At 37.9% G+C, this 270838-nt stretch overlaps 1 protein-coding gene and 2 pseudogenes across 1 annotated transcript; 2 read left to right on the top strand and 1 right to left on the bottom strand.

Moving 5' to 3' along the window:
- Window positions 1-54509: 54509 nt before the first annotated feature.
- TMC1 (transmembrane channel like 1) lies at window positions 54510-235342 on the bottom strand. The gene is made up of 21 exons (XM_023213110.1): window positions 235289-235342; window positions 232524-232569; window positions 204151-204198; window positions 198176-198347; window positions 191379-191507; window positions 154830-154920; window positions 152535-152616; window positions 142746-142852; window positions 139825-139923; window positions 121812-121954; window positions 105879-106023; window positions 104929-105123; window positions 101820-101999; window positions 101533-101694; window positions 84964-85092; window positions 75665-75732; window positions 70802-71041; window positions 65057-65182; window positions 61524-61602; window positions 61371-61422; window positions 54510-54532 (listed from the first exon to the last, which is right to left on the bottom strand). The coding sequence occupies exons 1-21, from the start codon at window positions 235340-235342 to the stop codon at window positions 54510-54512; spliced, it is 2370 nt and encodes a 789-aa protein (XP_023068878.1).
- Window positions 153218-153872, top strand: LOC111543238 (annotated as a pseudogene).
- LOC111543234 lies at window positions 235341-235704 on the top strand (annotated as a pseudogene).
- Window positions 235705-270838: the final 35134 nt, after the last annotated feature.

The following is a 270838-nucleotide window of genomic DNA, read 5'->3' as shown; positions in this document are numbered from 1 at the left end:
TTTGGAAAAATTATATACAATATATTTTCCTCTCTTGGAATTTCAAATTGCACATCGGCAGCATATGATAGGTTCTGAGAAGTCCTACAACCTTTTTAGTTTTAATAGGGCCCTTTTTTTTCCAAATTAGCAGAGACCTTGCCTTCCCTCCCTCACCTCCTCAGTTACCACCAATTAACATTAAGAAACCCATGCTGGGCTGGATACAGTGGCTCACTCCTGTAATCCCAGCACTGTGGGAGGCCACAGCAGGTGGATCAGTTGAGCCCAGGAGTTTGAGACCAGTCTGGGCAATGGGCGAAAACCCATCTTTATTTAAAAAAAAAAAAAAAAAACACGCACACACACACACGCATTAGCTGGGCATAGGGGCACATACCTGTGGTCCTACCTACTTGAGAGACTGAGGTAGGAGGATGACTTGAGCCTGTGAGGTCGAGGCTGCAGTGAGCCATGATCATACCACTGCACTCTAGCCTGGGTGACAGAGTGGGACCCTGTCTCAAAAACAAAACAAAACAAAAAAAAAAACCTTGCTGTCCTATGCGATGATGGAACACTTAGAGTTCTAAGGAAAGATCTGGGAATCAAAAGAGAGCAACTGAAAAAGTGTTCTCTGCATAAAACTACACCAAGCTGGCACATTTACCCTCTCATAACAAAGAATTGGTGCTTGTGTTCTCATTCTTCTGTTGGGTTTCCATATGCGAAGTGACTTAGGCCCAAATGAAGTGAACATTTGTGTATAACTAGACACATTCTAAAAGTTTTTTAGTTTAGCAACTTAGGATAACATTTTTTTCAGATTTTATATAAGTTTATCATTTTACATTAACATTAACAGACACTTCAGTGCCTCTGTTATTAGGACACTACTGGCTGCTGCAGTCAAGCATAACAAGGTAAGAACAAATGAAGTTCATTGGCTTCTTATACAGGAAATAATTTAACTCCCATTTGAAGAGTTTCCAAACTTATGTTGGCCTATAAAATCTGCAATTTGGACTACCTCGTAAGATGTGGGACATGTTGACCCTTTTCAAAACTGAAGAAACCAAAGTACTGGGGAGAACTGAAGGGTCTTTGGACAATGAGAAGGAAAAGTATCCAAACACAGAGGGAGTTGTGTTTTCCTAAAGCCAGACGGTGTCTACATTTTAAAAGATGTGTTTAAAACCACGTGTAAATAAATTAATAGGTAGACAAGTTAATATTGTAATGGCATGCAACCAGAACATTTTAAAATGTGTAACAAAGAAGGCTGAGGACAGAACAAGACAAAAGCCAGAAGCAGGTTTAAATATTTGAAAATTTTCATAACATAAATAAGACATTACAGGATTAAACAGAAAATATCTGTTTTATATTGGCTCGTTCTGAGTCTCTAGACATTATTTGTATTATATTTCATTATTTGTATTAAAGCCGTACGGGTAGTAATTCTTAAAACCTTGAAAAGTTAAAAGGTATCTTATTAGCTCATGTGCTACAGGAATTCCGGTAAGAAATTTCATCTTGAAAAATTCAGTTTTGTGGTCATAACTATGATCTCGTTGTCCTCAATGTCCAAATGGTCAAGAGTATTTTTATCTCCAGGAATACCAAACTAAGTGACAGAGGTTGGAATTCACTTTTTAGGCAGAGACAGTGTCAGATATCAGATGCTCATTCACAAATGTCTAATCTAGTTGGGTTTTCTTCTTTTTCTTTTTCCTGTTTTTTGTTTGTTTGTTTGTTTGTTTGTTTGGTCTTTTTGTTGTTGTAATTTTCTAAGGATACATACTTCTGGCTTTATTGGATACATACCTCTGGCTTTATTTTGAAACAGCCAAGAAGAAATTGAGGGCAGGGTAAACGTTTTTCTTAAATTCCTGTGACCAACTCAAATAGAACCAACTCAAAATAGAGAATTTTAGCCATTTCTTCACATGATTCAGGAGGGAGCAATGAACTCAAAAGATCTTTTCTCTGGGCAATATGTGTAATGTTTTGAGTGTTGAATTTCACTTGAACACTTAGAAGTGCAATTTGGCAAATGAGTTCTCCTGGCTTTTTCAGAGTATACTACATGACCAGGTTACGTTTTCACATGAAACACATTTCCTATTAGAATTTCATTTACTGGTTTATCCTGGGATTTTTTTAAATTTTATTTTAAGTTCCATGATATGTATACAGGATGTGAAATACCATTTGACCCACCAACCCCATTACTGGGTGTATACCTAAAGGAATATAAATCATTCTAATATAAAGACACTTGCACATGTATGTTCATTGCAGCACTATTCACAATAGTAAAGACATGGAATCAACCCAACTGCTCATCAGTGATAGACTAGATTTTTTAAAAATGTACATATACACCATAGGATACTATGCAGCCATAAAAAGGAATGAGATCACGTCCTTTGCATGGACATGGATGGAGCTGGAAGCCATTATCCTCAGCAAACTAACACAAGAACAGAGTACCCTGGGATTTTTTAATGTTCTCTAGAGATGTGTTGGAGCTTTTCCAGTCTGATGGTGAAAGAATATACTGAAAGGGAAATTAGAGATGAGAACTAAATTTTCTAGATACCTTAAATTTAGTGACTGCCAGGAATGCAGGAAAGCTTTCTGTTGTGGGACACGAGGACTGTGGCATCCTGGAGGATATCCTGAGTCAAGACACAAGGGAGGGAAAACAGCTCATTTATCATTCTGACATTCTGTGGAAGAGTAGAGGTGGTGTCTCTTTGAAGACCAAACCACAGAATTCTCTGTAGGGGCTTGAGACAAGTCAAGATCATGTCTTTTAATTGGCCCTTAGATTCTGGGTGGTGGATTTATCCCAGAGAAAATGAGTCTCATCCATAAATATCTAGGTTAATTCCCAATTCCCTAGAAAGTCGAGTTTATCACCTAAAGAAATACCAAAGGAATAACAATGCTTTTTGGACATTTACTTTAGTGCTGGCTGGGTGCTGTGGCTTATACATATAATCCCAGCACTTTGGGAGGCTGAGGTAGCTGGATCATTTAAGTCCCGGAGTTTGAGACCAGCCTGGGCAACATGGTGAAAACCCCTCTCCACAAAAAAAATACAAAAATTAGCCATGTGTGGTGGTGTGCACCCGTAGTCCCAGCTACTCAGGAGGCTAAGGTGGGAAGATCACCTGAGCCTGGGAGGTCGAGGCTGCAGTGAGTGGTGATGGCGCCACTACACTCCAGCCTGGGTAACAGAATGAGACACTGTCTCAAAAAGAAAAAGAAAAAGAAAATAAATACTTTAGTGCCACGTGCTCATGTGCTGAATAGTTTCACAAGAATTTAGATGTAAAAATGTACATCTCTGAGTTTTATAGACATGTTCATAGGAGGCTGCCATAGTGCTATGCTGAAGTATTTCACCAGAGTTTTAGGATTTTGTTTGCTTTTTGTCAAGTCACTTATGTAAAGATTCACCAGGCCTAGAAAAATACACTAAATATGAAAATCAGTAGGCAACTGATTTTCCTTTAACTTTTTATTTTAAAATAATTTCAAACATATAGAGGAGGTGCTACAGTGTGCCAAGAACTCCTGTATAGCCTTTGTTCCTTATTTTTAAATATTCTTCTTCCTTGACATTATCATTCTCATTCTTTTTTTTAAATTGGGATAAACTTGAGAATAATTTTTAGACATCATGTCCTTTTACCCCCAAATCCTGCAATCGTGCCATTCTTTTACAAAACCACAACACAATTTTCTAATTTAGGAAATTTAACACTGACAAAATGCTAGTATCTAATACATGACCTATTTAAAACTATTTAACATTTTCTCAAATTGTTCTACTAATTTTTTTTTTTTTTTTTTTTTTTTTGAAACATAGTCTCGCTCTGTCGCCCAGGCTGGAGTGCAGTGGTGCAATCTCAGCTCACTGCAGCCTCTGCCTCCTGGGTTCAATGCAACTCTCCTGCCTCAGCCTCCTGAGTAGCTGGGATTACAGGGGCGCACCACCACACCCAGCTAATTTTTTGTATTTCTAGTAGAGACAGGGTTTCACCATGTTGGTCAGGCTGGTCATGAACTCCTGACCTCAAGTGATCCACCCGCCTTGACCTCCCGAAGTGTTGGGATTACAGGCGTGAGCCACCGCGTCTGGCCTACTAATGTCTTTTATGGTGTTTTCCCTCATGATCTAAAACTTAATTCTGAATCATGTATTACATTTAGTTACTATGGTTTCCGTTTGTCTTATTATTCCTTAATAATGACAATACAACTTGTAAGCACACCTAATACTCATCAGGTTGCTAATACTGTCTTGGCTTGGGAGGGAAATGTAGGGGACACACAAAACTCAGAGAGTTACTGAGTTAACACGAATCTGCCAAAAGGAGGTGGATGGTTTTAGAGAGTAAATAGTTCAGTATATGATGCACAGAGTGTTATAAGGTTGACATTCTCCATGATAAACCAGATGACAGTATTTATGCAGGCTGGAAAATGTTCCTTCGTTCTTGGACAGTTGTAAAGAAAAGTTGAAAGTTCCCTTGAGGATATTAGTGTCTGCTCTTGGTGTGTATTATTACAATATTGCCCTTTGTTAGTTCATTTCCTATCTTATTTGAATATTTTTCCTTAATAACAGGTTGCCTACATTCTGATATCATCTGGGTAGATACCTACATATGAATTAGTTACAAATCCTTTAGTCACATAAAACATTTTAAACGACTTTCCTTTAAAAGTCCAATTACGCTAGAAAGATCTTGATTTTTAGAGTCAAGTAGATGCTGCATTCCGATTCTGCCATGCACTAGTAGTATGGTCTTAGGTCGCTTATTAAACCTTTCTCATATGGTAATCACTCAGCAGATCAGGGTGGCTACTAATATTTGTGAAACAGTACAATGTTCTACATAATCACACCGGCCCTTGGAGCCCAGCAGTCTGGTTTCCAATTCCTATTCTGCACTCAGTGGCTCTGGGATTTGGACAAAATTATCCAATCTTCCTAAATTCCAGTTTTATTTTATGTAAAAAAAAGAATTAATAATGGTATCTATTTAATTGGAATATTCTATTAAATGAGACAACATTTGTAAAATGCTTGGCAGGCTTCTTAATATATAACAAGTGCCTGATACATGTTATCTAGCTACTAAATGGATGTCTGAGCACTGACAATCATTTCATCAAAAATAATATGTTTCCTGTACACACCAAGGTCTCCCTCTTGACCTTGATTTTGAATCTTCCTTCTACATCCTCTTTCTCTCGGTTTTCCTTTGTCCTAGCTGTTAGACCAATCTCAGTTACTCCTTCATAAGTGTGATGCTTTGCCCATTCCTTCCATTCTTTTTTGTTGCTGTTGTTTAATCATTCCCTTCAGATAAAGGCTAAAATTCTCCATCAAAGAAATAACAGGGCGGAAAAGAATGTGAGCCAAAAACTCGGCTTAGAGTTGAGGTTAGAAATTTAAATACATCTAATACCAAAGCAGGGCTAGTTCTAATTAAATGAACTCAACTGCCTTTCACCCCAGAGTTACCAGTCATCGTGGCTAATCTTTACACTAATAGTCAGGGACAGCAGGACTAAGGGAACAACAAACAGAGGAGGCTGGTTTCAAATGCAGCATAGGAACCCACAATGATGTTGGTCACCCGATGACTGATTCGAAGACTCAGCCCACATGAATTCAATGGGAAGGATTAGTGGACGGAAAAGCACATGGCTTAGCATTTGTGCCCAATGCTCAGTCATCCAACATTCTTATAACCACAAAATGTCAGAACTAGGAAAGAACCTAGTGTTCTTCTAGCCCAATAACTTCATCTCACAGAGGCATAAAGAAATCAAGCGACACTTGAAAGGCTATTAAATTATCAGTGGCAGAGTTTAGTTAATATGCTTTGTCTTCTAACTCCTACTTCTGTACTATTGCCTTTATTCCATGTGGCACAGCAAACATTTAACTGATATTTTATTAAATAGGCAACATCCGTCGTTGCATTTTATTTGATACATCTTATTTACTATATTTTATTTCTTTTGTCTAAAAAAGAAAAAGTTATATAACAACTATGCTCCATTTCATTTCTATGTATTATATTTATTGAAATGTATCCCTTTTGTCTAAAAAGGAAAAGCTCTAAATGATAGCTTTTATAAGTCCTCAGTGCAAATTAGTTTCAATCATCTGCAAAACAGTGTACTGATAATTTAGCTGCAAAGGTAAAATTGCTAATTTAGATACGTAAAAATAAAAATATATTTATTTAACAGCCATTGAAGGGTCAAAATATTGTGGAAAAAATACGGAGAACTGCAAAAGGAATAATGGGCATTATGTTCTTGTTCTCTACAAGCATAGTTCTGAGTCCTGCACAGAAGTCATTTGCTTCTGTGAAAGCAAATGAAAATCCTGCTCTTGTAATGTTTAAATATAATAGAGGAAATGAGAAACACACACACAATCATGGAAATAAAAGACAGAATGCACAGAGTGTTATAAGATTGACAGCAATAAAAATCTGCAATTGTTTGGAGGGAGAAAAATGGCTTCTCCCTGCAGTGACTTCTATGGACTAAGTAGCATTTGGCCTAGCCTCTGACATGGAGAAGGACCAGAACATGTTCAGAACGTACGCAGGCAGAAGGGACATTCTGGCCTGAAAATTAATATAAGTGGAAAAAATCCAGGTTTATATAATGAAGGTTCTGTTCCATTGGAAAATAAGGCTGGACAGCATTTCACGACTTTTACCTGTAAAATGAAGAAAGTACTACTGGTCTCACATAGCTATCGAGAGGAGAAAATGAGGTAACACTTAAGTCTAGAGCTCTCAGATAACCTCTGTTGTCAAAACAGAGGAAACCTTGAATTCCAAGTGAAGCCATAAAATATCAGACAAGGAGGAACTTTAAAAATGAATGGTAAATTCACTGGGGTTGAATTTTTTATTACATTTTTACTTTTAAATAATTGTAGATTCACATGTAAGTGTTAGATATAATAGAAAGAGACTTCATGTACCCTTTACCCAGTTTCCCACAATGGTAACATCTCGTGAAACTCTAACACTGTATCACAACCAGAACATTGATGGGATTACAGCCAAGATACAGAACATTTCCATCATCACATGAACCCCTCATTTTGCCCTTTTATTGCCATGACTATATCCCTCCCACTCTTACTCCTTCCTTAACTCCTGGCAATCTGTTCTCTATTTCTAGAATTTTGTCATTTCAAGAATCATATAGTGTGTAATTTTTGTGATTGGCTTTTTTTTCCCCCAGTAAGTATAATTCTCTGCAGATTCATCCAAGTTGTTGCACATATTGAATCATAACAAAGACCCACACATAATTGATTGCATTTTTCCACTTGCAATGGGAATTGTTTTGACAGGTTCTAAGACAGATATCTTTGGAGTCATGTTTATTTCTTTTCTTCTTTAATAACATCTGGGAATAGCTGAAGTGTCTTACCATGCCCTAGTCAAGTATGTAAACAGAATAGCAATGCAAAAGTGGGCTAGTGGGAGGAGAATCTGTTGACAGAAACATGGAACATTCTATTTCCTTACTTCTGTAGGTGTCACTGAATCTCCTCTGAAGTTCTGAGTTATATTTGAGAAAACAAGGGACAGTTCTTGCAACTTCCTTGTTAAAAATGAAACAAAGTCTTGAAGGGTATGAAGTAGGGCCCCTATGTGAGAGAATGTACCTCGTGTTCTTAGACAGGCACAAATGGAGATTTGTGCTAGGGGATTTTCAACCTTACGAGTCTCCATTCATGAATCCTCCTCAGAAAGCCTGAGGCACAAAACATGTGGCTTTTCCCTTAGGACTTTTGGACATATTAGTCCCCACCCTGCCAAACAGACTGGTCCCCACCAACATCTTCCACATCCAAAAGAAGTTATATTGTCCCCATATGAACTTGGCTCTGTCTTTACTCCCCCAGCTGCTGAGTTGGGCTAAGACTACCCCAGCCCTCAGCAGCACTCCAGGCCCCTTCCTGCTGAATGAAAGGTCATGGAACAATCCAGAAGAGCTGCATCCCTTACTGGATGTGAGTAAGCTCCAGGCACTATTCTAAGGGCACTCAAGCATTACCTCATTTTCTCCTCTCAACAACCATTTGAGACCAGCAGTACATTCTCCATTTTACAGGTGAGGAAACTGAGGCTCAGAAAATTTAACCAACTTGACAAAGTTACAGGGCTAGCAATTAACAGCTTGGGAATTCAAAGCCAGGCAGTCTAACTATGTAATCGCCCTCATTCTTAGACATTAAACTGTAATAACTGAATGTCAGCCCCGGTCAAGCAATTGTAAATATAGAATATCACTAGCAAAACTTAATTTTGTTCTTTTTCATTCATAATTCGAGTCCTAAGAACATTTTGTTTTTTTGCATTCATGTTTCATAAAAGGTCACTGAGGATTTTCAGATTTCAAATATATTCTATTTTTCTCCTCTTTTTAATATTTAAATCTAGATCTCTCAGATAACCTGTGTTGGCAAAAAGATCCATAGACAGTGGCCTCAATGGAAGGTAACCCTCTGAAAACAAAACTGTTGGAGAAATCCTTTCATGTCTCTTTATTGCCCATCTTCACAAAGGAACACATGAAGGAAATTGTCATCTCTCTTACACATTGGCCCTACCCAGCCAAAAATGTACCCAAGTGTTCCTCTGTAATGAAAACAGCGATCTCCACAACTCTAGTGCCCAAGGTCTTAGTCCAAGTGAAGTGATTGTGGGGCCTCTATAGCATTTCAAGACTTTTAGGCTACTCTTAGTTAATTTTCAAGGATTGAAGGATTTTATTAGGACTTACCTCCTCCAAAAACCAAGAAAGTGCCAGTTTTTAGGCAATTCAAGTCTTGAGGAAAAGGGTGGAGGAAGAAGTCCTCAGATTTAAGAATTTTGTTATACTCAAACTACGACTAGGTGAAAAGTCAGTTTAGGGTTTGGGGGAAATAAGGAATGAAGGCATAAGATTTGACGGCACAGATACTACAGGGGGAGGAAGCACTGTAATTTTTATATAGTGTACATATATAGTGTGTATATATATAGTGTGTATATACACTATAGTGTATATATATACACACTATATAGCATAGTATATATTTTATTATACATAGGTGCTGCTTTAACATTTGAGTTAGTAAAGATCTCCACCCAGAAGCCTTTCCTCCTACCCTCTTTTTTCTACCCTTCTAGTCAGTTGGCACTCCCACATGTCCTGTAGCACACTCAGTTCATCTCTTGCCTCGAACTTAACTGCTCTCAGCTGTAACTCTCTGTTTATCTGCCTGCTTCACACACTTGAACTGAGAAATGACAGCCTAAGACCTGACACTACGCTTTTATTTTATGCTCTTAGATTCGGCACAGAGTTTAGTACTTGCTAGCAGTTATTTCCTTTATTTTATTTGTAGAGATTTAACTTAATTTAATTTGTAGAGACGAGGTCTCACTATGTTGCCCAGGCTGGTCTCAAGCTCCTGAGCTCAAGTGTTCCCCTTTCCTTGGCCTCCCAAAGTGATTGAATAACAAGTATGAGCCACTAAGCCTGACCTTATTAGCAGTTCTAATACAACTTATAGAATGAATTTATACTCTGGCATCCTGGTCTTTTGAAAATTCTTGGTTACACATCCAAAAAATATTTTATATGCAAAGTATATATGTTGGATGTGCTGTGACTCTAATTTTTGCCATTTGTTCTTTTCAAACCTTTAAATCTAGAGATAATGAAACTATATGGATATCAATGATCAGGGAGTGGAGGCTAAGAAGGAGCCAGATCCACTGGATATCTTGGTGTCTTTTTTCTCATCATTGCACATAAAAGAAATACTATAGAGACATTTCAAAGAAGAGCTAACTTTAGCATCACACAGATTTGCTTCAAAGAACCAGCTCTTACTCTGATGTGAATAGCTGTGCTACTTTGGGTAAAATAGCAATTCTAGGTTTCACTTTCTTTATCTTGTCAGTAAAATAGGGATACAATAGTGAAAACTTCAGAGGGTTGTGAGAATTAATCTATGTAAGTATTTAATTGATGTAACTAACTTTAAAGAATATAGCTAACTTGGCACATAGTATGACTCATAAAAGTTAGCTGCTCAATCATTCATTATAGTAACATTGCTGCATAGTACATGGCAATTTCACACACATTATTTATTTGATTCTTGTAACCATCTCATGGGTTGAGCTGGGAAGGTCGTGTTATCACAATGGATATATGAGAAATTTTAAGTTCTAAAAGATTTACTGACTTGCTTAAGTTCACCCAGGAAAGAAGTGATGGTACAAAGATTGTGCTGGAACCTTCTGATTTTATTACCCCAGGCTGCTAGCAGTGCCCTCACAGCTCTTACTATGCTTTTCAAGTCCGAGCATACCAGGGAAGCAGCTATGGCAAAGAACAGCAGCTCAGTGGTGGGGAAGAGGAGGCTGCAGAAAAGTAAGAAGGAAGGCGGTACAGAGGGAGGGTGACATTTCTCTTTCATATTGCCTCTCAATTTCAAAGGAAGGTTGCAGGGGGAAGAAATGCAGATAAGGAATACTGCACTTACTGATAACAGAATGAAGACCAAGTAACATCAATCCCAAAAGGATGCTCTCTTTTCATAAGATCTGTTTTCCATTCAGAAATCCATGGTTTGACCTTCTAATGCTTATTTGTTCCTTTACATATTTTAATACTAAGTCGAGCATAGAACAGGATGGGTAGAGACCGTGCAAAAATGGAAGGAGTAGGTTGGAGAGTACACTTACACATCACTCAGAATGCTCCCTGCTTGGGGCCTGAGAATCTGATCCCAACTCTCTTTATATCTAACAGATGAACAAAAGCCTCAAAATAAAATCTGAATGGTGATGGAGGTGGGGCACTACAGAAATTTCTGAAGCTTTCATGCAAACAAATATGGGAAGTAAAAGAATCATTATGAAAGGGCCAGAAAGCTTCCCTAGAGCAAGATTTGTAGCACTGGACATTCTGAAAGGTAAAAGCTCTGAACTTTGCAAATCTAGGCACCTTTGCGTATAACTGAAACTGAGAGGTATGTCATATCCTACCCCCAGGCAGAAACGGCTGGGGACAGATGAAAATGCTTAGCTACAACCTGCCTTTGAGATAATTGCATGTTCCAAACAACATCAAACAAAAAGACAGTCCTGACTTTATTGGCATGAAGTGCTATTAGGTTGTCAAGAATCCTGTGATCTCAAACTGCAAGAACAGTCGGAAAATGACTTTCTGTGCAGGGGATAGTAAGGGATTGCAGAACATTTTACCCAAAGTTGCATTATCACTTTTTTTCTCTCCAATCTTTTTGAGTCACATTCCGGAAGAAAATAAACCAGGTAAGATTTTCCCACAAGGCAGATGGTACAATTTGCAGAAAAAGGTGGGTTTTGTGGGGCTTATGCAAGTTCCATCTGAACTTCCCCTGATCCATAAGTTTTTTAGAAGCAAAGAAATGTAGGCAGTTATGCCATGATTATACCCAGCACGTAAAAGAGAAGCACTGAAATTACGTTTCTGTAAATCACCTGCATTTCAATGAACTTTCCAGGGCATTTTGGTTGTGGCAGGTTGTTTGCCACAGATTTAAAGAGAAAGTCAGAATAAATGACCGCAAAGTCAAACTCCTCCCTCTAGAGACAGACAAAACCTTTCTATGCCTGCCATACGGTTCTAAATTGAAAAGGATCTAGTATACATTTTAGCCTGGACCTATAAATATACGGATAGTGAGGCCCCAAGGGGTTAAGTGGTACGGCTCCTGTCACATAGCTACTTAGAGGCAATGTCATGACTAGAATTCAGGATTGTGGATTTTTAGAACCAGATTTTTCCCAAGATCATGCTACTTGTCACTTTTAAAATATTTGCTTCTTCAGATTAGAAATGACCCAAGAGTTTCCAGTATACATATTATTGATAGTTGTTTTATCTTGTCAGTTTAGCACGTGTCTGGGGAATTAGTTTTTTACCATTCTCACTCCATATGGTTTGGGAAAGTCAGAATCCTTCTCTAACTTCAGGGCAAATGATTCATATCTGGCAAATCTGAGTTCTTATCTCTCTGGAATTGAGGACTGGTATAGGGTTGGGCACATAACCACAGCTCAGCTAGTCAGAACACACTATTCAAGACTATTACTGGAACTAGCAAGAATCATTGCTAATACATCTGGCATATAGAACAAATGAGACCCAAGGGTTCTAGTTAATATACAGCTTTATTCCTATCTCCTGTTGTCCCATGAAAATATATTTAGTGGGAGAAGTACTTCTGACCCTGCATTAAAATTCCCACAGACCTACAAATTTCTTTTCACTCTAGGAAAATAAAAAGTTCTTTATACCTTTGTTGACAAAAAAAAAAAAAAAAAAGCCAAATTCTGTAAAATATTTGAAGAAGTTTATTCTCAGCCAAATGTGAAGACAATGGTCCATGACACAGCCTCAAGAGGACCTGAGAACATGTGCCCCAGGTGATTGGGTTACAGCTTGGTTTTATACATTTTATGGAGATAAGACATTAATCAATACATGTGAGGTATACATTGGTTTGGTCTGGAAAGGCAGGACAATTTGATGGCGGGGCGAGGGTTGCTTACAGGTCAATTTGAAGATTACGTAAATTCAAAGACTTTATGATTGGCATTTGGTTGAAAGAGTTGAGTCATTATCTAAATACATGAAGTCAACAGAAAGAAATGCTTGGGGCTAACACAAAGGGAGTGGTGGAAGCCAAGGTTTTGTTATGTAGACACAGCCTCCAGTTAGTAGACTTCAGAGAAAATAGATGATGAATGTTTCTTATCAGGCATTAAAAGGAATCAGACTCTTAGATAAATCTTTCCCAAATCAAGAAAAGACCTGAAAAGGAAAAGGAATTCTCTACAGAATGTAGATTTTCCCCACAAGAGACACCTGTGCAGGACTGTATTAGTCCATTCTCACACTGCTGATAAAGACATACTCAAGACTGGGTTTAAAAAGAAAAGAGGTTTAATTGACTCACAGTTCAGCATGCCTGGGGAGGCCTCAGGAAATATACAATCATGGCAGAAGGGGAAGTAAACATGTCCTTCTTCACATGACAGCAAGAAGGAAAAGAATGAGTGCCCAGCAAGGGGAGAAGCCCCCCACAAAACCATTAGATCTCATCAGAACTCACTATCATGAGAACAGGATGGTGGAAACCACCCTCATGATTCAATTATCTCCACCTGGTCCCTCTCATGACACACAGGGATTATGGGAACTACAATTTAAGATGATATTTAGGTGGGGACACAGCCAAATCATACCATTCTATCTCTGGCTCCTCCCAAATCTCATGCCCTTACAAGTTTTAAAACATAATCATGCCCTTCCAAAAGTTCCCCAAAGTTTTAACTCATTCCAGCATTAATTCAAAAGTACAAGTCCAAAGTCTGATCTGAGACAAAGCAAGTCCCTTCTACTTGTGAGCCTGTAAAATCAAAAGCAAGTTAGTTTATTTCTAGATACAATGGGGATGCAACTGGCATTGGGTAAATCACCCACTCCAAATGGGAGAAATTGGCCAAAACAAAGGAACCACAGGCCCAATGCGAGTATGAAATCTAATAGAACAATCATTCAACCTTAAAGTTCCAAAATGATCTCCTTTAATGCCACATCTCACATCCAGGTCACACTGATGCAAGAGGTAGGCTCCCACAGCATTGGGCAGCTCTGCTCCTGTGGTTTTGCAGGGTATAGCTCCCCTCCTGGCTGCTTTTACGCACTAGCATTGAGTTCCTGCAGCTTTTCCAGGGGCACTACACAAACTGTCAGTGAATCTACCATTCTGGGGTCTGGAGGATGGTGGTCCTCTTCTAACAGGTCAACTAGGTTGTGCCTCAGTAGGTACTCTGTTTGGAGGCTCCAACTCCACACTTAACCTTGTGCACTGCCCCAGCAGAGGTTCTCCATGAGGGCCCTGCCCCTACAGCAAACTTCTCCCAGGGCATCCAGGTGTTTCCATACATCCTCTGAAATCTAGGTGGAGGTTCCCAAACCTTAATTATTGATTTCTGTGCACTGACAGGCTCAACACCACATGAAAGCTGCCAAGGTTTGGGGCTTGCACCTTCTGTAGCAACAGACTGAGCTGTACCTTGGCCCTTTTTAGTCATAACTAGAGCAGCTGGGATTCAGGGCACCAAGTCCCTAGGCTGCATACAGCATGGGCACCTTGAGCCTGGCCCACTTTTTCCTCCTAGGCCTCCAGGCCTGTGATGCGATGGGCTGCCACAAAGTTCTCTAACATGCCCTGGAGACATTTTCCCCATTGTCTTGAGGATTAACATTGGGCAACTTGTTACTTATGCAAATTTCTGCAGCCAGCTTGAATTTCTCCTCAGAAAATGGGACTTTTTTTCTATTGCATTGTCAGACTGCAAATTTTCCAAACTTTTATGTTCTGCTTCCCTTATAAAACTGAATATCCTTAACAGCACTCAAGTCACCTCTTGAATGATTTGTCATTTAGAAATTTCTTTCACCAGATACACTAAATCATCTCTCTTAAGTTCAAGTTCCATAAATCTCTAGGGCAGTGGCAAAATGCTGCCAGTCTCTTTGCTAAAACATAACAAGAGCCACCTTTGTTCCAGTTCCCGAGAAGTTCCTCATCTCCATCTGATACCACTTCACCCTGGACCTTATTGTTCATATCACTGTCAGCATTTTTGTCAAAACCATTCAACAAGTCTCTAGGAAGTTCCAAACTTTCCCACATTTTCCTATCTTCTTCTGAGCCCTCCGAAACATTCCAACTTCTGCCTGCTACCCAGTTCCAAAGTCACTTCCACATTTTCAGGTATCTTTTTAGCAATGTCCCAATCCTGGTATCAATTTACTGTATTAGTCTGTATTCACGCTGCTGATAAAGACATACCTGAGACTGGGCAATTTACAAAAGAAAGAGGTTTATTGGGCTTATAGTTACACAAGGCTGAAGAGGCTTCACAATCATGGTGGAAGGCAAGAAGGAGCAAGTCATGTCTTATATGGATGGTGGCATGCAGAGAGAGAGGTTGTGCAGAGAAACTCCTGTTTTTAAAATTATCAGATCTCATGAGACCCATTTACTACCACGAGAACAGAATGGGAAAGACCTGACTCCATGATTCAATCATCTCCCACTAGGTCCCTTCCACAACAAGTGGGAATTATGAGAGTTCCATGATGAGATTTAGGTGGGGACACAGAGCCAAACCATATCAGAGCTCATACACGGCAAAAGAAACAGTCAGCAGAGTAAACAGACAACCCACAGAGTGGGAGAATATCTTCACAATCTAATATATCTGATAAAGGACTAATATCCAGAATCTACAATGAACTCAAACAAATCAGTAAGAAAAGAACAAACAATCCCATCACAATGTGAGCTAAGGATATAAATAGACAATTCTCAAAAAAAGATATTCAAATAGCCAACATATGAAAAAAATGCTCAATATCACTAATGATCAGGGAAATGCAAATCAAAACCACAATGTGATACCGCCTTACTTCTGCAACAATGGCCATAATTTTTTAGAAAATCAAAAAACAGTAGATGTTGGCATGGATACAGTGATCAGGGAATATTTCTACACTGCTGACGAAGATGTAAACTAGTATAGCCACTATGGAAAACAGTGTGGAGATTCCTTAAAGAACCAAAAGGGGAACTATCATTTGATCCAGCAATCCCACTACTGGGTATCTACCCAGAGGAAAAGAAGTCATTATATGAAAAATACACTTGCACATGCCTGTTTATAGCAGCATAATTCACAATTGCAAAATCATGGAACCAACCCAAATGCCCATCAACCAACAAGCAGATAAAGAAACTGTGATATACTTATATGATGGAATACTACCCAGCCATAAAAAGGAATTAATTCACAGCACTTGCAGCGACCTGAATGAGATTAGAGACTACTATTCTAAGTGAAGTAACTCAGGAATGGAAAAACCGAACATTGTATGTTCTCACTAATATATATGAGCTAAGCTATAAGAATGCAAAGGCAGAAGAATAATGCAATGGACTTTGGGGACTTGGGCAGAAAAGTGGGAGGGAGGCAAGGGATAAAAGACTACAAATACGGTGCAGTGTATACTGCTTGGGTGATGGGTGCACCAAAATCTCACAAATCAGTACTGAAGAACTTACTCATGTAACCAAATACCACCTGTATCCCAATAACTTACGGAAAAATAAGAAAAAAAGAAAAAAATTTAAAAAGACATAATACAGTATTTAAAGTACCAAGTCCCACTTACTAGTCAAGATTCACCTTTCTTCAGAGGTACAGCTATTTGTTCTCCCATAACTGAAGCTTATAATAGACAAAAACTTACAGCATGAAAAAGAGTGAAAACTTGTCTTTATTTCTTATTTCTCTCTTTTCCCAACTTACACCTTTACTTCCTTCTTCCCCACCTGGCTAAGCAAATTTCTGCCCATTTAGGGTCAAATCTAAGGTAGAGGAAGAGTCAGGTGAGGTGGAGGAAGTAGTGAGGTGGCAGAAAGTTTTTACTTGACTGGGACTGTTGTGGTCTGGCCTTATGTACTCTGCTTGACTTGCTCTCTTGGGCAATTTCATAGGTTTCTTGGAGATCTCCAATCTTGGGATTCTCATACCATTCATGCCCTCAACCAGACAAATATTTCTTTATTAAGCCTGGAAGCTTATTCCTACCACAGCCATAAAACATCTGCACTTCAGTCTTTCTATTTGACAAGATCTAAGACAGTGACCCTGACAACTCTCTCATAGATATTTCCCATACAGAGTCTAAGTTAAATTGCATCCCCTCAAAAGTCATATGCTGAAGTACTAACCCCCTGCACCTCAGAATGTGATAGTATTCATTTGAAGATAAGGCCTTTGAAAAGTTGATTAAGATAAAATGAGGGGATATGGCTAAACCCTAATCCAACAGAGCTGACATTCATAGAGGAAGAGATTAGGTCCCAGATATGTATGTGTGTACACAGAGGAAATACTTTGTGAGGACACAGCAAGAAGGTGGCCCTCCATAAACCAAGAAAAGAGTCTTCAAAGAAACCAAACCTGCTAACGCATTGATCATGGACTTCCAGCCTGCAGAATTGTGAGAAAATTAATTTCTGATGTTTAAGCCACCCGGTCTGATATATTTTGTTATGGCAACCCTAGCAAATGAACACATGGTGTAAGGTAAACACACAGGGATCACTCTTAATGTCAAACTTTGGAAGTGCAAGCCTGACAGCAGCAAATCCCTATCACTCTACTTGTAGGGCAGCCAATCAAGGTTTCTCTCATCTGCTGGATTTCTCAGGAGTGGATCAGATACTAGCTAACTGCAGGGGAACCGATTTTAGGGGGCACACATCAAGCTCTCAGAGTAAATCCTTTAAACTTCTCCACCCACCTCTTCTCAAGAATAGTTTTGTTCAAATAAATCCTTCTCCTGATTCATCCTTAATATCAACCAAGCTAATCTTTCGATAAAGGTGAAATAATTGTATGGTTTGTTTTTGGTTAACTTTTATAAATTCTACATATGGTTTAGCACCTCCTTTGTCATGCAACAGATGAACCTCAGTGACTCAGCTGAAACTTTTATTTTCCAGCCATACCTAAATATGTTCTATCTTTACACATTTCAGTTAAGTGAGCTAACTTCAGAGCCAGTGTTTTTATTGCTTACATCCTCATTTCTAAAGTTCCAATTGAAATAAAGCAAATATATTAGCAAGGAGCTTTTCGAGTGTTTTATTATTGATTGCTTTAGTCTCATTATCCTGTAATAAAACTGGCTGTAGCAGTCACATTATCCGGGGATCTGGGTGTGATAGGGTAGACCTACAGTCTTCATTACTCAGAGGGTGGGGCAGAAATATTCCTGAGAGCTCAGGGGACCCTCTAGGTGTGGATGCTTGATTAAGGAGGGTGAAAAGCAGTCTAAAGTATGACAATGACCATAGCCAAGAACCTTTGAGCTTTGACTGTTGCAAATTTCCTGTGTGACTAAGTTATTCGAATATTGTGCTTCACAATAATCTAATCAGTCTTCATTTATTGACAATACTTTCGCTGTAATATATTTTATTTCTAAATGTGATTTCCATTCTGTTATGGTCTGTTATCCCAAGTGAGGCTCTCAATAACTCTTACCTGGAATTCAATATATTTAGACAAATGCACACTTCTTTATACACATAATTTTGCATACAACTGCATAAGGCTTACTATCCTCTAAAATCCATCTGTGGGTCTTACAAGTGAAAAACTTCTCTTTTGTAGACACTAAATTGGCTTTGACTGACATCTTGAGCAACGCAAGATTATATTCAGTATTTTTTAAAATCACTTTATATTTTTGTATTATTTTATATGCTTATTTAAGATGTTATTAAAACATTTTATTAGGTGCTTATTTTATACCAGGAACTAGGCAAAGCACTTTGACTTTGCATAAATGATCTTGTTTGTTCTTACCACAATCTTCTGAAGTACACCTGAAGTAAACAATAATAAAAATATGAAGTGCATATTTGTATTCCCATTTTACAGATGTGGAAACAAGTTTAGTGGTATCGTGTGAAGTCTACTTCACAGTCTGTTGCAGACCTGGACTAAAACTCAGGTCCATCTCTTAAGGATGACATCTCATTGCCTGTGGGCTTTATCTTATGAGCATATTCCTAATCTCCTTGATTTAGTCAGAATAGGCTATGTATCATGTGCAGTAACAGAAGATAAACCTCCAAATTTCAGTGGCTTTGCACATTGAAGGTTTATTACTCTTTCACATAAAAGCTCATGTGGGGACTGTGCCTTTCCTGCATCTTACAGCTATGCCATCCGGAACGTGTGGCCTTAAAAGTCGATGTTTCAAGTGGAGGGGAGAGAAATGGAAGAAGCACACCAGCCTTTACCTGCCTCAGCCCAGATGTAATACATTATACATACAATTTAGCTTACGGAACCTTAGGAAATTTTATCAACTTTGTAACTCTTGCTACCATCACAGGACAATGTATTCTATTTCAATGCCAGCTCAAAGAAATATATTTTCCTAAATATTAAAGCTCAGCCATTTTTTTCTGTATAATATTTTTCAATCTTTTCACCTCTATAGCAACCCACATCTCATGACCTACAGCCAGAATTGTTATCAGAGGTGTGAGAAAAGGAAAGTTTTCGGTGGTTGATTCTAATTTGGGCACAATGGATATTCATTTCTTCTTCTTGTGAATATTTGGCTTCTTGTGAGGTATGACATCTGCAATGAACCCAAGAGACACTTATGTGCTTCTGCTACCTCAGTGCCAAATGAGACACCTAAATCTGTGAATAACCATCCCCATGTCCAGCATCTACACATCAAAATAACAAGATTCTATAAATCCTTCAAAGCAATTTGAGAAAAAGTTAAACCTCTGTAACAATACACCTGGACAGCAACCACAAAAAGATACTACAAAAAGCCCAAAGGTGAAAATAAAATATAGAAGCGATCAAATGGTCCTATCCTTCAATAAGAAAATACCTGATGTCGGGAAACTGCCTTGCCCAAATATAAGCGAGAGAGAAAGATAAGCTGCTACTCTGGAAATGCTTTGCCTGTATTAATCATGACAATTCTATTGGGATTTTTATCCCACTGCCTTTCATTTTTTTCTTCCCAATCCTACTAAATGACAGCTATATTTATTGAGCAATAGGCATGGAATTAGGGTGTGTGGGGTGGGGGCAGGGGTGTGGATATGTATTCCACACAATTTCTCAGTGTCCTAGTAACATGGTAGATGTCCTCAGATCAAAGAATCTCCATTTGAAGATTCAGTGAAGGAAACTTAAGTTTAAGGAGTGTAAGTTATTCCTTCATAAACCTATTAAGTTGTGAAGCTAACATTCAAACCCTGTTTAGAATCACCTCAAAGGAAGCCAACTTCACCAAATTCAAAAGGAGTGCACAAGACCTCCTGCAACTCTTCTTAAAGCATTTAAAATAGACACATCTGACTCGGTTCCATTTGGAACAGTCAATATATGGCAGAAATAACCAAGGAGAATGGGGAGACATGAGCCTTGAGGTTTTTTTTTTTTTTCTCTTTGTTAGAGTATTGAATGACAATCCAGCCAGGTTACCAAGGATCACACAATGTACTCTCCGTGTTCTTGCATGCTTTCACTTCACCAACTAATTCATTCATTTATCCTTTGGTGGATTTGTTTGTTAATTTATTAACTCAATATTTTTTCTTTTATTGTTTGCCCTACTTCTGAATGCTCTGATGTTTGCTGCTTCCTTAGGCAAACCTCCACACCCAGAGGGACTATATTCAAAAGAGGATTCCTTCCCAGTTCTCTGAGTAATGAGACCCACCCCACCACACCCAGTTCTCCACTTACTGTGACCACTGCTAGTTTTATCACAGGACCATAAGGCAAAACCAACTGACAACAAAACATGTGAAAAAAATCATCTCATCAAGACATCAGTTTTATATCAATGGCAATTTTGCAAAGGGAAGAAGTAGGCTTGAACTCCTGAAGATTCTAAAGGTAGAAAGCTCTGAGTTCAAATCCTAGTTCTACCAAGTCTCATTGTGGGATCTTGAGCAAGCTGTTTAAATACAAGGTTCTCATTTGTAATGGGAGGATAAAGATGGAACCCAGCCCATAGGTTGAAAGAGGGTTCTACGGGATCTTGTAAAATACTTAGAACACATGACAAGACACATATCAGTCACTGTTAGGCTCCAGTGAGAGGAGGAGGTGGAGATACACAGAGCAGATTGATGTTAAGGGTATCGATTGGGTTACTCTTGAGGGAATGTAGGGGAGAAAACTTATCTTTTTCTTCTGCCCATATTGGGTTCATTGGCTGGCACCCCTGTAACAAAAGACAGATTACAAAGAGAAAAGCATGCATACTTAAGTTTTATGTAACAAGGGAGCCTTCGTTAGGAAGTGAAGACCCAAATAAATAGTTAAACCTGAATGTTTTGTAGTGAGGTGGATGAAGAATGGAGAGTTGTAGGAAAATATGAGAGGAGGAAAATAAAGAGTATGAACTAAGAGTAATAACCTGGGGGAAAAGCAAGACCTGTTCATTCAGATTCCTCTTGGTGTCCCTCACCTTGGAGTCAAGGATGTTCCTTTCCTCCAGGTATAAGAAGGGCATTTCTCATATGAGGGTCTTAGGACCTGCTTCAGGGGAGAAGGAAGGGGAAAGGTCAGAGAGACCTTCTTGCACATGCTGTTTCTCAATTTCCTTCAGCCTAAAATATTTAATATGACAAGGTGCCATGTTTTAGGGTAGCCTGTCCTGAACCCCCTGAGGGACATGGACTGAGGGATATAGAGTGATTCCCAACGGGCCTGCTCCAAACTGATTTGGAAAGTCGGGCCTTGCTGTGTATCCCCTAAAACTGGTAGTCTCCTTGTAGAGAAGCATCTCTACCATAAAATGAAGTAAAACTTTGTCAATTGCTCCTTGCTCACTTTTTTCCTGAATAACAAGACTTACCAAAAATACCTGAATCTTTCTGGCTGGATATTTGTTGTTTGACAAATTTTGGACCAAACTCACTCTTTCATCCAAATTTAGTAGCTTGCAAAACCCAGGCTATATTCATGATAGAAAGAGCTTGAGGGCTTGAGGGTTTGAAGCCTTCATAGCCTCATGCTTTATTTTCATCTTTCTAAGTCCAAGGCTACATGCAGCAACAATCCTGAGCTAGGATGTTCAGAGGACCATCCTTTCATACTGCTGGAGAAAGTGACTTTCCCATGTTCGTCATTGCTAGCTCATGATAGCCAGCTTGGGCTTTTGCCCATACAACTGCTCACTGCTTGTGCTTGGCCACTTGCCCTCTTCTCCAAGGCTGTGATTTGCCCAATCAACATCCTGCTTAATTTAGGCCCCACTGAAATAACAGCTTCACATGGAACTACTCTCTGTGTTATGGCTTTTTAAGCTCAATCTTGATGTGCTGACTTCTGAGAGAGTCTCATTCTTTAACAGGATAGAAGCCGCCATGTTTAAAGTAACAACTGCTGGTTCTTGTTTTGCAAACTGCCCCCACATAGCTCTCCAAATGGAGCAGGGTAGGGAGTGTTTGTGAGGCGAGGCAAGGTGTGAGCAGACCAGCTGAGGGGAGCCCCCTCTTCCTCCCTCCGTCCCAATCAGAACGGCTCCTTCTTTATCCGTTTACATATTGTGCTTCAGAACAGGTTTTTAGTTGAAAGGGAGTTATAGAAAAGGTTGACTACTTCTGGCCTGAACTGACTCCCCTATTAAATAGGCCTAAAAGTTTCAGAGTGGTATGACTTGGTGCTCTGGAGAATCCTTTGCCTACCAACATTGTTTCTCAAATGGGAGCCCATGAATTTGGCTTCACCCCATCTTCCTTTATTCAAAAGATGGTTACTAAGAATAGATTCCATGGAGGTGAATCTAACCATAACAGGACACCTCCAAACAAGAATGAGTAATATAGATCCGCCTTATGCTTTGTGAACGTCTTAATCCTGGATTCCAGGTGCCAGATTTAGACCTCCAAGATCCTGTAAAAAGTATCTTCCAGGAGGTTTTATAGGTTTCATATCTGCCTTGGCAGCCCAGAAATCCCTGATTGCTCTATATGGGCTTGCTCTATATGTTAGACTCTGAAAAACCCTCAGGGTTATGAAAAACAACTTGGTCATGCCATTTAGTAAATGTAACACTAAGCAGATGTTTTCCCCATTCACCAATAGATTATCACATTTTTTAAATTTCCCCTTTCTCTCAAAGAAGGATAGGCCCCATGGAAGAGGTAATAAGTGCAATTTCATACTCCACTGCAATTATGAAAAAAGAGAGAGAGGGCATGCAGAGCGATAGCTTAATAAAATTAATAAGCACATGATCTTTTCCTGATTTCTGCCCATCCATTCCCTCAACACAGATAAATTCCAGTGATTTTCTGTTTTTTTTAGAGATAGGTTTTCACTCTGTCACCCAGGCTGGAGTGAAGTGGCATGACCTTGGCTCACTGCAGCCTCGAACTCTTGGGCTCAAGTCATCCTCACACCTCAGCCTCCTGAATAGCCGGGACTACAGGCACATGCCACCACACTAGGCTAACTTTTGTATTAATCTGTAGAGATGGTGTCTCACTATGTTGTGCAGGCTAGTCTCAGACTCCTATACTCCAGCGATTCTTATGTCTTGACCCTCCAGCATGCCAGAATTACTGGTGTGAGCCACGACACCCAGCTGCCAGCAACGTTAATGAGCCCTCAATATACCACTAGTCTCCTCTACCTCCAAGTCACCCTGATTTTAGCAATGGTTCTCAATTATCCAGGGATTAGGAAGAAGGTTAAACAATTGGCAATGTCTGGAGACATTTTTGGTGGCCACAGTTGGATGAGGAATACTATTGGCATTTAGTGGGTCAAGGCCAGGGATGCTGCAAAAACATCCTCTAAAGCACAGGACTGTCCCAAACAACAAAAACTTATTTGGCCCAAAATTTCACTAGTGCCAAAGTTAAGAAACCTTGCTTTAAAGGAAAGAAGCCTGAAAGGTGGTTTCTATGGCCATGTGCTGTCAAGTTTGACTTTAATTACCAAGTTGTTCACCCTCTGCATGCATAAATTTGACTTTCTTCATAAAGGCTTTCATAATGAATCTCAGCCAGAACAAGCCATTGTTCCTTTCACTGGATATCATAGAACCTTTAAAATGATTAATGTTAGTATTATAATCATTATTATCTCCATTGAATGCTAAATATTTTACACAGTCATTTATTCTAAAACCTTTTTGTATACCTTTAACCTTTGTCTTATGCCTGCTATGTATGAGAAAAAGTACTCAGAGATGGGACTATAGAGATCCAGATGATGAGTTTCCTGATCTTAAGAAGCTTAAGGCCTAGAGGCAAATAGATACTGTATTAGTTTACTATGGTTGCAGTAACAAATTGCCACAAATTGGATGGCTCAAACAGAAATTTATTGTCTCTCAGTCCTGGAGGCTGGAAGTTCAAGACCAAGGTGTTGACAGGGTTAGTTCCTCCAGAGGAATGTGAGGGAGAATTGGTTCCAGGACCCCTCCTAGCTTCTGGTGGTTCATTGGCAAGCTTTTGTGTTCCTTGGCTTGTGGAAGCATCACCCCAATCTTTGCCTTCTTCTAAGGCCACAGTCATATTGGATTGGGGCCTACTCTAACGACTTCATCTAATCTTAACTAATATCATCTGCAATGGTCCTGTTTCCAAATATGGTCACATTCTGAGGTGCTAGGGTATAAGAATTCAGCATATGATTTTGGAAGGGGATGCACAATTTATTTATTTATTTATATTTAATTTTTAATTTTATTTTGTTTTTCCATAAGTTATTGGGGTACAGGTAGTATTTGGTTACATGAGTAAGTTCTTTAGTGGTGAGTTGTGAGATTTTGGTGCACCCATCACCCAAGCAGTATACACTGAACCATATTTGTAGTCCTTTATCCCTCACCCCCTCTCACTCTTCCCCTCAAGTCCTCAAAGTCCATTGTATCATTCTTATGCCTTTGCGTCCTCATAGCTTAGCTCTCACAGTGAGAACAAACGATCTTTTGTTTTCCATTCCTGAGTTACTTCACTTAGCATAATAGTCTCTAATCTCATCCAGGTCACTACAAATGTTGTTAATTCATTCCTTTTTATGGCTGAGTGGTAGTCCATTGTGTATACATATATATCACAGTTTCTTTATCCACTCATTGATTGATGGGCCTTTGGATTGGTTCCACAATGCAATTATGAGTTGTGCTGCTATAAACATGCACGTGCAAGTATCTTTTTCTACTAATGACTTCTTTTCCTCTGGGTAGATAGCCAGTAGTGGGATTGCTGGATCAAATGGTAGTTCTACTCTTAGTTCTTTAAGGACTCTCCACAATGTTTTCCGTAGTGGCTGTACTAGTTTACATTCCTATCAGCGGTGTAGCTAGGAATATAGCAGTGTAGATAGTGGTGGATCACTGCATCCACGACAATATCTACTGTTTTTTAGTTTTTTTATTATGGCAATTCTTGCAGAAGTAAGGTAGTATCACATTGTGGTTTTGATTTGCATTTCCCTGATCATTAGTGATGTTGAGCATTTTTTCATATGTTTTTTGGCCATTTGTATATTTTCTTTTGAGAATTGTCTATTCATGTTCTTAGCCCACTTTTTGATGGGATTATTTGTTTTTTTCTTACTGACTTGTTTGAGTTTGTTGTAGATTCTGGATATTAGTCCTTTGTCAGTGTATAGATTGTGAAGATTTTCTCTTCTCCCACTCTGTGGGTTGTCTGTTTACTCTGCTGACTGTTCCTTTTGCCATGCAAAAGCTCTTTAGTTTAATTAGGTCCCAGCTATTTATCTTTGTTTTTATTGTATTTGCTTTTGGGTTCTTGGTCATGAAATCCTTGCCTAAGTCAATGTCCAGAAGGGTTTTTCCAATGCTATCTTCTAGAATTTTTATAGTTTCAGGTCTTAGGTTTGAGTCGTTAATCCATCTTGAGTTGATTTTTGTATAAGGTAAGAGATGAGGATCCAGTTTCATTCTCCTACATGTGTCTAGGCAATTATTCCCAGCACCATGTGTTGAAAAGGATGTCCTTTCCTCACTTTATGTTTTTATTTGCTTTGTTGAAGATCAGTTGGCTGCTAAGTACTTGGGTTTATTTCTGGGTGCTCTATTCTGTTTCATTATGCCTATTTTATACCAGTACCATGCTGTTTTGGTGACTATGGCCTTACGGTATAGTTTGAAATCAGATAGTATGATGCTTCCAGATTTATTCTTTTTGCTTAGTCTTACTTTGGCCGTGCGGGCTCTTTCTTGGTTCCATATGAGTTTTAGAATTGTTTTTTCTAACTCTGTGAAGAATTATGGTAGTATTTTGATGAGGATTGTGATGAATTTGTAGATTGCTTTTGGCAGTATGATCATTTTCATAATATTGATTCTACCTATCTATGAGCATGGGATGTGTTTCCATTTGTCTATGTCATCTATGATTTCTTTCAGCAGTGTTTTGTAGTTTTCCTTGTAGGGGTCTTTTGACTCTTTGGTGAGGTATATTCCTAAATTTGCTGTTGCTGTTGTTGTTTCACAGCAATTGTAAAAAGGAGTTGAGTTCTTTGTTTGATTCCCCACTTGGTTACTGTTGGTGTATAGAAGAGCTAATAATTTTGTTTACACTAATCTTGTATCTGGAAATTTTGCTGAATTCTTTTATCAGTTCTAGGAGCTTTCTGTAGGAGTCCTCAGGGTTTTCAAGGTAAACAATCATATCGTCAGCAAATAGGGATGGTTTGACTTCCTCTTTACTGATTCAAATGCACTTTATTTCTTTCTCTTGTCTGATTGCTCTGGCTAGGACTTTCAGTACTATGTTGAAGAGGAGTGGTGAGTGTGGGCATCCTTGTCTTGTTCCCATTCTCAGAGGGAATCCTTTCAGCTTTTTCCCATTCAGTATTATGTTGGCTGTGGGTTTGTCATAGATGGCTTTTATTACATTAAAGTATGTCCCTTGTATGCCAATTTGCTGAGGGTTTTACTTATGAAGGGATGCTGGATTTGGTTGAATGCTTTTCCTGTATCTATCAAGATGATCATGTGATTTTTGTTTTTAATTCTGTTTACGTGGTGTCTCACATTTATTGACTTGATTGACTTGTGTATGTTAAACCATCCCTGCATGAAATCCACTTGATCTTGGTGGATTATCTTTTTGATATATTGTTGGATTCTGTTTGCTAGTATTTTGTTAAGGATTTTAGTATCTATGTTCATCAAGGATATCGGTCTGCAGTTTTCTTTCTTGGTTGTGTCTTTTCCTGGTTTTGGTATTAGGGTGATGCTGGCTTCATAGAATGAATTAGGGAGGGTTCCTTCTTTCTCTATCTTGTGATATAGGGGACACACAATTTAATCCACAACAGATGGGCAAACTGACTCTTGTAGTTCTGTAATTATAACTTCTGTGAAAGAGGGCAATATGAACCATGGAGGAGGGGTGCCTAATTCAGACTTATCCCACAGGGTTAGGATTATGAGAGGGGCCTGAATTCTGCTAAGATGTTGGTGTCATTAAATGATAACCAGACATTGTTCTGGAGGTCACTAGACTTGTAACTTCCGCAATGACTCCTGTAGATAACATGACTATTGTAGAACCAGAGATTAACTTTTTGAGGTGTCTTTTCAGACTTTTTCCTTTCTGAGGACTGGCTAACTCCACCCAAACCCACAACTCATGACTTAACCGGTCCTGTGGCCCAGAGGCTGACTCAGTGAACATTTTCCACACCCCTAAGGTTGCATTCCCAACCAATCATCATTCCCCATTCCCTATCCCCCTGCCCACCAAACTATCCTTGAAAAGTCCTAGCCTCTGAGTCTTTGGGGAGATTGATTTGAGTAATAACTCCATCTCCTACTGGCCAGCCTCATGTCTATTAAACTCTTTCTTTACTGCAATACCACTGAAATTGAACCAATTCAATTCTCAGTGAATTGATTTTGGCTGTGCAGTACACAGGAAGAACCCATCAGATGATTGCAGAAGAAAGAAAAAGGAAAATTTAGAAGGATATGATTTGGGGGAACCTCTTCCTGTGGGGCCTGTAATCATAGTATATAACTCTCTGGACACAACGGTGAACTCCAGTCTCTTGCTTGGAGAAAAACAATTGTCCATCCTTCTTACTCAATGTTTTTCCTAGGTTTGGACACAGAATTCAGTCCAGCATAGAGTCCATCCTAAGGCATGATTCAGTGAGCAAATAAAGTTTGCTTCTGTGTCTCTGACCCTCAGACACACCAAAAAAATCCTAATTCTCCTCCCTCCCCAACTGCACAGACACACTCAAATAGGAAAATTCCCTTATTTCATATATTTTATTTTTATTTTATTTTATGTAATATACATCATTATGCATATATAATATATAAATATATTATATATTATAAATTTTTGTTTACATATTTCTATAATTTATATTCTATAAATATATATTTATTTTGAATAATATAACATATATATTTTATATATACATCGGTTTTTTTTGAGACAGAGTCTCACAATGTCGCCTGGGCCAGAGTGCAGTGGCATGATCTCAGCTCACTGCAACCTCTGCTTCCTGGATTCAAGAGATTCTCCTGCTTCAGCTTCCTGAGTAGCTGGGATTACAGGTGCCCGCCACCACGCCCAGCTAATTTTTAGTTTTTTCAGTAGAGACAGGGTTTTACCATATTGGCAAGGCTGGTCTCGAACTCCTGACCTCGTGATTTGCCCACCTCGGCCTCCCAAAGTGCTGGGATTACAGATGTGAGCCACCTTACCCGGCCTATATATATACACACACACATATATATTCTATATATATACACACACATATATATTCTATATAAATATACACATATATATTCTATATATATATGGAAGTATAGGCTCCAAAGTTCCCATACTATTTCCTCTCCCTTGCACTGCCGCATGTTTGATATACACAACTTGTCAAGGTTTTGGCAGCTTCACCTATGATTTTTTTGAAAAAAAAAAAAAAAAAGAAGGGGCAGGAGGTGACAGTAATCATCACAATTTATTTTTTCTTGTCACATGAAAAGAAACAAATCTTTGTGAAATAATGTAATCCTTTGAAGGGTGACCCAGAAGCACAAGTAATGGCTATCAATGCCTCTTCCAGCCAATGAGGCTACAAGAACAAGGGTGTCCAATGCTTCTTTTGAAGAAAGCTTTAAATTCATCTCGCTATTTTAGAATATGAGAAAAATATTTTAAAATGCATTTCTTGGCCTCTCTTGTTTTGTTTCCTTCCTGCTGCTCCTGGGGAGTATTAATAAAGGAGATGGGATAAGTGAAAAACACAAGACAGAGAACTATTTTTTTCCAGTATTTTTGCCACTGAAATGAAAAGATTATGATAATAATAGTCACCATTTATTAAAGTCTGCTAAGCACATCATGGCCTGATTCAATCCTTTTAGCATTATACAAGGAAGTTATTATCTCCCCTTTGCAGAGAAGACTGTGGCTGGAGAGGTGGGCGTTGAGAACTTGCCTGGAGTCATAGCACATCCTAGCTGCTAGGAACTATTTTCTGAAGTAGGCACTTCACACTGACAATCTTATAAAGTCTCTCACAGCATCCCTGGAATAAATGCATTATTGTCAACATTTTTATAACTTACAAAAGGCTAAGTGGTAAATTGAGGGTAGATTTCAAAATGAGGTCTTTCCAACTCCAAAACATGTGCCCTGATGACTGTACCATAAACTTTCTCGTACCTTGTCAGAACAAACGTACTGAAACTACCATAGCTTCAGAACTGTAATAATCAATGCATAGTCCCCATTGGTAGATTTAGTGTTTTACAATAGAGTTTCTGAAAAGTGGTTTTAAAATGTCCTTCAGCAAGCATTTACCGAGGCCTCGTCTAGGCCAGACCTTGGGCTGGACGTTGCAGGCATGGCCACAGTAACGATGACTCAGAACTTGCCCCCAAGGAGCTCACAGTCTGGGAGCATTGGGGAGAGGAACAGAAAGTAAATTAGAGAGCACAACACACAAAGTCACACACCTGTATACATACACTCAGTAAAAAGGAGGCCCACTAACCCCTACAGCAAGGTTTCACAACCTCAGCATTATTGCATTTGGGGCTATCTGAGTCTTGTTGTGGGGGCTGCCTGTGCATTATGGGGTTTTAGCAGCATCTGTGAATTCTACTCAGTAGATGCCAGCAGCACCCCCACGACCAAAAATGTCTCTGGACATTGCCAAATGTCTCCTGAGGTAGGGGGAGTGAGAATCACTGCCCCACAGTTACATTCTGGTAGAGATAAGCAATGAAACAAAATCACTGGCCATTAATACTACTATATGATTTTCAATTAAGAGCTTATTTACACACCAAGTACCTTAGAAACCTGACCGCAAGCCATCCTCATCAAAACCTTATGGTGTCTACAAGCTGGAATGATGCCTATTTTATAGGTTAGGGCACTGAGGCACAAAGAGTTTAGTGGATGCCTAGCTGCACAATAGTGACTGAGAGCTGGCATTTGAATCCCGGCCTGCCATCTTAGTCAGTGCACTGAGATATGAAAAGCATTTTTAAAGTGTGCTAGGCTCTTTCATTTTCATTACATGTCCACTGATTTGGTTTGGCTTTGGGTCCCCACCCAAATCTCATGTCGAAATGCAATCCCCATATGTTGGAGGAGGGACCTGGTGGGAAATGATTGGATCATGGAGGTGGATTTCCCTCTTGCTGTTCTCATGATAGTGAGTGAGTTCTTATGAGATCCAATGGTTTAAAAGTGTGTGGCACTTCCCCCCTTCACTCTTTCTCTCTGTGACCACCATATGAAGATATGCTTGCTTCCCCTTAACCCTTCTGCCATGATTGTAAGTTTCCTGAGGCTTCCCCAACCATGCCTCCTGTACAGCCTGTGGAACTGTGAGTCAAACCTCTTTTCTTCACAAATTACCCAATCTCAGGTATTTGTTTATATCAGTGTGAGAACAGACGAAAACATCCACAGGCTGACCTAACCTAAAACTAGCAACATAAAGGAATGAATATGTATAATTGTACACAGGGTTATCCTTTGTGAATATTTTATCTTATCCATTCTGGACCTAATTAATCTAATTTATTTTGGATGATTTGGTTATGGGAGTCTTGCTTTAACCAGGGAAAATATTGATGAATTCTGAAGAATGTAGTAAGTTTCATATCTTGATTTATATTTTAGCAGTTCAACCGTGCACTGCGTGGGGGCCAAAAAAAAATCCCTAAAAATAATCATATGATATTGGCTAGACCAAATGCAGTCAGTTATTCCTGTTGGTATGTCTTAATGAGGGAAAAAGGCAGAGCTGGATGACTCTTTTTTCTTAAGTTAAAAACAAAACAAAATAAACACACAAAAAAAACTTCAAGAGACCTCAAAGGTCGGTAGAAAGTTTTTGTTTAAATTGCCAATTGTATCATTCAAGCAATGCAAGTAAACTGCCCTCAAATAACTTTTCTAGGTATTTTTCAAAAAATTCTAAGTGGAATATTTGCTTTCTAGGCAGGGTTTTTAAATATTTCATTGTCTAGGCTTACATAGCTTGGATAGAATAGTTATTATTTTATATTCAATCCTTTACTTTAGCAGACGATTAGGATATGCTCCTTATGACTCAGTTTTTTGTATCTACTGTCTATTGGTTTATTACCCAAATCCTGTAAGTAAACATCAACCTAAGAAGCTTTACTGTCACTGAAGCTTTATTCAATTAATGAGTTTAATTGTGGATTGTTATGGGTGAAGTCAGGACCTGGGAGAGAAAAAAGCTACCAGCAACGTTCAGACTGAGAGAGGCCAAAATACTAATCCATAATTAGCCTGGTACATATGAAGGATCAAAAAGAACAGGACTGTATGTCTGACCTCTGATAGGTATGTATCAGTGTACGCAGCCATGTCAGATGATGTCAGGTCGTGTGTTGTGGCCTCAAATACTTGATTTGAAGGAAGAATCACTTGTAGGTTGGACATTGTTTATATGCCTGGCTCAAGTTTGCCCTTGTACCATTTAAGTGGAAACAAAGGAGAACCAGATCTGCTAGTTAGTGTAATAAACCTCCCACAAGAAGAAGGGAGACTGGCCAACTTAAAATGCAAGGCAAGTTATTTTCATGCACTTGTAAATTACATTATGAATAAGTGTTGGGAAACACTGGGCTGATAAACACTTTACAATTGATATCTTCAATTACTACATGAAGCAAATATGAAGTAAAGAACCAATCTGAATGTAAACTATAGATATTTCACATATTTCCACAACTGTTTTCACTAATTCTAGTAGAATGTCCCCCATTCATCACAAATATGTTTGCCCTATATTAAAATAATAAGCTATTTAAATAATAAGCCTTGTGTTCCTGTATGCATAGGAAATGGTTCAATTCTTTCTGGTTCAGATCCTTTATAAGCAATCAGACGTCCTACCCCACTGTCAATCTGGCCATCTCCTACTCATCTTTTTAGGTTTATACTTAAATGTCACTTTGATAATGGTTTATTCCCTAACCTCCTAATTGTAATTAAGTTCCCGTGTACATTCCCTCTTCAAATTTGCACATTTTATTCCTAGCATTTGTAGCAATTTATAATTTTTTGTGCATGCTTATTTCTTTAACGCCTGTCTTCTCATTTAATATCTTTTCTACCCCTGTATATCCAAGCCCTAGCACCACAATAGAGACTCAATATGTATACTTAATGTAGGAATAATGAATACATCAGCAAGAGAAATAAGAGTGACCATATGCTCCTTAAGAGAAGCAAAGAGCAGCTCCTGTTCCTGGTAAGCCCTGGCTGTATTTTGTTTCTTTTCCAAAAATGTCTGCGATAGTCCTTGTTGTATATTTATAATAACATTCTTTTTTCTTGAGCCAGCTGGAATGAGTCTCTGTTCCTTGCAACAGAAGTGTCCTAAGTTATAGCCAGAGGATGGGGACACATTGACAAAACATAAAGCGGATATGATAATAACAAGGTAACATTCCAGCAAGAACATCTGAAGAAAGAAGCAGTGCCTCAGTATTGTTTACCTTTCCTTCATCTATCCTGAAACTAAAACCCATAACCAAATTTATTTCTGAAGTTTAACCCTTTAGTAAACTGGCCTCTTACTCCACCTGGTGGAGATACATAAATCTGTGAAAATAAACCAATCGAAATGAAAATTTTAAAGTCATAAGATCTCTTTCATGTCTCAAAAAGAAAAAACGCATATTCCAAAATTCAAATAGATGACCTTCTGGGATGTGTTATAGGCACTCAGAAGCCCCGAAGAAAAAATAGTTTGAGTTGATCATTTGACTGTTGCTCTCAGTCTTTATTTCTGCCTTTCTAGGTCGTGTCGGGCATTTTGAGTGTCCAGGGGTCCTGCATATTCTGTTTTCCTAGTTATTTGCTGCTAAGGTTTGAATATTTGTCCCCTTCCCAAACTCATGTTGAAATTTAATCCCAAATGGGGCCGTATTGAGAAGTGGGGCTTTTCAGAGGTGATTGGGTCATGAGAGCTCTGTTCTCATGAGTGGATTAATCCATTCACGGATTAACGGAATAATGGGCTAATGGATTAATGGATTAATGAGTGATCATAGGAGTGGGATTGGTGCCTTTATAAGAAGAGGAAGAGAGACCTGAGCTAGCACAGTCACCTTCTTCACCACGTGAGGTCCTGTGCCACCGTGGGACTCTGCGGAGTCTCATCAGCAAGAAGCCACTTCCCTGATGTGGTCTCTTGACCTTGGACTTCTCGGCTTCCGTAACAGTAAGAAATTAAGTTCTTTGTAACGTGTCCAGTTTCAGGTATTCTGTTATAAGCAACTGAAAATGGACTAAAATACTTGCCAATTGGCTTCCGGTTAGTTTCTACCAATAAGAAGTACTGGCAGAAGTTTGAAAGGTAGGAGTGAAGAGATGGTACCTTTTTTATTTTAGCTTCTGTTGGCATTTTCCAGCAGCAAGGAACACTGGACATTTCATCATCCTCTTTTAGCATTTCCAGCACCCACAGCAAGGAGTCCCTTCACCTGCTTAGTAGCAGCCTTTGGTAATCCTAGCATCTATTTTACTGGTGTTTCATTTGTGGTTTCAGAACTGGCCCAGGTAGTTATCTTCTCCATGATTCTGGGCTTTGGTTATATCATCACTTCCACATACTCCTTCAGCCAGAAGGACTGTTGCTATTCCCAGGAGCCGTTTAGCATGGCGTTACCTAAGTTAACCAAATTCCTGTATTATATTCCCTTGTTTGAAAAACCTTCAGTGATTTCTGATCCACTTCTGTCTCAAGGCCTGAATATTCCGATTCAGATGAATTTCAGAAAATGGAAAAAAAAACAACTTAGTGAATAAAAAAGATTAAATAGTTTTTAGAAAACCATAGGAGACAAAAAAGCAACTGGAAGTCACACACACACACACACACACACACACACACACACACTCTCTCTCTCTTTTAACTTTATAACTTATAATAAATTGTGGTAAAAGAGTGATAAGTTTACTTACATGAATATTGAAGCCTTTGAAAAATTTTTAATCTAAAGAAAAAAATGTAACAATACAGCAGAAAATTTCAGACTGGAAAAATATTGGTAGTCGTCGTCTTAGTTTCAGCATTTATCAATTGCATTACAGCAAAACTCTCTAAACTGCTCTCTCTGCTTTGATTCTCTTTTTTTTCCAAAGCGTTTCTGTGTATTGTCAAAGTTACATTTCTAAGGAGCAAATTAAATGCTGTCACTATGCTCTTTGAATTATGAGTCAACAAAGAGATTTTTAAAACTAATTAATTTATAATTATCCACAGAAATGCATATTAAAAGGGCAGTGAGGTGTCTGCTAACTCTTTGCTCTCTTGGGTGCAGCTTAATTTCTTCTTCTAGGGACCCTTTTCTGACAATCTTGGTCTTATACAATTATAGCTTTTTTTTTTTTTTTTGAGACAGGGTCTCACTCTGTCACCCAGGCTGGAGTGCAGTGGCATGATATTGGCTCACTGCAACCTCTGCTTCCTGGGTTCAAGCAGTTCTCATGCCTCAGCCTCCAAAGTAGGTGGAATTACAGGCATGCACCATCACACTCAGCTCATTTTTTTTTTTTTTTTTTTCTGTATTTTCAGTAGAGACAGGGTTTCACCTTGTTGGCCAGGCTGGTCTTGAACTCCTGACCTCAAATGATCCGCCCACCTCGGCCTCCCAAAGTGCTGGGATTACAGGCGTGAGTCACCACACCTGGCCAGTTATAGCAATTTTAAAAACAATATTCTAATCACGTTCTTTGCAGCAACATGGATGAAGCTGAAGGCCATTATCCTAAGTGAGTTGACACAGGAATAGAAAACCAAATACTACATGTTCTCACTTACAAGTGTGAGCTAAGCAGTAAGTAAACATGGACATAGAGATGGGAACAGTAGACACTGGGGACTACTAGAAAGAGGAGAGAGGGTGGGGGTTAGAGCTAAAATCTACCTATTTGGTACTACGCTCACTACCTGGATGATGAGATCATTTGAATCCCTAAATCTCACTGAAATTATAAAATAAAAAGTTTTTTAAAACATAAAGGAAATTATGGTAAATCCTTTAGAAATAAAACAATATTCTAAATAAACAAAATAGAGAATAGAGAAAATTAATGAAAACAAAAATTGATTTATTGAAAATATTTTTAAATGACAAATCTTTAACTAGATTGATAAAAAGAGAGAAAAGTCTCAAATAACTAAAATCAGAAGTGTGATATTACTACCTATTTACATAAATAAAAGGATTATAAGAGCATTATGAACAATTGTGCTCCAACAAATTGAATAACGTAGACAAAATGGGCACATTTCTAGAAACACACAATCTACCAAGACTGAATCAGGAAGAAATATAAATTCTGAATAGAATTATAACTAGTAACTGAGTCAGTAGTCAAAAACCCCCCAAAAGATGAAAGCCCAGAATTTGATGGCTTCACTGGTGAATTCTATCAAACATTTAAAGAAAAATTAACACCAATCCTCCTCAAACTCTTTCAAAAAAAAAAAAAATTAAGAGGAAGAAACATTTTTAAATCATTCTGTGAAGCTAACATTACCCAATACCAAAATTAGACAAAGACACTACAAGAAAGAAAGAAAAAAAAAAAAAAAAAAAAACAGACTAGTATCACTGATGAATATTGATGCAAAAATCCTGAACAAAATACTAGCAAACTAACTCCAACAGCACATTAAATGCATCATATGCCACGCCAAGTGGAATTTATTAATGAAATGCAAGGAAGGGTCAACATATAAAAATCAATTAACCCAAAACACCACATTAACAGAATAAAGGAGAAAAAAATATGATTTTCTTAATTGGTGCAGAAAAAGCATCTGACAAAATTAAATTTCTTTTCATTATAAAAGTACTAAACAAGTTAAGAATAAAAGGAAACTACCCAACATAATAAAGGCCATATATGAAAAATCCACAGCTAACATCATACTCAGTGATAACAAACTGAAAGTCTTTCTCTATGCTCAAGAACAAGGCAAAGATTCCTCCTGCTATTGACACAGTAGTAGAAGTTCTAGCCAAAGTAATTTGGGGACATAAAAGAAAGAAAAGAAAAAAAGGAAAGGAAAGGAAAGGAAAGGAAAGGAAAGGAAAGGAAAGGAAAAAGGAAACGGAAAGAGAAAGGAAAGGAGAACGGGAAGGGGAAGTGTAGGGAGACCCCCTGAAACTACTGCTACAGAATAAACGATGAAATGCTCCTGATTATTGTAAATACAAAATTGCATGCAGGATTGTGTAAAGACAATGCCAGGTTGGACTGCCAGAATGAGCCAATAGCACGTGATGTGCTCCCTGCTGCGGGGAGCCTATGAATGGATGTGCAGTCAGGGAGGTTTCACATCACCAAGATTCCTATCCCAGAAAAGCAGATATTCATAGCTCTGGGAATGTAATTCGACCCTTGTGGAGAGCCTATAGGGGGCGCCTGTCCATATGGATAAGATAGGGCTATAAATGCCCTCATCTTGCCATGGCTCTTCTAGGCCTCTTTAGGGGTAAGGCACACTTCCTTCTGAGAATTTCTGGTCTAACCGGTTGTCTAGCTTCACATCCTGTTACTATGGATTGTTTGTAACCAGCTCTTGCTGCAACTGTTGCTGCTGATTAATATCTTGCTAATCATAGGTTATGGAAAGACTGTGTTTCCGTTTGAAGGCTCTGTTAGAAATTACTGATGCACACACTATATTGTAAATTCTTATCTCTGTATACTGTACTTCTGCATACAGATGTTATAATGTTAAAGAATTACTTCATCCCCATGTGACCATCTCACCTCATAATCAAATGACCCTAAATCCCTCAGTAACCTACCCCCACCCTCACTAAACTTAATAATAAATGCTGGCATATCCAGTGCATTGTTGGCACTACAGGACCAGAAGGCGGTGATCCCCTGGACCCAGCTTTCACTATCTTGTGTGTGTCTATTATTTCTCGACCTGCCGATCCACCTGGGAACAAAGAGAGCCCCATTGCATTGCAGGCTGCTGGCCAGATCCCGCAATAGGGAAGAGTATGGGGAAGAGGATTAGTCTGTTCTCACAGTGCTATGAAGAACTACCTGGGTAATTTACAAAAAAAAAAAAAAAAAAAAAATGTTTAACTCACAGTTCCACAGGCTGTACAGGAAGCATGGCTGGGAGGCCTCAGAAAACTTACAATCATGGCAGAAGCCTGAAGGGGAAGCAAGACCTTCTTCACATGGTAGGGCAGGAGAGAGCATGAAGGGGGAAGGGCTACACACTTTTAAACAACCAGATCTCATGATAAACCACTTACTATATCATAAGAATAGCAAGGGGAAAATCTACCCCCACGGTCCAATCACCTTCCACCAGGCCTCTCCTCCAACACTGAGAATCATAATTCAACATGAGATTTGGGTGGGGTCACAGAGCCAAACCATATCAAAGGAAGAGGAAGAAATAGAAGGCCTCAAAGTTGGAAAGGAGGAAGTGAAATTATCTCTGTTCACAGACTACTTGATCTTGTATGTAGAAAACCTGAAGATTCCACCAAAAAAAAAAAAAAAAAAATCAGAATTAATAAATAAATTCAGCAAACTTGCAGCATGCAAAATCAACATGCAAATATCAGTTGTATTTCTATACACTAACAATTAAGAATCCAAAAAGAAAATTAAGAAGACAATTCCATTTACTATAGCATCAAAAAGAATAAAATAGTTAGAAACTAACTTAATTGAGGAGGAAAAAAATGTGCCCTGAAAACTACACAATATTGCCAAAAGAAACTAAATAAGAAGTAAATACATAGAAACATGTCCCATGTTCATGGATTGGAACACTTAATATTGTTAAGATACTACTACTACCAAAACCAATTTACAGATTTAATGCAATCCCTATCAAAATCTCAATGACTATTTTTGCAGAAATAGAAGAATCAATCCTAAAATTTATATGGTATCTGAAGGAACCCCAGAAAAGCCAAAACAGTCCTGAAAAAGAAGAACAAATTTGGAGGTCCATTTTTATTTTAAAACTTACTACAAAGCTACAGTAACCAAAACTGTGTAGTACTGGCATAAAGACAGACATACAGAGCAGTGGAATAGAATAGAGACTCCAGACATAAACCATCACATGTATGGTCAAATGAATTTCTACAAGGGTACCAAGACCATTCAGTGAGAAAAAGGTGGTCTTTGTAAACAAAATACTGTTAGGAAGATGGTTATTCACATGCAAATAAATGGATTTGGATCCTCATCTTTTGCCATATATAAATTTAACTCAGAATGGACTAAGTTAACAGTAATGTATTCTATATTTCAAAATAGCTAATAGACAGGACTTGAAATGTTCTCAATACATAGAAAAGATAAATACTTGTGGTGATGGATATCCTAAATACCCTGACTTGATCATTACACAGTCTATGCAGGTAATAAAATATCACAGGTAACCCACAAATATGTATACATATTATGTATCAATAAAAAAATGGACCAAAAACCTAAATGTAAGAGCTAAAATGATAAAACTTTTAGAAAGAAATATAGGGAAATCTCATCTAAGATTATGTTAATCTTGGTTAATCTAATATGAGATTTGATAATGATTTATTGGGTATGACATCAAAAGCTCAGATAACAACAAAAAATAAGTTGGACAACATCAACGTGAAAAACTATTGTGCATCAAAACACACTACTAACAGAATGGAAATTTTCTCCCACAAAATGGGAGAAAATAGCACAAACCATATATCTGATAAGCATTTAATACTCAGAATATACAAAGAACTCCTACACTCAACCACAACCTAATAGTCAAAGCACTTGAATAGACATTTCTCCATAAAAAGAGATATAAATTTCTGAAAAGCACATGAAATGATGTTCAACATTACTAATTATTAGGGAAATGAAAATCAAACCCACAATAAGAAATCGCTTCTCACCCGTTAGTGTAGCTATTATTTAAAAAGACAAAAATGAAATAGAAAATAATGGTCTGTGGAGATATAGAGAAATTTCCACCCTTGTGCGCTGCTGTGGAAATGTAAAATGGTGCAGTCACTAGGGAAAAACTGTATGGTGGTTCTTCAACAATTAAACATAAAGTGCCAAATGATCTAGCAACTCCACTCCTGGGTATATAGCCAAAAGAGTTGAAAGCAGAGATTGTAATATATATTTGTATACTCATTTTCATAGCAGCATTATTTGCAATAGCCAAAATGTGAAAGCAATCTGTGATCTGTGTCCCTTCATGGAAGAGTAGATAAACAAACAAACAGATATATGTATAGTATTATCTAGCCTTAAAAAGGAAAGACATTCTGACACAGCCTACAAAATGGTTGAACCTTGAAGACACTTGAAAATGGTTAAAATGGTTAATTTTTTATGAATATTTTGCCATAATAAAAAATTTGTCTTGAAAGGATCAGTGAAATGATCAACTTATTACTGTAACATTTTATGTTATTGCTAATAAATTTCAGTGTAAAATTTTTCTGCCACTGAAATAAGAAGAGATAAATGTATTTTTCAGTGATGTAATTTACCGAAATGCTTATAAATTCTGGAAAGTAATACTTGATGAGTATGTAACTTGCATGCATCTCTCATTGTTAGCTTGTCTTTTAATTTTGTTCTAAATATCTTTTGATAACAGAAATCTTTAAATGTAGTCAGTTTCATCGATATTTGTTCTTGTATTGTTCTTAAGAAATATTTTCTTGCTTATTATCATCAACGTATTGTTTTTTATTCATTTAATTTTTTTTTTTTTTTTGGAAACAGAGTCTTGCTCTGTCATCCAGGCTCGAGTACAGTGGTGCAATCTCTGCTCGCTGCAACCACCTCCCAGGTTCAAGCAATTCTTCTGCCTCAGTCTCCCAAGTAGCTGGAATTAAAGGCATGCACTGCCACACCTGGCTAATTTTTGTATTTTTAGTATAGACAGGGTTTCGCCATGTTGCCCAGGCTGGTCTCAAACTCCTGGGCTCAAGCAATTCTCCCACCATGGCATCCCTAAGTGCTGGGATTACAGGCAAGAGTCACGAGAAAATCTTTGAAAACAGCTACGACCTGTAAGCCCCCTGCTTCAAGATGTCTCACCTCTTTACGCTGAACCATTGTACATCTTCCATGTGTTGATTTATGATTTTACCTATAATTCCTGACTCTCTAAAAATGTGTAAAACTAAATGTATAAAACCGAAATGTAGCCTGACTGCCTCCGGCAAACTTTCTCAGGACCTGTAGAGACTGTTCCCCAGGGCCATGGTTACTCATAATTGGCTCAGTATAAACCTCTTTATATATTTTACAGGGCTTGGATTTTCCATTAACAAATTCCAATATGAACATACTAAAGTCAAGGACTTCTGGTGTTCCCTCCCCTTTCTCATGAGGAAGTTAATTTATAGCCGCTGTAAACCAAGACTAACGGAAACTGCTGTTGGGGATGGAGGAGGGGCACGGAGGGAGAGTCTTCTCTCTCACTAATTCTGTTCCTTTTCCTGTAAAGCCTTCATTGTACAAATACAAACATAATAACAAAGAAGTAGGTATCATAAGAGCATTAGGATTGAAGCCTAAGTTGAATATTCTAACAATTACCTGTTAATTGGAGGAGTCCAGATCAGGTATAAGCAGTTGACAGATTTGAAGTAAGATTTGCTCATCATAGGACATTTGTCTCTAATCATACAGACTGTCATTTCAATAGCATAATATAATGAAATGTAGCATTTAATCAGAAAGCACTGATTAATATATTAAAGCCATTATTGCAGTAAGAATGGTTCATTTATATACAAGTAAAAAAGATGAAAAACCAAACCATTGCTTATCAAATTACTTATCCCCCTGGCACAGACTAAAGGAACAGCTGAATATAACACTGTTTATCTATAAAGCAGGTGAGAATCCTGCGGCTCCTTCTTTCCAACACTGTATTGATAAAGGGCTTCTTCTTATCTCGTTATTGCAGTAATGGAGTTTTAAAATGGAAACGCTAAACTTTCATTTCAAGATAGCATAAAGGACATGATCTTTTCCTCTCATACCAAAACCCTAACAATAACAGAAAACATATTTTAAGAGATATTCAGCCATGCTGAAAGATAAAAAGGAGAACCTGGATAATAAACTGTGAGAAATACTGGAAACACAAGAGGCCAACAGATTGGATTTATGAGGAAACTCATAGCTCAAGATAAATGTGAGAAAGTTCCAGCAAAGAAGATGGGAGCAGCCAGAAGGGTTTTCCACATGGGTATTTCAATGTGAAAATTCTTTCCTGGTATTTCTTGGGAAATTTATGTTTTTCAGAATCTTAAGAAAAATCAAGAAACCAAGTTGAGAAACTAAGAAGAAAAGAAAAACTGTTTACTGCTCCCATAATTATTAAAGACTAACAATCAACATGGAGGCATTACTGGTTAGAAGGAGTTCACTGATGTGTAGCTGAAAGCAAGACATTTGGTGGCTGAATTAAGGCCAACATTTCCAGGAACCTAAACAGAATGCAGAGGAGAAAAGCAAGAACCGTCTCATCCGTCAGTCTTGCTATGACTATTGTCTTGTTATGAAATGTTGCTCTTGGCTCTGTCTGCTGCTACTGGTAAGTTGTTCTTGCAAATAAAATAAATACTAACAAGTTTATTTGTATAGTGTACTTTAAACAAATCGTATGACTGATGTGCCCAGAAATAACAAGTTTGGAAAGCAAAATAAGTCCTTTAATTAACAACTTCAACTGGTGATTCTGTGCAGTATTGTTAACCTTGCAAGCAGATTCTAATATTACTATATATATATATATATATATATATGTATGTGTGTGTGTGTATATATATGTGTGTGTGTGTGTGTGTGTGTATGTGTGTGTGTATATATATTTGTTTGTTTGTTGCCCAGGCTAGAGTGCAGTGGCACCATCTCAGCTCACTGGAACCTCCACCTCCCGGTTTCAAGCGATTATTCTGCCTCAGTCTCCTGAGTAGCTGGGGATACAGGCGCCATCCACCGTGTCCAGCTAATTTTTCTGTATTTTTAGTAGAGACAGGGTTTCACCATGTTGGCCAGGCTGGTGTCAGATTCCTGACCTCAAATGATCCGCCCACCGCGGCCTCCCAAAGTGCTGGGATTACAGGCGTGAGCCACCGCGCTGGGCAGAATTATGATATTTGAATATTGCCCAGGAATATTTTCTGGCGTTTTTCAGGTCTGATTATTTGCTGTAGGTTACAGTTCTTTACAAATACGTGAAGAGACAAAACGAAAAGAAGAAGATGTGAATATTATCAAAAACGTCTCCCTTGGGAAATCAAAACTGTTCTAAAATCTGAATTAGTAAAAGCAATATTGATTTCAATAGAAAAAAACTAAAATTGTTAAAAAAGGAAATGAGCTTATATGACGCTACATGTATCCTAATGCCCAGCTTGAATATAGTTTTGGATGCATTCTTAAAAAATGAACAAGCATCAATGTGAAATAAAAGCAGCAGTTTTTGTCACAAAACAAAGGTAGAGATTGTTGGATAAGATAGCTAGTGCTTTGTGTTTTAAAATTCAGTAGAACATTCAGAAATAAAGCCAAATACTTATAGCCAGCTTATCTTTGACAAAGCATACAAGAACACAAACTGGGGAAAGGATACCCTATTCAACAAATGGTGCTGGAAAAGCTGGCAAGTCACATGTAGAAGAATGAAATTGGATCCTCATCTCTCTCCTTATACAAAAACCAACTCAAGATGGATCAAAGACTTAAATCTAGGACCCAAAACTACAAAAATTCTAAAAGATAACATTATTTTCTTCCTATGTTCTTCTTCTTCTTTTTTTTTTTTTTTTTTTGGAAACGGAGTTTGCACTGTCACCCAAGCTGGAGTGCAATGGCAGTATCTCGGGTCACTGCAACCTCCACCTCCTGGGTTCAAGTGATTCTCCTGCCTCAGCCTCCTGATTAGCTGGGATTACAAGCACCTGCCACCACATCCAGCTAATTTTTGCATTTTTAGTGGAGATGGGGTTTGGCCATGTTGGCCAGGCTGGTTTTGAACTCCTGACCTCAAGTGCTGGGATTACAGGCATGAGCCACTGCTCCCGGCCTTTAAAAGATAACATTGGAAAAACTCTTCTGGACATTGACTTAGGCAAATTCATGACAAAGACCCCAAAAGCAAATGCAACAAAGACAAAAATAAATAAATTGAATAAATTAGACCTAATTCAACTAAAAACTTCTGCAAAGCAAAAGAAATAATCAGCACATTAGACAACCCACAGAGTGGAAGAAAATATTCACAAAGTATGTTTCCAACAAAGGACTAGTATCCAGAATCTACAAGAAACTCAAACAAATCAGCAAGAAAATGACAAATAATTGCATCAAAAAGTGGGCAAAAGACTTTTTGCCCACTTTTCAAAAGAAGATATACAAACAGCCAACAAACATATGAAAAATGTTCAACATCAGTGAAATACAAACTCAAACCACAATGAGATACCACCTAACTCCTGCAAGAATGGCTATAATTAAAAAGTTAAAACAATAGATGTTGGCATGAATGTGGTGAAAAGGGAACTATACACTGCTGGTGTGAATGTAAATTAGTACAACCTCTATGAAAAACAGTATGGTGATTCCTTAAAGAACTAAAAGTAGATCTACCATTTGATCCAGCAATCCCACTGCTGGGTATCTACTCAAAGGAAAAGAAGTCATTACATGAAAAAGACACATGTATATGCATGTTTACAGCAGCACAATTCGCAGTTGCAAAGATATGGAACTGGCCTAAATGCCCATCAACCAATGACTGGATAAAGAAAATGTGTATGTATATACCATGGAATACTACTCAGCCATAAAAAAGAACGAAATAATTTCTTTTGCAGCAACTTGGATGGAACTGGAGGCCATTATTCTAAATGAAGTAACTCAAGAAAAAAGAACCAAATGCAGCATGTTCTCACTTACCAGTGGGAGCTAAGCTATGAGGACACATACATGTACAAAGTGATATAATGGACTTTGATGACTGCAGGGTGGGAAGCTGGGAGTGAGCTTAGGGATAAAAGACAAATATTGAGTGGGCACAGTGTACACTGGTTGAGGGACAGGTGCACTAAAATCTCAGAATTCACCACTGAAGAACTCATCCATGTAACCAAAAACCCCACCTGTACCCCTAAAATTATTAAAATTTCTAAAAATAAAAAGTTAACTTTTAAACATTAAATATACATAATATAATGTTTACATTTTAAAATTATTTTTACTCAGCAATTGTTTTGTTTTTACACCCCTTCTTTCAATGTTTTCTATTATAAAATGTCATGTCAATTAAAGATCATTTTAACATGTCATTTTAAAACATATCATTTTGTCCCAATAGATTGATTTATAATAATAATTTTAAATAAACTTTCTGTAAAATCTTATAGTAGAAAAATGATTCATAGTTTAATATTATCGTCACTTGTTACTAATTAAAAACATAATTATGTATTTTTAAAAATAGAGAATAATATCATTTCAGGTATTCTGATTATTTGTTCTGAAATTTCAAAGATTACTATCTGTTGGGAATTTGGAAACCCTATAATAATCTAAACCCAGTGACAGTGAAAACCAGGAGGCAGATAGAGCCCAAAGGAAGTGGTGGAAGGGTCACTCTTGTGTGGCACCTTCCTCTCCTGGCCAAGTGGCAGTGCCTGGGTGGTCGAAGGGAGCAGCAGTGAGGATGAGACCTTCATTTAGAGAAAGGAAAAGAAGACAACATGGGAAAACCCACACGTTCTCTTGGGCCCACTTTGGTTAATCCTTCTTAGTTTCCTTGTAAACTATTAAGGCGGTTGAATTTTCAACTGCTTGAATTTACCTATTCTAAATATTCAGCTTTTCACTTGAGTTTGCTTGGTCACCAAGAAAATATAAGTATTATAGCCATGTTATTTTCAAAGAGGAAAGCATGCCAGTCACTAGAACAACGACAGGTATGTAGCAAGCACTCAGTGAACATGTGTGATATGGGTTGATCTGAGTCCCTGCCCAAATCTCATGTCAAATTGTAATCCCGACGTTGGAAGTGGGGCCTGGAGGAAGGTGACTGGATCATGGGGGCAGATTTCTGCCTTTGGTGCTGTTCTCATGGTAGAGTTTTCATGAGACCTGATTGTTTAAAAGCGTGTAGCACCTCCCTTCTCTCTGTCTACCTGCTCTGGCCATGTAATATATGCCGGCTTCCCCTTCACCTTTCACTGTTATTGCATGTTTCCTGAGGCCTCCCCAGAAATGGAGCAGATGCCAGAACCATGCCTCTTTTACAGCCTGCAGATCCATGAAGCAATTAAACCCCTTTTCTTTATAAATTACCCAGTGTCAGGTATTTCTTTATAGCCATACAAGAAGGACAAATACAATGTGTTAAACTAATTACTGGATAATGCAATTCACAGAGGAAGAGAGAATCCTTTTACTTGGGACTGGCCAGTTTCCTGTAAGTCAAAATTATGCAAATCCAATCAAATTTTCCATAAAGAAAATACTGTGATTGAAAATTAGATTCTTTATCATAACCTTGATATCCATACAACCTTCTGTAAAGTTTTCAAAGGTTGTGTCTTTTTTAGCTTCAATGAATTGGAGAGTGAAGCATCTGCTTTAATGGGAAATTTCAAATTTCTTCAGCGATGTCGTGAGAATAATCTCAGCAGAAGTCAGTAGGAGACTCAGAAGCATAAGAATACCTCCTAGAATTTAAATATAAGAAACACAGATTAAAGTTAATAGTCTTATTTTCTCATTGTAAAGTTGCTTGCTCATTTTACTGTGTATAAAATTGGGATCCAGTTATTCAAAATCAGTGTGTTTTGTGTGTGTTACTCAGCAGAGTATTTACCAGGTTTACAAGTGTAGATCACACATCTAAGTCAAGGCCTACCTTATCACTGCTGGTCACCAACTAATCCTTAAATTTTTTTTATTCTAAAAATAATTGGGAGTAAAACATTAACAAGTTAGCTGGACAATGTGTTTAAAGCTTTAAGAGCTGCCTTGAAAACTGTGATAGATGAGTTTGAATGCCAGGACTGTCGATTCAAAGTGCCAAATGTCTGCTATAATAATCCCTAGCACATAGGGAGTTCTATGAGCCAGACTCTGCATCTCAAGCTCTTCACAGATTTTAACTCAACCACTTTTCACAAAACCTTGTGGAAGAAGTGCAATTACTTTCCATACTTTACAGGCGAGGACACTAAGTCTCAGGGACATGCATCTTTTCCAGGCCCCATGGCTAACACGTGGCAAAGCGAGGTCACTTGGACCTTGGCCTCCAGAGTCATTGAACCGTAACCCCTCCCCTCCTGCATGGACAGCCCTGGAGCCAGTACTGCTGAGTCACAGTGACAAGAATTACCCTCTGGCCTTGAACAGCTGAAACTCTAATAAATAGACAAAGAAGCCACTGTGATGATAATAATAATAATAAACAGTTAGAAATGGCAAGACAAGACCATGAAACATGTACCGTAATGATTCAGGGAGATGCCATAACCTAGCAGGTAAGAGCACAGATTCAGGACTGACATGAATCTCACTCCAGTGCCAGCTCCAGAGGCTCAGCTGCATCACTCTCCCTGCTCTTCAGGGGTCTTGGCTGTAAAACAAGGATGTTCTTCATGGGAACTCAGAGAATGGACATGTCAGGTATTCAGAGCAGTCCTGCAGCCCAGAAAGCCTAAGTCAGTACTGTCATGATCGCGGAAGAGTGGATTATTGAAGCTGACTCAGAAGAACTGGAAAGACTTCTTAAAGGGGGCTTTAGATTTCAGCTGAGCCTTGAAACAACAGTTGTTATTTTAAAACAGAAACAAAAAAGAAAAACTCCAATAGTCTGGGTGCAGCCAACAAAGCATCTTCCAGACAACAGGAGCAACTGGGAAATGAAGCAACAAACAAACAAGGCAAAGCCACGTCTCAGAACAGGGCATGTTGTGTGGACTGATATACTTGGAGAGTGAGGTTCAGGGAAATTCCAAGTGAATGGAAGGAAATAAAGCTGGAAACCTAAGAAAGGACCCTAAGGCAGAGAGAGATTCTTTAAGTACCTCAGCCCACAGGGACAAATCATTGGTTTTCCTTTTACCTAAACGGAAACATTTTTCTTGTCTTAGAGAATCATGTTTTCTTTTGGGTTTATTTTCTATTTTACATTTAAAATTTGAATTGTAAGCCTATAGGATCCCAAGAGTTCCAAACTCTATGTTTTCCTTACTCCTTTAACTCTGCCTTCAGCATATGTTATGGTAAAAAGTAAATTAACCTAAATCTATACAATAAAAATAAAATAAAAATTATACAGATAGGCTGTTATATTTTCAGGGTGTTTGGTGTTTGTTTGCTGTTTGTTTTTGCAACTAGTAATTCTGAACAAAATCAAAGCACATAATCAATCTCAGCAGGAGATGAACTAAGCTGTCATTGAATCATAGTTTCAGTTATTGCATTAATCAGCACTAATTTCATGTAAAACTTGACAAAAAAGAAAAATGTTTGAGCTCCACCTTGTGGTAGCATATCTGAGCCAAGCTCAAGTTCCAGGTTCTTTGTGCAGGAAAAGCATGTCTTAGTGAGCCCACAAAAAAAACCTGCGTTATTTAAAGAAGAAAAAGACTAGGAAAGCTTTAAAAGATTGTTCCAGAATGTGCAGATAAGGGCTGCTTATTTATAGAGTTTCTACTATTAGAAATTGCACAGTGTACACTGATGGCCCTTGGACAGCATCCTGCCAACAGATGTGTATGTGTGTGTGTGTGTATATTAATTTGTGCTAATTACTAACATTTAAATATTACAGTACGTGACATAAAAATCAAGGTTTCCAGCTTCTCCGTAGACACCAGAAGATCTGGGAGCCCTGTGTCTGCAATAATTAGCTAGAACTGAGCATTTGATGCCCCCTAAAGATAGTGAATGTTGTCTACATTTTATTGGCTATAAACCAACAGAGAAGGCAACAGAGAAGTGGCAACATGCATGTCTGTCAATCCTTCCTCCATCTTCACTGTGCCCCATACCCTCACCCAGATGACCTAGGCAAGACACCATGAGCACGCTGCCTGCTGTTTGAAACAACACAGAAATCCTGGTGTGCCATTGCTCTCAGACAACTTTTATTTTTAAAGATGTTTATGTTGCTTTGCTAAAAAAATAAAAATTTTCCTTGATCTCACTGGCCTCTGGTACAGAGAAGGTATTTATCAACATTAAGATCCCAAATGTTATCACACCCACATTTTTAGTCCTAGACATTGGTACTATGCAAAATCCCATCTGATTGTGTCTGAGAGTCCAGAGTTTATGAATTGATCTATTAGTTTCTTTCACTGTGTGGCCTGCTCTGTTGTCTTACTTCACTCCTTCAAGCCAATACCTGAGAAGTGCCTGCTGTGCCTGTCGTGAGGATAGCAGACTCCCAGACTCCTTTGAAGTAGGCTGTCACCAGTGCTCCCCAAACAGACAGCTGATGGTAGTATCACAGTGATTTCCTACCTCCTTCACAGGTGGACTTGCAGGGCTTTATTTCCCGAGAACCAAAAGTGCATTACATTTACTCCACCATGGCAGAATTCCCACTCCATGAACAGCTCCATTGGATTCCGGCTGCAGTCTCTGTCTCCACTGGACTCTAATCACATCCATTCCCCTTCCCTTCTCCTACTTCCTCAAAGGCTACATCTCTGCATATCCATGCAAATCAACTGCTGCAGTCAGATGGAGGAAGAACCACCAACACTATCTACTTATCAGAAATTTCCCAGAAGATCTGAATTCTAGCTCTGGGTATGATTTAATTGGAACCCTCACTAAAACTTATTTCATAAACTCAGAGAATTCTTAGAACAACACTGTCCAATAGAGATGAAATGCCCAGCACAAATGTAAGCCACATGGCATCTTAACTTTCCTAGTGACCACATAAAAAAAGAAACAGGTGAAATTAATATTAGTAATATATTTTACTTAGTCAAACATATTCAAAATAGTATTTTTTCAACATGTAAGCACAAAGAAAAGATATTAATGATACATTTTACATGAGCTTTTTCCTATGGAGTCTTCCAAATCCAGTGTATATTTTACATCTAAATTTCCTGCCATGTTGCATGTGCTCAATAGTCATATATGGCTAGTGGCTGCCATATTGGACAGCTCAGGTTTACAGCATAGGAAGAAATTTTAGAATCATGTTATGCAACCTCCTTGTCTTGCAAATAATTGAGACTTGGAGAGGTTATATAATTTCCAAGAGGTCAAACAACTAATCAGTAGCAGAGACAGGCCTGAAACACTGGCCATTAATGCTCAATCACATGCATTTCTTTTCATTTAATGCTGCTTATCTTAAATTTGCTAAGCCAGTCTACTATTAAGACATTACCATCTAGAAATAACTGAGAACATACCAAAATAATCCAGACAGTTGTTTTTATTGGATATGTAAATGATGAGGTTTTTCCAGTTGAGGGAAACTTTCTTTGAAAATAATTAAAATAATTTTTCATTAATAACTCTCTGAATTAGATCAATTAAAGTACTTCTTTTTTTTTTGGAGACAGAGTCTTGTTCTGTCATCCAGGCTGGAGTGTAATGATGTAGTGGCACGATCTGGGCTCACTGCAACCTTCGTCTCCTGGGTTCAAGCAACTCTCCTGCCTCAGCCTCCCAAGTAGCTGAGACTATAGGTGCCCACCACCATGCCCAGCTACTTTTTTTTTGGTAGTTTTAGTAGTAGTAGTAGTAGTTCTAGTAGTTTTTTGGTAATTTTGGACCAGTTATTTTTAATGAAATCAAAACATAAATGCAACTGATACCAAAGTTTTCTAAATCAAACAGAAAAAAAGTTAATTTCACAGGTGGCACTTTGGGTTGGTTATCAGATGTAGATGAAACTTGATTTTACGCAGCATGTGAGATTTGGCTTCCAAATAAATATTTTATTTATTGGTTTTAAATATTTTCCTTAAACTTAAAATTGCTTTAAAAGAAAAAGAGATAATGCCTATAGAGAGTTTATGTAACCACAAATAAAATAGTACAAAGAGAAAAATTTAGTGACTTCTAAGGCTCATTGCTATGAAATAGAAAACCTATTAAGTGGTAGTAAGTAATATAATTGATCCATATGTTGACCACAGCTCTGTTGAAATGTGAATATATTGATTTAAAAGTCTATATTGACAATGAATGCCTTGGTACAAAAATGTGTTCCAAAAGGAGTCAAATTTAAAGTTAATCTTTCTATTTTAATATAAAGTTAATCTTTGTAATTTAATCTTTAAATTATCTAAGTGTACAAAGTAGAGTCGTTAAACAAATTATGCTATATTAATGTAGAGGAATATTTTATACCTATTAAGATGTCCTAAAGTAATTTTTGTGACATAGGAAAATGTTTAATTAAAAAGTGGAATAAAACTAGATATATCTTATGATCTATACTTTTTTATTGAGTCTGTGCATACATAATTGCGAATCTGAAAAAAAAAAAGTTAACAGAAGTTATTTTGAGTGGTGGAATTGTGGGACTTCTACATTTTTATTTTATTAACATTTTCCAAATGTGCTGTCATTAATATATACCTTTTTATAAATTTTTAAATACCCATAGGATTTGTATGGAAACTTCTTTGTGGTAAGAAAATGTGTGTAATACAACATCTAACTTGTCAGAAGAGCACAAGTATTTTACGTACACATTTTTTCATTATTCGTAACTGCTGAGTCATCAAAATCAGTCCTGGAAAAGGCAGCTGGACCACTGGAGGCCAAATAGCCAAAGTGATCTGTTACAAAAGAACTTCGAGAAAAAGATATCTCATGAAGGGGCTTGAGAACTCCTGATGCCATCATGTAATGGCATTTCCTTCTTACAGGAGTTATATGGGAATAAAGGCTAGGACTACAGTTTTATGGGTTTTTTTGTTGTTTTTTTTTTTAACGTCAAGGTTAGGTCTCAAAGTCTCCTCCAAGAATGCACGGGCATATGTGCCTTGAGAGCTCAGAACACATGCCAATCTCATTCTTGAGTCTCTTGTTTTTGAAACCCTGCTTACTTATTCTTTTGGTTATATTTCTGGCTCTCATACTTGTAGAGATCCATCAAGATAGGCAAGCACAGCTCAGGTCAAAGTTTTGTTAATATAAATCCCTTGATAAAGCTTAAACTATGTGTTCCTCTGAGATGCTTAAATAAATAATTCAAAGAATGTGTTGAAATGCAGCTTCTTAGTTTTTCAAGTGAACAGCAAAGTTCTTTAGATAAGCAAATCTAGTTTTTGCACATATTTCTCAGAGCTTTTTTGTTTTTCTCAGAAACAATAAAAGGTGAAGTCTAGATTTTTGTTTGTTTCGTTGCCTTCTAAATTTCTCCAATAGCTTTGATTATTAGATATGCAAATGAAGATACAAAAATAAATAATAGCTATCAGATCATCCTAGTGGAAGGCTATTCTCTGAATAGCCATAAAACGGCTTTGGCTTTGGAAGTGGTCTTCACTGTTTCAGATTCTTGTCCATACAGTAATATGAAAATATTTTCAACAATTCTCTGGAGACTGAAAGGATTAAATTTTCTAAAGCTGCTTAACTAAATCAGATGAGTATTTAGGTGCTATAAAAATCCAACATATTTTTTAATTTATGGAAATATTGAAACTCGGCATATCATGTCTGAATGTCTACAACATGAACATTCATTCTAAAAGTACATTGCCTTTAGGAGACGGATGTCTTTGGGGAAAATTTGTCATCTGTCATCATCCTTATGATGCAGATCAAGAGAAGGAAGTGTAATCCACATTGTAAATCAAAACAAATAATCAACAAATGACAAAACAATAAATCAATTTGCTAATCTTACTGTTACACAATGCAGAAATGATCCAAGTAGAGATAAACACTAGCTTTATTTACTCAACTGCATTATAACCTAATTAAATAATAAACTCAGCCTATTAACAGATAATCCATTTCTTACATCATAGTAACATTTTTCATGCAGATAACAGAAGATTTTGTCTCATAACACAATTGCTGTAAGTTAAATTGATTCAATTCAATTAACAAGCATTTATTCAGTGCCTACTTGTGCACAGCACTATACTAGGCATACAAAAGAGTTAGAAGATATAACCCCTACTCACAGAGAATTTACAATCAGGACAAGAAAGATACTCCATGCATTCAAAAAATAATAAGGAACCATTATAGATCACATGAAAATCAATATAAATAATAGACTCTGAATTAAAGACATAAGAGCCCAAGGAATCCTAAAAAGGGAGTGATAAGATTGAGAATGGAAGTTAATCTGAAAAAGATAACCAGAGGAATAAAGTTCAGAATTGGCAGGGAAACAGTGCAATTATTCTATGGCAACTTTTTAATGATCGAAAAGAAGGAGAAACTCAGAGACAGGATAATAAAAACCAGCAAGTCAACTGCAGGGAATGGCAGGCAAATTGGCTTAGCTTTGGAAAGGCACACTGAGTTGGGACATGCAATTAAAGTCACACAACAAGGCTAGTGAGGGCATTGAGTGTTACTACTTAAAGTCAATTCAAACTGTAAATCCATAATAATGTTAAAACATATCTATAAATTAAGGCCTCCAATAGAAGTATGTTTTCCTAACCTTAACAAAAAAGCAAAGAAAAAATTATAGAATATTAGAATCTAAGCTTACAGGATATGATTGTTAGAGTAGGTAGTTAGGCAAACATAAAAACATAAGCAGGGCAAGAGAGGGTCCCCTCCCCCGCCATCCGTCCCACAGGAATGTCAGGTGACCATTAGGTGATGGTCAGGTGGTTGTTAAACTCTCTCTCTAAAATAATAATTGGTGGCAGTCAGTGCCAGTGAAAAACAGTCTCCCAATAGATAGAAAACACCTGAGCTGGAGATCTTAGAAGTTGGGCGAGTGGGCTCAAGCATGCCCACTAAGCAAAATGGCAGAGTTTAACTGGTATATGACTTTCCTCTAGGAACACTGGAATGGTAAGGGAAAACGTCACAAGTGAGCATGCACACAACTTCAGTAACACATTGTACACATAGCTCATTCCAACTGCTGGCAGGCCACCGTTCACATAGACAGCCCAGCCCCCTGAAAAATCAAGGGGGTAGAGATGCAAACCCCAGAATCATGCCAACATGTAAAACCCCAAGTCAAAGGCCGAAAAGGGCACTTGGAACTCTCAAGTTGCCCTCTTGGCCCTCTTCCAAGTATACTTTATTTCCTTTTGTTCCTGCTCTAAAACCTTTTAATAAACCTTCACTCCTGCTCTAAAACTTGCCTCAGTCTCTCCCTCTGCCTTAAACCTACTTCTGCCCCTCAGCTGAATTCTTCCCTCCAAGGAGGCAAGAATCGTATGGAGTTTGACACAGACCTGTAAGGATTTACCTCTGATAACATGATCATTGGAAGACAAATGAGCAGACTGTGAGAGAACAACAATCATTTATGATGTCTTTCCTTTTTTTTAATTTTAATTCATAAAAAGCTAGGTTGTATAAGACTCACGTACCTTCTCAAAGTAAGAGATCTTCAACTCAGTGCTATTCACGTCTCAATTCACATAGGATTTTTTTTTTCTTCTAAAAAGCCAATTTCTTTTCATACTGAATCCAGCACCAAATACAAAGGTTTTAGATATATATTTGTGGGGGGCATGGTTGGGGAGACAGGTAGAAAAAAAGAGAAAATAAGGTATTGGTTTCAAAAAGTGAGTCAATGAATGATTACAATGAGTACTTTTTGCAGATACTTCTGAACTTACAGGAAAAAGGGTGAAATATTTCTGCTCTCAGTTTAAGGAAACTAAGGCAAAAGAAATATATAAAATGAAAGTTCATATGAGCAAATTTTTTTACTTAACCCACCAACTAAGCCCAGTAAACCGTATTGCTGGATTACACCCACTTCTAAACATAATTTTTTTTTTTTTTTTTTTTTTTAAAGTCACGAAATGAAGCAGGGGAGAGAGTGGCTATGCAGAAACAGTTCCTGACTTGGAATAAGGTGAAGATTCTTGTTGCTCAGGTAGGATTGATGATGCCTTGATTGGCCAGCATGACCTTGAAAATCCATCAGGGGTAGAACGGGAAAATAGCAGCTCCACAGTGCTTGTTCTCTGGGCCTTCACATATTGCATTACTTTTAAACAGCAAGGCAAAGTGTACCTTTTCTGGACTCTCAGGATACTTACTACTGGCCACCAGCAGCTGCAGCTGTTCACAAAAAAGTAAAACAGGGAGAGAGAGAGAGAGAAGATGAAGAGAAGGCAAATAAAAATGTAGCTTTCAGTGTGCTTAATGGTTCTGAACAAGGTGGCCAGAAATCTGTATTGTCCAAATGTATTCATTTTCCCATAATATTTAGCATTTTAATGTTCAAAATTTTTTCCATGTTTCTTAGTTTGCAAAGGCTTCACAAATTCTAAACAAGGGAGAATGAATGTACTACTTTTTTTGGTAACATTTATACATTATTGCTTATGTGATGAATAGATAAATGCATTCCTTTTATATTTTTCCAATAAAAGAGTTCCTCATTTTTCAGTAGATATTCAGTAGATGATTACTGGGTGGCCATACACGCTATGGAAAAATATCAGATGAATAGTATGCTATAGCATTATATTATCATTTAAAATAATAAAGATAACAATAAGCTTTAATTAGAATTTAGATCTTATAAGTCAGAATTTTCCATTCTTAAGCACTAATTTGATGATGTTAAATTATACAAAAGCATTGCTGGTATATGTGATGTATGTGCTTCAACCACCTCATCTTCTGCAAAGACTAGAAAATTCTAATCAATTCTCACTAAGGTAGACTCCATCCCAGACTCTATTTCAAAACAATACCCCAGGTAAGCACTGTGGGATGAACAGAGTGAAGATGGAGATAAAACCATTGCTCTCCCAGTGTAGGAAATACAAAGGTTTGCCTAAACTGCGGAGGTAAATACATTGAATTGAACTTTCACTCTTTCACAAACAAGACAGTCAAGAAATTTTTGGGGGGTTGGGGAGGAGGATGGAGAAGGTTGCGTAAACCTACAAGGAGGGGGAGAATAGGGGAAGAGACAACAATGATGAAATTTTAGAAGCTGGAAAGCAGACAGATTAATGATAGTGACTTATCAATTCTAACAAACTGAAAAGCTAAGCCAGGGGAGGAAAAAGACAGTAAGCAACATAATTTACACATAAAATCTCCAAAATGTTCAGTAATTTGTAGCAACAGGTACCTCTGGAAGTAAGGAACCAATACAAAGAGGACGTTTTAGCTGTCTATTTAAGAAGCAGTCAAGCTTGGTGGGGCGAAGGGGTGGGGGTTATTAAAAAATGAAGCAGCAGCAGTTAGAGCCTGAGATGGGCTTCACTCGGTACAAATGAATCATTGCTCCCCACTCCCCACCGCCTTTAATCTGGCAGAAGACAGGAACAATTTTTTCTAAAAAGAGTAAAACAGAGATGCTTCCGGGCTAGAAGACCAGAAGGAGTGCTGCAGTAAAAATAGAGGGCAAAGTGAGCATTTGTAGGCTGAAAGCTGAGCCCCACCGGTGTCATCTTTCCCACTCAGGTGCTACAGGTTTGCCAAGCAAATCTTTACTCTCTGGGCAGGAGTTCGGAAGTAATTTTTCTGAGGAATCTAATCAGCCTAAGAGAAAAAGCCTAAAAATACTGACATTGGGGTTTAGCAGCAGCCCAGGCAGAGTCCTCCCATGAGGATCTGCCCACAAGCTCCATCCATGTGCTTAGAGCTTCAAAATCCACCTTTGCATCCTACCCTGAAATATGAGCTGAGGGTCACAAAGCAGGGGATCACCAAGCAGGGGAAAAAGAAAGGACAAAACAGCTTAGAGAAAACAGACTATAAAAGGCAAAGAAACATCAAAAGAGTTATTAATATTCTCATAAAGACAAAACAAGCCATTACAGTCATTAAATAAGAACAGCATGCTGTTTAAAAAAGAAGAATTAAAGAACAAAATAGATTGCGGAAACTAAAATTATGATAGCAAAAGCAAAAAGGCCGAGATAAATGTTAAAATTTAAAGATAAGGAAATGTTCATGGGTAAAGCAAAGAGACAAAGGGAATTTAAGGATGAAAAATAAATTAGAAATTCCACATGCAAAAAAAAAAAAAAAAAAAAAAAAAAACAGAAAATGGATGGAAAGAATTGGTAAACAATTCAAGAAAATTCCCTTCAACCAAAGAGCAAAAGAATCCATTGATTCGTACACAAGGAATAAAAATAGATCCATGCAAGACACACCATCATGAAATTCTGAACATGCAGATAAGGAGACCCTAGAACTTTTCAGATTGGAAAACCAAACAGATAATCAAAAATACAAGCTGTTCAAGAAAGACTAAGAATCACAATGACTTTAAACTTCTCAAGAGCAAGTGTGGAATCTAAAAGGCAATGGGAAACCTCTGAAAAAATATTATTTTGAAGGGATATTATTTCTAATATAATTAGATGAGTATTTTTTGACACCCACACTATCAGTCAAAAGGGAGAGTGAGAGAAGAGCAATTTCAGATATGCATGGTCTCAGAAAATTTGCCTCTCACATACCCTTTCTTATGTGCAAAATATGAGCAAATCGAAAGAGAGGAAGTTGGAGAAAATGGAAAACACGATATCCAAAACAGGATAAAGTGTCATTCATCCTTCTGAGTGACATTCATCCTGCTGAATGACAGTGAAGAAAAATTAAAGGATAATAGCTATATCCCAGACACACACCAGTTGAAATTGCAGAAGTTCAGAAGATTCTGGGAAAGATTTCTCCAAGCAAATGAAATGGATAGGTAACCCAATATGTCTGAATATATTGAGAGTATAATTCAATAAATAGCAGAGATTTGGAAATTAAATGAATCACTGACAAATATATATAAAAAAAGAAAATGTTTAAAAAGAGAAATGATGACTTATGAATCCTGAGAAAATTTTAAGGTATGCACAAGTATCACAGTTTACTACTTGGCTCAACTGTGAAGACTGTGTGACTATAATCATGTATACTGGCCTAACGAAAATAATAATATAACTACATAGGTAGAATGCATAGAGAGACTGGGGCAAGAGTATAAAAAATGTTTAAGTATTATCTATTAAAATTATTATATCCATTGTAGTTAATAATTTTAATAGATAATACTTAAAACTAAAAAGTCAAGAAATTACAACAAAATCAGGTAATTTAGAGATAAATATGTAAAAATCAACTAAAAAAATAGTATTTGGATGCCTGGTTCTGTAGATGATCATTGTCCTGCCCAACCTTCAGAAGAAGGAGCCCCTTTCAACATCACTTTAGGTTTTAGGTATCCACCTTTGTGCCTAGGACCCACTAATGGATGTCTCTCATTAGATATTCAAACTTGGGTGGTCACACTACCCTCTGGTCACTCTGTGCCTCCTTTAGGACACTTGGAATCAGGGCTCTCATTAAAACCTCTAAGGCAGATCAAAACAGGAATCACTTATTATATTCACACATCCCAATATAAGTCTTTAGGACCTGCATGTCCTCTCAACTTCTCTTCAAATGCTGACAAATTAATATGGAAGGATTGCGTTAGTTCAGAAGGAACTGTGTTATCTAATTCTCTCTAAACCATTGCTGATTGGGCTCCTAAAGGTCATATTACTAATGATTGCTCTCAGGGTCACAGAGATTGTCAACATTTTCTCTAAGACATTACTTACCAAAAAAGTAGTGACAACCCTCCCCTATTATATGGGAGATTTAACTCCTTTTTTCCTTTTAAGTGGAAAGGGCAGGGGTTGCCCCTCCAAATCCAAGGCTCGTTGTTCCCCACTTAGGACCTGAACATTCAGAATTATGGAGGTTGACCATAGCTATGGCTGGTACGAGAGTTTGGGCTGGAGAAAGTGTTATAAGTAAATCCACCTTGTCACCTCAAAAACTAAGACAACGGATTGATTTACACTACTGTTTCCACACAGCCAAAAATATCACTATGGCAATCATCAAAAGGTCAATTCAAAGATGGGACAGTAAAGATTATGAGGACTCATACCCCCCTGTTGTCAATGTCCCCTCACCACCTCTCATGCAACCTATTCCCCCTACCCCACATTCACAAAAAAGAATATCATCCCAAAATATATACACTATCTATATGGAATCCAACAAAACTATACCACTTAAAAGTTGTGTTAAACCACCATATATGTTATTAGTAGGAAAGATGCATATTAGTTCAAAAACCAACATAATTACCTGTGTGAATTGTTACTTGTATACTTGTATTGACTCATCCTTTAATCAATATCATAGTAGATATTACTATGTCAGAGCCAGAGAAGGTATTTGGCTCCCCATAGCCTTACATAAGCCTTGGGAATCTTCCCCTTCTATCCAAGTTATTAATAACATTCTACAGAAAATTCTTAAAAGGAGTAAATGATTTATTTTTACATTAATTGCAGTAATAATGGGCTTGATTGTTGTTACTGTGACTGCTGCTACTGCTGGAGTTACACTGATGTAACTACATTGTAGTTAATATATAGTTAATTATCTATTAAAATTATTAACTATAATGTAGTTACATCAATCTACTCAAACTGCTCATTTTGTGGATAAATGGCAAAAAAACAATTCTACTCGGATGTGGAATTCTCAGTCAAGTATTGATCAAAAATTGGTCAATCAAATTAATGATCTAAGACAAACTGTTACATGGATGGGAGATAGAATTATGAGTTTAGAATATAGATTACAAATGCAATGTGATTGGAATACTTCTGATTTTTGTATAATTCTGTCTCAGTATAATGAGTCTGTTCACAATTGGGAATCAGTAAAACACCATTTACAAGGAAGTGAAGATAATCTAAGTTTAGACATGAGCAAGCTAAAAGAACGGATTTTTGAGGCCTCTCAAGCACACTTAACTGCTTTACCCAGTGTTGAAGTTTTAGAGGGTATCTCTAAGGGGTTATCTAATCTCAACCCAATTCAATGGGTAAAATCTTTGGGAGGATCTACTATCATTAATTTTGTTCTGTGTATAATTTGTGCTATTGGCTTATTGTTCATGTGTAAAATTGGAAAAAACATTCTTCAATCCAATCATAATCAGCACCAAGCTATGATTGCTATGGTTCATTTAAATCAGAGAAAAGGGGGAGATGTAGGGAGACTCCTTGAAACTATTGCTACGGAATAAAAGATGAAATGTTCCTGATTATTGTAAATACAAAATTGCATGCAGGATTGTGTAAAGACAATGCCAGGTTGGACACACAGCATGTGATGTGTTTCCCATTGCAGAGAGCCTATGAATGGATGTGCAGTCAGGGAGGTTTCACATCACCAAGATTCCTATCCCAGAAAAGCAGATGTTCATAGCTCTGGGAATGGAATGTGACCCTTGTGGAGAGCCTATAAATGGACACAGGCTGGTGGGCACTTGTCGATATGGATAAGATAGGGCTACGAACGCCCTCATCTTGCCACGGCTCTTCTAGGCCTCTTTAGGGTTAAGGTATACTCCCTTCTGAGAATTTATGGTCTAACCAGTTGTCTAGCTTCACATCCTATTTCTATGGATTATTTGTAACCAGCTTTTGCTGCAACTGTTACTGCTGATTAATATCTTGCTAATCATAGGTTATGGAAAGACTGTGTTTCTGTTTTAAGGCTCTGTTAGAAATTACTGATGCACACACTATATTGTAAATTCTTACCTCTGTATACTGTACTTCCGCATACAGATGTTTTGTTAAAGAATTACTTCATCCCCATGTGACCATCTCACCTCATAATCAAATGACCCTAAATCCCTCAGTAACCTACCCCCACCCTCACTAAACTTAATAATAAATGCTGGTATATCCAGTGTATTGTTGGCACTGTGGGACCAGAAGGTGGTGACCCCTCTGGACCCAGCTTTCACTATCTTGTGTGTGTCTATTATTTCTCGACCTGCCGATCTGTCTGGGAACAAAGAGAGCCCCATTGCATTGTGGGCTGCTGGCCAGATCCCGCAATACTGAAGACTGGCCACAGTGGCTCATGCCTGTAATCCTAACACTTTGGGAGGCCAAAAAGAGAAGATCACTTGAGCCCAAGGGTTTGAGAGCAGCCTGGGTAACTTAGCAAGACCTCACTTCTACAAAAAAATGAAAAATTAGCCAGCCGTGGTGGTGTGCACCTGTAGTCACCCACTACTCAGGAGGCTGAGGAGGAAGGATCACTTCAGCCTGGGAAGTTGGAGCTGCAATGAGCTGAGAACATACCACTGCCCTCAAGCCTGGGCCACAGAGCCAGATCAGGTCTCAAAAAAAAAAAAAAAAAAAAAAAAAAACCATTTCCCTATATTTGTATGGTCAAATAAATTGCTATTTCTTAATTAAACCAATTTGAGTGTTTTATTACTTACAGTGGGGACACAGTCCTACTAATATAAAGAGTTTTAAAGTCAGGAGTGAGGAAAAAGTTGGAAAAGGTTTTCACTAAAGTTCTTAGGTATCACCTTTCCATGGGGAACTCAAAGCATATTATTAATTTTGGCAACTAGAAGTTGGCTTTACTCTAGTATTTTAAAAATTAAAGAGGTTTTTCAAAAAAGAAAGTTTAATGGATTAGAAAGGGCTTCTGGCAATCAGTGGTGGAAAGCCCAGAGGACTCTCTTGGGATCTTCTCGCCAAATCCTTCCACGTATGAAAATAGTCAACATGGGCAGGAGAGCATCTGCATTTGTGTCTGCTGTTTGTATATGACTATATGGGGGATTTCTTCATTTTCTGCGCATTTTTAAGGTCACTTTTAAAAATCACTACTGCCAAGTTTACACACCCACATTTTCATTTCTCTTTTCTCCCTCCCAACAGAAAGCAACCAAATTCCCTGAATGTGATGCCTAAGAAGGGCTAAAAAGTGGAAGGCAAGGATTGTGGAATGACTTGCTCATGGCAATAATGCCACTCACCATCCAATGGAGAAAAAGCCAAAAAAAAAAAAAAAAAAGAAAAAGAAAAATTACAAACGTAAACATATCTCCAACCTGCTCGTGCAGCTGCCATTTTCTTGTTTCGCATTTTGTTCTCCAAAGCTTGCTACACAATAAAATATAAGGGAAAAAAATTAGATTTCTCAGTGTTTTCCACTGCCTGACATTAATAAAGATAATATTTCTATGAAATAAATTGTATCTTACCATTTTCATCTTCTTTTTTAGATCCAGATTTGCTGCCTTCTGGCCCTTGGCAGTAGCATTGAGATAATAGATGGTCAAACTAAATTAAAAAGAAAAAAATACAATTTAGGGTATATGTCAGTTCCCCAAGATACTTCTTAAATTTATATTAAGTAAATTATGAAATATCAGCATGGGAATGAACATTCAGCTATTTTCTACTCTAAATCTCTTGTCCTACAGATAAAAGCTGAGGTTCAGAGAGGTAAAAAGATACACTCAGGATGACATAGGGTTGAAGCTGGGGTGAAGTTGGCAAGTTGGGGCCTAAGGCTCCTGATCCACAGCCTGCTCTGTCTGCTATTTCACACTGCCTAATATTAGCTTTTTCCTGGAAATGTATTAACATCAGTTTAAATCGTAATTGAAAGTAGCATTTTAAATGGATGGCAATGACATCCCAGAGAATGGAAAACCTACTGCAGCTTAGGGAATATGTCGAACAAAAAGGAAAACGACTTTCTGCCTTAAATTTCATCCTTTGGCCTTTGCAGCTAAGAATATAATCCTCATAGGCATAGATAATGAACATGGAATTTTTTTCGGTAGAATGTATTGTTTGCATTTCTTTCTCCCTCAAAAAGAAAATGTTGTATAAAGGAATATTCTTGGATTTTAAATGACATTTACATTCTAGAAAGGGCAAATTCTAGCCAGACAATTCTGTTAAAAATAAATATGCTTATCTTCACTTAAGGTAAAACGAACAAACAAACAAAGAAAAAATGCAGTAAAAAAGGTAACTTATATCACTCTTTGCTGCAAATAACTGGATATTGAACACATTTCCTCTACTCCCCAAAATGAAAGACAATATCCTTTATGAGCCTCTGGTGCTAGCAACACAATTATTGACATGGTTTGGCTGAGTTTATCTCTTACATGAGTGATGGGAGTTTAACTAAAATTACGTACATAAATGCATGCAGGGCAAATCTGGCATGAAATAGGTACTCAATAAATGTGTGTGTGTGTGTGTGTGTATGTGTGTGGTGTATTATAAGGATTTTCTTAGAAAAGTTCCTGGATTCAGAGGATGAACTCAAAGATTTCTCCAGTCCTTTCAAGTTCTGGAATTCTCTATTTATCCACCATGATTTTCTGCCTTGTAATGCACATTAAATAAGTATTCCTCACACATCTTTTTCTAGTCTCCAAAGGAATGAAACTGCCTGCAGAGAACTAACCTGAACTCTGCTTAGATACCCAAAAGCCATCCAGCTTGATTTAATAAAATCCATTGGGAGAAATTCAAAATACTAGTACAGTTCTCTAATAAAAAGCTAAGCCAATTGTATGGGCCTCATAAAGTAGAAGAAGAGATCTCAGAATTTGAAAAAATCTAATCAGTAATAAGCTAAAATCTGGGTTTTAAATCAGAACCTCAGAGCCACAATCAACCTTTCAGTATATCTATTTGACACGTGCATAGGGCCAGCTTTCCTCCAGGCTGTCCAGATCAAAGCAAACTAGGTCATGCAGGCCGAAGATGACTGCCAGACTGCTTTGTATGGCCCATGAATTAAGAATGGTTTTTCCGGTTTTTTTAATGGTTATATGAGTAATTACTTAATCAATATCCTCAATTTTGCCTCTTGGCCTAATTTGCCTCTGGCCCTCTAATTAGGAAAAGTGTGCTGACCCTGGGTCTATACCATCTCAGACAAGTAGCTTTCAGCCCATCTGAAATTCCCAGATTCTGATCCCTGTTTGGTGCTGCAAGTGAGTGTAGAAAATTAGTGTGAAGGAGAAGACATGAGTTTAAATTCCCCTTATTAGTCACTTGAGTTGGGGCAGAACTTCAATGTGTTATTGATAGTATGATTAATGAAGCCAACTTCTCAAGGCTGTTATGGGAATTAAACGAGTCAGTGTGTAAATAGTACCTGAAACAAAGGCAGTGTTAATTCCTTTTAAACACTCTTAGGACCGATTGCTAGATCTTTGGATTAAGGCATTTGAACAATGCCACTCCTTCACTTAAAAATAAACATGTCTCTTAATAAATTAAGAATATGGTAACAAAATCTGACATTTACATTGTGTGTGTGTGTGTGTCTGTGTGCGTGTGTTTTACACAATACCTCACTCATACCACTAAAAGGCCTTGACTCTCAAAGGCCACAGGATACTGATTACCATGCTCTCAGAAGCCACTGTATCATGGACATGTAGAGAAAGAAAATCGTTTCAAAGGCCATCTGGTGAAACATGCTGCATTCAGTAGGTCATTTTCTAATGCATCTGTGCCAGAGATTTACTATCAGATTCTTAATAGCACTCTATTATCAAGGTTATGTAATATATAATGGTAATCTGATTTACTGTTTAATTATCCCTACAGGTTATTAGCTCTCCCTCACAGAAAGCCTCGTGGTATAAAGAAGTGAGCACTGGATTTACTGTCAAAGAATCTGCTTTAGGTCCTTCTGTGACCATTTTACTCTCTCTTGCCTAGAGAAAATCACTTTCTTTCTGTAAATCAAGTTCTTAGGTTATCAAATTGAAGAAGATAAACCTGCCCTCACTACTTTATGTGGCTTGTTATCATGACAATAACTAGGTCAGAATCCCTGTTCATTTACTGCAAACCACTGGGAGTTTTCTCCCTGAGATTTCCTCGTTTTACCTTTATTTAAATGAACCAAATCCTTTGCATCAACTTTGTTCTTAAAGTGTTCCTGGGGTTGTTTAATATTTACCCCCTGACTGAGTGGTGGCAGCTCCAGGCATTCTATGTAGGAGGCACTCAGGGACTGAAAGGAAGAGATGGATGCTGCTTTTGGCTCTTCCACAGCAAGTCTATACTTTTACTTAGAATATAAGTTTATCTGTGGTGGCCAAGAGTCAGAAGCCAATGAAAGTTATATGAAAACAAAAGTCATCTGACAAGTTCCCCTTTGGAAATCACTTCTGACTTTGAAGGGATAGACTACAGAAACTTCCCAAGATGCTCTGGTCGTCTGATTCTATTATCGTGAACATACTGTTATTGATGGCCTTCTAACAACAAGGACAGGGAAATTTTTAAGACCCTTTAAGCCCTTGACCCTAAAATATAGTCTATAGGGCCCCCAAGGGGAATATTAACTTAAAGGCTCATTATTTCTGTATATTCACAGCCATCTGCTTTATGGAACAAGAGGTGGAGGCCGGGCTGTTGGGGGGAAGCTCAACGTTCCGATTAGATTTAGCATTTAGCATTTATGTTTTCCTTGCTTTAGCTGTTTACGGATAATTATTGTGGTTACTTGGGAACAAATCTTATAATCCTGGGGAAGCAGAGACAGATGCAGATGGCTGTGAATTACATCCAATAGGATCAGAATATGGCTCATGAATTTTAGCCTCTCATCACCATGTAATCAGTGTTGAATTTGGATAGGTTACAGCACAACCCTTAGGGAGAGTGAGAGAGCTGAAAAAGCTGAAATGTAAAAGCGGCCAGGAAGAACATCACAAAGGCTCTTTCTGTGAGGAGGGAAAGCACATACACCATCACCAAAATGACAGCAATGACCAGCCCAGGGTTCGAAAGCTGTCTCAAGATCTTCGCCATCCAGCTTGGGAAATCATGTTCTAGCGTCTCTCCAATGACTTCAAACATTCTATTTTTGCCACTGGGGGAATTAAAAAGGGGGAGAGAAGTTTATCAAGAAGATATGGAAAAACCATGGTTAAAGCAAGAAAACTGGAAATCTTTCTCAATTACTGCTTAGGTCCTCTTTCAGGTTAGGAATCTGATGTTTAGCTACAACTGCTGACACTTTGACCTCATGTAGTCAATATATGGGTAAGATGCAATAAATATGATCCCAATATAAACATACAGTCAAAGCAGTTAGGAAAAAAAAAAAAAAGATAAGACCATCTATCCTTCCTTCTCCAGCACCTCAAGTCATAGCTGATGAATGTGGTTAGAGTGGGGGATTCAAATTTTATGAAATTATCCCTACCCACATTTCATCTTTTTGGGAGAAGATTTTTTAAAAACTACATTTCTAAGATTTTGATTGAAATATATTTTGTAAATAGCTTATAAGTCTGCCTCTCAGTCAGCTGCTCTTGTAGGAGTACACTCTCTCTGAGCTAAGTAAACAGTGCACTCAATTTTTAATTAGCCTTGGAAATGAGAACAGTGGAATAAAATCCACATATAATCCAATATCTCTTTCCATGCAATAGCTTCCATCTTATTTTCCACCAGACTTCCTTCATCAGATATGTTAATAGGTAAGGTAACCACATGAAAGAATCATGGGTTCTTTCCCTCTCAGTTTCTTCTCTTGGACAGGCCCTAATGAATACCAGCTTAGCTCTACTGCTCAGATCCATGAAGGCAAGTACCAGCTCCTATAAACTAGAAAAATGAGAACAGGATGTCTTGACTTACTAAGGAATAGCTAGAATTGTATCATAATATTCATAATATTCATTACACCATTATTTTCTCTGTATATGCATACTGATTTTACTATGAAAAGATGTAATTTTCAGAAGAGATTTGGGTTGGGTTTCACCAAATTGTACGCATCATCAGAATAAATGTTGGTGCAACATTTAACATAATGTTTAGTTTTGCTTTTGTATTTTAATCTTTAAGCATTTTCAACTACTAAATAACAATGACACACAAGTCCCAGATTATGTTTTTTTTCTCCCAGTCTAACCAATACTATCTTCCAGCAGACAGAGCGACTCCAAGTATTTTGTCAGTAGTCGTTGCACTACAGAGGTACAAGGTTTGCTTCACAAATTAAAGATCTACACACTAATTTTCAACACTTATGATACATAAGAGGGAATGAAGCTTACAAGCAATATAAGATTATAACTCTCTATTCCAAAAAGTTTTACTTTTCACCATTCCATTCTAATTGTTCATACCCCTCAACACAGCCCCAGCCAGATGGAATACAGGATAAGCAGATAAATTAAAAGTACCAAAAAAGATAAGACCATCTATCCTCCCTTCTCCAGCATCTCAGGTCATAGCTGATGAATGTGGTTAGAGTGGGGGATTCAAATTTTATGAAATTATCCCTACCCACAAAGGCCTTCTCAGCATCTAGTGTGACCCAAAGCAAAGTTACTAGGTCCCTGGGGATTCTTGTGTACCTTTTTCAGGTCAGGCCTTTCACCAAAGCAAGGAGTCCAGATACCTTAATTACATACAAATTATGGAAGCATCTACAAACCCCTGGCAATGCCTTCTCCTGCCAGGTTAGCCAAAGTGTGCTATTACACAATATTCTCAGAATTATTTTTCCAGTTGTCTGTGTCTACCCATAGTCCTGCTGTAGGCATAGCACCACTCTAGATTAGAACAACTTATGAAGAGGTCTGTTTTCCCAGCTGGGTGATAAGTGCCACAGGACCAGAAGCATGGACTTACCCCTGCATCTCCTCTAGTGCTTAGTGCACAATAAGCAGTCATTATTCATTCTTTCATTCAAATTATTGACCAGCACTTTACTGTGTCTAGAGCCACAGAGATGGAAATGCTCTATCCCCAATCTCTAGAAGTCAGCTAAACTACTAAGAAAAATAGATGCATAAAGCACGATTGCAAATGAGCAATATAATAGCAGCGTCACAATATAATTTTAACTTTTAATACTAAAAACCTGCACCTCGTATACTGATAGCAATAGAAGGCAGCCAAATGCCTAGGCAGGTAGGGGCAGATACCTGGTGAAATGCCACCTCCAAGCCAAAGACAGTTTAAAGCCTGAAAGCCAAACTCCAAGTTAAATCCTCAGACCGGATGGAGAACTTGTCTGCCTGTTTCGTACACTTTCCTCTGATTCATCCCCACCCTTCACCTATTTCACATATACCTGCCCTTTCCTAATTGGTTTTCTACACTGTCATGTCTACCTTTGAGTGATATCTTCACTTTAACCTTTTTTGCATACTCACAAACCAATCAGTACACACTGTCCATCTTGTGCCTATAAAGACCACAGACTCAGTTGGTTGGTAGAGGGTAGAGACAGCCTGACTTTAGGGAAGAGACAACCTGATTTTGTGGGAGAGGACCTGCCCTTCCTGGCCCCTCTCCAACTCCCCTCTCTGCTGAAAGCCAATTTCATTACTCAATAAAATTCTCCACCTTCACCATTGTTCAATAATCCATGTGACCTCATTCTTCTTGGACGCTGGACAAGAGCTCAGGGCCCACCGAATGTGGGTACCCAGGAAAGGTTGTCACACTGGCCCTTTGCCTTCTATGGTGGAGGGCAGCTGCCCCACGTGACGAGGCAAGGAGCCAACTGAGCTGCTAACACACTGCCATCCATCAGGCTGAGGATGGTGGAACTCAGGAAGAATTATAACACTGCCTCTGGGGCTTCGGGGTCATAGGCACCCTCACTTGGGCACCGTAGCATTCTCCTCAAGGTGACACACCTGGTCTGGCCACAGGCCCCACATGGAGCTTGCTCCTGTGTCAGTGCCCGGTGTGTCTGGCCAGATCCCGCACTCACTTGCCCACATGCTTCCTCCCACAAGGGGTTAAGCACAGCAAGCCGAGTAGACAGGGCACCTTCTGTGAGTCCAGCGAAGGGGCTGAGAAACATCTTGTGTTAGTACAAGCTCAGTTATGAAAAATTATGTGTAAAAGGCAAACCAGAATATAAAACGCTAAAACGTTGTTATTTCAGGTTTTCGAGATTATGGACCGTGCTTCTTTTCATGTAAAAATATTTCTACAATGTTTAGGTTTTCTAGCATAAACACATATTATCTTTGCAGTAAGATGAAAATACATGAAAAAATAAAATTGTCATAATGTAAGCAGGGATGTGCATAAAAACCTAGAGAACTATAAATTGTTCAGAATTATTGACATAGATGGGAGTAAACATCAAATGTCAGGAAATGCTATAGAACAATTAGAATTGCCTTCATCTGGATATCAAATAAATAGTTTTTAAATTGTCAACTATTTAAGATAAATCCACTTACTAGCCTATTGGAATAATTTCTTGGAAAATTTACCCTCTCTAGCCAGGTCTTATAAAACCAGACAGACTAGAATATCTCATCACATTGCTTTACTGAATGGATAAATGCACTATAGCCATCTTACCTGAAAACTTCCCTACACTGGAAAGCAACTAGCCATCACTGTGTTACCTCCAGTAACTTGGTTCAAATTTATATTTCCTAAATTGCTGTTTGCTCAGGATCCAGATAGAGTCAGACAACCTTCGCCAGGAAGGTTAAGCAAATCACCTAAAACTCAGGGTTCATAAAGATGACATGCTATGAGGCACCCACTAATACAAGCATTCTCACCTCACTTCTATAGCAGGACAATCCTTTCAAACTTTTAAGTCCAGACAAATAAACAATGTAAACATCCTTTGGCTCCAAAGTGAGGAAACTGACATGAAAAAAGAAAATCTAAATAGCATAGAGATACCCCTTCCCCGTTGTGTGAATAATTTGCAATTAACTAAAACCTTTGAATGGCATATTTCTTGAATTTTGTACTCCGAGATTGGTTAGGGATTTATTGAGACGAATGTCTCCATCAAGACTGTAATTTCATATTTAGTCTCCAGATGTCACTGTCTGCATTATTTGTCTCAGTCCACTTGGAAACACACACACACACACACACACACACAATGGAATTAACACAGCTTCTCAACATCAGTTTTCTGAGTTGATAGAGCTCCAGCTAGTTTAACTCAATCAGCTGGCTAAACATTTTCTTGTTTTCCGGCAAAGCAATAACTCAGACTCCTGTTAGAGTGAAAATGTCTCTTATATACTTAGTCTGTTGGCAATGAACCTTTCGACTTTAATTAAATAACTTGGGTCTGACAACATAAAGGGGAAATTATATTTGGGCATTACAGCATCATGCATATCATTCACATGGCTTTTTACAGTCTCATTTCCTTCACTGAAAAGGAGAAACAGTTCAAGTGCATGCTGGCCAGTGACTCAACACGCAGAGATTCTTGGGAGAACTTGTGGTAGATTCATTTCTAAGGCCCTTTAGGGAAAGAAACCTCATCCTCCAGATGCCAGGGACTTAGTTTTCTGATATGTGTCATAGAAAGAAAAGAGCTCTGTCACACAGAAATGTAATGTATATCTCTAAATTGGATCAAGGAGCCATTGTGACTCTTGATTCCTGACTTGAATGATAATTGGGAGAGAATATATATGTGGAACAGCCTTAATTTTTTTCACTAGCATGTGGCATTTTGGATAACAAATTGGGTGGCCCTCTTTATGCTCATTAGTATTTAGTAATAATTCTCTTTCCTAGGTAAAATGTGGGGTATTCTCTTTCTCTCTCTCTCTCTCTCTCTCTCTCTAAGGTAGTGATGCACAAGAGAAGTAGTGAGAGCTGGCCATGTCTGGATGTGACGGCCCAGAGTCAGGCAAACTCACATCCAGACCAGTGTCATCAGACCTTGCTCTTAGCTATTCCCTAAGGTGGAAACAGCTCAGATTCACCATACATATTTTACCCAGGCAGAGCCTGGAAAAGTATAAAATATTTTCTCTTTTATGATTCCCAAATGAGGAAGCAGACAGAACTTGCCAAAGAATCTCCACGTCACCTATTGAACCTGAATACCCAAAGGATCTCATTTCTTTTTTTTTTTTTTCCTTTTCTTTCTTTCCTTCCTTCCCTCCCTCCCTCCCTCCCTCTCTCTCTCTTTCTTTCCTCTCTTTCTTTCTCCCTTTCTTTCTTCTTTCTTTCTTCTTTCTTTCTCTTTCTTTCTTTCTTTCTTTCTTTCTTCTTTCTTTCTTTCTTTTTTCTTTTCTTTTCTTTTCTTTTCTTTTCTTTTCTTTTCTTTCGACAGAATTTTGCTCTTCTCCCCCAGGCTGGAGTGCAGTGGCACCATCTCAGCTCACTGCAACCTCCGCCTCCTGGGCTCCAGCGAATCTCCTGCCTCAGCCTCTCAAGTAGCTGGCATTACAGGCACTGGCCATCTCACCCGGCTAATTTATATACTTTTGTTAGAGATGGGGTTTCACTGTGTTGGCCAGGCTTGTCTCAAACTCCTGACCTCAGGTGATCCACCTGCCTCAGCCTCCCAAAGTGCTGGGGTTATAGGTGTGAGCCACTGCCCCCAGCCGGGATCTCATTTCCACCAACCAAAAATGCCATTGTTTGGGAAAAAAAAAAATAGCTTATACAATGAATGGCCATTCCCACCTCCATCCCTGAAAGAACATCATGCCTGAGTCAAATTTCAAAAAGAGACCTGAAGGGACCACAGTCAAAAGATGGCGGGAGGGACACGATCATGTACAAGACAGGCATGGTGGACAGGAAGAGGATGAGCAGTAGCATGCCCAGGTAGAAGTTATTCGATCTGGAAGCTTTGAAGACCCTGGCCTCGGGAACATTGCAGCACATAACGGCCCAGCACTGGAAGTACATGGATGTGTGGAGTCGAAGGATATTGATGCCTGGGAGGCTGGGAGCAAAGAAGGAGCCCATCCTAGAAAGAAAACAGAACTCTGCTCAGTTTTGAGTCTTTACTCCATAGCAAAGTCACACTGCTCCTGCATATTTGACATTAGGCTTCTTTTCCAAAGGCAGAAAATACACTGCCACTTTCAACCACACAAACCCCTTTCATAAATAAACTGCACTTATCTATTTCCAACTTCTAAACACATTTTGCCACTTTCCTCATTATTGTAGGAATTGCATATCATAATTATTTCATAGAAAGGATGTTGTTAACTAACTAAACCTACTGTCATTAGTGAATTTAAACTACAACAGAGTAAACAATATTTACAATTGTTTTACTTCTTTCTTCTAATTCTAAAATAAACTTTCCCCAACACTTATACCATTGACTAATATATCTATAAATATAGCTTGTTAAAAATAATTAACCCTTAAAGTCACTTCTTCTACTCAAATAAACTGTACATTTGAATTAATCACTTTTGTAATGAATAATTAGTTTTTGCTTAATGACAGGAGGTCAAGGTTGCAGTAGGCCATGACTGTACAACTGAAAAAAATTTTTGCTTAATGAAAGAAAAAAATTAAAATAAATTTTCTCTTTCTGATGTTGATCATTTTCTCTTTGTAGGTGATATGGTGTTTTAAAGCCAATTGCAATGCTGTATTTATGCCTCCTAAAATAGGGTTTTATTGAAAATGTATAACTAGATTATAGGTTTTTGAGATGAAAATTCCACACATTTATTTAAATTTAGTTTATCTGTTTACTTTCTTTCTTTAGCTTGTCTTGGGAATTCTCTGCTTTGTGCATCTGAGTTTTTATAAGTATTTTAAAATACTACTTTTAGGTAGGAACCTAAAAGTGGTGTGGTCACTTTTACTTGATGGCTTAGTTGATTACTTCAACAAAATAAGTTTCACTCTTCTTCGATGAGAAAATTCATTAGCACCATAAATCAATACAAATAGCATTGTTATTTCAAAATCAAAAGAAGATACATGTGCACTTATTTTAAAAATGTAAGGGGCGCCCTGTCTTTTAAACTGTTCTATCCATAATGAAGCCCGCAACATTTCTAACTAGGTTTAGCATTTTGTTCTCCCTGAATAGCTGTTTAGCCAATCCAACGTAAATATGGTTCATTATAGAGACATTTTTAATTTAAATGAAGAAATTAGTTTCCGCTATAATTGAACTTTTGCCAACCCAAAGTTAACTCATTTCTTTGAAAAGTGGAATATTGTCACAATTTGGGCTGTCTTGTTGACAAGATTTCAGGCAATAGATCTGAATGATATTTTACCATAATGAATTGAACAAAGACTTTGTAGGAAGTTAAACTATTTTTTTCTATTGGGAGGATAGATTTTAAAACAATGCAGTATACTTTTGTTACATGACAGCAAGAGAGAGGGAACGCCAAAAAAGTAAGCAAGTAAGCAAGTGATAGTCCCAACTAATGGGTTAGAATTGCAAAGCACTAGATTATATCCCCCAATACCAATACTTGTTGATGTAATACCCTTTGAGTCTTTCTAAAAATCAAGTGGCGACATCACTTGTTTTGACCAATAAAGTATGAAAAGAAATTATGTCCTTACTGCTGGGTAGAAGCTTTAAAAGCCCTGTGTGGTTTTTCCTTCTCTTCGTTCTCTGCTAGTGTGATAGCAATGTTTCAGATGGATCCTATTCCATCAGTCTTGGTCTCTAAAGCGAAGGTAAGTTCTAAGAGCAAAGCTCTTCTTCCACCCCACATTGAACATGTTCTTTTTATGAGCTGCTAAGATTTTGAGGTTGTTTCGTTGCTGCATAACCTAATCAATTCTAAAACATAATTTTGCACATAATTCAAAATCGAGACTTGCCTAAAACCACATATATTTGTACCTATATACATGCACATTGTTTGTAGGTATATGCTTATTATTTGCACATGCATCTATAAATAAATTTCAAAATTTCAAAATAAATATCACAAAGACATTTTGAACAAATAACTCAAGAGCCATAACCTAGAAAAATAAGTCCTGGCATAATAATATCTGAATGTTAATGCTCATCCTATCTTTGCTCATGAATCACTAATCAGCTCGGCCCACTAAGTCCCTTACCCAGGCTTGATCCCGTCATCTGTCAGTAAAAATCATTGTAATACTTTAGCACTATAAAATGCTTTTCTTCCAGGAAGATCAAAGAAAATGAAAGCTTCTTTTATTTAACTCTCCTTATTACTTCAGTGACATGTACATGTCAGGTAAATTATTCACATCTGATCAACTGAGAAGGTGAGAAGAAAAAGGTTATAAACCTGGCCAGAGGGTACCCAATGAAGCTGTGTTGGAGCAATGTCCAAAACTCATTTTCTCTCTCACTGTGTGTTCTGTGCCATTTCTCAATATCCTGCTATGATCAAGATATTATGTGCTTTCATCATTTAAAAATATTAGCACAGAAACCATCATGTGTATTTCAAACAATAAGTGTGTAAATAAAGGTTACTGAGCATTCAACCAAATCATAGCAAAATGAATTTTATCTATAAGTGTTGATGATAATAACATCTGCATAAGTAACCTCCACTACTCAGCAATTCCTAAAGCAGTAATTCAATGTCTCCAGTCACAGTCCAATGGAATTGAATACAAAATCCCCGTACCTTTTTAATTGTTTCTGTAGAAAATGGTTAAGCTCAGGCATTATATCCTCATGCTTTATAAAATAATGAAACAATTGTGTGTGAGGACCTTTGTGCAGAGTAAGCCTACTAATTTTACATTACACCTGCCCCACACCTCCCTCTACGTGACATCCCCCTCCCTCATCACCCTCCTAGGGTTAGGAAAAGAGTATTTGTGCCAAGCATTGACATGAAGGTGAATAATAGAATAATGGTCAGTTTGCTTCTGGAACTTTGGAAAGTGTGTGAATATCTCTGTATATTCAAAAAACACAATCCCATTCTAATATTCTCTTCAAACTAGCCAGAAGCAAGCTTGACCACTGTCTGAAGAATTGATAGACAGAAAATGACAGTGCAGAGATTTTGATAAAGGATCTGCCCACGAGAGAACTGGAAAAACATGTTAGATATTTAAGAATTTCAATACGAACAGTAGTGGACTAAAATAGTTGCAAAATCACAAGTGAAACCAATCAAGACAGCCATTATAACAGCTTTTCTGACAATAAAAACAAATTTCTAGGCCAATCTGTTGTCTTAACTCTGAAAGAACACAATTGACGTGCAGCATATGTCTGCGTGAATGGTAACCACAAGGCCTGAGGGATTTATGACACTTTGTGTAAACGCCACTGATAGAACACTGGCTTCTCATTACTCCCATAGCCATATAGCCATTTTCTGCCATGACAGCCAGTTGAACTCCAGGAAATGAAAACTCAGAACCCACAGAAGCTGCTCCCTTTACTTCCGTGTCAGTAGACATTCCTCGGGCCACCTCGACTTTCCTCCCTACTTGGAAAATGAAAGATACATTTCCTTCCTTAGTGAATCCGGACATGTGAGTCATACTTGGAAACTTTGGAAAGGGGATAAAAATTAGATTTTTAAACCTACCTGGCAAAGGAGGAAAAGATATTTGTATAACATCTTTTCCATATTGATTTACCTAGTCAGGCACAGGAATTTAACAGTCCCCATGGCAAGATGATGGAGCCCTTGAGGGTGGTCTTTGTGTGACAGAAGCAAGACAGTTTTAGCATTTGCAGAGGGGTCCAGTGTCTGTCAGCACCCAAAGGTTTAATAATTCAGGACAGCTCTATTTGTACAATATATGAAACTTGTTCAAAAACTGAGTCTATACTTGCACTTGTGAATAGGACAATGGTATGGTTGGTAGCATAATACTGTCTTAGGCACATATACCCAGGATAAAGTAGCCTTATTGTAACTGCTTATAGGCTGGAAATGTGAAGTGACAGATTTCCAAGACACATAGTCCGTGATTCAGTTCTTAAACTCAAAAATGATTTCTACTGTATCGACTCATCTTAACCTGTCAAGTTTATAGTGAGAATGCTTTTATTTGATAAAAGCTATGACAACCCTTCACACATTAAAAAAATAATAATAATTCTGATGTGCCAATGGCCCGATTAAACAAGTTACAAAATGAAGATCACATTTTAACTTGACCTTCCTAATACATGTGTTTCATCTCTATAAACTATTGGATTTGATAAGGTATTATTTTTAAAAGTAGCTATAAGTTACATTTTAAATATATTTAGTAGTGACAACAAAATAAACTCAGTCTCTCAGAAAGGCCTTATGTTAATTTATTTTGTATTTAACATGTGGTAATGTAATTATTAATGTTTTAATATTAGATTCTGGTATCACAAAATATAAAAATAGTCTTCAAATAAATCTGCCAACCAGAACACAGACTCCCATTACTTAATGAAGGAGTGCCTCGCAAAACAGAAAGACACCTTTGATGACTGACATTAACGATATGAAAAAAAAAAGGAAACTATGTACAGGCATCCACTTCGCAAAAGTAAATATGGAGTTAGACACCGACTGTGTTCTCCTCTAACACCAGGATTCAATGCTTTATGCAAAAATAACCTGGGAGGCTTTTCTGTAAGTGATAAGCTGTCCAACAGCTGGCCTACCAGATCATGCCTTGGTTGAAGATCAGAGCGAGGACGTTGCCACTGATGTCGAATTCGGTGTATGAAGGCTAGAGGAGACACAATGTTCATTGGATTAGCATCTCACATGGTCAAAACTGAAAGGCAAGTGGTTCTGCATAGGCATGGCTGGGGTTTCAACTACTTCCTTTCAGCAACAATAGCAGAATAATCACTAGGATAAGTAACTAGAGATGAATAAAACAAAGAAAGCACCTTTTTATTTTTTTTAAACATAGACTCATTTTTAAATGCTGTCATTCAATGCTTTGAAAGTATAGCAAGACAGGCTCTCTTATACACTGCTGGTGAAAGTAAAAACTGTAGCAAACTTTCATTAAAACAATTTGACAATGCATATTAAAAGCTTTAAAAATCTTATTCTTTTTGACTCTGTAAGAAAACTTCTAGAATCTGTCTTAATAAAATTATCTGATGTGATGATAAACTTTAACAAGCAATGATGAAACCATGTAAGTGTTGAACATTAGTCATGTATATACAGTATATTTATACGATGATATATTGCAACAAATTACAATCATTTTGAAAGAATATTTACATGCATGAGCAAAAACTGTGCTCTAATGTTAAACAAAAAATATAAAGTCACACATTAATCAACTATATGAAACTACACACCAAAACTGGAAAATAATCAGCAAGATAGTCATACCTTATATGTGGGTGATGGACTATAGTTTTCCTTTTCTTTTTTAAGTTTTGCATATTAAAACTTTTTTCAACAAAAATGTGAATTAACTGTAACATAAAATAAATATAGCAAAAAATATATATAACAAAAGCTTGAGAAGTTATTCAACTGAATGTCCAGTCTCCATGTCTTGAATAATAACCTTCATGCTCAGGGCAGCAACACTAGGCTGTTTTTTGTGCAGAGGAGCCACAAAAAAACAATAGGATGGAGGTGGGAAACAGTGATAGGGTGGCCCATCCAAAGGTTTCCTGGTGATGCATTAGGCATCCTAACAAGAGGTTCTAACAACGGAGTTAATGCTAACTAGCAAGGGCAATAAAACTGGCTCTTATTTAATTTGGAATAGAGAATCAGAGGAGACTGATCAATTGGTCATAAGGGAATAAGACAGCAGCAAATATGAAATGAGAAGGCCAAGAAGACCATGAAAAAGAGACCAAGACACTCGCAGGTTCCTAGCCCTGCTCAGATTCTGTTATCTCCAGGTGTGCTTCAGACCACACATATCCCCATAACAACTCCCTCCACAACACACACACACACACACACACACACACACACACACACACAATGACTCAAGAGAGCCTCTGTTCCTCCCAAACCCAAGATCTCAAAAATATATTTGTAAGAAGATAGAATTGGTTCCTGATTTGGAACTCCAACAAAACCATTCCCAACTTTCAAATGCTTGGCCTCAAGAGTCTCATGAATCCAGGCCTCAACTTGATCACTTTCCTGAAAGGCAGTATTACTCTCCTATTTGACTGAACATAGTGACAATCTGCCTTGTAACAGATTCAGGGAAAGAACAGCAAGTATGGCATAACAGGAATGGTTAACCCTCAAGGTAAAATGATAGGATGATACATAATGAAATAACAAAGAGTCCTGTGTATTAAACAGAACAAAGATGACCTGGATAACTGCAGTATCATTCTAGATACTGTTGAAGGACAGCTACAAAGTGTTTTGCTAGTTTGCAGATTTTCTAGAAGGGCAATGTTCACAAGAGACAAAAAGGTTTGGTTGACAGTTTTTGTTCGGAAATCAGCAATGAAAAAAAAAATGTGACCTTCATGGAGAAAAATGAATTGTTTCTTATCTGGAGAACATTAACTCTGAGTCTTTTTCCTTCTGGGGGAGTGCCCTGCTCTGGATGATCTTCAGTACTTTTCCCCTGGAGCCCTGTGTGATCACAAAACACATCTGAAAAATGCTCATTTGGGTGGCCTGTGCCCACCTGTGGCCTTGGAACAGTCTTTCTCTATGTCAGTTTAAAAATCAAACCTTAAACCTTTGCCTCCTTAGAATGATGTCATGAGGTAGCCCACCAAACTACTGAACGTGGAAAAAAGCTCAACGTTTTAAATGTCTATTTTCTTCACTCTCTCACAAGCACATAAACCTCCAGAAGGTCATTAGAGATGAAATATTTTATAACTAGTTGACTAGAAAAGCATAAAGGACATCCTAGGGTCCCTAGCTTTCTGCCGTGTTTGCAGCAGAGACAGCTGGAGGAACAAGCCCCTTGATCTATAAACTGGTCTGATGCAGAGAAAGCACATAGGGTGGCCATGCTGGAACAAGTGGATTTGTAGAATAGACATTTGACTGGGATTCAAACCTGAATTTTAGACGTCACTCTACCATTTCTTAGCTAGGTGAGCTGGGCACGTCACTTATCTCATTAGGCTTAGTTTCCTGACACATAAATCAATAAAAATGAACTAGACCAAGGGTCAGCATACTAAGGCCCATGTGCCAAATCTGGACTGTCACCTGTTTTAACAAATTTTTGTTGGAATACAGCTATATTCATTCATTTAAATATTATCTATGACTGGTACTAAAACAACAGAGTTTAGCAATTATAATAGAGACACTATGGCTTGCAAAAGCTAAAATACTTACTATCTAGCCCTTTACAGCGAAAGTTTGCCAACCTCTGAACTAGTTCATTTCTAAGATCCCTTTCTAGTCTAAAAATATGTTACTGGTTGAAAATCGGACCCAGTTGTGAAAGAATTGCTTCTCTGTAAACACCTTAGAAATGCAATTTAACTTATGCAATAAACACAGAAGCTCTCATTTTAAAACTAAAACATACGAGAAGGCAAAAAACTACACATATGTAATATAAAAGTCAGTGCTCATTGTTTTAGAGGTAGGCTTTTTTAAACATTAGGTTATATTACACTTTAAATTTTTAAAGCAATACTTTAATAAATATAAATCAATTTGCAATATATTTTGTTTGTCTCTAAAATAGAAAAAACTCAAAAGTAAAAGATAGGAGAAAGAAAAAACAGATTCTCTTGAACTTTGAGATCATAAAATTATTTGAATGAGATAAGTGTAATAAATTCACTAATGACTGCTCATTCCTGGTAAGATTGTTGGGGGCCAGCACCAGAAAAGCCCATGTGGATTTGGGCTAAAGTCTATCATAGTCAACGGATTGGAAATGATGTTGTTTAATTTTTGGACCTTTGCTTGTGATGTGCTAGGTCAGTCACCCACCTAGAGGGAAGACGTGGTGCTCACTGGACAAAGAAAAAGCCTGGGAATATCCCTTCTCTCTCTGCAAGTTTCATTATTTGAGGCAGATTGCCAACCTGTGGATAACATGAAATGCAATTCAGGATCTCAGAGAGAATTAATTCTGTCTTGGCATGAGTTGCCTGACCCTCTCCACACAAATCCCATTTCTCACAGCTGGAATCACTCTGCTTAGAGCTGCAAGCTGGTCTGGGCTGTGGCTCCAGAGCAGTGGCTCCTGAGTGTGGTCCTCAGACGACAGTCAGCAGCATTACCTGCGAACTTATTAGAAAAGCACATTCTCGGGCCTTGCCCCAGATCTACTGAATCAGAAATGCTGTTTTCACAGGTCCTCAGGGGATTCTGACGTATGCTCAAATTTCAGAAGCACTGATCTAGGACAAACTCTAGCCTCATCTGCTAGGATGATTTAACACTTGAGGCTTTGTACTTCATCCCTAGTTGAGAGTAGGATCCTGTTAACTGCAGACAGATCCTGTCCACATATTCAAGGAACACTTAAAACGCAGTCTGCATTGCTCCTGTTCCCATGTTCTCAACCCCTTATGGGATGCCAATGATTTCTTCCTGACTCTTTATCATGCTACCTTCCCGAACTGATATATAATATCTCCATGTTCCCAGCTAGAGAACCGTTGATCTTCTAATTCTGTATCCCAGTTCATTTGCTAACTCCATTCTACCACAGGTAGCCTGCCTAAGCCTAGGAACACTTTGAGTTCTAAAAGACATAGGTTTAGTGCATTAATTTTTCAAGTTTTGTCAGAATTTTTTAAATTTCTAGAGTCAAGCATTACAGTGTAAATTCAACAATGATGGAAATTTGGTTGATGGCTTTGAAGGAGATGAGACTCGAATTTCAGGCCTATCTCTACCACTAACCAGCAATGTGTCTTTGAGCAATTATTTAACATCCTCTAAACCTCCGTTTACTGTAAAGTAGGAACAATAATACCACCTCACAGCATTGCTGGTACGATCACATGGAATAATATATGTGAAGTATTTTGTAGAGTTTCTGATACATTGCTGTAAATAAGCAGTACATTGCTTATTGTATATGTATGATCACATGGAATAATATATGTAAAGTACATTGTAGAGTTTCTGATACGTTGCAGTAAATAAGCAGTACATTGAGATGTAATATAATACAATGTAATATGATTGGGAATCCACTCAGGTAGTCAGTCAATTATATGCCTCTTATTTATGGATAATCTTGAGCACCCTTCATCAGACTTTAAAGCAGTCTCCCATCGCTCTTCTGCTCTCATGAGTGAGCAGTGATCACCTGAAAAATGCAACTGTGAATACCATGCTGAGTTGATTGAACATTCTCTTACCCCATTATGCCCTGAATCTCATTCTATTTCTTCCTGAATATTCTTTACTTGCTTTGTTGGTAAATAGTAAGAATGGTGTCAACGAAAACTGAAGTAAAGATAAAGATATTCTGCATTGAACTGTTATAGAAAACCCAGGGTTTACAAGAGACCACACTTTGTATTAAATTAGAGCAGTTAAAATCCTTCCTAGGGACAAACTATTCTACTCCCCATGAACTCTTCTGAAACACTGAGAACTGTGCTCCGAGAAGCCTCGGGAGATATTAACTTACATTACATTAACTTACATTGGGGTAGCAATCTGCTCCAAGCCAGAAATTTTCCCACCTTAGTTCATCTCCATAGGCTTGTTGTGATAACACTATGACCATAAATTTATGTCTTGAAAAATATTCACAATCCCTTTTACCCCAACTTACTCAGATAGAGCCAGTATATAATTCAGTACATTTAACATAACATTTTTGTCCAGAAGTGTACTTCATTGTCCTTATTATTCTCTGGCTACATAAACTTAGGAACCTCATTTCAATTCACAGATGCAATTTTTCGTATGTTAAATATAAGCATTACAATTGGTTGTGTCAAAATCCACCTAACTTTAGTATTCTATAGACCTCTGAATCTAATGCTGAAATCTGCAGAGTTTCTACAGAGGCTGTTGTAATAAAAATGAATAGGCTTTTTTAAAGCCCTCTTCTGTGACTGAGCAATTTAACTCAGAGAAATTTATCATAAGAAAATAATTTATGCATCCACTATGATTTATCTATGAAGATACTTATTTACACAGATACAATGAAATGTCATCACACTTATTATCAAAAGAATAATTAGACAGTTAAACTTAAAGCAAATTAAAACTAATTAGATTAATTATACTACATCCACATACAGAATATTATACAACCATTTAAAAGGTATGTGACAAAACAACAGTTAATAGTATTGGGAAATGATCACTGTTAGGTAAAACAAACAAAAGCAGGTAATCAGTCTACTATCTATCTGTTTACACACATATATACATATACAAATGTATATATGTGTATATTTATAGAAATCTATGTTACTATATATAAATATGTAGTACTTGTTATCTAATACAATTTGATTCAACAATCCAAATAATCTCATTCGTGGCAGAGATTACCTATGATTTTTATTTTCATATTAGCTTTTTTATATTTTCCAAATTTTCTACAATAAACTGGCATTATTTTTGGAATTCAGAAGAAAAAAATGTGCTTTGTGTGTGTGTGTACGTGTGGGTGCATGTGTGTATCAGAAAGGATCACGTTTTTATATTTTATTTCTGACAGAATTCTCAAGTATCTCCTCTGCCCATCTCAGGTTGTCCTTCCCTTCATGACAGGTACTTTCTGAAACCATATTGTTGATTAGCAGGTCTAGGAGAATAGCAGAGAAACCTTCTTATCAGCCTTTTCTGCTCTAAAACAGCCTCATTTTAGTTTTTTTAATTTATACCTGGATTGTCCATACTGTCTAGCTCTGGGACCTTGTCTTATACTTGTCCCTCCACCAGGAACTGCTCCTTTCATCTCTTGAAATCCTGATCATCCTTTAAGACTTAGTTCAAGGCCGGGCGCGGTGGCTCAAGCCTGTAATCCCAGCACTTTGGGAGGCCGAGACGGGCGGATCATGAGGTCAGGAGATCGAGACCATCCTGGCTAACACGGTGAAACCCCGTCTCTACTAAAAAAAATACAAAAAACTAGCCAGGCGAGGTGGCAGGCGCCTGTAGTCCCAGCTACTCAGGAGGCTGAGGCAGGAGAATGGCGTAAACCCGGGAGGCGGAGCTTGCAGTGAGCTGAGATCCAGCCACTGCACTCCAGCCTGGGTGACAGAGCGAGACTCCGTCTCAAAAAAAAAAAAAAAAAAAAAAAAAAAGACTTAGTTCAAATGTCTCCTCCTCCATGTCTGCATTTCTACTGATGCACGCCTGTCTCTCTCACACACACACAGACACACACACACGCAAACACACACACACTTTCTCTTCCAAAGGGCCATACAATTGATTTCTCTATTGATACCGGGAGTTTGCAAGAGAAAAGAGTGGTGAAGAGTGTGAGGAACTGGAGAAGGAATATCCCAACTGCAGATGGCGGTGGTTTCTCAACTCTAGCCAATTTCTCCCTAGTGGGAATACAGACTGAATTTTGCCAGGCTTTCAAGAAAAACAAGAAATCCATGTGTTTTTATGTAAAAGCTCTCATTTAAAAAAAATTAGCTCATAAAAAATGAAACAAAAACAAACACCACCACTGGGCATACCACACAAAAATAACCATTAGCTGAATCCACCCTGCAGGCCACATTTGCAACCTCTACGTAAATCTACATCTTCTACATCCCTGTATTGCTTTATCACCTAGCACAGAGTTTGTTCATAATAGCTTGCACCTAGTAGGCTCTCACCCATGTAAGCTATCCATTTGGTAAGTCAATGACAATGGGATCTACATCAAAGATTCATCATCCATCATTAATGTTTTAAAACTTGTTTTGATTCTGACAGAGCTTTTTTGAGCCTTCCAAAGGTAACGTGGGAGAAAATTCCTTCTCTGTGACCTAAAACAGGAACTTGTCTTTTTCCCTGTACTTTGTACTAACCCAGGAACACTGTCAGCAGTCAATAAATAATACATTACAGTCATTTAATTACAGCTTTTATGCATCCAGGTCATGTAATATTGACTTCCTATTTGCAGTCAGATTTTCTGCCACTTAAGAAGAAAGCAGCCAAGGGATAAAAGGTAAGCACAAGCCAAGCAATGGTCTAAGGAAGAAATGGCAATTTTTATGTCTGCCTCAGAGGAGCTGAATCAGGCAAGGAAAATAGAAATGAAACCAAGCCAGCTGAATACCTCATAGCAAAGAATGGGAAAACAACACAAGAGCATCCTGTATCTATGGCCATTACCTCACTGTCGTTCACCGAAGAGCATTACCTAACTGCTTTTGGCCAGTCCAAGGAGGCACTTTCAATGAGGGTGATGGAGATGACCTCATAAAAGGTACCATCTCAAAGTCAGACAGCCAGACAGACCTAGCCTGAAATCTTGAAAATAGTCCTAACTGTAGGACTTATCTAGAGACTAGAGGGCAGGAGATAAAAGAAACAGAAGATCAGCTATAAAGGATATTCCCTCACTGGTGAGGAGAGAAGCATTACTGGTTCAATAACTCAAAAACATTACACTGAGACTCCATGGGCACATGCTTCAAAGGCGGCAGAGTTCTGGCAATAGACAGTGCTGCCTTGATGGTGCAAAAATGAGGAGGTTCAACATTCAAACAGCCAGTCAAGACATGATGCCTGCTACGTGACTCACACAGTTCAAATAACAGAGGTCAGGGCCTCTGTTTTCATAGAGTATCCATTCTAACAAAGGGAGATAGACCATGAGTACATTTTACAAGAGTAATGTCAAGTAGATGCACATCTTATGAAGAAAACAGAACAGTGTGTTGATATAAACAGTGCCTGATTAGCTACGTTAGAACAGGTGGTCAGAGAAGAGCTCTAAGGAGGTAACATAATAGCTGAGTCTTTAACAACAAGAAAAAACCAGCCATTCCTAGTTCTAGGGCAACAGCACCCTCTGCGAGAGAAACAGCAATTACAAATGCAAGGGCCATCTTGCGTTTGGGCCTAAAAAGCAGCCCATGTTTGTGAACTTTACAAAGCAAGAGCAAAAGTGGTAGCAAATGACTTGAGAAAGAAAGAAAAGAAGCAGATCATCCAGGGTACTGAAGGCCTAGAAAGGGATATGGAAATCATTCTAAGTACTTGAGAAGTCACTGGAAGATTTTAAGCAAATGAGTACTACCAACCCCCCAGGTCATATTTTCCGGGATGAATGAAGCCAGTTTGACTGCAAAGGAGGACAGTGGAAACCAGGCGATGTGCTAGACACTGAGTGATGACTGTGCTGTTGTCCTCAGACTTTGTTGGGGGACCTGCGGTTGAGCATAGAGGGAAAGCTGGTGGTGGAGTCAGCACCAGTGTGGTTCTGAGAAACCCGAGCCATTGTTTCAGGAAAAGAAGCCGCCCCTGCCAGAATTCAGCTCCACCACTTGCCAGATGCATGACAGCAAACTAGGCCTTCCTTGAGGCTTCTGCAGTCTCTTGCGTGTGTCTCTGTCAAGCTCTTATTAGACTGTGAACTTTGTGAAGCAAGTACCATATTTATCAAATCCTTTTATCCCCCGCATCTACTGCACAGTGACTGGCACACGGTAGTATCCAGGAGTTTAGTAGAATTCAAAGGCATATTAGAATATGCAGTTGATATTAGCCACCTTTCCCTGCTTCTAGAAATGCTAGTAATTTTATAGGGAGAAGGTGGGCTACAGGGCCAAGATTTACTGAGTTCAACATTTCAACTAACAAGTTGAGGTCCATTGTTTATGCTATTTTGTGCTAATTTTACTAGAATATTGTAAACCATGATACTCAAGTCTGACCTTCTCTGCATTATAAATGTACTCATTGGACGTCATTTATTGGCACCTAAAAAGGTGATCCCATCCACTAAACTCTATGATGCCTTTCTCCTATATAGTGTGTGTAAATGATGAATTACAAAGGAAAAACCTTACAAGAGCAAAAGTAACATCATACTTACATATCCGTACTCCAAGTCCCAGCACCAGCAATAATTGCAAAACCTCACAAAACATGCCCTTAGAAAGTCCCCGATGAGGATTGTGACATAGGTGGTCAGAACATCAGAGACTGTCAGCCGCACAAACTCCTGTTGAGATATTATCTCTATTAAAACACACAGCTCTGTCTTCAAATGGTCCTAGTGTTGGTATTAAATCTGTCATGTTTCTAAAGAAGCATTGGCTTGAAGACTGCAATTAATGGCAAAAGAAGAAAACAACTAGTCATATCAAGTAAATAAAAAATATTTCACCCCGACTTTATTACTTTAAAAATAATTATTTCCCATTTACTAAATCAAAAGTTTTCTTCTTACTGAGAAATGTTATGAGCATGGTATAAGAACCAAAAACAGGAAACTATTGGCCACACAGCAGTTTAAAATTTTATGTGGTGAATAGCACTATTTACAGACTTGAAAGACAAATGTGGAAAAAGTGCTTGCAACATATATGATAGAGGGTGAGTATTGTTAACACATTAAAAGCTTTTACAAATCAGTATGAATATAGGTGGGCAATCCAATAAAGAAATAAAGAAAGAAACGAGCAAAAGTCACAAATTAAAAATTCACAGAAGAATATATGCAAACAGTCCATTAAAACTGAAAAATACCTAAACCCCACATAATAAAAATGCAAATGAAAGCAATGAGTTGTTGCCTCACAGAGTGATAAATGCAAAATCCATGCTTCTTCATATTGGTGAGTGTGGTGAACCAGCACGAGCATAAACTGATGGGGAAGTTAAACTGGGCACAACATCGGGAAGAAATTTGTTAAGATCCATCACATTTTAAAGTGTTTGGAGCTTGACCAAGAAAATCCACTTTTAGAAATGCCTATGACAGCAATATACACACACGTGCACAAGTCTATGCATACAATCATGAAAGTACTGCTTCTTCCAGATTAAAAATGGAAAAATTCAAATATGCTTGGGAGACTAATTAAATAAAAGAAATTAAACGTCTGCACAATGGTATATTGTAAGCTCTTAAAACAAAATGCTATCATGATGCTGGATAAATAACTGTGAATATATTAGAAACCACTGAATTGTGTATTTTTTTTTAATTTTTTATGTCTTTTTTTTTTTTATTTTAAGTTCTGGGGTACATGTGCAGGTTCGTTACATAGGTAAACATGTGCCGTGATGGTTTGCTGCACCTATCAACCCATCACCTAAGTATTAAGTCCTGCATGCATTAGCTGTTTTTCCTGATGTTCTCGCTTCTCCCTTACCTACCACCAGACCCCAGTGTGTGTTGTTCCCCTCCCTGTGTCCATGTGTTCTCGCTGTTCAGCTCTTACTTATGAGTGAGAACATGTGGCATTTAGTTTTCTGTTCCTGTGTTAGTGTGCTGAAGATAATGGCTTTCACCTCCATCCATGTCTCTGCAAAGGACATGATCTCATTCCTTTTTACGGCTGCATAGTATTCTATGGTGTACATATAGCACATTTTCTTTATCTAGCTATCATTGATAGGCATTTGGGTTGATTCCATGTCTCTGCTGTTATGAATAGTGCTGCAATGAACATACGTGGGCATGTATCTTTATAACAGAATAATTTATTTTCCTTTGGGTATGTACCCAGTAATGGGATTGCTGGGCCAAATGTTATTTCTGGTTCTAGGTCTTTAAGGAATTGCCACACTGTCTTCCACAATGGTTGAATTAATTTACATTCCCACCAACTGTGTAAAAGCCTTCCTATCTCTCTGCAGCCTCACTAGCGTCTGTTGTTTCCTGACTTTTTAATAATCACCATTCTAACTGATGTGAGATGGTATCTCATTGTGGTTTTGATTTGCATTTCTCTAATGATCAGTGATGTTGAGTGTTTTTTCATATGGTTTTTGGCCGCGTGAATCTCTTCTTTGAGAAGCGTCTGTTCATGTCCTTCACTCACTTTTTAATGGGGTTGTATGTTTTTTCTCATAAATTTGTTTAAGTTCTTTGTCGACTGTGGGCATTAGATCTTTGTCAGATGGATAGATTGCAAAAATTTTCTCCCATTCTGTAGGTTGTCTGTTCACTCTGATGATAGTTTCTTTTGTTGTGCAGAAGCTCTTTAGTTTAATTAATTCCCATTTGTCAATTTTTGCTTTTGTAGCAATTGCTTTTGATGTTTTCACCTTGAAATCTTTGCCCATGCCCATGTCCTAAATGGTATTGCCTAGATTTTCTTCTATGGTTTTTATAGTTTTGGGTTTTGTATTTAAGCCTTTAATCCATGCTGAGTTAATTTTTGTATAAGGTGTATAGACAGGGTCCCATTTCAATTTTCTGCATAGGCTAGCCAGTTTTCTCAGCATCATTTATTAAACAGCAAATCCTTTCCCCATTGCTTGTTTTTGTCAAGTTTGTCAAAGATCAGGTGTACGATCTTATTTCTGTGTTCTCTGTTCTGTTCCATTGGTGTGTCTGCCTATTTTTGTTACTATAGCCTTGTAGTATGGTTTGAAGTCAGGTAGTGTGACACCTCCTGTTTTGTTCTATTTGCTTTGGATTTTCTCAGTTATAAGGACTCTTTTTTGGTTCCATATGAATTTAAAAATACTTTTTTCTAATTCTGTGAAGAATGTCAATGGTGCTTTAATGGAAATAGTATTGAATCTATAAATTATTTTGGGCAGTATGGCCATTTTCACAATGTTGATTTTTCTTATCCATGAATATGGAATGTTTTCCCATATGTTTGTGTCCTCTCGGATTTCATTGAGCAGTGGTTTGTAGTTCTCCTTGAAGAGTTCCTATCTGTATTCCTAGGTATTTTATTCTTTTTGTAACAATTGTGAATGGGAGCTTATTCATGATTTGGCTCTCTGCTTGTCTGTAGTTGGTGTATAGGAATGCTTATGATTTTTGCCCATTGATTTTATATTCTAAGACTTTGTTGAAGTTGCTTATCAGCTTAAGAAGCTTTCAGGCTGAGATGATGGGGTTTTCTAAATACAGGATAATGTCATCTGCAAACGAAGACAATTTAACTTCCTCTCTTCCTATTTGAATGCACTTTATTTCTTTGTCTTGCCTGATTGCCCTGGACAGAACTTCCAATAGTATGTTGAATAGGAGTGGTGTGAGACAGCGTCCTTGTCTTGTGACAGTTTTCAAGGGGAACACTTCCAGGTTTGCCCATTCAGTATAATATTGGCTGTAGGTTTGTCATAGATGGTTCTCATTATTTTGAAGTATGTTCCATCAATACCTAGTTTATTGAGAGTTTTTAACGTGAAGGCATGTTGAATTTTATCAAAGGCCTTTTCTGTATCTATTGAGATAATCATGTGATTTTTGTCTTTAGTTCTGTAGGTCATGTTTATTGATCTGTGTATGTTGAACCAGCCTTGCATTCCACAGATGAAGCCAACTTGATCATGGTGGATAAGCTTTTTGATGTGCTGCTGGATTTGGTTTGCTGATATTTTATTGAGAATTTTCGCATTGATGTTCATTGGGCCTGAAGTTTTCTTTTTTCATTTTATCTCTGCTAGGTTTTGGTATCAGGATGATGCTGGCCTCATAAAATGAATTAGGGAGGAGTCCCTTCTTTTCAATTGCTTGGAATAGTTTTAGAAGAAATGTACCAGCTCCTCTTTGTACCTTTGGTAGAATTCAGCTGTGAATCCATCTTATCCTGGGCTTTTTTTGGTTGGTAGGCTATTTGGTACTGCCTCAATTTTAGAACTCGTTACTGGTCTATTCAGGGATTTAAGTTCTCCCTGGTTCAGTTTTGGGAGGGTGTATGTTTCCAGGAATTTATTCATTTCTTATGGGTTTTCTAGTTTATTTGCATAGGGGTGTTTATAGTATTCTCTGTTCGTTGTTTGTATTTCTGTGGGATCAGTGGTGATATCCCCTTTGTCATTTTCTATTGTGTTTATTTGATTCTTCTCTTTTTTTCTTCATTAATCTAGCTAGTGGTCTATCTATTTTACTAATTTTTTCCAAAAAACAAACAAAGCTCCTGGATTTGTTGAATTTTTTAAGGGTTTTTTGTGTCTCTATCTCCTTCAGTTCTGCTCTGATCTTGGTTATTTCTTATCTTCTGCTAGTTTTGGGGTTTGTTTGCTTTTGGTTCTCTAGCTCTTTTAGTTGTGATGTTAGGATGTTAATTTGAGATCTTTCTAGCTTTTCGATGTGGGCATTTAGTGCTATAAATTTCCCTCTTAACACTGCTTTAAGTGTGTCCCAGAGATTGTGGTACATTGTGTCTTTATTCTCATTAGTTTCAAGGAACATCTTGATTTCTGCTTTCATTCCATTATTTACTCAGGAGTCGTTCAGGAGCAAATTGTTCAATTTCCATGTAGTTGTGTGCTTTTGAGTGAGTTTCTTAATTTTGATTTCTAATCTGACTGTTGTGTTGTCTGAGATACTGTGTTATGATTTCAGTTATTTTGCATTTGCTGAGGAGTGTTTTACTTCCAATCATATAATCAATTTTAGAGCAAGTCCAATGTAGTACTGAGAAGACTATATATTCTGTTGTTTTTGGGTGGAGAGTTCTGTAGATATCTGTTAGGCTCACTTGATCCAGAGCTAAGTTCATGTCCTCAATAACTTTGTTAATTTTCAAATCATGTATTTTAAATGGGTGAACTATATTATGTGTAAATTGTAGCTCAACAAAGTTGTTTTAAAGGTACAAAAAATGCTATGCTCTAATAGGAAATATGTGTTTTTTTAATTTCCAAAACAGTGTATGTGGTATGAACTCATTTGTTAACAGAGACCCTATGTATATATACATATTATGTGTATGTATTTCATAACATGTATATGAAAAGAAAAAATATGGAAAATTAGAAACTGGTTATGTCAGTTGGATTCAAATTCAGGTGGGCTTAAATTTATGTGCAAAGTGCGAAGTGTGTGTGCTATGGATTACAAGGGAAGTTCACTATTTTCCCATATGGCAACAGGCAATAAATATAAAAATAGACATACAATTACACATTTTCATGATAGCTCATGTTTGCACTTCCCTTTCTGTTCCTTCTCAGTAATTCATGCCCTACAGCTGAAGACATTGAACATCTAACAGGATATATTTTGCCAGAAGTACTAGTGCTATTCCATCTGAGAAATCTTTTGGTTTTTATTTCCAGCTACGTATATAGACTCCCCTCTAAAGTAACTAGTGAATAAGAATTATCTCTTAAGGTAAAGGATCATTTAACTAGGAGTTGTTAGGTTGAATTCTAGCTTCACACCTCAGAACAGTGTTTCCTAAATCCTGTGCTGTCATGTACAATCTTCACAAACCTTGCCATATCCAAGTACCATGTGAATTATTACTTATCTGATATTTCTTTTAACTTTAATATAGTTTATTTTTATGAGGTATTGTTACTATTATGGAATGGAATTATAAATGGAAGATGGGCATATCATCTGCCATAAATATGTTAGCTACAAATAAATACAATGCAAACAAAAAGTTAATTGAAACTTAAGTATGTAAATATAAGAGACAGCCTCAGCTTTGGTTCCCCCTTTCCCCTGTGACAAGGGCTTTTAAGCAGTAGCAGTTTTGGGGATGTAGTATCAGAGAACAGGAGAGGGGAATGGGAAGAATAAAACAGCAAAGGAGAGAAAGTCTCTCCACCAAGGTGTGTTACAAGCTATCACTATTAAGGTAAGTGGGTCTTAATCCTTCTGGGGACCCACTTAGTAGACATATAGAATAAGCCTCAGAATTGCCCACTCAAGAGACAGAAGAGGGGCATATTTATCCACCAGCTCTCATTTCCCATTAGTTAAGGATGGCCCCATAGAGTATTAATGCTCCATGTGGTGACTGCAGAGAATGCTGGGGTAAAGGTGAGAATATGTGTGCACAACAGTCTAGATGCCATCAGGTAACAGCTACAGGCAGTTATTTGCTGCAACAACCGGAGTAGAAAAGTGGAGCAAGAGAGTGAAATGTTTCTGCGTAATCTGAAAGTTTCTGCGTAATCTGACCCCTGCTTAACTATCCATATTCTTTTTTGCATTTCTCTTCCCTTTTCTGTGTTTATATTTGTCTTTTCTGGTCCAGCCTCACTGGCCTTCTTTTAGACCCTCAAACTTCACACTTCTCCAAGCCACAGGGCCTTTGTATTTGGTCTTACTCTACTCAATCACTCTTGCTACACCTGTTTCTTGACTCAGTTTATGCCAGCAACTATGCATCCCTACAACATCACTAATTTAGCAGTCTCTCTCAACTCCCTGACAAGCATAAACTCCCTATAAAAAGTTTCAAGGATCTATGCATTTCATCCCTGTAGTGCTTGTTACCATGGTAAATTTACAATTTTTGACCCATATTTGTTCCCCAGTGTATCTCTAGTATCTAGCACAATGCCCAGCAATTACTGTGCACTCAATAAATACAAAATGAATGAATGATTGATAGTATTCCTGTGATTATTTTTGGACACAATTTTTTCTCCTTCATACTCTTTATCTCCTTTCCCGTCCTGAAGCAGTTCTTTGTATGTATGTATGTATGTATGTATGTATGTATTTAGAGACAGGGGTCTTGCTATGTTGCCCAGGCTGACCTGGAACTCCTGGACTCAAGCAATCCTCCTGTCTCAGCCACCTGTGTAACTGGGACTACAGATACATGCCTCCATGCCCGCCCTTTCCAGGCAATGTTGAGCTCAGATTCGAATAACTAGCATCAATTAGAGGAAGGCTATGAGGGATATTTTTAGGTTTCTACTGCCAGGTCTAGAAGACTTCTTCAGGTAAGAAAACATTTCAGAGTGGTTTGGAAGTCCTCTACATCCTCTTAAGCATCCTCATCCCAAAGGTTGAAATTCTATTCTTTCCCAAGCAGCGATCTAACTTTCACATAAAATATCTGAAGAGGATTCAAACACCATTGTTGCAGAAAGTCAGGGACCCCGAATGGAGGGACCAGCTGAAGCCATGGCAGAAGAACGTAAGTTGTGAATATTTCATGGACATTTATTAGTTTCCCAAATTAATACTTTTATAATTTCTTATGCCTGTCTTTACTGCAATCTCTGAATATAAATTGTGAAGATTTCATGGACACTTTTCACTTCCCCAATCAATACCCTTGTGATTTCCTATGCCTGTCTTTACTCTAATCTCTTAATCCCATCATCTTTGTAAGCTGAGGAGGATGTATGTCACCTCAGGATCCTGTGATGATTGTGTTAACTGCACAAATTGTAGAGCATGTGTGCTTGAACGATATGAAATCTGTGCACCTTGAAAAAGGAACAGGATAACAGCAATGTTCAGTGAACAAGGGAGATGGCCTTGGACTCTGACTGCCAGTGAGCTGGGCAGAACAGAGCCATATTTCTCTTCTTTCAAAAGCAAATAGGAGAAATATCACTGAATTCTTTTTCTCAGCAAGAAACATCCCTGAGAAAGAGAATGCAGCACTGAGGGTAGGCCTATGAACAGCCCCTGAGGAGATGGCTGTCTTTTACGGTCGAAGCCGAAGGGATGAAATAAGCCCTAGTCTCCTGTATCATTCCCAGGCTTGTTAGGACAAGGAAATTCCCACGTAATAAATGTTGATCAGACAAGTTGTCTGCTCTCAAACCCTGTCTCCTGATAAGATGTTATCAATGAAATTACGTGCCCGAAATTTCATTAGCAATTTTAATTTCGCCCCGTCCTGTGGTCCTGTGATCTTGCCCTGCCTCCATTTGCTTTGTGATATTCTATTACCTTGTGAAGCATGTGATCTCTGTGACCCACACCCTATTCGTACACTCCCTCTCCTTTTGAAAATCGCTAATAAAATCTTGCTGGTTTTACGGGTCAGGGAGCATCATGGAACCTGCCAACATGTGATGTCTCTCCCAGACACCCAGCTTTAAAATTTCTCTCTTTTATAATCTTTCCCTTTATTTCTCAAACCAGCTGACACTTAGGGAAATAGAAAAGAACCCACATTAACTATCAGGGGTGGGTTCCTCCAATACATTGTATTAAAAATTTTAAATGTTTATTCATATACCTTAGGAAAAATATATTTTAAAAGAAAGGGAATCCAAAAAATGGTAGCCCAGCCAATCTCAAGGATATCATCCTAGTTCCTTGTATGCTTGTCAGGATGGGGAGCACAGCCCCCACACAGGCCTCCTGCTAAACCCCACACTCTGCACCTAAAAACTTTGCACACATGACATTAGTTAAAATGCAGCTTTGATCAATAAAGCTAAAGGAATAATTTATGAATAGGTGAAGGGAAAACAATAGGCAAGGAACATCATAAAGGACCACCAAATATAGACATTGCAGGCAGGAGTTTGGGGAGTATGTGCTGATGCTAACTAGGGGACAATTTAGCGCTGTGAACAAAGACACAAACTCTGTAAGCAGACTATGTAGGCTAAATTAGGGCTCCTGTCATTGACTTTCTCAGAGATCTTGAGCAAATTACCTAAGTGTCAGTCTTCTCATGTATAAAATGGGAATAATAATATAATGTTTCTCAGAGTGAAATGTAAAAATTTGGGGAGGAAATACTTGGCACATTAGCCATTGTTGTGGTTATCTTCAGCTGTTGCTTTCTCCCCTTCCCCAAAGTGGAGACCTCAGAATATAGCTTTAAAGAGGAATGTCTCTGCTGCCCACCTATCAAATCCAGTGGGGATGAAACTGAATGATTTCTTGGGAATCTACAGAAGTAAAGAAGCAATCACATTATCCTATATTCAAAACAATAAGTGCTTTTAGTCTCATAGCATCCTTGGAGAGAATCAAAGCAGAGGGTATCCATGGAGGAGAAGAGGAAACATCTGCAATACTCTCACAGAACAATGAATTAGGGTGCATATCTAACATTACATGCAAAGCAGCTGCCTTTACTATTTCTGTAGGCATATTTTTTAAGCAGTTAAAGAATAGAAATTTTAGATGCATGGATACAGATAGTGATCTCTTAAAGGCCAGACCTTACCACACTCAGATTTGTTAGGTCCTATATGTTCTTTTTGTTCCCAGAGATTCCATCTGCCTAATCACCATTCCAGTCAGAACCACAACCCCTTTTCCCTTGGCCCACTTCTGCAGACTTTCCCACTAGAGCTTAATGCTTCCGTGGAGAAAGGAAGGTGAAAAATAAGGGGGAAATCCAACTACAAATGGCAGTAAGAAAAGATGATGAAGCAAGGAAAATCACTACAGACAGGTTTAAAAAAAACCTAGTTCCTGAAAGCTTAACAAATAAAGTAAAATAGAATTCCCAATTATACCATAATTTTTGTACTCAGTAATTAATGATATATGTCTAACATTATACACACTTCCCTTATTTTTTTCTTTCACAGCTGAAATCTTGATTGGCTTAAGTTTGATGAGCATCTGATTGAGGCTGAAGATATGATTTACATATTTGTTTAAATTATATGAATTTTATAAAACTAATGCTAGTCTTTCATTTTTTATGTTATCTTACAAAAAATGCAGTAAAAAATTATTCAAATAATTTCACAAAGACTACATTCAGAACTAAACTGAACTGTTGTGTAATATACAGAATCTTTATGACAAAGGCTGTTCTCAATGATAATTTGAAACCCCAAAATCACTTTATGGGCTACACATTAGGAATATCGATTCTAACTACATAAAATCATAAAAGCTTTTCAAAATATAAATTGGATTTGTAAAAAATAAGAGATCAGAAGTAGATTTTTTTCTTGAGTTTTGTTTGGTTTTATTTGTCTTGGTTTCCCTTAAGGGATGGAAAGCCATATGAAACATTATTTCTTTTCTCTGATAAAGTATGGCTAGTTTTGGGCTGGGGTTATTTACAAAATCATCGTGAAAACAAATGATTTAAAATAGTATTGTATTTCTCTTAAGGGAAAATTATTTGACAAAAATTGACATTACTAAAATTTCTTAATGTGTACTCCCCAAATAATCTATCTATGTAAAAAAAAAAACTTTTTTTTTAGGCTTAGTAGTACATGTGAAGCTTTGTTACATAGGTAAATTTGTGTCAAGGGAGTTTGTTGTACAGATTATTTTATTACCCAGATATTAAACCCAGGACCCAATAGTTATCTTTTCTGCTCCTCTCCCTCCTCTCACCCTCCACCCTCAAGTAGACCCCAGTGTCTGTTGTTTCCTTCTTTGTATTCATGAGTTATCATAATTTAGCTCCCACATAAGTGAGAACATGCAGTATTTGGTTTTCCTACATGAGTTTGCTAAGGATAATAGATCAATTTTTCTGCACCAGACATGATCTCATTCTTTTTTATGGCTGCATAGTATTCCATGGTGTATATATATAATTATATATAATATATATGTTAATTATATATATATATGTTATATATATATTATATATAATATATATATATTATATATATATCCTATCCAATCTGTCATTGATGGGCATTTAGGTTGATTCCATGTATTTGCTATTGTGAATAGTGCTGCAAAGAACATTTGCATGCCTGTGTCTTTATGATTTATAGTCCTCTGGGTATATACCCACTAATGGAATGGCTGGGTTGAATGATCTGCTTTTAGCTCTTTGAGGAATCGCTATACTGCTTTCCACAATGGTGGAACTAATTTACACTCCCACTAACAGTGTATAAACATTCCTCTTTCTCTGCAACCTTGCCAGCATATTATTTTTTCACTTTTTACTGCTAATCATTCTGACTGGTGTGATATGGTATGCCATTGTGGTTTTGATTTGCATTTCTCTAATGATCAGTGATATGGAGCTTTATTTCGTATGCTTGTTTGCCGAATGTATGTCTTCTTTTGAGAAGTGTCTGTTCATGTCCTTTGCCCACTTTTTAATGGGATTCAGGTTTTTTTCTTGTAAATTTGTTTAAGTTCCTTGTAGACTCTGGATATTAGACCTTTGTCAGATAGATAGATTGCAAAAATGTTCTCCCATTCTCTAGGTTGTCTGTTCACTCTGATGATAGTTTCCTTTGCTTTACTGGAGCTCTTTAGTTTAGTTAGATACCATTAGTTAATTTTCGCTTTTGTTGCAATTGCTTTTGGCATTTTTGTCATGAAATCTTTGCTTGTGCCTATGTCCTGAATGATATTGCCTAGATTTTTTTCTAGGGTTTTTATAGTTTTGGGTTTTACATTTAAGCCTTTAATCTTATCTAGAGTTAATTTTTGTATATGGTGTAAAGAAGGGGTCTAGTTTCAATTTTCTGCATATGGCTAGCTAGTTCTCCCAGCAACATTTATTAAATAGGGAATATTTTCCCCATTGCTTGTTTTTGTCAGGTTTGTCAAAGATCAGATTGTTGTAGGTGTGTGGTTTTATTTCTGAGTTATCTATTCTGTTCCATTGGTCTATGTGTCTGTTCTTGTACCAGTACCATGCTGTTTTGATTACTGTGGCCCTGTAGTATAGTTTGAAGTCAGGTAGAGTGATTCCTCCAGCTTTATTCTTTTTTCTTTGGATTGTCTTGGCTATACGAGCTCTTTTTTGGTTCCACATGAATTTTAAGATAGTTTTTTTCTGATTCTGTGAAGAATTTCAATCTTGGTGTAATGGGAATAGCACTGAATCTACAAATTACTTTGGGCAGTATGGCCATTTTAACAAAATTGATTCTTCCTATCCATGAGCATGGAATGTTTTCCCATTTGCGTGTGTCCTCTTTGATTTCCTTGAGCAGTGGTTTGTAGTTCTCCTTGAAGAGGTCCTTCACTTCCCTTGTTAGCTGTATTCCTAAGTATTTTATTCTCCTTGTAGCAATTGTGAATGTGAGTTTATGCATGATTTGGCTCTCTGCTTGCCTGTTGTTGGTGTATAGGAATGCTAGCAATTTTTCACATTGATATTGTATCCTGAGACTGATGAAGTTGCTTATCAGCTTAAGAAGCTTTTGGGCTGAGGCAATGGGGTTTCCTAGATATTGGATCATGTCATCTGCAAACAAAGATAATTTGACTCCCTCTTTTCCTATTTTAATATCCTTCATTTCTTTCTCTTGCCTGATTGCCCTGGCCAGAACTTCAAATACTATGTTGAATAGGAGTGGTGAGAGAGGGCATCCTTGTCTTGTGCTGGTTTTCAAGGGGGAATGCTTTCAGCTTTGTCCATTCATTATGATTTTGGCTGTGGATTGTCATAGATGGCTCTTATTATTTTGAGGTATGTTCCTTCAATACCTAGTTTATTGGGAGTTTTTAACTTGAAGGGTGCTGAATTTTATTGAAAGCTTTTTCTGCATCTATGGAGATAAGCATGTGGTTTTTGTCTTTATTTCTGTTTATGTGATGAATCACATTTGTTGTTTTGCATATGTTGAACCAACCTTCCATCCCAAGGACAATGCCTACCTGATTGTGGTGGATTAGCCATTTGATGTGCTGCTGGATTTGGTTTGCAAGTATTTTGTTGAAAATATTTTTGAATTGATGGTCCTCATGATATTGGCCTGAATATTTCTTTTTTTGTTGTGTCTCTGCCAGGTTTTGGTAGCAGAATGATACTGGCCTCATAGGATGAGTTAGGGAGAAGTTCCTCCTCCTCCTCCTCAATTTTGTGAAATAGCTTCAGTAGGAATATTGCCAGTTCTTCTTTGTACATCTGGTAGAATTCAGCTGTGAATTCATCAGGGTCTGGGCTATTACTGGGTGGTGGTAGCCTATGTCTCTTTGTAGGTCTCTAAGAACTTGCTTTATGAATCTGGGTACTCTTGTATTGAGTGCATATACATTTAAGATAGTTAGGTCTTCTTGTTTAATTGAACCCCTTACCATTATGTAATGCCCTTCTTTGCCTTTTTTGAACTTTGTTGGTTTGAAGTCTGTTTTTGTTGTGTGTGTGTGTTTTGTTTTTTGTTTTTTGAGGATTTTCTTGAAATTGGGAAAGTAACCCCTGTTTTTTTCTGTTTTCTCTTGGTTGGCAGATTTTCTTCCATCCCTTTATTTTTAGCATATGGGTGTTATTAAGCATGAGATGGGTCTCTTGAAGACAGCATACGATTGTGTCTTGCTTTTTTATCCAGCTTGCCACTCTGTGCCTTTTAAATGGAGCATTTAGCCCATTTACATTCAAGATTAGTATTGATATGTGTAGATTTAATCTTGTCATTGTGTTGTTCACTGACTATTATGCTGGCTTGTTTGTATGGTTGCTTTACAGTGTCACTGGTCTGTGTAATTAAGTGTGCTTTTGTATTAGCTGGTAGTAGTCTTTCCTTACTCTATTTAGTGCTCCTTTCAAGATGTCTTGTAAGGCAGGTCTGGTAGTAACAAATTCCCTCAACATTTGCTTGCCCAAAAAGTATCTTATTTCTCCTTTGCTTAGGAAGCTTAGTTTGGCTGGATATGAAATTCTTCGTTGAAGGTTTTTTTTCTTTATGAATGTTGGATATAGGCCCTGATCACTTCTGACTTGTAGGGTTTCAGCTCAGACATCTGTTGTTAGCCTAATGGAGTTCTCTTTGTAGGTGACCTACCCTTTCTCTCTGGCTGCCTGTAACGTTTTTTCATTTTGACCTGAAAAAACCAGACAAGTATGTGTTTTGGGGATGATCTTCTTGCATAGAATCTTGCAGGAATTCTCTGTATTTCCTAAATTTGACTGTTAGCAAGGACTGGTAGCAAATTTGCCTCTCTAGCAAGGTTGGGGAAGTTTTCATGGACAATATCCTGAAATATGTTTTCCAGGTTGTTTGCGTTCTCCCCCTCCCTTTCAGGGATGCCAATGATTCATAGATTTGGCCTTTACATAATCCCATACTTCTTGCACGTTTTGTTCTTCCCATTTTATTCTTTTTCCTTTATTTTTATCTGACCGTCTTATTTCAGAGTCAGTCTTCAAGTTCTAAGATTCTTTCCTTAGCTTGGTTTATTCTACTGTTAATACTTATGATTACATTGTGAAATTCTGGTATTGTTTTATTCAGCCTTATGAGACCTATTAGCTTCTTTTTTTATACCAGCTACTTTGTCTTTAAGCTCCAGTATTGTGTTATTGTGATTCTTAGTTTCCTTGGATTGGGTTTTGCCATTCTTCTGAATCTCAATGATCTTCATTCCTCTCCATAGTCAGAGTTCTATTTCTGTCATATCAGCTAGCTCAGACTCATTAAGAACTCTTGCTGGAGAACTGGTATGGTTGTTTGGAGGACATACAACATTCTGGTCATTTGAGTTACCAGAGTTCTTGCATTGGTTCTTCCTCATCTCTGTGTGTAGGTGTTCCTTTGAATGCAATGTAGATTGAATACAGTCAATAGACATCTTTCCTGGAAGTTTTCATAGGGCCAGACTTCACGCAGGGTCTTTATTTGAAACTGACAACTTGTCTTTGGTTTCAGAGGGAGGTATGTTAGTGAGATATTTTTGGTGTTGAAGCTTTGGGGAATGTGATCCGGTAGGTGGCACTTAGGCATATTGGTCAGTTGGTAGACTCTTGTTTGGTTGTGTGGCTCCCCTGCTTCCTCACTGTTGTAGGCATGTTCCCTCTCAATACTCTGAAAGTGTAGATTTCTTTCCCTGTTGAGAGCTGGCTATAGATTATGACTCAGCACTCCCGGACTGCCCCTTCAGCTCTGGGGCAATCTCAGTATTACGTTTCTTCTCCAACTTGGCGGCAGCAGAAGAAGATACCTTAGCATGGTTATGGCCAAGGGTCTTTTGCTTGTCTCCTGGGGGCTACACCCCATTGAGATGTAGGTCAGCAATTACTCCTTGCAATTAGCCCAGGATGGATAGTCTATGTTGTAGGTCCAAGCTCGGGTTCCCTGTCTGATGACAATCAGAAGATGGGGGTAGGTAGGACCTGTGAGAGACAAACTGGCCTTCTCTCCTGGAGTCAACTGCAGCTTGTTGGAGGTATGGATGAGGCACTTAGAGTCTTTGTTCCTTTGTTAGTCCAAGGGTTCTAACAGTTCTACTGCCTTGCCTTGAAGGCAAGGGTTCTAACAGTTCTACTGCCTCTGCCTTGCAGAGGTAATGGCAGAGAGGCTTTCAGTTGCCCCTGGGGATCCTGTCCAGGGAGTTAGAAAACTGCTACTTGATCGATAACTCTGGCAGAGTGTAGCTGGAGGTCTGGAGGACCTGTCTGGTGAGGAGATATGGGAATGGGCACCCATTAAAAGTCTGGTCACTTTTTCATAGGGCTGCTGCAGTATATTGGGACCCCACATCAGTCCCTAGTCACTTCAGATGTTTTATTATCTGGAGGTAGCAACAATGAAGGCTATGAAACAGCAAAGATGGCAGCCCGCCCCTCCCTCTGGGAGCTCCATCCCAGAAATGTACAGACCCGTTGCTGGCCCAAACACACCTGTAGGAGGTGGTTGGAGACCCCAGTTAGGAGGTCCTACTCAGTGAAGAGGAATGGGATCAGAGACCCACTTGAAAAAGCAGTCTGGCCACGTTTTCATAGAGCAGCTATGCTGTGCTCAGGGTCTGCTTCAGCCCCTGGTTGGCTGGGAGTCTCTGAAGCCTGAAGGATGGAATGGCCAAGTCAACCACACAGCAAAGATGACGGCCCACACCTTCCCCCAGGAGCTCTGTCTCAGGGAGGTGTAACACTTCTACCAGTGACTGGCTGGAGTTGTAAGCCAGTGGGTTTTATTCTGTGAGGTGCTGTGAAGTGGGGCCTGCAGACTGTCACTGGATTCAGCCCCTTTTCTAAGGGGTGTGGTTGGGGGGTTCTAACCTCTTGTTTTGCCGGAGGTGTAGCTACTTTTGACAGGAAGCCCGAAAAGGAAAAGCCCAGGTATCTAAAGCTCCCGGGTCTCTGCATGTGCTTAAGTGGCTGTTCTGCTGAGACTCCACATAGCTCTGTGTGTCAGACTGAAGGCCCAGGTGGAGTTGGTTCCTGAGGGGATCTCCTGACACAAGGTTCCAAAGATCCACGGGAGTAGCATGGGTTCCCAAGGTCATGCATTCACTCACAACTTCCCTGGGCAGAGGACGATCCCTTGGCTTCATGTCACTACCAGGTGGGGTGTCACCCTGCCTTGCTTTTCTCTGCTCTCCGTGGGTCAAGTTGTTTCCTTGATTAGATCCAATGCATGTACCTGGATGTTTCAGTTGAAGGTGCTATATTTACTCACCCCTTCTATTCCTCTCCATGAGAGCCAAGCACTTTAGCTGCTTCTATTCTGCTGTCTTGGCCACCCCCAAGACTCTATTTTTGTTTGTTTGTTTTGTTTTGTTTTACAGCAAACAAGTAACACTAAATAGAGCTTCATTTAAATATCTGCTTTGGCCTGTATCTAAATCGAGTGCTTTAGTATAACACAGATAGTAAACATCTCTTTGCACCATTTTCAACTGTCCTTCCTTTATATACAACTGTAAAGGGGGCATACAAATAGTATTTACCTCAAAGGATAGATTTGCAAAAGCATGAGATAATATACCTGAAATTCAGAGCCAGCACACAGCCAACATTCAACAAACCTTAACTATTTTTACCAATAAGCAATTTTTAAAAAGACAGTCTTATGGAAGAGATATTGACTCTCTTTTTTTAATCTACTAATTGCCATACACTTCTGTTGGGGGCATTACCTGTCCCACCATTGTTTCCCAGCAAGGTCCTCGAGGTACATCTGCAGGGTGAACAAAAAAGGGTGGTCCAGTGCTATTTTCAGAGAATGATGCATTGTAGGCCTTGATCATATTGGCTTCCCAAAGGGTAATATTGGCCTTTACTAGCTTCTCCTCTTCAATCTAGAAAGCAAAAAGATAGAAACGAAAAGGAAGACAATAGAGATTTCAAAGGCATTTTTGGCAAGCGTGAGACTAGGAATTGAACAACACTCTTATGGCAAGGACAGTCCAGAAACAAGGCTTACCTTGTTGTTAATCTCATCCATTAATGCAAGAATAAATACATACAAATTGCCTAAAAGAAGAGCAAAAATGCGTCCCAGTAGCCATTTCAAAGCAATGAGAGGATGGTAGTCTTCTAATTCAGCAAATAAGTCAAACAATGTTGGACAGAACATCCCGAGGAGGGACATAACCATGTTCATCTACAAGGAGGCACAAGGGAGAAACTAAGTTAATGGTGTTTAAAGTTATTATTGCTTTTTGCCAGAATTTTGGAAGATAATACAAAATCAGCATGCTATAATTTTAGACTAATGTAAAGAAAATTTGGCAGATCCTGTGCAAGCTTATACAAGGCTTCTTTGATCTTTTTTAAGACCAAAAATGACTATTTTAAGCATGTTTAGAATTTGATCTCAATAAAATGACAAGGACAATATTCAACTCACATTCTCAGGATAGGCATGTGACTGAGTGTGTGTACGTGCCAGTAGTAACAGTCTGTTTCCTGGTATAGTGAAGACGGCAACTTACATCAGTCTCTACACAGAGAACACATATTGTTTTATGTGGTAACTGATTCTGATATGGTGACGCACTTCACAAGATTTCCAAAAGAAATGGAAAATGATCAGCTTGAGGAGGAGGTTCAAACTGAAAACTCTAATGTGACAATCATCAGCATATGGGCTAGTTTAATCAGTTAGAATGGATGAATTCCCTGAGATGGGCCTACACCTAAATATTGAATTTTGACAAACATAAACTTTTAAGGCCAAAAAAATGAGTTTTATTAAAGGAAACAGAAGACATTCAGAGAAACAAATGGAGAACACCTGACATAATGTTATGGAAGCCAACATAGAAAACTTTCAAAAGTGAAATAAGGGACTATAATTTCAGAGACAAGGGAATAATGCAGGGGTGGGAAGAGGAGGGAGAGAGGGAGAAGACAGAATAGAAACATGAAAAGTAGGAAACATGTGCTTCTTATTTCCTGGATGTTTGGCAACCTTATGATGATATTATTTGGCTAAAGGAAGTCAATAAAAAGAATCCAAAACACGTATTAATTTTCTAATGGGGAAATACCGATTTTAGGTAACTCTGGTGACTATCTCCTTTCCCAAATACCTGAATCAAACTATCACCACCAAACATTTCCTATTTTCTCCTGTGGACTTTGTGGTGTGAATAATTACAATAACTACCAGGCTATATTTAGAAAACAATTGCTATGAGATTTTTGTCATTTTTATTAAAATATTATATAAGTATGACCAACAGGATCCAAATCTCAGCATGCCATAATACAAAATCAGCATGCTATAATTTTAGACTAATGTAAAGAAAATTTGGCAGATCCTGTGCAAGCTTATACAAGGCAAATTTAAATTTGGTTTCATCAAATTTGTAAAGTTAATCATGAATCTCCATTATTACCTTCATTGGCCCCTAGGACTCAGAGGGTCCCTAAAATAGATGTTAAAGAGGTTCTTACAAAGAATAGTTATTTTATTGATAATCAACTACCCATCCTTTAGTATGGTTTATTTGCACAAAAACATAACCAATATAAATAATGGACCAAAGCTGCACGATAATGTTGCCTCCATGTACTATTACAATTATGAGATCATTTTGAAAGCAAACTTAGTAAATGCTTTGAGGTGTTCCTCCATTTTTCATTTTAAATAAATAAAATCCCTCTACTAAATGACTTATATTTTACAAGTTTTTATGACATGACTGTATATGAAAGTCTTTAAAATATCTAGTCCCATCTCTATTGGTACCACTTCTGAAATACTTAGAATGTTATTTGGAATCTTTTTCTGTAAGTAGATTATATCATTTGCTGTCCAAGATTTTTTAGAAAATTCTGTGCTTATGAAGACATATTTTAATTCCTTTGATCTATACTGTTCTGCAAAAGTTTCAGTGTGGGAAGTCTACACTTCCCACAGCCTAAATCTGCACATACTTTGAAAATGCCCAAGCTCAAAATGACATCACATCATACACACAAACATTTTATGAACGGGAACAGACTCTAGCAACAACTCATGACCAACGATTTTCTCATACTAAATGATCTACGTCTAACCTCCTTTCTCTGATCCACTAAATGGGCAGATACTCTAAAGGGAAATTGTGGTCATAATGTTTAATTCCTGGAAAAGAGCTGGCCTTCTTCATTTGAATAGCATTTAGAGGAAGAAGAAGTAAGGTACAGGGCAAGAGGAAATGGAGATGGAGATACTGCAGTTAGGCTTCTAATGAAAACAGAGGGAAGCCCAGACATGCCCAAAGGTGGAGAAGAAATCTGAGTGTTTCCAATAAGATTCAACATAGGAATCAGTGGCTTTATCATGGCTGCTTCAAAAAATTCAGGCGGCCGGGCGCAGTGGCTCAAGCCTGTAATCCCAGCACTTTGGGAGGCCGAGACGGGCGGATCACGAGGTCAGGAGATCGAGATCATCCTGGCTAACACGGTGAAACCCCGTTTCTACTAAAAAATACAAAAAACTAGCCAGGTGTGGTGGCTGGTGCCTGTAGTCCCAGCTACTCGGGAGGCTGAGGCAGGAGAAGGGCGTAAACCTGGGAGGCAGAGCTTGCAGTGAGCTGAGATCCGGCCACTGCACTCCAGCCTGGGTGACAGAGTGAGACTCCATCTCAAAAAAAAAAAAAAAACAAAAAATTCAGGCAACAATTTGATCTTTTAATGACAGATGAAGGATTTGCAGAGAAAGCAACAAGAACCTTGGACTCGAAGTCAAGACTCCTAGGTTCTCACCCTGACTCTTCTCCTAACTCTGTGACCATAAACATATAATGCAATCTCTTTATATTCATCATTCCCATCTGCAAAACATAATGATTGGCCTATGCGTTTTTTAATATCTTTTCTGACTCTAACTTTCCATCATGTCACAAAATGAAAAACAGACAGTCCAGATTTAGAAATAAGACTAGAATGGAATGGAAATAAGCAACAGGGTTGGTTAACTGTAAGGGCAGGATAGGTGAAAGGTAAAGTGTGGCCTTTTTAAATGTTCCCTCAAAGAAACATAACCCACAAAAGAAACAAATGTCAGGTTCTAAGCACATAAAAAGCATGCAGAGACGAACTTCATTTTTTTCCCACCACCCAAGGGTGTCAGGATCTTGCTGTGCAAATTCCTGGGATCGCTTCACAGCCCAAAAGATGAGGTATCCACTCCCTCCAAGTGTTAGAAACACGAAGAAGTTAGCCAGAAACCTCAGGAATCTGATCAAGTGGACGTTTTCTTCTACTTGGGCTGCTTTTTCTTCTGTGATAGCTTCCTGTATCCATGCAAACGAACAAACAAACAAACAAAAACCCAAAATAGAATATCTTAGCTACATTTTAAAAGTATCAAAACCTCAAAAGTTATTTTTACAATCATCAGAATGTAAGGAATGACAATGTAAACTAAACCTGAGATTCTACAAACTAGGTGAATACTGCCAACAAATGATGGTAAGTAAGAGACAGAAGGAAGAATTCTTGCAAACAAACGGTGATTGACCTGATATTAGGGTAGTCTTCATTCTAAAAATCTTCATTCCAGTGAATTTTTTTTTTCCCAAAGAGTGATCAGCAGCTAGATTTATTGCGAAGTGCGAAAGAACAAAGCTTCGACAGCGTGGAAGGGGACCCAAGCGAGTTGCCCTCCAGTGAATTTTTTTTTAAATACTACAAAATAATGTTTTAGGGTCACTTAAATATTATGCTTATTCCTGTAAATAATTAGTGAACATTGTTCTAGTTTTTAAAATAACTTATTCTATTACTCATGGGTCCTGTTTCAATCCAGTAACATCATTTTATTACCAGATTTAGAGAAGAGAAGTCTTTAAGGGATAATAGTGCTGTTGTGGGTCATGGAAGATTTTCCAGTTATAATCAGAACCATGGCAAGATCCTGGTAGGCAGAAATCATGAGTTAATCTTTGATGTAAATTGTCAAGATACTGCACTAGCTGGACCAGATGGAACGCCTCCAATTTTACTCTTAGAAATACAAATAGCAGGCTTTTGAAGTTGGTACATCTACCTTAAAGTTCATTGTGATAGAATTAAATTTGTTGTCTGCCGTCTCAGGATTGCCGATCAGGTAGTCCCAGCTAGTAAAGACCTTCCAGCTGAAATTGAAAGTGTTGTCATCTCCACCTCCATCATCACCAATGTTTTTGGTCATTCTGTAAAAACAGGAAGTTTAACCCAGCAGCCAGAAAAAATGAGATAAGGGGAATAGAGAGCAACAAAACATGATCATGAGTGTTGAAGTGGAGAAGCAATAGCAAAAAGACATATATTTTATAACAAGTTTGTTCTAATGACCAGAAAATCATTTCTTTTTAAATTTTATTTTTGTTCAAGTGTTTAAATCATTCACTTTCTTTTTTTTTTTTTTTTTTTTAGATATGGAGTCTCACTCTGTTGCCCAGGCTAGAGTGCAGTGGTGCGATCTTGGCTCACCGTAAGCTCCGCCTCCCGGGTTCACGCCATTCTCCTGCCTCAGCCTCCTGAGTAGCTGGGACTACAGGCACCTGTCACCACGCCTGGCTAGTTTTTTGTATTTTTTAGTAGAGATGGGGTTTCACTGTGTTAGCCAAGATGGTCTCAATCTCCTGACCTCATAATCTGCCTGCCTTGGCCTCCCAAAGTGCTGGGATTACAGGCGTGAGCCACCATGCCCGGCCAAATTATTCACTTTCTAGGACTTCAAGATTAATAAAGTACTAAGCACTGAAGAGTTGAATAATTCAACATGTATACAAAAACATATTTTTATGTGTTTTGTTAAACTGAGATCACTAGTTCTTAATCTTTGGTAAGATAAGAATTTCTTTAAGAATATGATGAAAATTATTGAGTCCCTCCCCAGGGGAAAAGAAACACATGTACTGACTTTTACCTTGCTCCACACAACTTTAGTTGGCTCCCAGACCGTCTGAAGCCTCTGGATGGACTAAATCAAGCGAATAAACTCCTATGCAAATTTTAATTCCCCCTAGAATCTCCTCCCAAATAGAGATTACATTGAGTACATTAAATTTCCATCTACTCTAAAATTCTTGAACAAAAATCAACATTTTTATACAACCTTAATGCCAAGTGGTTTTATATGTATATATATATATATATATATATATATATATATATATATATATATATATGTGATTCTATATATTTTTAAATCAGTGATTACATATGTGTGTATATGTGTGTATGTATGTGTGTGTGTATATATATATATATATTTGCTTGGAGAGCTTAAAATGCATTTACTCACAGCTTTATTTTAGTGGTTAGAGATCTATGTCCTATTTACTCCACTTCCTTTTTTCCCTTTCACTATAAATAGCAAAATTAAAATTTCATATGACACAAATTATAAAATGGTCCCATAAGGTTTTGGTTTTTAAAATATTATAGTCATATAAACCCCAAAGAAGAAAGGGGCACAATGACATAAAGCTGATATTGTAGGTTGACAGGTGTCTCTAGATCATCTACATTCCCCCACTATCAGCCACACTTATCATGGAGGCTTATACATTTTAAATAGGCTAGCATGTAAGGAAAAATAACTACAGACCATTATTCCTTTCATCCGTCTACCACCTTACCCTTTGCAAATGGTGATTGTGTGTGCTTTCACATTTGTTCTCTTTAAAATCTCAGCAGAAAGTCAAAGTAGTTACTCTCCTTTTTACAGATGAGGAAGCTGAAGCTCAAAGGCATGAAATAATTTTCTGGACATTATCTAGCAGTGAACCACAGAGATAAGTCAAGGGCTCAGATTTTCTGACTTTGCTCCAGTGCTCAAGCTAGGACACCATGACATATAAAAAGCCATACAAAATGCCTTTTTTTTTTTTTCAGGTCAAAAAGAGTTGAAAGCAGACATTCCCTATGGTTTAACCTAGGAAGAAAACAATTTGATTAAAATGCCACTGTCCAATTTTTGCACTGTCATTGAGCCAAGGGAAGGGCTTCAAGTAAAAATGGCTATTTGGCAGATAAGTTTTGAATGGAGTTTTATCACTGGCAAAGTTTTGACCTGAAGACAGCCTCCCAGGGAAGGGAGCCTGAACTGGATGAGCAGACTGGGAATATCTAACATGTGGGAAATGGTGTGAAAAGAAGTGGAATACTGAAAGGAATAAGGAAGGCTGCCCAAGACAAACCTGCTTGCAACACATTTTTATTGAGATATGGCCGCGATAGCTACAAGCTCTACTCTTTGTCTATAGAGCAAAATACCAACAAATTTATGAAAACTGCTCATTTTTTAAGACTGCTATCATTTTCAACCACCTTATCTGAGAAGCAATCTCAATACATCATTTACCTTGCCAGGGGAGGTAGCAAAGGCAATTCTACCATATATGTTGTTGCCTAAGGTTTTTATACTGAATTTCTTGACTTAGACCACAAGTTTGTAACTCCATTTATACCCTGAGGTCATTTGGTTATTTCATGGGTGCATATGGAGGTTTTTAACAAATCAAATGAATGCCTCTTTAAATCCTAAACCAACAGGGTCACTATAATGTAGCCTCTGCTAAAAGGAAAGTTGAGAAGAGGAAGGGAATTGAGAGACAGGTAGGAAACAATTTTCTAGAAGCCCACAGGATAAGACCACACGAGAAAAAGAAAATTACTGGAAAAGCGATACTAAACAACATGTGGACTCGTTCTCTCTTTTCCATGGTTTTAGTTACTTGTGATCAATTCATGGTTCCAAAAATATTAAATGGAAAACTCCAGAAATAAACAATTCATGTTTTAAGTTTTATGATGTTTTGAGTACTGTGATGAAATTCCTCACCTTCCCACTTCATCCTGCCCAGGATGTGAATTCCCCCTTTGTTTAGTGTGGATGCATCCTGTGGATATAAGTAAGAGTGTACCCATGTTGCTAGTAGTCGTCTCAGTTATCAGACTCACTATTACAGTAGGGAAATGCTTGGGTTCAAGTAACCCTTATTTCATGTAATATACTCAAAGTGCAAGAGCAGTGATGCTGGCAATTCAGTTATGTCACAGATAAGACATAAAGTGCTTCCTTTAAGTGAAAAGGCAAAAGTTTTTGATCTAATAAGGAAGGAAAAGAAAATCATACACTGAGGTTGCTAAGATCTACAGTAAGAACAAATCTTCTATCCATGAAATTGTGAAGAAGGAAAAAGAAATTAATGTTAGTTTTGCTGTTGTACCTCAAACTGCAAAAGTGATGGTCACAGTGTGTGATTAAAATTTAGTTAAAGCGGAAAAGTCATTAAATTTGTGGGTAGAAGACATGAAAAGAAATGTGTTCCAACTGACAGCAATAGAATTTGCTATCTATAGTTTTAGGCATCCACTGGGGGTTTTAGAACATATTCCCTGAAGGCAAAAGGGTGCTACTAATTTAAATTATTTTTCCCCAGATAATTGTTTTAATTATTATTTTTTTCTTTCCAATTTTTATTTTGGGTTCAGGGAGTGCATGTGCAGGTTGCTTACATGGGTAAATTGCATGTTGTGGGGGTTTGGTGTACCAATTATTTCATCACTCAGATGGTGAGTGTAGTACCCAATAGGTAGTTTTTCAATCCTCACCTTGCTTCCACCCTCCACCCTCACATAGGCCCTGTTGTCTACTGTTCTTTTCTTTGTGTCCATGTGTACTCAATGTTTAGTTCCCATTTACACATGAGAATATGAAGTATTTGGTTTTCTGTTCCTGCATTAATTCTCTTAGGATAATGGTTTCCAGTTTCATCAATGTTGCTGCAAAGACATAATTTAATCCTTAATTCCTTTTTATGGCTGCATAGCATTTCATGGTGTATATATAATACATTTTCTTCATCCAGTACACTGTTGATGGACGTCTAGGTTGATGCCATGTCTTTGTTGTTTTGAATAGTGCTGTGGTGAATATGAGGACATGTGCATGTGTCTTCACAGTAGAATGATTTCTATTCCTTTGGTATTTACCCAGTAATGGGATAGCTTGGCTAAATGGTAGTTCTGTTTTAAGTTCTTTGAGAAATTTTCAAACTGCTTGCCACAGTGGCTGAACTAACTTACATTCCCACCAATAGCATCTAAGTGTTCCCTTTTCTCCACAGTCTTGCCAGCATCTGTTTTTTGTTTTTCTGGGTTTTTTTTTTTTGTAACAATAGTCATTTAGACTGGTGTAAGATAGCATCTCATTGTGGCTTTACTTTGCATTTCTCTAATGATTAGTAATGTTGAGTAATTATTTGTATGCTTAATGGCCGTGTGTGTCTTCTTTTGAGAAGTGTCTGTTGATGTCTTTTGCCCATTTTAATGGTTTTTTAGGGTTTTTGTGTTTTGTTCTTGCCAGTTAGTTTAAGGTCCTTATAGACTTATAGACTCTGGTTATTAGACTTTTCTTGGATGCATAGTTTGCAAATATTTTCTCCCATTCTGTAGGCTGTCTGTTTAGTCTGTTGATAATTTCTTTTGCTGTGCAGAAGTTATTTAGTTCAATTAGGTCCCATCTATCAATTTTGATTTTTATTGCAATTGCTTTGGGAGTCTTCTTAATGAAGTATTTGCCAGGGCTGATATCCAGAATACTATTTCCTAGGTTTTCTTCAAGGGTTTTTACAGATTAGTTTTAAAAACAAAAAATTTATAGTTTTAGATTTTACATTTAAGTCTTTAATCCACCTTGAGTTGATTTTTGTATATGGCGAAAGGAAAGAGTCTAGCTTTGATGTTCCTCATAGGACTATCCAGTTATTCCAATGCTATTTATTACCCAGGGCGTCCTTTCTCCATTGTTTATTTTTGTTAACTGTGTCAAAAATCAGATGCTTGTAGGCGTGCAGCTTTATTTCTAGATTCTATAACCTATTCCATTGGTCTATGTGGTGGTTAATATTAGGTGTCAACTTGATTGGATTGAAGGATGCCTAGATAGCTGGTAAAGTATTGTTTCTGGGTATGTCTGTGAACGTGCTGCCAGAGGAGATTGACAGTTGAGTCAGTGGACTGGGAGAGGAAGACCCACCCTCAATGTGGGTGGGTACCATCTAATCAGCTGCCACAGTGGCTAAAACAAAGACGGTGGAAGAAAATGGGGTAAGCTGGCTTGCTGAGTCTTCCGGCTTTCATCTTTCTGCTCTGGTGGATGCTTCCTTCCATCCTCCTGCCCTTAGACATCAGACTCCAGGTTCTTTAGCATTTGGACTCTGGGACTTACACCAGTGGTTTGCCAGGGGCTCTCGGGCCTTCAGCCACAGACTGAAGGCTACACTGTCAGCTTCCCTGTTTTTGAGGTTTTTGAACTCAGACTGAGTCACTCTTGGCTTCTTCCTTCCTCAGCTTGCAGATGGCCTACCATGAGACTTCACCTTGCTGATCATGTGACCCTTTCTCCCTAATAAAGTTCCCTTTCGTATATACACATATCCTATAGTTCTGTCCCTCTAGAGAGCCCTGACTAATACAATCTATGTGCCTGTTTTTCTATCAGTATCATGCAGTTTCAGTTACTGTCGCCTTTAGCATAGTTGGAAGTCAGGTAGTGTCATTCCGATGCCTCCAGCTTTTTTTTTTTTTTTTTTGGCTTGTGATACATTTGGATATTCAGGGTGTTTGGGTTCCATACGAATGTTAAATGGTTTCTTCTAATCTGTAAAAAATGTCATTTGTATTTTGATAGGAATAGCATTGAATCTGCAAAGTGTTTTGGGCAGTATGGTCATTTTAATAATATTGATTCTTTCCATCTATTAGCATGGAATTTTTCCATTTGTTTGTGTCATTCCTGATTTCTTTAAGCTATGTTTTGTAATTCTCATTGTAGAGATCTCCCTGGTTAGTTATATTCCTAGATATTGTATTCTTTTTGTGGCTATTGTGAATGAAATTGCATTCCTGATTTGGCTCTCAGCTTGGAAAATTCTGGTGTATAGAAATGTACATTGGTTTTGTATTCTGAAACTTTGCAGAAGTTGTTTATCAGATCTAGGAGCCTTTGCGCAGAGACTATGGGGTTTTCTAGGTATAGAATTATATTGTCCACAAAGATAGATAATTTGGCTTCCTCTCTTCCTATTTGCATGCTTTTTATTTCTTTCTCCTGCCTAATTGATCTGGCTAGGACTTCTCATACTATGTTGAATAAGAATAGTGAGGGTGGGTACCCTTGTCTTGTTCCAGTTCTGAAGGGTAATGCTTCCAGCTTTTGCCTGTTCAGTATGATGTTGGCTGTGAGTTAGACATAGATGATTCATTATTCTGAGGTATGTTCCTTCAATGCCTAGTTAGTTCAGAGTTTTTAACATGAAAGGATGTTGAATTTTATCCAAAGCCTTTTCTGCAACTATTGAGATGATCATATAGTTTTGTTTTTCATTCTGTTTATGTGATAAATCACATTTATTTGTGTATGTTGAACCAACTTTGCATCCCAGGAATAAAGCCTACTTCATCATGGTAAATTACTTTGAGAGTGCTGGTGGATTTGGTTTGCTAGTATTTTATTGAGGAGTTTTGTATCTATGTTTATAAAGGATATTGGCCTCAAGTTTTATTTTCTCATTGTGTCTCTGACAGGATTTGGTATCACAATGACGCTGGTCTCATGGAATGAGTTAGAGAGGCATCCCTCCTCCTCAAGTTTTTGAAATAGTTTCAGTAGGATTGGCACCAACTCTTCTTTATACATCTGGTAGAATTTGGCTGTGAATTTGTCTGATCCAGGACTTCTTCTGGTTGATAGGCTTTTTATTACTGATTCAATTCTAGAATTTATTATTCGTCTGTTCAGGGTTTAAATTTCTTCCTGGTTCAATCTTGGGAGGTTTAATGTTTTCAGAAATGTATCCATTTCTTCTAAGTGTTCTAGTTTGTGTGCATAGAGATGTTTGTAATCATCTCTGAGGGTTTTCTGTGTTTCTTTGGGGTTGATGGTAATGTCTCTTTTGTCATTTCTGATTGTGTTTATTTGAATCTTCTTTTTTCTTTATTAATCTAGTTAGTGGTCTATCAATCTTATTTATACTTCAAATAGACAACTTTTGGATTTATTTATCTTTTGCATGGCTTTTTGTGTCTCAATTTCATTCAGTTCAGGTCTGATTTTGGTTATTTCTTGTCTTCTGTTAGCTTTGGAGTTGGTGTGCTCTTGTTTCTCTAGTTTCTCTACGTGTGATGTTAAGTTGTTAATTTGAGATCTTTCTAAGTTTTTGATGTGGGTGTTAGTGCTATAACTTCCCTTTTAAACTGCTTTAACTGGGTCCCAAAGATTCTGGTATGTCATGTCTTTGTTCTCACTAGTTATGAAAAATTTCTTGATTTTTGCCTTAATTTCATTGTTTACCCAAAAGTCATTCAGGAGCAGGCTATTCAATTTCCATGTAATCATGTGATTTTTAGAGATTCTCTTAGTATTGATTTCTATTTTTACTGTGCTGTGATCCAAGAATGTCGTTGTTATGATTTCAGTTTTTCTTAATTTGTTGAGGATTGCTTTATGGGTGAGCATGTGGTTGATTTTATAGTATGTGCCATTTGCAGATGAGAAGAATGTATATTCTGTTGTTGTTGAGTGGAGTGTTCTGTAGATGTCTGTTAGGTCCATTTGGTCATGTGTCAAGTTTAGGTCCCAAATACCTTTGTTGGTTTTCTTCCTCGATAATCTGTCTAATACTGTCAGTAAGCTGCAGAAGTCTCTCACTATTATTGTGTAGTTATCTAAGTCTTTTTGTAGGTCAAGAACTTATTTTATGAACCTGGGTGTTCCAGTGTTGGGTACATATACATTTAGGACAGTTAAGTCTTCTTGCTGAATTGAATCTTTTATCGTTATGTAATCCCCTTCTTTGTCCTTTTTGATTATTGTTAGGTTAAAGTCTGTTTGGCTTTAAATAAGAATAGCAAGCTCTTCTCTTTTTGTTTTCTGTTTGCTTGATAGATTTTTATCAATCTCTTTATGGCTTGATAGATTTTTATCAATCTATTTTGAACGTGTGGGTGTCACTGCATGTGAGATGGATCTCTTGAAGACAACATACAATTGGGTCTTGCTTCTTGATCCAGTTCGCCGTTCTGTGCCTCTTGAATGTGGCATTTAGCCCATTTACATTTAAGGTTAATATTCATATGTGAAGATTTGATCCTGTCATGGTGGTGTTAGTTGGTTGTTATGTGGACTTGTTTGTGTAGTTGCTTTATAGTGTCAATGGTCTATGTACTTATGTGTGTTTTTGTGGTAGTTGGTAACAGTTTTTTATTTCCATGTTAGCACTTCCTTAAGGACCTCTTGTAAGGCAAGTGTGGTGGTAATGAATTCCCTTAGCATTTGATTGTCTGAAAAGGATTTTATTTCTCCTTTGCTTATGAAGCTTAGTTTGGCTGGATATGAAATTCTTGGTTGAAATTTCTTTTCTTTTAGGATGCTGAATATAGGCCCCAATCTATTCTTGCTTGTACAGCTTCTGCTGAAAGGTCTGCCATTAGTGTGATGGATTCTTTCTATAAGTAGCCTTTCCCTTCTCTCCAGCTACCTATATTTTTTCTTTTGCATTGACCTTGAATGCAATGTATTCTGAGGGTTATGTATCTTGGGGATAGTCATCTTGTATAGGATCTTGCAGGGGTTCTCCAAATTTTCTGAATTTGAATGTTGACCTCTCTAGTGAGGATGGGGAAATTGTCATAGGCAGTACCCTCAAATATGTTGTCTAACTTACTTTCTCTCTCCCCTTCTCTTTCAGGTATGTCAGTGAGTCATAGGTTTGGTCTTTTTACATAATTATATATTTCTTGGAGGCTTTGTTCATTCTTTTTTATTCTTTCTTTTTTATTTTTGTCAGACTGAGTCAATTTGAAGAACCACTTTTGAGCTCTGAGATTCTTTCCTCAGCTTAGGCTGTTCTGCTACTGATACTTCCAATTGTATTATGAAATTATTGTAACAGGGTTTTCAGCTCTATCAGATCAGCTTGGTTCTTTCTTAAAATGATTACTTTGTCTTTCAGCTCTTGTATTGCTTTACTGGATTCTAGGTTCATTGTATCGGGTTTTAACTTCCTACTAAATCTCAGCAATCTTCATTGTCATCCAGACTCCGAATTCTATGTCTATCATTTCAACCATCTCAGTCTGATTAAGAACCATTGCTGGGGAGCTAGCATGGTCATTTGGAAGTAAGAACACACTCTGACTTTTTGAGTTGCCCCAGTTCTTTTGCTGGTTCTTTCTCATCTGTGTGAGCTGATGTTTCTTTAATCTTTGAAGTTGCAATTCTTTGGATGGGGCTTTTTGCTTTTATATTCTTTGATGCCTTTGAGGGTTTGACTGTGATGTAAGTTGGGCCTAGTCAACTGGCTTCATTTCTGGCTGATTTCAGGGGACCTGGGCTCAGCTCAACACTCCTGGGCTGTGTGCTGTAACCCAATGGTATAGGACCAGGCACACAGCTTTGTTCTCTGGCCTCTCAAGGTTAAACACCTGATGTGCTAAAGGAGATGAGGTGTTTCCAGTCTGTTAACAACAATGCTCCAATGAGGGTTGCTGGCAAAAGTGCTTTGTCGGGGCAGTGGTAGTGGGGTGTATGCTCATGTGTCAGTGACAGCAGAGCAGCAGGGTCCATGCATGTCTGCATGTTGGCAAAGTAGAGGGAGGAGGCTACAGGCGAGTGTGTATGGATGCAGGCTTGTCTTCAGAAGCTCTCCAACAGTTGGGTAAGGTCTGCCAGCAAAGAAGCTATGGTGATGGCCTTTAAGAAGTGCCCCAGTTGGACATCCAAGCCTGTGCTGCAAGTGGGCACAGCCAGGCATGAACCTCAGGAAAGGCTGGCAGACAAGGGAGGCACTCAGATAAGAATGGCCTCATTCCATGGGCAAGACAACCCTGCTCTGTATTGGTCTGACAGTCAACAAAGGCCAAAGCCTACAGGGGCATGGTGAGCCTTCAGGGATGGGTGTACTTGGCTGTGCCCTACTGCAGTCCTTCCTTTGCCAAATATTCTGAACTCCACATGGTCTGGAGTCCTGTCCCTGCCAACTCTTCAAGCAGCTCTCCTTATCAGTTCAAATATGCATGGGAGTCATGGAGTCTCCTGCAACTAGAATTATGGAGATCCATGGTTAGAGTGGGCTACTCCACACCTATTTAACTCTCCCTTCATCAGGAGCAACTCGGGGCCAGGAATGAGTCCTAGAACTCATTCCTGAGTATAGCATTCCGAGCTTCCTCCAATTCTAGGACAGTCTACATCCTCCCTCTATCCACTCTCGATGTCTCTCTTCTGAAGATCTACTTGGAGTGTGCCAGTCTTCTTAATACCCTGGTTTCTCATTGGGAGAAGCTCTTCCTGGCTGCATCTTGTTAGCCATCTTGGCTCTTCTCAACTATTTAAAATTCTTGAGGATGGAGAAGCTGTAGCAAATATTTGACTGCAGAGGATACAAACAACATAAAATTATACTACATTGGCCAAAACCACTGGTCATTTCTTTGTTTACAATATTTCCCCAACTGAGCACCACAGGGGCAAGGACTTTATTTTGCTCACCAAGAAAGATCCAGGTACTGGATAGTTCTCTTAGATTATCCATTCTACGTGCTCCACAAATAGTAATTAAATGAATGAAAACATGAATTGTCATTCTAGAAGTAAACTTAGCACTGGAAAGAGCCTCACCAAGTAAATACATATAGCATAAATTGCATTTTCGCATAGCACAATACATATAATAAATGCATACGACATATGCTTGTTATGCTATTGCTGTTCAGTTCTGTCTTTGTCCTTATGACAGGTTTTGACAACATCACCTCACTCTGTAAATAGCTGCCATTCATTGTGAACTACTGCCAACCTTATTAGTCCATTCTTGCAAGAGGACAGCTTTTTATGTTGATTTTTATAATCTAGATGCAGTTCATAGAGCAGTAATATAAAATGGAAGGTGGTGACTTTATGTCTTTCATACCTCATTGCTTTTCTGCTCCAAGCATTTTTGAAACAAGATCAACTATAGTTTGAGGAAGATGAGATAATCATATGTTTTATGGGATTTGCCAGAATATCATGCCCTTTAGGTCAGGTCCACTTACCCTTCCATAACCTTCTCTAGGGTCTGAAATTCATCATTACATACATCAAACATTATGATCTCCAATGAAAATATCTCTGAGAAGTAAAATATTAGACTGGGTTATATGAGGCACTCTGACTGCTTTCTACTAAATAGATAAGGAGAAATTCCTTTGACAAAGAAAAAAATTAATTGGGGGTGAGAATGTGGGGAGGAAAAAGAAACAATTTCAATGTTAAGAAATTAAGGATGTCAAGAGATATGGAAGATATTTAGGCAGAGTATCAGGTAGGTCATGACTGTCTGGGTAAACACGTACCAAAGAAGTGAAAAGAAAATGGACAAAGGCACTGACATCTAAGTAGAAGGGAGAAAATAGAGTCTCATTGATTTAGAAATGGTGTGTGTGAAGCTGGCCATGATTTATCTTGGAATATGCAAGAATCTTGTAGAACAAGGACTTGGTTTTGATAGGTTTAATTGTTTTTTAACAAAACGTTTGGTCACTTGAGTCATATCAAGGCCATAAAACTCTAAGAGAATTTAACAACAGACAAGAAACTATTTTAATATAGAATTTTTTTAAAAAACAGGCTACCCAGGATAAGACAGAGACATCAATCTATACTGATGATTGTTATCATCAATATAAATGAATCCACATTGGAAATTAGAAAAGCTAAGTCCTGGAATTAAAGCAAGGTGTTCAAAGCTCAGTTCTGCAAATTACTGGGTATTTGAACTTAGTCGAATCCTCAAACTCTGCTGAGCCTTAATTTCTCCATCCATCCAACAGGAATAACTAATGTGTACTCAACACAGTACATAAGATTGGTGGGAGGAACACATTGGCCTATGTAAGGAGAAGCACAGTACAGAGAAGTGGCAAGGTGTAGGGGGTAGAAGGTATCTTTTGAACTAGAAAAATCTAAATTCAAAGAGGTCTTATAGTCAGATGACCTTGCGCAGTTCATTTAGGATCTCTGAGTTTTATTTCATTATCTGTAAAATTATAAAACTAATAGCTACTTTGCAATGTTTAGGGATTAGAAGTAATGTAATTTAAACTGATTCATGACAGATGCTCAACAGATGTTAATTGTTATTATTTCAAGTAAAAATCATAATTATTGTTGCAGCTCCAGAAATATGGATGAACATACTGTCATTTTGCCAAATTTAAAAATATTTATCTGCATGTGTTGAGGCTGGTTTTTGATATATGTAGTTCATAATATATATCTCGTATATATAATATATATGATAGTCTATGTAGACAAAAATTTTAATACCACTTAAGGGTTACGTATAGCACATGATTTAAGTATCCAAGAATATTTGTTAGTCAATTCTATGAGTATTGTTATAGACAAGATCATAAACAGAAAAATTATATCCAATCCCAGGGAGCCCCGTGCTAAGGTTTGACTGTTGGTCTCCCCAGATGTCATGTAGAAATTTGATCTCAATGCTGGAGGTGCCTAATGAGAGGTGTTTGGGTCATAGGGGAAGATTTTTTATGAATAGATTAATGCCTTCCTTTGCAGGGGATAGTGAGTGAGTTCTTACTCTATTAGTTCCCATGAGAGCTGGCTGTTTAAAAGAGCCTAGCACCTTCCCATCTCTCTCTTGCCTCCTATCTCACCGTCGTGATCTCTGCACATGCTGGTTCCCGTTTGCCTTCCACCATGAGTGGCAACAGGCTGAATCACTCACTTGATGCAGATGCTGACTCCATGCTTCTTGTACAGTCTGTAGACTGTCAGCCAAATAAACCTCTTTTCTTTGTAAATTACCCAGCCTCAGGTATTCCTTTATAGCAACACAAAATGGACTAAAACAACCTACAAACAGGAAAAAGTCTTCAAAGAAGCCTATAAGGATAAAATAGCTATGAGTTTCTTATTAAGACATGCATTCCCAAAATGATTCAACTGTTCCCAGTAGTTTAGCTGCTGTAAAATAGACCAGTAAAACCCCAGATTTTTAGCTTAGAGAATTATTTTTAATGGGAGCAGTTGGGTCCTGATGTCAAGTCACCTTTACTTTGTGACATAAAACTTTAAACTAATGAGGACAATATTTAAAGGAGCTGATGGTTTCTATGTTGTGTGACTTTACATTATGCTGTTTTACTTTGCTTTTAATACTTATGTTTATATTTATCATGAAGAATTCTAAGCATATGATGTGGTTGAAAATGTACACTGACCTGGAAAGAAAAGGAAAAAAAAGAAGGATAAAAGAAACGAATGAAGGGAGGATGAAGAAAAGAGAAGGACTTAAAACTAAGGTGACCAACCATCTTTGTTTGTTGGAGACTGAAAGGTTCCCAAACACAAGACTTTCAGTTCTAAAACCAGGAGAGTCCTGGGTCAACAAAGTTAGTCATCTTATCTTAAAACTTCAAACTATTTTTTTGGATTTCTATCTTTTTATTTTCTGATTTTGCTATTAAGTAACTAAAAATAGATATTTGCTCCCATTTTGTGGATGAATATGCAGAAGCTAACGGAATGAGCATAATGAAAAAATCTTGATGTAGCCTAGTTGATTTTAGAACTTAGGTTCCCTTCTATTCCATTTGAGTAATGTATGTCATAAATCCACTCAAACTTATTCCAAGAGAATATCTGACTGGGATAGGAGTAGGAAGAGATGATTAGTGATTCTGTACAAAGATTTATATCTCATCAATTCTTTTTCTACTGAGTATTGTCCCATGGACTGGTAGTGGGGTGAGAGTCATGTATTGTTTTTGAGTTGTCTTGCTGTTTGGCCAATGAGTTTAAACTACTTGCTAATCAGGTAAGGAGCAACCAAAGGTCCATGCCAGAGGGAAGGTTCAAGGCCACACTTGTTTGGTTGACATAACATGAATGACTTTGAGGGGGAAAATGTGGATTTCATGCCCTGCAGCTATCCTGAAGGGCATCTTTGAGCAACTTTGAAAAAGCCACTACTTCCTCTAGAGCCACTCTACCCAATAGAGTGTTTCACCAACATCTGGCTCCTGAACATTCAAAATGTGACTGGTATAAAATACACACCAGATTTCAAAGACTTGATACCTCCTGAAAGGCAGAGAATATCTCAATAATAATTTTATATTGATTGTTAAAATGGTAATACTTTGGATATATTGAGTTAAATCAAATATATTTATTATTAAAATTAAATGTACCTGTCTATTTATTTAATATCACTACTAGAAGTTTTAAACTTATATAAGGGACTTGCCTGGCATAGTGCTGCTCTAGATACTTTAAATTCATCTGCCAGAAAATAATTTATTAAACATACAAATCTACTGATGTACAACTGCATAACCATACATGACTGCCCGGTTTTGGGGAGCTATAATGTGCCCTCAACTCCTACCATGCTGGCCTTTTCCCTTCAATAAGCCTATGAATTATAATCCTAATAAAATGGTTAACATTTATTTAATAATTTTCTCATCTAGGCATATTCTAAGTGCTTTGTATTAATTCATTCGATCCTCACATCCATTACACCTCTATTACCAAGAGGAAACAGGAGAACAGAGCAGTTGAGCCATCTGTTAATGATTGTATAAATACATACAAGGTAGAGCTGGGATTTGAACCTAGGCAGAATGACTGTGGGGTACACAACCCGCACAGTTACCGTAAAAAGCTGTGTAATCGGACATGAGAAAATATTCTTCTCCACTGACCATAGCAACTAAAGGAGCAACACAGAAATGATACTCATGAGGCCTCAGTAATGTAAATGATACCTCTGACTTCAGCCCAACCACAGCAATATAGTCAAAAGACTAGAAAATATCTTTGATTTTTGGAATGTGATAGTAGTTTATCTGATGGACAGTCTCTTATATTTGAGGTCTCTGATTACACTTGAACAGGCTGATAAATGTCTTACATATAGGATTTCCTACAAGGTTTTAAGTACCAAAAGAGCTTAAAAATGAAATATGGCAGTTTTCTCTGGAGGAACCTGTAAGTGAGGCAGGTTTAGGACACAAAGTGTGTCACAGACTGCTTCAGAGAGCTCCTGCTTAGAGTGACTCTGCACTTTTTCCCTCTTAGACCCTCAGGCAGAGGGACCTCCTACAATGAGGGGAAAACTCATTCACCTTGAGCACAGTCAAATAAAGGATGACAACCTTACTTGAGATGTTTAAACTCTTCTCGTAAACTGGTTCAAAAACAAAATTGGCTAAAGGGTCATTTTCTTATATATAAACCCAAATAACTCTGCTAGGCTTCTGCAGTCTTTAAGTAGAGCATTATAAATATATTTTAGGCAGGGGGAAAAATGAACTGCAGTAATATCAGTTTTCTAGTGAAATTCCTCCCCATACTCCAATAAATCTTTTCCCAAGACAAACCATGATTATACAGTTGATTGTGATGGTTTCATTGGGGACCATTCATTTTTTCTGTCTTACACAGCTAAAATTTTTTGGATGAGTGATTATTCCGGTTTTTTTTTTTTTTTTTTTTTTTTTTTTTAATGAGTAGAGAACAATAGATTCTGCCTATTGAGCTGATTCTGCAAGTTACAAACCTCTCTGCACGCAAAAGAGGGGCCAGCAGCTGTTTCCCTGTCTTGCTGGCAACATTAATTCGCACCTTCAAGTACAAAAATGCACATTTAAAAAATACGTTTAAACACAAGATAGACATGCAAGCATTAGTCTGACCCCATGAGATGACTCAAAGTCCTGTGTTTATGTTCAATTCTTTTGAAGATGTAATAGTCTAACATTAGGGTTGGTATTAAAACTACATTTCATCTCTTACAGACTCTGTTTCCTTTAGACATAAAATAGCAACAAAATTATATCCAATCCCCAAATTAATCCCTCCGTTTGATTCCAGAAATCATTATTTGCTTCCCAAAAGACAAATGAAACTTACGCTTTGAGGACAACCAGAAAGCTGTATCCAATGCACATAATCCCCACTAGAAAATAGGAGAGCGGCAACCTGAAATTCATCCATCCAATTGTTCGTTTATTGTCATAGTAGCCATAGAAAAGAACGGAATATTGTGCCAAACCCTGAAATCCAACAACAAAGCCACTTAGCAGATGTTGTGAAGAGCAACTCAAAGGAAAAGATCAACTCTTAAGAGAAATAACAAAATGACATTAATTTTCAAACTTGGGTCACAGCTCTGACATGAGCCCTATTGTTTTGCTCCATGAAGTGAATGTTTCAGCTGCCATGCTGATTGGCAGCTTTTTGGTTTATTTGAAAACCAGTGACTTCTAAATAGATAAAATTTTTAGGCAAATATAGGCTTGCTCAGCTGTGGAGCCATTACCATGAAATGCCCTTTGATTTAAACATCAAAACACACTTCATGGTATCATTAGATTTACGATTTTAAGAGCTTGCTTAATACTGGGGGATGGGGATCTGAAAAATGCTTCCTCAAAGTGCGGTGGCAGATTTCCATTTCCAATCACCTGACCATAATTAGATCAGTTCTTCTTAAACCACAGAGGTTGTGTGTCAGCTCTCACTTCACAAAAATCAAAGAGCAGGTGAGATGACCTTAGAACTCATCTGCACACTTCCCGTTCATCAAGACTATCACAGTATTTCCTTATAACAAGCATGTTTACTTGTGCATTAGATTCTCATTCCTAAAAATTATCTGCAGGGTTGAAATCATCCTCTCCCAAAGTCACCTGAATAACTCCCTCTTTATCCTTAGAACATTGGCATATTCTGATACTGCTTCCTTTATAATATGCACCTTTTTCCTTCCTCACATTCAGGGTTTTTCACTCTCAGCATTGAAGCATTGTTACTGTATCACTACAGGTATCCACTCCCCAGTGCCCCTCTTACTTCTCTCTGACAATAACTATGTTTTGTGAAATGAGAAGATAATCACTTTTCAATATGGGGCTTCCTCTTGAGATCAGGTGAATCAACCCTGAATCTTAGAAAACCCAGTTGGTTGCCTTTAACATCATTTATACCAACCCAGGGACTTTGACACTCACAGCTAAAGAAGGGAAGTGAAGTCGGGGAGAGTGGAGGTGCAGAAAAGAAAGAAGAAATGTCGTGGATGCTAATTCCTAGAGGAAGAATTAAGAGAAGTAATTTAGAAAATTGCCTTTAACAAAGATCATGGCTAACACAAATCAGAGGCCAACAGAGATCTGAAAAAACTATTGCTCTTAAAATATGGGGCAAATTTTCTTAAATACTGTACTCTATAAGAACTAGAACAAAATGAAATCTCCAAATAATCTCAGAGGAATTTGGGGACTTAACTTGGGACTGCATGGAATGAATCATACGTAAACACCAAAGGTCTGGGCTTCCCTGGGCCATGCAGGCCTGTATCTGCATTTTTCAGTTCAAGAAAAAATAAAGCCAACTTGTGATATTTAATTGTATGTGTCAACTTGAGTAGGCCATGGGGTGTCCATATTAAACACTGTTTCTGGGTTTGCCTGGGAGGGTGTCCCTGGATAAGATGAGCAGTTAAATAGGTGGACTCAGTAAAGTAGATTGCCCTCCCCAACATGGCTGGACATCATTTAATCCACTGAGGACAAAAAGAGGAAGAACAAAAGGAGGAAGGAGGGATTTGCTCCTTTTTCTTCTGCCTCACTCACTGCTTGAGCTGGGACATCTCATCTCATCTCCTCCTGCCCTCAGAGTGGGATTCACACCATTGGCTCCTCTGGTTCTCAGGCCTTCAGATTCAGACTGAATTACAGCACTGGTTTCTCTGGGTCTCCAGCTTGCACATGACCGGTTAGCAGATTTCTCAGCCTGCATGATTGTGTGAGTCAATTCCTCAAAATGAATCTCTTATATCTGTAATAAATCTATTATTTACATTAACTTATAAATTACATATATTTGCCAGACACGGTGGCTGACACCTGTAATTTCCACACTTTGGGAGGCCAAGGCAGGCAGATCACTTGAGGTCAGGAGTTCAGCACCAGCCTGGCCAACATAGCGAAACTCTGGCTCTACTAAAAATACAAAAATTTGCTAGGTATGGTGGCACATGCCTGTAATCCCAGTTACTCAGGAGGCTGAGGCAGAAGAATTGCTTGAACCCAGGAGGTGCAGGTTGCAGTGACCCAAGATCACACCACTGCACTAAAGCCTAGGTGACAAAGTGACAAAGTGAGACCCTGTCTCAATAAAACAAAAACCCAACAAATTTTATATATATCTATATCTATATATATAAAGATTTATATAATCAATTTAAGTAATAATGATAAATCCAAACAAATTTATTATATAAATACTAGATTTATATAATAAATTTTATATATATGTGTGTGTCTTTGTGTATACATATCTTCTACTGGTTATATTTCTCTGAAGAACCCTGACTAGGATTGCAACCCAAAAGAACATTTAGGGATAAACAACCAGTAGAAACCTCAAGCAGAGTGAGTGGGTGAGCTAATCTCATGTCTAAGGTAAGACATGGATTGACCAAGTCCCCAAGACCCAGAAATCTTCATCCCAGAAGAATATGCTTGGGAGGCTTTCCCAGCTCCCAGGTGCATGACATCTTCTTGTTTCACATTTATCTAGTTAAGATCTCTGCTTCTTCCCACTTGTGTTAAATCCAGTCTCCTTCTATTGTGTCTTAAACCTTTATGTTGGTTCTTCTGTTCCAGGGTGACAATAACAGACGTGCTAAGTATAAACACTTAGTCGCTTGTTTGCTTTAAAGATTATATCCTGACCTGTTTATTTAACCCTCATGGGACAACACAACAATTTCCAAATGTCTCTGTTTTTCATTGCCCTATCTCCTTGCCACAAACGACAAATGTGACACTCAGTGACAATGGTTGCTGTGATACGTAACATCACCATATACATTTCATGAACATTTAGCACTTGCCAAACACCTTATTTTATCTCACAGAATCCTCAGGGGAACACTCTGAAGTTGCTGCTACTAAGGTGATCGTATCCTCCACTCTTGATGTTTTCTTCCACATGAAGACCCATTAACCTAACACTCTCGGCCACCCTCCACTGCCTCACTCTAGCCTGGGGAAAAAGCGACTGATTTGACAGTAGAGCATGGATGGAGAAATGCAGACATCTCTTCCTCCTCTTGAGAGGGCACATGCTGTGCTCTGCCCCTGCAAGGAGAGGCCTGTCCTGGCAGAGAGGTCTGGCTGTGAAGTTCACTTGTCCATAAAGACACTACATTCTTTTACGTCAGCTTCGACAATAATAAAGGGGGCATGTTGACCTCCACTGGTCTTACCCTTTGTTATATTTCTGGTTAGCTCACAATCTTGTTGGACAAGGGAGGAACTATTATTTACCATCATTTTCCCCTCTCCTGCACACACAAAAATTCAATAGCTACTATCACTATACCTATTTTACAGATGAAGAAACTGAGCCTTAGAGAGGTTAAGTAATTTGTCCAAGTTCACATGACTAATGAGTGACAGTGTCTGAACTTGAACTGAGTCTAATCCAAATCCTATATGCTTAATCGCTGTACTATACTGCTTCTCCTGTGCTTTCTTTATCTAGCAAGAGTTATATCATGCTAGTGCCGTACCTTTTCGGTGAAAGAAAGAAACAAGAAACTCTATGAACCTATTACGGACTTTGATCTACACCCCTAGACTGGTCCCTGGTGGTGCCAGCGCCTCTTGGAAAGAACCCCAGGCATCCCTTTTGAGAATATTTCAGAGGGGGTCACCCCCACCTGATATCTTTTATCTAATTCATAATGACAATATTGGGATTAAAAGACACACTGAAAATATCATAAAAGGAGAAAGTAGATATAGAACAAGCATCTGGTGAGCTTGTTAGGTTAGCACAATAGCTACTAGGGGCAGCCAGCTCATTTGGCATATGTACCATGCAACATATGTTCAATGGCTGGCACTTCATAAATATTAGATCATAACCAAAGTCCAAGAATGGTTCTGGTTTTGTTTTGTTTTTCTGACTGGGGGCAGGCAAGGTCATGATTAGCTTGCAAAGGTTTCTGCAGTTTGCCTATTTGATATATATGAGGTCAAATCTATAAATGGATATTGCTAAAAAGCACAGCTTTTGTTTATTTATTTATTTATTTTTAATTAATTAACTAATTTTCTATTATACTTTAAGTTCTGGGATACCTGTGCAGAACGTGCAAGTTTGTAACATAGGTATGCACGTGCCATGGTGGTTTGCTGCACCCATCAACCCATCATCTACATTATGTATTTCTTCTAATGCTATCCCTCCCCTAGCCCCCAACCCCCTGACAGGCCCCAGTGTGTGATGTTTCCCTCCCTGTGTCCAAGTGTTCTCATTGTTCAACTCCCACTTATGAGTGAGAGCATGCGGCGTTTGGTTTTCTGTTCTTGTGTTAGTTTGCTGAGAATGATGGTTTCCAGCATCATCCATGTCCCTGCAAAGGACATGAACTCATTCATTTTTATGGCTACATAGTATTCCATGGTGTATATGTGCCACATTTTCTTTATTCAGTCTATCACTGATGGGCATTTTGGTTGGTTCCAAGTCTTTACTATTGTGAACAGAAGAGCACACTTTTTAAAGGCTTTATCCAATCCATCTTTGTAGCATGTTGAGGGATGGCTTTAAATACAACTTGAAAGGCTTAGAAGGAGAATGCTCCTCATCTTTTACCCAGTGGCATGCCACACTCCACTCATCTTTCCCTGTCCCTTGAAACTACAGCAGCAGACATCTGGAAGTGACTAAAATAGCAATGACTCCTAGCCCAGCCAAGTTTCTATTCAATTTTGATGTCAGCACGTGCTGCTTTCCCTGTGGGAGCACTCTCCCACCCCAAAATCTGTGACAGAGAAACCAGAGTGAGAGCCAAGTTCCCAGGGAGCACAGAAAATTTCTGTCCAACTCTGGGGTGCCATGCTCGTGTGTTGTCTATTAAGACTCTAATTTCTGGTTGAATGCTGCAGCTGGTCCAGTCCATAATCACCGACACATTTCCACAAGAAAGACTGTTTTTATTATGGTTACCGGGACTCGATTCACACATTTACTTTTCTAACTAACACTTATTGAGAACTTACTATTTGCCCAATATACATAGATGGATTAGGAGACAGGATTACAGAGGCCCCCAAAAGGCTCTGCATGCAAAACATCTCCTTCATAATTATTTGTTGTCTGAAATTACATTAGAACTGCATCCGTTTGGTGTATCTCATGATTACAAATAAATGTTCACCATGAAAGATAACACTCTATCTGCAGGATGATCAATGAATTTCTTCATTCTTAGTAACTCTTTTTAATTTGTAATAGCTGTCATACCATTATTTTGAAAGAATGTATAAGGTAAAACTGGTAGGAAAAGAAGGTATAATTTTTGAAGCATATCTGCTGAGGGTATGTGACGGGAGGTGACACTGCAAGATTCAAGTCTGGGTGTATTTCTACTTTTCTCTAAGTTGTTGCTGGTTATTTACACCTTAGCATGAACGAAGGTTTCAAGTGTGGATGAAAAACAAGGACTGGCACTCAACATTTCATAGAGTAGGACACAACATATGAGAGAAACAAGGAGTGAAAAGGCTAATTACACCCAAACAAACCTCAACTGATGTCACAAGAACAGCAGCCACCCCGGCCCTCATGGGCTGCATGCTGAGAGCAGTGCATGGCCACACTCCTCCTCTCCAGGAAGACCCATTAGGCTTCTGCCTAATACTTTGTTCATCTCTGAGTTTTTTTCTTTTCCTTTTTCTCCAACCCAGATTCATAGACATGAAACAGGTGTTCTATGGTTCTTAACGAGGATAGTGTAGATTACAAAGAGGAAGCTGAGCCGAGCCTAGGCAGATCTAATTTTCAGCAGAGGGAATCAAGTTGTGTTAAGGACAGTAGACAGTGATCTCTGCCCCTCAAGCAGCTGTGAAGGAGGCAGTTCCTTTGGGTGTCCATCCTTCCATCCTTGTATTGGTACTCTTGTCCCCCTGCCTCCTGCCTAGACAGGGGACACGGCTGCTGCCCCACTTCCACTTTCTTGCTGTGGATACAAGTTCCTTCCTTCTGTTTCCTTGACCCTCCAACAAATGGGAATTTTCATGAGCTAAGTATCCTGAAGAGGCATTTAAAGAAGCATCTACTATGTACTGGAGACGTGTTAATACTTCTTCTTCTTTTTTTTTTTTTTTTTTTTTTGAGACAGAGTCTCACTCTGTCACCCAGGCTGGAGTGCAGTGGCGTGATCTCGGCTCACTGCAAGCTCCGCCGCCTGGGTTCACGCAATCTCCTGCCTCAGCCTCCTGAGTAGCTAGGACTACAGGCACCCACCACCATGTCTGGCTAATTTTTTGTATTTTTAGTAGGACGGGGTTTCACCATGTTAGCCAGGATGGTCTCGATCTCCTGACCTTGTAATCTGCCTGCCTTGGCCTCCCAAAGTGCTGGGATTACAGGTGTGAGCCACCGCACCCAGCCAAGATGTGCTAATACTTTACACACATAATCTCATGTATTTTTTATACACACATAATCTCATGTATTTTTTTATACAAGCCCGGTAGCTAGGTATTATTACTGCTATTTTATACATGGCAACTACAAGGTTCAGGATGATTGTCTAATATCTCACAGGTCATATGTGGCAGGATTCAAACCCAGGTTTGTTGGAATCTCATGTCTAGTTTTTGTCATTATACTACACTGCATTTTTAACTCTTCTGGCTTCTAAAGAAAGTAGTTCCATTTGCCTTTTGGGCCATGGCCCATGCCTGATACTAACAGTGGAAATTCTAGACCCTATGTCCAATGCCATTACACATCTCACTCCACTTGCATGTCTCATAGGAAGCCTGAACATGGTGCATTCAAGAAAGTTTCCCAAACCTGCTCCTTCCTCCTATCTCAGGTGCACTCCACTGCCTGTAGAATAAAGTCTGACTTGAGCATAATGAAATTGTTCTCCCTGATTAGGCCCTTTTTTGAATTTATTTTTTAGTATGACAGGCTCACTTCTTGTCACTCTCCTCTCTCCCTAAATATGAACTTTGCTGAATCACTCTTGGGTGTTGACAGCATAGCACCATCTCATGCCTCCATGCCTTTGTGCATGCTGATCTCTCTGCTTGGAATTCGTTTCCCAATTGCCTGCCCCATTCTAGAGCTTGCTCTATTCCCGCCCTTTCTTTAAAACTGGTTTAAGATACCTGTAAAGCCTTCGTTGAGCTCTCAACCACAGCCAGTTGTGATAGGGGTAATGAATGCCCCTTCCTTTCTCTCAGCATTTCCTTCAGAGGCACGGAGCTTCACTCAGTGCAATACGCCTCAGCCTTTCTCTGTCCCTACACTCCCTCCACCCCAGGAGAGGTGTAGTGATTTCTCTTGATAAATTGGGAACGAATTAACTGGGCAGGCCCAGCCCAAACATATCTTTCTTCCTATAGGAAATAAGTTGCCCTCGAGGTAAACTGGCTAATTTGGGGTTCCAAATCAGCAAGACCATTTGGCTAAGAATTCCAGACTGTTCCTCCAATTCGATTTCTCTGAATAATGAATGTGGAAATCTTTTTGCCCATCTGCCTCTTCTTTTTAAACAAATTATTCAGAATTCACATGGGAAATAGAGGTTCTCTTTACTGGGCTCTCTCAAGAGTCTAGTATCTGAACTCCAGTAAACCCCAACACTCAACCCTTACTCCATTATGTTCCCAAGTGCCTAAGACATATGTCCACCAGCCTCAGATTGTCATTTTGCATGGCAATTACTTGTTTGCATATCCAATTAGATCATAATGCCCCTGTGGGCAGGGAATATATGTTAGTTGTCTTTGTATTCGCAACATCTGACATTCAATTTATATTTGTGGAGTGATTGAATGAACAAAATAAAAATTGCTTCTGGTAGTCATTAAGAATCCTCAGTTAGAATAAGCTCCTTTAAATTGTCATGTACACCAACTTTTTTTATTCTTCTGCTCTCTGCTACCCGTTTTAATAAAATAGAGTAAATCATCTAAGACAGTAACATGACAATAATAATCTTACGTTGGGATTTAATGAATCAAAACACCAAAGAAGTTTCTGAGAGACACTGAAGCTAGGAAAACTCTTTAATTTTTCCTACTGTCTAATTGCATAAAACTCTTACAAAATGAGATAATCTCAGTGCTATAAAATGTGCTTTTATGTATAATTTCTTTCCACAAAGAAAAAAAGGTTGTCTTCTTTCATTTCACAAGGAGGAGATTAAAAGCATATTAGAGGGTTTTGTTGGCCGGTTGACTTTTGGAGTTATAAATTTGCCCCTGGTTCTTTAAACTATTCAGAGTGAAGCTTTGTGAATTCATACATGAAACAAGACGTGTGTGGTCGTCTGGACATAGCCTATACTGGGAGATACTTTAGTATCATATATTTAAAAAGGAGTTTTTGAACAAATAAAATAATTTAAAATGTAAAGAATATATTGTAACTCCTTGGAAAAAATGAATAGATTTATAAAATCTACTTGTCACAGCAGATGTATTAGATTTATGATTTGGTGCTATGTGTTTAAATTATTCACTATAATTTAATGCATTGTGAAGTTCTAACCTAATTCAATGGCTTATCCTTTAATCTATTAGCTTGGCAGCCAATATTTAGATATAGAAAACTTCTTCCAGGTAAATTTAGCTCTTCCTACCTTAGTTTCTAACCTAGTCATATCGAAAGACTCTTCCTTGATCTCCTCACATTCATCTTGCCCTTCTACAATCTGTTGATTACCTCAAAATCCAAGTCTGATATGTCACTACCCACCTACCACCACTTAAATTACTTTTAATTGCTCTGAGAAAAATAAAATAATTAGTGCAGTCTAGATTTTAGAGGATCCCATGTGCTTTGGTTCCCTTCTATCTATCTCTCCAATGCCTTGGGTTCTGATGTCCCTTCACATTCCGAACTCTACTCAACTCTACTCACATTCTGAGTTTTACTGTCCCCCAAACAAGGCCACCTCCTGTCATCACAGGATCTCTGTACTCAATGTTCCTACTGCTGAGAATACCTCTCCTTTCTTTCAAATTCAGAGGTTGTCCCGACTCCTTAGAGCCCAATTTGAACATTACTTTCTCAGAAAAAAATATTTTCTTTTATCTGCCTCCTTCGTTTAGCTCCTAAACTATATCAGGTTGCCTCTGTAAGTTCTCTTACCACTATATAACTTTCCTTCATAGCACTTGGCACAATTACAATTGGATTTATTTTTGTGATTATTTGACTACTCCCCTGAACTTTATGTTCCCAAGTACAGAGATCTTGGGTTTTGCTCACCTTTGCTTAATGCCTGGCACCTGGCAAATGCTCAACAAATGTTTACTATGTTAATGAAAAGAAGGCTTATTTCTGTGGTCACATCCAAAGAAGGAATGCTGTTTTCATATTGTAAGTATAGCATTAGGATCATATGAATCCTGAATATTTGCAAAAGAAAGCTCACCTTTGGTTTGGCCAAGTGTAGCCTGAGGGAGGTGATGAAAACTAAAATTTGTTGCTAAACAAAACTAAACAAAACAAACAAAGCATCGCTAGGACTTCAGACCTTAAGAAATCAGTCCCCAAGTTGAAAATATCAAGGAAGTTAAAAGCAGAACTAGGAATCAATGTCGTCACATGCTAGAGCTGTGTCATAAAGTCACCCAGGAGTAGCAAATTAACAAGTTTAAAAGGCAAAAGAAATGATCTAGGACCTAGAATAGAATATGAAATGCCTCTTCTTTTACTCAAACTTAATGAACCTGTTGAACCAATAAGACCTGCACTGGACACTGAGGAAGTGAAGTAAATAAGGGATAGAGAGCCCTTACATACTGCCAGTCCCAGCATCACATGCCTGAGCAGCACCTCACACTGCTCAGCAAAGCCGCTGAAGGAATCTCACTACATCCACAGATGAGAGGGTCCTCACCCTCTCCAATGTTATGATCTCTGCTCCTAAGGAAAGAGATATATCTCTAGGTGGATTTGAAAATGTATACATCTGAATTTGTCCACAAGAGGCTTAGCAGTCTTGCTTGGGGTCATCCCACCAAAGAATTATTCATGATCTAGGAGTTCAATCTCTGCTGCCCTAGCACTGAGGTAGGCCCAGACAACAGTTGTGGTAAACAGGTCATTCTGGCTGCATTTGAAACCTGTTGAAACTAAATAACAGCATCAACAGCAGTATGAACAGCTATGATCTAAAGTGGAGGAGCCCAGTCACATTTTCAAGGTAGCAGCTGGGTGTGCTGCTCAGCTCTCCTTTGAGAGACAGCCTCCAGATGCCACCTCCTTGGATCCACCAGAGTGGACCAAACTGTTTTCATATTGAGGTCACACATACCCCTACCTCTACCTAGATAATGATGGAGCATGATGGGAAATACTGGAGCTGGGTTATTGGTAACCAATATGGAATTTCTCTAATGGGCATACTTTGTTTAGAGACTCACCATTAGCCTAGCCAAGACTCTTTCAGAACTGTACTGCAATCTGAGACTCTTCCTAAATCCTTCCTTCTCTCTCTCCTTTCACAGGTATAGGGTCAGCATTACTATCTAAAGGCTCTTCCCACCTACTCTGGCTCCCTCTCTCCTTTATCCTTCACATGCCTCCCTCCGCCAATATCTCTTGCATATAACATTGTCTTGATGTCTACATCTCAGGAAACTTAAAATGATTCACCCTTTCAAATAAAGATACATTTGAACTCCTGAAATATGTCTAAAACAAAAGATGTGCTATTCCATATGTGAATCACAAAATATCTCCTCTACATGTGTCCAGTGCAAAAAGAGATAAAGGAATTTAAGAGAACTGAGATATGTTTCAGAGGAGACACCCTTACTTTGGAAGATTATTATTTAAAAGAGTTGTCAATGTTGATTAGGGAACTGAACTCATTTTTATTAACATTCAAAGTGTCACTAACCTGTCTCCTTTAAGGACAGACCTCCAAGATGGGATGTGAGGCAGTCAGGGCAGAATAAATAATCCGGGATGATATATTCCATCTTAGAGGGTTGTTATGAAGATAAAATTTAATGTATGCACCTACTTAAGACATAATAGATGTTAAGTCTCCTCTCCTGCCCTTTGTAGGATATCTTCAATCTCCCACATCTATAATGATCAGCAGAAAAAGGGAGGCAAAGTAGACATACCATTTATCCATCAGCAATGTACAAGGCAGGCACTCTCAAGGTGAAAAGCAGAATGCATTTCCCTTTACTCACAACTTAAATCTATACCCATATGATCTCACTGTCTGATATCAGCTGAAGCTCCTTCCAAATTCCACTTTAGTTTCTCCTTCGTTCTCCTCACAAGAATATCAAAACCACACAGCCTCTTCCTCTTTATCATTTCTATATCACCCTTGTGCCTCCAAGTATCTTGCCAACAAAGACATCCTCTGCCTACTGACTTAAACTCATTCTTCTACTTCTATTAATTTACACGATACAATTTCTGCTTATTTGATTCATAGCATACATAATAACCTCCCTGTTTCTTGCTGTTTTAATAAACAGATTTCCTACACAATCAGCAAGATGCATCATTATGCACTCAATAAGAAGATTAAAAAAATACGGTGTTTCAAAATGGTAAATTCTGACTTTGAAAAGCCATAAGACTAGCTGATCGTGTATGTTTTATATGGCATTTGTCTACTAATAACTGAAGAGAATTTGGATGAGTTGTAATACATGCTTCTAAGTCACAGAACACTGAGCTTTCATGGGTATGGAGAGGAGGTTCCAAGTTTCCCAGATGAAGCTCTACGTATTGGTAGTTCCTCACACCTTCCCCCAAAGATTTTCTGATCCTTCCCATCCAATAGGCTCCTGTACCATAGGAGATCATGCTTGTGTTTATCTGACATTATTCTGTAAATGCAGACCTTTAATCTATTTCTGCTTCTGTTCACCTGCCTCTATATGGAATAACTTAGCTCTGTATACTCTGTTCAAGGTCAACCGATCCTGTAGCTGGGTATGCTATTCAGCTCTCCTTTGAGAGACAGCCTCCAGATGCCACCTCTTTGGATCCAAGAGAGTGGATCCAAATGTTTTCATATTGAGGTCACACATACCCCAAGGTCTACCTGGATAATGATAGCCTAGATAACGGCTCTAGCTTAAATATTGGCATTTTTCAATAGCCCAGGGATGCCTGTTTTGGCATCCCTGGGCTTTGTGAAAGTCAGAATTGTGAGTTTTTAAGGGATTTAAAAACATTTTGTCAGTGGTTTCCTCCATGGTGCCATGGTAGATGGAATACTGGGTTGTTTACTTAGATCATCTGACAGTACAGTGTGGGCACATCTATGAAGTCATTATTCAGAGGATCAAGCAAAGAACTCATGCAAATATACAATTTTTATTGCCTATTTCAAAAATAAATTAATTTGGAAAAACTAAAAATAGAATTCTGGTAACCAATCAAAGTAAAATTAATAACAACAATTTCAAAGTATGATTTTCTGTTATGAATGTTTTAATAAAGCATAAGTAATATTTAAATGATACAAAAATAATTCAGGGAAAAAGCAACATGGAAGCTCTCATTCTACTTGAGAAGCTGATTTGGGAATTACAAGATTATTATGAAAGATGAAAATGGGACTCAATTGCTTCAACTCCTTCTCCCCTTGTGAAATAGATATAGCATGAAACAACATTTATGACGTTCCAGGAACAGTCAGTGAGAATGCTGCTGGAAATTACAACAGGAAGATTACAGATGGAATACAGGACATGAAGAGAATACTAGATTAGGAGCCTCTTATCAGCTATAAGACCCTGAACATGCTTCAGGAACTCAAAATTTCTGTAACTTTATAAGGTAAGATGTAGGACGGAAGATATCAAAGAGCACCTCTATTTCTAAAATTCTCTTATTTTTGTGAATTTCCAGTATAAAAACTGTAGCCATCTCAGTAACTCCTAGCAGCATATGTAGAGGCAGCTTGTTCTAGGCTTCAGAGTCAGACAGAGATGTCAGGCAGACTAGATAAGCATCCCAGCCTCACCACTTCTCATCTATGGAACTTGGAGGAAAACATCAAATCCTACTGAAACTCAGTCTCTCCATCTGTAAATTAGGAATCGTCATGTCTACCTTACTAGACTAGGATGAGGAATAGGTTATTATGTAAATAGAACAATGTACCAGTTAGTAAACTGTTTCAGCTTCAGACCCATCCTTGTATACGCTGCTTTGTGATGCTGGAGACGGGACTTGGAGAGTTACTTTTATCCTTTGAGATCGGATTCCTTGCAGATTTTTCCAATAGGAGGTACTTAGACACAGAAGTCAGGAGAAGGGATTTGCTCTTTCCTGAATGCATGGCTCAGCAATGCCTCTTCACTCTGGTAACAGTATTTGGTTCCATTTCCAGCCTGTTTGAGCACACCCAAAACCAGTCTCACACACTCCCTGGGACCATGCAGCGCCCTTCCTCCAAGCTCCTAGATTCTAATAACCCCACTTCTTCTTTTGTTCTCCCAGCAGTAGGGGTAAAAACTGTTCTGTGTTACCTGTTACCGTTTCCATGTTACCTCAATGTCCCTTTATCTTTTGCAGTCCCCCAATACCTGTTTAACTAATTTTTTATATTAAATTACCTCTGTTGAGATATCTGTGTCTTCCACTTTCTTGACGCATACTGAAACAAGTAGTATAAATAACTATAAATATATGAGTATAATATTCATAAATAAATAGAAATATCATAGCACTAAGCACAGTGCCTGCCCATATAAGTACTTAGTCTACATTAATTTTGAGATTATTAACAAAAATGATAACATAAATAAAAGCAATATAACTGGAAATTTCGATTCTCTCTTCTGAGAAAGGTCTGGTTAACCTGATGTAACATACACAGGTTCCTGAGCTTGACTAGATTTTATTTTTCCTTCCTTGTATTCTTTTCTGATTGTCCAATTCTAACGTGCTAAGGAGGACATCTCTGCCCATTCCATGGGAGTTCTTAAAGGGACAGCCCACAGCTGTCTGTGGCATCTGATCTCTCCCATCTATGCAGGATACTCAAGACAATCGGTGCTCTGGCAGCCTCTTCCCCTCTGCCGTAGAGGACACCACATCCTGACCAAGACAGCATCTCATTTGAATCTATAATGTCTTATTACTAGTGACTACTTGGTTTTATCCTTTTGGATTCTTACTGTGAAACCAAATCTCGTATATTTTAAATTAAGTTTTGTACACTTTTTTCTTGTTGTTATCTTCAGTTTTATAATTAAAGGTCCTGCCCACTCTCTTATTGATGTACTTGTGAAATTATTTTGACCCTAGTATGGAGAATGTGCTCAATTATTAGCTTATTGTAGGATGGGCTGAATTCCTTTTTCTTACAAAAATGTAAAAGCAAAATGTTCCTTAACGTGAATCAACTTATCTTTCCATGCCAAATTTAGAATATAATCATTGCCCCCCAAAAAAGACAAATCTTTCAAACTTCAAAAGTCATAAAAACTTGTATATCATATAAAATTCCTTAAAACAGTAATATTTTCTTTTAAATAATAATGTTATTCAGTGAACAATTTGATAACAACTATATAATCCTATTGCTTCCTTTCCCTGAATCTTTCAATAACTCCTCGTTAAGGTCAGAATACTTTTATTTACTTACATATTTATTCTTTGTTATAATAAAAGTCCTTTTACTAGCTTGTCACTATCCACATATATGGCCTCATGTAACACCACCAGCCCTGAATCCCGAATCGGTCTCCTAATAACTGTTTGCCTTTGGTCAAGTTATGGTTCTTTTAATAAGAAATATTTACAGATTAAGCATTTAAAAATTTAAAAAATCTGATCTCTTAAATGCTCCAAAATCCGAAATGTTTTGAGAACCGACAAGATGCCACAAGTGAAAAATTCCACACCTGACCTCATGTGACAACTCACAGTTAAAACACCATCAAATCTTGGTTTCATGAACAAAGCTACTTAAAATATTGGATAAAATTACTTTCAGGCTATGTATACACGGTGTACATGAAACTAAATGAATGTTGTGTTTAGACTTGAGTGTCATTTTCAAGACATCTCATTATGTATATGGAAATATTCCAAAATCTGAAAAAAATTTGAAATATAAGACACTTCCAGTCTCAAGCATTTTGGACACGGAATACTCAGCCTGTACTGTGTGCCACATACTCTGAGCTATCTGCTGCTTCATGCATTATCTCACTTAATGCTCTTTGTGGTGGATACTATTATTTTCTCCATTTCACATATAAGAACACTCTTGAGCTTAGTCTCAGATATAAATACCCACCATGAAGAGGGTTGTGAAGTGAGGGACCTTACTTACCAATCACAGTTCACTGCATGATGCAGACATTGGAGAAATAGAGCTATTAAAATGACTATTAACCCCAGCAATGATGCATGCCAAATTAATGACTGATACCAGCATGCAGTAAGCCTGTAAGTGAATAAAATCAGTGTAATGGCTTTCTGTTATTTTCTTGACCTTTAAAAATTCTCTCATTGCCTTAGGATTGTTTTCAGGCAGGCCTAGAAATAAATATCATCGAACACTCTGGTTTCTGTACCCTCTGCCGACCTATAAACCGTATTTCACCAAACTGGACATGAGAGAGCTGTCAAGGGCAGTGATACAATCTTGGAGAGCACACTCATCATCCAAACTCTTTCCCTCTATTTTCCCCTGAATTTGCCTCTCAGACCCTCTTGTCCACTCATTAGTAACTCTCTTATAGCAACTTTTCTGTTTGTCTTCCTCAACTGAGTCACTACCTTTCAAACCCCAAATGCACTTTTTTGCCTAAAATTTTCCATTTCAGTTCATTGGGAAATTCAGAAGTATTTAAACTTCAGAAATCTATACATAAAAATGAAAAGACCTTTTGTTCATATTTTTAGTCCTTCCTTTCTCTGGTATGCCTTAAAAAGCAGAAAAAGTCAGTGATCGCAGTCCTTGTTCTTATTAAGCAGATCGGAAGTTTGTCATTTTGCTAATCGGAGGAAGAGAATGAGAAATGAAAACAGTGGTAAGGTGACGTAGTTATCATTATTTGCAATTTGAAAGTGAGAGAGATAAATAAAGGGAGGGATAAAGGGAGGCGAGGATGAAGAGATGGAAGAAATTAGGAGTGATAGAAAAGAGAAATAAAAGAGAAGAGGTAAAATCCAACTCAGAGGCCATCTCTTCTGTAAAACCCAGACCCACCTAAGAAGAAACAAGAACCACTTACTCAGGGTTCCCCAGAAACTTTTTTTCTTTTTTAAAATTTTGCTAACTTTGTGCACAGCATCTTGTATACTGGTTGCCTACATGTCTTCCTTCTAATATCACGAGTACCCTGAGGTCAAGAATCATGTCACATTCATCTTTGTAAAATCAATGTATGCTTATAATTCAGTTTAAAAGATGCTGAATTGAAATGGAAAGTCCAACTGACAGGGGTGACTGAAGATTACAAATGCCACATATTTGTCGCTATCATTATGCCTTATGCTAATTTGATAGCTTGCTTTGTTCACTCAGAGATGGGAAACCTTTCTTAAGGTTTGCATGCTCTGGTACTCCTCACATAAACTGGTTCTATGGTTCTTACTTCAAGGCTCTACAAATCATCCCCCTCACTCAGGATTGTCAGTCAACGAGATTCATTTAGCCTCTACTGGATGAGGACTAGGTTACGGGCTGAAAAGACGTAGCAGACCTGACTCATTCTTTGGGAAACTCACAATTTAAGGAGGCTAAAAGTAGAAATCAAAATGTTTGTAAGATATACATATTAACACTATAAACAGGAAGTCTGTTCTTTCCCTCCTTCATTCTGCAATCTGTATAAAATTTTATTCTCATTGTCTAGCCTCCAAAAATTACTTGAATTATCAATTCCTCGATTTCTACCTGGGTACTTTCCCACCCATATGCTTCCAAACATTTCTAATCTAGCCACTACTAAAAAAAGAATATGTGGAATTACATTGTTGTCAAAGACTTGACTCATACATATAGTCCAAAATGGTTTTTCTATGGAAAGGAGTTCTTCCATAGAGTGAACTCGGAATGCAGGGTCCTTTGTACTCCCTTTGTTCTTACCTCTGGATTTAGTAGTCGATTCCCAGAAAATGGGTCCCCACATGGAGACCCAAAGAGTCCCCATGAAAATGGGAAAGTACCCAGTTCCTCCACAGAACTCCGTTCCATAGTGATAATCTTTACCTAGGGGAGCTCAAAGAGTAATGCTCATTTTAATACTACAATGGAATAATACCAATTTTAGTATGATTTAGAAGTTAGAATTTAGTATTTCTTAGTTTTCAATATTTAGCTTTATTTAGTACTAACTAATGAGTTATACTAAATAGGAGACTTGTTTAGGAAGAGGTTAATAGGAAGTACAAAAGTTTTAATTCCCTAGGAATCCAACAAGATTTTCCAAAAAGCACATTTACAAACTCTTCCTTTATTCTTTTCCAAAGCCAGCAATAAGAATATTTGCTTCAAGTCTTTGCACTCTGACCTCACCTTTATTCAGTAGTCTACGTTCCCATATCATATTACCATTGTCCTACATCATAGTCACATTTATATAAAAAGACTTCTTTCTTTCCCCTTCCTTCCTTCCTTCCTTCCTTCCGTCTTTCTTTCTTGCTTGCTTGCTTGCTTTCTTTCTTTCTTTCTTCTTTCTTTCTTTCTTTCCCTTTCTTTCTTTCTCCTTCCTTCCTTCCTTCCTTCCTTCCTTCCTTCCTTCCTTCCTTCCTTTCTGAGGGACATCTTTATTAACACATTCAGCCTGACCCAGGAGAGGAGGCCGTGGGTTTCAGAGTAAAATAAACTAAGTAGAAATTCATCCTCCCACCAATACAGTTGTGTGCAGACACTTACATTGAAGTCGTACAACACACCAAAGTTTGCTGCCGATGCCTCTTCAGCCCTGGGAACTGTTTTCCTAGGTAAACTGCCATACGGCAAACCCCAGAGGTACTGTATGGAGAAGCAAAGAAAGCAGTGAACAATTAGAAACAAAGTCTGAGCCACACATGTGATCACAAATGGTTTTGCTTAAAAGCCTTTCTGAAACATTTTCATGGGGACTCTTTGGGTCTCCATGTGGGGTCCCATTTTCTGGGAATCAACTACTACATCAAGAGGTAAGAAAAAAAGGGAGTGCGAAGGACCCTGCATTCCGAGTTCAGGGGACCACCAGCTGTCAGGTCAACCACATTCCCCAGAGGGCTTTCTGAGGATCCCACTGCCACCACTACCACCAAACTTCTGATTTAGAAGACTAGAAAGGAGAGAGGTAGCCTTTCGAGTCACAAAGGACTCAACAAAATCATCTTACCCACACCTTCATATGAGAATACCCCTTAGGAGTGGGGGTGGAGGGAGATTCTGTCCTTCACGTCAAGAGAGAGAACTCAAGGAAAATCAATCCTGTAATTTGTGGGTGCCTGCAAAATGAGAACACTTGCACCCTCATTGTGGTGTCTGCTTCATCACTAATTCAGGGCTGCTGCCTCAAATTCATGCTACCTGATTGGAAAAGAAGCACAGTAGGGAGAATAGTACTGGGAAGAGTGGGTCAGTGAGAGGACAAGAATAGGGTCATAGGAAGGTGCCTTGGTGAGTACTGGAAAGAGCACCTTTCTAGCCTCCTAGCTTACCAAGCAGATGTTGCTTCTTCTGTGAGATGGAAACTTCCCTCCTAAAGCTGGGAACAGAAGATGAATGTGGCTTGAAGACCAGGTGCAGAGCTTGACTGAGCAAAGGGCTGGACATCAATCTCTGCTCACTCCCTGTGCACAAGCTACACAACCTCCCAAAGTAGGCCTTTGGCCCATCTGGCTTCCTGGTCCGAACAGAATAGAAGGTGGGTTCCACACATGCTGTCTCACCCCAAAGTTAGGGGGCACAGAGGACAAAGGAGATTAAGGTCTAAGGCTTGCCCAGGGACACAGGACCTTGGGGCAAAAGGGCATGTGCCTTGGAGGAATACTGAGTGAGCCTGTAGGGTAGAGGCAGCTGAAAAATATAGGCTTGCTGCCGGGAGATGACTGCCCTGGCCTCTGGTGGTTCCGCAAAGTCAGCATGCAGGGTGTCCATTCTCTTGTTCTTTTGCTGGAGTTGGTAATCATTGCCCAGAAAACAGAATGTCCCTCAGGATCTAATACAACCCATAAAAGGGTATCCAAAGCCAGCATGCTTCCTAGCTCTCAGAATACATCCAACCTAACACATAGGCACTCCATCCACTACATAGCAGATATTCTGTAATTTCATATCATTCAAATAAATCAGCAACAGCCTTTTATTTTCTCCACATGGAGGCAGCATGGTGTGGGGGGAAAGAGTAAATGTTGCTGATAAAACTCCATTTATATCTGCATCTGACACTAAGTAATGTCATAGTACCCAGTGATGGAATGGAGGAGTTTCAGATTTCCTTGGAGAGGTAAGAAAAAAAAAAAAAGCTGGGGTTAATTTGAAATAGATAAAATACACACATTCAGCTGCATTATCTGAAAGTGTGCACTTGGGAAATAAACTATACAGAACCTCTGATCTTTGGTCACTGTCTTCTATGAGCCAGGCAACTTTAGAAGCCCTAGAATTATCTCAGGGATTATAAAACTAGTGGATTAAAGTGCAAAATCTTGGAGAAAGGGATTGAATCATGCGTTCCAGTCCTAGATCACCTTAATAAAAAAATTTACTCTGGGATGTTAGCTAAGTCACATCAACATTATGCAACTCTGTTTACATGTTTTACATGGTTGAAGAAAACACCTTCCACCTTCTACATCATAAATTTGTTGTGAGGCACAGTAAGTAAAAGAAGTGAAAGAGCTTTGTACTATTAAAGGCTCACATCTCTTTATGAATGTAAAGCATTATTATTATGTTAATGGGAGGCTTAGTATAGAAGCTGGCACTGATTTGAAGTTATCAGGATAAAAAGTTACCCAGAACACCAAATTTTGGTCACTGTCAATGCTGTATGAACCACATTGGCTTTGAAATACTGGTCCTAAAAGGTCCTTGTAGGTTAAATAAAATCTAGCCCAACTTTTGTAAGGTAAGCATTCAAAGGTGTCAGAATCATTTAACTTCATATGGGTGAAGGCTCTGACCTCAGTCTAGCTTTTTGGCCTCAGCTAACCCTTTCCCCACATCAGCTCAGGGCTTTGTCTTCTTTGATTTGGACCCTCTGTCTGTTTTAGTTTCTGACTTTGGACCTAAAAGACCCCACTCCCACTCTCATCCCATCCCACTATTTGTGTGTGTGTGTGTGTGTGTGCGTGTGTGTGTTTTGTGGGCATTATCTTACTTTGTATCTTAGGGGGAAAATGTTCATTTTGTGTTTCTTCAGTATAGAAAGTCTGGAGGCTTGGAGTTGCATTAAAGAAGCATTCCTTTCAAAGCTAACTTGGCAAAATAAATAAATACAACTCACAGGGTGTCAAAGTCTCCCTCTTGAACAATAATTTTTAACGTTTAGGAACAGGGATCTCCTTGGGAAACTGAAAGAAGCCATGAAACTTTCCACATAAAAATGCACATTTAAACATACATGGGAAATTATACATAAGTTACATAATTTCAAGAGGCTCACACACCCTTTAGTGCAAGGATTGGGACCTTTGGCCCATGGACACCATTTTGAAGGTTAATCTCATTACAAATCCTATGACTCCAAGATGTGAAAATAGTCAATTAATTATTCCACCCTTAAAGAAGAGACAAATACTTTTCTGGGAGAAACATTTTTCAGCATGTTTTGTAGACTAGAAGTCAGATCTCACCTCTGGCAACATGATGAGGCTAAATGTCAGGATAAAGAGAACCATATTGACTCCATACATCCACCTCAAGAAGAGGAAGTATGAGGCCACTGAGGAGCCAAACTGACCTATTACAAAGAAAATAAAAAATTTGAAGAGAGATCAAAGCAAACAAACAAACAAAAACAGCTTTGTCTTGGTCGCCTTCAAAACAAATCTATTGTGAGGCATTGGTGCCTTTTATATTTACAGACTACAGCATTCTTTTCTCTCTATTCAGGAAGAGAAAATGTTAATCATACTGGAAGCATTCCCTGTCATGTGGAATGTAGAAGGCAGGTAGAATGCAGTTATGCAGACTGCATGTGACCTACCCCACCAGAGTCCATCCAAGGGAAAGCTGCCTTTTGCTGAGCAGCCATGATTGCCACCTGCAGAGTGTATTTTATTCCTTGAGTTAATACTGATAAGTGAGCAAATACATGTAAAGGTAACTACGGTGCCTAGCTAGTAATTAGCTACCACTATAATTACAATTACTGCTATTTTCTCCCCCTTTTCTCAGGCAAACAATGTTCTCAAACAGAGTTTATCACATCTTTTACAGATAGTTTTCTTACCAGCAGTCCTGTGCTGTTTCCTCCATTACTGGAATTTTACAGGGACAGTATAAAAGCTGAAATTCATTCATTAACTCCACACATCTTATGCCAGAAATTATCTTAGATGTAAAGCACAATGTCATAGACAGGAGGACTGCTATAATAGAACTTATGTTTTAGTGAGGTATGGATACAGCAAATACATAACATACATAGAAAGATATAGAGCTAGAGATACAGACACAGATACTAGCTATAGATATAGATAGAGATGACAGGAGATAGAGATAGAGATAATAGAAGGTACTACAGGAGAGAAAGGACAGTATTGAGAGGGGTTGCTTTAGAAAGATTTGTCAAGGAAAGAATATCGGAGATGTCATCTAAGCAGAGATCTGAAGTTTGAGGAAGAGATAGCAACATGCTGAGCTGGGGAAGAGCAGCTCAAGCCAAGGAAAAAGCCAGAACAAAGATCCTAAGGGGCAAGGGCTTGGGACAATTGAGGAACAAAACTCAGGCCTGTGCAGTTGGAGTACATGAGTGAGGGAAAGTGGTAACAGATAAGGATGGAGAGGCCAAACCACACACTGACAGGTGTTAAGCATTAGGACCAGAGGAAGGGGTGATGACTATGACTTTTTAAAAACCACTCCAGCTTTGGGGAATGAATAGGCAACAGGCAAGAATGTTCAGTCAACTCACCCCTGCCCCCAGAAGTGAAAAGTAAAGTGATTGGTTGATTCTTGTTGACAGGAAAAAAATAAAAATAAAAAGCACCTTCTTAAAGCAGAGAGTGGAAGAAGAAAAATGAAGAATTTAAGTCTTAGGTTCAAATTTCAAAATTTCATAGATTTACAAAAGAAAAAGTTTCTTTGATGGTCATTTAAGATTCAGCACCAAGTTGCTAACTTTCCCAATCTTCCACATTATCATTGTCAGTTGCCCAAGAAAAAACAACAAACAGCTTCAGTCCCCGGCTGCATCAGCCCGTGTGTTCTGTCCCATTCAGCTAACATTCAGCTAAACATCTCTACTGACCAATGATTTTCTGGAGCCTTCTGGCTTTGAAACATTATCAGTGGGGAAGCATTATCAATGGAAAAGGAAGGCTCATGGGTAGCAAATTCCAGTCTCTACTTACTTAGATGGGGCCGGCCTCACAGGACAGTAATGCCTCTATTTCTGGACCTTTGTCTATTATCTTTTTGTTTTGTTTTGAGAAGTTTTGCCCTTGTCACCCAGGCTGGAGTACAGTGGTGCAATCTTGGCTCACTGTAACCTCTGCTTTCCAGTTTCAAGTGATTCTCCTGCCTCAGCCTCCTGAGTAGCTGGGATTACAGGTGCCTGCCACCACACCTGGCTAATTTTTGTATTTTTAGTAGAGACGGGGTTTCACCATGTTGGCCAGGCTGGTCTCCATCTCCTGACCTCATGATCTACCTGCCTCGGCCTCCCAAAGTGCTGAGATCACAGGAGTGAGCCACCACGCCCAGCCCCTTTGTCTATTCTTTACCTACCATCTTTCTTATTCCCATAACACAGTGGCAGATTTTTTAGAAACTTAAGAAGTCAACCTTTAAATGGATATTTTGGAAGAAATCAATGATTTTGAAGTCTGAGCATTTTTCTTTATACTCACAAGGGAATTTGGATTGATTTCACATTGCTGAGGAGTGCAGAGTTCTATAATGTTTCTAAGGGTGTGTGGTTTTGATACACAACCCCACCCCACCCCAGCCCAGTGCTGTCACCAGGTGCACTGGTCTACTTCTCCTAGGACATCTGATCACCCTCTTGGCTCCCTGTGACTTCATACCATTTCATGGCTGTTATCTACGTTCTGTGGTAACGGCTACCTGAGGGTTGCTCAGCCAGGTTCATTCATCATGTTTTATTGAAGGCAGTGGAATTCCAGTTTGTTACTCATTACAGTTACTCATTTACCGGAGGAAAGCCTTGGTCGCTAGGAATCAAGGTAGGTTTTTCCCTGAAGTCACATGTGAGATCCTCCAGTATGAAGTTCCACATATAGGATACTAACCCACCCTTCCTTCCTTCCTTCCTTTCTTCCTTCCTTCCTTCCTTCCTTCCTTCCTTCCTTCCTTCCTTCCTTCCTTCCTTCCTTCTTTCCTTCCTTTCTTCCTTCTTATGGTTTTGCTCTTCTAATTATTGCCACAGCCCATCCTCTCACCACCTAAACACAATCCCTGGCAAATAAGTTTCTTGTGTGTGGAGTACAAATATACCTAAATGCAAAAGAGAGAAGTGAATTAAGATGTTTCAGAAAGTATCCCCTCCTCCAACATGCACATGCAGTATAATGAAATATACTTTAGAGTTCAAAACTTCCAAACTCCACTTCTCAGATTTGACAGTGGCTTCACAACTATTTTATTTGGAGGTTGAGTCTTTACAGTGTAAAGTGTAAGAAAATGTAAGTGTAAAGAAAATGAATTGCAGGCCAACAGATTTCATTAAAATTAGAATGACTGTAGAAAGACCCAGACACAGGTAGAAGACACTAAGAAATCCAGAAGACGAAATTTCTTCTACACTAGACGTATCAATGGCAGAGGAGAAAACACAGTAACAAAACAAATGAAGATCTTAAAGGACAGAAAATGAAACAACGGGTTGTCATAAAAACTCCAGTTTTTCCTGTCTCAACACAAAAATAAAAAAGAAGAAATCTTCCCTCTTTATCCCTTTTATCTAGTGGTTCTATCCTACTGGATGTTGTTGACTAAAACTGATGTTCACTAAAAAGAAATGCCTGATTAGTGTGTCTAAAAGAGCATAAATGAAAAGAATAGCAATTTTTACATACTTAGTCTCTCAGTGTAAGGAAGCAAAATGAGTAGTAATAATAATAATAATAGCTAGCATATCTTGATGGTCAGTTATGTGTTTCAAGAACTTTATCAGCATCAACACATTATGCTGACACTAGAACTTAATGAGGTTAAGTATTCTTTTTTTGTTGTTGTTGTTGTTTTTAGACGGAGTCTCGCTCTGTCGCCCAGGCTAGAGTACAGTGGCCGGATCTCAGCTCACTGCAAGCTCTGTCTCCTGGGTTCACGCCATTCTCCTGCCTCAGCCTCCTGAGTAGCTGGGACTACAGGCACCCGCCACCTCACCCGGCTAGGTTTTTGTATTTTTTTTTAGTAGAGACGGGGTTTCACCATGTTAGCCAGGATGGTCTCGATCTCCTGACCTCGTGATCCGCCCATCTCGGCCTCCCAAAGTGCTGGGATTACAGGCTTGAGCCACCGCGCCCGGCGAGGTTAAGTATTCTTAGTCCCACCATGAATCAGGAAACAAAAACTTGAACACAGTAGTTGACTGACTCAAAAATTGATTACTAATAGGTAACATTTAATGAATCTTTGTTTCATACACCAATTTGATCTGTATGTATTAATTTATTTAATGATCATCAATTCCTTACAAGATGGGAACTATTGTTTTCTCATTTTACAGAGACTTAGGTCTATAGGTTACATAGCTAGTAAATGAGGAAGCCAGGCTTCTAAACCAGGCAGTCTTGAGCTACAGGTGTTTGACTCCAAATCTAGACCTCTCTTAACCACACTGCCATATGGCCCCTTAAGTAAAACATAGTTCAATTAATTTTCTTAGAACTATGATATATACAATAAATATGCAATGAATATGTGTTTCTGAAACAATAGGCATAGATAATATCCATCTATCAGCTAAAGCCAGTCAAATTCACAAATATGAGGCCCATAATGACCAATTCTTTTTTCTTTAATCAGACTGATAAATGCTGCTTCCATAGTAAATTATTAATGTATAAAAACAGAGTCGTGGCCAGGCTTGGGGACTCACTCCTGTAATCCCAGCACTTTTGGAGGCCAAGCTGGGCAGATCACGAGGTCAGGAGTTCAAGACCTGCCTGGCCAACATGGCGAAACCCCATCTCTACTAAAAATACAAAAATTAGCTGGGCATGATGGCAGGAGCCTATAATCCCAGCTACTCAGGAGGCTGAGGCAGGAGAATCACTTGAACCCAGGAGGCGGAGGGTTACAGTGAGTCAAGATCGCACCACTGCACTCCAGCCTGGGCAACAGAGCAAGACTCCGTCTCAAAACAAAACAGAGTCTCTAATATGTATTAAACTGAGGTTTTTCTTGGTACTAAAATGTATTAAACTGAGGCTTTTCTTGGTACTTTTCTTGGCATATTCTTGGTACTAAATATTCTTGTTTCTTTCAAACTAAAGTTAAAATTTCAACTCTCTTTCTGGTTGCTTATTATTAAGGCAAAGTAATTTGTAAAACGATGTCATAACACATCATTTCCTCTTGAACAGATGGGTAATAAAACAAGCAGATAAATATGAGCACTTCTAAATGGGAAAAGGCCAATTAAATGACCTGCTGTGTGACTACAATATAAACACCATTATGTTAGGCAGGATATGAAGCACAATTTTTTCAAACTATTTAGGGGTAGGGAATTAAAAGTGACAAAATTGATTTGTATTTTCTAGAGTTCTTAGGGCAGCAAGGAAACATAAGGTTTAAGCCCTGTGCTTGGGTTGCCTATCCAAAGCTAGTTCCAGTCTGGAAAAAAATAGGTTTCTGACACCATAATTTTGATGATGTAATCTATTATTAGGAAAAAGCAGATTTTGATCCTGAGAAAAATTTGTAATTACCAGCTAGAAATACATTCAATTATTTAATTTATGGTCTTAATAATAATGTTGGCATCACAATGGGTATAGATTATATTTCCTGGAGGTATAAATATGCAGTTGCTTCAGAAAAATACGCAATTCAATGAGATGAATGTGTTCACAAGAGTAACCCTCGAGTTTTAGGCATGATCCCCTTAGGGCTAACGTGACAGTAAAACCCCTCAGTATTCCCACGTGATGCATAACATCATAGTATCCTCTGTGGCAGAAATTATCAAATTTATTTATGTATTTATTTATTTTTATTTTTATTTTTATTATTATTTTTTTTGAGATGGAGTCTTGCTCTGTCCCCCAGGCTGGAGTGCAGTGGCCGGATCTCAGCTCACTGCAAGCTCCGCCTCCCAGGTTTACGCCATTCTCCTGCCTCAGCCTCCCGAGTAGCTGGGACTACAGGCACCCGCCACCTCGCCCAGCTAGTTTTTTCGTATTTTTTAGTAGAGACGGAGTTTCACCGGTTTAGGCAGGATGGTCTCGATCTCCTGACCTCGTGATCCACCCGTCTCGGCCTCCCATCAAATCTATTTTTTAAGTGAAAAAGAGTTGGGAATCATCAGGTGAGAATCCACTTCACACTAATAAAGAGATCTAGGTCTTACTGGACTCAAGATGGAAACAGTATGAATTTTGCACTCTAATTTGGGTCCCACTCTTGATTCTGCAAATTATTGGACAGAACTTTGGGAAAACTCAGTGAAGGCTGTTAATTTTGGACTCCTTTAAAACACATTTTAAAAATACTTGTTCAGTATTATTTAGATATTGAGCAGAGAGAAGGACAAAGTGGATTAGAAAGGCTGCTGGGAATGGAAGGCAACAGCTCCTCTTTTGACCATGCCATTTACTACAATCCACAATTACCTTCATTATTTATTTGCTTATATTGTAATCTGTCCTTCCCATCCAAGCATACATACATTAACACATTTGAATGTAAGATCAATGAGGGAAGAGTCTTTGCTGTCTTTGTCAGTAGCAATAGTGCCTAGAAACATACCTAAGGAGACATGTTAAGCATCCAGTATTTGCTCAGTTAATCAATAATGTCAGGCTTATTCTGAGGATTAAACAAGATATATATTAGATGATTCTGATGTTGAAATGGAATATAATGATACTTCTGAACCTTTTGTAAGATTAAATGGCCATTTATTTAAGAGAAAAGCATTTATATTAGTTTTATAATTAAATATATATTCTGTAAGTAGGGTACATACTTAACCGACATTAGTTTGAAAAGAATTTGAGAAGGCAATTATATAGTCCTCTCTTAGTATAAATCTGCTTTGCATTTAAATTTTTCAGGATTTATCAATCAAAAGTATGAATTAATGAATTTCATATGCCCACATATACATGTAAACCTGACTGTAACTTATACATCATAGAATGTTGAGCTGGAAATGATCTTGTATAGTGACTAGTTAAACCCAGGATGTGGTAGATATTGTAGAAGCCCCAAATGTGGAAACAGAGGACCAGAGATTTAAACAGATTGTCTGAACTATAGAGGTGGTAGGGGTCAAAAAGTCCTCAACTCTTAGAAAATCAATTACATGTCCTATTTCTTCCCATTTTTCATTAAGTTCAGTTTCAAAGGCCATCACAGATACATGCTTTACCTATATTTAGTAGGGTACTTTTTATAAGATAGTCCAATCCAATGCTCTAATAATATATTCTTACATAGGTTTCATATTCTTTTCAACTAATACTATAGCCCAAAATCTCATAGTCATCATTAAAATCAGTACATTAAGCATCTTATAGGATACAAAACATGTAATCAAATAAATCACTCACTAAAAAGTAAACACATGAGAAAATGAAAAATAATTCTTTGATAACAGTCAAGAAAATCTATAACTGTTCATCCTGCCATTGGCCTCGTAGAACATTTTTTAGGAACTGGTGCAAAACATGTTTAAAAAGAAAAAGTATATAAAACCTTCCCTAAAGGAAAAAGCAGCATAACACATGGAAAAGCATACGTTTTGAACCCAGACAGATTTTGCCTTATATCTCAGCTCTGCTACTAATTCTGGGACAGTTATTTAACCACAACTGTAAAATAGGAAGGTTAATGTGCACATGCAGGAAGATTAAATGAAATAATGTTCGTAGAGCATCTGACTCATGGTGGTACTCAATAAATGGAGGTGTGGTGAATATTGATAGAATAAAAAATAAAGCTCAATTCTTCACTGTTGAGACACAGCACCATTAACAGTGAAAAAGTCATGACAAACTAATCAAATCATAAATTATATATGGAAAGAAAAATAATCTACATTTGCCTGAATTTTTCAGCTTGGCTTTCCAAATTTATTAGAAGAAGAGAAGAAGAGAGGAGATAACTGAAGGTTATTATTGGATAGCTCTCAATCTGTCTTTTCTACTGTGACACTCATGATGGATGGTGATCATATGTGTAATTCTTGCTGCATGTAATTTCTGGCAATAGAAATAATTCTGTCTGTTTTTGTTTCATGGGCTATAGCCTATTGGAACCCAAATGAGCATGATATTACTATTGGGATAGGCTGGAACCTGCTCTAGTGTGCTTTAAAAATAATTTTCAAATGTATGTATTTACCTATCATTAATTACAAATTTCTTGGGATTTATCTAACAACTGATCAAGACTCAGCCCTATAATTTTATAAGTTAGTAGACTGAGGTTCAGAGGGGTTAAATGACTGGCTCGAAGCCAAACATCTAATCTGCAGCAAAGCAAAGACCAAATTCAGAGTTCTTACCATATATATTGTATCAGGATCTTAATGCTCCAAATGGCCTTCTGTTTTTCAATGCCTCTCAGCCTACCACATTTGAGTTGTACAGTTGAAACCTAAGAAATCCATGATGCCTGCTCTGTTTTGATGTATCTAAATTCCTTTCTTTTTTTCCTGGAATGTCAGACATTTAGCGAGTTTGTCTGTAATTTTATTTAATACATATTTATTAAGTGCCAAGTGGAATGCAGGAGTGAACAAAACTAACTTTCCCGTCTATTGGGAGAAATGAACATGCAATAAAATGAATTAAGATTGCATCAAAAAATTAAATTAAAGATATAGTATTTCAGATAGTGGTAAGTGTTAAGGAGGAAATTAAAGCAAGAAAGAAATGGCACCGGGTGTGTCTGAAAGGGGGTACAATAAATGAGCTGATGTATTTTAATTCATTGGCACTTAATAATTGCCATCCAATACTGAGAGACAGGGAACCGAGGGTTAGCCACTCCTAAAACATGCCCAATCATGTCAGCAAGCTATCCATCAGCTGTGTTATCTCCCTATGGAGCCTCCATTTTAATTATACAACGCCACACTTAACCAGCAGGAAAACCTGCCTCCAATCTAGAGAGGAATGGATAAAAATCAGATCCTAGTTGAAACCATTAGAAACCAGAATATGGTAAGATTATGCTCAAAATTGTTTCAAATGTTATCCCTTTTTTTAGATTATTATTTTAAAAAACTATTTACTATTTTTATTTACAATACTTTAAAATTTTTATTTGCCTTATTCTAAGCCTAAAGCACTGATAAATAGGTTTTTGATTGGCTATATTCTCCTTCCTTCCTTCCTATGAATATTCCACAAAATAAATGCACAATGTGAATACTCAGATAGCAAGCTCCTGGATGACTATTGCTTATTCTACTTCAGAGATTTGAAAATGAGGTTTTAAGACTTCTCTTTCCTTCCTTCCTTCCTTCCTTCCTTCCTTCCTTTCTTTCTGTCTGTCTTTCTTTCTCTCTTTCTTTCTTTTGAAACAGAGTCTCATTGTGTCACCCAGGTTGGAGCGCAATAGTGCGATCTCAACTCGGTGCAACCTCTACCTCCTGGGTTCAAGTGATTCTCTTGCATCAGCCTCCTGAGTAGCTGGGGCTACAGGCTCTTGCACCAGGCCTGGCTAACTTTTTGTACTTTTAGTAGAGATGGGGATTCACCATGCTGGCCAGGCTGGTCTCGAACTCCTGACCTCAAGTGATCCGCCCACCTCGGCCTCCCAAAGTGCTGGGATTACAGCCGTGAGCCACTGCTCCCAGACCAAGACTTCTTCACTTTTTAAAACATTGTTCATTTTGATTACTGTCATTCATGAGAGTATATATGCTCAATGTCATGTTCATTGCCAAAATAAAATCTCTGCCTTCCAAATAAGATGACTCAATGTCATTGTGCACAATAGTGACTTCCCTGTATAGGAAAGAAAACCAGGTTAGAATGGTAATGTTTTGGACTAAGGTAGAACATGAGAGTGGGGTCGCCAGTATTGTCCTTGGTAAGTGCTAGCAAATCTTCACAGTGATGAAAGCAGGCATAAACAACGTTTTTGTTTATTTGATTGTTTTTGTTCATTTGTTTCCAGTCTTTCCAAAAGTCCAGAAACTGAGAAAGGCATCTGATAAGCTTATGAGCTATTTCTCTAAGACAACCTTCTCCGTCTGAGATCTGATGAGCACTTACTTTCAATAGCCTTGATTTTATTTTCCCATGGGACACACGCAGCTTTGAAGTTCTCAAAATCACGAAGGAATTTTACCCATTTCTGAAAAGAAAGTCAAATACAACAATAAAGTCCAACCTCTTGATTTGTCAAGATGTTTATCCCCTACCTCAAAACATGACAATGCAATGAGCTTGGAAATGTCTCTCTGGCAGCAAATACTGCTTTCTAGTCAAAGGGGGAAACAGTAGGTTACACTTGTTTCCCTGTTCTCCACTAACCCTAGACCAATTTAATTCAACAAAAAAATGTTTATCAACCCCCTGTTTTGTGGAAAATATGCTGGCCTCTCAGAAAGAGCTATTTATTATATAAAACAATAAGAAAGCAGGGAATTAGCACATAATGGGGTAATTGGAACAGAGTGTGTGTTTAATTAGTTTTCATTGTATGAAGGACTCAATATGAACAAATTTTATTTTCTGTCTTTTATTTCCAAGTCCTGTTTTGAAAGCCTTCTGATCTACCAGGGTAGTTTGTGTACAAATAGGTGAGTTCAATACAAGATGGTAAGTTCTATGACATGAGACACTTCAATCTGGTAGAGGCAGAATAGTCAGCTTAATGGAAACAGAAGAAAACAAGTCACAAATTCTTTTTGCAAAAGGCCTTCTTTCTATTTAACTACAGTGTTGGGTCATCCATGGTCAAGAGGACCACCGGGAAGAATGAGAATGTGGCAGAGAATTTTGCATGTGTGCACATTATGCAGGGATGAAGTGGAAGCTGGACAGGCACTATTGTCTAAATAATAGCATGAGACAAGTCTGAAGTTCAAAAGATTGCCCACGCTTTTTTTTCCATCTGTCTTCTGCAGTGGAACCACCACGGAAACACAGATTTTCTTTAAAAACCCTTATGGGAAAGACCATCACTCTTGAGTTTGAACCCTTGGATACAACAGAAAATGCAAAGTCCAAGATCTAGGATAAAACAGGAATTTCTACTGATCAGCAAAGACTGATCTGTGCTGGCAAGAAACTGGAAGGTGGATGTGTTTTGTCTGGATACAACATTCGAAGGAGTCTACTCTTCATCTTGTGTTGAGACTTCATGGTGGTGCTAAGAAAAGGAAGAAATCTTACACCACTCCAAAGAAGAATAAGCATAAGAAAAGGAAAGTTAAGCTGGCTGTCCTGAAATACTACAGGGTGGATGAAAATGGCAAAATTAGTTGCCTTCATCAAGAATGCCCTTCAGATGAATGTATTGCTGGAGATTTCATGGCCAGCCATTTTAACAGACATTATTGTAGCAAATGTCTGGATTATTGTTTCAACAAACCAGAAAACAAGTAATTGTGTATCAGTTAATTTTAAAAACAAACAAACAAACAAAAATTACTCATAACTAGAAACAGCCCAAATGTCCAATCTACAATAGAATGGGTAAATAAATTGTCATGGCATCTTTATACAATAGAATACCACACATGAATAAAAATGAACTATAACTCCCACAACAATGTGGATATATCTTGTGAACATAACATTGCATCCAAGAAGCCAAAAACAAATGCATAGATACTATATGATTCCATTTATTTAAACTGTAGAAAAACAGACAAAATTAATCTATTTTATGTGTGTGTGTGGGGTGTGTGTGTATATATATATATATATGAAAGTTAAGATATATGAACTTTATTCACAAAACTTTATGGAGTACATTTAGCTTACAGTTGGTATAACATTTGTAAAGAGGAGATAATAATATCTATGTTCCTGCTTTACTGTAAGAATTAAATATAACTTTATAAATGAATTCAATTCAGTGCTTGGCACATAGTAAGCGTTAAATAAATGTTAGTTGCCTTTCTGTCTTTCCCCAAAATCTATATTTGTATCAGTATATCATTTTTTCTTATTTTCTGTCCACTGTATAGTTGATGTTCCTGGTAGAAAAAAGCTATATAGACACTTTGAGGAAAACAACTTGACCAGAACCCCTTCACTTTCAGAGAATGAAAATGAAAAAGGATGCAATCTTTTATATTTGGAAGTGCCGAAGTCACACAAGTAAGTCTTTTGCCATAAATCTGTATTTCTTGACTTATTTTTCATTTAACTCCTCTAAGAATAATTTTTTAAATCTCCCCTGTAAATTTCAATACCACAGATATACTGTGTTTATACTGTATGAGTATTTGTGTTTTATATATACAAAATGTAAGATTTTTTCACCCCTTTAGAAAAGAATCAATGTTCTTCTTAGAGGCAATATGCCATAAACCAGACAACTAGAAAAATACCTACCTTGGCCATCATCATCTTAAATGCAAACCACCGTTTTCCTTTTCCTTTCCCAAGAGCCCCTTCATTTTCATTCACAAATTTTTTTGCTTCCCTGAGAAAACAAAAATAACATAAGGGATAAAGGGAGGTGAGTTGCAATGACTAGAATATAGAAGTAGTAGACAGTTGATTTTACCAGGTCTGCAGTCTTATTTCTTCTAGATCCCTCAACAAGTGAACCTAGACTGTATTTCATAACCTAGAGATTTTCAATCCATGTTTAAATTTTTAAATGCTGACCAGGAAGAGTAAGATATTTTAGCTCACTTATTCATCAGCTGGAATCATTGAAAAGGAATTGACGCTAAATGTCATAATAGAGAACCTTAGTTCTTTTCATTTCTATCACATGTAAAGTTGAGTCTGAAGTTTACATCAGATTCTGGCAGTCAAATGTTTATTTTAAAATACTTCCCGTTCTTATTTTTAAAGAATTCCTTTAGAAAAAAAGAAAAAGGCAGAGAGGTTAGGTCAAACTGACATAGAACACACTTAATGACCTGGTACTTGATCCTGTTTAAAAAAAAAGCAATTATGACCTAAAACAGAAAAATCATTCTGTAAAGTAAATGGGGTTGAGAAGAGAGAGAGAAACAGAATACTTTCAGCCTCACATTCAGAAAGGGCTTTAAATGTAAACTTTAACAGTACTCCCAAATATTTATACATTTACAGCAGTTACACTGGTTTCTTTGGTGTACATAATAAAAAACATTAATTCATCAAAACATAATGCAAGCATGCTACATACACTACAATTTTTGTAACCTCGTTTGATCATTGTTATAGACTGAATGTTTCTGTCCCTATCGAAATCTGTATGTTGAAATCTAATCTCCAATGTGATGGTATTTGGAGGTGGGGTCTTTAGGAGGTAATTGGACTATGGGGTAGAACCCTCATGAATGGAATTAGTGCCCTTATAAGTAGTGGCCAGAGAGCTAGCTAGCCCTGCTTCCACTACTTGAAGACACAAGGAGCCAGCCATCTGCAATCTGGGAGACGGCCCTTGCCAGAGCCCGACCGTGCTGGCACTTCGATGTTAGACTTTCAGCCTGTAGCACTGTGAGAAATAAATGCCTGTCATTCAAGCCACCTGGTCTATGGTCATTTGTTCTATCAGCTTGAACTGACTGGGACAGTCATATTTGTTGTTTGTTTGAAAAACAATTTACCAAAAAATTTACAAAAAAGAAAATTACAAATAGAGGCAACCCAGGCTTGTCTTCACCTCTCAGGGGCTGCAGAACATATAGTTTAAGTGATGGAGTAGCCTCTGTCATGGTAGAAACAGATAACCCAAGCCTGGATTGTGGTTCCACAAGTGCAATGCTGTCCTCAGTTGGATGGCCCCTGGAATATGTGGTTTTACAGACAAGACCCTTCAACATATGACTATAATTAAACTCCTATTAACATATAAAGTCAACTTTTAAAATTGAAGGGTCTGGCCAGGCGCAGTGGCTCATACCTATAATCCCAGCACTTTGGGAAGCCAAGGTGGACAGATCACTTGAGTTCAGGAGTTCAAGACCACCCTGGCCAACATAGTGAAACTCCGCCTCTACTAAAAATACAAAAATTAACCAGGCGTGATGGTGTGCACCTGTCATCCCAGCTACTGGGGAGACTGAGGTAGGGGGATCACTTGAACCTGGGAGGCGGAGGTTGCAGTGAGTTGTGATTGTGCCACTGCACTGCAGCCTGGGGCAACAGAGTGAGACTCTGTCTCAAAAAAAAAAAGAGGGGTCAGTGAGGAATTTTTTTTGTCAGATGTTCCTTAGTATCAGTGCCAAACTCAGAATTTTACAATACACAGTGACCAAAAAAACAGCACATACCTGCTGACTTAACTAATACTAGGGAATGGGGCCTCATTACTCACCTGTGCATGTGCACCCACCCATATTCTGACATAAAAATATAGGCACAGTGGTAAAGATTCTCTTTGGTCACCAAACAGAACTCCCAAATCAGTTTCCTGATAGCAGATACAATACCTTGTCTTGTTGTAGCTTCCATCGCATTGACCATTGCATTGACCACAGGGGGTGTTTAATAAATGTAAACCTTCTAGAAATAGAGCTGATTGACACAGTTTGGGGTAGATGTAGACAAGGTAGTATCTAATAATTTTATTTTCCACATAATTAATGCTTGAAAGCAAAGTCATTCCCAGACTTCGGGATTGCACCCTTTATCATTAATCTTCTCTGAAACTCGATTAATAGACTAGACTGGCCTTGTTGTCAAACACCCTGACACTTGACATGACCTCTGTGCTGGTAAAAATTAGTTGAATAACAATTTCTAAAACCTTTTGCACATTCTAAAATATCCAATAAAGCAATGGCAAAAATTAGAAACTGAGTTCTCATGGCAGGGTTTTTAGATTCATTCAGTGAAGAAAATATATCCTATCTAAGTGTTAACAATGTGTTTTAGAGGTGATGAGACAGGAGGGAGGGTGGCAGCCAGCAGGCACTTTCTAAAATGGTGAACTGAAGCCTCTAAGCAGAAAATCAGGCGAGTTGGTTTCTAATCCAGTCTCTGGGATCTGTCTCTATGACCTTGCCCATGTTTCTGATGCTCTTTGTCCCATATACATGAGTGTCTGGCTTTTCAGAGGAAAGCACGCCTGCCTCAGACTCACACAGACCTAGGCAAGCTCTGACACAGGTTCCCTCAGTTACTGTGTGACTTTTAATAGGTCAAGATTTCTCCGAAAACAAATGGTCAGTCAATCGCACCCCTGCTTGCTAAGATGGTGGCAAGAACAAGGTGGGATCATAGATGTGAAAGTGTTGAAGGGATTATTACACAGTCAATTCTACGGCAATGCTGGTTTTGAAACCATGACCTTGTTCTAACATAATTGATATATTGCAGAACAATTTGATCATAACACAAGTTTGGGGTTTGCTTATGTGTGATTCTATCCACAAGAAACACCGGGTAGATGCAGAAAACTGCACCCAGCTAAACCAAGCAGCGTGGGAATACACAAAATCCATACACCTCATCCATCAACACTTCCCCACACAGGTAGAAAAGCCACACCTGCTCACAACTGGGTCAACAATGACTCTCCCTCCAACACTTCTCAAAAACTCACAAACTGCAACCCTTTTGAAGGCCAGCTTCCACAAGGGAACGTTAGGTCTTTTTCAAAGTAAACTGCCATATTTATTGTAAATTTCTTAACCATTAATATGAGTAAAATATTGCTGTCATTGTTACTAAATTCCCATATTTTTTGTAACGTGCCACTAGTGATGTTTCTATGTATTGTGTGCCTATCCCCATTTTTTTTTTTTTTTTGTAAAATGTGTTTTTATTGCCCAATTATGCATAGTGTGGGGATTTTTAGGAGCCCATACATCATGTTATGGCAGAATTGACAATACTTCAGTTATTTGGCATCAAGAATTTTGAAATTCATAAAACTAAGTGTACAGAGGAGCTATCACATTAATCTCTAGTATAAAGAACACATACAAATAGAGAAATGGAAATCCTTTTTAGTAGTAAAATTAAAGTCTGTTTTTCAAATGTAATAAAGTACTCACTTTCAGGACATCTCCACTGCACTAGGTATTTAACAGATAATTTAAAATACATCTAGTTTTGCTTATTAGATTTATATCACTTTCCAGATAAGTGGTCAATTCAAAATCACAACTTTGTTCTAAACAGAAGTGTAAAGAAATAGCTACTCCATATTTCTACCAAGATTTTTAATTTTGTGAGCTTGTGAACATTAAACTAGCAAAACTTAAGAGACAGAGAAGGAAGTCAGGGTAACAACCAAATTAAAACCACTACAAAATTAATGATAAACTCAGTTAATAATCTGGAACCCTATCTACATGGCATTAATGAAGTTTTTGTCATATGTTATAAATATAATTTTCCTTTGAACAACATAAACAAGTTTTATTTTTGTCTCTTCAGTTACTATTAGTTTTCCTTGATGCTAGGTATAGTTTCATATTTATCTTTCAATTACTACTCCCCCCTACCCTCAACATACATACCTTGATTCTGGCTTTCAAACAAAAGTCCAGACTCTATTATCTATTACATAATCTCAGGTATGAATTTCTTCTCTTCCCTAGTGCTCTACCCTTTCCTTCATTCTCTGAGAGATCCCCACCTCCCCCAGTTTTATACCAAAGAGGTCCCTGAACAGCAATTCTAGCTAATCCTTGCTCCCCGTAGCCCACCCAAGCCAAAATTACTAGACTCAACTAATCAGATATGTTGGGGATGGATTTAAAATAAAGCCAAGGGGCAGAGGGTGGGCCAAGAATAATTGTTTAGCAAGAAGGGATTCTTTATCCCCCATATCTGATGCTCATAGGATGTAAGAAAGTACTTTTGCAGGTTACAGGCCTTCAAGAAGGGACACTGGGCTGCAAGATATCAGAGACTCAATGAGAAGGCATGCCTTAATACCAATTTGAGGACTGACCTTTGCAATGAGTTGGCATGATTTCAGGATGATAAAAAACTAGTATCACCCAATTCTATCCTCCTCAATAACACATTTCTTAACCAGAAAACATATTTCATTGTACAATTAGAAACAAGGTACAGAAACAAATCCAATATGAAGATAAACTTTGATCAATACAGAGCACTAAAGTGTACATGACAGATAGCAGAATCTGAGAAAATAAAGAACAGTCTTTAGAACACTAAGATGCAAGAAAACATCTTTACATATACGTCTTTCTACAGCTAATCGATTCTCCTACTCATTTGTATTTATCTGTATAATTTAAAGAAATTTTTCTACATGGTTGAAATGAAATAGGCTTTTGTAGATAAACTTTGAATATCTATTGGCCTCAAAACATCCAAATGTCTGACTGAAACAAATGTGTACCACCCCCTTGAATTGCATTCAACAAAAGCCACCTGCCAAGACTGTAATCTAGTCTTTAGGTCTCAGAGCTCAAGCAAACTGTGCTGCAATATGCATAGCTCTCTGAGCTGTAACCCCAGACCCAGTGATAAATAATTGAGCGAGGTCTATTTAATGACAATGATACCTGACCTCATCATTAATTTATCAATCCTTTGTGTTGGTAATTAGAATAATTAGGTTTCATGGTCTTTCAAGAATGCTTTCACAGTTAGTTGAAGAAGCACACACTGGACTAACTTACAAAATAGATAATTTACCCATAACACATGATACAATCATGATTACACAGAAGACTTAGGTCATGCTATGCTGCCTTTGACACATTCTCATCCCAGGAAACATGTTCCTCTTTTCGGTTAGGTTCGGTTGACTTTCCTTTCCTCTTGTTTTCAGTTTGATAGTATGATTGAGCAACCAATTGATTGCTCAAGTAAATGAAAGGCATTTCAGAACTGGTGTTTAGGCAACTGTAATCAAAACTTGTACTCTTGAGCAGTTTCCAGTGAGGGGACCAGAAGAATGAAAAGTCTTTTCATAACAAACATTGCCATTTAAAAGAATTTAACCAATAGTCCAGAGAATCTAGCTTCTCCCGAAATATTACTGTGGTAGTGAGTTACAGAGGTAAGAAGCTACTTAAAGGCATAAGGATTAAAAATAAGAACTAGAGGCCTCCTAGATAATACAACTTTATAGTTAGGCTGGTAGAATTATTGAAAATTATCCCAATACTGGAAGTGATTATTCAAAACACATCTTTTTCCTAAGGTAAATGCTGATGGCGGTAGCTGGAATGGTTAAAATGCCCAGCTGCTTCATCCACAAAATGAAGATAATAGTAGCTACTCTGTAGGATTGTTGCATCCATTATAGAAAATAATGTATATAATGTGTTTAGCTTAATCCATGGCAAATAGCAAGAGCAGTATAAGCAGTATAGTTCCCCCTCATCTGCAGTTTTGCTTTCCACAGTTTGTTACAAGTAGTCAACTGCGGTCCAAAAATATTTAATGGAAAATTCCAGAAATAAACAATTCATAAGTTTTAAATCGTGTGCTGTCCTGAGTAGCATGATGAAATCTCATGCCATCCTGTGCTGTCCAGTCAGGAAGTGAATCCTCCCTTTGTTCAGCAAATCCACACAGTCTGCACTCTCCTCCTGTTAGTCAGTAGCCCTCTGGGTTCTCAGATTGATTCTCACAGTATCACAAAGCTTATGTTCCAGTAACCCCTATTCTACTTAATAATGCCCCCAAAGCATAAGCTTAGTGATGCTGGCAATTCGGATATGCCAAAGAGAAGCCACAAAGTACTTTCTTTAAGTCAAAAAGGGAAAGTTCTCAACCTAATAAGGACAGAAAAAAAAAAAAGTACGCTGAGGTTGCTGAGATCTATGGTAAGATATCTTCTCTTCCTGAAATTGTGAAGAAGGGAAAGAAATTCCTGCTAGTTTTCCTGTTGTACTTCAAACTGCAAAAGTTACGGCCATACTGTGTAATAAGTGCTTAGTTAAGATAGAAAAGGCATTAAATGTGTGGGTGAAAGACATACACAACAGGAATATGTTCTCATTGACAGCAATCAGGTTCAGTCGTATCCTTGGTTTTAGGAATCCACGGGGTATTCCCCTCTGATAAGGGGGGATGGCTGTATTAGCAGCAATAGTGCTAATAGGGCTGACTTCAGTTTTTATGCTGAGTCTCCAAACTATGAAGTTGATAAATAACTAGATACTTCCAGGCAAAACCCCAGCCCATTTCCCCTCAGACTGTTACCCCATTGAAAGTGGGAATTGTTCTTGTTAGTAAGCAAGCAGGAGAGGATTCAACCCTCCAATTGAGACCCAAGGAGAGGGCCCAGGTGTTGGGTTTCAGAAGCCCCAGTTATGACACCACCTGGGAAGAAGCAGTCAGGAATTCTAGCCTGAGCCCTGCTCCAGCCATGCTATGCTGCTGCAGAGAGCTCGGGCCCGTGCAAATCTCTCTCTCTCTCTTTCTCTCTCTCTCTCAATTTCTCCTTCTCTCCAAGCAGAAGATAATCTGAAGATATCCAACTGTGTTTTCCCTCAAAACTGCACATGTTCTCTGTAGCACTAAATTGTAAAATGTTACTCTTGGACAACATTGTAATAAATTCTGTGATCCCTATCTCATGTCATAATTGGGACAGGGGTTTGAATCTTGGCTCTGTCACACACCAGGTGTGTGATTTGGGGAGCGTTACTAAAAGTCTTTGATCCAGCTTCCTCACTTATAAAATGGGATCAGCAACAGTGACCCAAGAGCTGTAGCACACAGAGTGTTGGCCATCTGCCAGACACTATTCATGTCCATCATCTCACTTCATCCCCTCAAAATCCTGAAAGGTGGGAACTATTATTATCCCCATCTCAGAGATAAGGAAACTGAGGATTCTCTAAGTAAAATAAGTATCCAAGGTCACCTAGTAAGTGGCACAGCACTACTCTTTTTGAGCTCAGTGTTCCCAGTTTCCCCAGGATAACACCGGTGTTTACCTCATGGGATTGGAATAAGGACAAATGCATAAAAGTTGAAACAGTGTAAGCAAAGCCGTACCTGGCACGCCATGGGTAAATGATGCTTTTAGTTATTGTCCAAAGATATTTATCTTTTTTTTTTTTTTTTTTTTTTGAGACAGAGACTGACTCTGTCTGCCCAGGCTGGAGCGTAGTGGTGCAAATCTTGGCTCACTGCAACCTCTGCCTTCTGGGTTCAAGCAATTCTCATGTCTCAGCCTCCTCAGTAGCTGAGACTACAGGCTCGTGGCACCACACCCAGCTAATTTTTTTGTATTTTTAGTAGAGACAAGGTTTCACCTTTTTGTCTAGGTTGTTCTCAAACTTCTGACCTCAAGTGATCCGCCCGCCTCGGCCTCCCAAAATACTAGGATTACAGGTGTCAGCCACCGTGCCCAGCTTATATTTATTATTTTTCATAGGAAATTTTGATGATACAACGTCAAGTAAAATTTTAGAATACAGAACAATTTGTATACTCTCATTATAATTACACAAAAGTAGTGTGCATCAATGATCAAAGACTAGGCAATTATGCAAATGCTTTGTTTCTCCATTTTCCAAACTCATTACATTATTGTCACTCAGTTTTGTTATCAGAGTGACAATATAAATTTTGTTTATTTTAAGGCACTGTGCCATGTGCAGAAAGAGAAATAAAATAATGTGGTCCTACGCTTTTCTGCAAGGAATTTACAATCCCACTAAAAAGCAAAGACATAGATAAATATTTAGGGCACCATCTAATTACTAACAAACAAGAATAGTAAAAGTAAACATAAATGCTACAAGATTGAGATGAGAGATGGAGTGGTATCAAGGAACCCTGAACAAAGGGAGGATTCAGTTACACGGTCAAAGGAGTAGGAAGGACATTTTGGTGCAGGGGAATGATATAAGCAAAAGTGAAGAGATGAAAATGTACCTGGGGGCTTCAGATAGACAATGAAGAGGACATTTTAAATGCTTTAGAGGAGGAGCTGACATGCCCTAATGTCAGGTTCAGCAGTGCAGAATTCATTCTGTTGTTAATAAGGATCCAGAGTATTTTCGAGCAGGAAATTGATGTGTGCAATACAGTGCTGTGAGAAAAATGTTTCAACAATGATATACAAGGTAAGTTAGAGAAAACATAAGATGAGAAGCTGGCTGCAACTTGATTTCTAATGTAACAAGGCTTTTACATATGCTGTTTCCATTCTCTAAGATGCCAAGATGCCCTTTCTCTTCTCCTACACCTATTGTCTTCATTTTCTTTATCTTCAGTTCTAGAGTTAGGCCAACACTACAGCTCCTCCACAAAACCTTTCCTGATCCTTTCTTTCTTTCCAACAATCCCCTCTACCCTCTAGGTACTGTGACTTAACTGCTACCCTTTCTGCAGTAGTTATCCCAAGTGTTGCTTTCTAGTCCATTGCACTGGAATCTCAAAGGTCTATATTTTTAGTACTAATTTCCCAGTACTTAATATAGCACCTGGCATAGATGTGAATTTCAATAAACACTAATTGAATGAATGAACATCAGTGAGAAGACCAGATGACTGTCAGGTCGTGGCCATTGGCACAGATGTGAATTTAGCACCTGGCATAGATGTGAATTTCAACAAATGCTAATCGAATGAATAAATACCAGTGAGAAGACCAGATGATTGTCAGGAACTGGGCCGCACAGCAGGCAAGTGGTGGGCGAGTGAGTGAAGCTTCATCTGCTTTACAGCCACTCCCCATTGCTAACTCGTCTTACCACCTGAGCTCCTCCTCCTGTCAGATCAGCAGTAGCATTAGATTTTCATAGGAGTGCAAACCCTATTGTGAACTGCACATGCGAGAGATCTAGGTTGTGAACTCCTTATGAGAATCTAATTCCTGATGATCTGTCACTGTCTCCCATCACCCCCAGATGGGACCATATAGTTGCAGGAAAACAAGCTCAGGGCTCCCACTGATTCTACATTATGGTGAGTTGTATAATTATTCCATTATATATTACAATGTGTAGAATAAATGTAATACACTTGAATCATCCTGAAACTATCTCCTCATCCAGCCCCAGTACATGGAAAAACTGTCATCCATGAAACTGGTCCCTGGTGTCAGAAAGGTTGGGGATAGCTAAATTAAGTCACAGTCTCTAGGACCGGGCTATGGCATCAATATTTTTTAAGTCCACAAACTATTCCAACGTGCAAGTTGGGGGCAGAATATGGAACTGTTGGGCTCAGAAAATGGTATCCTGAATGTGCTATTTTGGCATGCCAAGCACCTTGAACTAAAGGACACTGGAAGGCCTCAGAAGCAGCGTCAGAGCCAGGGTCTCTCTGACCTTCTCCTGCTCTTCTGCCTCTCACCCCTCATTCTTCCCTAAAACCAGCCATAGAATTCAGAGTTCCCCTTCCCCAGGGCAGGCCTTAGAAACTAAAACCCCCTTTTCCCCAAAGCCGGCCATATAAACAAGAATTATTACTCTAACCTTTTCCACCTATCTAGAAGGTGGCCATAAAGAAATTCTATGACCTACTCTTGGTCAACAGTAGGTCAAGGGAGGAAGAAACACTCTCATATTTGTTGCTGACAAAAATTGTGGTCTTCATAATAAAAAAGTATATATTTTATCTGTAGAGTAGTACTATCTAAAAGGAACTATACCAAAATAAGCCAGGAGGGGGAAGAGATGTTACAGCAGTGGGGACAAGAAGAATCTGGACAGGTATTGCTGGGTTTCCCCACTCATCATTACTATTCCATAATTCCTTGTTTGTCTAATAACACTTCTACATGGCTGTTCACTCTTTATTGAATCTAAGCATAAAAATAGACAGTTTCCCTGGGGACTTCAAATCTACATTCTGAAGGCTTCCATGTCATATAAAACTTTGGTTAAATAAATGTGTTATGTTTTTCTCTTGTCAAACCTCTTTCATTACAGAAGTATTGTCTGTGACCTTATGATGGGTACAAAATATCACATCTTTCTGCCCCTGCAGAACTAACCACATTTTATTTACTGCAACTACCAAATTTAAGAGGTTAAGAACTCTTAAATTTAGCATGTTGGTCAAGCAATTATTGGAAGATTGGGCTAAAAAGCTACTATATTATATATAATTGTTTTGTTGTCTCCCTGAACTGGCAGTAAGTACTCTACATGTTTCGATACTCGATAATTGCCTTTGGTAAATAACTACTTTTCATGTCCATACTTTATCTCACATCTCTAAAGAGTAACTACCTGACTGACTATCTGAAAACAAGGAGTAAATAAACTAAGAATAAGCAAAAAAAGAATTGCATGTGCATTTTTATGACCTCTTAGCTTTTTTGTCTGATGTATTTCGGTATAGTTCCTTTTGGATAATACCACTTCACAGGTAGAATACATATTTTTTAGATTACTAAGACCTCTAAAATTTTTACCAGCAACAAACATGAGAGTGGCCTATGTACAAAGATTTCTTAAGGGAATTTTTTTTTCTCTAGTTCTGATGATACTCATGGAGATGTGTTAAAATCAGATGCTGGTGTTGGTGAATAATTAAAGCAAGTCTTGGACAGGTCAAATTTGTATGAAATTCCAAGTTACTGCCACAGAAATTCTTCAAACTCGGGATGACTTCTTTGCTCCCTGAAGCTCTAAAACAATGCTAATTTTCATTGCTGGCTTAAATGTCAAATAAAGACGCAAACACATTTTACTCACACCCTAGAGGGCATGCCGGCATCTTGGGGTAGTTTTAGATGAAACAAGGGAAAAATAACAAGCTGGGCTTTAGTGACTTAACGAAAAATTGAAAAATAAAAGCATACTAGATCCTTTTTCTACCTGCTGATTAAAACTTTTCCTAACTCTGATTTGTACCTGATTGCTTTAAGAGTCAATTTACACTTTAAACAATCTTTTTGTTAGTATTACAGTAGCAGGGGAGAAGAGAGAGGAGAACATACAGGTTTCCCCAGGAGCTACAATACTGGTCACAGCACAAACTGTGTTTTCTTCACAGAAGGAAACCAACATTTTGGAAGGTTGTACTATTATCTGCCAAGATCATAGAAGGGTAGAAACAATGTGGAGGGTAGCAGAATATGGCACCCCAAAATAGGCCGTATCAGGATTATGTGCCATATTATGCCAAAATATGCCAAAAATATGGTATAAAGATTATTTTGAGCTGAAAGCAATCAAGAAGAAGCAGACACAAGAAAAGCTCTCTGCTCTCCCCCTTTGCCTAAAAGCAGGAGATAAATACATAAAGGTATTATTTTCGTTCCCCTCTTACTGGGAAGGACAGAAGTTAATCACTGAAGACTATTCCAGACCTATCAGTCAAGAGAGGGCACCAGAGGAATCTGCACAACAAGCTTTACTAAATAGTCCTCATTTTCCATTAGTTCCCCCATATATTTGCTTTCCCGTCATTTGCCATCATAGAAACTCAAAGTCCTTTTTGTCTTGTCACTTCTCTAAAAATGTATTGTTCTTTTGTTAAGATGCTATGTAAGCTCAAGTTCTAACCTGCTCTTTTAGTTACTCATCCCTGCATGGTCCCATGAGTAAGAAGGATATACATGGTAGTAAACTTCTGCTTGTTTTTCTCTTGTTAATCTGTCTTTTGTCAGTCTGGCTTACAAGGCTCCAGCCAATAAATCTAAAATTGATGGAGGGAAAAAGAATTTTTACACAATTTACAACCAAATTATTGTAATGAATTCTTTCTTAGTGTGAAGCATTTTATAGTGGTAACTTTATAAATGTCTCTCTGAATAGTCTCTTTAAGCTCTATGAAAATGATTTTATGTTTGTTTATTTTTTGTCTTTTGTTTTATTGAATCAGTTGAGCATGTTATTAGCAACACTAATACCTGAAGGCAGGGATAGTATTATGTGGGCTGCAGAGTTCCAGGCCATATCTCTAAGGCATCCCAGCTGACTCTTACTGTTCTTGTGTTGAGCAGAAATGAGATTTGGGGAGAACATGACCTAAAACCCACAAATAAATCTTAAAATCACCAGCCCAAGAATAAGAAGGAAACTCTAAAACTGTACCTCAACAATTCTAATCACCAAAATGTTGCAAAATGGTGGAATATCACCTTACCCCTTTACTGTGGGAATATTTTTATTAGAAGTAGGTAGAAATGGCACTGAAATTATAGATTGTTGTACATAGCTATGAGGAGGATCCACCCAAAATTCTGGCTGATAAAAAATTCATTTTATTTCTATTATTCTTTCATTCTCCCTTTTACTTAGTCTTTTTTTGTTTGTTCAAAGTAATTACTGGGTGTGTTTTATGTTCTTAATGTGTTAAGTGTTTAAAAGAAATAAAAGAAATATATGGATTCCTTTCTATAACATAAACTATATTAAGAAAAATGAGATCTAGGCCCATGAAATAGTTACATAACGATGCAAGACAGCATTGAAGTGAAAAGGGAGAGGACAATGGAGGCTTGAGAGTTGCTGAAGATATTATAGATGAGATAAGAATTCAAATGGATGCTAAAAGGCTAATAGAATTCGAGTAGGCAGAGAGGGCATTCCAGGCATTAGTTTGCAGGAATTTCTCTAACAAAGGAGACATTTCCACCATGAATCATACACATAATCTCATATTCTTAGATATACTAGCATTCAGCTCTTTGCAAGGCCATCTACGTGGCTTGGTAGACAGACTGTGTTAATTTTGCTTGCCTCATGGGCATTCTAATCAAATGCATTCTAATGAATTCTGAATACTGTGAAACAGAAAAATTCACAAAGTGCTGCCCCATAGTGAGAAGAAGCATCCTGCATTGAAACTGTGGGTAGCATGTTTCAACACAATACCTGTGTGTTTATGTTCTTCTAAATATTTCTAAGCATTATAACTGTTTTTTCAAAACATTTTTCAAAATGTTGTGTGGTGATATTTAGAAGTGCTCAGTCTAAATTTTTCTAATAAAAGTCCTTAGTTTTCTGTTGGAACAGTGTATTCTATCTTTTGATCTATCAGTGGACAATAAATTTAAAATGATGCTTTTAAATGATGGCAGTTCAGTGAGCTCTGCAAATCAATGGGACTACCTGGTAAATCTGATCGTTTGCCACATGACAAACTTAGACATGGAAGACTGTCCTAAGCAATTGGGGAACACAGCTCAGGTAAGGGCACCCTCAAAGGACATCATGTTCCTATGTGAACTGGGCTTTTGGCAGAATTAAGTTGTGTTAGTATTTTCAGTGTCCTTCCATAGCCTCCCTTCTAACCTGTCCTGACCCCTGTGACCAAGTACTGGTCAAGAAACACAATAGGAGTGTATGCATAAAATGTAAAAGTTAATTCATCCAAAGAACCATGTATCTTTATGTAGATATGACTGCCTTTGTGTATATATACATTATATATACATGCACATGTATAAATATATGTAAACTTAGGCATATATATTATGAAAGCATCATAAACACAACTATTTGAAATAAGTGATTCATACTATTTAAAAATTTCTAATTTTTATAACTATAAAAGGGAATCTTGGACCCCTTATATTTGAAATGTAAAACTATTCCCCTTTCTTCCTTTCACACAATTTGTTATGATATTTTTGATGGTTAATACTAAGTGTCAACTTGATTGGATTGAGGGATACAAAGAATTAATACTGGGCGTGTCTGTGAGGGTCCTGCCAAAAGAGATTAACATTTGAGTCAGTGGGCTGAGGAAGGCAGATGCACCCTTATTCTGGTGGGTACAATCTAATCAGCTTCCAGTGACTGTAAACCAAGCAGAAAAACATGAAAATGAGAGACTGGCCTAGCCTCCCAGCCTACATCTTTCTCCTGTGCTGGATGCTTCATGCCCTCAAATGTCGGACTCCAAGTTCTTCAGTTTTGAGTTTTGGGACTAGCTCTCCTTGCTCCTCAGCTTGCAGAAAGCCTGTCGTGGGACCTTATATATAAAATATATATATATATTTATTTATATATATTTTTATATCTATAATGTTTGTGTGTGTATACTATGAGTTCTGTCTGTCTAAGAGAACCCTGACTAATATAATATTCGAATACAATGTTATTCAAAATTTATTTTAATATGTGCATTTTAATAAAGCTTAACTATTTTATTTTATTTAAGCCCCCAAAATAGTATCTCACTTGCCATTGCTTGGTCATATACATAAAGATGGCCACAAAAATGCCTTGATTGTTATCTTGTTACAAGCTTCATAAAACCAAAGGTTATCTCCACAAAAAGTACCTTACCTGAGATCTGGATAACTCTTCCCCAAAACAGCAGTTTTCCAAAAAAACATAATGGATAGTCTAATAAAAGTTGTGAAAATCAACTGTTATTGACAGCTAAAATTCTAAAGAGTACACATTTGATAAATCATTATCAAAAATCGTTAGGAGACAGGATGCTCTGGCAAGCTCAGAAAATTTAATGCATCTTACTATATAAAATATGTTGACTGATAATACCACAGAAAATAGGGTACAATGAAATGTAATTAAGAAGATAATAGTGACCATGATTTACCTATCTGAAAAGAACTTCAGAACTTTTTAATGTCTGATATTTATTATTATCATTTTATACTGTGCTACTAAAAAAAATCCTTTTTTATTTGAAGTTTAATATTTGCTATGGTTTGACTATGTCTCCTAAAGTTTATGTGTTGGAAACTTGATTGCCATTGTAACAGTAGTAAGAGAAGGGACCTTTAAGAGACAATTAGGCCATGAGGACTCTATCCTCATGAATGGATTAATGTGGTTACCATGAGAGTGGGCTAGTATCACAGAGTAAGATCCTGATAAACAGATAAATACGGCCCCATTTCTCTCTGTCTCTCATCCTTGCTCACCATGTGATGCCTTCCACCATTGGATGACCCTTGCCAGGTGCAGTGTCATGCCTCTTGGACTTCCCAGCCTCCAGAACCATACGCCCAATAAATTTCCTTCTTTATATATTATCCAGTCTGTGGTATTCTATTATAGCAGCAGGACACTAAGACAAAGGTGTTTAAATTCTTGATAATTAAATGTTTGTGGAAATTAGTGAATAAGATTGCCAAGAATATTGGAAAACATCTTTGAATATTATCATTTTAGACCCATTTTTTCCAATGACTAAAATTCTCTGTAACCATATGGGCAGAACCTCAAGATGATTTAACTAGGCCATGTGCTTGAGATTTTGAGGCAGTTATGAGAGTAATAAATGCCTCCACAACTTTCTAAAAGAAATAGAAACAAGAGCTCAGTGAGCCACTTGAAAAGTCTGCCAAACTAAGGCAGAGACAAGAATATATCCAGGTAACTATGGTAAAATGGTACATGCATAACTAAGAAAGATTAAACAAATAATGAAACGGACAAGTAAAAGGAATTCTTGGTAGACAAAAGTATATTTAGCCTGTGTTTTATAGCTGACTTCCTTAACAATTGAGACATTTTCAAAACATGCAAATCCCAAGGAAAAAAACAATAATTTTTACATTTGGCTTTTCTCAATGTCCTTCCAGGGAAATTTCAAAACATTATTTGAAACATATTGGTAATGTTAACCACAATAATTGGCTAAGCACCTGTAACAATACAACAAATATTAATAAGATAAATCCTGAGACAGAAAACTGTCAGGGACATTGTTCTTGTTTAATAGAAATATGTAAGATGCAGGATAGTTTATAGCTGTAAATACTTATTCCAATGGAATGAAAATGATGAATCAGGCAATTGTGGTAGATAAACTCTAATGTGAATGGCAAGAGATTTCTGATCTCAATCAAGAATTGATTTCTCTTGAATAAAAAGTGTTCCACTTTAAGATAAAATTTAAAAAGAGAGAAATGAGCAGAAGCGGAGAAGATGAAAGAAAAACTGAAATTCTCTATGCATGCTAACAGATGTGGGAGGAAATTCTAAAATATAAAACAAAAATCATTTAGCAATTTTTTTAGTTTAAAAAAACTAGGATAAGAAGTCGTTGATGCACTTTCAGCCTTTGTCTGCAGTCTTCACATTATGGAATCACTGTTTTTCCTTCTCACAGGCAGCTCTAATTGAAGCATTTCATAGTTGATTATAGATTAAATAACAGAGTTATTTTACTTTAACCTCTGCTTTTAGTTGTTACAGATTAGTTTTACCTAAGTTGAGTTCATTATTAAAACTCCCCAAAGAGATACCGAAGCTGACTTATGCTGGCTCACACAAAACCACTGATCATGAAATTTTCAAGAATTTTGTGAGCTGGCTCTAACTGTTGGTAGCTTGAAATTGGCTATAGTGGAAGTATTTACACCATGGAAATTGGCAAACACTATAGATCAAGGCTTTTTACCAGCATATTTCTGTCCTTTACTCACCTATTGATCCAGACCCTTTAAACATCCCAGTCATGTTAATTGTTCTTCTGCTTTGGAAATGAATGCCCAACAAAAAAAGACATTAACATTTTCACCCACACAGAAGACATTAATTAAATATTGTGTACAAAGCACTATGCTAGTCCTTGAGACAATAAAGAGCTATGTGATACATTTTGTGCCCTGAGGAACTCAAAATCTCTTCTGAAAGGAAGGAGATTTACATACAATTTTTTAAAATGCAACACAATGCTGCATAACACAAGAGCTAAATGAATAATCAAGATAATTCATTTGAATTTTATTTCTATGGGTGTTGGCAGAGAAAGAAGCTCAAACGGGGAGATAAAGTCAGGCATAGAAGAAACATAGGATGCCAAAAAATGGAGAGGATACCAGAATGAAGTGATAGCATGTACCTGGCATATCTATAGGAGAAGATTAATCTCATTTCACTGGAAAATATGGTTCAAATTAGAAGGAGTGCGGCACAGTAGAAAAAGCCTGAGGTTTTAGAGACAGATAAATCTGGATTTTAATCCACTCTCACAGTTAATAACTATGTATGGTTACCTTACCTCTGTCAATCTCAATTTTCTCATCTGTAAAATGGGGATAACTTTGTTTTCAATGTTCTCATGAGGATTCAATGAGTTAATGTGTAAAACATCTTCTAGTACAGGACATGATATATAGTAGATACTCAAAAACATTTGGAGATGGTTTTGTCCCTCTCCAAAACCTCATGGTCATCATCAGTAATTAATGAGAGGTTGCTTTGGAAAGGGAGTTGGAATTCAGATTGTGGAGCTCACCGATTTTTTTAAGCAAAATTGATTAAATTTTGTTAATTACTAGGGAGACATTGAAGGGTTTGAACATGGGAATGACATGTTCAAAATGGTATTTAAAAAGCACTCCATGGCTATAGTGCATGCACAGTGACTTGGAGTTACATAGACTTGAGTTCTATAATGTGAGTTGGCTAAATTATTTGAGACCACTGAATTCTGCTATCGGAAAAGATGGAAATCATTAGAAATGTTCAACGTAGATAATAAGTAGCTCTTGGCTTGGAATATTCAGGTGAAATTCATACATAGTGGCAATTTCATAGGCCTGTGACCTGCACTGTCACACAGGGCCCCATACTCAGATGGGCCCTGTGCTTAGTTTTATGCCCTGCTATTGTCATGGTTGGGAAGAAATTATAATTTTTCTGAACCCTCATAAGTTTTTAATTGAGACAGACAGTCTCCTGTAAAAAATGACAGATTAACAAAAGAAAAACAAACAAGTCTATTAATATATGAACATCACGCAGGTGAAAAGTAACTCAAGGCAGTGTGGCTTAGAATCCCGGCTAATATAAAATTTTCAACAAGATCAACACAATGTAGAGAAGTGACAGGACAAAGAGGAAAACAGTCGTAAGCTTCCAAAGGCCAGAAAACTCAGTGCTGGTGGCGGGAGGCACAGTGGGAATGAGACCAGCCTTTTGGGTTGCGTGGGAGCTAGGTGAGGCTTGTAGCTACCACTTTCCTGACAACCTGCATGACACAGCGGAGGCAGCCATAATCCTCCTGGGAACATAACTCCATTGACCTGAGAACCACACCCCCATCCCCACAGCAGCCACAGCAAGCCCCACACAAGGAGAGTCTGAGGTCATTTGTACCTAACCCCTCTCCCACCTGATGGTCCTTCACTACCCACCCTGGTAGCTAAAGAAAAAGTTCATATTCTCTTGGGAGTGCAAGGGCCCCACCCACCACCTGATCCACCCCTATACTACCACAGCTGATGCACTCTTGAAAGTGCCACCTCCTGGCAGGAAGCCAACTAGCACAAAACTAGTGCATTAAACAACTACAACTAAGGTACCTCACAGAGTCTATTTTACTCCCCTGCCACCTCCACTGGACCAGGTGCTGGTATCCACAGCTAAGAGACCTAAAGATGGTTCACATCACAGGACTCTGTGCAGACATCCCCCAGTGCCAGCCCAGAGACCAGTAGCTCCAATGGGTGGCTAGATCCAAAAGAAAAATAATAATCACTATAGTTTGGTTCTCAGGAAGCCACATCCCTAAGGAAAGGGAGAGAGTACTACATCAAGGGAACACTCCGTGGGACAAAAGATTATGAACAGCAGCCTTGAACTGCAGATCTTTCCTCTGAAACAGCCTACCCAAATAAGAAGGAGCCAGAAACACAATTCTGGTAATTTGATGAAACGATGTTCTTTAACACCACCAAAAAAATCACACTAGCTCACCAGCAATGGATCCAAACCAATATGAAATCCCTGAATCGCTAGAAAAAAAAAATTCAGAAAGTCGAGTAGTAAGCTAATCAAGGAGGCACGAGAAAAAGGTGAAGTCCAACTTAAGGAAATAAAAAAATATGATACAAGATATAAGGGGAGAAATCTTCAGTGAAATAGATAGCATAAATATAAAACAATACTTCAGGAAATAAAAAACACACTTAGAGAAATGTAAAATGTACTGGAAAGTAAAAGAATTTTAAAAAATGAATAAAGCCTCCAAGAAGTTTGGGATTATGTTAAATGACCAAACCTAAGAATAAGTGGTGTCCCTGATGAAAAAGAGAAATCTAAGTTTGGAAAACATATTTGGGGGAATAATAGAGGCAAACTTCCTTGGCCTTGCTAGAGATCTAGACATCTAAATACAAGAAGTTCCAAGAACACCTGAGACATTCATCGCAAAAAGATCATCACCTAAACATATAGTTATCAGGTTATCTGAAGTCGAGACAGAGGAAAGAATCTTAAGAGCTGCCAGGCAAAAGCACCAGGTAGCCTATAAAGGAAAATCTATCAGAGTAACAGCAGATTTCTCAGCAGAAACCCTATAAGCTAGAGGGGATTGGAGTCCTATTTTTAGCCTCCTTAAACAAAACAATTATCAGCCAACAATTTTGTATCCAGAGAAACTAAGCTCATAAAGGAAGGAAAGATAGAGTCTTTCAGACAAACAAAGGCCGAGACAATTTGCCTCTACCAAGCCAGCACTATAAGAACTGCTGAAATGAGCTCTAAGTCTTGAAACAAACCCTGGAAACACATCAAAACAGAATCTCTTTAAAGCCTGACTCTCACAAGACCCATTAAAACAAAAACACAATAAATAAGTGAATAAATAAAACACCAAGGTATTCAGGCAACAAATAGTATGATGAATAGAATAGTACCTCACATCTCAATACTAACGTTGAATGTAAATGGCCTAAATGCTCCACTTAAAAGATACAGAATTACGGAATACATAAGAATTCACCAATTTGCTGGAAAGATGGCTGAACAGTAACAGCTCTGGTCTGCAGCTCTCAGCAAGATCGACCCAGAAGGCAGGTGATTTCTGCATTTCCAACTGAGGTACCCAGTTCATTTCATTGGGACAGTGGGTGCAGCCCAAGGAGGATGAGCCAAAGCAGGGTAAGGCCTCGCCTCACCCAGGAAGTGCAAGGGATCCGGGAACTCCCTCTTCTAGCCAAGGGAAGACACTATGGACTGTAACGTGTACTCTGGCCCAGATACTGCACTTTTCCCACAGTCTTCGCAACCTGCAGACCAGGAGATTCCCTCCAGTGCCCATGCCACCAGGGCCCTGGTGCTGGGTTTCCAACACAAAACTGGGCTGCCATTTGGGAAGACACAGAGCTAGCTGCAGGAGCTGTTTTTTCATACCCCAGTGGTGCCTGGAATGCCAGCGAGACAGAACCATTCACACTCCTGGAAAGGGGGCTGAAGCCAGGGATCCAAGTGGTCTGGCTTAGTGGGTCCCACGCCCGTGGAGTCCAGCAAGCTAAGATCCACTGGCTCGAAATTCTCGCTACCGGCACAGTAATCTGAGCTCGACCTGGGACACTCGAGCTTGGTGGGGGGAGGGGCATCTGCCACTGCCTAGGCTTGAGGGGGTTTTACCCTTACAGTGTACACAAAACTTCCAGAAAGTTCGAACTGGATGAAGCTCACCACAACTCAGCAAGGCCACTGCACCCAAACTGCCTCACTACATTCCCTCTTCTGTGGCCAGGGCATCTCTGAAAAAAAGCCAGCAGCCCCAGTCAGGGACTCATAGGTAAAACCTCCACCTCCCTGGGACAGAGCACTTAGGGGAAGGGGAGGTTGTGGGTGCAACCTCAGCAGACTTAAATGGCCCAGTGTGGCAGCTCTGAAGACAGCAGCGGATTTCCTAGCACCGGGTTCCAGCTGCGATAAGGGACATGCTGACTCCTCAAGTGGGTCCCTCACCCCCAGGTATAATGACTGGGAAACATCTCCCAGTAGGGGCCGACAGACACGTCATACAGGAGAGCTCTGGCTGGTATCTGGTGGGTGTCCCTCTGGGACAAAGCTTTCAGAGGAAGGAACAGGCAGCAATCTTTACTGTTCTGCAGCCTCTGCCAGTGATACCCAGGTGATCAGGGTCTGGAGTGGACCTCCAGAAAACTCCAGCAGACCTGCAGCAGAGGGGCCTGATGGTTAGAAGGAAAACTAAAAAACAGAAAGGAATAGTATCAACATCAACAAAAAGGACATCCACTCGGAGACCCCAGCTGAAGGTCACCGATTTCAAAGGCGAAAGGTAGATAAATCCACAAAGACGGGACGAAATCAGCGCATAAAGGCTGAAAATTCCAAAAACCAGAATGCCTCTTCTCCTCCAAAGGATCACAATTCCTTACCAGCAAGGGAACAAAACTGGACGGAGAATGAGTTTGATGAATTGACAGAAGTAGGCTTTAGAGGTGGGTAATAACAAACTCCTCCGAGCTAAAGGATCATGTTCTAACCCAATGAAAGGAAGCTAAGAACCTTGAAAAAAGGGTAGACAAATTGCTAACTGAAATAACCAATTTAGAGGACATAAATGACCTGACAGAGCTGAAAAACATGGCACGAGAACTTGGTGAAGCATACACAAGTATCAATAGCCAAATCGATCAAGCAGAAGAAAGGCTATCAGAGATTGAAGATCAACTCAATGAAATAAAACAAGAAGACAAGATTAGAGAAAAAAGAGTGAAAAGAAATGAACAAAGCTTCCAGGAAATATGGGAGTATATGAAAAGACCAACTCTATGTTTGATTGGTGTACCTGGAGGTGATGGGGAGAATGGAACCAAGTTGGGAAACACTCTTCAGGATATTATCCAGGCGAACTTCCCCAACCTAGCAAGGCAGGCCAACATTCAAATTCAGGAAATACAGAGAACAACACAAAGATACTCCTCAAGAAGCGCAATCCCAATAAAAGTAACCATCAGATTCACCAAGGTTGAAATGAAGGAAAAAATATTAAGGCAGCCAGAGAGACCGGTCGGGTTACCCACAAGGGGAGGCCCATCAGACTAACAGCAGATCTCTCTGCAGAAACCCTACAAGCCAGAAGACAGTGCCAAAATTCAACATTCTTGAAGAAAATAACTTTCAACCCAGAATTTCATATCCAGCCAAACTAAGCTTCATAAGTGAATGAGAAATCAAATCCTTTACAGGTAAAGAAATGCTGAGAGATTTCGTCACCACCAGGCCTGCCTTACAAGAGCTCATGAAGGAAGCACTAAACATGGAAAGGAATAACTGGTACCAGCCACTGCAAAAACATACTAAATTATAAAGACCATCAATGCTATGAAGAAACCACATCAACTAATGAACAAAATAACCAGCCAGCATCATAATGGCAGGATCAAATTCACACATAACAATATTAACCTTAAATGTAAATGGGCCAAATGCCCCAATTAAAAGACACAGACTGGCAAATTGTATAAAAAGTCAAGACCCATTGGTGTTCTGTATTCAAGAGACCCATCTGATGTGCAAAGACACACATAGGCTCAAAATAAAGGGATGGAGGAATATTTACCAAGCAAATGGATAGAAAAAAAAAAAAAAAAGCAGAGGTTCTAATCCTAGTCTCTGAAAAAAACAGACTTTAAACCAACAAAGATCAAAAAAAGACAAAGAAGGGCATTACATAATGGTAAAGGGATCAATGCAACAAGAAGAGCTAACTATCCTAAATATATATGCACCCAATACAGGAGCACCCAGATTCATAAAGCAAGTTCTTAGAGACCTACAAAGAGGCTTAGACCCTCACATAATAATAGTGGGAGACTTTAACACCCCACTATCAATATTAGACAGATCAATGAGATAGAAAATTAACAAGAATATCCAGGACTTAAACTCAGCTCTGGACCAAGCAGACCTAATAGACATCTAAACAATTCTCCACCCCAAATAAACAGAATATACATTCTTCTCAGCACCACATCACACTTATTTGAAAATTGACCACATAATTGGAAGTAAAACACTCCTCAGCAAATGCAAAAGAATGAAAATCATAACAGTCTCTCAGACCACAGTGCAATCAAATTAGAACTCAGGATTAAGAAACTCACTCAAAACTGCACAGCGACATGGAAACCGAACAACTTGTTCCTGAATGACTACTAGGTAAATCATGAAATTAAGGCAGAAATAAAGATGTTCTTTGAAGTCAATGAGAACAAAGAAACAATGGCTCAGAACCTATGGGACACATTTAAAACAGTGTGTAGAGGGAAATTTATAGCAATAATGCTCACAAGAGAAAGCAAGAAAGATCTAAAATTGACACCCTAACATCACAATTAAAAGAACTAGAGAAGCAAGAGCAAACAAATTTAAAAGCTAACAGAAGGCAAGAAATAACTAAGATCAGAGCAGAACTGAAGGAGATAAAGATACGAAAAGCCCTTCAAAAAAAAATCAATGAATCCAGGAGCTGGCTTTTTTGAAAGATCAACAAAATAGACCACTAGCCAGACTAATAAAGAAGAAAAGAGGGAAGAATCAAATAGATGCAATAAAAAATGATAAAGGGAATATCACTGCTGATTCCACAGAAATACAAACTACCATCAGAGAATACTATAAACACCTCTACACAAATAAACTAGAAAATCTAGAAGAAATGGATAAGTTCCTGGACACATATACCCTCCTAAGACTAAACCAGGAAGAAGTTGAATCCCTGAATAGACCAATAACAAGATCTGAAATTGAGATAGCAATTAATAACCTACCAACCAAAAAAAGTCTAGGACAGATGAATTCACAGCTGAATTCTACCAGAGGTACAAAGAGGATCTGGTACCATTCCTTCTGAAACTACTCCAAACACTAGAAAAAGAGGGAATCCTCCCGAACTCATTTTATGAGTCCAGCATTATCCTAATAGCAAAACCTGGCAGAAACACAACGAAAAAAGAAAATTTCAGGCCCATATCCCTGATGAACATCAATGCAAAGATCCTCAATAAAATACTGGCAAACAAAATCCAGCAGCATATCAAAAAGCTTATCCACTATGATCAAGTCAGCTTCATCCTGGGGATGCAAGGCTGGTTCAACATATGCAAATCAATAAATGTAATCCATCACATAAACAGAACCAATCACCAAAACCACATGATATCTCAATAGATGCAGAAAAGGCATTCAACAAAATTCAACAGCCCTTCGTGCTAAAAGCTCTCAATAAACTAGGTATTGAAGGAATGTATCTCAAAATAATAAGAGCTATTTATGACAAACCCACAGCCTATATCATACTGAATGGGCAAAAACTGGAAGCATTCCCTTTGAAAACCAGCACAAGACAAGGATGCCCTCTCTCACCACCCCAATTTAACATAGTATTGGAAGTTCTGGCTAGGGCAACCAGGCAAGAGAAAGGAATAAAGGGTATTCAGTTAGGAAAAGAGGGAGTCAAATTGTCTATGTTTGCAGATGACATGATTGTACAGTTAGAAAACCCCATTGTCTCAGCCCAAAATCTCCTTAAGCTGATTAGCAACTTCAGCAAAGTCTCAGGATACAAAATCAATGTGCAAAAATCACAAGCATTCCTATACATCAAAAACAGTCAAACAGAGAGCCAAATCATGAGTGAACTCCCATTCACAATTGCTACAAAGTGAATAAAATACCCAGGAATACACCTAACAAGCGATGTGAAGGACCTCTTCAAGGAGAACTACAAACCATATAAGAGAGGACACAAACATGGAAAAACATTCCATGTTCATGGATAGGAAGAATCAATATCATGAAAATGGCTATACTGCTCAAAGTAATTTGTAGGTTCAATGCTATCCCCATCAAGCTACCAATGACTTTCTTCACAGAATTGGAAAAAACTACTTTACATTTCATAGGGAACCAAAAAAGATCCCACATAGCCAAGACCATCCTAAGCAAAAAGAACAAAGCTGGAGGCATCACGCTACCGGATTTCAAGCTATACTACAAGGCTACAGTAACCAAAACAGCATGGTACTGGTACCAAAACAGATATATAGACCAATGGACCAGAACAGAGTCCTCAGAAATAACACCATACACCTACAACCATCTGGTCTTTGACAAACCTGACAAAAACAAGAAATGGGGAAAGGATTCCCTATTTAATAAATGGTGTTGGGAAAACTGGCTAGCCATATGCAGAAAGCTAAAACTGGATTCCTTTATTACACCTTATACAAAAGTTAACTCAAGATGTATTAAAGACTTAAACCTAAAACCATAAAAACCTTAGAAGAAAACCTAGGCAATATCATTCAGGTCATAGGCATGGCCAAAGACTTCATGACTAAAACACTAAAAGCAATTGCAACAAAAGCCAAAATTGACAAATGGGATCTAATTAAACTAAATAGCTTCTGCATAGCAAAAGAAACTACTATCAGAGTGAACAGGCAGCCTACAGAATGGGAGAGAAATTTTGCAATCTATCCATCTGACAAAGGGCTAATACCCAGAATCTACAAAGAACTTAAACAAATTTACAAGAAATATCAAACAATCCCATCAAAAAGTGGGCAAAGGATATGAACAGATACTTCTCAAAAGAAGACATTTATGCAACCAACAAATGAAAAAAAGGCTCATGATCACTGGTCATTAGAGAAATGCAAATCAAAACCACAATGAGATACCATCTCATGCCAGTTAGAATGGCGATCATTAAAAAATCAGGAAACAACAGATGCTGGAGAGGATGTGGAGAAGCAGGAAAGATTCTACACTGTTGGTGGGAGTGTAAATTAGTTCAACCATTGTGGAAGACTGTGTTGATTCCTCAAGGATCTAGAACTAGAAATACCATTTGACCCAGCCATCCCCTTACTGGGTATATACCCAAAGGATTATAAATCATGCTGCTATAAAGACACATGCACACGTATGTTTATTGCAGCACTATTCACAGTAGCAAAGACTTGGAACCAACCCAAATGCCCATTAATGATAAACTGGATAAAGAATGTGGCACATATACACCATGGAATACTACGCAGCCATAAAAAAGGTGACTTCATATCTTCTGCAGGGACATGGATGAAGCTGAAAACCATCATTCTCAGCAAACTAACACAAGAACAGAAAACCAAACACCACATGTTCTTACTCATAAGTGGGAGCTGAACAATGAGAACACATGTACACACACTGGGGCCTGCTAGGGGTTAGGGGGCTAGGGGAGGGATAGCATTAGGAAAAATACCTAATGTGGACGACAGGTTGATGGTTGCAACAAACCACCATGGCATGTGTATACCTATGTAACAAATCTGCACATTCTGCACATGTACCACAGAACATAAAGTATAATTTAAAAAAAAAAGTATTCACCAACTAAGTATCTGCTGTCTTCAAGAGACTCAACTAACACATAAGGACTCACATAAACTTAAGGTAAAAGGGTGGAAAATGACATTCCATGCAAATGGACACCAAAAGTGACCAGGAGTAGCTATTCTTATATCAGACAAAACAAACTTTAAAGCAACAGCAGTTAAAAAATACAAAGAGGGACACTAAATAATGATAAAAGGCTTTGTCCAACAGGAAAACACCATAATCCTAAATAAATATGCACCTAACACTGGAGTTCCCAAATTTATAAAACAATTATTCCTAGACCTCAGAAATGAGATAGATAGCAACACAATAAGAGTGGGGGACTTCAATACTCCACTGACAGCACTAGACAGGTCATCAAGACAGAAAGTCAACAAAGAAACAATGGATTAAAATTATGCCCTAGAACAAATGGACCCAACAGATATTTACAGAATATTCTACCCAACAACCACAAAATATACATTCCATTCATCAGTGCATCAAACTTTCTGCAAGATAAACCATGTGACAGGCCAGAAAACAAGTCTCAATAAATTTAAGAAAACTGAAATTATATCAAGTACTCTTTCAGACCATGGTGGAATAAAATTGGAAATCAAAAGAAATCCTCCAACCCATGCAAATACATGGAAATTAAACTACATGCTCCTGAATGATTGTTGGGTCAACAATGAAATCAAGATGGAAAGGAGAAAATTTTTTGAACTGAACAATAATAGTGACACAACCTATCAAAACTGCTGGGATACATCAGTGGTGGTGCTAAGAGAAAAGTTCATAGCATTAAATGCCTACATCAAAAAGTCTGAAAGAGCACAAATAGACAACCTAAGGTAACACCTCAAGGAACTAGAGAAACAAGAACAAACCAAACCCAAACAGCAGAAGAAAAGAAATAACAAAGATCAGAGCAGAAGTAAACGAAATTGAAACAACAACAAAAATACAAAAGATAAATTAAACGAAAAGCTGGTTCTTTGGAAAGATAAATAAAATTGATAGACCATTAGCAAGATTAACCAAGAAAAGAAGAGAGAAGATCCAAATAAGCTGTATTAGAAATGAAATAGGAGATATTAGAGCCAACACTACAGAAATACAAAAGATCACTCAAGGCTACTGTGAACACCTTTATGCACATAAACTAGAAAACCTAGAAGAGATGAATAAATTCCTGGAAAGATACAACTCTCCTAGCTTAAATCAGGAAGGATTAGAAACCCTGAACAGATCAATAACAGGCAATGAAATTGAAATGGTAATTTAAAAATTACCAACAAAAAAAGTCCAGGACCAGACAGATTCACAGCTGAATTCTACCACACATTCAATCCTATTGACACTATTCCACAAGATAGAGAAACACGGAATACTCCCTAAATCATTCTATGAAACCAGTATCATCCTAATACCAAAACCAGGAAAGGACAAAACAAAAAAAGAAAACTACAGACCAATATCCCTGATGAACATCGATGCAAAAATCCTTAACAAAATACTAGCTAACCAAATCCAACACCATATCAAAAAGATAATCCACCAGGATCAAGTGAATTTCATACCATGGATGCAGGGATAGTTTGACATACACATGTCAATAAATGTGACACACCACATAAACAGAATTAAAACAAAAATGACATGATCATCTCAATAGAGGCAGAAAGAGAGGATCCATTCAGAAACCCCCACCTCTGCATGGGGGTGCTTTTCTCTTCTTTCTTTTGCCTATTAAACTTTCTGCTCTTAAACAGCACCCCCAAAAAATAGACACAGAAAAAGTGTTTGACAAAATCCAGTATCCCACTATGATTAAAACTCTCAGCAAAATCGGCATACAAGGGGTGTACCTCAATGTAATAAAAGCCATCTATGACAAACCCACAGCCAACATAATACTGAACAGGGAAAAGTTGAAAGCATTCCCTCTGACAACTGGAACAAGATGAGGATGCCCACTCCAGAAAACCCTAAAGACTCCTCCAAAAAGCTCTAAGAACTAATAAATGAATTCAGCAAAGTTTCAGGATACAAAATTAATGTATACAAATCAGTAGCTCTGCTGTTCACCAACAGTGACCAAGCTGAGAATCAAATCAAGTATTCAACCCCTTTTACAATAGCCACAGGAAACAAACAAAAAAAGTACTTAGGACTATACCTAACCAAGGAGGTGAAATACTTCTACAAGGAAACCTACAAAACATGGCTGAAATAAATCACAGATGACACAAACAAATGGACATACATCCGATGCTCCTGTGGATGGGTAGAATCAATATTGTGAAAATGACTTTACTACCTAAAGCAATCTACAAATTCAATGCAATTCTCATCAAAATACCACCATCAATCTTCACAGAACTAGAAAAAAAAAAATTCTAAAATTCATATGGAACCAAAAAAGAGGCCACATAGCCAAATCAAGACTAAGCAAAAAGAACAAATCTGGAAACATCCCATTACTTTCCTTCAAACTATACTATAAGCCAATGGTCACCCAAACAGCATGGTACTGGTATAAAAATAGGCACAGAGACCAATGGAATAGAATAGAGAACTGAGAAATATAATCCAAATACTTACAGCCAACTGATCTTTGACAAAGCAAACAAAAACATAATGTGGGGAAAAGACACTCTATTCATTCAACAAACGTTGCTGGGATAATTGGCTAGCCTAATGCAGGAGAATAAAACTGGGTTTTCATCTCTCACCTTATACAAAAATCAACTCAAGATGGGTCAAGGACTTAAATCTGAGACTTGAAACTATGAAAATTCTAGAAGATAACATCAGAAAAACTCTTCCAGACATTGGCTTAGGCAAAGACTTCATGACGAAGAACCCCAAAGCAAATGTAACAAAAACAAAGATAAATAGGTGGGACTTAATTAAACTAAAGAGCTTCTGCACGGCAAAGGGAATAGTCAGCAGAGTAAACAGACAACCCACAGACAGGGAGAAAATCTTCACAATCTATACATCCGACAAAGACTAATATCCAGAATCTACAAGGAACTCAAACAAATTAGCAAGAAAAATACAAACAATCCTATCAAAAATTGGGATGAGGTCATGAATAGACAATTTTCAAAAGAAGATATACAAAAGAAGATATACAAGTATTTCCAATGGAGATATACAAATGGCCAACAAACATATGAAAAAATGCTCAAGATCACTAATGATGAGGAAAATAGAAATCAAAACCACAATACAATACCACCTTACACCTGCAAGAATGACCATAATCAAAACATCAAAAAATAATAGATGTTGGCTGTGGTGAAAAGGGAACACTTCTACACTACTGGTGGGAATGTAAACTAGTACAACCAATATGGAAAACAGGGTGGAGATTCCTTAAAGAACTAAAAGTAGAACTACTATTTGATCCAGCAGTCCTGCTACAGGGTATCTACCCAGAGGAAAAGAAGTCATTATACAAAAAGGCTACTTACACATGCATGTTTATAGCAGCAGAATTCACAATGGCAAAAATATGAATCCAGATCAAATGTCCATCAGTCAATGAATGGATGAAGAAATTGTGGTATACATACATGATGGAATACTACTCAGCCATAAAAAGGAGTGAAATATTGGCATTCGGGCCTGGCATGGTGGCTCACGCATGTAATCCTAGTACTTTGGGAGGCCGAGGTGGGCATAATCACCCGAGGTCAGGAGTTTAAGACCAGCCTGGCCAACATGGCAAAACCCTGTCTCTACTAAAAATACAAAAATTAGCTGGGTGTGGCAGCACATGCCTGTAATCCCAGCTACTCGGGAGACTGAGGCAGGAGAATCGCTTGAACCCAGGAAGTGAAGGTTGCAGTGAGCCAAGATCATGCCACTGCACTTTAACCTGGGTGACAGAGCAAGACCCCATCTCAAAAAAAAAAAAAAAAAAAGAAAAGAAAAGAAAGAAATATTGTGCATTCACAGCAACCTGGATAAAACTGAGACTATTATTCTAAGTGAAGTAATTCAGGAATGGAAAACCAAACATCATATGCTCTCATTCATAAGTGGGAGCTAAGCTATGAGGATGGAAATGCATAAGAATGATACAGTGAACTTTGGGGACTCTGGGGAAAGGGTGGGATTGGGATGAGGGATAAAAGACTACAGATTGGGTTCAGTGTATACTGCTCAGGTGATGGGTGCACCAAAATCTAACAAATCACCACAGAAGAACTTACTCATGTAACCAAATACCACCTTTTCCCCCAAAACTTATGGAAATATAAAAATTTTAAAAGAAAATAATCCGGAATGTTTTGAGGGTATGTTGGTGGGTGTGTTCACATGCTTAAATGTCCTCTTGTATAGCATCTTTTATTCCTTCATGATGACAGATGAGAGAAAAACCTTTGTGAACTGAAGTATACACCATGATTCTTGTCTGTGAAAATCTTAAGCTCCGAGAAAACAGGAGAGAAAGGGTGAGGATAGAAGCCAGATAGTTTTCCCAAAGTTTTCCCAATAGCTCCATTAGAGGAAATCAACCATGGTATGTTTTCACTTTCCTTGAAATGTATTCATTCTCACAACTAAAAAATAAAACAAATTTAAAAAACAAACAAACAAATGAAAAAAAGTATGAAAAGATCAAGGAAGATTGAATAAGGAGGAATGTTACCTTAATGGCCAGCTGACAGCTTGAAGCACCTGTTTAAGTGTGAATGAAATCTGAGGATAACTTTCCTGGCTTTACTGGGTGTCTCATTAATAAATCACCAGGCCTAGCCAGCCAATGGACAACTCCCAGAAACATTGGGTCAGGGTGCTACGAAGCTCAGAAATTAAAGTAGTCAGCATAATAGCTAAATAAACATTTTTGTTATCAAAATAAATCATTTTAAAATGGTGTCTATCCAAGAGCTAATTCCCTGCAAAAGTATACTTGGAGTGTTTCTGTATCCTAATTTGTAGACTCATGAAATGTTAGAACTGTCCCTTCTCCAAAATAAGTTTCTTTAAATATCCAGCTAAGTGGGTTTTTTAAACTGTTTTTTTTTTTTTATTTTAATAGCCACAGAAGCATTCTTTCTTCCAATCAATGCTTTATATGGAGGTACACTGTGTAGAGGAGAGAAACCATAGGTCTGTTCCTGAAGCCGGAATTGTGGCCCAGTAGCTCTCCCTGTGACCTCTGCCTCCTTTACCCTGATTTGATTTCACCAAACTGCATGACTTTGGAGGATAGCAGTTTGAAGACCATGGCCCACAATCCAATTTATCTATTTTATAACTGAATAAACTGAGTTTCAAAGAGGAGAAGTTATAGGAAGCACTTAGCTCAAAGCCCAAGTCTCAATTTTCAGTCTAAAACCTATTCTACTGTAACAAAATCAGGTGGTTGCTTTTTAGTCATGAGCACTTTTAATCTACCACATATAATGTTCTGATATAGCTAAAAGTCTTAGGTTTCAAGATGAGTAATAAGTAGACCTGTTACTTTCTACCTGGGTATTTTATTTCACTTGTGCTGGCTGCTATCAGGTAAGTGGTGCGACCTCTTACAGGTAGGAAAGATCTAGTCATCCAACCTCTGAGTTAAACCAGTGAACAGTTTAAAATCATACTTTGTATTCTCATTAATGGGCATTTTTAAATGAAGTGATTAATAAAATACAGAAATTGACTTTCAAATAATTGGAAAATATGACACGGTTTCCCTTTCCCCCCCTCCAACTCCCCACACACACTCTTCCTCATTGTATAAATCATCTGTAGAACTGAATCTTCTGTTTAATGGAGCTTTCTGTCAGAATTGAGAACAGCAGCGTTCATTCTGACTACATATCAGTAATTTTTAGAGCAAAAAATAAAAATATACAATTTCTGGTCTGGGCCAGACACACCTGCCTTTCCACCAAGAGATTATCATTCAATAGGTTTAAGGCTACAGGTATGTGTGAAATTGTATTAATGTACAATAAAACATAGAATGAAAATCACAATTTCCACAGTGATGATGGAAAGGAGATGGCTTCCTTTCAGCTATATAGAGCCAATTCCACTGTCTTGAATATGCTGAACTCTAGTTCCTGAGCCATGTTTGAGGGTTAATACGGATTCACAACCAATTCCTAGAGCTGTCTGACTATGTAGCAACCACTTATATTAACCATCTTTTGACCCTACGCCCTGAGCGTGCTCATGTTCCTAATGGTAGATGCTCTTTAAAAATGTGGGAACTATCTCTGAGTCTCCTATAACACCCTCAGAACCAGAAGTCGCCATTCCTGAGACTTACTCTAAAATATATCTTAAAACCCTGCCCCTGTCTAAAATATCTTTTAGAAGTTTCAAAACTTTCTCCAAGTTCAGAACAAGAAGGCTTCGAACCCAGGCACAGATCCAAACCTTTGATCAAAACATCTGTTCCAGTTACACTGAGTCTAGTATCTTGGGTTTCACAGACTTAGCCAGGAGCGATGATGCAGGCTAATTTGGGTAATATTAATAACATAATCCTTAGAAACACGCTCTCAAATTTAGATGTCTCTGCAAGAAATAAAGGGTGGAGGGAAAGCTGCCTCACTCCCATGCATTGGTAGCACTGGGGTAGAGAAACATTTACCTGCCTGTTCTGTGAAGTACTGACTACTTGTTCTAATAATGTAGTTGGAATCTGGTAGGGAGGAACTCAAAAGGGCATTCAAAAAAAGCTTAATAGAGCATTCAAAGAGAGATAAGTCAGGCACTTAGGTACCAACAACTTCATCACAGAGGCTGAAACCAAAAGAATTAGGCTGGCCCCGGTCATGGCACCAGCTGGAACCCACAGGGGCAACCACAAGGCAGAAACCACTTCTGGCCATGGAAAATCATCACCAGACTGTAAGCCTTGCTGACAAGTGAGAAGCCACAGTTGTTTCTTCTCTGGGCCTAAATTTGTGCTTCCATTCTGTGAGCTGACTTTGGCTTTGAAGATCTGAATCACCGTCTTGGTAACATGCCTAGCTTGTCCCCCAGCTGCACTGGTACGAGGCAGCAAATCTGAATGTCTACAAGGTCCAGCCAAGTAGCATAAACAAGTAATATGGACTGTTTGAGAATGGTGCAAATTGAAAAACGAATGCCTCATTAATAGAGGCCAGGTGCTTAGTCCTAGCTGTTACTGTGATGGAAGAATGTAGGACCAAATCTTCTACTTGTTCATGAAAAGCTGAGCATCTGAATATTTTACTCCCACTTTTAAAAGATTGAGGCTGGGTGCAGTGGCTCATACCTATAGTCTCAGCACTTTGGGAGGCTGAGGTAGGAAGATGGCTTGAGGCCAGGAGTTGAAGATCAGCCTGGGTGACATGGTAAGACCCCATCTCTACACAAAAAGAAAAAATTAGCCAAACATGGTAGTGTGCACATATAGTCCTGGGTACTTGGTAGACTGAGGCAGAAGGATCCCTTGCACCCAGGAGTTTGAGGCTGCAGTGAGCTAAGATTGCACCACTGCACTCCAGCATGGGCAAAAAATAATAATAATAATAACCTAAATTTTTAAAAATATTTTTAAAAATTGTGATAAAGACAATATATTTCATGATTAAAATGGTGAATTTTGTATTGTATATATTGCCACGATTAAAAAAATAAAAGAAAAAGAAACAAAAAACATGTGGGCCAAATTAAAAAAAACTATAGTCTAGATTAGATTCAGGTGCTGTCTCCTCATTGTCAGTGTCTGCTTTCGTACTAAGGGCTTGTATTGTCCTTCTTTCCAATGCTAATGCCTCTCTCCCCTCATTGCTAAAATTTGCTTAACTCTTGGACTCCAGACCAAGGCCTGAGACCTTGAAATCTGCCACAGGACTATGGCTATGTTTTAGAAGATCTGAGAATGGTCTGGTCCTGGATTTTGCTAAATTGTCAAATGCCTTACTTCCTTCTGTTGCATCCTCAAAATCTTACTGTTTATCCAAACTAGTACCAATGTGTCACCATCCCACAAGGCTTCTGGAGTCTGATTGTGGCTAGGTCTGCTCCCACCTAGACTTGCCGGGTCCCAAATTCTCTCCATCTCTCCTGTCACCCTTCAGGAGTCAGGCTTCAAGTCTGTTCTGAGATGAAGTAATAACTACAGCTTAGGTTTCCCATCTATGTGCCATGTTCTGGTACCATGTTTTACATAAATTATCTCACTTTATAATTCCAGAAACTCTGTCAATAAGGTACAATTTCATAAGGAATCTGAGTTGTGTAGAGAGACTACACAACTCGATCAAATGTACACAGCTATTAAATGGGAGATCTGAGATCCTAATTCAAATCTGAAGCTGTTGTTTCCTCCACTATCCTGCATGAGAGACACAGGCAAAGACCAGGGGTGTATTTCTACACCTCCATGCAGTTGGAAAGGAAAGGTAGTCCCTGGAATTTTTATTCAACCATATATTTTGGAAGTTCACAATATCGCTCCAATTTTAAACATTCTATATATAGTTACCTGTGGTTCCCAGGTTTGGGGATTTTTATGGGCCATTAATATTTCATATATATTTGAGGGGCCTGTGTAGAGTTGCCAAACTTCTATTTTGCCAGGTAAGAGTATTTTTAAAACCTATAATTTAGCATCATTATCACTTCACTAAATGAAAATTATTTTAATGTGCAGACGCATGTGCATGCACACACAAAATTTGTAGCTCTGTGGAACGAGGGATGCTGCTTACCTTTGCTTTCATTTATGATGGATGTGTACATGAGCATGCAAAGGGAGTTCCCAGACTACAATTTTGTGGTGTTGCAAAAGTTTTCTGGGAAAACCATTGTTTGGAACTTGGAAAACCTTACTCTATAAAACAAAACAAAAATACTATAAATGATGGCTATGCTTCAAGCACACAGAGAAGATATAGAATATAGTTCTTTATTTTGGATATGAGGCAACTAAGGCTTCAGGAGATTAAGCGATGCCTTTAAATAGCACACAAGCTCTTGCAGAACCAAGAGTAGAAGTGAATTATCCTGATAGCTATTTCAGTTCTTGTTTTCTTCATCAGAGACAATAATACTATACTATCGTTTTTACAGCATTACTAGTTAAATAGGCTTGTGAGGGGATAGTTTTTAAAACTTACTACTACTTATAAAAATGATTTATGGAAGAATGCAATCTTTGACAAAACTCGAAGATGCAAACATGGCTGTTATCACAAACAACAGTTTCCCTTTTACCTGCCCTTTCCTCCTCCCCCAACCACCAGTGCAGGGAAATATAGTGTGATCCTCAGGGGTGAATCTTCCCATCCCCCAGAATAGGATAATCATTTGAGTTTTCATATGAAGAGTTTATAAATCTGTGTACTCTGACTGCGTTTGCATCCACATTAGCATCAACATAAGACTGAAACTGGGTCACTGACATGTTCGGGGAATAGCTATTAGCATAACCTTTAATTGGAATCCTATTTACTGTTCTGTTGGCCTAGCATCTTCTCTGTGCTTTAATGTGAGCTGTCACATGAAAAGATCATTTGAGACCAGGGCCCTGAAGAGAAACAAGAGTGTGCAATCCACACAAACTTGTAAAATTCAAATATATTATCTCTTTCAAAGAGATGGTAACAAATGTATTAAGCTAATGAAACTCCAGTTTAAGGAACAAATGATTAATGATTAAAGATGACCAGAGAATTTAAAAGACTCTAAACAATTTCTCAGAGTTGCTTCCAATTTATAATCATTAGCCCAGTCTCTCTAGTGATAAGAAACAGATATATGTGAATATACATATATTTGTATATATATGCAGATACATGATATACATGTTTATGACCGTGACCATTATATATAATATTACATATACTATATATACAGTGTATGTGTGTGTGTGTGTAAATATATATATATATATATATACAGGAAATATTCAGAGGATTTAGAAAATCAATGTCGGGGAAAGTGTTTCTACTTATAAAAAGTGGCACCATACTTGAGAACTTCAATTTTCTTCTCCATCTTCCATGGCTTGCATTTGACAGTAGCAATCGTTTGTCTTTTCTCATCTAACTCTGCCTTCAGTCTTTCCAATTCCTCTTCATCAATTTCTTCTTCTTCTTCTCTTTAAAAGTAAAAAACAAACACCTTAGTAAAGTTAAGCTTTGCTTGACTTTGGAACTTAAGTAAGGCAGGTATCAGATATTTAGCCCATTTTTTAAAATGTGACCATATACAGTCAACATTAGGACCCATAAGCGTGAGAACTCAAATCTGAACACTGATGCAGGATTACTGGAACTATTATAACTTTAAGCAGTAGTGTTTGCCTTCCTGAATCTAAGCTGTTCTTTTTTTTTTCTTTTCTCTTTTCTTTTTTTTTTTTTTTTGAGACAGAGTTTCGCTCTTGCCACCCAGGCTGGAGTGCAATGGCGCGATCTTGGCTCACTGCAACCTCTGCCTCCTAGGTTCAAGCAATCTGCCTCAGCCTCTTGAGTAGCTGGGATTACAGGCACCCACCACCTCGCCCAGCTAATTTTTATATTTTTAATAGAGATGGGTTTCACCATCTTGGCCAGGCTGGTCTCGAACTCCCGACCTCAGGTGATCCGCCTGCATTGGCCTCCCAAAGTACTGGGATTATAGGCATGAGCTGGGGTTTTTTTTGTTGTTGTTTTTTTGGTTGGTTGTTTTTTTTTTTTTTTTTTTTTTTGAGACAAAGTCTCCTTCTGTTGCCCAGGCTGGAGTGCAGTGGGATAATCTCGGCTCACTGCAACCTCCACCTCTCAGGTTCCAGCAATTCTGCTGCCTCAGCCTCCCCAGTAGCTGGGATTACAAGCACCTGTCATCTTGCCCAGGTAATTTTTGTATCTTTATTAGAGACGGGGTTTCACCATGTTGGCCAGGCTGGTCTCAAACTCCTGACCTCAGGTGATCCACCCACCCTGGCCTCCTAAAGTGCTGGGATTAGAGGCATGAGCCACCACACCCAGCCTAAGCAATTCTTTTATGTCTAGAGCCTCAAACTCTCTGAACTAGAAAATCTGTGGAAAGAATAATTACAGATATATCAAGATATTTCCCTCTCTTCTTTGTTCCCTTGTATACCTTCCCTCAATTCTACATTTCATTTAAATATTTTGTTTTTCAATAAGGATAATAAATTAAGGGTGAAGATGTCTTTGCCCTTAAACATTTTGTTAGCCCTGTCTCAAGAGAAAGAAAGAAAGAAAAACTGAAATCACGAAAAATAAAAATCCATTTCTCAAAGGTAACAATCTGTTATCTGTTAATTAAACTTATAACTTCAGTTGGTAAAATTCACCTTGAAATATATTTGGTGGAAGTGAATCCTTTGAAGAGACCTTCAAAGGAATTTAGTTCCTACTGAGCATGAGACGTAGCTTTTCTTTTCTGTGTTCCTAGTATTACAAAAACACCATAGGGTCCAGAACTCAAAGAAAACAAAATCTAAACAAGAGCAACATAATTTTTAATCGAGGCATGCAATACCATATCATAGAGATCAGTTTTTTTGGCAATAGATTATTTCAGTTGTTAAGCTATTGTCCCAACTTCAAACACACCCTCCTACACTTTAACTTTGTGGTGCTGGGGCTGGTATTTTGTGAGTCATATTTCTGCTTTGTTAGCGGGGTCAATATAGACTCTGACAACAGGGGATACTGAAGAGGATCTCCATCTTTCCTGTGGCTTCCTCTCTGCTTCCTATTTGCTTTGAGGGGTGACACTTCCTCCTTAGCATCACGTCTTCCCTCCTGGAGCTGAGCATCCTTGCCGTACTGCAAGTGAATCCCTATTACCAATCTGCTACCAAGCTAGCAGAACCAGCTTCATCACCTCTCCCATAGAAACCAGCACCACAGAGCATCAGCCCCTCTGCAGAGGCTGAGTTTTAGCTCCTGGGTTTTAGCACCTGATAGCAGCCACTACAAGTGAAATAAAATACCCAGGCTACAGTGTTTTCATTTCAACCCTTTCCATCGTTCCTCCAGCCCTTGGGTTGGTAGCTGCTTCCAGTAGTTACCGTCACCATGATACTTTAGTGTTCTCTTTTTACCTTTTCTGTAATCTAATTAACATTATTTATACATCCTAACAATTCACTTATTAAATTCTCTCTGTTCAATTAACTGTTGAAGTTTCTCCCCTCACTAGACACGGACCAATAACAAAAATTGTAATCCAGTTTAGTATTACTCAGAAAAATAACTTATTTTTCACTAAGCTCATGACTAGACACAGTAGAAATAAGGCAAAAGCTGCTTTTTAAAGTTCTAGCTGAGGAACAGGACATATCCACAGTTATATAATTTACCCTACCAAATGACTTTCAATCTCCTTTCTTTGCCACCAATCTATAGTTTTTAATCGTGCTGTGAGTACTGAAACAAAAATTCATATTAACCCTTTAAAATAACACTTCCTATTGACAGTTTGTCTTTTGGACAATCCAAACATTTTGCTTAGAAGAATCATCATGGTTCAAGAGAACCAGGGAAGTACACTCTTCTAAGATACATCTCTGATAAGCATTGGGTTGTTTCTATTTAATTATTTGGTGTTTATCATATGAAAGCCTATGATGCTGTGCAGCCATGGCATAAAATATTTCAGGATTTTTTTTTTACTGCATCTATATTCACAGTTTTTTTTTTTTTTTATTTGCCAATTAGAATGATATGTGGGTTAGTTTGTCTTAGGAGGTAAAGATGTATTTTAATTTAAATGATTATAATTATTTCCATGCAAACATAGAAATAACTCTAAATTACATAGATAGCAGTTTTACTGAAATATTTTCAGAAACTAGCAAAAATAAAATAAAATAGATGGCAAGAAATTATCAGTAATAAAGTCAATTAGAAAAAATCTTTATGATTAATAATTTAATTGCTTGATATGTTAAGCCTTTAACTTGCCAACTATTTCAAAATAATTAATATTTACATATAGTTACCTTAAAGCTTTACATTACTGAACTTCCATTAAGAATCACCTGTAAAACAGCATCTCTAATCCAACATCATCAAAGAATGAAAGAATTATCTATTTGATGCGTGGATTTGCCAGGTAACTAAATCTACATGTGAACTTTCGGAAACCCTTTAATAGAAACAATTCTAACACTAATTAGTTTATAAGTTCAGCTTGTCCAAATTTCAAGTCCTTTAAAAATCATGTGAAATGTCTTTAATAATCCCTTTTCTAATTATGCCTATGGGAACAGTTTTCACTTCTCTGAGACTCCAAGCTACTTTGTTTGTATTTCTCCGGGACACATAGAGTGTCATATGTCATAATAATTTGTATCTAAGTGGCCTGTCCCTTACTATATTATGGACTTTTGAAGATTGCAAGATTGTGGGCAATTACATGCTCATATCCAAGTATCTCAAAGATATTAGCAAATTATGCTGCACAAAAGTAGAGCTGGGTAAATAATTTATTGAATAAACATATGTGTACAAAACTTTTCTGGATAGCTCAGGGTTATCATCATAAACCCAGTGCTCAAAGTACACTAAAATATAACAACGACCTCTGAGATTATTATGTTACAGAAAGATGGTTATTTTGGTACTAAATGATCCCAGATTGGTATATCTTTTATGTCTCTGTTGTTAATTGTTTATTTCACCAGGAGGATCATGCTGTGTTACAGGGTACAGTTGCTGACACATAAGATACCCTCAAATATGAAGGTAATTAAAATACTTTTCTAACCAGCATTACAGGAAACCTACTTTTCTAGAATCTCTCAAAGAAAGGGCTAATCATATTAAAAGGCATAGGCATGCCTCATCTAAATTTTCAGGCTAATGTGTGCAAGAATGGTTTTCTATCTTAAGTTTGATATATTTAAACAACAGTTGTTAGGAAGAAGAAGGCATAATATGCTGAATTTCTCACTGCTATGAATATATTACTTATTCACTTAAAACTGGGTCAGGAAAAGCCTGTAATATTACTGGAAATACTCCAAAATGTCTAACAAGGCAGTGTTTTTTTAACTGCCTCCAAAGATAGTTAGCATTACAACCTTGGTTTTAGTTGGTTTCAAATGTTGTGTCAATGCAAGGGAAATTCCCTGAGGCATTACTTGAATATTTAAATTAAAAAGGCCTTGAATTAATTAACCCAAATAAATGTGCCCTGATTTGCCTACTAATCTTTCTCAAAAATATTATCTAAGATTTTCTTTTAAAAAAAAAGATGTTCATCTTCAAAATGAACAATAGAAAACAGACTCTAAAACAGAGAACAGAACTATCAATAATCACAACTAATTTCTGATACTATTTATAATAGATGCACAAATTGTCGCAGTAAAAATACAATTTGCAAAACGTACGGAGACAGTTTGGTTATGTGGAAGAGTGGGAGGTAAGGGATCTTGATTCTCAAGATCAAAATGAAAGTGAGGCCAGTTAGGGAGAGACACTGTCATAGCCACAGGATCCAGTTGCTTCACATGGCCCCATTTCCTAGATACTGAGCAGTTGCCATGAGGGCTGTCAGCAGACCAAGACGGCAGAGGAATTCCTGCCCAACTCATCTTTTTAAAAGGATTTTTTTGAGGCATAAAGAAGAAAAGCAATTTTGGAACACAACCTTTATCATGCATACATCAATTGGTGATGTTTTCTCAATGAAATACCACTGTTGGAAAGCATAAGTTTGCTAAATAGGAATTATTACTACATAATAATGGAACTAACAATCATAGTAATACATGGGACTTAAAATTGTGTTGCATTTTATTTTTGAAAGGAATAAAGCGTGAAGAAACTTTAAAAGCAGATATAAATAAAAAATACTAGAGTCAAAATTTAAAAGCAAGTTTTGTCTTGGTATTCAAAAGGGAGAAAGGAGAAGATGGGGAAGAAAAGGAGGAAAACTAAGATGTGAAGTAGATGAGGTTATTCTTATTCTAAAAGGAACCATTGTCTGTTAATGCTAAGCTTCTCTACTTGACAAATTTTTCATACAACTGTTTTTAACGACAATCATTTATAAAGAATAATACAATAGTTAGAGCTATTGAGTACAGAAGTGTGTCATGTGACAGAGCGAGACTCCATCTCAAAAAAAAAAAAAAAAAGAAGTGTGTCATCTTGGAAGGACACCTTAGAAAGTTCCTCATGCTTTAAAGTCTTAGGAGTGTCTGGAGGAGATTCTACCACCCGATGGTGATTCACATGGCCCTATTACCTGTGAGTTGTGGAACAGGTTGACTGTTTTCTTGCATTCTTTCCAAGGGGTCGAGGTTTTCTCTTACTAGAGGTGTTTTACACGCACACTTTTCCTACCTGCCCGCTATCTGCAAATTTCCAAAAAGCAAAGACAAGAAAAGTATTTTCTTGGATTTTTCCTAAACAGCATTTAATGTATTATTCCACACAAAGTCGACATTCACTAAAATGTTTTCCTGGTGGAACTGAAAGATAACTGAGTTGTATTAAAAATAAAATGACAACCCAAATCCTCTGTAATAGGGGCCAGCACATTTTCTTTCTGTAAAGGGCCAAATAGTTAATTTTTTTTTTTTTTTTTTTTTGAGACGGAGTCTTGCTGTGTCTCCTGGGCTGGAGTGCAGTGGCCGGATCTCAGCTCACTGCAAGCTCCACCTGCCGGGTTCACGCCATTCTCCTGCCTCAGCCTCCTGAGTAGCTGGGACTACAGGCGCCCACCACCTCGCCCGGCTAGTTTTTTTTGTATTTTTAGTAGAGACGGGGTTTCACCGTGTTAGCCAGGATGGTCTCGATCTCCTGACCTCATGATCCGCCCATCTCGGCCTCCCAAAGTGCTGGGATTACAGGCTTGAGCCACCGCGTCCGGCCAAATAGTTAATATTTTAAGCCTTGACTGAGATATACAACTCTGTCCCATATTCATCTTTGCTTTTTATTAAAGACCCTTTAAAGCTGTTGAAAGAACACATTCCTCCATATATCATAGCCTTGAGCCCGACACATCACATCCCCCCATATGCCTCCACTTCCTGGGCCCGACACAAACACATTCCTCCATATATCATAGCCTTGAGATCTCCGATAAGGTTACAACCGATTGTAAAAGCGCAGGAACCAATAAGAAAACTGCTAAAAGTATAATTTAAAATGTAAACCAATTGTAATGCTGTAACCAGAAGAATTCCCTTGTTTCTCTGTAACTTTACATATCCTGTTTACATTGGGCTATAAGAAGCGAGCACACGCCTCGTTCGAGGCCCTCTTGTATGTTGTGGAACGGAGGGACCAAGTTCGAACTTGCAATAAAGATCCTTGCCGCTTGGCTTTGACTCTGGACTCTGGTGGTCTTCTTCGGGGAATAAACGGTCTGGGCATAACACTGTAAAAACCACTCTTAGCTTTTGGGCTGGATTTAACCATAATTTTCCAAACCCTGCTCTGTAAGGTAAAGTGATGTGTGCTCACTATTTAGGAGTTTCTACTTAACCTAGATAACAATGCATACAATTAGTGGGATAATTTTAAAATCTTTATATTAACTGTAATATGTCAATGACCTATGATAATTCAGATCCTTCATAAGAGAATTTCTTATGGTCCATTTCTAATACACATTCATTTAAAAATTATATTTTAACTATTAAAATAGATTTAATTGAGTAGAATAAAATAGCATCATTAGATTAAGGCTGTCTTTCGAAAAGTAGTTTTAATTACCAATTTTAAGGTCAAAGAGTATCTAAAAGGAGTGATCTTCAGCACTGGAGCTTTTGAAAGGATATCAGAACTAACTTACGCTCCTCTCTTTAGCCTCCTCCTCCTCTCTTTTTCTCTTGCCTTCCTTGTTTCTTCATCCTCTGGTTCAGGTTCTGGGTCATCCTCATTGATAACATCTCTGGTCCGTTTCCTCTTTGGTCTCAAGCTCTCTCTTCGAGGTAGTTTACCTTCCTCCTCCTCTTCCTCTTCACCTAAACATAGCAGTTGATTCAATGAGTAATGTCAGAAAGTGCTTCCTCCCACTACCAAGCTTATTCTTAGTTTTTAATAACTACTGTTACACATCTGACACCATGATCTAACAATTCTCCACATCATGATGAGATGCATCATGGCATACATACTTCACAGCCCGTCATTTAAATAAATGTATCTAGATTTCCATTTCCATTGTGGTTCATCAACTCAAATAGGTGAATGTGGATTCCCAAATTTTAATAAGTTTTTGAAGAAGTTCTAGTCTTCATTTACTTGAGTAACTAAATAGCTTGGTGGTTAATATCATACCACGACCTCTAAGACCATTCAAATTAGTCCAAGTTTAGAGATTACTATTCCATTATGTAATTGTTGAGTGATTACCCACTTCACATTTATTACTATTTCTATCTTAGAACAAAGAAGAGGAACGTTAAAGAGGTGCTACAAACTAGAATAATTTTGGAGAAATTCATTCAACCCTTGAGGTTGCTCCCAATTTAAATTTTCTTCATTCTTGATTCTAAATATTTTTCGCCTTTTTTGTAAATATTTTTGTTCTTTTCTTTTAAAAAATCGTAGTATACACATTTGCTTGATCATTTATTTCTTATGAATAGAAAGAGGTAACTTATAAATTTAATGTAAAATTGAGAATAATGACAGAATTATTTTGCTTTATCATCAGCTAACAATGAAAGACTCATGTGTTCATAACTTTTTAGGATGCTTCCAGGTAAAGAATAGAGAGATAATTACCATAAAAGATAAAATTTCCTTCACAAAGTTTATAACGTAACATTACTACTTCAGTTTCGTTTCTATTGCTCCTAACTTCTTCTTTTAGCATAAACTATTGTAAAAAATTAATTACAGTTATCATTATTCTCTTAAATAGAGGCTACCATCGAGAAAAAATTATATTTCAATGAAAACTATGAATTATCTACAGTATACCTTTCTGTGTTGTCTGATTCTGATATGAGAACTATATGACAACTTTGAAAATTATACATAACCATATAAAGCTATACAAAATACATTTTATCTGTAGACATACAAATGAACTCTTTCCAGTGGAGAGACAAGCCCCCTTTCAAAAAACAACTTTGCCTTCATTTGTACAAACATTTCAATATTTATTATCTATAAATGTATCTATTCTTTGGACTTTCCTTTGAACTGATTAGAGCATCTCACAAGTTGTTTTATTAGTTAAATATGTTCTTTTCACATACGTGTGAGTCATCCTTTTATTTTTTTAAGATTATCTTTAATTACCACTTGTTAAAACTTTTTTATTGATATTTCAGGTATAAGACCTAAATATTACCTATATTACTAAATGTCAGGTAGCAGAGAGAGAAACAGAATAACTTTTCTTTTTTTTTTTTTTTTTGAGACGCAATTTTGCTCTGTCACCCAGGCTGAGCACAATCTCAGCTCACTGTAACCTCCAGCTCCAGAGTTCAAACGATTATCCTGTCTCAGCCTCCTGAGTAGCTAGGACTACAGGTGCAAGCCATCAAGTCCAGCTAATTTTTTGTATTTTTAGTAGAGATGGGGTTTCACCATGTTGGTCAGGCTGGTCTTGAATTCCTTGCCTCAAGTGATTCACCTGCCTTGGCCTCCCAAAGTGCTGGGATTACAGGCTTGAGACACCGTGCCCAGCCTGTAATATCTTTTCTAACTGGGCTTGGAAAACTGTATATATTCTGTCATCCGAATCAAGAATGAGTTTCTGTTTGTTTAATTTTGTGGCAAATGTATGTTATTTGAACCCCACTGTGGCATTCTGAATATTTACCCAGCTTTTATTAGCCACATTAGTCACTAATAAAGAAAGGACAAAAACTTGACAGGAGGCAAGAAACAATTCACCCACGAACAACTCACAAACCCAAGCAGCTACTTGGTACTCTGAATTTTAGTGTTTTCTGTATTAAAACTAAACTACTGGGATGACATCAACAAGATGAGAGAATAGGAAGCCCTGGACTCTCCTTCCCTCCATAGACATAAAAGTTCAACCACAATGTGGAGATAAGCTCCCTTCGTGAAAAATTCGGAAACTAGTTGAAAGGTACCTGCACCCTAGATGAACACAGAATCAGCTAAGTCGCTGGTAGAAAAATCTGACATACCCTCATACCACAGTTCCTCTCTGCTAACACAACACCATACAATTGGGAGGAACCCACTATCCCCTAGTTTCTCCCTGGGGAGGGGAGAAAACAACTGAACCATGTGTCCAACATTCTGATTTTTCTGGGGGTTCCCAAAGGACTGGTTTCTGTCTTGCCAGAATCTGAGTACTGACAGGAAAAGACCTCTGGTTGGGAACAAATGAGAGCAAAGATAGCCATTTGAATAGTATGCCTCACTCACAGTAGCCCCTCCCCCAACTTAGCACAGAGTGACCAGATGATAAACACCAAATCTGCACCTCTCTGGGGAGAAACAGTTGGATAGTATAACCAACACTCCCTCCAACTTTTGGAAAGGATGACTGGACTGGCTTCTGTCCCACTTGTCTCCTAGAGCACTAATAGGACCCATTATATTCTAGACGGCCCAGGGCCATGAAGAACAAAGGAGAAAAACTAGTTTGTACTCTTTCACCAGAGCTCCTTTTCCCACCCAGTTCAGCATGACATAATTGGCAAGAATTCCAGTCCTTAACTTGCCCCTGAAATGGGAAAGAAAAGACTGAAATATATACCCAATGTTCAGACTTTTCAGGAGGCTGCCTAAGGGAATGGCCAGTCTCAGAGCATGGACAGGACCCAGCATACTGTTGATGCCTGGGGGCCACTGGAAACAAAAAAAAAGAACTCAGGACATGCTGCTTCCCCAGAAGACACATGTTATGACAGAAGAACACTGGAGCAAACAAGAGATTATGAATTCTTAAAAAGAAAAAGGTCAACTGAAAAATCCCTCTTATTGAGGGATTTTGTGTGTCCTGCCTGGACACACAAGTCCAGAGAGGATGCATACACAGGAAACATTTGAGAGGCCCAAGAATCTCTGGCCTGCCTCATTGGTGAAAGTCTTCTCCTGTACAAGGCTGGTCCTTCTCCTGAAGGCTGGGAAAGGAATCCATTTTTTCTAATATAGGGATGCCAAAACAAACAAACAAACAAAAATAATCAAGAAAAATAAAGAAACGGGAAATCACGCCCCAAACAAGAGAAGAAGATAAAGCTCCAGAAACAAGCCCTAATATAATGGAAATATATTGATTACTTAACAGACTATTAAAAATAACTCATAAAGATGCTCAACAAATTCAGAAGAAAAATGCACAAAGTGAGAATTTCAACATAGAAATAAAAATATAAAAATAACCGGAGATAAATATTGAAGAATACAAGACAATAACTGAACACAATAACTGAAGAATACAGTAACAAAAATTCACTACAGAGGTCCAGCAGCAGACTCAATCAAGCAAAAGAAAGAATTACCAAACTGAAAAATAGGATGTTTGAAATAGTTAGCAGAGCAAAACCATAAAAAGAATAAGAAAAAGTGAAGAAAGTTTTATGAGGTTTCAACAAGCAGACCAATATTTACACTATGGGAGTTCTGAAGGACAATAAAAGAAAGAAAAGGACACAATGACTATTCAAAGAAAATAATAGACAAAATCTTCCCAAATCTGGGGAAGGAAATGGACCTTCAGATTCAGAAGCCCACAGATCCTACATTATATGAACCCAAATAAATCCACATCAAGACATATTATACTTAAATTGCCAGAAGTCAAAGATAAAGACAGAATTTTGAACAAAACAGAAAAGCAACTTGTCATGTACAAGGAAACCTTCATAAGACTATCAGTGATTTCTTAGCAGAAACTATGCAGGCCAGAAGAAGGTAGGATGATATTTTCAAAGTGCTGAAAAGAAAAAACCTGCCAACAAAGAATACTACGCTCAGCAAGTCTGTCCTTTATAAATGAAGGATAAATAAAGACTCTCAAACAAACAAAATCTAAGTTAATCATTCCTAGACTTTTCTTACAAGTAATGCTAAAGGAAGTTCTTCAAGTTGAAATGAGAGGACACTAAAGAGCAAGACAAAATCACATGAAAATATAAAACTCTCTGGTAAAGGTAAACATATAGACAAATACAGGATACTATAATACTTTAATGACAGTGTATTGATAACTTTTAATTTTATTATAAAAGTTCAAAAGTATTAAAAGTAGCTATAAAATGTTAATGAATGCATAATATAAAAATATATAAAGCAAGACATCAATAACATTAAGTGTCAGGGAAAGTAAAAGTGTCGAGTTTTAGTATGCAATTGAGGTTAAATTGTTTTCTGCCTAAAATAGGACTTTTATAATTATAAGATGTTGAACTTAAGTCCCATGGTAACCACAGTAAAATTTCTATAGAAGATACACAAAAGAAAAAGAGAAAGGAATCAAAGTGTATCACTGTAATAAAAATCAATAAAATATAAAAGAGAATAGCACGAGATAAAAAAGGGACAAAAGAGCTTTAAAACAGAAAACAATGAACAAAAAGGCAAAAGTAAGTCTTGCTCTGTCAATAATAACTTTAAATTTAAGTGGATTGAACTTCCCAATCAAAAGACATAAAGTGGCTGAATGAATTAAAAAACAAACCAAAGAAAAGAAACAAGGTCCAACTATATGCTAACTACAAAAGACTCACTTTAGATTTAAGGACACGCACAGGGTGAAAGTGAAGGAATGGAAAATGATATGCCATGAAAATGGTAGCTAAAAAAGAACAGGGTTGGCTATACTTATATTGGGCAAAATATACTTTTAGTATAAATCTGCCATAAGCAACAAATAAGTGCATTATATAGTAATAAAAGGGTCAATTTACCAGGAAGATATCACAATTATAAGTATATATGCATCCAACATCAAAAGCACCTAAATATATAAAGTAAACATTAACCAAACTCAGGAGAAAAAACATACAGCAATATAATTGTAGTAGGAAACTTCAATACCCTACATTACATTCCATAATGGATAGAACATCTAGACAGAAAATCAACAAGGAAACAGCAGACATGAACAACATTATAGATCAAATAGACTTAGCAGATATATACAGAACATTCTACCCAATAGCAGCAGAATAAACATTCTCCTCAAATGCATAAAACCTAAAAATACTACTCTGACATTCCCTCTGCCCTGTCTGTGTAAAAACTGGTCATCAAGAAATCATTCGCCCTACCTTGTTTGAGTGTAGATCATAGACCCTCATTCGAAAGAGGGTCCTGTCCCACACCCAGAAGAAAGAAATGCATGCTTAGAGAGGCCAAGAAGAATCTAGGCAGACAGGCCTTGTTGCATTTTCCCACTCAGTGTATAAACATTAGATTATACCCTTTTTGTCCAATCATATTTCTATACTGCTGTCCATACTTTGTTGAACCTAAGCATTAAAATGAACAATTTTCTCTATCTTTGGGTCTTCATCCTAAGCTTTAATGAATACATGTTCTATGACATTATATGCCTTTTCTCCTATTAATATGCCTTTTGCTTGTTGATTTGTCAGCAAACATTCAAGGGACCACAGTCTTGGCCCCTACAATGCCAACTGGATGGAATCTAGAGTGGGCATTCTGTTTGCTGAACTTGATTCCTCCTGTGAGACCATCAAAAGTTATCCACACACACTTCTGCTTATGTGGGGTAGCTCAAGTCCACAAGATAAGAGGATAAATTCCTTGAATTTACGGGTATTCCATAGGAAACGTATCCCAAGTGGGCCCATCACCACTTACTTGAGCTTTCCTCTGTCTCGTCTTCTTTTTCCTCCACTTTGATTTGTACTGTTGAGGAAAGAAAATAGTACAGCAATTATTTAAATGCCTGTACAATTGTTAGTAAGTAGTTTTTACTTTTATTGTTTTTATCATAACGTTTTTGTGCAGTTAATACAATTTTGCCATAAACTTGTCAAAATGAGCATGATTTATTAAAGATATATGGCTACAGCATCTTATACAATGCCATGCAAAGATTTTTCTATTTCATAATCTTCAGGGATTTGCAAAACATAACTGTTATAAGCTCCATTCAAAGTTATAAGTTATCAGCTCAATTCAAAATAACTTCAATCAAAATGAATTCTGTATTGCAATAGAGTTGGGGTTTGTTGGGTTATTTTATTTCATGAGAAACTGAATTGTTAATAAAGCTATATCCACATGCCCATACCAATTAGGTTAATAACCAAATTAACTATAAAACTAGAGAATAATTTATTTCAACCACTTTTACCAAGTATGAAAAAGTCTTTAGGAAAATGCTTAAAGCCAGATCTTTTCTGTTTCAATTATTTTTACAGGTATTATATTAATAGATCCTAAATTTCCCAATATGTGATTCCCTTTGGCAATGTGGAGACAGGTGATTTTACAGTTCTTTCCAAGACAAAGGACACTTTTTCTGTTTATTCCTCACCCCATACAGCATCTTGTTTTTAGCTTTGCTTCATTTTTATAAAGACATATAAAAGTTTTATAAAATTTTTAATGCTACAGTAATATGAAAAATATGTTTATTGGCAAATTTTTTTCTTGTCAACTTAATGTTCATTCATCACAGGTTTCTTGCCTTAGAAAAATTAGAATATTTATTAAAAACCAAAGTCTATTAATTTGCTTATAAAACATGAATTTTATCATATTTTTATTTAAGGTAGAATGGCATTTGTCCAAAAAAGCAAAGATGACAAACAATGTTACTGTGAACAGATGAAACAACCTCTGGTTTTGTTTCTGTTCACTCACTGTCAAAGGTTATTATTCAGAACTTGACAGGCATATTGAAAAGGCAACACATACCAAGAGTGTAAATTCCATTCACAAAGAAAATTATTGTAAAAGCACTTTTTGCCTTTAAACAGCATCTGGGTAAAAAATTTTAGGATATGCAAAAATGTTATCACTCAACATCAGCCACAGAATGTGAAAATAAATGTTCTTTTGTTCAAAGTGAACATATGCCTTCTGTTGCTGGCTGCAACTGAATCTACACAGGACAAAGATCTTTATGTCACTACTGAGAGTTTGCAATAATGAAGGGCAGACACTTCTAAGGAGATATTCCACATTCTACAATAGGTCATGGTCTTTTATTTGCAATTAATGTCACCACTAAGCTTCTTCAGTCAAAGAAGGATTCTGTAGGAAAGAATTTTAATGATACAAGATTAGCATTGGAGCAGGGTCTTATCGGCTATATATAAAGAAGAAACAGCTGAGGACAAATAGCAAATTTGTCCTACTTTGCAATATGCAATATCCACAGCCTACTTTGCAATATGCATAGCCAAAGCAAATTTTTAAAACATTTGCACAATGTATTAGGCTGATTTCTAATGATTATTTCACTAGAATGTGATAATATAAAGTCAATTAAATAAAATGGAAAAATCTACTAAATGAACAAAAATATAAGCAAATCTTTAGGAAGGATTATATATTAAATAAAAAGAGCAGAATAAGGTATCCCAAGCTGAAGAGATAAGCAACAACTCAGTTTCCTCTAATAACCAAGGGAGAGAAAAAGCAGGACTAGAGTCATGAATCATCTTCTCTGGCACAGAAAGAATAGTTATAAATAACCATTAAATAAAACTTAAAAGTCCATAAGGGAAGACATTCCCTGTGATGGCAAGTAGAGAACTAAAACACAGCTATGATTTCCCAGTGATGCAATGAAGAATGCTGCAGAAATGACCCATTCCCTCCTCTTGAGTTGGTTTTCCAGTAGTGATTCTGGTCTGTGCCTGATCATCTCCACGTTCTCCTTAGGTGCCTCCTTTGCTTAATAGCATTCCTTTGTCTGATCATGGAACAGTCATTTTTTTTTATAGTCATTGTGATAATTCCTGTTTTGTTCTTGATTCAAACCCTCAGCAAAGGCGTCATCAGCATTAAGAACTAAATAGAAGCACTATGACCAGGAGATTTAAGACACTGTCAAGATCCTGAGACCGAGCTCGATTTTAATGGAACATTATTTGGCCTGAAAAGTAACTATCAGCACTGGCCTATATCTCCTTCAACCTAAAGCAATGCTAAAGAACCATGTTAAGAACCCCCTCCAAGACAAAAACCTGTACAAAGAGATAACTCAGAATACTTGAATGGGAGCTACAAACCATCTTTCCTTTCTCAGACAATCTCTGAGGTGGCCTGTTGCCATTGTTTCTCCCAGCAGTCCCTAGTACCTTATTCCCAATCATGTGATCTCTTCATGCCTCAGTTGCTCCCCAATGCCTATTGATCATGCACTTTAAAAATAACCTTCTCTCCTAGAAAGTGATGGGAGGATAGTGAAGGAAGAGGAGGGGAAGTCTGTCAAAATGTTGGAGGCAGCAAGCAAAACTGCATTGAAGTATGTGTAGTTAAAAGAGGAATATGCAATAGGAGCAGATGAACTCCTAGGCAACCCAGATCCTCATTTCATGCAGATAGACTCAGTAATTAAAAACAGTAAAAAGAAACAACAGCAAAATGTCACATTTCAGAGGCATAGGAGTCGTTCAGAAAAGTGGATATTGTTCTGGGGCTTCTTTTTTAATCTATAAAACTGAAAGCAGTTTATGTTTCTTCAGGATAACACAGTGACCAAGTGGCCAGAAGAGTTGAATGGTATTGCCTTTTTCTCTGACCCACATTTACCTCTTGAAGCAATGTTTATAGCTCCAAGCTATTATTTTGGAAACTGAAAATTCACTTATTGAATTACCGTTTATTGTGTGATCACAAAGGAATACAGCGAAAATGCTCTTGGATAGGGGTTTGTAGACAGTAAAAGAAAATACCACTGCCTTTAATGAGTCTTACTATTGGAGGCGAAAGAATGACTTTATAGGCCAGGCACAGTGGCTCATGCCTGTAATCCCAGCACTTTGGGGGGCCGAGGTGGGCAGATCACTTGAGGTCAGGAGTTCAAGACCAGCCTGGACAACTAGGTGAAACCCTGCCTCTACTACAAATACAAAAATTAGCTGGGCGTGGTGGTGGGTGCCTGTAATCGCAGCTACTCAGGAGGCTGAGTCAGGAGAATCACTTGAACCCAGGAGGCAGAGGTTGCAGTGAGCCGAGATTATGCCACTGCACTCCAGCCTGGGCCACAAAGTGAGACTCCTTCTTAAAAAAAAAAAAAAAAAAAAAAAGACTTTGTAACAAGTTTCGAGATTAGGTATGGGTATCTTATTCAGTCTACTTGAGCTACAATAGCAATGTATTATTTAGCTTTTTTGTGTTTCTTCTCAGGATTCTTTTTTGTGTATGAGAAATGTCAACATTGACCCTTCTCATAAAAATTGCATGTCTTCTACCTCAAGACTAAACTTTCTTGACAGGGATGTTAATCAATGGCATGACAGGCATAAATGAACCCATGTCATCCCTGTGGGATGTGAAATAGAGAAATCAAGGATAACCATGGGTACTTTGCTTGAGCACCTGAAAAATGGAACTGCAGGAAAAGAAGATGGAAGACTGTAGGGAGAATAGCTTAGGTAGGAGCTGTTAAAGTTCAGGAGTTTAATCAGGCCCATTGGATTTCAGGTGCCATCTAGACATCCAAGCATGGCATTAAGTAGACAGTTGAATATTTGAGCCTGGAGTTCAGAAGAAAGGTCTGGACTGGAAATATGAATCAGGGAATCATCAACATATACATTGTATTTAAAGCCATAAGACCAGATGAGATAACAAAGAAAATGAGTGTAAACAAAACAGAAAAAGGAGACTCAAAATGGTGAGGAACAGGAGAAGAACAAACTGAAGAGATTAAAAATGAGCAATCAGCTCTTAAGTAGAAGGAAAGTCAGAGATTGAGGATGGCAGAAGATGTGCATCAGAGATGTATCGTAAGTTGCTAAGGACATTGAGGACTGAAAATTGACCACTGGATTTGACAATGTAGAGATATTGATGATCCTCATCTTCCAGGCATAGGTTTAGTGCAGTTGTGTGGGCAAAAAGCTGAATTCAAGTGGCTTTATGAGCTGATGGGCAATGAGTAAGCGGATACAGCTATTTTTGCTGGATAGAATGTTCTTATATGCTGATAAGAAAGACCTAATGAGAATTGAGAAATTGAAGATGTAGGCTATGAAATGAACCAGCTATAATGTAAAGCAAACAACATGAATTAGATTATTAATTCCTCAGTTTTATTTCTGCTTTTGGTTTATCCCTGGGCTGTGATTCTCTGACTAATACTTTGTTAAAAGACTGAACAACTTGCTAGTATACCTCTTGCTTATATTTGAGTCCACTATAGCAATTCAAAAGTATGGAACTAAAAGATGGGGTAGGGAGAAGACAAGAAAGAAAAAGAATGAGAGGAGAAAGGAGAGAAACAGAAAGAGAAGTAAAATAATAAATATGGGGTGAGAATTTCAGTAAATGATAATGGAAAAGAAGAAATATAAAGCAAAATTTTGCATTTTTGTCTTGCTAGATATGATAAATATTTTTAATATATGTACATATTATGTGTAACCTCACATTAAGTAAAGTCAGACCACCTTCAGCTATCTGTACTATTAATATATTGCTTTAACAAGAATGTGAAGGTGAAGAGACAGAAAATGTGAATAAAATAATTTTTTTAAGATACTGTATTCCAAACTGAAATTTGTCATATTCTATAAGGAAATTATGAGCCCTTTAACAAAAACATGAAATCTCTCTTCTCAGGGGGAAAAAAAGAGAAAGGAGGGAAAACAGACCAGCGAAACTATAAAAAATAAGCTATGATATTAAAAAACCTCTTTAAAAGGTAGCATTCTTATGAATACGCACTGTGTAATATTATACTCTGAAAATTCTAGGTATAAGGTCATTCAGTTGCCCCTCAAATTACTAACTTCTGATTATAGCAATAAGAATCATGGGGATGCATATTTTGATATGAAGAAAATTATACATGTGTATGTATGTATATGTATATAAGGTAGGCCAAGAACAGCAAGTAGATATTTTGCTTTTCTTAAAACCAAACAAAAAGTAAATCAATCTAAATTTTAAAAGGAATGGGTAAAGTTAGCCCTAAAGAAGACCAAAGAAGAATTGCCCAACAGTGAGCCACTTGGATGCTAGATTGGGTCACCGAATCATATTCAGGCATCATCTCCATAAAGAGAATGGCCCATGATATGGTTCAAATTTGTGTCCCTGCCAAAATCTCATGTCTAATTGTAATCTCCAGTGTTGGGAGAGGTGCCTGATGGGAGGTGACTGGATCATGGGCACAGACTTTCCCTTTGCTGTGCTTGGAATAGTGAGTTCTCACAAGATCTTGTTGTTTAAGTGTGTAGCACCTTCCCCTTCTCTCTTCCTCCTGCTCCAGCCATGTAGGAGGTGCCTCCTTCCTCAACTTTGCCTTCTGCCATGATTGTAAGTTTCCCCAGGCTGCCATGAGGGGGCTGGATAGCAGAAAACAGCCATGCTTTCTGTACAGGCTGCAGAACCATGAGCCAATTAAACCAAGTTTCTTTACAGGTTACCCTGTCTCAGGTAGTTCTTTATAGCAGTGCAAGAATGGACTAATACGGCCCAACTCTCTGAATTTATGATAACACTATTGGTGGTTGTGAAGTAGGGAACAGAAGCTACTGTCTACAAAACTGAATAAAAATAAAGGGATGCAATTCTTCTTACTCTAGAATAAAATATACCCAAGATTATTAAATCTCGCTCAGGTTAACAAAGCAGCTCCCTTTATTTTTGCTACTTCTAGGTCAAGACAAAAAGAAGCTTGTGCCGTTCGTTTATAACAATCCCAAGTCCTTCAAACGATGGAATTAAACATATCTCAAAAGCCACTGAATGAACAGAATATTTAGTTCTTATGTAAATCAAATACCTTAATAAACCTGTATGCTATAAGACATTTAAAAACTTATCAGGAGTGAGAAACACAGAATGAGATCATCACACTTAAATATCATCAAAGTATCTGGGGACAAGATTTAATGAGACAGACCTAGGCTGATATTTCTTCTGTGTGTACCAGTATCTTATCTTCCTTAAGATCAGTTTTGTGAAAACCAGAGGGCACAGACATTCAAAAACACCCTACTGGAAACTTGTGTAACAAATGCCCCCAACACTGGTCATATTTTCAAACATTATAATATCTTGGAGATACTAAATAGTTATTTTCAATCTCTGTGGTTTCAAAATTACAAAGAGAATAATAGTTTTGGTTTTTGGTAGGACTCACCAATCCAAAAGAGGGAGGCAGGCAAAAATTGCAACTGTTATAATAGCTGTCACTCTTCAATGTTTTTCCTTCTAGATTACATTCATTTTTTGAGACTCTCTGAGGCCCTCAGAGGCAGAAAATAAATAGCTGCTGATGTCTGCTTTATTAAAAACACAATATAAAATAGTTGATAAATATAATATAGTTGATAAATAGAACAGGATGAAGCCTACGGAGAAACACATTTTACTCCGAGGTCACAGAGAGAGGATGCTAACTCTGAGGCAAACAGAAAGAACAAAAATAGAAAATCTACTCAAAATAAAGATCCCCATTCTATCCTTTTACAATGGAAATAAATCTTTTGTATATACGTAAGAAGGAGGGGAAAGGGATGCACACCAATTTTTTTGCACGTTTTCCTTCTTTTATTGTACGTGAAATTATAATTAAACACAGGCTGAGTGAAGTGGGTTGCTGGTATGTTTCCAAATTCTACCACCCCTGAGCTGGAAGAGCAAATATGAAATGTGAAGCCTGGTTCTGCAAATGGCAAATTACATGCTGGAGTATTTGTGAGAAACTGCAATTAGGTATTTCACGACACCATCAGTCTACAGAAAGAACAAAAACAGCTCTTACTCTATGTGGTTTGGAGGGTTGGCTTTTTCAAAAAAAAACTATACATATTCAATAAATAAATAGCTATTTACAAAGACATTTAGAGCCCTCTGTGGTTATGAAAAAGTAAGTGGTGAGTCTTGCATTTTCTTTGCATTTAGATGTTTGAGGGAGGGAACATTTCTTATTTAACCATGCTGTCATAATATATATTCAGAGTGTATGCTTTCACATTGCAATTACCACCGTAAAGGGCAACCACTGTAAATAAGTGTTGTAAAATGAAATACATTATCTTGTGTGAGGCTTTCTGGTTAAAATCTTTGCTAGTAATAGGATACCAAAATAACAACCAGATGAAGATACAAACGTGCATTTTAACCTCTTAGCAGCTAGGCTTATATCCTTGGATTATTTAGGACAAAAAGGAATCTTTCTGTCCTCCACAGAATTTTTGCAATATTCCAACTCAAGAAGAAGAATGGTTGTCAGGGTTCACGGATAAGCAAACAAAATGAAACAAACAAAAAACACTAAAGAATTGTGAAAGAACTGAAAGAAGAGGATTGTTCCTAAGGCATAAAGAAGCATAAAAGGCTGGCTGAACTCTGTACACATCTTTACCCTTCCTTTGTAGCACTGCTTTTGTTCACATTAGAGATGCTAATTATTTCTCATTAGCATATATTAGCAAATGTTAATGAGTGTCTTCTAAAGAACAAAAGGCAGTGGGGGCAGGGTAGAGTCAGGATGAAGGCTTAGCAATGAGGGAAGGGCTACAACAGAAGAGACACAAAGAGAAAAAGGAAGTGAGAGCAATATAGGATTTAGATTCAGAGTTTCCTAAAATTTGGAAGATCTATCTTCCTGACAAAACAGTAATAGCACCAAGAAAAATGAAACAATTTACTTCATTTTTTTAATAAAAATAGTAAAAGCAAGTCATTAACTAGAATAAATCCATTTTTTTTCCTGCTCTTTAGCTGTTAGGAGAAAATCACACTTCACAGGACTTGCTACCTAGCCAGGAATATGAGTTAACAGTAATCACTTAATGAAAAATAATTCTGAATTCTAGTTATTCTCAATTCATCCTAACTTTTTCTCTCACAGACTCAACTTGCAATACTCAGAAAGACTAAACCTATATATAATTTGTGTATGGCCTGTAATATAATTAAAATAATTCACATAGACTGTGGTACACATATTACTTTATATCCTAGAGGAAGCTAATTAATATTTGAATACTCCAGTTAAGGATTCACAATATTAGAACGGAGATTTAACACCTAAAATACTGGAATCAGGTACACTTCAGCCATCTCTAGACGAGCACAAGATGGTTTGTTAGTTGGAACAATGCTTATTAGAAGGAAATTTTGTGAAATTAAATGTGATTGAGGTATGTGGACTGGCTAGCAATATTATTTCTGCCCCCTGTCTTTGTGTACACAAAGTCAGAGAATATATCAGCCTTAATAATCTCATTTTGGAAGAGTAAGCACCACAGACCCAGGAATCCCAAATAGTTATTTGTTTTGCCATTTAATGGAGAATTTTATTATCTGATAAGACCTCTGTGAAACACGCACTCTCCAGTTCCTGCCCATGAAGGGGTCAGGGAAAATTTCTTGCTTCATTGCCTATGTTACCCAAAAATTCATATGTTCCCCAAAATTCATATGTTGCAAGTTTACGGTCCCCCAAATTCATATGTTGCAAGATAACCCCCAATACAACAGTATTGTTGGGTCATGGGATGAAACCTTCATGAATGGATTAGTGCCGTTACAAAGAAGACTCCAGAAACTTTATTCATTCTTTCTGCCATATGGAGACACAACAAATGGAATGCTGTCTATGAACCAGAATGTAGGCTCTCATCAGATACCAAATCTGCCAGTAGTGCCTGGATATTGAACTTTCCCACCTCCAGAACTATGAGAAATAAATATCTGTTGTTTATAAGCAACCTAGTCTGTGGTATTTTGTTATAGTAACCAAATACAGTAGGACAACTATATGTTGCACTTTGTACAAATAATAAATGTTTTTGTGCAAGTGAAGCCAGTTGGGCAATTAGGCATGTGGCCTCATGCCTTCTTGGAATAAATCCACACATTCCCTCCGTCTCTACACCCCACTACCCATATACTCTACCTCTAGACTCAAGCAATTGCTAGTCTGCTTTTTGTCAGTGTAGATTAGTTTGCATTTTCTAGAATTTCGTTTTAATGGAAATGCACAGTAAGTACTGTTTCGTGCCTGGCTTCTTACATTTAGTATAGTGCTTTTAAGATTCATCCACAAGAAAATGTGGCACATACACACCATGGAACACTATGCAGCCATAAAAAAGGATGAGTTGGTGTCCTTTATAGGGACATGGATGCAGCTAGAAACCATCATTCTCAGCAAACTATTGCAAGAACAGAAAACCAAACACTGCATGTTCTCACTCATAGGTGGAAATTGAACAATAAGAACACTTGGACACAGGAAGGGGAACATCACACACCAGGGCCTGTTGTGGGGTGGGGGGAGGGATAGCATTAGGAGATACACCTAATGTCAATGGCGAGTTAATGGGTGCAGCACACCAACATGGCACATGTATATATATGTAACAAACCTGCACGTTGTGCACATGTACCCTAGAACTTAAAGTATAATAAAAAAATTAATTAATTAATTAATTAATTTAAAATAATAATAATGATAATAATACAGTGCCTGGTAGAGAACAAAGGTTATAATAGTCTACAAGAGCTGTTCAAATGCTTTGACACATACACACACAAATTTTTGGCATCTTTAATCTAAAATTTTAGGAAGATAAGGAAAACACATCTACTTTGAGCTTTACCTTAATACCTTAGAATCTGCAGGTAGAAATATCCCATATTATTTAGTCTGAGATGATATTAGAAATCATTTCACCAAAAGATAAGGACCAGGCATAAAATATTACCCTAAATTGATACTTACTAACTCTCTTGATACTCTTAACTCCAATGCCAATGTCTGCTCTTGACGTCAACCAATATTGAAAGTAGAGGCAGCCAAATTCAAACTTGCTGTGCTGCCTTAACCAATGGTGTGCTTCCCCATCCAAGTTTTTCTTGTTACCAATTGGAGGATGAATTCTAGTCCATGCTCAGATTGATCAATAAACAAAGGACTAGCAGTCATTTGGGGTACTAATCTTTCATTGCCTCAGAAATTATAAAATCAGTTCCATGCAAAAAAAGAGACAAGAGTCAATGGAGTCTAGATTGGGAGATTTACATGATCTCTCTCAGCCAGCTTCAGAATTCCTTTCCTTGGCAGTACTCTGGCATTCAGAGAACAAATTATCATGATTGTGTGGCAACAGAAAGGACAAAAAGGCATGGGGTGGGGTCACTTAGTAAGAGGTTGACAGTCTGCCAAGTCCACTAGAAGCTGGGACCTTGTACAATTCAGTATCCTGATTGTAAGTGATTTTTTTGTTTTCAGTCGAAAGTAATCAATTTTATCTTCATTAAATGCCAGAGGGTTGAGACTGTAATTGTAAGCATTACATCATGCAGGGAAGGACAATGGATTAAGATCTAAACCTAGACTTTTAGCAGCCAGCTCAAAAGTAGGAAAGAAAGTTAATGTTGATGAAGAGACACTCCCTCTAAAGGAGCCACAAATACATGCAGGTGCTTTTAATTCACCATTATCCCTTTTCTCCCTCACATGGGATGGAATCACTTTGGTTATTGGAACAAACCACATCCTAGTTTCAGACAGTAAGACTAGACTACACTAAACCTATTTTTTAAAATTCAATATCATATATTTTTCAGATGACAGGAGAAATGACTAAAATTCTGTTAGTAGCCTCAGAAGCTACTTTGCCTCCCCATTGTATTCATGTGTTCCCCAAGAAACGAGTTTGTAGCTCATACCCAGCTAGAATAGACCTTCACTTCCGGTTCTTCAAGGTGATTTTACCATTCAGGCATTCATCAGAATTGTTCAGCTTCACAGCCTGTCTCATGTGTCATGAAATCTTACTATATGTGTATGTGTGTATGTATGTGTGTGCATGAGAGAGAGAGAGAGAATTTTAAAGATTTAATTGAAAGATTTCTGAATCCCGGATTGATTTTCGTAACTTCTGCATTCTTCTAAAGCATCTACTTCCAGTAAGATAGTTCCAAACAACAAATTGTCTCAACTGTGTGAGCTTGGTAAAGCTGTTTGCTCACCCTGAAACACAATTACCATCAATAGCCTGATGGCTTGATATGAGATTAGCTTATTTTTTATTCATCACCTCAGCCTGGCAGCAATGAGAGTATATTTTAATGGATTCCATGGACAAAGGCCATCAGTTTTCCTCTTCATTCTGTGGTGCTGAATTCTGCAACTCTCTCCAGACCTCTTCCCCTGTCTCCCAAATCCTGGCGGATTTCCAACCGGGAAAGCCCAAGGCAATGAATCTCAAACCTTAATAGACATCATTATCACCTGGAGAGCTTGTTAAAACACAGATTCCTGGGCTTTGCCCACAGAGATTCTGGTTCAGTAGGTCTGGGATGGGCCCAGTAATCAGCTTTTCTAAAAAGCTTCCAGCTGGTGCTAAAGCTGCTAGTGGTTCGGCAACCACTGCTTAAGGCATCCTGAGGACATGGGGAAAGTTGATAAGCACCTGCTGCCTTCCTTTAGGAAACATAGCTCTCATGACCCAGAAATTGTCTTTCTTTGTCTATCTTTATTTCAGTCTCCCACTGTCTTGATTATCGTAGCTTTATAATGAGCCCTGAGGGCAAATATATGTCTTTCAAACTTACTCTTCTTTTTCAAAGATAGTTTGCCTCTTGTAGGTCCTTTGCATTTTCATATAAATTTTAGGATTAGTTTGTCAAATTTTGCAAGCATTTTTAAAAGCCTATTGAGGTATTGATTGAGATTCTGTTGAATTATAGACCAATTTAAGGAAAATTTATATCTTCACAATGTTAAATTTATCCAATTCACAAATGAGGTTTCCATTTATTTCTGCTCTCTTTAATTTCTTACAGCAATGTTTTATAGTTTACAGAGTTCACATCTTGAGCCACTTTTGTCAGGTTTGTTCCTAAGTACTTCATAATTACTTTTTCTGATATTATAAATGATATTGTATAATTTTTAATTTCCCATTGCTGCTGACATACAGTGGTCTGTAGTTTCGTTTTCTTGGAATGTCTTTGTCTGGTTTTGGATAGAGTAGAACTGGTCTCAGGGAGAGTTGGAAAATATTTATTCCTCTTCAATTTCCTGAAAAAGTTCATGCAGAATTAGAATTACTTCCTCCTTAAATATTGGGTACGATTCTCCAGGGAAGCAATCAGAGCTTGAAGTACGTTTTGCAGGATAATTTTTAACTGTCAACTTAATTTCTTTAATAGATATACAGCTACTAAGATTATCAATTTCTTCCTGAATGAACTTTGGTAGATTGTGTCATATAAGTAATTTGTTCTGTTTATCTAAGGTGTCAAATTTATTGGCCTGAGTTTTTCATCATATTATCTTATTATCTTTTTACTATCTGTGGAATGTGTAATGATGTCACCTTTCTCATTTCTGTCTTCTGTTATTAGATGAATAAATGTTATATCAAAGTTATTTATTTTTGGGTGCTACATATAAGGTATCAAAAAAAGAAAATTGTTTGTTTCTTCTTGATAAATTCCTAATCAGTCTGGCCAGTGGTTTATCAATCTTACTGATCTGCATAATAACAAGTTTTGGGTGTTATTAGATTGTTTTTTGTTTTGTTTTTCTGTTTTCTACTTTATTGATTTCAGCTCTGGTCTTTATTACTTACTTTCTTCTGCTTATTTTGGATTTATTTGCTCTTCCTTTTCTAGTTTCTTCAGGTAGAAACTGAGATCACTGGTTTGAGATCTTCTTTTCTAATATAGGTCTATACTATTGTAAATTTTCCTCTAAATACTGCTGTTGTTGCATCTCAAAATTTTGAAATGTGTATTTAATTTAGTCAAACACTTTCTAATTTCTATTTTGATTCCTTATTTGACCCTGGTTCATTTAGAAATATGATATTAGTTACCAAATATTTGGGGATTTGCCAGATATCTTTTGCTATTAATTTCAAATTTAATTCCATTGTAGTTACAGAATATATTTTGTATTAGTTTAATTATTTTAAGTCTGTTGAGATTTATTTATGGCCTAGAATATAGCATATCATGCTAATTATTCTGTGTGTTCTTGAAGAAAATGTGTATTCTGCTGCTAGCTGATGTGTTGCGTGTGTATGTGTGTGTATATATACATATATATATGCATGTGTGTGTTTGTATGTGTGTGTGTGTGTGTGTGTGTGTGTGTTGCCCAGGCTGGTCTCGAATTCCTGAGCTCAAGGCCTGCCGAAGTGCTGGAATTACAGGCATGAGCATCAAGCCTGGCCCCATAAATATTAATTAATTCAAGTTGATTGATAATATTTTGGAGCTTTTCTATATCCTTACTGATATTTTTGTCTGTTTTTTCTATCAGTTATTGAGAAAAAGGTCCTGAAATCTGACTATAACAGTGGATTTATCTATTTCTATTTGAAGTTATATCAGCATTTTTCTTTATGTATTTTAGAGTTCTGATATTAGGTGAATAAATGTTTAAATTTGTTACTTCCTTTTTATCAATTTACATCTATTATTATCAAATAATGTTCTTCATCCCTGGTAGTATTAATATTATTTGCTTTGAAGTCTAATTTACTCAATATGGCCACTCCACCTTCTTTTGATTAATTTAAAATAGTATGTCTTTTTCCATCCTTTTATCTTTTACCTATTTATATTTTTATACTGAAAGTGGCAATATTTTCTTATAGGCAAGATATAGTTGGATATTGGTATTTTATTCAATTAGACCATTTTTAACTTTTAGCTGGGGTGTTTAGCCATTTACGTTTAATATGAATATCTAAGTGATGAGTTTACTCTCTTACCATTTAATTTTTTTGCAGATTGAATTAATTTTATTTTATAAGGAATTTAGAAACCATGAGCAAATATTTATACTTCATTAAAAAACGAAGTCTGTACATCATTCAAATTTTAAAAGTCAGCAAGACACTAAAAAAACTGTACTAAGTAACATGTTTCGTTTTAGAACAAAATATTATCAGTGGCTCATCATAACTGATATAGGAACACAAAGAAAATGCTAAAAAAAAAAAATGTAAAACCGCATCTCAAAATGATCCAGTTGGATGAAGGGAGCACCAGTTGTCACCAGTGTGGGACTACCATATATTCTATCAAAGGAAACAAACTACTACGAGGTGATAAAGATAAGTAAATAAATAAACTGGCGAAGAAAAGGAGCCCATGATTCCTGGAATGTTACAGTAAATGGTTTATTTGTTTCTGTTGTTACATGTATTTTATCTTTCTTCTTTTAAGAAATTAAGTGGATGTGTAAGGGATCCAAGAATATTTCCCAGTTATATCTTATTTTTTCAGTAAGGATAACATGATATTGAAGAAATAATGATTGATGCTCCCTATCATTTCAGCCACTGAATATACTACTACTAAAATGATTTGTTTTAGCAACTATAGTATGCTTTGATTTGTTTTCTTTTTAAAAAACTTTAAGTCCAAGAATATTTAAAGAATGAAAGTCTCTTAATTTATAAAATATACAGTCATCCTTTGGTATCCGACGGCACCCCTCAAACCCCTCCTGTATACCAAAATTAAGGGATGCTCATGTCCCTATGATTTACTTTTTATTTCTCCCATCTCTTCTTTGTTTTTGCTTTCCTCTTCCAGCCTTCTTTTGGATGAATTGACTTTTCCAATGATTCCATTTTACCACCTTTATGGCATATTATCTACAACTCTTTGTGTTACTATTATAAAGTGATTGGTTTCAGGTGATGGGTATCAAGATATACTACCCCCAAATGTAACACCTTAGCATATTAAATATTTTAAGCTATATGAATTTAAGAAAACTGCAGAAGCAGGAAGGTCACTGTTCTTCCCCGGCACTTCTCTGAAGCAGATCCTGCGTCCCTCATGTGAGAGGTGCCCTCCCTATACCCAGAGAAAAGAAACATGCTTGCCTCTCACAACAAAAGGTCAAGGAGAAAAATCTGAACAAGCAAACCCTGCTAAATTTCCCCCAGTTTACTACCTTTAGATCATACACCCATTGTCCTATTATATTTCGCCGTGACTATCCATTCTTCATCAAACCTACTATAAAAATACTCAGGTCTGTTTCTTTGAGTCTTCTTTCCTTATGATGGCTCCTGAGTCACATAACACTTATACTAAGTAAATGTGTATGCTTCTGTGTTGTTAATCTGTTTTTTGTTATATTGGCCTCAGCTGTGAACCCAGGATGGGTAGAAAAAAAAGATATTTTTCTTCCCCTAAGAGGGTACGGTGGTCTTTAGTCACAGTCTCTCTTCAAGTGATACTATACCATTTCATACATAGTGTAAAACCTTATACCAGTATGTTTCCATTTCTTTTCTTACAGACTTTATGCTACTGTTGTCATATATGCTTTGATGTTCATTAATCCTTCTTCTACACCTAATCTGCTGCGAATCCCATCTTGCTTATGCTTCATCTCAGATATTGTAATTTTCATCTGTAGATATTTTATTTTGTCTTTTTATTTCCTCTGTGTCCCGATTTAATCTTTCCTCTAGCCTTTTGAACATGTGCAATGGCTAGAGTTGGCAGAGTTATAATTAGCTCTTTGTTTACTAATTACATCATCTGTGTCATTGACGGGGCAATTATGTGTAATTGATTTTTCTTGGAATTATGGGTATTTATTTTCATGCTTCTTTATATTCATGGTAATATTTGGTTGCATGATAGATATTATGAATTTTACCTTACTGACTGCTATTTTCATATTCCCATATTCTTTGGCTTTGTTCTGGTATATATTTAAGTTACCTGGAAACAGTTGTATCCTTTAGGGTCTCATTTTTTAAGTTTTGTTAGGATCAGAGCAACATTTGGTCTAGGTCTAATTTTTTCTCACTGCTGAAGCAAAACCCTTCTGAGTACGCTACCTGATATCCCATGAATTACGTGGTTTTTATACTCTTTCTGGTGGAAAGAGGAGCTATTCCCAGACCTATGTGATACCAAGGATTTGTCCCTCTAAACCTTTTCAGAGGTTCTTTCTCCAGCCACACACATGCACTGATCATGATTCAGCAGAAGAGTCAGCAGGAACACTACAGAAATCCAGAGCTCACTCTCTGTTCAGTTTTCTTTTCTCTGGAACTCTTCCTCATGCATTGCAGCTATCTTAGTACCTGCAGACTCTCAGGTCTCTCTCCTCAACTCAGAAAGAGCAATAGTTTCCATTTGCAGCCCTTCTCTCTGCACCTGGGCCTGGAATCTCTCTCCAGGCAGTAAACTGGGGCAATCATAGGCTCACCTAATTTGTTTTCCCTCTCTCACAGGTCATTATCCTTTGTTGTCTGAGGTATAATGTCTTGAAAACTGTTGCTGTATATATCTTATCCAGTTTTTATTTATTTCACATAAAAGAGTAAATTTAGTATCTGTACTTCATCTTAACCACACTGAGAAATCTATTTGTGCTAACTATTCTAGAGGTCTCTAAGTTAAGTTCTTTTTTTCAAGTCATATTGAAAAAATATATATAAGTCAAGAGACAAGCTACCTCTTACCCTTTCTTGTTTGTTTCACATCTGCTCATCATCATGTGAAATTACCAATTTTAAAAGAAGGGTTGTATCAATTAACTATGCATCCTTTAAATAAAAATAATATTTATAAATATTTCAATGACATGCAGAAATGTTTACGATAGATGTCATACAAAAATATCATTCAAATTCTATAGATTATAAAGTTAGAATATCTGAAATAAATGTCTTCTGCAAAAATTAATTAAAAGCTGAAATGAAATACATCAAAATGTTAGCAGTCATATCTAGATGATGAGGTTGTGAGATGTTATTTCTTTTTCTTTAGATATTTTCTGTACTTTGTAAAGTATTATAGTACACGTATATTACCTGGTTTTTTTTTTTTTTTTTTTTTTTTTTTGAGACAGAGTCTTACTTTTTCACCCAGGCTGGAGTGCAGTGGCGCAATCTCGGCTCACTGCTGTAACCTCCACCTCCCAGGTTAGAGTGATTCTCCTGCCTCAGCTTCCCAAGTAGCTGGGATTACAGGGGCCTGCCACTACACCCTGCTAATTTTTGTATTTTTAGTAGATACAGCGTTTCACCATATTGGCCAGGCTGGTCTTAAACTCCTGACCTCAGGTGATCTGCCCCCCACAGCCTCCCAAAGTGCTGGCATTACAAGCGTGAACCACTGCACCCAGCTGTACTATCTTTTAAAAGAACAAAATTGTATTGTGTTTTTGTTTTCTAAAAATGAGTTGTAGGGAGACAAAAAGTGAGAGAAAATGTTGAGGAAAACATACAGAAGGTCTGAAGTTACTGCTTAGCTATTTCTTTAAGGATCTCACACAAGCTGTTCTTTTCTTGCCCCTGGCAGTTATAAAACATAGCCCTGTGTCTCTATGAAGAAGGCCTGGATTATAAAACATCATGAAAAAACAGGAATAAAACATCCAGAATTTGGTGAACATTGTTTTAATCCCACAGTATTAGGAAAAAAGGAACCAATGCCATAAAATGTTAATAGTGCTCTCTTCAATCGTGGCTAAAATGTTCTATCTTGTAACAGAGCTCAGGACCGGACTTTCAGAGAAAAGCGATGAAAAGTCTAGAGAGCAGTCATGGCAAAGGGTTCTAGTTAATTAACTCTACTTTCTCTTGGTTACCAAATTAAGGGAACTCAGTTGGACTATTCTATTATTAGTTCAGGTTCCTGCAATGATCCTCGTTTTACAGAGAAGAAAACAGAAGCAGAAGGAACTCCAGATAATTCATCCATTAATTCACTCAATCAACAAGAATACACTTAGTGTCTATGGAGACAAAGCTCTAAGAGGGGCTGTGTGGTTCAGCTGAAGGAGCACAGAATTGTTCTCAGAATCAAACAGGCCTTTAGCTCCGCCTCCTCAAAAATTATGACCACAGACAACTTTGTAACCTTTCTGACCATCAACTTTCAACAAATCATGAAAACAAATGACATCATAGAAATGTTGTGATCATTAGATAAGTTAAATGCTAAAACCCATAAGTAAAAATATTATACACTAGGCATTGCCTGATGTATAAAAGGCACTCAAATCGATACTAATCTAATGAAATCTGGGAAGCTGTAAAGTTAAAAAAGATATTTTTTCTTTTATTCCAAAATGTCACAATCTAACTAGGAAAAAAGATATTAACAAGTAAAACAATTGGTGTGAGGTACAATATAACTAAGTACCCTGATTTTTAATGTCAAAAATAGGAACTGAGAGAAAGAAGGCATTCCAGGCAGCTGAAAATGGTGAGAGAAGGCTGAATGAAAGAGGTAGACTTAAATTGAGTCTCTAGATATAAAGAGGTTACAAGTCATCACTCCCATCCTAAGAATAAAAACGCTGAGGCCGGGCGCGGTGGCTCAAGCCTGTAATCCCAGCACTTTGGGAGGCCGAGGCGGGCGGATCACAAGGTCAGGAGATCGAGACCATCCTGGCTAACACGGTGAAACCCTGTCTCTACTAAAAAGTACAAAAAACTAGCCGGGCGACGTGGCGGGCGCCTGTAGTCCCAGCTACTCCGGAGGCTGAGGCAGGAGAATGGCGTGAACCCGGGAGGCTGAGCTTGCAGTGAGCTGAGATCCAGCCACTGCACTCCAGCCTGGGCGACAGAGCAAGACTCTGTCTCAAAAAAAAAAAAAAAAAAAAGAATAAAAACGCTGAACAAACTGGAAATCAATGGCTCTTCTTAATTCTGTCAGCAGAATTGGTAGAAATGATAGCCTCATTGAGGTAAGAAGGGGCAGGGATTCATAACAATAGGTGCTATTGTCTGACCATTTTACTGCTAAGCAATTTAAAAATTGCCAGGATTAAAAATGCCCAGAGTTTGCAGAGAAACCCACTGGTGCCTGTGTTACTATCTCGATTTTAAGCAGACTAAATGAATAAGTCCATTTAAATATGGTGGATTGTATTTACGTGTTTGTTATGACTACATCCCAATATTCAACTACATTTGGTAGGGAAAAAATTGTAAAAGGTATATATACCCATAATACAAAAAGGAAGGAACATGAGCAGGTGAGAGATTTCTACATCTTTTTGAAAATGTGAAAACAAGGAAGAGATTTTTGGTTTATCCAGGAATAAGAATGTAGTGAGCTGGCAACCAAGAAGGAGGAAGCTGACTTACATTGCAGAATCTAAGGATCAGATCTTAGAGGTTCTGGGGAGGCAAAGGGCAGTGAAGAGACATAGGGTAGAAAACTCACTGAACCCAAAAGTCAACCTGGAATTTCCTTTGCCACTTTCATCTTACAGAGGATACAAAAGCAGCCAGAGATGGAGAAACCCAAATCTACCAGTTATCACTAGTTCCCCTATCCTGCTTTATTTTCTTCAAAACACTGTCACCATCTGACATTACGTTTTTTTGGTTTTTGGTTGTTTTGTTTGTTTGTTTGTTTTGAGACAGGGTCTCACCCTGTCACCCAGGTTGGAGTGCAGTGGGGAGATCTTGGCTCACTGCAACCTCTGCCTCCTGGGCTCAAGTGATCCTCCCACCTCAGCCTCCTGAATAGCTGAGACTATAGGCACACATCACCATGTGTTTCGTTTGTTGTTTGTTTTGTTTTGTTTTGGTAGAGATGGGATTTCACTATGTTGCCCAGGCTGTTCTCAAACTCCTGGGCCTAAGCGATCCTCCCACCTCAGCCTTCCAAAGTGCTGGGATTATAGGCATGAGGCCACCACGCCTGGCTGTGCCATTATGTTATCTACTTATTTGTTAATTGATCCACTGTTTATTTTCCCCACAAGCAAATAAGCTTCTGGGAAGGCAGGGGCTTTGTTGGTCTTCAACTCTTTATTGCCCATGCTTGGCAAATAATAAGCACTCAGTCAGTGTTTGTGATATGAATAAATGAGTAACCCAAGCAATAATATTAACAATAGTTATACTGTATAAGAGCGATATTAGATGGTAATTTCCTTCCAGTCTCAGATTTACCACATTTCCCCCTGTGTCTTGGGGCCTTTTGATTAGTACAGGAAATTTTTCCAAGAGGAAGGAAGAACATTAGCAAAGTCACAAAGAAGAAGGAAATACAGGCATGAAGGGAAGAGAGATTTGCCAGGCTAGATTAGAACCACCTCCGTAGAGTGCTTCCCCAGTGTCCCTAGAGAAGGTCTTATATTACTCATTGCATCTCTCATGCCTCTGAATATTAAAGCACTTTTCTTCCTTTTTCTTTCTTTCTTTCTTTTTTTTTTTTTTTTATATAGAGACAGGACAGGGTCTTGTTATGTAATGCAGGCTGGTCTTGAACTCCTGCCCTTAAGCAATCCTCTTGCCTTGGCCTCCCAAAGTGCTGGGATTACAGGTGTGAGCCACTATGCCTGGCCTCAGAGCATGTTTTAAATCTAACTATTATAAATCTTTCCTTTTGAAATTTCTGATATTTTAATTTGCTGCCTTCTCACTACAGCATTTGTGTAGTCTGGTCGCTCTGCTTTTCACATAACCCAAGCTCCTCCATTCAGAGAAGAGGTAACCAAAGGCCATGGAGGAACTATGGAGGGAACCATGAGCCGTGTTCTCCACTTCTGAAAGCCATCGTGCAGGTCATTCTTCGTGGAGAAAGCAAAGTTCACTTGCTTGTGAGTGAGAAAATGTTCCCTCCCAGGAGCTGGTGTTGGTAGCGCACACATCTAGAGCCCTTACCTACATCTAAATATAGATCGGGAGAAATTTAGTAGGCAACAAAAAGCTAAGCAGAATTTTAAAATAAAGCAAACTAACTGAAGGCCTGTTAGATTAATCCCTGTAAACTAAGGTATCGTGGTGCCAGACATAACATTCAGGTCTCCTGACTACAGCTTGAGTCACCAGTTGTCAGACTTGTGAATTCCAAAGAGGAGCTTGCCCTGGTTTATTTCAGCTTGCCAGGGCTTCCACCCATCCATCTCAGGCCATTGGAATGTAGTGCTAAAGCACCCTGGATTTGATATTCTATGTGTGAAATATCTTTGTACCACTTTCTGTAGCAACCTATCTAAATCAGTCACCAAATCTAAAAATAGACATTCTTCCTTAAGTTATGGCTTTGAGTCCATATAACCAATGGAGGAAAATAGTACCAGAGTCCAACCTTTTTTTCTAACACCTCCACTAAGCAGGAACTAAGAAAAGGAGTGGGGACCTAGACTAGAAATATCTCTTCTTTTACTCACCTGAAAGCAGCTCTCAGAAGATGTCATAAAACCAAGGTTCACACCGCTCATTATTCAAGTACCTCATACAGTTGACCATCCACTCAATAAACACAATAACGTACCACATAACGACACTTCAGTCAATGACAGACCACATACACAAAGGTGGTGTCATAAGATTATAATGGAGCTAAAATATTCCTATCAGCTACTGACATTGAAGGGGGAGAGTTCCCTGATCCCCCTTGCAGGACATGTGGAAGGGGTGTGGCTCATCTGTTGGGCAGCCACTGTTGCACAAGCCCATTATAGGAGAGGGAGCATGTAGACAGACAGGTGCAGGAGCCAGGGCGAGCACTTTTGGGTTCCCGCCCCACGGTGGCATCTAGGGGTATGTGCCTGTGACTCTCAAAGTCCCAGTGGGTGTGCTACAGTGTTCTTTTAGCTCCGCCTTCGGCAGATGGCTTAAGTGTTAACCAGCTCAGTGCCCTCTTGGCACCTGGGTTCTTGTCCAGTGTCCAGGAAGAATCAAGTCACACATGAACTTGAAGGATGGTGAATGCAGGGATTTTACTGGGTGATGGAGGTGGCTCTCGGAAGGATGAATGGGGAGCTGGAAAGGGATTGGAGTGGAAGATGATCTTCCCTTGGAGTTTGGCTGTCCTGCAACTGATCTCCTCTCTGACCATCCCCCTCCAAACTCCTCTTGACATTCAGATGCTCCTTCTCTTCTCTCCTTCTCTGCAGCACCACTCTTCTGCTTCTCTGTTCTTCTGTTTGTTTGCTTATCTGCTCATCTGCTCATCAAGCCTGGGATTTGGGGTTTATATGGGTACAGCACAGAAGGTCATGGCAGGCCGAAAGGCAACATTTGGGTGCACAAACAGGAATGTCTATTCCCATTTAGGGCTGCGGGTTTCTAGGCTTGGGAGTAAGACTTTTACCAGGGAACTGCCCTCTTCTACCCAGTCCCTGTCTCCTGTCTATACCAGCATGGTAGCTCTGGTAATGTCATAGCTCAACACATTACTCACATGCTTGTGGTGGTCTTGGTGAAACACACCTACTGCACTGCTAGGCATACAAAAATGTAGCACAATTAGGTACAGTACATAAAACTTGATAATGATAATAACAGACTCTGTTACTGGTGTATGTATTTACTGTACAATATCTTAATCAGTATTTTAGAGTGTACTCCTTCTGCTTGTAAAAAAGGAAATTAACTATAAAACAGCCTCAGGCAGGTCCTTCAGGAGGTATTCCAGAAGAAGGCATTGTTATCACAGGAGATGAGAGCTCCGTGTTATTGTCCATGAAGATCTTCCAGTGGGACAAGATGTGGAGGTGGAAGATAGTGATACTGATGATCCAGACCCTGTGGAGGCCTAGGATAATGCGCTTGTGTCTTCACTTAAATTAAAAAGTTTAAGGGGAAAAAATAAAAATAGAAAGCACTTATAGAATAAGTATATAAAGAAAATATGTTTGTACAGTTGTACAAAGTGAGTTTTATGCTGTTATAAAAAAGTTAAAAGTGAGGCAGGAGAATGGCGTAAACCCGGGAGGCGGAGCTTGCAGTGAGCTGAGATCCGGCCACTGCACTCCAGCCCGGGCGACAGAGCGAGACTCTGTCTCAAAAAAAAAAAAAAAAAAAAGTTAAAAGTTCAAAAAAATTTAAAACTTTAAAAAATAAAAAATTTATAGTAAGCTAAGGTTAATTTGTTATCAAAAAAAGAAAAATATTTTAAGAAACTTAGCATAGTCTAAGTATATGGTGTTTATAAGGTCTACATTGAAACCACCTTTGCAAACATTATAACAAGGACAAAATTATGACAGTGAAAGAGATCTGACCTAACAAATTCCATCTTGATTCTAACCTCCAAGCTGCCCTTGTCCATTCCTGGGGATAGGTTCAACTAACTTTGGGAGGAACTTAGTTTATAGTTTAACTTTGAAACAAAGATGATAACAGCCCTTTCCTTAAATAAACCCCCTTCTTTCCTGGGGACTAGACTGCCTTTGTAGGACTAACAAATTAGCTACAAGATCTGCAACTTCCCCAATTACTCCTGCAAATAATATCACTGTTATAGAACCTAAGATTGGTCTTTTGAGATTTCTTTTCAGGTTTTTGTATTTCTGATAACTGGTGGCCCCACCTGGACCCACCAACCAGTCCTGTGGCCCCACCAAGAAGCAGATTCTAACACCTCCACTAAGCAGGAAGTAAGAAAAGGAGTGGACTTGAGAAATGCATGAGGACCATTTTCCACACCCCTATGATTGTATCTCCAACCAGTCAGCAGCACCATTCCCTGGCCGTTCAAACTATCCTTGAAAAACACTACCCTCCAAATTTTCAGGGAGACTGATTTGAGTAATAGAACTCCAGTCTCCCATTCAGCTGGCTCTGTATGAATTAAACTCTTTCGCTACGGCAATTCCTGGTTCTTGATAAATTGGCTCTACCCAGGCAGCAGGCAAAACGAACCCGTTGGGTGGTTACAAGAACATATCCCAGTTGTTAAGCAATGCATGACTCAATTTACTAAGTCTTAACTCTTGTTGTGGCAGTAGGGATCTATGATATAAAAAGTTAGCCATATCCTTGCTTCCCAAGATTTTCTAGTATTATCATTGAGATAACTTACATCCTGAAATTTCTGGAAGAGTGCTGATTACAAATGTTTTATGGCTAAGATACATTGTTACAGAATTTTTCATTTTTTTCTTAAAAAAGCAACAAAAGTTTGAATTTATTGCTTATTAATTAATGAGCACACTTTTTTCAAATCATTTAAAAAACACAAAACAAAAAGTTTTAAATGATATTAAACATCAAAACATAAAAGATGAGATCTGATAGATGCAAAAACTTCCTAAAGAGACAGAATGGCTCCCAGGGCAGAATAAGTAGGCAAAATGATGGTATTGATACACTTAAGGAAAAAGAGACCAGGCACAGTGGCTCACACCTATAATCCCAGTACTCTAGGAGGCTGAGGCCAGTGGACCACCTGAGGTCAGGAGTTCAAGACCAGCCTGGCCAACATGGTGAAATCCTATCTCTACTAAAAATGCAAAAAATAAAAATAAAAAATAGCTGAGTGTGGTGGTGCACATCTCTGATCCCAGCTACTCAAGAGGTTGAGGCAGAAGAATCGCTGGGACCAGGGAGGTGGAAGTTGCAGTGAGTACTTCAGCCTGGGTGACAGAGCAAGACTCTATCTCAAAAAAAAAAAAAAAAAAAAAGAAAGAAAGAAAAAAAAGAAAAAGAAAATGTGTCAAAGGAGATGTAGTGGTTGGAAAAGGAAGCACAGGAAATGGCAAGTGAAAGAGGATACCATATTAGTGCTTATTAAATGTTATCCAGTGGAAAGAGATCCAGATCCTGGGGAAGTCCTTCCAATGTTTTTCCTTCTGTTGGCAAAACTGGAATGTTCCATCAGACCTAGCCGAACCTATCCCTCGAGTCTGCCAACCTGTTTTGCTCTTGATCAAGGGCTCTCCAAGCAACGTTTGCATCATAATCTGGTTCCCCATGTAGACTTCCTGTAGGCCAATAATTTGCTAGTCAGCAGACACAAACCAGCTGTGAGTTTAGCAACTAGCCAACTGACCACAACAAACTCACCTCATCGTTGGACTTTGTCAGATTTGCAACCTAACAAAATGTAATTTAATTTCAAAAATTTGTTTTAAAACTTATTAAAGGAAACTCAAAATTGAGAAAAAATTATCTGGCCAAGTGTTTCAATATTTAGTCTGGAAAACAGTGGTCAGTAGTCATATAAGGAACATAAATAACATCTCCACGCCAAAGCACTTGGAGATGAGTCACATGTAACTGGTGCATACTTAATACCACAGAAGTATGAAAAGGAGAAATTATGTCTTACTAAGGAAATCCAGGAAAGCATCACAGCGGAGGCAGTAATCAAGTGAGGCTTGAAGAATGAGCAGAGTGATGATAAGCAGAGACCTAGAGAGGCTGAGGTGATTTCTCCAGTCAAATAAAATGTAGAAGGTAGAAAATGTGCTGGGCATGCAGGCACACAGGTTAGATGTGGACTTAAAGTAAAACTAAGTTTAAATGGTAGAAGAAGATGACACAGCAGCTTGGGAAGTATAAATGTCACATGGCAGCAATGCAAAACCATCTAATCTTTATAATAAGGAGGAAACATCATGGAGTGAGACTTTAGGAATTAGGCAAGGCTACAAAATATGATCCATGGCTGAAAACTGAAAAGCATACTTTTAACTCCATTGACATTCTTTTTGTTTGTTTGTTTGTTTGTTTTTGAGATGGAGTCACGCTCTGTCGCCCAGGCTGGAGTGCAGTGGCACAAACTTGGCTCACTGCAACCTCGGCCTCCCAGGTTCAAGCGATTCTCCTGCCTCAGCCTCCCAAGTAGATGGGACTACAGGTACTTGCCACCATGCGTGGCTAATTTTCTGTATTTTCCTAGCAGAGATGGGGTTTAACTCTGTTAGCCAGGATGGTCTCGATCTCCTGACCTCGTGATCCGCCCGCCTCAGCCTCCCATACATTCTTATATAAGGTATTGATAATTTCCATCCAAATACTTGGATGAATGCAAACTAAAATGAAAAGTGAAGGACAAGGGCTTGAGAGTACTGGAACCTGGATAAGAAAGGCATTATTGTAATATGGGAAGCCACAGGAGGATACAAACTTGGGATACTTCATAATTTTGACTGGGTCTTCCAAGCATCTCCTGCACAGTTCAGGAGATATTTTTGCAAGAAGATCCTTGTCTATTCATATTGCCATAAAGATATGAAAATGTAGAATACATCTATTTTCTACTAATTTGGTAGAAGGTTATTATGACCAAGATGTATCTATATGCAAAATCTTACATGTGCAGTCTGAGAAACTCTGGAATGCTCTGAAAAAATTTTTGTGCATTTGGAGGAGTTGGAACAGATGTAGAAAGACAAGAAAACTCCTCTCTTCTTTGAATCAAAAATAAAAGGTTATTTTTTTTCAAAGGCAGATAGAATTGAAGGAGAAAATGCTATTGTGTTGCTCATTGCCTCTCAAAAACCCATTGTTTAAGAACTGGACAGCTGACCTGAATGTAAAGTTCAAGGAAAAGGAAATATACTTGAGGTACAGAATTCAATTTCTCAAAATCACCATGTGTGAAGCCTCAAGCTAGTTGCAAATTTAACTTGCATACAATATTGTCCATGAAGTGAAAAAGCAAAAAAAAAAAAAAAATAGCCACTGTTGCTGGGAAGTTTGTTTAATTGTTCACTACCCAGGAAGTGTCATGGTGCTTCATAAATGAGGGATCCATATTCAGTTCAGACTTTAAGCAAACGAGAACATTAACATTAAGGGGGTATGAAGCCACTTCAGTCCACACAGTGCATTGATGATCTTCCTCCTCAAGGAGAAGGACAGGTAGGAGGAATAAGATAGACCATTAATACTCAGTGGTAGAAAATGATGTCATATTATGCAGTCATTCTCAGAGTTAGAAAGCAATGATTTTGAACTCTGTCATCAGCAGTTAAGGCCCAGGAATCACAAATAGAAACCCCAACTAACATCAGATCATGAGCAGAACAGAGTGCACAAAAGAGTGGATTAGCTGCCCCATTAGAAATTCTTCAGTTCTTTTGCTTAAAGGTTCTCATGAGTTACCTTAAGAGGAGGAACTAGATATCTTATTAAAACCTGCTATGTGCCCTACTAACTCTAATTATAGAGACTATATCTCAAAAAAAAAAAAAAAAAAAAAAAGAGAGAGAAAGAAAAAAGAAAAGAAAAAGAAAATGTGTCAAAGGAGATGTAGTGGTTGGAAAAGGAAGCACAGGAAATGGCAAGTGAAAGAGGAGTTAATTATAGTTCAGTTCAATAAGTGAAGGATATTTGTTTAAAGAGTAAATAAACTCCACATGGTTTTTGTTTGTTTTTTGTCTGTTTTTGGACACAGGGTCACACAGGGTCTTGCTCCCTTGCCCAGGCTGGAGTGCAGAGGCGCAATTTTGACTCACCACAACCTCTGCCTCCCAGGTTCAAGTGATTCTCATGCTTCACCCACCCCAGTAGCTGGGACTACAGGCACATGCCACCACATCTGACTAATTTTTTATTTTTAGTAGAGATGGGGTTTCACCATGTTGGCCAGGCTGGTCTTGAACTCCTGGCCTCAAGTAATCTGCCCACCTTGGCCTCCCAAAGTTCTGGGATTATAGGCATGAACCACTGCCCCCGTCCAAAAGTCCATCTTTTAATCTGGCTCCATTGAATTTCACTTTTCCAACCCTGGATAACATAGCAGGAGATCCCGTAGCTTTCTTGTTATTTTCAGTTGTAGGAACCACCTCATTTTGAGAATTTAGATTCATTTTCAGGTGTTCAAATATCCAGTCCAGTCTATTTTAAAACTGTAATCTCACATCCTATTCCCAGCTTCTCTCCTCTACCTCCTCATGCCAGGAACTGAGGCTTGGAGACCTAAGGGTGGAAGTGAACATAGGCATCTTTTTGACCACTTCTTCTGATTTATGTTTCTTTCTCCACTCATCATGAGGCTTCTGGAGCTCATGTTGTCTGGGTTAATAGAGTAAATATTAGAAGAAGAGCAAAAAGTTAAGCATTTTTGCTCACACTATGTGGCCACCATGTCCTTGTGCTAGCATCTGTGGCTATTGCCTGGAAAAACTTCTAAGTTCTTCGGAACCACTCCTTTTTTCCCTGAGGGAATCTTCTCTCTCATTTCTTGCCTTTGATTACATATTTTCCTGAAGGCCTTTTGTAACACCCCAACAGTTCACCTCATCAGCTCCTTCTGTGTCTGCAAGACCCTCACCCTAGCAAGCACCGTTCTTGGGAGAGTAATCATCAGAGTTTCTGAATCTCTCTTACGTTTCATTGCATGTCCTTGGCTCAGAAGGAATATGTGAATTCTTGCCTTTGAAAAAGTAACAAAAATGTAAGAAGTTGTTTTCAATAATTCTGTTCTATAAAAACATATTCCTATGCGTAGGTACTACATGTTATACACGTTTAGCAAAAGTTGTCTAGGATAGAGAGCTAAAAATTAGCTAGAAAGAAGGAAGGAAGAAAAGAGTTAAGGAATAGAAGCTAATTTATGCAACTCTACCTCTGTGTCAGGGCCTGCACTGCAAAACAGGTATTATCTCCATTTTGTAGATGAGTAAGTTAGACTAAAAGAGATGAAATGTGGCCGGGCGCGGTGGCTCACGCCTGTAATCCCAGCACTTCGGGAGGCAGAGACTGGTGGATCACGAGGTCAGGAGATGGAGACCATCCTGGCTAAAATAGTGAAACCCTGTCCTTACTAAAAATACAGAAAAACTACCCGGGCATGGTGGCGGGCACCTGTAGTCCCAGCAACTAGGGAGGCTGAGGCAGGAGAATGGTGTGAACACGGGAGGCGGAGCTTGCAGTGAGCCTAGATCTCACCACTGCACTCCAGTCTGGGCGACAGAGCGAGACTCCATCTCAAAAAAAAGAGATGTTTAGTTATAGTGAACAACCATAGTTTTTTTGTTTTTTTTTTGAGACGGAGTCTCGCCCTATCACCCAGGCGAAAAAGTACATAGTATATATTGCCTCTACAATTCAACTGATACTTTATATCCTGCACCCAAATATTTTTTCTTACTGTGGTCCTATACTACCTTTTAATTTTTCTAAGTATTTTTTCCATCTGCCCAAATAGATTATGAGCTTCTCAAGGAGTGTCTATTACACTTTTTGTTGTATTCAGTAATCAACATATATTGAATATTATGTTAAACCTGTTAAAATTAAAACTATATAGCTTGTTCAAACACAAGGAGCTATGAGGATAATTTCATCACTGTGCTTGTAGATACGAATCTGTATTGATGGGAACTGACTTTTCCCCATACCACAGCCTGAACAGGAGGAAGAATTCTCATATACTAATATGAAATATTTAAATTAGTACTAAAAATTAATTTCCAAATTGAAACAACTGTTAAACTATGGACTGTGTCATGGCCGATTTGGCGGGGGAGCTTAAGAGATTCAGCTTCTGCCTAGCGATACTTTTCATTGTCTAGGACAATTTTGGTTTGGATTCTTTTAATTTTGCCTTATTGTAAAGTTATGGACTTTACAACCCTTCTTCAAGTCTTTCCAAGACCTATAAAGACATCAGACAAAAGCAGAATTTCATCTTTCTTTTCCCATTATAACATACCATATGGATACACCCAAGACTTATAAATGTTGTCATATGGAACTCAGATACTAAAAATCTATTATCTTTGGCAAAAACCAGAACTGAGAGAACCACCCCAAAACTGAAAAAATATGTTTTGAAGATATTCTCATTTACCTGTTTACATCATGTAAAATTATGATAACTAAAGGGAATCCTCAAATAATTAAGTAAAAACATCTCATTAAAAAACAGTATTGAAATTCTGCTCCCAGCCACAATCCAGTAACTAGGAATGCATTTACCTTCTTACCTTGAGCAACTAGAAAGTCAGACAAAATATATGAAACATCTTTCTTCAGACATTGTTCAATAGACAACCCGAGACAGTGATCTCTGAAAGGGAAGGAAATGAGATGACCTGTGATGTTGCCTGTTCTTTTCGCCTGAGAAGAGTTTCTAGGTTGCAACATAGGCAGGGGAAACTGAAGCAGTGGCTTGTGGTCTCACTGAGTTGAGGAGACACAGTTCTGATTTCAGGGAGTTTCACACACTTAGAATTTGTGGGATAGAATAACAGAAACGAGTGACACAGAGAGAGCTCTGGAGATCTTTGAATCCTTTCAAACTTTGGCTGAACACTGCTGTATGCATAGATGTGTGGTAACTACTAAGGCCAGGGAAAGAACTATCAGAAAGGAGTACGCAGAACAGTGTCCAGACCTTACAAGAATCAGGAATAGCTTAGGCTGTCAACCAGTCAGAGAACGACCTCCTATCTCACAGAACATGGGACCCTTCAGAGGGCTATTTCCGAGATCAAAGCAGCCCTGCTCTGAACTCACCCTAACAAATCTTAAAAGCAAATCTCAAAAGCCATCCAGCTAATTCCAAGAAATCCAAGAAACTTATCTGCATCCCGGGCGGGGGAGGGGGGGGAGAAACCCGACAATATTTAAAGGAATACAGAAAAATCCAGGACACAAAAATGTAAAATTCATCATGTCCAATTGTAAATGAAGTTTACTTTTATAAATTTATCTTGATAAAAAAAAATTACCAAGTAAGCAAAGAAGTAGGGAAAATATTGCCTCCCAACCAGAGTAGTAATCAAATCAATCAATAGAAACAGATCTAGTAATTTCATAGATGATAGAATCAGCAGACAGCAACAGTAAAACAATGGTTATAAGTATACTCCAAATGTTTAAGACGATGAAAAAAATAAAAAACGTTTTCAAATACAAATAAAACTCTGCAGCTAGAAAATACAATATTTGAAATGAGAAACATACTGGATAGGATAAACTTTAGATTAGATATTGGCCCAAAAAAAGACCACCAAACTTGAAGACAGATTTTACCCAAAGTGAAACAGAAGGAAATTAAGATTTTAAAACATGAAACACCTCTTTGAGGAAGACGTGGTCGTAGGTGGTGCGGAGCTCTGATCCGCCCACACCTGCTCCTGACTCACCGCTGTTAGCTCTCGCCGCCGAAGAAGTCGGTCAGGAAGCCGCGCAGCAGCCATGGCTTTTAAGGATACCGGAAAAACAACCATGGAGCAGAAGGAGGCAATTCACCGAATTGGAATCACTCTAACAAGCTGCAACGTAAAATCCCTGGAGAAGGTGTGTGCTGACTTGATCAGAGGAGCAAAGGAAAAGAATCTCAAAGTGAAAAGACCAGTTCGAATGCCTACTAATCACTACAAGAAAAAACTCCATGTGGTGAAGGTTCTAAGCCATGGGATCATTTCCAGATGAGAATCCACAAGAGACTCATTGACTTGTACAGCCCTTCTGAGATTGTTAAGCAGATTACTTCCATCACTATTGAGCCAGGAGTTGAGATGGAAGTCACCATTGTAGACGTTTAAGTCAACTATTTTAATAAATTGATTACCAGTTGGAAACTTAAAAAAAAAAAATGAAACAAGCATCAGTAATCTTTTGAATGATATTAAGAAGTCTGGGATATTTGTAATTGGAGTCTCAGAAGGGAGGGTCAGAAAAAAATGAGAAAATATGGCACAAAGATAAGAATGGTCACAAACTACTCATCAGAAACTATGGAAGACGGAAATCCTTAAAGCACTGAAAAGGGACTAGCAACCTGTAATTGTACATACTGTATTAGTCCATTCTCATGCTGCTATGAAGAAATACACGAGACTGGGTAACTTATAAAGGACAGAGGTTTAATTGACTCACAGTTCAGCATGGCTGGGGAGACCTCAGGAAACTTACAATCATGGCAGAAGGTGAAGGGGAAACAGGCACCTTCTTCACAAGGTGGCAGAAAGAGAAAGGAGAAGTGCAAGCAGGTGAAATGCCAGATGCTTATAAAACCATCGGATTTCATGAGACTCACTCATTATTAGGAGAACAGCACGGGAGGAATGGTCCTCATGATCCAATTACCTCCACCTGGTCCCCCACCTTGACAGGGGGATCATGTCCCCATGACATGGGGATCCTGGGGATTACAATTCAAAGTGAGATTTGGATGGAGACATGGAAACAAACCATATCATATGTCCATCAAAAACCTTCTTTCAAAAATTAACTAAAGGCTTTTTCAGATATACAAAAGTTCAGATTACCATTGCCAACAGATCTGTGCTACAAAAAAATACTGAAGGTAGTTACTCAGGCAGAAGGAAAATTATACCAGATAGAAATTTAGATCTGAAATATGGAAGAACAAAACAATAAAAATGGCAAATACATGAAAAAATATGAAAGACTTTTTTCTTATTTTTAAAAATCTCTTTTTAAGATGATTTAATATTTAAACCAAAAGTAATAATGATAGATTGTAGAGTTTCTAGTATATATGGAATAAAATGCACGAAAACAATAGCACCAAGTACAGGATGGGGAACTAATATTTTTACCACTGTAAGGTTTCTAAAACATATGTCAGGGGTATACCATTATTTGATGATAGACTGTGATAAGTTAAAGATTTATATTGTAAACTCACTAAAATGGAACAACAAAAAAATTTATAGATAATATCCCAGTAGTGAAGATAGAATAAAATAAAAAATACTTAATCTAAAGGAAGAAAAGAGAATGGAGAATGAAGAATAGATGGAGACAAAAGAAGATATAAAAACATGTTAAACATCATTAGTCATTAGAGAAATGCAAACTAAAACCACAATGAAGTACCACTACACATCTTCTCAAAAGTCTAAAATTTAAAAGATTCACTCTTAATTCTAGGTTTTGATGAGGATAAGGATCAACAGGAAATCTCATACGCTGCAGGTGAAAATGCAAAATTATATATTGCTACTTTGGAAAATCATTTGGCAGTTTCTTATGAAGTTAATCAAACACTTACCATACAACCCAGCAATTCCAATCCAAACATTCACAGATTCTATTTAAATGTTCATAGCAGCTTTATTCGTAACAGCCCCAAATAGAAAACAACTGGAATGTCCATTCACAGACAAATGGATAAACTGTGAACCATGTATACGATAGAATACTACTCAGCAATAAAAAGAAATAAATTATTGATACACTCAGCAATGTGGATGAATCTTTTTTTTTCTCATTTCATACATTCTTGTTAAGCATTCTTTTTATTTTATTTTATTTTATTTTTTATTATTATACTTTAAGTTCTAGGGTACATGTGCATAACGTGCAGGTTTGTTACATATGTATACTTGTGCCATGTTGGTGTGCTGCACCCATCAACTCGTCAGCACCCATCAACTCGTCATTTACATCAGGTATAACTCCCAATGCAATCCTTCCCCCCTTCCCCCTCCCCATAATCGGCCCCGGTGTGTGATGTTCCCCTTCCCAAGTCCAAGTGATCTCATTGTTCAGTTCCCACCTATGAGTGAGAACATGTGGTGTTTGGTTTTCTCTTCTTGTGATAGTTTGCTAAGAATGATGGTTTCTAGCTGCATCCATGTCCCTACAAAGGACACAAACTCATCCTTTTTTATGGCTGCATAGTATTCCATGGTGTATATGTGCCACATTTTCTTGTGGATGAATCTTAAAAGCACTATACTAAATGTAAGAATCCAGGCACGAAACAGTACTTACTGTACATTTCCATTAAAACAAAATTCTAGAAAATGCAAACTAATCTACACTGACAAAAAGCAGACTAGCAATTGCTTGGGTCTAGAGGTAGAGTATATGGGTGGTGGGGTGTAGAGACGGAGGGAACGTGTGGATTTATTCCAAGAAGGCATGAGGAAACATTTTGAGGCAGTGGAAATCTTTATCATGATTTTTATAATGCATATACATTTGTCACAACTTGTCAAATTGTCATTTTAAATGTATATAGTATATTGTGCCTAAAGTATACTAAGGCTGATTTTTAAAGTGGGATGAAAGAAAGGAAAATAAAGGAGTGTCAACATTTTATCAGTCAAAGGAATAGCATAATGCTTTTGAGATTCATCCACATTGTTAGATGTATCAATAATTTGTTTCTTTTTGTTGTTGAAAAGTATCCTATGGTATGTAAGTTTCACAGGTTTTTTTGTGTGTCTATTCACCTGTTGATGTCCATCAGTCATTACTGACAAACATTTCAAACCCAAGGAGTGCTGCCACTTCAGAGGAATCCTGAAAGCACAAACCAGGATAGGAACAAATGTGTCAATGTTCCTAATTTTCATAGGCTCTCTATAGCTTGCATAGCAATGTGCCTGACTCTGGTTTTGTTTCAATAATTGTTCTAACACATTAATCTATAAACACATTAATCTATAAACTCTTTGAGAGAAGGGACTGTGTCACATACCTTCTTCCCAGAGCACTTAAAAAGAACAAAACAAGGCCGGGTGCGGTGGCTCATGCCTGTAATCCCAGCACTTTGGGAAGGCTGAGACGCACAGATCACCTGAGGTCGGGAGATCGAGACCGGCCTGACCTACATGGAGAAACCCCATCTCTACTAAAAATACAAAATTAGCCAGCCATGGTGGCACATGTCTGTAATCCCAGCTACTCAGGAGGCTGAGGCAGGAGAATCGCTTGAACCCAGGAGGCGGAGGTTGCAGTGGGCCGAGATTATGCCATTGCACTCCAGCCTGGGCAACAAGAGTGAAACTCCATCTCAAAAAAAAAAAAAAAAAGGAAAAAACAATTTGCTTGCTGAATGAGCTGTGATCAGATGAATAAATGAGTTAATAAAGTGAATTTCTATGAGAATTTATAATCCCAACACATTGATACATAAACCATTTATTTATTGTAGGAAATGCTATCTATTCATCTTTTTATATAGTAAAACATTCTTCAAGTACCACAAATGTATAACTTTGAAGAATTTGTACAAGGCTTATCTTCGTATTGTTGAAAAAAAAATTTAAATGGCCAAAGAGAGTATAGCAACATGGTGATGATTGCCACCTTTATTTTGTATGTCAATTCAAAGTTTAGAAATGGCTTTCACAAGCATTATCCCAATTAAGTGCTATTTTACCAATAGGCAGTTTCTACTTAAAACAAAAAATCACAGAATCTATTGATACATTGAAGGAAAATTTCAAAGGGCTTTTTCTAGCTAATATGTAGTTAACCTGCTTCAAATTATGATGAGACAAAGACAGAGAGTGCTCTAAATACAATTAAATTTTAAATTATAATTCAGAATTGTCATCATTTGTACAAATGTTCCCCTGGTGGGTCCGCATTGCAGGTTATTTCTTTGCAACACACTAAGGTTCTTAACTGATCCCGCCCTCCCTCTGGTAACTCTCTACTCCCTTAGCTTCTCCTCTCATCTCGCTGGCCCATCCTTTCGTTTCTTCCATGGGCTTATCCTCCTCCACCCACGTCTAAATGCTGAAGTTGTTCAGGGTGCCATTACTAGCCATCTTCCCTTGTCATTCTATTTGCTTTCCCTAGGAAGCCACATGATTTTAGAAACTTTAACTCACAGATAATGACAAAATCAGTATCACCAACATCCACCTCTCTCCTATGCTGCAGCAAACATCTTGCAAATAATCAAGCCATACCCTAAACAAACCTCTTTCTGCTGCCTTCCTGTTTTATTTATTGTAATTTCCTTCCACTCAGATATACAAATGGCCCAACAAGCCTACGGAAAAATGTTCAGCATCACTAATTATCAGGGAAACGCAAATCAAAACCACAGTGGGATACCACCTCACTCCTGCAACAATGGTCATAATAAAAAAAAAAAAGATGTTGGCGTGAATATGATGAAAAGGAAACACGTTTACACTGTTGGTGGGAATGTGAACTAGTACAATCACTATGGAAAACTATGGAGATTCCTTAAAGAACTAAAAGTAGATCTACCATTTGATCCAGCAATCCCACTGGGTAGCTACCCAGAGGAAAAGGAGTCATTATGTGAAAAAAATACTTGAACACACATGTTTATAGCAGCACAATTTGCAATTGCAAAAATATGGAACCAGCCCAAATGCCATCTATCAACAAGTAGATAAAGAAAATGTAGGACATATGTATGTACCATGGAATAGTACTTAGCCATAAAAAAGTAATAAAATAATGGCATTCGCAGCAACCTGAATGGAATGGGAGACTATTATTCTAAGTGAAGCAACTCAGAAATGGAAAACCAAACATCATATGTTCTCACTCATAATTGGGAGCTAAATTATGAGGACCCAAAGACATAAGAACAATACAATGGACTTTGGGGAGTCAAGGGAAAGGGTGGGAAGGGGGTGAGGGATAAGAGACTAACATTGGGTATAGAGTACATTGCTCAGGGGATGGGTGCACCAAAATCTCAGAAATCACCACTAAAGAACTTATTCATGTAACCAAACACCACCTGTTCCCCAAAAACTTACTGAAATTTTAAAAATAAAAATAAAAATAATTTCCCTTCTACTCGACTGACCAAGTTAGAAACTTGGGAGTCATTCTTAATACCTTCTTATCCCTCATCTTCTCACATTCAATCTTACCAAATACTAGCATTTCTGCGTATCAAATGTTTATTTAGAGTTTTTTCTTTCTGTATCAGACAGAGACACCTTGTACATTATCAAATTCCCTTGAATGTTCCCTTCCTTTCTATGGCTCTGCCCAAATCCCAGCCCCAACCAAACACTTTCCTTTGAAGTGGCAAGCCTACAGCAGAGTGGACAACCTGCAATCACAGAGATTTTAGGGCCTGTGCCACTTCCAGACTTGGCTAAAACATCACACCATGGAGTGTGGGATCTAGGATCTTACAGCAATGCCATGTTGAAGGAACTTGATAACACAACTCAGAAGTGTGTTGTGTTGACTCTCCATGGAGTGAAAACAGCACACAGGAGGTTATCCAGGCAGATAAATTTGCCTTGCTTCATCTCTTCATGGGCTACCTCAAAGTCCACAGATTTCCTTGTGTTCTGTGCAGAGTATTTCAACAATCTGAGCAATGGACTTATTCTGTCCCAACTGGATAAAGAAAATGTGATGTATGTATGTATATATATATATATATATATATACACACACACACACACACACACATATACCATGAAATACCATGCAGCCATAAGAAAAGAATGAGATTACGTCTTATATGGGAACATGGATGGAGCTGGAGGACATTATCCTCAGCCAACTAATGCAGAAACAGACAATCAAATACGACGTTCTCATTTATAAGTACGATAATGATAAGCACTTATGAACACAAAGAAGGAAACAACAGACACTGGGGTCTATGTGAGCGGGGAGGATAGGATGACAGAGGAGAGGAGAAAAGATAACTACACTATCGGGTTCTGGGCATATATACCTGGGTGATGAAATAATATGCAAAACAAACCCCCATGACACATGTTTACCTATGTAACAAACCTTCATATGTACTCCCAAGCCTAAAATAAAAGTTTCAAAAAAGGCTTATTCTGTCCCTTCATAGCTTGTTGAAAGCCATCATAGTAAGGCATCACTTGTCCTTCCTTTACCTCTAGTCATCACGGTGACTCATCACTGAACATTGTACAGAACCTGGCACATAATAGACACTCAATAATGGAGCTATTGTTATGATACTGTGACATTATGTAAACCACACCAGGCAAGTCTATCATTTTTTTCCATTCTTATGAAGCCCAAGTATTGTCTTAAAAACTACATTTGCTTTGTATTTATTGATTTTTATCCCTTTTATTACATAAAAACCAAACATAACTCTCATATAAAATTTTGGAAGAGAATACCCAAATGTTGATAATGATATTTTTGTGGTGGGATTCTGTATTTCCATCAGTGCATCATTTAGTATATTTTCTCTAAAGTTTACATATTTTCTGCAACAACATATATTATATTTATAATTAAAATAAAACTATTAAACTTTAAAATACCTGCTATGTGAGTGCAATAAGGTTAATAAATGATAAATAATATGCAGCACTAATAAACAGCAGGAATAATCCATTCTAATTTGACTTGCTTAATGAGATGGTTGGCATTTAAGATAGCTGAGCAGATTTATTACAAGTTTTTGTAAAAATTATTGGGCACTTAAAAAGTTTGCCAGCACTATAACTACCTAAAATAGCCTGAGGAACTTGAAGATCCCAGAGTTGAGAAAAATGCTAAGGTATTGAAATCTGCCATCTTCCATAAGATTCGAATCCTGTTCTTACTAATGAAAAACCACCCCATCCTATTAAGAGCTAATATGAAACTTTGGGCCATTTCCAATAGCTTCTTTGGAAAGATATGTAGAGCCTCATAGGAAGTGGTTGTTTTGTTTCTGTTTTTTCAAAAGCAATGGCTTTCTCAATAATGATGTTCTCCAGGTGTTTAAAGTTAATAAAATGTGCATATTAAATAGGATACTACTCAGATTCCCAAGATACGGGCCTGAAGCTGGATGGCTTTACTAGATTATCTCTAAATGAGGTCTCTGTTTCCACTTTCCATTCTAAGATTAAATAAGTAAGCTAACAAAATGACTGATAGCGAGATTATCTGGACTAGACAGTCTATACAGAAAAGGAAATGTGTGTGTTCAGGTTTTTCCTATTTGAAAATTCTGCCAGTTTGTCTTCAGGAAACTGAAATGTTGTTGAAAATAGATCCAAGTGTAAGCTACATAAATGTCAAAGAATGACTGATGAATGAACATGCCACACATTATTCACATAGTACTGAAAATGCACCCTATGGCAAGCCACAGCAAGCAAAAATGTTTTATCACATTGCTCGTTCCTTCACATAAATATCCTACAACAATAGGGTTTGATGTCTCCTTTCTCTGCTATCCCTGCCTTTACCTGCTTCCTGTTCTTCTCAACTTTACTTAATTTAGAACTTTGCTTAATTCATAAATGGAATTAGAACAAGTCCCCTTTCAAAAGCTGTCTCACACACCAGTCTGACAATAGGTCTGAAATCTCAGTGCATTTTCCTTTCCTCCATTGTCTTCCTGAATGAAAGCAAAGTCCATTTTAGCACTTACCAATTGGTGAAATCATTCATCCATAAAAGAGAAGAAGGTGGAGAGATATTAAACCCTTCTCAATTTCTCAGAAAACAAAGGGAAACTACCCACAGGAAAAAAAAAAAAAAAAAAATGAAAGAGGGAAAGCCCCAAAAGAGGGAACAAAAATTGTAAAACAAACTTTTCAAAGTTTTCAAATACCTTTATACCTCTCAGAAAGACATAGTGTCCTACAGACAGTCTTGATTTTGTAAATACCTTTTTTGGGTGGCATCCTGGGGGTGTCCTGTCAGAAGGTCTCAGTGGCTGGCTGGTTTGGAGAGGGATTGCAGGATGAAGGGACAAATATTTCAGGTTTGATCTAGCACATCCACACAGTTCTGCCTGCCACTGAAAGGGCTCCCCTGGTGCCATTTCACCGTCTGAAACTTAAGAAGGTACTAATTTCCTCACCATTAAATTTTCACGAATGTTTAGTTTGCCATTTAAGGGATGGAGTACTCAGGTCAAAGGGGTTGTATTTGGGGCTCATGTCTGGAATAAAACTAAAGTGATCATATAAGTCCTATTCGGAGCAAAGCTGGCTTCATCCCACTCTGCCTGTGCTTTCCTGCCTCCTTTTTAATGCCTTGCATTCTATGGTTTTATCCTAATTACATATATTGAGGGCAGTGTAAGTGAGTGCACTCTTAGAAAGGTGAGAAACACCAGCCACTAAGTGTGCTTGGTAAATTAAATGGGTTAGTAAAGAAGATACTCCTGCACTTGGCATTTGGGTTTAAGCAGCAAAGCTATAGCACATTCAACATAGCAATCAATTTCCAGTGAGGGGAAACTTGGGGACATAGTATTTATTTTTTCCACTTTTCTGAAAGTAAAACTTGCAATATGAAGAAAGTGCTATTTTTCTGAGGAAGTATAACTTTTTTTTCTTTCTATTGAAACTTCTCATAGGAAGGTAGTGATCTTTGATTTGGAATGATAAAAAAAAGATTTCCATCAGTGACAAAAAGCACAAATTGTAATGGTGCAGAAAAGGCTGCCTTTTTGAGAGTAAGCACGCTGGCATTCTCTGGTTACTTGGGTGATAGCAAGCATAGCTGCACTAACCTAGGCAAGAGAAAGCAATGTTTTGAAATGGATCCTGGTGGCACTTTTACATTGGAGCAGCTTTTGACTACACAAATCAACGTGTGCACATATCTGACCCTTCTAGAATATACAGACTAGCCCATAGCCAAGACAGTATGAAGCACATCCTAAATTATGTCTCAAAATAAATCTCTGTAAGGGTGATATTCACCTAGTTTTTCTCTATTCTGGATACTGGATTTTAACTGAAATAGTAAGACAGAAGACAGTTGATACAAGTATTTACATGTAAAGATATCCAGAGTACTTAATTAACTTGAGGACTTACAAAGAGATAAAGTTTTGTTGCAAATTATTGAATCTGTAATTTAGAGCAAGAACAACATGTAATTTGATTTATATTAACTATAAATATACAAAATAACTCTAAATACTATTATAACAAAAACCATGAGAAAATTAACAAAAGATGTTTTGCAAGACTCATATTCAGAAGATTATGAAAACAATACTAAAGAAACTGAAGACAATTATAAAAGAATAGATGTATTAAATTACATTAAAATAAAAATTCTATTCATTAAAAGAGGTTTCAAAGAAAACTAAAAAACATGGTAAGAGATATTTGCCACTGACAGAGCACTTTCTTTTCTCTTTTTTTTTTGAGATGGAGTCTCACTCTGTCACCAAGGCTAGAGTGCCGTGGCGCGATCTCAGCTCAATGCAACCTCCACCTCCTGGGTTCAAGCAATTCTCCTGCCTCAGCCTCCAGAGAAGCTGGGATTACAGGCACCCGCCACCATACCCGGCTAATTTTTGTATTTTCAGTAGAGACGGAGTTTCACCATGTTGGCCAGTTTGGTCTCGAACTCCTGACCTCAGGTAATTCACCTGCCTCAGCCTCCCAAAGTGCTGGGATTACAGGCATTAACCACCATGCCCAGCCCGACAGAACACTTTCTAAAAGATTAATATCAAAAATAAAGAATTGTTACATTATAACAAGGAAAAGACAAGCACACCTACAGGAAAAAAATGGCAAAAGTTTTGAACAGATACTTCATGTGTTAGGATATAAAATGGCCTATCGGAGGTTGCAGTGAGCCGAGATGGTGCCACTGCACTCCAGCCTGCGGGACAGGGCAAGACTCCACCTCAAAAAAAATATATAATAAAATAAAATAAAATGGCTGTAACCCAATAAAAGATGATCAAAAACATGAACAGTAATATCATAAAAGAAGGAAAAATATAGCTCATAAACATAAGAAAAAATGTCCGATCTCTTCTGAGTAAATGGAAATCAAGACCACTACAGGTATGGGTATGCATTTTCATGCATTTTTTCTGGCAAAATTAGCAAGTGTGAAAATAGCAAATTTGAAGAATGAAGATGATTAGAATCTCTCGTATATGGCTAATAGGAGTATAACTTAGCTACTTTGGAAAACAATCCAGCAATATCTTGTAAAAAGTTGAGCTTTTGCTAAACTATGACTCAGAAAATTTAATACTAAGACTATTACAATAAACTTGCACCTGTGTACGAGGTGGCAAATATGATTTATATTAGTAGCACTGTTCATAATAGAATAACAATAACAAAAACTTTGCAAAATATGATCATCGGTATATAGATATGTAAATATGCAATAGTCACAAACATATAAATCATAGACTATAATTTTAGAATATTCATAAAACAGAGTGTGATATAGCAGTAAATGTAAATAACTTGATAAGCTGATTCCAGAGCTTATATATGCGAGAGGACTTCAAAAATTTTATGGAAAAATATAATTAGAAGATTAAAATGAAAAATATAAACTTTATTTCTCAATGTAATCTCCATCGAGTTTAAGACACTTTTGTAAGCAATGATACCAGCCAAATAGTACATTCCTTAAGAAATGAAGATCCTGGGAATTGAACTATGGAGGCTTTTTTCCATTATTAACTAAGGAAAAATGGGTGTCCTTTAAAGATTATTTTAAGATTAGAAAACAAAAAGCCAGAAGGAACCAAATCAAGACTGTAAGGTGGATGCCTAATGATTTCCCACTGAAAGTCTTGCAAAATTGAGCTTGTTTGGTGAGAGCTTGTTTCGTGACAATGAACAGGAACATTGTCATGGTGGAGAAGGACTCTGTGGTGAGGCTTTGCCAGACCTTTTTCTGCTAACGCTTTGACTTTCTCAAAACACTCCCATAATAAAAGATATTATTGTTCTTTGACCCTCCAGAAAGTCAAGAAAAGTGCCTTGAACATCCAAAAAACTGTTGCCGTGATCTTTGCTCTTGACTGGTCTGCTCTTACTTTGACTGGGCCACGTCCACCTCTTGGTACCATTGTTTTGTTTGTGCTTTGGCTTCAGGGTCATACTGATAAGCCATGTTTCATCTCCTATTACTGTTCTTTTAAGAAATCTTTCTGGGCCTTGATCCCACTTGTTTAAAATTTCCATCAAAAGCTCTATTCTTGTCTGGAGCTGATCTGGGCACAATGGTTTTGGAACCCATAGAGTGGAAACTTCAGCCAATTTTAATTTTTCAGTCAGAATTGTGTAAGCTGAGCCAGTTGAGACGTATATGGTGGTGGCTATTACTTGTGCTGTTAATCATCAGTGCTCTTCAATTAAGACAAAACAAGATGAATTTTTTTCCTATCAATTAACGTGAATGGTCTGCTGCTGTGGGTTTTGACTTCAACATCAAATCATCTGTTCTTAAAATGAGTTATCCATTTGATAATGTGACATTTTCCCTGTAAATTTTTCATAAAGCATCAGTGATTTCACCCTTTTTTCACTCACGCTTCACAATAAATTTGATATTTGTTCTTTCTTCAATTTTATCAGAATTCGTGTTTTCTAATGGGGACGGTTTTTAAATTGATGATTTATCCTTTTCAATGCCTCAAACTAGCTCCTGTTCACACATATTATAACAAGTTAGTACACATTTACTTTGATGCAAAAGAATTTTGAAAATTTTTAAATTCCATACCTTTTTTTCATAATACACATTTTCCATGTAGTTTTTGATTAATGCAGATGACTTGGAATAGGAAAATGCAACCTTGAAAAGGAAAAAAAAAGCAGACTTTTATTACCTAACTTTAAGACTTTATTAACTACAGTTATCAAGATAACTATCAGTTACCAAGATATAGAATTATTCTATATCTTGTCTACAGTGATTGTCACACTAATGCACAGGTGTCTGTCAAAACTCATAGAACTGTACACTTAAAGGGTGAATTTATTACATCTGAATTATATCTGAACAAATCTGACTACAAAGAAAAAGTAGAAAACAGTTATCAGGACAGTGTAGCATTGGCATCAACATAGATGAATTACTGAAACAGAAAAGAGAATTCAGAAATAGACTCACACATACATAGTCAAATGATTCACAACAAAGGTAGAAAGAAAATTTAGTGGAGAAATTAGTCTTTTCAATAAATAGTGCTGGAACAATCAGTTTTCCACATATTAAAAAAAAATCTTCAATCTGCATCTTATACCATATACAAAAATTAACTCAAAATGGACCATAGACCCAAATGTAAAACCTAAAACTATAAAATTTCTAAAAGAGAACACATAAGGCTATGGGTTAGGCAGATTGTTTTTAGCTATAACACCAAATGTCCAATCCATAAAAGAAAAAAAATCATAAAGTGAACTTTATAAAATTAAGAGCATCTGCTCTTCAAACGACAGCTAGGAGAATGAAAAGACAATCACAGACTGGGAGAAAATATTTGCAAATCATACATTTGTTAAAGGATTTGTATCCAGAATATATATAGCACTCTCCAAAGTTACTAATAAGAAAACAAACAGTCCAATAAAAAAAGTATGAATTATTAAACAGATATTTGACCAAGGAAGATAATGATGGTAAATAAACAAAAGTAAAGACACAACATAACTAGGCACTAGGGAAATGCAAATTAAAACCACAGTAAGATACCACTACACATTTATTAAAATGGCTAAAATTGCAAGACTGACTATACCAAGTGTTGGAAGGGGGATGGTGAAGAACTAGAACTCTCAGACACTGCTGCCAGGAATGTAAAATGGTACACACTTTGGACAACAATTTGGCAATGTCTTTAAAAGTTAAACATACATCTACCATATGACTTAGCCATTCTACTCTAAGACATTTACCCAAGAGAAATGAAAGCATATGTCCCTATACAGACTTCCACATGAATCTTTGTCGTAGCCAAAACTGGAAATAATGCAATGTCCATTCACAAATGAATAAATTACCATATATTCGTGTAATTGAATGCTAATTTGTAATAATACAGAATGAACTACTGATACACACAAAAACTGATATGAATGGCAAAATAATTATGCTGCATGAAAGAAGCCAGACAAAAAAAGAGCACATGCTATATGATTTAATTTACATAAAATTCTAGAAAATGCAGTGACAGAAAGCAGATCAGATGGAAGGAAGGAAGAATAACATAAAGACACAAGGAAACTGAGATATGTTATTACCTTGAATGTGTTGATGGTTTCATTGTGTATACATATGGCAAACTTTTCAAGTTGTAAATGAGTATGTGTAGTTTACTGCCTATCAATTTCTTTCCCTCCACAGGGCTGTTTCTTCATGTGAATGTATATGAGTTTTATCTCAATAGAATATTGAAATGCAAGCCATGCATGGGCCCAAATGAGAGTATGTTATGAAATAAATATCAAGATTAATCTACTTCCGTATACCTACACCTCATATCTAAAAAAGTGGGAAAGTAGGAAGGGGAGAAAAAAGGCAGAATAAAAGGAGGAAGGAGTGTAATAAGGAAGGAAAAGAGAAAGGAAGGAGGAAAGGAGAAGGAAGGAAAAAAACCTTTGAAAATTAGGTAGAAACAACCTAAATACATATAACAACATGAATAAGTCAAATTATTTGTGTTCAGTGAAAGAAAGAAGAAGCCTGTCTCAAAAGGCTACATACAGTAGTGAACACTGTATGTGGTAATGAACATTTTTCATAGAGTACTTTTCATACAGTAATGAACATTTTTGAAAAGGCAAAACTATAGACAGAAAATTTTTTAGTGATTGTCAGGAGCTAGAAGAATTAACCCCAAAGAGGCTTGGGAGAATTTTGGAAGAGGGGAGATAAGAGAATTATTCTATATCTTGTCTACAGTGATTGTCACACTAATGTACAGGTTTTTGTCAAAACTCATAGAACTGTACATAAATTCACAAAAGGGTGAATTTATTACATCTGAATTATATCTGAACAAATCTGACTACAAAGGAAAAGTAGAAAACTGATACTTCTTGGCTTAACCTTGGGCTGTAGTTATTTTTCTCTGCCTATATTGAGTCTTTTCAAAAATTGAATTAATTGACAACACAAAAAATTTAAAAATTTCATACAAATTTTTGGATTTCCGATTTTTCTTTAAAAACATTTGACAAAGCATACCCACATTTTTAGATGGCAATAATCTTCTGTGGCTATTTTAAATAGGCAGCTGTTTCCTCTGCAGGCGTGCAGTCAAGCCATACCTGATGGCTTTACTATTTAAGGCATATTGCTTGTCCAATCCCAGGGATATTTACGTTTAAGCTCTTGCCTTAAACTCATGTTAGCTAACACCTTTACTAACATAATCTGTTCCCTAGCTATGAATAAATTTGTCTATAGGAACGAAACAGGAAAAGTGTATGATGACAATAGAACCAGAGGCATAGGGACCACTGGGGTCCTATATTATGTAGTTAGGACACAGATCATAAGAACCTGGAATAGAGAATTTGCAGCTTGAGACTGATACACAGAAAATCACAACTGAGCATCTTAAGGAGAAAATAATCTAGCCAAATTCTGGGTGTTATTTCATCTACCTCGTGAGGGCCTTAACAAAATCTAAGATCTGGGGCCGGGTGCGGTGGCTCACGTCTGTAATCCCAGTGCCTTGGAAGGCCAAGGCAGGCGGATCACGAGGTCAGGAGATCGAGACCTTCCTGGCTAACATAGTGAAACGCCGTCTTTACCAAAAATACAAAAAATTAGCCGGGTGTGGGGGCGGGCACCTGTGGTCCCAGCTACTGGAGAGGCTGAGGCAGAAGAATGGTGTGAACCCGGGAGGCGGAGCTTACAGTGAGCTGAGATCACGCCACTGCACTCCAGCCTGGGCGACAGAGCAAGACTCTGTCTCAAAAAAAAAAAAAAAAAAAAAAAATCCCAAGTAAAAACCATTTTGAGATAAAGGGTAAAGAAAGAGATCAAGACTTGTGGTTCCATTTCCTAAATATTGCCTGATTCTTGACCTACAGTAGGTAAGAGATTTGCACTGGACTAACTATACCTATCTTAAGTGCATGTCCCCATACTTGAAAAGCTTACTGTCATTCAGGCTGCTCACCCCCATGATGATGCCTGAATGGCTTAGATGCCTAAATTAAAAGATGAGTGATGACTACACTGGAGCGTTTCCACCACGATTCTTTACAATAAAGGATTGGGGACCATAAAATGTATCCTCCACATCACATACTTTTGAGTGCTAAAACGTTAAGTTGGAGAAAACTGGAACAATAGACATTAAACAGGATTCTCACAGGCCAGCTATGACGAGTGGTCATCCTAACTATATTATCAAACCATAATGCAGTCATCCCATTAGACTTTAGTAGTACCAATATCTAACATCAGTAAAAACGACAGTCACAAAGACTACTAAACATATATCAAGTGCTTTTTCTGTGCCGAGCACTCTGTTAAGCACTTAATTAAAAAAAAAAAAAAAAAATTGGATCTGCAAAACCAGAAATATGCTTTATTAATACTATATATTGGTAGCACGATGCTTTCGAATTAGGCTCTGAAATTGGTTCTTTGATCTATTTTAAATTGCTGTGATGCAAATTAGGATTAATTTTGGTTGTTGGAGTTAGGGCATAAGTAGTGCCTAAAGAATTAAGAAAGATGAACAATGAAAAAGCTATGCCCATTTTAAAATGTAAATAACAGAAAATTAAATTACATTTGAAGGGAACTTGGATTTGACATACACTTTTTAAATAATTGCAGTCCTTCTTCTTTAATTAAGAAAGGATAATTTTTGTGTTAGAGTTCCTTTCATTTATTCCTCTATGTATTAGCTAAGAATGCTTATTAAAATAACAAATGTCAGAGTAATTACATTAATTTCAACCATATATTTCACAAGTGACTCTGCCAATGTATCTGAAGACCAGTGATAAAATGTATAGATTACTTCAGGGCTTTATACATATATCCAGATAAAACTTCTCCACAGAAAATCTTTAGAAAACTACCAAATACAATTTTACTGTTTCAAAGGATTTTTCCAAGAAATAATTAGGTTTCTAAAAAATCCATGAATATGTTGCAGTTTTTAAAGACAGTTACTCTAAAAAATCAAGAGATTAGAAGTAGAGTGCCAAATGTCTTATATTTATTAATTGTGTGGGCCGTGTTTCAAATTATGAAATCTACTTTCTTAAGCCCATGGTTAGCATCTTCTAATATATCTTTCCATATATTATGGAAATTTATATCACACAAATTGCAAATAAATCCCATGAAATATTAGAATAAGTTATAGTGCATTAAAATATCACCAGCATCGCTTCTCGGCCTTTTGGCTAAGATCAAGTGTAAAATATCACCAGCAGTTAGTTCCCAGTAATGAAATTCATTACACATTTATGTAACTTCACATTTCTTGATTATAAAAACAAATGCATACTTATGTTTTTTAAAAAAGTAATAATGAAGAAGAAAGTATAAAGATGAAAGTAAAAATTCCACCTATGGTAGGTTGATAAATTAGTCCCTATTTCTCTATGCTCCTCAGTAAAGCAATAGTTTTCAGAAGTAAATGAGTGTTAACTTTTCAATCAAAATTAAAAATAATTGTGCATTAAAATAAACTAAAATGCCACTAATTTGCAGGGACTGAGAAGGAATAAAGAGATAGAGCAGCATGTTTTCTATAAATAAACTCTTGACCGTTCGCAGAAAAATTGGACTTTAGTTCAAAATCTAACACATAGTAGCTCTGTGACCTTTGCCAATCACCACTAGCCCTCTCCATGGGAGATGACTGAGGGCAGCTTTCTGTCGATTGACTCTCTGCACATTTATTTCTCGCTGTTTATGCATTCAGCCAATACTATAGAGAAGACACACACGACAGGTCCTGTCCAAGCAAGGCAATGAACACTATGCTCTGTATTTTTATTGACTCTTTCAAGCTCCTCCGTACAGAATAGGTTCACAAAGAGGTGTGGTTAAAATAAGCAGCAGGCAGGGGGCTGCTGCAATTCGGTGAGCATGAGTGTCGATTGTGCCCCAGACCAGAACAATAGCAGTGGGGACGCTGTGAGAGGTAGACAAGTTCCAGACAGATTTGGAAATCGAATAGTCAACCCAGCAGATGAATTGGAAGAGCAGTTGGAGGAGAAATCCAAGGAAAGGAAGTTTCAAAAATAACTCAAGGGCCTCTAGGTTTCAGTTACTCAGGGAATGAATGCAGACATTGTAGTGTGTGGGGAGTGATAGATGATTTACGTATAAAGAAATAGATAAAATTTTTATAGAGAAAATAAAACAGAGGAGTAATAGGGTAGAGAAGGATTGGGATAGTATGGGCAGCAGGCTGGGGGCGGGAGAAGAGAAAGTATATTTCAGACAGGAGACCAGCATAGGACCTTCTAAGTTGTCTTTGAGCTGATCTGGAATGAAGGGGATGGTGGTGGGAGGCAGCATGATCAATATCTACACAGCTTCAGGAGAACACCATGAGAACTACAGCAATTCAAGAAATTTCCCTCGGACTCCCCTTTAAAATGTACTAGGCTTCCACTTGTGTGCTAAACTAGTTTATGTTTTAAAAGGACCAACACAATCCAGGATTCCTTATTACTGGAATACTAATTCTCTTGTACTTTTCCAGTTCTGAAGAAATTTGAAGCAACCACATATAAGGACGTGGTTTGAACAACTTAGAATGACCAAAATGTTGCCTTTGACTTTCTAGGATTCTTTAGTAAACTTATCCGTCAAGTTACCTTCAGGCAAACTGTCAAAACACATGTCTGAATTACTCTACCAGATGCTGGATAGAAAACAGACTCTATTTACTGCAGTGGGATATCCACGAGACTGTCTTAGTGGTCTCTGGGAAATAGGTCTTCTAATACTCTAATAATTTAGTTATCTATACTGACATTAGAAGAATGACTAAAAGAGTTGAAGGATTATAACTAACTGCAGAGAGATTTAAAATCCTGAACAGCTCAGAGAACTACCATGTTCAAACTGCGAATCTGCTAGGAGGTCCTACTTCCAAAGCACACTGGAGACCTGGGGGAAACCCACTGACTAGGGATGGAAACAGGGCAGAGCCATGGGGAGGATTCAGACTTTTTGGATTATCAGGGTGAAAAACGTATAGAGTAGGAGAGTTTTGGGTAAGTGAAAAAGGTCCAGTACTCAGAACAAAGGGATCTCTGTGGTAGGCTTCTCTATACTAGATAACTAACATAAACTCTTGAAAACAAAAAAATAGTAATAAGCATTTTAGTAATCTGGCCCTATGAAATTCCTGACATTTCAAAAATATACACATTGGCTGACACTGGTGAATAGCAAATATCTGAAATGATTTTGAAAACCAATCGGGGGCTGCTGACATTTTTGCCTCTCTCCCCCACATTTATTCTCATTAGTTGATTGAAAAAAAAAAAAAAAGGAAAAATCAAAGTTCTAGGCTGCTTCTTTAGGGCAGGGTTTCTCAGTAACAGCACTATTAACACTTCGGACTGAATAATTCTTTTGTGGAGGCTGTCTTCTGAATTGGAGAACATTTGCAGTCTCTCTTGGCATCTGCCCACAACACCAATAGCATCAGCCTCTAAGTTCCAAAATTGTCTCCAGACATTGCCAAATGTCCCCTGGGGAATAAAATCCGTTGTTGAGAACCTCTGCTCTGGGGTGATGTGCTACTACATACCATAGATTCAAAAGAACCACACATTACTGAATTCTCTTTTTATTTATTTATTTTTTTTTGAGATGGAGTCTTGCTCTGTCACCCAGGCTGGAGTGCTATGGCGCAATTTCAGCTCACTGCAACCTCCAACTCCCAGGTTCAAACAATTCTCCTGTCTCAGCCTCTTCAGTAGCTGAGACTACAGGTGCCCACCACCACACCCAGCTAACCTTTGTATTTTTAGTAGAGATGTTTCACCCTGTGGGTTTCACCATGTTGGCCAGACTGGTCTTGAACTCCTGACCTCAAGTGATCCTCCCGCCTCAGCCTCCCAAAGTGCTGGGATTACAGTCATGAGCCATCATGCCTGGACAGATAGCTGAGTTCTTTATCAATGAAAGAATTATAAGCACAGGAAAGACATGGGACAGAAAGATACAAGATGCCAACTCCCAAACGGTGCCATTTTATTTTTCCTATAGCACTTTGCTAATCATATATTGAAATCTTAGAAAATGAGTCTCTGAGCTGCCTCAATTTTCATAATTATTCATTCTTAGAATAGTCTAAGCCCAGACAATTTAGAGATGCGTCTAACTGAAATGTGCACCAGTTTCTTGACCATCTATACTTAGAAAGTCTCCATCCTCAGGATAGGCCTTACCCACCCCGGGTAGAAGTTTGGTCTTTATTCTGTCAATTGGAGAGGCAGAAGGCAGTCTAAATATCACAAAAAGAATGGGAGATCACTTCAATCCCATTCTAGATCCTGGATTGTCTTTTCTTAACCTTCTGACACAGGTAATTTTGGTAGATTTCCTGACATAAAGGGAGTTATCCTATTTAGTGGAGCTCATAGGTTCAATGGCCATAGAAAGGATAAGCCATCCTTAGGTGGTGAATTTATCTGCGCTAAAGCAAGTGTTTCAGGGCAAGCATTAAGGCCGGTGATATGACAGCATCTGGGTTTATATCAGAAATGCCTAGTGACAGGCTCTGCTTAATCACAGTCTCCACTATTTCCTAATCTCAATTTGTCATCCCTTTTTGCAACCCTAATGTATTCCCTAGCTTCTTTCTATGCTTACTTTAAACTCCTATTTCCACTGCTCCGTGCCTCGTTCTTGAAGTTTCCCGAATCAAATTCTCAAGACAAGAGAGCTTGACCCACTTATCATTTTAAATAATAATAATGTGTGATAGTGTGATTTATAATAAGATATATATATATATATATAGTGTTTGTTTTTGCCACAAATCCCCTAAAACCCTTGGAATTTTCTAATACTAATAAAGGTAACAGGAGCATCTTTTGTTTTTCAGTCACACCAGAGTTTGTGTTAAAGAGGTGACTTTTGGAAAGTCCCTAATGATAAGAGGGGCTGTTGCCAGGGAAATCAACCATGTGGTTAGAGTTGGAACTTTCAGCCCAACCTCCAGCCCAACCTCCAGCCCAACCTCCAGCCCAACCTCCAGGGAGGGGCATGTATATGCAATGAAGCCCTCATAAAAATCTGAAGGAACACTTTTCTTTTCCTTTTTTTTGAGATGGAGTCCTGCTCTGTCATCCAGGCCAGAGTACAGTGACACAATTTTGGCTTACTGCAACCTCTGCCTCCCAAGTTCAAGCAATTCTCCTGCCTCAGTCTCCCAAGTAACTAGGATTACAGGCATGCACCACCACACCTGGCTAATATATATATATATATTTTTTTGTTTGTTTGTTTGTTTGTTTGTTTGTTTGTTTTAGTAAAGACGCAGTTTCGCCACGTTGGCCAGGCTGGTCTTGAACTGCTGACCTCAGGTGATCCACCCACCTTGGCTTCCCAACTTGCTGGGATTGCAGGCATGAGACACCACACCTGGCTTAAGAAAATTTTTCAAAGAGTGTCCAGGTTGCTGAACACAAAGAGGTGCTGAGAGGGTGATGAGCCCAAGAATGTGTGGAAGCTTCATGCCCCTTCCCACATACCTTGCCCTATGCATCTCTTCCATCTGGCTCTTCCTGAGTTGTAATTTCGTTTTGAAGTAAACTGGCAGTCAAATAAGTAAACTGTTTTTCTGAGTTCTGTGAACCATTCTAGCAAATGGTCAAATCTGAGGAGGAGGTCCTGTGAACCTCTAATTTATCTCCACCCAGTCCAAAGCACAGGTGGAAAGGACTTCCCATTCTCATTTCAAGTGGGGTCATGAAATCGCCTTTGCAAAAATGATGACAGTGAGAGAAATCTGATGTAGCTGACTCCTCTTTCTTCTAACATCACAAGCTAACTGCCTTCGTTAACTTTAAAACAAAGATGATAACAGTCCCTTCCCGAAACTAATCCCCTTCTTGGTGGGGGACTGAAACTGCCTTTGTAAGACTAATGAAATTCCACAAGTTTGGGATTATGAGAATAACCTGAATTCTGCTAAGATGTAGGTGTAAACGATAACCAACCACTGTTCCCTAGCTTGCCTTTCTATAATAGCTTCCTGCTCAAGAATCCCGTAACTAGAGGTCACAAGATTTTTAACTTCCCCACTTGCTCCTATAGATAACATCACCATTGTCAAAATCTAAGATTGGTCTCTGAGATATTTTTAAACTTTTGCATTCTGGCAACTAACTGACTCTACCCAGACCTGTGACTCATGCCAAGGAATTGACTCCCACACAGAAACTTCCACCCAGAAACTGACTCAGCGTGCGAAGACAGTTTGGATACTCCCATGATTTCATCCACAACTCATCAGCAGCACTCAGTCCCTAGCCCCCTGTCTGCCAAATTATCCTTAAAAACCCTAACCCCTGAGCTCTTGGGGAGGTGGATTTAAGAATTATCTCTCATCCTTCTACTTGGCTGGCCTTGTGATTATCAAATGCTTTCTCTACTGCAACACCACTGTCTCCATGTATTGGTTTTTCTGTGCAGCAGGCAAGAAGAACCCACTTGGGCCATTACAGACAGTCTTATGAGACTGAGCTGTTAGTCCATGGAATCAGATGCTGTTTCCATGTAGATGGTGTCAGAACTAAACTGAACTATAGGACACCTAGTAGGTGTCTTACAAACTGATGTAGAAACCCCCACACATTTGGTGACTAGAAGGATTGAGTTGTAGTAGTAGTGGAGGAAATAGAATTCGTTCCTTTAGTTGGTGTAATTTTTTTTTCAGAACATGTAATAGGATTGTGTCTTGTGCCAATCAAAAAGTTACATGTATTAACTCATTTTATCTTCATCTCAAGCAAATTGAGTAGGAAAAATCAATACACTCATTTTACAGAATAAGAAAATTAAGGTCAAAGTCAACCGGCAGACCTTGGATTTGGAACCAGTCTGACTCCAACTCCCATGCCCTTAACCACCTATGACTTGACAGACATGGGTCAGGAGCCTGCTATCATCCAATTTGGGCAGCACGTGGTTACCACAAAGCATGTGGTCCCTATAGCAGAAGCTGAGGGTAAAGGCTACATTATTTAAAATCACCTAGGCATGTGGCAAAAAACCGTTTGACCTAACAAAATAGCCATCCAACATGGCAACAAAGCGTACCTCAAGTGAGAAGCAAATAATTGGTTAACAAAAATATATTTTTTATACCATGAAAAGAGAAGAAAGCAGAAAAGGGCTGTAAGGGTTATTTAAAGGGCCAAGCTTTCCCTTTAAGCAACAAGATATATCAGGTTATAGTGGACCCAAGATTTTATTGAACAAACTGAGTAAAGAAAAACTCCACCCATCTTTTAAATGTTAACATTCTCATTATTAAAAGTCTTCTTTTGAATCATCTCTCAGTGACCAAAATACAAAATACACTTTGAAGCTCATTTTATTTTGTTACATTTATCTTATTATTATTATTATTATTTTTTTTTTTTTTTGCAGAATAGTGCCTATGTTAGAGAGCTTCTACTTCTAAAATACATCTTTCTGTTGCCTTTACCAATGAAAGAGAACTTTTCTAATCATAAATACCTGCCTCATAATCTGGTCCCTGGTAAAGCATGCAGATATGTTTCCAAGTTCTTCTGGAATTTGGTATTACATAAGAAAAGTTACAGTTTAATCTGGTTTCTTCATTGGCAAACTTTTTACTACTGCCTGGGTATTTATTTTTGTTAAAACCTTATAATTAATGTAGTTTAAAGAATGTTATTGCAGCATTTTTTGTTTTCAATTCTTTTTATTGGAATTTGTGAGCCTTTCCAATCTGTATACTTTGATCATTTTCAATGCAGGGTCATTTTTTTCTATTACATCTTTCATACTTGTTCTGTTTTATCTTTGTTGGTTCCTTAGGCATATGTAAAGTTCTTAGATGTAGCTTCTAACTCCATTCTCTGTCCTCTATAACCATTACCTTTCTTTTTCCAACCCCTTCTCCTCTTACCCTATTCCCTGGGGAAACTTCTCAAGTTTGTTCCCCACGTGTGTTCTACAGTATGGAGTCTGCTCCTTTCTCCCTCAATGTGGGTGATATGGTTTGGATGTTTTGTCACCTCCAAGTCTTATGTTGAAATGTGACTGCCCATGTTGGAGGTGGGCCTAGTGGGAGGTGTTTGGGTCATGGGGGCAGATTCCTCATGAATGTCTTGATGCTGTCCTCATGATAAGTGAGTTCTCTCTCTCAGTTCACATAAGATCTGGTTATTTAAAAGAACGGCATCTCCTCTCTCTCTTTCTCTCTCTCTCTCACTCCATCTCTCACCATGTGATATGCTAGCTCCCCCTTCACTTTCCTCCATGAATAGAAGCTGCCCGAGGCCTCACCAGGAGCAGATGCTGGCACCATGCTTCTCATATAGCTTGCAGAACCATAAACCAAATAAACCACTTTTCTTTGTAAATTATCCAGTCTCAGGTATTTCTTTATAGCAATGCAAGGACAGACTAATGCAATGGATATACTTTTGTATTCCTTAACTTCCTTGCCACTGTTCACTGTTCCTCCTATATCTATTTCCATCTCACCCTGGTGATTTTTCCTTTAGGCTTGCTCTCTCTTAGTAGCTTTGTGCTCCTGTTTAATAACAATCACATCTTCTTGCATGAACTCTTATTTTTATAGGCTTCATTGATGTCTTGTTGTGATTGTTTATCCCTGGACGATAACAGATTTGGTGTTTTCAATAGGCAGAGTGTGGATGGCTGATGCTTTTGGAAGCACCAGAGTGCTCTCTCTGCTTCCCCCAGGAACTTGCTTTGTAAAGAGACAGGAACTTTAAGAAAATGTCTGTTCAAGAACATCGTATATTTGGTGCAAGACCAGCTGTGGAGCCTTGTACTCTGAGAGATACAGTTTGCAAAATAAATATTATACTATTTAGTAGACTGTAGAACACAGCAATTTGTAGACTGTAGCTTTCTATAATTCCTCTTTCCAGAAAATCAAAACACCAAGTGGCTCTGGGGGAGAAGATCTCATTCCAGTTCAGCAGAGCTATCCCAAGAGAAATCTAGTTAACACAGATTTTTAAAAAAGAATTACCAATCTGCTGCCCAGCCATAGATTTATCAGAAAACAAAATAAAACTGGACTCTATAATGCATCTTTTCTTGTTCAGTAACAAAAATATATAGTAATTTTAATTTTCATTTGTAATTTTTATTTGTAAAAGTTAAAAAAATTTAAATTACAAATTTTTACTTTTAAAGTTAAAAACGTCATTAAAAATGTGAAAAATGGGCTGGGTGTGATGGCTCACACCTGTAATCCCAGCACTTTGGGAGGCCAAATCCCAGTATTTTGGGAGGCCCAGCATTTTGGGAGGACTTTGAGATTAGCCTGACCAACATAGTGAAACCCTGTCTCTATCAAAAATGCAAAAATTAGCCAGGGGTGATGGTGTGCACCTGTGATTCCAGCTACTCTGGAGGTCAAGGTAGAATAATTGATTGAACCTGGGAGGCAGAGGCTGCAGTAAGCCAAGATCGTGCCACTGCACTCCAGCCTGGGTGACAGAGTGAGACTCTGTCTCAAATTAAAAAAAAACAAAAAAGTGAAAAATGTATAAATAGAAAGAAAAAATCATCCACAGTCCTGCCACTCAAACACAATGACCATGATTATTAATATTCTGTGCATTTCTTTCCAGTTTCTTTCTTTAGTATATAGTTTTAATTTGCAGTTTATAATGTATAGTTTTTAATTTATAGATTGACAGGGAGAGGGATATATATGGATATATACACAGACATATATAAAAACAAAATGTTTCAGTATCTTTTTTCAGCTAGAATTGTATTAAATGCATCTGAAATGTTATTCATAAACATGACTTTTAATGACACATTAAGTTGCATCAAAATGATGTACCATAGTTACTGAGGCTGATTCTTATGACTCATCATTAAAGAAACCCTGCAATAAATATTTCTAATAACTTTCCTATTGTAAAGTACCAAACCTAGTGCTATTGAATCAAAGGGCATAAACATTTAAAATAGCTCATGTATAGTTTACAAAAGTTTTGAACCACTTTATAGACCAATCAGCAAAATACAAATATACATATCACATCTTGTTCTTATCAATATTAAATATTTTCATTAGTTCTATTCTTTAGTAGGGTTAATTTTTTTTTAATTTTGATTACCAATAACACCCAGCTTTAACATATATTTGTGTACTAATTACATTTCTTATTTGGGAAAATATTATGACTCTTACAGTGTGTCTTTAAAAGATGGACACCCTAGGCCAGGCACAGTGGCTCATGCCTGTAATCCCAGCACTTTGGGAGGCTGAGGCGGGTGGATCACCTGAGGTCAGGAGTTCGAGACCAGCCTGACCAACATGGAGAAATCCCGTCTCTACTAAAAATACAAAAAATAGCCAGGCATGGTGGCAGGCACCTGTAATCCCAGCTACTCAGGAGGCTGAGGCAGGAGAATCGCTTGAACCCAGGAGGCGAAGGTTGCAGTGAGCCAAGATCCCACTCCAGCCTGGGTGACAGAGTGAGACTCCACCTTAAATAAAATAAAATAAAATAAAATAAAAAAATAAAAGACAGATACCCCAAAACAGAAGGAAAATATCTGTCATATTGAGACAATTTTAAAAGGTTGAGATCATTCCAAAAAGTAGAATTTCTAATGTTACCATTCTCAAGGACTTGCATTCTCATTTCTCATAGTCTGCTGCATATAACCACTATTTTCTAGTTAAAGCAAACAATTTGCTCTGTCTCATATAAGTTATATGCTCTCAAGCCCTTGACCTTGTCTATGTTGTTCCCTTTATCTCAAGTGTCTTTTACCATCTCTCAAACACACACACACACACATACACACACAGAGAGAACCTGTATCCTTTGTCAGGCCCCAGTAGTACCTTGTTACCTCTCTCATTGCACCTAACATTTTGCATTATAGTCATTAATATTCCTATTAGTCTTCCCTACTAGACCATGGGTTCCTTGAGGGCAAGGCCATTTTAGATTCTGCATTATTTATCACCGTGACTGGTGTAAAATAGAAACTCATTGAATAGTTCTTTGAATATGGACAGTACTGAACAATAAACACAACTACAACTACCTTCCTAGCTGTAAAACTGAGTGCTATTCGCAGTTATTGCCATGACTTTGGGGACAGCTTGTTTGAGTGGAAAGACTATAAGCTTCAGAGTCATCAGACTTAGATTCAAACTCCCAGCTCTGCCATTCACAGGCTCAATGTTATAGGAATAATTACCTAATATCTTTGAGACCCTATTGGAACAAATGGTGATCATAAAGCATACCCTATAGGATTATTTTCAATATAGAAGAGAAAATGAACACAGGTAAAGAATACAGTATATAGCAGTGGTTCAATAAATAGTAGACATTTTTCTAGTTATTGCTAATTAGTAAGACTACTTTCATTATAATAAACATTAACACATTAAACTAATTCTTATATATTTTTCTTTGCATCATCAAGTCATTAAGAAAAAGCCAGTTGTACTACACACATTCTTGTTCCTAGGCAGAAATATTTCTTTTAAGTAAATCTTGGAAAATAATTAGATCTAATCACAATTCTGAAAAATACAAATTATACTTTCCAAAGGCAAGAGAAATAAAGTTCTCTGTAAAATAACACATGATCCAATTATCTGGTACCTAATTTTTTTTGTTTGCCTCTTTAATTTTGCTGGAAGTATTTAGGGACCTGAAATTACTATAAATAAAAAGTACCACAATCCCTCATGGCAGAAGAAAAGAACTTTCGGAACACGCTCTACTTTTCCCTTCTAAAAATAGATTGACTTGGGCCACACTAAAGAAGCATGTGAAATCTGCCCTGTTGAAAACTGATTTAAACGGGTGGTCGATTTGGCACAAAGGTGTACCCACACACAGGCAAGTGCACACGCACACACACCGAAACCCTCTGAAACATGGCTTCTTCTACTTATCACACAGCCATGATTCATGTGTGCCTTCTATGAAGCTAAGAGGCATTTTGCATCCATCTGCCAACCAGATGAACACAGGAAAAATCATAAAGACTATACAATTGAGGATGACACAAGTATTTGTTCAGAATATATCTGCCAAGATCTTTTACCCTCTCCCCATACCTCAAACTCCATCCCAAGCTATTTTCAAGTCCCACATGCTACAGTTTTCCCTTCAAATGACAGCTCAGACAGTCTCCCCCAGGGTTTCGCAAACCCAGGCCTCATTCCATACAATCCTGTGTGATTAAACGTAGCATGTGAAAGGCCAGTAAAGTGCTAAGCACCAAAACATGCTCAATATGTGACTGTCTCCTTCCTATCTTCCCTTCCCCCGCTCCTTGAGCATTCACCAGACCACTCCACATGGACAGTTCCTTCCCCACAGGCTCAAAGTTGCCACCCCAAGCAGATTCTCAGATGCGGAGAAGCACCGGGGGGTTTTCCATTTTAGAGGTTTCTGGCATCCTAAAATATGAAGAAAAAAAAAATCCAACACAGATTTTTAAAAATAATAGTACCTTTTCAACTTTTACATCTAAGTAAAGAATACTTTTTAAATACAATATATTCTATGATGGTATTTACAAAGTAACTACAGGATTTGTTAAAAAGATGCCACAGAAAAGAGTAACCAAGGAATGCAACAGGACTTTCAACTGCGTGCTATGTGGCCTCTTCCAAATCTGTTAATTGCGTTTCTGTCTGTGTGTACAACCTCATTTGGAAGTGACATTTGAAATATACATTTCAAGTTCTTTGAAATGTAAACTCTTCATTTAAAGGCCTTACTCCCACCTGCTCCCATCCTTGTCATAATGCTTGCCTCCAAGCATCTCCGGCAAGGAAACCACAAGCAAGTAAAGAAGAAAATAGGCTAAGACTTGCCCTGAGAAGAGGTGGGAAAGAGAGGATTAGAGTAGCCAAATGAGGCCACTGCAGTGGGATCTACTTGTGGATGGAACTAGAGGAATTTCTTTCCGCAGCCTCCTAGCAACTCATTCACTGTCGTCAAGGAGGCCTTGACCCTCACTGGGACAAGCAGGGTCCCACACCAGCCTCCCGAGAGGGTGAACTAGACCAGGAGCCCTGACAATCAAGCCAATGAATTAGCAGGGTATGACTAGAATAACGCTCCCCAGACTGCTCTGGCAAAAGGAAGCTATTCCTCCTGCAGAAAGGCATTAAGAGTTTATAACTTTTAAACAGACTGTTTTTCTAAAGTAATTACAAGGCACCAATGGACACAGAACACTGGGTATTATTTTAAATGACGAACTATTTTAACTGCAAGAGAAATAAACAATAAGAGATTTAAAGTGATTACTATAATGACAGACCAAAATAAAATAAAACAAAACCAACAACACAGTAGTACATTTATGACTCAAAACTACAGGTTAAAAAGTGTAACATTAAAAATACACCAGGGTGTGATCTACCCATGCTATTGTGGAATTGTAGGGTTTGTGATGTACTATGATGTGATGTGATGGTTTTATGGCATTATTAAATTGTAGAAAAAAATTATACACACATAAATAGTATGGAGAGAGGGCCCATGATGTGGCAAACAGCATGGATTTGGCATTCTTCTCCTCTTCTTACCCCTCCTTACCCCACTGCATTCTGGTTCCTGCCCCATCACTCTCTAGCCCCCAATTTCCCTCAAACTGCATTTGTCAGCAATGAAAGCTCATTAGTGCTAAATCAATCTTATCTTACTCCATCTCTCTCCATAGCATTTAACTCTGTGGACAATACTCTTCTTTCTGAAATACTCTCATTCTTGGCTTCCTGGACATCATCTCTTGGATGGATGCCATTTGATCACCTTATTCACCCCTTTGTCTCTTTGCAAATGTTTATTTTTCCTGGTCTCTTCGGTGTTGTTACTAAAGGCGCTATTGTCGGTTCTCTATTTTTTTCTTTCTCAATGTATATTATCTTTCAAGTGATGTCATCCATTCAAATGACTTCAAGTGCTTTTCTCCTTGTAAAAGGACTTCCTGATCCATATCTCCAAGCCAGATCTTTCTCCTTAGCTCCAGACCTCTAGAGCCAACTGCCTGCCAGACACCTGTATCAATGACTTATTACTGTAGGAAAAACCACCCCTAGAACAGTGACTTCAATCAATGATAATTATTTATTTTACTTACAAATCTGGAGGTTGACTGAGTTAAGCAAAGCAGTTCTCCCTCAGTGTCTCTAATGCAGACAGTAACTGGGGCTGAAATTACCTGTCTCCTTCATTTGAACATCTGTCTCTTGGGCTGGGAAGACTTGACTAGCTGGGGGCTTGAACTCCAAACCATCTCTCTTATATATAGGTATACAATCACTCTATGCAGTGGCCTCATAGTAGCCACACTTCTTACATGACAACTGAAAGCTCAAAAAGAAAATATCAGCCCCTCATGTCCAGAACTGATCTGACATTCACAGCTAAGCCACGTCATTCTCTTGTTGGACATAAACAATCTTATAGAATACCAACCTCAGACAAAGTTACTCTGCGACCAAGATAAAATGAAACAAAACAAGCCTACTTTATCATTTGTGTAAGGACAGACAAAACAAGGTCACTATGCCACCTACAAACTGTCCAACCCTAGAATTGCTCCCATTTTTGAGAGCATTCAATCTAGACCAAACCCCCGATTCCTTAAACCTTCCCCCAAATCACCCAACCAAAGCCTAAATCTTATAATAGGTTATTTCTAACACCCTCTTACTGAGATACCCTATGGTTCCCCTTGGTGTATGTTTTCCCTTGCTACAATGGGCAATAAATCCAATTTGTTTAGCTGCATGTGTATTCCTGGGGGGCTTTGGTTGAAGGACACTGATAGCTCCCAGAGCAAGCGTCTCTGGAGAAATCAACATGGTCTTTTCTAAACTAGCCTTGAACATCACATTGCTACCTTCTGTTCATCAGATCTGTCACAAAGGCCCACTTAGATTCAAGGGGAGGAGACAAAGACATCACCTCTTGATGGAAACAGTGTCAAAGAATTTTCAGACATGTTTTAAAACCATCACAACATCTATAATCAGATGCCCACTGCCACTTAATAGTCATCAATTCCAATACTGAACGCATGATCCATTCTCCTGTTTTTGTACCTTTTCCTAGGTACAATTTGTCCCCAGGACTTGGTCACTTCCTCCATGGAAAATCCAGGTCATCCTCGCTACTTCCCACTCATCTCATCACTCACCAAGTTGGTCTTTTAGGGTAGAGGAACTTAAGCCACACATTTTCAGAACACTCTGCAGGTGAGTTCTGAGTTTGAGCAGCTGCACCACCTGAATCTGTTGATGTGGTCCACAGGAAGCTCCCACAACTGCTACCTACAAACAATCAGTGGTGGAGGAAACAGCTCAGGCCTGGTGCATAATTGGGCTAGCGTGATTATTGCCTCTAGCCAAAGATAGTCTGCTGTTGCATTTCATCCTCACTTGAGGTGGCCCCAAAGAAGAGAGGTAAAGGGAAATCCTCCCAGTGGGGAAAACTATGAGCAACTCACTTGGTTATTCACTTCATATGGAAGAAAAGACCAGATCCTTAAGTATGCACTGGCTTCTAAGCAGTAGTGAATGACTTGGCCATTTGGACAGGACAAGAAAAAAAAGATTTGAAGCTCAGAGAAAAGCTGTGGGAAAAAAGTATGTGGACAACCCTACGGGAATAAACAAAGCAGATCTCACACTACTGCCCCACTGCAAAGGAGACTCTCAACAGCCATGTGCTCAGGATGATCCATCCTGCCTTTTAGCCAGGCCGTCTCTAACCACCCCAGTTCTTGTGCAGGAAAGCCCATAAATAGTGTCTCTAGTGCTGCAATCACTATGGTGCTATGCATTGTCATATTTGAGCTCCCACTTACAAAAGATAATTCAGCTACTGCCAATGCTAAATTTCCAACCTGTAAGCCACGGAATCTGATGCCAAGACCTTGACATAGTACCGTTCCCCAGGGAGGGTGGCTACACAAACATCTATCAGAACCATCTGTCTTGGAGGGAAAAGCAATTCGTCCTTACCAGAATCAACACATATTCTGAGTATGGATTTACCTTTACTTCCTGCAGTTCCTCTACCAGTACCACCATCCAAGGGCTCAACAGTACCTGATATATCAGTATGGTGCCCCTTACAATATAGACTAGGACCAAGATGACATTTTACAGCAAAGGAAGTGCACCATGGTGCACATTTATCATGGGAGTCACTGGTCTTATCATTTACTCTCTACCCCAGAAACACCTAAAATGATGGAATAGCCTGATAAAGGCTCAGTTATGGCACCAGCGTGGGAAGAAACCCTTGTGGGCCTGGGAAATTAACTTCATTATATGGAATACGCACAACACTAACAGCTGATACATGGTTCTCTGCCCAGTAGCTAAACTGCATGGGTTGAGTAACTAAAGAATAGAAACATGATTGAACCCGCTCATTAGAACTCCCAGTGAATGACCACAAAAGTTTGTGCATTCTGTCCCTGAAAACTCAGGTTTTCTGGATTAAAGATCTTATTTCTTGGAGTAGAGTGACATTTCTACCAAGAAACATATTAATGTCCCCACTGACCTGGAAGCTGAAATTACCAAAGGATTACTTTGAGTTCCTCAAGTCAGTGAGCCAGCAAGCAAAGAAAGGAATTACTGTTTGGCAGAGTCCATAGACCACGATTCCCTTGAGGAGCTAGGGCTACTACACAACAGAAGCAAGAAAGAACATGTCTAAACCCCAGGAAAACCGACAGCTCTATCCACCCTTTTGGATGGAGGACTTGGGGAATATTCATGATTTCCAGAGGCTTCTTGGTATCTCTGTGTCCAATGACCCTAGCAAATAAGCAATTACAGCAAATATGAGCCAAAAAGAAAAAGAGAGAGAAGACAAATAAAACCTTTTCTTTCATTTTCGTTTTCTTTTTTGTTGTTGTTGTTTTCCTTTTGGTTTTTTTTGTTTTTTTTTTTTGTTTTTTTTGTTTTTTTTTTGACATGGAGTCTTGCTCTGTCACCCAGGCTGGAATGCAGTGGTGCAATCTTGGCTCACTGCAATCTCTGATGCCCAGGTTCAAGTGATTCTCCTGCCTCAGTCTCCCAAGTAGCTGGGATTAGAGGTGCCCACCACCATGCCCAGCTAATTTTTGTACATTTAGTAGAGATGGGGTTCCACCACGTTGGCCAGGCTGGTCTTCAACTCCTGACTTCAGGTGATCTACCCACCTTGGCCTCCGAAAGTGCTGGGATTACAGGCATGAACCACCATGCCCAGCCAATAAAACCCTTTCAAATAAGGGTCTTTCATTGTTCACCAAGAGAACAATAGATAATCCAAACAATTTTATGCCAGTGTGTAGATACCTCCCTATTTATTTAACAAGTGCTTCTTTGTTGAGTCTTTAAATTCTGTATCATTCAAGGCCCAAGTGGAAGACAAAAATTATGACAATTATTTGAACAGGGAAAATTTAATGTTCCAAGAATTAACTACTAAAAGATATATAAAGGAGGACTCTAAGGGGTCCAGGCATCAAGAATTTTAAAAGCAGCTATTATTTCTAGGCTGAGGAAGAAGTAAAGTACAGTAAAGGCACTAAGGACTAGGAGAAGCCCTCCTTGCTCCAAGGCTGAGATTCAGACCTCTTTGGAGAGATAATAACTACCACAGGCAGCCTGCAGGAAGAAAGAAATGACTGAGTGCAAAGGCTGGCACTGATCCATAAAAGCAATCTATCACCACTGGTGGATGAGGGTGGTTGGAAGCTGGTCTTCAGAAATGACCTTCCTTTGCTTGGTGCTGTGGGCAGGCCAGAGTTCATCTATAGAAGTGACCCACCATTGCTGGAGGGTATGGACAGGCTGAAGTTGCTCTGAAATCGCTGCTGGTAGGGAAAGATGGCCTGTGGGTGCACCTGGAGCCTTTATTCCACTGCAGGGTCTCTCCAGTACCCTCAACTGACAAAGTTGAATATTCCCCAAATTTGCAAAAGAGAAAGGTCCACAGGGCCCAGCTCCAGTCACACAAAGCAAGACAAACAAGGGTGGATTTGGAGCTCAGAGACCTAAACTGATACCTGCCACATTGCAAATTTTTATTGTTATAAATAAAATTATTATCAACATTCACATAATTTTTTGCAAATATCTCATGATTATTTTCCTTAGGATAGATTCCAAGAGGTAGACTTAAAAAGACAAACTATATATATATTTAAAAATATTCTGGTATATAATAATAAAATTTCTTTATAAATGTGCCGACTTGTGTTCACCCCAGGAGAGTATGAATATATGAAGGAAGCCTAAGCACAATCTGCATGATTCTCGGAGGGTGATTTGCTGGAACAAATTCTCAGACACTGAGTGATCTTAGCTGACTGACCAGTTTAGCCAACTTCTGTTCTCTACTCATTTCCTGCACAGTCTTTCTGTAGAGTGATTTTAGTTAGTTTGCTTATTAAAGTGGCTCTCAAAGCAGAGATAAAACTAAAGTTCTAAGAGTCGGGAAAAGATGTTTTTTTAATCTGACGTGAGACTATTCACAAGCAACATTTGATTCTTCAAAGAAATACAATTCAGGAAAACCAACAGCTATGTCCACACTTCTGGATTGAGGACTTGGAAAATACTCACAATGTCCGATCACAAAAGTCAAAGGTCTCCTGTAAGACACTAACTCCCAGGAATGTTGTGAGGATCAGTAATAATGTGTAAGGCACACGGGGAGAGTCAATAAATAGTAGCTTGATCCCCTGAGAGCACTGCTGTTAAATTGCTAAGAATCCAAGGATATATGTTTTTCATTTTATTAAAGTTGTTTTCAATGTGGATGTAAATATGCCCTTTATGGCCAAGTTAAATGTGTGTTACAATAAAGTGTTTTCCCTGATAAGTAGTTATAGATCGTCTTGTTCCTCAAGAGGTATTTTCTATACATTTGTGTAATCAGTTATGAAAGGACATAAGGAATAAGGGCAATTCACTATTTTAAAGAAGTTAACCTCATAAGGGGATCCTTCTTCTAAGTGGCTCACTTGGTTGCCAAGTCAATCAAGTCACTTGATTGACTGACGTCAATCAGTCCCGATGCAGTTAGTGAAAAGTTCTTTGGCACAGGGGGGTGGTGCAAGAGTTTACACCAGGCATGGTAAACTCATTTTCAGCTAACTCAAAGCACAAAGCAATAGTCTTTGCAGGGGCATTTAGGTGAAGAATCTCTTTCTGAGGTTAATTTCTTTAAAATAGTCAATTGCCCTAATTCTTTACAACCTTTCATAGCTAACTATAGCAATGTATAGAAAATACCTGGAGGTTCAATGTAATTACTATCATACTATAAATCTACACTGGTCAGATCTTCAAATCCTTGAAGGTCAATCTTTAATCACTTATTAATCACCCCATGATAAATTCATCTGTACCAAATTTGGCCATTTTTCTCCAGATTTAAGAGATAAGTACAAAATTTTGCACATATAGATGAAGTATCCAGGACCTTGTCAAAACTAATATGGCTGGGCATGTTGGCTCATGACTGTAATGTCAGCACTTTGAGAGGCTGAGGTGGGAGGATCACTTGAGTCCAGGAGTTCAAGATTAGCCTGGACAACATAGTGAGACCTCATTGCTACAAAAAAAAAATTCTCTTTTTAATTAGCCAGGCATAGTGGTGCCTGCCTATAGTCCCAGCTACTTGGGAGGCTAAGGTGAAAGGATCATTTGAGCCCAAGAAGTGGAGGCTTCAGTGAGCCATGAGTGCACCACTGCACTCCAGTCTGGGCAACACAGCCAGACCCTATCTTAATAATAATAATCTAATTTTTTAAATATAACCACATTTTGTACTTTTGACATTTTTTTTCTTTGCTCGGCAATAATGGCCTTGACATGTCACTTTGCTTTTTGGTGACTTAAAAATTTTTAAAGTTAGGCCAGGCACAGTGGCTCCCGCCTGTAATCCCAGCACGTTGGGAGGGTGAGGTGGGTGGATTCCAAGATCAAGAGATAGAGACCATCC

This window comes from Piliocolobus tephrosceles, chromosome 14, assembly GCF_002776525.5.
Source record: "Piliocolobus tephrosceles isolate RC106 chromosome 14, ASM277652v3, whole genome shotgun sequence".
NCBI classification, from domain to species: domain Eukaryota; kingdom Metazoa; phylum Chordata; class Mammalia; order Primates; family Cercopithecidae; genus Piliocolobus; species Piliocolobus tephrosceles.
Note: the sequence above shows the minus strand (reverse complement) of the source record. Positions and strands in the feature narration are given on the sequence as shown.

What these genes read in the sequence shown, in the direction of transcription:
- TMC1 (XM_023213110.1), bottom strand. Translation starts at nt 235,342, where the DNA reads ATGGCTGCTGCGCGGCTTCCTGACCGACTTCTTCGGCGGCGAGAGCTA. An exon ending in GTGTGTTGTACGACTTCAAT is followed by an intron (nt 121,955 to 139,824) that starts GTAAGTGTCTGC and finishes GTTGGATTTCAG; the next exon opens with GGTTTGGCACAATATTCCGT. An exon ending in TTTCTGGTTGTCCTCAAAGC is followed by an intron (nt 106,024 to 121,811) that starts GTAAGTTTCATT and finishes CTGTTTTTACAG; the next exon opens with AATGACCAAAAACATTGGTG.